Genomic DNA, 243,793 nt, shown 5'->3' with positions numbered 1-243,793 from the left:
GGGCCTCGCCATGTCTGCGGCTCCTAGCAACCACCATGGCGATGCCCGACACTGCGCGTCCAGGGCGTGTGCCCCACACACACACGCTCTTCTCTGGCCGCAGAGGCCAGAAGGCAAACCGAGCCCGCGTGGGATTCTTTCAGTGGCCCCAGGGCTGGGCTGCGTGTCTCCGGCTGAGCGGTTCTTCCAGAGGGAACTGAGACGGGGAGGGGCGGGCCCGTGGCGTCCCCTCCTGTGGCCCCGGGATGCTGGACTCCTCGGTGGCAGATCGGTTGACCCGGCTGACCCTGAAACTCCTGGAGAAGGTAAGGCAGCTGGGCACTCGTGTTTTTAGCAGCTTGTTACAGAAGCACAGCTTTGAAAGGTAAGATTATACCTGGAACGAGCCCACTTGCAAAGCAAGACCCTTTTCAGCGCTTTTAGCCTCGTGGTGAAGAACTGTGGCTCCTTGGCTTTTCTTCTCTGTGTTTGTACAGAACCAAGTAGGTTCTCCTGGCAGTTTCTGCAGCCAGGAGGCAGGCCCGCACCCACCGGCTGGAGCACCGCCAGGGCGCCCTGATTCTCCCCCTCGGGGCCTCCCAGCTTCCGAGTTTCAGGGCGCGGCGTCTCGGCCGGGCCTGGGGTGGGCGGCCGGTGGACGCCCTCAGGCCGGCCCCCTTCTCCTCCTCTGAGGGTCTGCGGGGTCCTCACGGCTCCCCCCACCTCACCTGCCTGCTCTGTCCCTCTGCTCCCGACGGCTGCCCAGAGCGGCAGCAGGGCTCACCCCAGAACTGGCCCCGACAGTAGCTGCTCAGCCCAGGGCTCAGTGGGGCAGTCAGGTGGTCAGGACGCAGAGCCGGCCTGGTCAGGCTCTTCAGATGGCCTCCTGCAGGGCCTGTGGGTTTCAAGGGGGAGTGTGTGTGCACTGTATGGCGAGTGTGGCCTCAGGGTCCCACCTGGCTCCCTGCCCCGCAGCCCCCTCACACGCTTCCTGCTCCCAGCCCGTCTGTCTGGGCGCTGGTGCCCGGCCTGGCCCCCACACTGAGCCCGCGCCTGGAGCACAGTCCTCGCTCTGCTCTCTTCTCACAGAAGCTGAAGCAAGAGCGCGAGGATGTGGAGGTGGATTCTGAGGACCCCCAGCTCACGCCCGGTAAGAGCCCCGGGCTGCCTGACGCTGCACAGGCCCCGGAGAAACACACACACACACACACACCCACACACACACACACACACACACACACACACACACACACACCCACACACACACACACCCTCATATCGTATCACATCCAGCCTGCATACCCAGGAGGGCACGTTCATCATTCCTCTTTCGCAGTTGAGCGCTAGAGGCACAGAGAGGTTAGATAAGCAGCCCAGGCTGCCCAGCTTGGATCGCAAGTGGCCACACCTGCATCAGACCGTGTCGCCCTGCGCTCGCTGTGCGATGTGGGTGTGGAGGGCCTACCCCACCCGTGTCGGCCTGCGCATCCTCGGGCGCCCAGACCAGACGCCCCGTCGTCCCCAGCATGGCTGGCGGTCACATGCTTAGGCCACAGGACCCAGGGCAAGGACTGCTTTCCCTGGTGACGGGCTCCGGGCTCAGGGACATCTACGCGAGGTGCTGAGGAGACACTGCTTGTTCTTTACTATGTGGCGTAGCCCCTTGGGCTGCGGGGGTTCCAGGCAGCTCCCAAGTGCAGCAGACAGAGCCCAGGGCCCAAATCCAGATAGAAAAAAATCCCAAACCAGGTCACATGACCAAGGACGAGCTCAGAACATGGAACAGTACAAATGGGCCAGGGAAGTGGGGACTCCTGGAGGGGGAGTGGGGACCCCAGAGGACGGGCAGCCCGGGCATCGCCAGCTCTAGGGGGAGGCGGCAGGCCTGGGGGGAGGGGCAGGCCCGTGCACCCAGAGGAAAGGAGCTCAGGGACCACCAGAGGCATGGTGTCCGGGACACTGCAGGAACCGTTCCCTGAGGCTCCGTGGAACACGCCAGCCTCCAGGCAGCTTGGGGCTGCGGGGTGGCTCCAGGTGATGGGAGGCTGGGCTCTCAGCCCCATCCCGTGAGGGCCTCCTTCCTCTCACCGCGCCCCGTGGAGCCCGCGGGACTTCCCGGCAAAGGTGCAGGAGCAACGTGGTGCTCGGGCCCCAGGGGAAATCCTCACTCTGCAACTTCCGGCTTCTGTCCAGGAGTAAGATAGACCCCCCTGAGAGACTGAGCTCCCCGCATGCCCCCCACCATTGCCCACGTAATCCCCACAGGGCAGCCCCCCAAGCTCCGTCCCCAGGCACCTCCCTCCTTCTCTGGGACAGGCGTGCAGGTCCCGGAGTGGGAGCTGCCGGGGTCTGCAGTGCTGAGCCCTGAAGCACGCGCTTCCCTCCAGGAAATGAGGACGGGCCAGAAGCCGCCCTGCGGAGCGCTCTGAGGATGAGGAAGGACCTTCTGCAGAGACTCTGGGTAGGCCACGTGGCCACAGGGAGCCTTGGCCCGAGCTCTCTGCAGCTGAGACTGCGGCCTGAGCTCAGAGCAAACACGGGCCAGTGGAGGTGGGGGCCCTTCTGGAACCCGTGCTGGTTCTGCCGTTTGCGACTTGGCGGCGGACAGCTGATGGGCCGTGAGCAGCTGAGGGGCGTCATCCCCGATCACGGACTCCAGGGAGAGAGGAGAGCTCACCTGTGGGCTGGGCTCTCACAGGGGGCTGTTAGCTGGAAAAAACTGCTCTGTTTGCACATGATCAGAGGTGGAAGTGCCGCGTGAAGGGTCCGGTTCCCCTGGAAGTGGGATTCCAAGATGACCAGGGCTTCGTCCAAACCAGAGGCACCCGCAGCAGGGAATGACCATGGGAAGGGGTGCGTTCGGGTCCAAACGATAGTTATGATAAACTCACTGCTTTGTGGTGAAGTTGACCTGGAAGCATGCTGGAGAGACAGAATATCCTCTATAGGCTGGAAAAAGTCGTTCGGGGTCAATTTCTCCCGTGTGCACCAGGCAAGGGCCTTCTGGCGTTGCCTCCAGGGCCTGGCTCCAACTCCGACCCAGCTGCGCCCTGGGCCTACCATCTGATCATGCGCCCGGGTGGGGTGGGAGGGAGCCTGGTGCACGGGGGTAGCAGGTGGTCCTGGGGCCGCTCCCCCACCGCGGGGGCCACACGCCTGTGAGCTGGCGCTGTCGTGCCAGGCGGGGTGAGGGCCTGGGACACGCCAGCCCGCTCCGGCTGTCCCAGCTCCCTGCCTCCAAGCACGGGCTCTGCTTTGGCGTTACAGGAACAGCACCTCCTGGAAGAGGTCTCCCGGGCCCGCGCCTGGAGGGGGCCGGACGGAGGAGCCCGTGGGTCAGTGCTGCCCCCAGAGGTGCCCCCCGTGGGTGTCCACCCCGCTGTCTCCCCGGCCCCACCCACCCCGGACCCACGGCAGATCACCCAACACCCAGTAAGTCTTCCTCGTGGTGAATCTGGGGGGCAGAACCAATGCAGGGAGGGTGCCACGCCCCCAGAGACCTCTCACCTAAGCAGGGATGGCGGTGTCTCCACACCTCCGTCTCTCGCCTCTTTCAGCACCTTAGGGAAGTGCGCGGAAGGGGCCGTGGGCTGAGCGGCGGCCGTGCCTGCATTCCGTGTCTGGCTCTGTCGGGGCTAATGTGTGTCATCAGGCCTCACAGGTGCCCTGAGAACTGGCTGGGGGTAGGGGGTGCTTATCTCATTACAGGTGAGAGGCTGGGGTCCCAGCTCCGCCCCACGTCCTAACCTTTGCGCTAGGAGCAGAAGTATTAGGAGGTTTCAGTATCAGGAGGGCCTGAATTTGGGGAAGAAGTGTGTCAGCTCCTTTCCCAAACTTCATAATGACTGGGGAAGCTTAGCCCCTAGTCTCCAGGGCAGAATTGTAAAAGGTGGAAGACTGTTCCACTTCTGAGAGCCTCACGCCTGCATTCAGCATCCTGGGTTACAAGCGATGGAAAGCAGCTCTGACTTTCTTAAGCAAAAGGGATCGTATCGGGGGCAGCTGGATGCCCAGAGCAAGGAGGGGTGGCAGCTGGGGCCTGGCGGGCTGCGGCCTCGGGGGTTGAGTGCATGAGGAGAAGACCAGGCAGGAGGTGGGCGGGGCCAAGTTGAGAAGGTTCTGGATCGGCTGGCCAGGGAGGTTGGTGGTGCCCACAGGCTGGGTCCGTGACCTGGAGGGCGTTTATCCTCTGGGAGGGGACCTGGCAGCCCACGTGGAGGGAACAGAGAGGGAAGGGGCGTGCCAGCAGAGCCCCCAGAGCCCCGTTTGCCCCAGGAATGGTGGGGTGAGGGTGTAGGTTCAGGAGGCTCCCCCCGTCCCAACGTGCGCATACTTACTGCAGTTCCTCAGGCCCAGTCATGCTTGGGTGTTTCAGTCTCAGCCCCAATGACAGCACGAGAGCAGGCAGGGGCCTTGGTGGCTAGGATGAATGTCCCAGAGACTCTGGGGTAGGAGGTCCCCTCTGCCGCGAGAGCACCACTGCTGTGACTGCCTGCTGGCCTGTGCAGGGCCGGGGGTGGCCTGTGGGGGGGGCCGACTGTGGCTACAGGCCAAAGCTGGCTGCCACCTGTGTCAGTGGGACCTGTGAACTGAGAGGGGTGGTACACTTTTAAATGTTGGGAAAGAATCAGGGGCAGAATGATAGTTTGTAACACATGAAAATGATATGAAACACACATCTCAGGGTTCATAAGTGCTTACATGTCTGGGGCTGCTTTCCAGCTACAAAGGCAGAGGTGAGCAGTTACAACTAAAGCCGTGTGGCCACAAAGCGGGAACGATACACTGTCCAGCCCTTTACAGGAAGTTTGCCAACCCTGGTCCATGCCATCCTTTCCGTGAACTGAGAGAGAAGGGACAGGGCAGGGGATTAAAATAGAAATCAACGCCTGGTGTGCGCCCCAAATTTTTGTGCGTTTATTTTAACTCAGGAGGGAAGCCAGAGGGTATTTCCATGCCGAGATCCTTGGATACCTCTATTAAAGCAGAATCAATGGAAGCAGGGATGAGCTTAGCCCACTAAATCCAGGAAACGTGGGAAACATGAAAAACGCCATGTCTTACTCAGCTTGGGCTCCACTACAAAATAGCACAGTCTGGGCACTTAAACATCAGACGTTTACCTTCTCACCATCTGGAGGCTGGACGTCCCAGATGAAGGTGCCGGCCAATGCAGTTCTTGTGAGCGTGCTCTCCTGGCTGGTGGGTGGCCGCCTTCTCACTGTATCCTCAAGGGGCAGACAGCTTCTGGTGTCTCTTTCTCTTCTTACAAGGACACCAGCCCTATCAGACTAGAGCCCCACTCTTACGACCTCGTTCCCTTTATCACCTCCTCATAGGCCTCATCTCCAAATGTAGTCACTTTGGAGGTTAGGGCTTCAACATGTGAATTTGTGGGGGGACAAACATTCAGCCCATAACATTCCATGTCCTAAGTGATACCCAGACCCAAATATTTATCTATTCAGCCATCTGTTTAACCTCTAGGGTTTCTCATTTAAAGTCCCCCATGGATGGCTGGTGGATGGATGAGTGTATTTTTTTTTAATTTAATTAATTAATTAATTTATTTATTTTAGTTGTGGCTCACGGGCCCAGTTGCTCCGTGGCATGTGGGATCTTCCCAGACCAGGGCTCAAACCCGTGTCCCCTGCATTGGCAGGCAGATTCTCAACCACTGCACCACCAGGGAAGCCCCTGGATGGGTGTATTGACAGATGGATGGATGGTGGATGGATGGATGGATGGATGGATGGATGGTTGGATGGGGGGATGGATTGATGGGTGGATGGTGGGTGGATGAATGGATGGATGGATGGGGGCATGGATGGTGGATGGATGGATGGTGTGTGGATGTTGGATGGATGGATTGATGGGTGGATGGTGGATGAATGGATGGATGGATGGGTGGATGGATGGATGGATGGGGGATGGATTGATGGGTGGACAGTGGGTGGATGTTGGATGGATGGATTGATGGGTGGGTGGTGGGTGGATGGGTGGTGGGTGGTTCTGTAGGTCACTATTCCCGGGGCACATTCAGGAAATGGGTCATCTGGCTCTTCTAGGCACCCCCACCTCCCACCACCATCATCCAGCAGCTGCCTCAGCAGCCACTCATCGCACAGATCCCCCCTCCCCAGGCCTTCCCCACTCAGCAGTCAGGAAGCGTCAAGGAAGGTAAGTGTTCATAACGAATGTTGTCACGGGTTTATGCAATTCTCTACTGAAAAAATAGTTTTGTAAGCTAGGTAGTCTTTTAGGGCCAGCTTTTGACTACTCAACTGAAGCTATGTATTTACCAACATGAAAAGAATTTCACTTTGAAAAATCCTTACTGATGGCTATCCCTGAGGGAAGAAGCTTGGACTCAGATTTGAAAGAACCGTGTTCCAGCCCAACTCATCCAGTGATTAGCTTCAAAAAACCCTTGGTTAAACTGCTTTTTCTCTTTAGGTAACTTTTAAATACTTGAATTTTAGAACAGCTCTATTGAGGTGACATAGAATAAATTGCACACCGTTAAAGTGTACAATTTGATAGTATTGACACCTGTACACACCTGTGAACCCATCACTAAATCAAGGCAGTGAACACACGGCATCACCTCAGGCACCTTTTCCCGCCGTCCTACCTGCTTTGTCACTCTGCATCAGTTTGCGTCTCCTAGATTTTTGTATGAGTGGAATCACACAGTATGCACTCTTTCCTGTGTGGCTTCTTTCACTCAGTGGCACTGTTTTCAGACTCATCGCTCTTGTTGGGCGTAGCAAACCATGGCTCCTTGAAATTGCCCAGTGACCTTACATTGTGAGGATGAACTGGTTTGCTATCCTTTCACCTGTCGATGAACACTTCGGTCGTTTCTAGTTTTGGTCATCACCACAAAAGCTCCATGGACACTCACGTCAGGCCTGGATGTACATTTTTATTTCTCCTGGGTAAATATCTAGGACTGGGACGGCTGAATCATGGCAGGTGTGTGCTTAAAACTGCCACGTGTGAGAGGTCCAGTTCCTCGACACCCTCACCTGCATGTGGTGCGGGCAGCCGTGTTAGCAGGGCTGGTAGTCGGTCGGTGGGGTTGTAGTTTGCGTTTTCCTGACGATGGGAGGTATTGAGAGTCCGAGGCAGACTTGTGTGTAGAATCACCTGACGAGTGTTCTCAACTCTGTCGCCGGCACTGAAGCACCACTGTGTACGTGCTACACGTCAGGCCTGGTCCATGGCGGCCTGCAGCTCCCCAGGGGGACCGTTCTCACCGTGACACACAGGAAGGTGGCCTGGAGGTGCAGAGAGGACAGCCCGCTGGTCTCTCCTCACCACCCTCCCTGGTTTTTCCAGATGAACTTTAGTGACTGTCAGGCTCTAGAGGTGAACCCAGCATCCCCTGTGCGTGTGTGTGTGTGCGTGCGTGTGTGTGTGTGCACGCGCACGTGCACGCAAGTGTCTGTGTGCCTTTAAAAAGTGCATTTAAAATCACTGGTAAAAATGAAACAGTCAGTAAGTAGCTAGTTACTCAGAACAGTCAAGTCACGTTCCTTACCCCACTCACTATACCAAAACAAATTCCAAGTGGATCAAGTATTTGAATGTAAAAATAGGGACTCTCCAGTGTACTGCAACAACCCCTTTGGAGAACTGCTGGGCTGCTTCCTATGAAGTAGATACGCGGCTTCTGGAGCTCCACTCCACCCCACTCCCCGCGACTGCTCTCCATGTCAGTTCTACCTTTTTGGAAAACTTCACAGAAAAGACACTGGTATAACGTCACACAGCAAATACATTTGAATTAACTCACCCTTTATTGTATCTCAGACTGTCCTCCTGGAATCCCTTCCTATCACCTGGGAACAAGTCTTTTACAAGGTCCTGCAGGACAGGCTTTTGAAGCTGCCTTAGTGTTCACTTTCTTTTTGTTTCCCCTTGTTCTTAAACACTAGTTTTGCTGGATATTCAAGTGTAGGTTGATAGTTATTTTCTCCCAACACTTTCTAAGGACCCCGTGATAACATGGGGACGACCCGGATAATCCAAGATAATCTCCCTATCTGAAGATCCTTTTTAACAAAAGTTAATTTAAAAAATTGTGGTAAAAAACACGTAACATAAAGTTGACCATCGTAACCATGTTTAAGTCGTGCTAACTATATTCAACATTGTTGTGCAACAGATCTTTAGAATTTTCCGTCGTGTAAAACTGAAACTCTGCCCCAGTGAACAGCTTCCCATCCCCCTCCCCCAGCCCCTTGCGCCCACCAGTCTGTGTTCCACCTTCTTGATTTTGATTGGGCTACATGCCTCATAAGAGCAGAAGCACACAGTATTTGTCTTTGTGTGTCTGGCTTATGTCACCGAGCATAATGTCCTCAAGGTTCATCCATGTTGTAGCCTGTGTCAGAGCACCCTGCCTTTTTAAGGCTGAGTAATACCCCACTGTGTGGCTGGACCCCATTTTACTTATCCCTTCGTCCGTGGGCGGAGACTCTGGTCGCTTCCATCCCATCTCAAGATTCTTAACTTCGTCACATCTGCAAGTCCCTTTCGCTGTGTAACGGAACACATTCGCAGGTTCTGGGATCAGGATGTGGGCATCGCTGGGGCCATTCTTTAGCCACCACGCTATTCAGTCCCTCAGACTGTGGGCCCATTTGGGGGGTTGGGCGTTCCGTTTCTGCGCAGCTGGGCTGTTGCTGCAGTGCTTCTCTGCGTGCCTTCTGGTGAATGGACGTGCTCGTGTCTGTGGGGCACACACCCGGGGATGGGATGGCTGCTTAGGAAATACTGCCAGACAGTTTTCCAAAGTGCCTGGACCCATGTGCACCCCACGGGAGGGGAGGAGAATTTTGGTTGCCCACAGCAACTTACCAACACTTGATGTTTTCAGAATTTTTCATTTTCACCAATCTGGTGGGCAGGCCATGGTAGCTTCTTCTGGTTTTAATTTGCACTTCACCTTTTCATATATTTTTGGCCACTTGAATATGCTTTTTTGTGAAGTTCCCATTCAAGTATTTTGCCCATTTTTCTTTCCGGTTTTCTGCCTCTCTTATTGATTTCTAGGAATTCTTTATGTATTCTAAAAATGGGTCATTTTGACATATGTATTGCAAACAGCAAGTCCTTTTTGTGGCCCTTCCACTCTCTTCATAGTGTGTGTCTCTGGATAAAAAGAAGTTCTTAATTTTAGTGAAGTTCAGTTTTTCAGGCTTTACTCTTTATGGTTGGTACCTTTTATGTCCTGTTTAAGAAGTCTTTACCCGTCAAGGTCAGGAAGACATTCTTCTGTATTTTCTTCTGGGGCTCTGTTTGCCTTTCACATTTAGATGTACGATCCACCTGCAATGGATTTTTGTGTGTGTTGTGAATTAGGGATCAATGCTATTATTTTTGCCATGGATACCCTGCCCTTTATTTGACCCCCTGCCCTTTATTGAAGACTGTTTGCCCACTGCACTGACGTGTGCCCTGGTGGTGAGGCTGTAGATGTGGGTCCACTTCTCTACCCCCACATCCGCCGACTAATCTTTTCATGCGCGATTTTACTCGGGGGGGGGGGGGGCCCGGCGGGGCTGATGGGGAGGGCTCCCTCTCAGAGGGCTCACTGTGGGCGGGGCTTCCCAAGCCCCGACCCACGTGGGTCTCCTCAAGGGCCTTTGCCCCCTGTGGGGCTGCCAGACTCAGCTTCTGCACTAGCAGTCTGGCTCTGGCCCCTTCCCCAGAGCCCCCTGGCCCTGTGCCGACATCTGTGCCAGTCAGGGCTCTGCAGAGAAACAGAACCAGCAGGGTGTGTAATACAGCGAGAAGGACGTGCTTTAAGGACTTGGCCCGCGTGATTGTGGAGGCTTGGCAAGTCCACGCCTGCAGGGAGGTCCGGGAGAGCGGCCGAGGGGGAGGCTGTCTGCTGCAGCCCAGCTCCAAAGCGCGCGCGGGAGCCCCAGCCCAGGCCTGGAGGCCCCATCTGCTTGGCTGCGAGTCTGAGTGGTCCTTAGAGGCTCACTTTCCTTCGGTGAGGCCAGCAGAGCCTGGAGGGCCACCTAATTTCCAGGGCCTAGCTGCTGTGGAAAGAAGCAACATTTATGTCCCACACTGACCAAAATTAGCGTTTCCTAGTGTCCCGAGTTGGTGAATATATTAGCTTCCTGGGGTGGCTGCGACAAAGCGCCACAAGCCGGTGGCCTAAAATGACAGGACTGTGTCTGCTCCCAGTCTGGAGGCTGAGCTCCAAACTCAAGGTGCGGCAGGTCCCGGGGAGGGGCCTTCCTGCCCCTCCACCTCCTGGGGCTCCGCCCGCCGCCTCTGCGTCTTGCCCCCTCCTCTGTCTCAGAGCTCCGTCTGCCTCTCGCTCAGGAAGACACTGGCCTTGGGTTTAGGGCTCCCCTGGCTGATTTCATCTCAAGATCCTTATCATACCTGCAAAGACCCTTTTCCAAATCAGACCACATTCAGAGGTCCTGGGGATTAGCATGCGGATACCGTCGGGGCCACCACGCAGCCCAGCAGACGGACGAGAGGAATCCAGTGGCAAGAAGGCTCCACCGTCAGTAGGGTTCAAAAGGACGCGTCTGAGCACACAGCCCGGGACCCGCAGACCCACAGGCCTCCACGCCTGCGCGTAGAGCTCTGTGTCTGCTTCACCTGCGCTCCGTTCCAGGAGCGGCCCGGTCACCAGCGGCCAGCCATGCGTGACCCAGCCCTCCGTGCCCTCCCTCAGACATGGTGGAGATGATGCTGATGCAGAGCACACAGATGCACCAGATCCTCATGCAGAACCTGATGCTCAGAGCCCTGCCCCCATCAGCACTCGCGCCCGCCCCCCTGCGCCTCCCCCCACAGGTAGGCTCCACACCCAAACCAAGACCAGAGGACCTGGTGGCTCTTCCTCCGGAAATCCACGCACCTCTGTAGCTCTGAAAAACACATTTCTGGCTCCAGCTCTGTGCTCCAGCTTGAAGCTCCCAAGCGCCCCCCAGTCCCACCCAGATGAGGAACGGGTTGCCCAGTTCAGGGCCCAGACAGCGGCCCCCTTGAGCCAGATGAGCTCTGCTGGAGCCTGCCCCCCACCCTCCTGCCCTCCTGGACCCCTGCCCACCGCTTCTCTGACCCTGACCCCATCCTGAGTCAGGAACCACGTGGAGGGGAGGGGAGCCCAGGAGCAGCCGGGGGCCCGCTGAAATGCCCTGGTGTGTGTCATGCTGAGGACCCGCAGTGGGCTCGCCCCGCCGTCCTGCGAGCCAAGAGGCAGAAGCCGCCCTCTGTGTGCCACCATCACCACTACGCGCCCCCAGCCCCGCTGCAGGCCAGCCCCACTCCTGGCTCCCCGGCGGGTTACTCCACGTGGCCCCCGGTGGTCTCCGCCACTGCCCTCCCTCCTGCTGCCAGCTTCCTGCCCACCGTGTGGCACGTGGTCCGTCCCTCAGTGGCCGCCCTTGGCACGTAAGTCCGGGCTGGGCTCCGGGCCAGCCTCCTGGGCCTGCGGGGCGGGAGGACCCCAGGGCCTGGGTCGGCCCTCTTCACCCTCTGTCAGGCCTGTAGCTGCAGCAGGAGCCTGGGGAGGCCTTGCCAGCTCCCGAGGGAGGGGTGTGGCGGGGGTGGAGGTAACCCTGGCAGCCTCAGTCCTAGCTGCCACGGCTGGGTGTGGACCCCATGCCCTCCTCCCAGGGGAGCTGCCCGAGGCTTGGGTCATTTGTCCAGCCCAGCAGGGGAGGGCCCAGTATAAGCCCGGCTGTGAGGGCCCCCACGGAGCCCTGGCGGCGAGACCCACCTGAGCGTGGTGTCTGTGAGCCAGCTGCGTCCAGAGACACCCTCCTTCCTCTAGGGCTGTGTCCGACGGCGTCCTGCCCACACAGGCTCCAGGCCTGTGACCCCACCGCGGGCTCGGGTAAGCGGCAGGGCCTCGTGCTCCCCCAGGGGGTGGGCAGCCGCGGCCCTGGATGCAGGGCGGGGAGGGTCACGAGGAGACACGGCTCAGGAGCCAGGAGAGGAAAGGTCGACTGAGGTAGCCACACGAACCTTGAACCTTGAACCTTCCTGGGGGAATCGCCACGAGCAGAGTGACACTCGTGGTGCCCGGCGGCCCAGGGCAGAGGCCCCGGCTCCTCACAGCAAGGGAGCAGCCGCAGGACATGTGCCTGGTGTGTCTGTGCGAGGGCAGAGCTGCAGGCCGGTTCACTCACGTAGCCTCTCCTCCTGAAGCCAAGCACCGGAGGCTGGGCCGAGGCAGGGCTGTCTTCCATCTGCCTCTGGCTGGATTCTCCCCACGGGACAAGCTACCTTTACTCCACTCTCTGCCCCTCTTTTATTTTCTCTGGTGGAATTATGCTTCCTGGCTGCTTTAATATAATTTTCTCGCAAGTGTCATTTTCAAGTATTACGCGTGTTTTCATCGGCCCCTTTTGGGATAAATGGTCTCTTTCCCCAAGTTCCACTCGAGCAGGACCCCTGCTCCAGCCTTACATCTTTGGACCCTCGCAGTTGCCAGAAGGGTCGTCAGAGGAAGCGAGATGACCTTGGAATTGCCCTTTGGCTGCACACAGGCGCCCCTGGGCAGACCTCGGCCCCGTGCAGCTGCCCAGCGAGGAGAGGGCCAGGGCCTGCGTGCCTGAGTGCAGCTCGTCTCGACAGACGACAGACGCCGCTGTCTTCTTAAATGTGCAGTTAAACGTCTGAGCCGATTTCCTGATTTTCATGTTGATGTTTTCTTTCTTTCTTTCTCCCCCAGCACTGCGGCCTGCGGGGGGCGGGGAATGGGCACCAGGGAATTCCCATTCAGTTTGACGTTTTCTAACATGGCTTTTCCCTTTGGTTTTATTTCTCAACGTAATTATTAATTCAATAGAGGGAAGAGATTTGACAGAAGTTCACCATGTTTGGATGGTCTGGTAAATTGGAAAAACTCAGTTTTGTTTTCCTCCCAAGTCAGGAAAGCCCCGCCTTCCCTCCTATGTCTTTCTCACCTGTGAGTGTCCTTTACTTTCACACAGAACATTTCACTTCCGTCACCAAATGTGTGGGGTTTCCCCACATCAAGCAGTCCTCTGTGACCCCCGCATGGGTGTCCTACAGTCCAGTTCTGACACCACCCACCGGGAGATGGTGTCGGATCCCACGGGTTAAGGGCTCAGTCACAAATCCAGGCTGCCACCTGTGTCCCCGTGGAGTGGGGTGTGTCACCCTCCTGGTATGCGGCTGTGTCTGCCGACCTGGCCCCCCCGAGCCTTATGCTGTGGGGGCTGCACGCAGGCCTGATCCACGGGCACCTCCATCTCTAGTCCCCTCCCTACTCTGGAGAATGGGCGTGGGGCGGCGCCGTAAGCTCCAAGGTTCTCATCCTGGCTTGGTCTTCCCGGCGACCAGCCTCCACCCAGGAGCCGCCCAGAGTCACCTCATTAGGACAAAAGGGGCTGCTGGTGCTCCTGTCACTTGGGAATTTATGAGGAGCCCCACGGCAGGAGCCAGGGGCAGATACCAACATACATGTTTCCTACGACCGCACAGCTGGCCTTGCTGGGTCAATCGGGTTGAAGGAAACATGTTCCTGAGTCCGGGAGAGTCCGGTGCCGGGAAACGCCCGGCAAGGCCACCATTGGGGGGCCTGCAGGAGGGGCGGTCACTGCTGAGGAGGGCCCGGGCGGGAAAGCACCCCGAGGCATGCCAACCTGGGGAAGCCGAAGAGGTCTGAGCAGGCCCTGGGAGTGAGGGAGGCGGGTTCTGGGGCCCGGGTGCCGGGAGTACAGTGGTGGCATGGCGTGATACCGCAGCATAAGACGACATGGCCATCTGGTTTTGTCCTGGTTCCTGGCACAGAGCTCGTAAAACCTTTGGATTCCTGCGACTGTGCTAACGAGGTGACTCGGGCGCTGGAGAGCTTCAGATGGGGCTTGTCGCCGGAGAAGCCAGCCCTGATGAGAGGCTGGAACTCAGGCCCCGCCCCCAGCCTCAGGGAGGGGAGGGGCTGGAGGCTAAGCCAATCAGCAGAGGCCAGCGATTTAATCAAGCCCCGCCACCCTAGCAGAGCCTCCACAAAACCCCTAGAAGATGGGGCTGGTGAACACATCTGGGGGGTGCACCCCAGCTCCACGGGGACATAAGCCCCCAGATGTCACCCTATGGACGCCTGCATCTGGCTGTCCATCTGTGTCCCTTGTAAGAAACCCGTGTCTCCCTGAGTTCTGTGGGCCATTCTAGCAAATTACTGAACCAGAGGCGGGGGCTGTGGGAAGCCCTGGCTTCTGGCGGCGCTGGACAGTGGGTCCCCTGGGCTAGAGTGGGGGGCAGTCTTGTGGGCCTGACCTCCGCCTGTGGGGGCTGCACTGGCTCCTGGCACTTAGTGGCAAGTGTTGGGAGAAAACTTCCTTTGACCAGCTATGCCTGGCACCCTGGCGGGGCTGCTGGCGGGGGTCCCCTCAGCAAGATGTCGAGGACACGAAGCGAGAGGCACTGCACGTGCTCAGCGGCCTGCGGACCTGGCACGGCACCTCCAGGGCGTCACGGCCTTGGGAGCTGAATCTAGAACACACCTAGGACAGTAAAGGGCTGGGGATGCCGGCGACACCCAGAGCAGGAGCCCTGCTCTGGCAATGCTGGGTTTGCAGGAAGCTCTGGGACGTGACAGCACGTGCCTGGGCGGGGTGGGCAGATGGCACGGCTGCTGACAGACCGTGGGGCGGCCTTCTCTCAGATTCAGGTCGTATTCTGTACTAAAATTCAAGGCATGTTTTCAACCATATATAAAAACACCCCAGAATTAATAAGAAAAAAGAAAAACCAGTAGAGAATGGGCAATAAGACCTGACCAGTCACCCTTCTGGTGGAGGGGATGCCGATGGAGAGGGTCACTGGTGACAAGAGAAATGCAGGATGGCCACAGTGCACATGTGGACACCATCTAAGCGGAGGGTCAGGGCACACGCAGGTTGCTCGGTACCTGACACCAGGTAGCAGGACCTGGGGGCCACTACTACGGCTGCTGGCGGGGACAAACCATCCAGCCCCGGGGAAACACTCATAGGCATCAGCTATAAAGCTGGACCTCCCGCCTCCAGCTCCCAGCAATTCTGCTCAGGCCCATGCCCAGGAGAAAACCTGCCTGTGTTCCGGACATGACCAGAGGTTCTGGAGGGTCAGCTCCAATGGCAGGTGGTGACCTCCAAATACTCGCTGATAGGACCAGTGGGTCTCAGGACCCCTTCAGTCCCTTAAAAAGGCCTGGGGAGAACTTTGTGGGGTTAGCTTTGGTCTTTGCCATGTTAGACTTTAAACCGAGAATGAGGTTAACTGATGACAAATAGGTCACGTGGCCAATGATTCAGGAACATGACAGGGCCCGTGTTCCCGAAAGCCAGGGAAAGTCCAGGCTCAGGACACAAATCCAGTGGGAAACACATTTTCATGTTTCTGATCGATTTATGGGAGAAACCAAATTCTTAGAATCATAGTACTTGGGGTTTCAGGGTCCCCGAGAGGCTGTGGTTTATCGCCATGATCAGTTCAGAGCTCCTTGGAGGGTCTGTGGCACTGTGGTCAGTGCTTGGAGGCCCCGGGTTGGCTCGGCGCCCGCCCCTTCCAGATCTGCTCCCACCCGTGGTGCCCGAAGCTTGTGCACAGCTCTGGATAAAGCTCTGGGGTAAACTCCTGGGTTTATTTTCATATTCACACGGCAGGATATACTGACAGGAGGGAGGCTTTCCTACAGGAGGATGGGACATGGCAGTCGGAGCTCTGCCATGCCGGGGCCACGGCAATGGACTCGAGCACAGTCTGTGAGCAACTGCCTGACCGCGACCGATGGGTAGGGGTGGGTGACGGCAGGAGGCGTGCTGAGGGTGCCCTGCGGTGGGTAGGCCTGGCCCTGCGGCCACCTCGAGGGTCAGCCTTGTCCCTCACCTTGCAGAGGCACCAAGCAAAGGCTCCAGGCCCCAGCGCTCCTGAGAACTGGATGGGACCGAATCCAGCAGGATTCCAACAGGAAGTGGGGGCAGGCCCACCTGGGCTGCTTGATTTGTCCTGAAGGGATGCAGACGTGGGAGATGCCTCTTTGTCAAAGGCAGAGCCCCAGGGAGGAGGCGGCCGACATGCCCCACCTCTGCATCCTGAGCACTTGGAACTATTTTATTTACAACACTGAAAATAACACACCTACTGTGTCCTGAACAAAGAAATGAGTGGAAATTTCTCTCATGTTTTTTGTTTTTGTTTTTTGCAGTACGCGGGCCTCTCACTGCTGTGGGCTCTCCCATTGCGGAGCACAGGCTCCGGACGCGCAGGCCCAGCGGCCATGGCTCATGGGCCCAGCCGCTCCGCGGCATGTGGGATCTTCCCGGACCCGGGCACGAACCCGCGTCCCCTGCATCGGCAGGCGGACTCTCAACCACTGCGCCACCAGGGAAGCCCTTCTCTCGTGTTTTAAGAGGCAAATTCCACTCGTGGAATTCAGCGCCTGCTAGGGCTGGCACTTGTGCAGCCCCACAGGACAGCAGTGGCCAGCAGGGACCTCCGCGCGGGGAGCCCTGATCCCTGGGGCCCTGGAGCCCTGATCCCTGGGGCGGGGGGGATCCACTTTCCCTCCACACAGCAGCACTTCGGTCAGAAGAGGTCCCTGCTCAGGGGCTGAAGCCTGGTCCCTGTGTGCCTGCTCAGCTCCTCGAGAACCTGCTTCTCCTTCTGGTACATCTGAAAGAAAGGGGCAGAAACAGGTCCAGATTGGCCCAGAGGCCTGGCCTCCTCGGGCCCTGGGGTTCCCTCCCTGAGGCCCGGGGCCTCCCACACAGCCCAAGGCAGGCCGCGGTCCCAGTGCACAGGGAGCACCGACGTGCTGCCCGGTGGCGTGTGAACCCTGCAGCCAGCAGGGGGCTGGGAACAGGTGCTGGGGCGGTGGTCTATGCATGAAGAGGAGCGCCTGCCTGGGTCGCAGGAGAAGGGGCCAGACTGGGTGGCCCGGCCCTGAAAGCACGGGAGCGGGGGTGAGGACGGCCCCCCGGGGAAAGGGCAGGCTGGTGGGAAGCCCGCTGGAGGCTTTCCTGAGATGCTGCCTGCGTGTGGGAAGCAGTGGGGCTGAGCAGGGGAGCCAGGCGGCCACAGCAGGGCTGGGCGGGGGGGTGGGGGGGAGCCAGGGTGTGGCCCGTGTGGACCCAGCAGCCTAGGAAGGCCGGGGAGAGGCCCACTGCCCGGAGACTACCTCGTTAAGGAAAAAATGCTTTTCTTCTATGCTGTTCAGGGAACCCATCTGACTACGAATGTAATTCGAGTTAATAAAACACAATACGGTGCATCTACCAACACAGACCTTCACAGACAGAGGAAACACTGGCAGCCTTCCAGGAAACAGGACTTTACCTAACAGGTCTGGATCAGACACCCGCACGCTCTAGATCCCGTTTCCATTGACAAATACCATCACACTGTCTCTTGTAAAGGTTTTTAACTTTAAGCCATTTGAATTTTATAGAATTTATGGAATGTAGTGTCTCTCCTCAGATCTTTCTTTCAACAGTGAATAAACAATGCAGTTAACAGCATTTAGAGCGTCCAATATTTAAGACAAACACTGTCTTTTTTATAAAGCAGGCATTCTAAGTTCCTTATTTCACTGCGCTTCTCCATGTGGTTTTCATACTTGACTGCAAGGGGCAGGTGGTGCAGCCCCGGCTCCTGGGGCCTCGGGCTGCAATGCCCCCCGTGTGTGTGCTGGGGACAGGGGATGGCTCCTACCTTCTGCCACTCGGCCTCCGTGCTGTGTGTGAAGCCCAGCAGGTGACAGAGCCCGTGGGTGACAGTCACCTGTCAGAACAATTAAGAAGCTGCCTCAGGGGGCGGTCAGGACCAAGCCATGAGCCAGGGAGGAGGGGCAGGAAGTCAGGGAGAGCTCAGTGGATGCCTGGTGGGAGGTTAGGAAGCTTCCTCCGGGCCCAGGCAGGGCTGTGGGCAGGTGGTGAGGTCACAGGGGTGGGGTCTGGGGAGCGGCAGTAGGCCTGGCCCGTGGCAGGATGTGGAGATCAGGACCTCCTCTGGGGTGGGGAAGGGGCAGACGGGTGGGTAGCTGTGGAGACACGGAGGACCAGGGCAGGGGAAGGGGGAAGGTACCCCGGGCTGTTAGAAGGTGCCAACGTGCACCTGGGCACCAGCTGGGAGGACAGTGGCTTGGCCTGGCCCTGTACTGGGGGATGAGGGCCCTAGGAGTGTGGGCTGGCCCTCCGCTGGGGGCAAGAGAATCCTCAGGAGGTGTGGGGGAGTGGAAGAGGTCCACAACTGCCCCCCAGCCCAGAGCCCCCAGGGGTGCACAGCTGCTGGCCACAGAGATCCCAGAGCTGAGACCTGTGCTGACTAGTCCTGTCTATGCTGCAGTTGCCCCAACTCCCAGGGAGAAAGCACACCCTCCTCCTGGCAGCACCCTGATGCCTGAGCACAGGGCGTCTCGCTGGGAAGCTCTAAGCTCTGCTTCAAGCCTCGGAAGCACTAGGCTCCCCAAAGATGGTAATTCAGGGTGTGGCTGTTCGGCCAAAGGAAAACACCTCAACTGAACCCACAGGAACGTTAAAACACGACTCAATCACACACCACTTTCCAGAACACTCCCACCGCCCTTCGTGGCATCAAGCTGAGGAGACAGGCCTGAAGGTCCTGGAGGCCAGAATCCTGCCTGCTTTGGAAAGTTCGGCAAGAAGCTCGCGCAGCAGGTCCGAGCTGGCTCAGCACAGCCTGCTGATCTCCAGAGGTGAAGCTAAGAACAAGGCCGCTTTTGGGGCTCCCCCTTCAGTTATCCACATAGATGCGCCCTGTCCTCTCCCCTCACCCAGCGGTGCCATGGGGCACGCAGACCCCACGGCCCAGGCTCTCCTCTCTGAGGGATGGTGAGAGGGCGCTGCCCCTGCCTGTGGGTCTCCCCCAGTAACCTCTGTCCTACATGAGGACGGTGGTGTGTATGCCCGTGTCGCCTCCACCTCTTCTCATGGCCTGGGTGGAGGACATCAGCCTTTGCTTTGCCAATCGGGATCTGTCATTTCAGCACTTACAGTCAGGATGTCATAGTAATCTTCATTCTCTTTGCAGTGCTGGAAGATGTACTCCACTCCCAGGAAGATGTCTCCTAAATTATAGTCGTCTGGGAACTCAGGCTGCGGAATGTCCCCTGCCTTCAGGCTCTGAGAGTGAGGAGACACACATTTGGGGAACCCGACCTCACAACACTAACCGACCGCAGGCCCACCGATTTCACCCCGAAAGGCCCTGCGCCGCTAGCCCCAAGGCAGACAAGTTGGGAACGTGGCAGAGACACTGCACACGACTGACTGAAGATGTTCCCACCCTGTCAAATGAACCTTCCATTTCTTTCATCCTTCCTAAGGCACAACCACCCAGCTGCCTAACTTCTATGGAGCTAAATCACCACATCGATACAAGCTTACATTTCTGTTTTTTCCAGTTGTTGTTTTGTCCTAAACAAATAATCTTTCTCATTTTCCCACAAAAAGACCATAAAGACCAGTGCATTCAGTTGAGGCCTGTTCACACTAAGCCAGTCACCTATGGCTTGATATTTAGGGTGTTAATATTTTTACTTCCTATCAGGGAAGATGATAAGTAGATACTTTAATACATTTTTATGTTACACATTGAACATTTTATTTTCTTTCCATTTATTTCCTTAGGTGTGACACTAGTGGATTAAACAGTAATCAAGATTTACTTCAGGAAAACTGCCAGATTGCCTTCCGAAAGGGCTGCCTCAGTTTATGCTGTTACGAACAGTGTGGGGAGCCTCGGATCGACCATTCACGTAACATAGGTAGTGACCTGATATCACGGATTTGTTTAAGATAGTCACCCAATTCTGTCCTTTTACTCTCAGAGTTATTTAAAAGTTTTCAGTCTATACATACGCATTATTGAGTCACACTTAAAACTGCAGAAGCACTTTCTCTCTAATTCACTGATACAGAACGTGGGGTCAGGGCGGCAATCACCTCCCCTCCTCCAGCGATAGGATCTGATCAATAGGGGATGGTCACACGGTACTCTCTCATTTTGTGTGTATTTGAAATTTTTCAAAGTAAAACTTAAAATCGTGTCTGTGGTATAATTAACAGGGATTTACAGAGGAAGGTAGGCCAGACAGGAACAGGAAAACAGCTTTTACCTCGTAAAATGGAAAGGAAAGCACATCTGTTGGGGTATTTTTGTCTCTGTAGATTCTATTAATCTGCTGAATCTTTCTGTTGTCGACACAGACGACCCCCAGGTCGAACCTCTGCACCCCCAGGGCTCTCCGCACCGCCTGCACCTTCTCGCGGAGCCGCGCCCGCCTCAGGGGCACCGCCCGCTGCAGGTTCCTCACAACCAAGCTCATCGCGGCCGGAGCCACTGCGCCCTGTAAGAGGCAGACGAGTCAGAAAGCCAAACTAAATTCTGCAGAAACACCCGCGCGCACACACTCAATTCACCCTGTTTGGTGGAATTCGTTGAAAAACGTCATGGAATGTGCCTTTCACCGTAAGGAAGCCATAACTCGGAAGGACGTGTACACGCTGTGGAGTCAGGCGCGCCAGACACACGTCAACAGCCACTAGGAAACCGGGGCAGCGGGGAGGAAGGGCCCAACGGTGAAGGAGTGCACAGTGGGGGCGGGGCGGAGAGCGCCTCGTCGGCTCCGGGCCGCCCGCGGGGAACGCCCGCCGCCCCTCTTTGGGGAGGAGGAACTTACCGGGCGGAAGCCGGCGGGCCCGGGCCTAGACGCCGCGTACCAGAAGCTCCGCCGCCGCCGCCCGGCCGGAAAGCCGAATCCGGGCGCGTCGGGGCCCAGGCGCGGGACGGACCGGAAGTGGGGCCGCGTAGCCTTCTGCTCGCTGCGCGCAGTGAAACGGTGAGTCTCTGGCTGTCGCGGTCCTTGCGGGCGGCTCCTGCCCGGCGCCAAGGGGCCGTGGGACGGCGGGCGGCGGCGTCCCTGAGCCGGATGTTGAGCGCGGCGCGGGGCCTGGGCGGGCGGAGGTCTCCCCCTTTCCCGCCGCCGCGCCCGTGTCGCTAACGGAAGGGGGGGGCCAGGGGCGCGGGGCCAGGGGCGCCGGGAGGTCACTGGGGGCGCGGGGGGGAACACAGCGGGTGCGGGGCCACCCACCGCGCCGCCCGAGGTTTGGCTTGCGCTGCACCGGTGCCCCTGTCCCTCGGCGGTCTGGGGTGGGGCAGCCTCTGCGTGAGCACTCTTGTTCTTCAAGCCAGCTCCTGGGGGTAATCGCCCGCGTGTAAAAACGCAAATTATTTCTTTGTCTGGAAAGAGTATTTGGAGCTCTGGTTACTCGGAGAAAAATTAGACGGGAGGAAACACTGAAACACTAATGTTTTAACAGTGTTGCATTCTAATTCTCTGGCTGTCGAGATTGAAAGACGTCAGAAACCTCCTGTCTTTAAGTTGAAAAGAGTAACGGCATGTATTTTCATATTATTATTTGAGGTTTTACCGTGAATTTACCGATTCAGTAAAATGTTTTGAATTTTTGTTTTTAGACGATCATGCTTTAAAGCTCCGTAACAAAGTAATTTATTTGTACCAACTTCTACCCCGCACTCAAAACCAAACCAAACCAAAACACAACAACCCCACGAGTTGGCTCTCAGAAAATAAGAATACTTAGCCCTTTGCTTTACCTGACATGTGATTAAAAATTCTTTTCTTAGTCTTCCAGCACTACATAGCTGTGATGGTCTGAATTTTTGTCTTTCAGCGTATTGTGAAGATGAGGGGGGGGCTCCCTAGCTGAACAGATCGTTTGCGGATCTACTTTTCTGCGCGTATTTATTACCTGCCAGTAATTGGATCAGAAGATGAATCCAGCTAATCCTTTCAGTGGGCAGCAGCCTAGTGCTTTTCCACCATCTTCCAGTGGTTCCATAGGGACGTTTCAAGCTAAGCCACCATTTCGGTTTGGTCAGCCCTCTCTTTTTGGACAAAACAATACATTATCCGGGAAGAGCCCAGGATTTTCACAGGTGTCCAGCTTTCCAGCATCTTCTGGACAAAGTCCTTCTTCTTCAGTGCAAACATTAGGATTCTCCCAAACCTCAAATGTTGGACTCTTTTCTGGACTTGAACACATTCCGCCCTTTGTAGCTACCTCTGGGTCTTCAAGTTCATCTGTGCCTGGAAACCCAGGATTTAGTTTTAAATCACCCAACCTTGGAGCATTCCCAAGTACTTCTACTTTTGGACCAGAGACTGGAGAAATAGCAAGCTCTGGTTTTGGGAAAACAGAATTTAGCTTTAAACCTCTGGAGAATTCAATGTTCAGACCAATATTGGGGGCTGAATCCGAGCCAGCGAAAACTCAGAACCAAATTAGTTCCGGACTTTTTACATTTTCCCACCCAGTCAGTAGTGGACATGGGGGACTGGCCCCATTTTGTTTTTCTCAGGTGACGAGTAGTTCAGCCACCAATTCAAATTTTACCTTTTCAAAACCAGGTAATAATAATTCATCATCATCTGCCTTTACTTCTGCTTTGTCAAGTCAGACTGTGGAGGAAGAGAAGAGAGGCCCAAAAGCACTATTTGGAAGTTCTAACAGTGGCTTTGCTAGCTTCCCCATATCTTCTTCAGGGTCCTTGGGTGAACCCTTCCCAGTTAGCAAAACAGGTGTCAGACAAGGATGCGAAGAAGCTGTTTCCCAAATGGAGCCACTTCCCAGCCTCATGAAAGGACTGAAAAGGAAGGAGGACCAGGACCGGTCCCCCAGGAGGCACGGTCATGATGCAGCAGAAGATTTGGACCCTCTGCTGAGGGGCGATCATCCTCCAGATAAACGGCCCGTCCGCTTGAATCGACCCCGGGGAGGCACTTTGTTCGGTCGGACAATACAGGATGTCTTCAAAAGCAATAAAGAAGTAGGTCGTCTGGGCAACAAGGAATCTAAGAAGGAAACTGGCTGTGCCGAGTCTGGGGAAAATGACCACTTGGCCGTCCCAGGAGGCAGTCAGTCTGTCCTGGCACCTTCCCGGCTTCCAGGTGTGAATAAAGAGGAAGAAACTGAAAGTAGAGATAAAAAAGAAGGTGTGTTCTAAAAATGTACAAAGTACGGTAAATTCTGCTGGCAAGTTCTTGGTAAATTTCCCTGGATGTTAGTTTGAATTTCGTAGTAAACCCCCTGTAAACATTAGGGATCCTAACATACCATAGGATCTCAGAGCAGGTCTTACATCCATGAAAATTTCCTTTGCTCTTACCTGGTTGATGCCTCCTATTGTTTGAAAACATTGCATCTGATACATTTCTGTCCCCGTTCTCTGATCCCCTAGATTCTCTAAGAGGAACTCCTGGCCGTCAGAGTAAAAGAAGTGAGAGCACAGACGGTCTTGGGGGCTTGTCTCCTGCTGAAGTCACAGCGATCCAGTGCAAGAACATCCCTGACTATCTCAATGACAGAACCACTCTGGAGAACCACTTTGGCAAAATTGCTAAAGTGCAGCGCATCTATACCAGGCGCAGCAAAAAGCTTGCAGTGGTGTATTTTTTTGATCATGTGAGTACTCCGACAAAGTTAAAGTGAACTTTGTCACTTTAAAACCTGTTTTTTAAAATCTATCAGTTATTTGCTTGCTAGAATTTAGAAAAGTACTCTAATGTCTTAACTTAGAGAGATTGGAATAGCATTATCTATTTCATAAGTTAGAGTCATTTGTGAGAAGCTTGCAGTCCCCACTGAGTGCGGTGTTCAGAAATGCTGGGCGAATGATTCCCGCGAGGTCACGTGGGAGTGTCCCTGTAACCACATAGCACTTTTTCAGGCTTGAGTTTTCTTGTTGTGTTTTTGATTTTGTTTTATGTGGTTATAGTACATGATCACTGTAAACGTTCAGAGCAATGCAGAAAAGGTAAAATCTTCTTGTAATCCCATCCTCCAGGGAGAACTGCTGTTAATCGCTTATATACCTTGACTTTAAATTTGTGTATGCGCACATACGCGCATAACACATTGGTTGTAGGGCGCACACTTACATGAGCTGCTCACGCTATGCAGCTTTATATATCTTGTTATTTTTTCTGAATATTCTTGTGGGGAAAAATTACGTTCTATAAAAATTTACAAAGCATGTTTTCATACTTTTTTAAATGATAGAAGTATTACCTGTCAACATAGGGAGAAAACCCAGAAAGTCCTGTGGCAGGGGGCACAAAATCACCCATAGTTCTATCCTCTAAGATATCAACTATGAAGATCATGGTAGATGTCTTTGTAAATATATAGTCACGTTGTTTTTACGCACACGGGGTCACAACCACATACACCGTTTGGTAAGCTCTTCACGTGGCAACCTTTAGTAGCTTCTGAAATCCATGGACAGTGTAGATGAGAATGGGGTTGTTACGTGCTACATGGCATTCCATCCTGTTTACCTACTTGGCTAACTTTCTGTTTGTGGACATTTTTGTGCATATGTTTCTGAATATATCCTTCGTTTAAATTCCTGAGAGTGGAAGTTCTGTGCCAAAAAAGTGTGCAGTTTTAGGGGGGTTGCCATTTATTCCCTTCTGTTGATTTTTTTTTTCAATTTAGCAGCATTAATTATGTTCACAATGTTATACAGCCATTACATTGTCTAGTTCCAGAACTTTTTCATCCTCTGAAACAGAAACTCTGTAACCATTAAGCAGTAACTCCCCATTCCTTCCTTCTCCCAGCCCCTGGTGACCTCTCATCTACTTTCTAGCTCTATGAATTTGCCTGTTCTAGATACTTCAGATAAGTGGAATCATGCAATATTTGTCCTTTTGTGTCTGGCTTATTTCACTCAGCATAATGTCTTCAAGGTCCATTCATGTGGTTGTATTTCATTCTTTTATTCCATTGTATGGGTGTTACCACATTTTGTTTATCTATTCATCTGTCCACGGACGTGGGTTGTTTCCATCTTTTGTGTATTGCGAGTAATGCCTCCATGAATATGGTGTGCAAATATCTCTTCAAGACCCTGCTTTCAATTCTGTTGGGTATATACTTAGGAGTGGAATTGCTGGGTCGTACAGCAATCCTCATTTTTTTAAAGTTATTTTCTAGCTATTGCAATGTGCTTTTTCTTCCAGCTGAACCCTAAAAAAATACGTAAAAAATAAAATATATAAATACATTTTCATTGTAAGCAGTTCATTGATAATGGAAAGTTGGGGTCCTTCATCACCCCCATCTCTCCCGTTAGAGCAAGCACCAGTAATCTAGCGTGGTGAGTGTTTTCCTAAACATTTTCATAGGTACATCTATAGGTATACTAACATATAGTTGGTTTTGTGTATGTATATTTTATGATAAATTGCACCCCGTGGGTGTCATTCTGCAGCTTCCTTTTGGGTTTAAGTGACTTGGCAGTCTTTCTGTTCCCGTATAGTAAGTCAGCTGGTGAGACTCATCTCACCAAATGCCAGTAAGGCCAAGTTTATGGGTTCTATCATGGTAAAGTGATTAATTTCGAAAAGGAGAAGGGCAAATACATGCTTGTGAGACAGGCAAGGCAGGCGAGGGCTGTGGCTGCGGGGGCTGAAGGCAGATGGTGTGGCCAGAACATGTGGCTGGCAGAGGCGTAGCTCCGCTGCACAGAATTCTGCTAATTGCATTTGAGAGCTTCATTTCCTTTGGCCTCTGATGTCCTCGTCCTTCGTGTTGTGGACTGTTTTCCAGGCATCTGCAGCCCTGGCTAGGAAGAAGGGGAAAGGTTTGCATAAGGATATGGCCATCTTCTGGCACAAGAAAAAAACAAGTGAGTTTTCAGTTGATCTTTGCACAGTCTCTGCTGCTTTGTGTGCAAGGCCTTCGAGCTTTGAGTGGGGTGGGGGTGGGGTGGGGCTGCCTTGTAATATTTCCTTGGGATCCTTTGTAACATCCTGTCACAATTACAATATTACTTTTTCAAGAAAAAGTAAAGTCCAGTGTCGAGTGACTTGTGATATCATAAACTCTGTTCTGACTCTTGTGTCCTCAGGTCCCAACAAGAAACCCTTTTCCCTCAAGGAGAAGCAGCCAGGTGACGGTGAAGCTGGCCCGGGCACCGAGGACACACCCTTTCAGCACTCTCCTCTTGGCAAGCCCGTGGCCAGGGCTGCAGCCGGCAGCCTGAATAAAAGGTGCGGCTGGTCCTTCCGAATGCCTGTTTTACAGGGCAAGTGGGTTCTGTGACTTCTACTGTCACTAAACAGGAGGGATTTCATAGCCATCATGACAACGTGAAAGGGAAGCGGGTGATGTGCTGACACCTAAGGAGGGGCTGAAGGGTGGGAAGATGGCCTGCAGAAGGGGAAGAGGGAGGCGGCCCTGAAAAGGCCCGGGCGCCGCACCTCCCTCAGTCCCACAGCCCAGGCAGTTGCTGTCGTCAGCCCGTCTGACGTGTACGTGTATAGGTAATCACTTTTCCCCTTAAAACGTCTAATTGGCTGTAAACCACGTGTTCCTAATAATCGCTTCTAGCAATTGTTGTAACTGTGCAGCCGTGTGCAGCTCTCAGGCCAGGTCTGGCGCTCGGTGTGCACTTCAGAGACCTCCCCGTGTGTGTGGAATCTCTGTTCCCGAAGGCTCCTCCCTCCCTCCCTCCCCCCCTCCCTCCCCTTGGCTCCTGGCCTCAGACTCCCGTGTGACCTCACCTTCCTTTCACATCAGGCCTGCTTCTGTTCAATCCTTCACATATTTTGGTCAATGCATAGTTTTCCTCACGTTTTGCAGTCACCAGTTTAGTTGCGGATTTGCTTTTGTTTTCTCCTTTCCTTACATCTTCTTTGACATTCAAGTTCATGGAATGTTGAAAGCCAGCTAGAACATGGGGAAGCTGACAGAGAATGCCCGGTTCTTTTTGGTACATCCTTCTACTGAAGGGGAGCTGTGCATGAAAACGTGTAGGCGTGGTATTTTCTCATGGCGTTAAAACGTTCTTTTATTCCACTGTTAGTTTCATTTCTTTGAGATAGAAGTCGACAGATAATTCATTTCAACTGTTTAAATGGGCGCATCTCACTTTTGAAGAACACGAATTATGCGCAGTATGGGTAATGCCTTCACGTCATCGCCAGTGTCGTCAAGGCGGCCTCTCTTCAGCGCTGGCCTTCCCAGCTGTAGAGGAGCGCAGGGTATCTTGGAGGATAAGGGAAGTGTTCGGATGTGGAAATGACCCGAATGCCTGATGGACACACAGCTCTTAGCATGTCATCTTCCTTGTAGCTCTCCAGTGAAGAAGCCGAGTCTTCTGAAGCCCCCTCAGTTTGAGGGAGACCCGTCTGACGAGGGCTCCGAGGGCTCCGAGGGTCTTGGGCTGTGTGTGTCGTCTCTCAGTGCCCTGATAGGTACTGTGGCTGAGACATCCGAGGAGAAGTACCGCCTGCTTGACCAGAGGGACAGAGTCATGCGGCAAGGTACGGGCTGCGACTCGGCTGAGGCGGTCTTCTCGGGAGCCACGAGGGAAGGGGTGACTTCCGTCTGTGGGCTCCACTGCCGTTGAGTCTGCACGTATGATCTCTGTTGCCTTCTAGTCTCCTGAGGCCGTGAATGTAGACGTGGAGATAGTGCAGATGTGTTTGTAATGTAATTGTGTTTTCGGAAGAAAGGCAGCAAACCATTGATCCACGCTAGATTAAATAATTTAAAAGGGCAGTGTTTAGCTATTGAGAAAGCACACATTAAAAAAATAAAAACTTCTATTTAACAGAAATCACCACAAATAAAACTACACAAATAAAAGATGTCAATCCAGGGGGAAAATCTGTAGCTCATCACAGACAAAGGGCTGATTTCCCAGGTACAGAAAGTCCTGTAGAGTCAGTATGAAAAAGACCAAATCCAGTAGAAAGACGAGTAAGGTCTGAGAGGTTCAGAAAAGGAAGTGTCAAGAGCTCTTGGGACTTCCCTGGTGGTCCAGTGGTTAGGACTCGCTGCTTTCACTGCTGAGGGCCTGGGTTCAGTCCCTGGTCGGGGAACTAAGATCCCGCAAGTTGCTCGGTGTGGCCGAAAAAAAGAAAGAGTTGGCTCTTAAACATGGAAAATAGAAATGGGAAGATGCAGATGCCCTTGGCCCGTCACACAGCATCGAGTGATTGAGAGATGCAAACCACACCCGCTAGGGCGGCATCTCCCCATCGGGCCCCAGCGCTGCATCCTTGGGCAGGCTGCTTCCGGGGAGACAAGTTGGCAGTGTCTTCAGGCTTGGGGACACTCACGCCTTTGACCCAGAATTCCACTTCCAGGAGTGCGTCCCACAAACTACCCCACCACGTGTGTACGATTCACTCACAAGGTTGTTTGTGATGACAGAGATTGGAAACTGTCCATACAGTGGGATTCTAAATAGCCTGAAAGAAGACTGGGGTTTCTTTATGGAAAAATGATCAGTATTTATTGTGAAGTGGAAAAAGCAAGGCGTGGGAAATGTCTACCAGTTGTGTACAGAAAAGGGGGAAGTGTGTGTGTGTCCGTATATACGTAAGCATACTTGCCTATGTGTGTGTAAAAGTCATGGAGGTGAGAAAGGATCGCTCACGCTGATGGTCAGGATGGGAGCAAGGCAGGGGGGCGTCCCATCTTGGACATCGTTGCACCTTTGGAACGTTGAACCACGCAAATGTATTTAAAACCTACTCAAAAAGCAAGTGTCCTATTAACACTAAGCAATATGTGCAGTGACCCAAAATGAAACAGCGCATGTACCCTTCTTTGCAAACATTTTTCAAAAGTAAGTTTAACCTGTAGGATTTTCCTCTCTGGAGAAGCTGTAATGGAATAATCACAGTGTCTCCTTAACACAGTAATAAAACCTGCCATCATACATTATGTCATTAACATGTGATTTTTGTATTGCAAAAAAAAAAATTATTACTAGATATTGGACTTTTTAAAAATAAAAATAAGAGGGCTTCCCTGGTGGCGCAGTGGTTGAGAGTCCGCCTGCCGATGCAGGGGACACGGGTTCGTGCCCTGGTCCGGGAAGATCCCACATGCCGCGGAGCGGCTGGGCCCGTGAGCCATGGCCGCTGAGCCTGCGCGTCCGGAGCCTGTGCTCTGCAACGGGAGAGGCCACGACAGTGAGAGGCCCGCGTACAGCAAAATAAATAAATAAATATAATAAAAATAAGATGTGAATGTTTTAAATTTTAGGTTGTTGCATTCCATTTCATTTAAAAGATACTTTTGTTAACTATTTAATTCTGTGGGTCATCATAGTGGTTTATTTAGGTCAGGACCCAGCTAACTTCCATTATGTGATTCCTGTTATACTAAGAACATGATGAAATACTGAGAGTTTTAGAATACTGGCAAATTTTGAATATTTTCATTTAACAAATTGATCCTTTTAACAAAAATACTGTAGCATGATTGTGTGTCATTGAGGTCATTATAAGAGCCACAAACACCCACGTGTGTGCCCACACCCCCCCCCCCCCGCCCCCAAGAGTGCCCTGAAGGTCTGCGATTGTTGGAGACCCATCTGGAGAGGGGAGAAACCCTGGAGGGTCTTCATGGGCCTTGATGGCCTGTCACCTGGTGTGGTAGGCTGTGCTTTCCTTTCTCTAAGGCCCAGTGTTTTTAAAATTTCTTTCTTTTCCTTTGTGGTTTGATGTTTATTTTTATTTCTCCTTTTATCATTATGAAAGTGCACTTCTCTGACTTTCTAGTAACTGTGTGGTGCATTCTTACTTTTTACTTGGTGCCTTCAGCTCGGGTGAAAAGGACCGACTTGGACAAAGCGAGGACTTTTGTTGGGACGTGCCCGGATATGTGTCCCGAGAAGGAGCGATACATGCGGGAGACCCGGAGCCAGCTTAGTGTGTTTGAAGTGGTCCCAGGCACTGACCAGGTAGAGCGCCACGCCCCCAGGGTGCTCGCCAGGCTGCTGGCCGTACTAATCACTGGGGTGGAGGGGCGTGTGCAGGGGAGGGAAGGCTGCACTGGTCCTTTCTGTCCAAATTTGGTCTGGTGTTTACTTTTCTAGAGGGCAGTGGGGATGTGCTATGAACAGTCGTGTTCCATTGTCTGCATTGTGAGGTGTGTAGGAAGCAGTCTTGCATAAGGTGACTGGACCATATGGTTCCCTAAACAAATAGACACAGATTTGTTTCATAAATTAAAAAAAAATTTTCCCATTTTTTCTTTTCACAGTTTTATTCCTGTCCTTTTTTATGCTTATATTTTGTGCTTTTGAGATGATGCTCTAGGTATGATTTTGTATGAATCTTTTTCACTTAACATTTTATAGGAGCATTTTCTTTTGTTATGGTAAAGTCTTAGTAAGCATTCAAAACTTTGAATGTAGGCATATTATTTGATTATGTAGCTCTGTCCAAACTCCCCATTTTGCAATCATTAGGCTGTTTCTGATTTTTCCGCGTTATTAAGAATTCTGTTGGGCATACTGTGTGTAATGCCTCTAAGGTATTCAGCTTCCTTCCTTCTGATGGATCCTGCGCATGAAGTGCTGTATCAGATGTGTGACCTTTCTTAAGGTTCCTGAATATGTGTCAGTGCACGTTCCCAATTGTTTCCCCAGAAATCTGCACCATTTTAGATTCTTTTGCTGTTAATTTTGCTTGCGGGCTTCTGCTCCTTTCCTGGCCGGTGGTTTCACACAGCTGCCTCTGCCTGACTCAGGGTCCCCAGCTAGGCAGCAGCTGTCAAGGCAAAGGCCCAGCGCTCCTGCCCCAGGAGACGGTGATGACAGCTCACAGCCGGTGCCCAGGGCATGGGCTTCTGGGCGTCTCTGCTCCACCCTCAGCCGCACCTCTTCAGCCTCTTCTTGCAGGTGGAAGATGCAGCTCCAGACTCTCGAGGGCCTTCCCCAGGCCCTGCTGCTCCCCTGCCTCACCTCGCCCTCCGCACTGCCGGCTCCATTTCTGGTCCGTGTAGACTTAATCTGGTGCTTGAGCGTGGCTGAGATCTTTTAGAATCTTTAACGTCCTTTACCTGTCACACCTCTGTGCTTGGAGCCAAGCAGGTGTGTCTTCACTAAAATTCCTCTGTGTGTTGATGTGATAGCCTCTTATCTTCACTTCTTGTCATGTTTGCCAAAAACAAGTTTCTCTATTTTGTCGTTGAATTTTAATTGTTACCTTCAAAGAGAAATTTTACGTTTTAAAATTGTATTCTGTAGTATTGACCTTGTTTAAGCGTGTGTGTGTGATTTTCCCCGTTTTCGGGCACAGCAGCTGGGAGGCCGGCCTAGCACCTGCCACCCAGCTGCTCGTCTCTATTCCCTGCCCTCAGGTGGATCACGCGGCAGCCGTGAAGGAGTACAGCCGCTCCTCAGCAGACCAGGAGGAGCCCCTGCCGCATGAGCTGCGTCCCTCGGCGGTGCTTAGCAGGACCATGGACTACCTGGTGACCCAGATCATGGACCAGAAGGAGGGCAGCCTGCGGGACTGGTACGACTTCGTGTGGAACCGCACGCGGGGCATACGGAAGGTATCAGCCACTTGTGAAGTCCAGAGTGAAAGTGAGAGTTCTTGTCATTTTACTCAGTTACATTTCATCCGTGACAAAAAATACTGTTACTTAAAATCATTACAAAGTCCTGTTAAAATGTACTTCATGGGCTTTGTTTCAAATTGAAATCTGAGAAATTCAGGTAATAAGCATGCTTTTTCTAATAGTTGATTCTTGTGTATGGGAGTATGTTAATGAGATCTATGTGTATACGAGAAACGTGTATGTAAGGTGTGTGCGTGTGTGCATACAGCGCGTGTGCACGTGTAATCTTGCGCCTCACCCGTGTCCAGGACATCACTCAGCAGCACCTGTGTGACCCAGTGACGGTGTCTCTGATTGAGAAGTGCACCCGGTTTCACATCCACTGTGCTCACTTCATGTGTGAGGAGCCCATGTCCTCCTTTGATGCCAAGATCAACAATGAGAACATGACCAAGTGCCTTCAGAGTCTGAAGGAGATGTACCAAGACCTGAGAAACAAGGGCGTGTTCTGTGCCAGTGAAGCGGAGTTCCAGGGCTACAACGTTCTGCTCAATCTCAACAAGGGGGACATCCTAAGGTGAACTTCCCAGTTCAGAAGCCAGCCTAAGCCATAGGGAAAGGCAGAGCTTAACCAGGAAGAGAGCACTTAGGATTAGTGGTGCTGGGAGCACTGAGTTTTCTCTGGTGTCGAATGCTGGGACGTTAGTGAGAAAGCTGGGCTCGGCTGTGCAGTCCCTGGAGCTGAGCCACTGGGAGCAGAAGGCTGGGGATGCCTGCTGGCACCAGTGCATCCAGAGTGGGCCCCAGGTCCTTTCTGAGGACAGGTTCTCCTTGTCAGTGGGAGAGCACGAGGAAGGAATCTGCTGTATGAGCAGAAAAGGCGAGTGAACTAGGACAGGAAAGCTCAGGGTCCCCTATCAGAGCTGCCAGCGTGTTGCCTCGTGTACGTGTGCACACAGACCTCGTCAAACGTCTAAGTCACAGGGCTTCCCTGGTGGCGCAGTGGTTGAGAGTCCGCCTGCCGATGCAGGGGACGCAGGTTCGTGCCCTGGTCTGGGAAGATCCCACATGCCGCGGAGCGGCTGGGCCCGTGAGCCATGGCCGCTGAGCCTGCGCGTCCGGAGCCTGTGCTCCGCAACGGGAGAGGCCACAACAGTGAGAGGCCCGCGTACCGCAAAAAAAAGAAAAAAAAAAGGTCTAAGTCACAGGAGAGGAAAAAGTCGTGTGAAACAAATGCTAAGGGTGGGATATTAAGAATGAATCTTAAACCTTGGCCTGATCTATCTGGAGACATTTATATGAGAAATATGTTAGAGTCCACTAGCCTTCCGTTCCTGTCACTGGTAAACTGGGTCCCCAGTTTCCCTTCTTTATGCTGAAACTCTGTCAGCTTGCAGAATGTGTATGTGTGTGACTGATTTTAAATTAAGCCTTGGAGATAAACTAGGGAAAATGGCTGTGTAGTCTTTTCGTATATGATAGGCATTTGTCCCCTACCTTGAGTAATTCTTGAATAATTAATAATTGTTTTTTTTCGGCCACACTGCACAGCTTGTGGGATCTTAGTTCCCCAACCAGGGATGGAACCTGGGCCCTCAGCAGAGAGAGCGCGGACTCCTAACCACTGGACCATCAGGGAAGTCCCCAAATCCGTTTATTTACAAACAAAACAAAGTTAAACTTTCTTAGGCGTCATCTTCAAACACACAGCTGGCAGTCAGTTGGCATTAAAGTGACTCTTTGATAATCAATTCTTAAATTATTGCTTCAATTTGTTTACTTTACTATTCATCATCTTTTTAAAATTAATTAATTTATTTATTTATTTTTGGCTGCGTTGGGTCTTTGTTGCTGCGCGCGGGCTTCCTCTAGTTGCGGCGAGTGGGGGCTACTCTCCGTTGCGGTGCGCAGGCTTCTCACTGCGGTGGCTCCTCTTGTTGTGGAGCACGGGCTCTAGGTGCGCGGGCTTCAGTAGTTGGGGCGCGCGGGCTTCAGTAGTTGTGGCTCACGGGCTCTAGAGCACAGGCTCAATAGTTGTAGCGCATGGGCTTAGTTGCTCCGCGGCATGTGGGATCTTCCTGGACCAGGGCTTGAACCCGTGTCCCCTGCGTTGGCAGGTGGATTCTTGGCACTGCGCCACCAGGGAAGTCCCTCATCATCTTTTTAAAGGAAATCTTTGTTACCAATCCAGCCTGAGTGGTGGCTTTGACATTGGTAAACCATGAACATATTGGCACATGTGACCATATCAAGACCTTCTTTTTCAGTATAGTTGAAATCTGTTTTATTGTCAGATCTATTTTCATGGAAATTTTGTCTAATTAAAGGTCAAATTCTAACCCCTTTCGTCTCCTTTAATTAACAGAGAAGTGCAGCAGTTCCATCCTGCCGTTAGAAACTCCTCTGAGGTGAAATTCGCTGTTCAGGCTTTTGCTGCGTTGAACAGTAACAATTTTGTGCGATTTTTCAAACTGGTCCAGTCAGCTTCTTATCTGAATGCTTGTCTTCTGCATTGTTACTTTAATCAGGTGAGTACTGACACTGTACTTGCAGAATTGACAGAAAGCTGGTTGCTACTTGTGACATTTGAGAGCTTCTTTATGACAGGAGCATCTCAGCGGGTCCTGGGCTAAGTCTCGTGCAGCAGCCCCTGAGGGGATACTGCTGTTACCTGTTTATGGGGTTGGCACAGTTGATCACCGATGGAAAGGCTGTGCAGTGGGAAATACTCTTCTTCTGGTTCAGATGAGAGAAATCTCTTCAGAATGATAACTTGCGTTCAGAACTATCATCTTCCATGGAAACAAGCCAAAAAGCAAACTGCATGCACAAACCCCTGACCTAGAACTTACTAGTGTTATCTGTCTTCATTTTTGGAGTGAGCTTGATGTTGCTAAATTCATTTCGGTAAATATCTAAAGTGCCTGCTCTTTGTTGCACTGGGGTTACAAAGACGGGGCAAGACCAGTCTCTTACCTCAGGATTTGCATAGAGTGTGAACTCCTGGTCTCAGATTTCCAGAGTCAGGTCTTCGCCTTCTGAAGCACTCGGGGACGATAATAGAGCAGCCTGCACGCCCACCTCACACAGCAGCCCCTGTGCTGTCCCGTAGCTGCGGGTGGGCGGGGTGGTGGTGGGGAATGCCGGGAGAGTGCCGCCTGGAGTCATTGCTGGGAGCCCCTGACAGCCGCGGGGTGGGGAGGAGGTTGCCTGGGAGATCTCGGGAACCTGCCTGGCTGGTTTTGTGACTCCAGGTCATTTTTCTTCTTTGGTCACAAGTCCTCCGGTAAACAGTGACTAAACCCACCATCGCATCCCAGGCAAAGTCTTCTGCAAGTTTGCTCATTGTCAGATCCGACAGTTTCCAAGAGAACTGAAACTCTGGAACAAATGAAAAGATTTCTAACGACATGCTGCTTGGGGAACTCTGTGCAGTTGATAAATACCAGTGATAGTCGACCATTTGTACCCATTTTAATAATTTTAAACTCAACAGAAATCTAAGTGTTTTTCTTTAGAAAGACAAAGCGTTTCACTAACAGTGGCCCACAGTGGCCTATTGTCTCCTGGACCTCATCTCCTCTCCTGTCTTCCCTGGCTCCACCCCCAGCCCCCCAGCCCCCAGCACGCGCCTGCCTCAGGGCCTTTGCGCTGGCTGTTATCCGAGCGCGCAGAGCTCCCCTCCACCAGGGCCGGGCTGGGCTCCCCTTCTAGGCAGAGCGCGCCCTGCCCTCCTCCACAGCTCTTCTTTCTGTTGCACTGTCGCGGTTAAACGCATTGTGCATTTTGTACGTTCGTTTTGTTCAGTGTTGGTGTCTCCTGCCATGTCAGCTACGTGAGGACAGGGGTCTTGTCTGCCCACTGTTGGACACTCAGCATGGACGTGCATGCCAGCCTTGAAGTAACACTGTAGATCTGGGTTGAGTTGGTTGAAGCCCACTGAAGAGGAGAGGCAGGGCCACCGGGGTCCTGGGATCAAACTGACCTGTCTGTGCCTTCATGGTTCCCTCTGTCCCCGTGTTTAAAATGCTCAGTGTGATGCTGTGAAGCAACTTTCTCTCTGACTTTTACTCAGTTTCATGTCACACGCTTTCCATGGCATTCCATCATCTCTGCAGTAATTTTCAGCAGCTGTACGGCTTTCTGTTGAGTGGCGGATGCACAGTGTACTCTCCCTGCCCTGCTGGTGGGTGGTTGGTTTTCTAGTTTTTCTTATAAGTAAAGCCTTCGTGGCCCAGCCTTTTCCGTATGTGAAACTGTTTGCTTTGCATCATTTCTGGGCATTCTGCTGAGCAGACGGCCCGATGAGCGCTAAGCTTGGGACCCGGGGTGCTTTCCAGAGGGACTGAGCCGTCTGCGGTCACGGAGCGCCTGACCCTCTGCGACTCAGTGACTTGGCTTCTCTCAGATCCGCAAGGACGCGCTCCGAGCGCTCAACGTGGCGTACACCGCGAGCACTCAGCGCTCCACCACCTTTCCCCTGGACGGCGTGGTGCGCATGCTGCTCTTCAGAGACGGAGAGGACGCCACAGGCTTCCTCAGCTGCCACGGCCTCACTGTCTCCGACGGGTAAGCACCGAGGCCCGAACCGCCGGGCCGCTCTCCTTCTCTCCCTGTTAACCCTGGGGAGGCTGGGAAGTGCCAGCTGCGCGCCAGGCCCTGGCGAAGGCACGTTCCGCTGCCTGGGCTGCAGGGGAGCAGGCGAGGCTCAGGACCGCGGGGGATGTCCCCAGGCCACACGCTGTTCCTCAGCAGGTTAGGGTTCAGACTCTTCCTGACTTTTCCCAAGTTACTCAAGAAGCTGATGGTCGAGGTTGGGGCCTTCCTTGTTCTGTCCCTGAGGATGGCCTCTCTGGCCAGGCCAGGGCCTCTCCTCTGCTGCAGTCAGAGTTTTGAGAACGTGGTAGGACTTGTGGACCCTCTCCCAGAAAATGGCTCCATAATCTGTAGCCTGTCGTGCCCGGATCCGGGCTTTCCCTGAACCCATCCTCCTCTGACTCCTCAGCCCGGCCCCGTCTGCTGCCTGCAGACCTGCCCTCACGGGATGAGCCGGGAGCGTGTAGGGGAGCGTTGCTGCACCCGGGGCTGCTAACAGTGAGGCCAGGTGGCTCCCGAGTCAGAAGGAAACGCTGGCAGTGGTGGATGCCGTGGGCTGGGCCTTGGGCGCGGCCTTTGATGCCTCCCCTCAGTTCCACATGGCCGTCTGGCGACGCAGTGACTGCAGGGCACTGAGGAGGTGAAGGGTGGCCTCTCGCCTGTGTAACGCCTCTCCATGGGTTCTCTGTGATCTGGGTAGCTGTGTCGAGCTGAACCGGTCCTCGTTCCTGGAACCAGAGGGTTTATCCAAGGCCAGGAAGTCGGTGTTTATTACCAGGAAGCTGACGGTGTCCGTTGGGGAGATCGTGAATGGAGGGCCATTACCCCCTGTTCCCCGTCACACCCCCGTGTGCAGCTTCAACTCCCAGAACAAGTACGTCGGGGACAGCCTGGCTGCGGAGTTGCCCACGGGCACTCAGAGACCCGGCTTGGACGTGGCGGGTGAGTGAGGCTGCGCTCTCAGGAGGGCACCAGCTGCGCTCCCCTCTAGGAGGCCTCATCCTGGGGCCTGGCGACATCAGCTCGGTGCTGCCTGAACGGCTCCCTGGTGCCACAGTGCTTTGTTCCCACGGGTGAAGCGCACACGGCCCCCCGGCTCGTGGCCCAGGAGGGGCCCTGTGGCGGTCAGCTTGGGGAGGGTGGCCAGTCCTTAGGGTCACTGTGGGTGGCCAGGGCTTGTCCTCGGTGCCCACGTTTGCCTGTTCCTTCCAGGTGTAGGGAGAGGAGAGGAGTGCAGTACGGAGGGGGACGAGACCCTCCCGGCTCTCCTTCTGCAGCCCCTGCCCACCCCTGTGCCAGCTTCTCCTCCACAACTCCCGGCACTGCCCTTGGGCATGGCACCCAGCCTCTTCCAGCCCCCCGTGCAGCCCCCCGTGCAGCTGGAGCTCCTTCCCCCAAAGTCTGCGCCTGTGTACTCGGACGAGGTAAGGAACCTTCCTGTCAGGGCTCTGAGGGCCCGTCGTGGGCAAACATCCAGCTGCCTCTGCTGTCCAGTCTGACCACTGTCTGTGTCCCTGGGGTGTCCCTGGGGTCAGCGTGCCTCTGACAGGGGGCCCCGGGGCTGAGCAGGGCCTACCCACCACACAGGTCGTGTGACTTGATCTCGCCACCCTGTTGCTTGGGCAGGCACTGGGCACCACCCCACTGGGGGATCAAGGAGGCCTGAGGTGGGGAATGAGGCAGGGCCACAGAAGCCGGACACGTGTGACGTTGGGGTGCGGCACTGTGGCCGTCTGAATGGCCATCGTTGAGCAGGCAGCAGGCTTGTCCTGGCACGTCCAGAAGGCTCCTCTCTGGTTATTAGCAGGAACCCTTTCCAGGAGCGCACAGCTGAGCCCCGTGTAAGGGTCATTAGACGCCTCCAAACAGCTTCCGGTGATGAGGTCTTGGAGGGATTTCTGAGCTGGGCGGACGGTCCATGATGTCTCTGTGGTTCCGGGAAGACCTTCGGTACCTTAGGCTGTGGAGGCGATGGCTTGGTGGTGCGCTGGGGCTGGATCAGGGCGGCGTCCCCAGCCAGTGATCGTGGCCCCGTCTGCCCTCTCCTTAGGACCTGGCGCAGGTGGTGGATGAGCTCATCCGGGAGGTTCTTCAGAGGGACTGCGAGGAAGTTGGCGCCGCCGGGGCAGCCTTCGCAGCCACAGCCCTGGGGTAAGTGCGGTGCCTCTCGTGCTCTGAGGCCGTATGTGCTCCCGCCAGACGCTTCCTCTCAGAAAGCTGCTCTCAGTCTTCGACAAGAGATCACAGCCACCCCTTTGCACAGGCTTCAGTGTCGGTCGTGCTCGCTGGTGGGTATAGTCCCTCACGCTCCTGACCTGCGTTTGTCGTTTGCAGGTAGTTTCTATGTGTGTATGACTTTTGAGTAGCATTAGGTTTATTAAAGTTGTAAATTAGAAACCTGTTTTTCTTTCAACTTTAAATGTGATCAAAAATCTAGTAATAAAAAAAATCTAGTAATAATTAGTTCATTCTCTGTTAAAAAATAAAAACACTCACTTTACTTGATCTTGGATTAAGTCACAGTTTATAAATTTGACAGATTAAATTCCCTTAAACATTTTATACCATTTGCATTTAACACCATGATGAAATTTCCTTAGACATTTCAAACTACACTTACAAATTTTATAAAGCTGATTTTGTGGAACACTTTAAGCAACTAGTCTTTTTTTTTTTTTTTTTTTTTTTGCGGTACGCGGGCCTCTCACCGTTGTGGCCTCTTCCATTGCGGAGCACAGGCTCCAGACGCACAGGCTCAGCGGCCATGGCTCACGGGCCCAGCCGCTCCGCGGCATGTGGGATCTTCCCGGTCCGGGGCACAAACCTGTGTCCCCTGCATCAGCAGGCGGACTCTCAATCACTGCGCCACCAGGGAAGCCCAGCATCTAGTCTTGATAAATTTAATAATCAAAATCTTTCTAGACACTTAAGCAACTTTTGGAGTTAATAGTTAATTAAAATCTGCCAAGTTTAGTAAGTCAGACTTTCTTAAGGATTTCAAACTTGTAAAAATTCTAGTACATATAAAGTCACACAGTTATACGAAATGGTATTATCAATACCTAAAAACCGAAGGCACATTTTGGCCAACCAGATATTTCCTTGTATAAATGTAGTTTACACAAAAGGGTCAGTCTTGTTCATAGGTTTGTTCAGTTTTTTATATACTAGAATTAGACACATACTTTTTGTTTGATGGAGCTAAAAGTAAGATTTCCATGGGTTTGTTTTTTTTATTGTGGTAAAATATAACAAAATTTACCATTTTAACCATTTTTAAGCTCACAATTCAATGGCATTAAGTATATTTACAATGTCGTGTATTCATCACCATTGTCTACTTCCAGATCTATTTCTGAACAATACTCCATTAAATATATGCACACACATACACATGTATATATGCCACATTTTATTTATTCACCCGTGCTTAATAAGGTGTTTCCACCTTTTGGCTATTGTGAATGATGCTGCTGTGAACACTGGGGACAAATAACTGTTTGAGTCCCTTTCAGTTCTTACGGGTATATGTTTAGGTGTGGAATTACTAGATCATATGATATATTTTTACGTTTTTGAGAAATCAGCAAGCTGTTCTCCACAACAGCAGCACCATTTTTGCATCCCCACCAGCAGTGCACAAGGGGTCCAGTTGCTCTACATTCTCGCCAACACTTGCTGTCCTTCTTTTTTTTTTTTTAAATAATAACCATTATAATGTGTGAAGTGGTAACTCACTGTGGTTTTGATTTGCATTTCTCTAATGACTAATGATGTTGAGCATCTTTTCATGTAATTATTGGTCACTTGTGTATCTTCTTTACAGAAATGTCTATGTAAGTCCTTCTCCCATTCTTTTTTTTTTTTTTACATCTTTATTGGAGTATAATTGCTTTACAATGGTGTGTTAGTTTCTGCTTTATAAGAAAGTGAATCAGTTATACATATACATATGTTCCCATATCTCTTCCCTCTTGCGTCTCCCTCCCTCCCACCCTCCCTGTCCCACCCCTCCAGGCGGTCACAAAGCACCGAGCTGATCTCCCTGTGCTATGCGGCTGCTTCCCACTAGCTATCTACCTTACATTTGGTAGTGTATATATGTCCACTCCTCTCTCTCGCTTTGTCACAGCTTACCCTTCCCCCTCCCCATATCCTCCACTCCATTCTCTAGTAGGTCTGTGTCTTTATTCCTGTCTTACCCCTAGGTTCTTCATGACATTTTTTTTTCTTAAATACCATATATATGTGTTAGTATACGGTATTTGTCTTTCTCTTTCTGACTTACTTCACTGTATATGACAGACTCTTGGTCTATCCACCTCATTATAAATAGCTCAATTTCATTTCTTTTTATGGCTGAGTAATATTCCATTGTATGTCTGTGCCACATCTTCTTTATCCATTCATCCGATGATGGGCACTTAGGTTGTTTCCATCTCCGGGCTATTGTAAATAGAGCTGCAATGAACACTTTGGTACATGACTCTTTGAATTATGGTTTTCTCAGGGTATGTGCCCAGTAGTGGGATTGCTGGGTCGTATGGTAGTTCTATTTTTAGTTTTTTAAGGAACCTCCATACTGTTCTCCACAGTGGCTGTATCAATTCACATTCCCACCAGCAGTGCAAGAGCGTTCCCTTTTCTCCACACCCTCTCCAGCACTTATTGTTTCTAGAGTTTTTGATGATGGCCATTCTGACTGGTGTGAGATGATAATCTCATTGTAGTTTTGATTTGCATTTCTCTAATGATTAGTGATGTTGAGCATCCTTTCATGTGTTTGTTGGCACTCTGTATATCTTCTTTGGAGAAATGTCTATTTAGGTCTTCTGCCCATTTTTGGATTGGGTTGTTTGTTTTTTTGTTATTGAGCTGCATGAGCTGCTTATAAATTTTGGAGATCAATCCTTTGTCAGTTGCTTCATTTGCCCTTTGCCCATTCTTGAATTTTTTTGTTGTTGAGTTGTAGGAGTTCTGTCATATTCTGGATACTAATCCTTTTTCAATATTTGATTTGCAAGTATTTTTTTCCCAATCTGTGGATTGTCTTTTCACTGTTTTGATAGTGTCCTTTGATGCACAAAAATTTTAAATTTTTATATAGTCCAATTTATCTATTTTTGTTGCTTGTGCTTTTGGTATCATATTCAAGAAATCACTGTCAAATCCAATAATGTGAAGATTTTCCCCTGTGTTTTCTTCTAAGCATTTTATAATTTCAGCTCTTAAATTTAGGTTTTTGATCCATTTTGATTTTGTTTTTATATATTGTGTAAGATAAGGATCCAACATTGTTCTTGGGTATCCAGTTTTCGCAGCACCAGTGTTGAAAAGGCTGTCCTTTTCCCTTCATGTGGTCTTGCTGCCCTGTTCAAAATCAGTTGACCATATATGTGAGGGTTTCTTTCTGGGCGCTATATTCCATTGGTATATATGTCTGTGTTTTTTGGTTTGTTTGTTTTTGGGGGTACGTGGGCCTCTCACTGCTGTGGCCTCTCCCGTTGCGGAGCACAGGCTCCGGACGTGCAGGCTCAGCGGCCATGGCTCACGGGCCCAGCCGCTCTGCGGCATGGGGGATCTTCCCAGACCAGGGCACAAACCCGTGTCCCCTGCATCGGCAGGTGGACTCTCAACCACTGCGCCACCAGGGAAGCCCTATATGTCTGTTTTTATGGTAGTACCATATTGTTTTGATTTGATTACTATAACTTGGTAGTAAGTTGTAAGTTTTGAAATCTCAAAGTGCGAGTCCTTCAGCTTTGTTTCAACTTTCTCTTTGAAGACTGTTTCCCTATTTGGAGACCCTTTAAATTTCATAAGAATTTTTGGATGGGTTTTTCTACTTCTGCAAAAGTTATGTTGGGATTTTGATGGTGATTCCAATGAATCTGTAGATTGCTTTGGGTAGTACTGGCATCTTAACAATATGAAGTCTTCCAGTCCATGAACTTGGATGTCTTTCCATTTGTTTATGTCTTCCTTAATTTCTTTCAGCAACATTTTATAATTTTTATTGTACAAGTCTTTTGTTTCTTTGGTTAAATTTGTTCCTAATTATATTATTCTTTTTGTCGCTATTGTAGATGGAATTGTTTCCTCAATTCCACTTTCAGAACGTTCATTGCTCGTGTATAGAAATGCCATTGATTTTGGGGTGTTGATCCTTATATTCCAACCTTGTTGAACTTTTTTTTATTGTAATAGCTTTTGAGTGGATCCCTTAGGATTTTCTACATACAGGATCCTGTCATCTGTGAATACACGTAGTTTTCTTCTTCCTTTCCAGTTTGGATGTTTTTATTTTTCTTGTCTAATTGCTCTGGCTATAACTTTCAATACGGTGTTGAATAGAAATGGCAGATAGGGCACTCTTGTCTTGTTACTGATCTTAGAGGAAAAGCTTTCTATCTTTCACGACTGAATATGATGTTAGCTGTGGGTGTTTCATATATGGTCTTTATCATTTTGAGAAAGTTCCCTTCTCTTCCTAATTTATTGAGTGTTTTTATCATGAAATGGTATTGAATTTGTCAGATGCTCTCTCTGCATTAATTGAGATGATTTTGTGGGTTTTTTCCCCTTCAGTTTATTAATGTGGTTGTATTACATTGATTTTCATTTGTTGCATTCCAGGAATAAATCTCTCTTGGTAGTGTGAGATTATACACTTGGTCGTGTATAATCCTTTCAGTATATTGCTTAATTTTGGTTTGCTAGTATTTTGTTAAGGATTTTTACCTCAATGTCCACAAGGGATATTGGTCACTAGTTTTCTTTTGGTGTTTTTGTCTGGCTTTGGTATCAGGTCGGGGGAATGCTGGCCTCGTAGAGGTGTTAGGAAGTGTTCCTTGTGCCTCGGTTTTTTCGAAGAGTTTGAGAAGAGTTGGTGTTGGTTCTTCTTTAAGTGTTTGGTAGAATTTGCCAGTGAAGCCCTCTCATCCTGGATTTTTCTTTGCTGGAAGATGTTTTAAAATACTGAGTCAATCTCTTAACTAGTTATAGGTTTATTTAGATTTTCTTTTTTTCCTGAGTCAGTTTTGATGGAGTGTGTGTTCCTAACCATGGGTTTCGTTTTTATGCTGGAAGGCAAATAGGTATTTTTTCCCTTGCTAGTATTAGAAGTCTAGTAATACGGTTTGTGTGGCTTTTATTATTTATTTAGAGCAATGTCCACTTTGCTCTGTCTAGTGTTTCCAATGCTGCTATGGAGGAGCTGTTAACAGCTGCAACCATGGGCATTTTGAGGCACATTGCAAGTGAAGAAGTGACTAAGGAAAGGGAGCGGAAAGAGGAAGAGAGGCGGCGGGCTGAAGAAGAGAGGTGAGGGTGTCTCATCCTGGCAGTGCCCGTGGGGGTGGAGTGTGTGGACAAGGGGAGAACCTGCCCTGGCCTACGATGCTCTCGCTTTTGCCCACTGCACTCGTATCAGATCCACGGCTCGCCCTGTGCCTTCGTATGCTATGGCCCAGGGAGCGGGCAGGTCCCACCTTGTAAGCAGCAGCCCCTCCCCAGCCAGAGGGCGTGTGGGTGATGGTCAGGGAACTGGAGTGGGCATGGCTGTGTGGCCTGTCTGGTGGAACCGGAGGGGTCAGGCAGCACAACTCAGATCCCCGCTCTCAAGGTCACAGAGTGTGACGCCTGTTACTTCTTGTGCTCCTTTTCCCTCAGGTTGAAACAAGAGAGAGAACTGGTGTTAACGCAGCTGAGCCAGGACCTAGCTGCAGAGCTGACAGAGCTCGTGGTGACAGAACGTGTGAGGGAAACCTGCTCCCAGGAGTTGAAGTAAGTGAAGCGCTGGCGCCTGCAGCGTGAGGCGGGTGGGCGGCTGGGAGGAGGGTTAGAGGCCCCGTGGCCAGGCTGGTCCAGCTCATGCTAGCTGGCTTTCATTTTGACAAGGAGCATATCTTCTGGTTAGCCAGGTACTGACAGGCTGTCCCTGTTCTTGTGTGCGTTGCTTCCAGGGAGGCCCTTACTTTCACTCTCATCCTCCTTGTTGACCCTGCCCTGGGCGTGGGGATGTGTCTTTAAGCAAAAGAATTCGCTGGTGGTCTTCTCCACACCAGGTTACTCACCGTTAGTTTTTCTCAAGTAGAAGATCCTTTCCTTTGTTTCATATGTTAAAAGATTCCTTTGAGCTATTTCACTTAAGAACTTTATTAATTTCAGTGCCAAGCTTCAGGGAAGAAAGAGGTTCAGTTGTGCTGGGAAATCTGTCCTTGCGTTTAAGTTCCCCTGAGATAGGTCTGCAGCCTCTGGTGCAGATGGGGAATATAGCCAGGAGGCAGAGTATATTGTTTAATTAATATTTCTTTCCATTTCTATTAATTGGGAGTCTATTTCACTGTTTACTCTAAGCAAGAGACCTCACAAATGATGGGTATTTGTCTGTTCTTAATCCCAGGAAGGGGTATTAAGAGATATGTAGGGCTTCCCTGGTGGCGCAGTGGTTGAGAGTCCGCCTGCCGATGCAGGGGACACGGGTTCGTGCCCCGGTCTGGGAGGATCCCACATGCCGTGGAGCTGCTGGGCCCGTGAGCCATGGCCGCTGGGCCTGCGTGTCCGGAGCCTGTGCTCCGCAACGGGAGAGGCCACAACACTGAGAGGCCCGCGTACCGCAAAAAAAAAAAAAAAAAAAAAAAAGAGATATGTAAAACCTAGGACTCATTGATGTGCAGGGAAACTGCTGTTCTCTGCAGTTCCAGAAGACTTGGACTACAGCTTGGCCCAGGGCTGTCTCCATCACCACAGAGGACAGCTATCGGAAATGGGTCTTGCCTGTCTGGGCTTCTTTGACTTAATGGCTAAATATATTTGATAAAGGCCTCTGTGATCCCTTGGTTGATAGGATTTTGTTATAAAAAATCTCTTTCAGATTCTGGTTTATCTGAGGGCCACTGTCACATGACCTTAGGCTGTCAGCCTCTGTAGCCAGCTATCATATACTTGAGACATTTCTAATTGCAAACATCAGATGTTGTTGATGAGAAGATATTTCAGTTGTCTCAATGGTCATTTAAAAATTAAATTTCTAACTATAAGATACAGGGTTATCTCCTGACTATTTATAAGGGCCCTGTTGGATCTATAATCTTGTACCCTGTACCACTTCAGTTCTTTTTTCTCTAAATTTCCAGATGTCTGTGCATTATATAAAGTGAAATCTTCAAGCTTTCCTTGCAGCAAAGATATTACATTTCAGTATCAAGGACGTGGACTCATGCTTCTAAGGCAGGCCCTCAGGGTGGGGCCTTGGGTGCAGTGTCTCATGCTGATTGCCCTTTTCCCTAGGAGTGCAGTGGAGACAGAGCAGAGGCTCCGCATGGCCCGTTGCTGTGAGGACGTCTGTGCACACCTGGTGGACTTGTTTCTTGGGGAGGAAATTTTCCAGACTGCAAAAGAGACCCTCCAGGAACTTCAGTGCTTCTGCAAGTATCTCCAGCGGTGAGTCCCGTGTCCTTACAGATAAAATCAATGCATACAGGGAGAGTCTTTGACAAAGATTATACTTTCAGAAACAGCTGATGATATGCACATGTAACATGTTCCTTCCTAAAGGGTATAAACTAAGTAAAGAATTAGATTGGGGTGGGGGGACCGCTCTATATTTCAACAGATATTTATAGGTAGCCTTCTGCTGTTTACCCAATGTGCTAGACACAGGGAGAGGGCCATGAACAAGCCAAATGATAGCTGTATGCGCCCACATGGATGAATTTCTGAAACATAATTTATAGTGAAAGAAAGCAATTCTTAGGGAAATGTGTGCAACATACAAACTGTATTCAAACTAAATGGATTGTTTTGGATTCATATATAGTAGTACAACCCTAAAGAAGGAAAATAACAAACATAAACCCAGCATAGTGGTTACCTTTGGGAATGAGAGGGTGTGTGACTGAGCAGGGCCCGTGGGGATCAGCTGCTGGTCTTGGCCACCCATTCTCCACTGCATGGAAGGATGTGGGTGTTTGATTTATCATTAGTCTTTAAAATGGGTGTACATGTGTTACATATGTTATATAATGATTCATTTCATAATAACATTTAAAGAAAGTAATAGTGTACTTGACAGTTGCAGCCGTGTAAAAGGATTCAGTGAGAAATGAGTCTCCATCCCACGAGGACCTCTGACCTTTGTGTGGTGGTTGGCAGAGGTGGGCGCACGTTCCCTACTCTGTGCCAAACTTTTCTTGACTCTCTGTGACATAGGGCGGAGACCTGACTGCAGCAGCGCGGTGGCCTCTCCCCGTTGCTGTCAGTGCACTGAGGTGGCGTTGCCAGAGCACATGGTAGATGACCTGCCTGGTCCCACTGGTAGACTTTCACATGGCTTTCTCTCTCTAGCTGTGACAAAGACTGCTGCAGTGGCATCCTTGTGCAGACGTTTCACACAGGTGCACACATGTCTGGAGAGAAAATCCTGTCGGTGGTGTCTGCTGGGTCAAAGGGTGTATGGATCTGTGTTTGTGTCCAGATTGGCAAGTTGGCCTCCAGAGATTGTTCACTCTTTTTTTTTTAATTAATTAATTTATTTGGTTGCACCAGGTCTTAGTTGTGGCATGCGGGCTCCTTAGTTGCGGCTCGCAGGCTCCTTAGTTGCCGCTCACTGGCTCCTTAGTTGTGGCGTGGGCAAACTCTTAGTCGCGGCATGCATGTGGAATCTAGTTCCCTGACCAGGGATCGAACCCAGCCCCCTGCATTGGGAGCACAGAGTCTTACCACTGCACCACCAGGGAAGTCCCTCAGCATTCACTCTTAAGTTCAGTAGTTTCATTGCCCACCACTCATTCGTTATCATGCGTCCCCCATACCTTGAGTTTCAGTTCTGATCCATTTCTCAGTTTGAGAACTGTTGCTGAAAAAGACCTAAACATACTGGCAGAAAATGTTTCCCATGTTAATGCTGGAGATGTTTTTGCCTTGTCCCCATGGCAAAAACACCCAGTGATGATACTTTGGTCTCTCCTCTAGGTGGAGGGAAGGTGTCGCAGCCCGGAAGAAACTGAGGCGCCAGATGCGGGCCTTCCCTGCGGCGCCCTGCTGTATGGACATGAATGACCGGCTGAGGGCACTGGCGCCCAGCGCAGAGTGCCCCATTGCAGAGGAGAACCTGGCCAAGGGCCTCCTGGATCTGGGCCACGCGGGGAGAGTGGGCATCTCCTGCACCAGGTCAGCAGCCCAGGGCCTCCTAAGCGCCCCCTGCCCCAATTGGCTTCATCGAGGGTGTGGATTAACGCGTCTGTTTGCAGGGAAGGTGGGTGGAGTCAGAGGAGGTGAAGGCGGACGCGGGATTGCGTTTTCGGAGTGAGAGTTGCTCTACCTGCTGTGATTTCACCTGCCTTTTCCCCTTAAAACACTCCTGGTCCTGCCAATCGAATTTTCCCTGGAATTACCTGTTTCCTCCTTGCCTTCGTAGCTTAAGGACACATCGTGTCCATTCTCAGTGGTGGAGCCAGAGGTCCGTGTTGGCCTCACCCCCACCCCCACCCCGACCCCTCTGCTACCCTGGGTCTGCGGTGGCAGCATTTTAGCGACTCCCCCTCCTGCCATCAGGTCTCTTCTCTTACACGCCCCCTCCCTGTGTCCCCTCGCATGGCCCTCCCTGCCGCTCCTCCTGGCCACCCCGCATGTACCCGGCTCCCTGCCCAGGTCCTGGCTTCAGCTGCCCAATCCTGGCCATGCAGGGCTCGGCCTCTCTCTTCAGACCAGGCCGCTGTCGCCTCTGGAGAGGAGCCTCCCAGTGGGGGCCTAGGAAGACGACACAGAGGCGCAGTGGCAGCCCACCCTGCTGGGGTCTCGAGGCACATCTTGTCCTCGCCTGGGCTATCACCAGCTCCACGCCTCTAACAAACTTTGTGTAGCTGCCCACGTCCCCACGTCCTGTGCCTGCGTCTGCAAGCAGGGTGGTGATGGTGCTGGCCTGTGTCTGATGTGCTGTGCGTGTTGGGGCCTTCAGCCTTGGCCCGCTGCCTCCTGGAGTCCTGGCTGTGTCACCTGTGTCAGGACGGCCCTCTCTCTGTCCCCTCCCCCTCCCTCCAGCACAGCCGCCGGCCCCTCTTCTTCCCCTCTGCCTCCTCCCCTGGTAATCTTTCTCCATCCTACACACTGACAGCTCGCTTCGTGCATCTCCAGCCGAGGCCTCTTCCCCACGCCCCCAGTTCAACATCGGAACCTAGTCTTCGCCTGGCCTGCTGCACTCGGTGCCTCCTCTGGCTCACAGCATGCCAGCCTGTCCTCCCTGGGCTGGGTCACACCTGGACTCAGATCCACCATCCTGCGGCTCTACCCTCACCACCTCCACCACCAACCCCTCTCACGTAGCCACCTGTCCCGTCCGCTGGCTTCCGCCCTTGACCCCTGCACCCTGGTGTCCTCACCACCACATCAGGGTCAGGTCGCCTCACGTCCCTGTCGACGTCCCTGGGCTGCTCTCTGAGTTCCTTCGTAGTGGCCCCCACCCTGCGCTCTGGCTGCCCCCGCTGCTCTCCCTGTGCTCATTCTGTGTACCTGCCAGGCCCACTCCTGACTTGGTCTGGCCTGTCCCCCAGAACTCACATGCTGGCGCCGCTATTTCCTTCAGTCTTTGCTCCCATATCACCTCTGACCACCCTGTGTAAGTCCACAGCCTGCCCACCGCGCCTGTCACGCCACCCACTAACAGAGGCCCTTCTCTCCCTACAAGGCGTGTGTTCTAGCGGGGCAGGATTTTTGTCTGTTTACTGCTGATCTGCCATGACTGGAACACAGTAGATAATTGCTTGATATTTATGGAATGAACAAGTCCTCTGACTAAACTGTGTCTCTATCGGCAAAGGTTTCTTGGTCTCCTAAGTATTCCCTACTGGGAGACACTCACTAACCAATTACTTCGCACTCAGAACATCACTAAGTGCTTATCAGGTTCCTCGGTGGGTGCTGAGTGGGCCTCACGTAGGCTCTGTGTGGTTCTTCCTTCGCAGGTTAAGGTGTCTCAGAAACAAGGTGGCACACCAGATGAAGGTTCAGCACTTCTACCAGCAGCTGCTGAGGTTGGTCACCCCCCGCCCGCCGTGTACGCTGCTGCTGCTGGGGGCTCGCGTGGTGGCTCACCTGTGGTGCTCTGTCCCTTCCAGTGACGCGGCATGGGCACCCCTGGACCTGCCATCTCTCGTGGCTGAGCACCTCCCGGGGCGGCAGGAGCGCGTGTTTTGGAAGCTGGTGCTGGTGTTGCCTGATGGAGAAGAGCAGTCCCCAGGGAGTCCTGGCAGGTCAGGCAGGTCTCCCCCTGTGGGGCTAGATGCTCAGCAAGCGGCCGGGAGGCGGGGTGACTTCTCCAGAGCATCTGGCAGCTGAGTGTTGCACACGGGGGTGGCCGGGTGTCAGCCCAGTGTGCTCCTCTCCTCCTGGGGCCCCTGACGCCTGCTTTCATTTTGATGCTCAGCTTTGCAGGCTGTTTTGTTTGTTATTTGAAGTTGACGCTTTATATTATTCACATTTTTATTTTGTATCGTTGGCAACAGTCTTTGTCCAAAAACATTTCAGACTTGATTGTGACTTAAAGCTATGCTGAGGTATGTTGATGAGAGCCTGCTTCATTTTAGACTCTTGGGGAAGACAGTTTAGTTTGTTTGCTATAGTTCCATTTTTTCCTTAGGTAAAAAACTTCTGGCATTTTTAAAAAGAAATCGAAAAAGTTGACATGGCATTGTTTCTTGTAACCAAGTTGCTTCCAGAAACCATACTTGAGCGGTACGCGGGCCTCTCACTGTTGTGGCCCCTCCCGTTGCGGAGCACAGGCTCCGGATGCGCAGGCTCAGCGGCCATGGCTCACGGGCCCAGCCGCTCCGCGGCATGTGGGATCTTCCCGGACCGGGGCACAAACCCGCGTCCCCTGCATCGACAGGTGGACTCTCAACCACTGCGCCACCAGGGAAGCCCCAGATAACATACTTTTAAAGCAACTATGGAACATGTTACTTTTCTTTTTTAGATGTAATTCACATATCATAAATTTCTGCCATTTAAAGTGTACATTTCACTGGTTCTAGTATATTCACAGAGTTGTATAACCATCACAACTATCTAATTGCAGAACACTTTTTCACCTAAAAAGAAATCCATGCCCATGATCAGTCCATCCCTTCTTACCTGCAGCCCCTGGCAACTACTAATCTGTTTTCTGTCTCTATTCATTTGCCTATTCTGGACATTTCATACAAATAGAAGCCGAAAACACGTAGTCTTCTATGACTAGCATAATGTTTTCTAGGTTCATTCATGTTGTAGCATATATTAGTCCTTAATTTTGTGGCCGAATGATATTTGATTGCATGAATATATCACATTTTATTTCTCTGTTCATCAGTTGATGGGCATTTGTGGTGTTTCCACTTTTTGATTATTATGATAACGCTTCTGTGAACATTGACGTGTAAGTGTTTGTGTGGACATATGTTTGCAGTTCTTTTGGTTATATACCTAGGAGTGGAATTGCTGGGTTGTATGGTAAACTCTAAGGACCTTTTCTGTTGCTCAGAATCTTTTCTTAGTGCTTCAAAATCATAAATCATGGGGCTTCCCTGGTGGCGCAGTGGTTGAGAATCTGCCTGCCAATGCAGGGGACACGGGTTCGAGCCCTGGTCTGGGAAGATCCCACATGCCGCAGAGCATCTGGGCCCGTGAGCCATAATTACTGAGCCTGCGCGTCTGGAGCCTGTGCTCTGCAACAACAGAGGCCGCGATAGTGAGAGGCCCGCGCACCGCGATGAAGAGTGGCCCCCGCTTGCCACAACTAGCGAAAGGCCACACACAGAAACGAAGACCCAACACAGCCATAAATAAATAAATAAATAAATAATCATAGATCACATTAGAATGAGTGTCCTCTCAAATATATAACCCAGTAGAGTTCCTAACTCCATTTAAAAAATCACAGCCTGTTTATTAGTTCAGATCACCTTTATAGTAAGATTTGGTGTTTGTGTATTTACATCTGTGTAATATTTCTCTTTGTAGTTCAAATTTAGGATTAGACTCTCCTTCAAGTGTTATTTTCTTTTATTCACAGAGTTCTAGCAAACTGGTTAAAAGTCAAGTTCATAGGAGATGATGGCTCAGTGGATGACACGTACCGTGATGTTGGTGGGATTCAGACACTCACTCTCTTTAACACTCTCAGCAGCAAAGGGAATCAGACAGTTTCTGTCAGTGTGTGCATCAAGGTGAGTGACCATCACTTAGTGTATTTACTTCTGTGATTTTCTCATTTGCGCTCACTCCCAGACATGATTGGAGTCACATAACTTCCCTGAAGGGCCCTGAAACAATGTGGGAGGCTCAGAAGCAAGTGTCGTATCGGTTCCTCCTTGCGTCTTGACGACATCCCATGCACACCCCTTGGTGTGAGAGACCAGGCTAGATTCTCGGGAGTGCAGTGAGTCTTAACTGTCTTGGGTCACAGACCTCTCTTTGAGAACTTGGTGAAAACCCAGAACAATCCTGAGAAGTCCATATGTTCACCTATAATTCAGAAGCCCTGAATTCCACGGACCTCTGGTAACTAACCCAAGAGGGATGAGACAGAGCATTACAAAAAAATGCAGTGGCTGTTGCATCTCATATGGTCTGTCAGCTGCTGAAATCTTTGTTAAATAGCTTCCTGATATATCAGGTCTTACCAAAGACTAATGTGTTTTAATCCTATGCAGTTTTCACTTAGATTCAGTAGTGGGCATTTCAGGTTACTTGTTTTTGTTTTACATTAAAGTTGTCCTCAGTTTTTGATTATAAGTTCTAATTTTCTTTCCTTTCCCTTCCTGCCTTCCTTCCTCTCTCTTTCTCTCCCTCTCTCTCTTTCTTTCTCTCTCTCTCTCTCTTTCTTCCTCTCTCTCTCTCTCTTTCTTCCTCTCTCTCTCTCGGCTGCATTGGGTCTTCGTTGCTGCACGTGGGCTTTCTCTGGTTGCGGCGAGCGGGGTCTACTCTTCGTTGCAGTGCACAGGCTTCTCATTGCAGTGGCTTCTCTTGTTACGGAGCACAGGCTCGAGGTGCGCGGACTTCAGTAGTTGTGGCACGCGGGCTCAGTAGTTGTGGCTCGTGGGCTCTAGAGCACAGGCTCAGTAGTTGTGGCACACGGGCTTAGTTGCTCCACAGCATGTGGGATCTTCCCAGACCAGGGCTTGAACCCATGTCCCCTGCATTGGCAGGCAGATTCTTAACCACTGCGCCACCAGGGAAGTCCCTAATTTTTGTTCTTTATAGGTATTTGTGCAATACTGAGCTTAATTGGTTCCCTGAGAGATACTTGTTTAATGAGAACCTGTTTCCTCATTAGATTCAGACCTGCATAAATGAATTTGAGGTTTTACTGTGTGTGTTCAGAAGTAAAACCAGATGTATATTTTATTTACTTAGAAAATAGCAGTGCAGGGCAGGAAGTGTGGGCTTCAATGTTGAGCAGACCTGGTGTTGGTAGCTGCTGCTGTGGCCACCTGTCCGACCTGGGCCTGGTGCCTCCCATAGTGTGGCGATCATGACCGGCGGCACGCTCAGAGCAGGGCCCAGCGAAAGCGGCCCTGCCCACTGTGTCCTGACCTGAAGTCTCCACGCCTGACCTCTGCTTTTCCTGACAGGCACGTTCATGGCACACCCGGACATCTGCATGTGGCACCGTAGGGCATGTTCCTCCTGTCCTTGGAACTGCTTCAAACTGTAGTTTGACTATAGAATTTTTGTTTGTTTCTTTCCATTTTAATACTATTTATTGTATTTCTTAAACGTGAAAGTAATACATATATAAAACTAAAAACATAAGGAAATACAGAGGAAGTATGACGATTATAAGAGCCATCTAAGCTCTCACCATTCAGAGGCAACAGAAACATCCTGGGGCGTGTTCTTCCCTTTTTCCTATGATGACAAAGTCAGACTTCACCTACTGGACAATTAGTTTGTTCTTGCCTTTATTCTTAAAATTTTAAGTCAAAATAATACTTGCATGTAGTTAAAAACTCAGATGGCACCACATGATGTATGATGAGAAACTGCAGCCCCTGCCCCTTCTTCTAGCTCCTTTCCCCAAGGCTTGACTTCTGTCCTGTTTCCATATCATGTCCTTACACTGCCATTTCTCTTATTTATCCACTTTAGATGTTCTCTGCTGACTTTGCATTAAAATATGTGTATTAGTTATCTATTGCTACATAGCAGGTTACCTCCAAATGTGGCAGCTTTGGGAATTCCCTGGCGGTCCAGTGGTTAGGATTCTGCGTTTCCACTGCAGGGTGCCTGGGTTCGATCCCTGGTTCGGGAACTAAGACCCCGCGTGCTGTGCGGCACGGCCAAAAAAACCAAAAAACAAAAAATATCCAAATGTGGCAGCTTTAAATAACAAACGTTTGTTACTCACAGTTTCTGTGGGGCAGAAGTCCAGGTGGGGCTTAGATGGGCCCTCTGGCTCAGGATTCCTCACCAGCTGTAAGTCAAGATGTAGGCCAGGGCTCTGGTCTCCTCGGAAAGCTCACGCTCGTGGTTGTTGGCAGGATTCACTTCCCTGCAGGCCACGCCACGTGGGCTTCTATGAGGCAGCTCACAACAGGGCATCAGCTGGCTGCCATCAGCTGAGCAAGCTGGCGTAATCTCTTTGTAGCCTAATCTTAGAGGTGGCACCCCATTACGTTTGTCTGATACCGTTAGAAGCGTGTCACTGGGCCCAGCTCACACTCAGGGCAGGTGACGGTGCACGGACATCAGCACGAGGAGGTGGCATCGTGGGGGCCATCCTGGGGCTGCACACCCCACTGTGGGAGGCGTGAACTCTTAATACCCCAGTTCCTCTCAGCCTCCCCATCTTCCAGGTGGCTACATCATTACTTTATATTATCTCAGCAAGTGGGGCCATGTGGGTGCGTGTGTTGTGTATGCGCGCGCGTGCCGTGTGACAGGTATTTGCCCCGGAACCAGCAAGTGTTCTGTGACGACATTTGTTTATTTTTTGCAAGTAGTAGTTGTCTCATTATCTTACTTAAGTAGTTTTATCTTCATCTTTCGTTAATATCACCCAGATGTGCCGGCACATGGGCTGTGTGTGTCTCAATAGAGTTTCCTAAGTGTTCTGTCACTTCACCTTGTCCCTCCCTCTGAGAAGGTGCCACCCTCCTGCTCCCCTTGAGGCGGATAACGTGTCCCACGCTGTGGCTTCCGCCAGGCCCTCCAGACCGAGAGCTCGGTCCCGCTCTTCCACCCCTAGCCCTGGCCCTCGTGGCCGGGCCCTCGTGGCCGGGCGCCGCCTGTGGGTCAGTGCTCTTACTCATGATGCGGTTTTGCCAGGGAGGGAGGAGCCAAAACACATAGCCTGGGGCCACACAGCTGCTCCGCGGCGCCACTGTGCACAGGGACCCTTGAGGACCAAGTGAGTTATACATACAGAGCGCAGTCCGACACATCAAGCACTTACGCGGTGCTGCCGTTGGCAGCAGCAGCATGATGTTTTCTTGGTTTAGTCTCTTGTTGGATGGAGCACGTTTTCCACTTTCTTCCAAAGGAAGAATGCGTGGGAGGAGAATTTTTGGCATTCTTGCCTGTCTGAAAATGTATTTACTCTCACATTTGCTTCATAGTTTAGCTAGGTTTGTAGAATTATGGATTGAAAGTTATTTTCCTTCTAGTTTGCTCCACTGTCACCTGCCGTCCAGCTTTGCTGTTGAGATGTCTGAAACTGTTCTGTTCCTTTCCCTGTGGTCCACTTTGTTTCTCTTTGGAAGCCTGCACTCTGTCCCTGGGGCCCTGGTGCTGACTTCCTTCCCTCATCGTTTCATCGTTTGGGCCTGGTGGGTCCTTGTGGGCTGGAGACTGACGTTTTTGCATCTTGATGACATCCACTTTCCTTCTCATTGATTCTCTTCTTTCTTGAACTCCTATTTGACTGATGTTGGCCTCATCAGTTGAGCGTCTGAGCCTCTTAATCCTTTCTATCCCATTTTCTCTTGTTTTTTAATACTGTTTTCTGGGAGATTTCCTTGACTTTGTATTCCAAATGTTCTATTGAGTTTTTAATAATATATATATTATTGATTTCCTTTTTCTTGTTCTTATTTGACTTTTTCATATCATCTTATGACTGTTTCCAGAGGCATCCTCAGAGGAAATGAGGATTTTTGCATAAGTTTTCTATGTGCCATGCGGTATCTGTTTCCTTTGGGTTTCTTTCTTTTTTTTTTTTTTAATTTTAAAAAATTTTTGGCTGCATGGGGTCTTTGTTGCTGCACACAGTCTTTCTCTATTTGCAGCGAGCGGGGGCTACTCTTCATTGTAGTGTGCAGGCTTCTCATTGCGGTGGCTTCTCTTGTTGCGGAGCACAGGCTCTAGGTGCGTGGGCTTCAGTAGTTATGGCACGTGGGCTCAGTAGTTGTGGCTTATGGGCTCTAGACCACAGGCTCAGTAGTTGTGGTGCACGGGCTTAGTTGCTCCACGGCATGTGGGATCTTCCTGGACCAGCAATCCAACCCGTGTCCCCTGCACTGGCAGGCAGATTCTTAACCACCAGGGAAGCCACTGGGGAAGTCCCGGCTTACTCGTTTTTTACAAGCCTGTTTGAGGTAACTGTTAAGATTAAATTGCTCCAACACAAGTCTAGCCAGAGGCTGCATTACCTATGACTAATTTCCGTACTAATTCTCGGCCTCACGGCGTGAGGTGAGCATCTGGCTCTGCTCACTCTGGGACCGAAGCTCACTGTTGATTTGTCCCCTGGTGCACCCATCTTGATGGCCTGGGTGCCGTTCCAGGTGGCCCACGGTGCTCTTAGCGACTGTGCCCTCGACGCTGCGGAGACACAGAAGGAGCTCCTGGGAGCCAGCGGGCTTATGCTGCTGCTTCCCCCCAAAGTGAAGAGCGAGGACGTGGCGGAGGAGGACGTGTACTGGCTGTCGGCGTTGCTGCAGATCAAGCAGCTCCTGCAGGCCAAGCCCTTCCAGCCTGCGCTTCCGCTGGTGGTTCTTGTGTCCAGCCCGGGAGGGGACGCCGTGGAGAAGGAAGTGGAAGCTGGTGTGTGAAGGCAGTTCCATTTATGAGCTGGCATGTTAAATAAGTGGGTAGAGCCGGAGGTATGAGAAAGTGCTGGCAGTGTGGTGTCCGGAGTCACGTGACAGCAGCTGCTGCAGTGACTGGGGGCAGGGCTGGGCAGGGTCAGAGCAGTGAGATGCCTTTGCTGGCCTGCAGACCTCTACCAGGAGACAGGTGACCTACGTCTGTTTGTCTTAAAGGTCTGATGCTCCAGGATTTGGTTTCAGCTAAGCTGATTTCAGATTATACCGTTATTGAGATCCCTGATTCCATTAGTGATTTACAAGGCACGACTAAGGTAAGGTTTTATCATTTTTAAAGGTCCGACAAGATATTTTCAGTTTTTTCCCTTTCACTCTATCTTGAATTTAGTGTATGTTACTGCTTGCATCTTTAATTTTATGTTTTGACAGGAAACTTTCTAAAAATATAAGCAGAAATCAAAATAAAAGATAAAATTTGCCCACAGTCCTGCTATTGGCAATAAATTAAATTGTGTAAATTTTTTTAGAGGTTTTGTTGTTATGGATTTAAAATATGACAATTCATGTCTTGTATCTGACGGTCAGATGTATAATTATTTTTGTAAGTGGTTGTCCTTGGAATATGAAGAAATAATGTTATCAGAAGTTTCCTTAAAAAAAGGAAGTCTGTGCTGATAATTACATTTAGGCAAAGAAGTGCCAGGAATTAAAATAAAAGTAATAAGTACAGGAGGAAAGATAACTACAGGATGTGAAAGCATCCAGGCACGTAGTGAAGCTGTGAGTCCTTCTAAGAACGGGAAGACGTGGCTTCCTTTTCTGTGTGAGGTGAAGAGGATGTGTAGGGCTGGTTTCCCCTGGGCCTTCAGCCCTTCCGGGGCGGTCCTTCAGGCCACGCTCCTCGGGGGCGAGGGGCACGGGAGCCCTTCTCGGGGTCCCTGCTGTGTGGGTCTCCAGGGCCCTGGGAGACCAAACTCAACTGCAGTGGAAGCTTCTGCTCCCCTTCCTGGTGTGGTTGAGAGGCTGCTGCTCCGGTGGCACCTGCTGTGGCCGCTGTGGGAGGGGCGCCTTCAGGAATCTCTTCCTGAAAAGCAGCGTGCATTGTTGAACCAGATCTCTCCCCACTGTCTTTGCTTCTCAGGTTTCGCAGGCTGTGCAGTGGCTGGTCTCGCACTGCCCCTGTGCCCTTGACCTTTGTTGCCAGACCCTCATTCAGTACGTGGAAGACGGGGTTAGCCGGGAGTTTAGCGGCCGGTTTTTCCACGACAGAAGAGAGCGGAGGCTAGGCGGCCTGGCCCCGCAGGAGCCAAGTGCCGTCATCGAACTGTTCAACAGCGTGCTGAGCTTCCTGGCCTCTGTAGTGTCCTCCGAGCAGCTCTGTGACCTGTCCTGGCCTGTCACTGAGTTTGCCGAGGCAGGGGGCAGCCGGCTGCTTCCTCACCTTCACTGGAACACCCCGGAGCACCTGGCCTGGCTGAGGCAGGCTATCCTTGGCTTCCAGCTCCCACAGATGGACCTTCCGCCCCCGGGAGGTGCGTGCTCGTGCTGAGGGGTACTGGCTGGGAAGCAGTGTGCTGCGGCCGAGTTCCCCGCCTCCTTCTTGCTGTAGAGACTCCCTGGCCGGTGTTGGGCACCAGTGTGAGGTGGCCCTTCTCCACCGGGCACCCCGGCCCCATGCTGCACCCGTCCGCACTTGCCTTTGGATTCAGGAGTCAGGACGAGCTGGGGTTCTGTGGAGTGAGCCCTGTTGGCCCTTCACCACCATCTGAGCGGTCTGTGGGTATCTGTTTAGTCTCGGGAGGAAGGTGTCAGGAAGAGTGCTGCACCCAAGGCCTGGGACTCCTCAGTTAACAGCAGGTCCCATCCTGCCTGTGCCATGGCATTTGGGAGCCAAAGGCATGGGGACTGTGCAGTCCTGTCCCCACGCTGCTGGCTCTGCTGGGGCCACGGCACTCAGTGCTGCTTTAACACCAGTGTTCTTCCTTTGTCAAAGAAGCTCGTTCTGTGGCTCCGGCTGTGCCCGAGTGAGGCTTTTAGGCTGTTCTCATGCGGACTTTATGGGTCCCTGTGCTGTGAGGAGGCTGCCCCTTCCCTTGCTGATGCTGTTAGGAGGGAACAAGGCTGTTTGTGCTCACGTGGCGCAGCACATGGCCTTAGCAGGGCCATTCTCCTTTAGACCATTGGAACAGCGGCCTCAGGCTTCATTCTGAATTTTGAGGTGCACTCTCCAGTAGGTCTAACAGACATTTGCTACTGAAGGAACCCAATGGGGAATAAACTGCACTGCGCAAATCCTCTGCCGTGAGCTAGGTCGGGGCTCCCCAAGAGAAGCCCGTGCCTCTGGGACCAGACGTCCCTGAGTGCTTGGTCAGATACGGATTCCTGCATGCACCTGCAGGCCTGTGCAGTCAGAGCCTCTAGGATGGACCCTTTGTTGTGAAGTTTGACCTGGGTGGCTGCATCCCTTACCTGGATGTGGGGAGGGAGATGTTCTTTTCTTAACAGCTGTGGTTCTGTTGTATTCAGAGTTGAAGGCAGACTTCTCGGCTACAGAGTCGCCTTTTCCTAGGAAGATACAGAGTGAAGAACATGGCATGTAGATTTGCACCACGGTCTGTGACTCCTGTGGCGCTTTCTCTCCAGCTCCCTGGCTCCCCGTGTGCTCCATGGTTGTCCAGTACGCCTCCCAGATCCCCAGCTCTCTCCAGACGCAGCCTGTCCTGCAGTCCCAGGTGGAGAGCCTGCTCCGCGGCACGCACTGCAGGTGGAAGAGCGGGAGCCCCTCCCCAGGCCGGGGGGCGCGGCCCTCAGTTGCTGAGATCCCGTGGGATGACATCATCGCCTTGTGCATCAACCACAGGCTGAGGGACTGGACACCCCCCAGGCTTCCCGTCACATCAGGTAGTTAGTGCTTGGTGCCATGGGCCGGCTCCTCAGGAGACTTTCCTGGTCCAGTTTCAGCAAAGGAAGATGTTTACTTGATGGTTGTTTCCTTCCTGCGGGTCCCCGCCTTTCCTCTGCTTAGGGCTACCTCTCCAAGCCAGTGATCTCCAGGTGACTTATAAACATTGGGAAGAGCTGCGAAGGTTCCAGGAGAGCCTGCATTCATCTCCCTGAAATGGGCCCCCAAGGCTGGCTTTAGAGAGACTTCTCTGAGTAGTCACACTGGCCATGCAGGTCTGGACGTGAGCCTCTCTGGACCGTGAATGACCCATGGAAACTTGGAGCATATGTAGCTCAAGCATGGGAGTCACATAATTGTGTGACCTTAATCGGAAGGGCTAGTCCTTAAGTCAGTGAATTTAAGCAGACATCAAGTGGTCACCTGTTGCTCTTTTGATATTCTTTTCTCTTCTTATTTTTGTATCGTTTTCTCAGAGGCACTGACTAAAGATGGTCAGATATGTGTGTATTTTTTTAAAAACCATTTGAAAAACTACGACGTTCCTTTGTCGTGGGAACAAGCCAGAATGCAGACGCAGAAGGAGCTACAGTTGAGTCAGAGCCGGTGAGATCTGTGTTCAGTGTGCGTTTCTGTCATCCCACAACCAAGAGAGTGAACTGTATTCTCTAACAGAGTATACAGCAGAAATTCACATCCTATGCATGAAATCCAGCCCATTGTGGGGAGATTCCGACAGATGCTAGAGGAACAGATCATTCCCATGTAGTAGAAACTGTTGTAGAGCAGAGGGAAACAAGCATCGCATTTCATTTATTGGACAAACCTGACCCTGAAGTCGTAACATAACCAGGAGAGTGCAGACAAAAGAAAGCTGTTGTCTGATCTCACTTACAAACCTGGTTCAAAAATACTAAGTAAGGTGTTAGCACAGGCAGTTTTGCAGTACATAAAAAACTCACAGGCTCGCTTTATACCATGCTATACAATATTAACAGTAGTACACAACTATTTGTGTAATTTGCTGCCATAACAGAAAAATAAGCGGTCATTTCACTAGGTGTTGAAAAGTTTTCCTTAAAATTTATACCCATTCCTTCTCCCTCTCCAAGAAAACAATTTATACCCATTCCTGATAAAATTTCCTACGAAACTTGGGTAGAGCAGTTCTTTAGCTTGATAGGGCTGTCTGCCATAAAACTACTAACAAACCCCATGCTTCTCGGTAAAACATCAGAAACACTGAAGTGAGAACCAGCCTTGAGCTGCCCTGACATCACTGCTGTCCACTGTTGTCCTGGAGACCCTGCCCAGTTTAGGGCATAAATATCAAGAGAGGAGGACCAATTATTTCCAGACAGTAAAACTGTCAGTTCAGGATCATCGACAGTCACACCCTTAGAACTGTTCAGCATTCAGCAAGGTGACCAGACAGATCAACCTACAGTGTACAGAAATTCTCATTCACAGCAGCAACAAATCTAGAACATATGGACACAAACTGACCAGGAGAGGCACCAAACCCCTGTGAAGGGGATTCTCAGAGCCCTGAAGGTGCAAAGAAAACCTTGAATAAATGAGGGGCAGGCTAGGCTTTGCTGACTGGAGGATGCAATGCTATAAAGATGTCAGTTCTCAGGGCATTTCTAATCAAAAGCCCAAAAGGATGTTTCCGCCTGGTCTTGACAAGTTAATTCTAGAATTCATCAGGATGAGAAAATGTGTAGCAATTGCTGAGAAAACTTTGACTAAGAATAACAGGGAAGGTCTGCTCAGCCTGAGCTCAAAACATTATAAAGTTACAGTAGACAAATGGGCCAGAATGGAAAGGGCAAGAGCAGAACCACATGTGGTAAAAGTACCACGCCAAATGTGGGAAATGAGTGCAGAGAGGACAGACTTCGGCCTCTGTTTAGAAAAAGCATTAGACCCGCATCTCCCGCTGCTGTAAACATTACTTCCAGGGGAATTCCCTGGCGGTCCAGTGGTTAGGACTCAGCGCTTTCACTGCCCAGGGCCTGGGTTCAATCCCTAGTCGGGGAACTAGAATCCCGCAGGCCTCGCATCACAGCAAAAAAAAAAAAAAAAAAAATCCACATGGATTTAGGAGCTACATGAAAAATAAGAACCTTGCCAGTATTAGGGAAAAACAGAGACTGCTGATGACCCTGGAATGGGAAGCAAAACTCAGAGTAGAGAAGCTTCGGGAGCCTTGCTGCCCAGGAGAGGGGAAGCTGCTGCAAGGCAGAGGCTGCCCTTCCTCTGCGCCTGTGCCCGACCCCAAAGCACCGCACTCTACCTGATGCCAGAGGAGCCCTTTCTCCCTCTCCTTCCTGACCGTAAGCATTTCAAAACGTGTACTTACAGTTTGGGGATAAGATCTTTTCATCCTTCTGCAAACAAGCTTCGCACTCCGTTACTTCACGGGCACCGCAAAGGGAAGAGAGGTGTGAAGCGCGGCCGAGAGGGGCGGATTCCCGGCACCGACGACCTGATGCACAGAGCCTCTGCCCAGGAGCTCCTGGCCCAGTGTCTGTCCAGCAGCCTGCTGCTGGAGAAAGAGGAGAGCAAGAGGTGAAGCCCCTTTCCGGGGTTCGTTTTGTCCTTTAGGCCGCTTCATGCTGGGTTAGCAAGGATCCCAGGGACGAGACTGTTTAAAAAAGAAGGCAGGTCAGACGTGTGAAGGATAAGCTCTTTGAGGACAGGCAGTGCCCTCGATAGTGTGCCTTCGACTTTTATTATTTGAAATCGGTTTCGTTGATTGTTTATCACTGAAAGTCCCGAGTCTCCTAGTGGGGAGTGAGTGTAGCTGGCTAAATAAGCCTCTGTGGCACGTGGCTGGCACGCTCTGCCCGTCTGGCCAGCCTGGGCGTTGGGGCATTCCCACACTGCGGCTGTGCAGGAGCTGGATGGAGCAGGGCTTCCCTCTGCCTCTCCCACCACCCGTGTTCATGGTTTTACTGAGAAAGAAGAGACGGCAAGAAGGGAGTTTCCACTGTCGTCCTCATGCCTCCCCCTGCCCTGTCCTCTCCAGCAGCCTCCGTGTCCAGCCAGTAGGCAAGGTCAGCCCCTCCCCTTGGCCCACCTTGTGCTCACTTCTGGCCTCTGCTCACATCTCCTCAGTGAGGACCTCCTTACCCATCCCACCAGTCCTCCCTGTCTCCATGTCTCTGCCTTGTCTTTCTCGTCTTCGGACGTCTCCTTTGTCTGTCTCACCTCACTAGAGTGTCAGCTGCCTCCAGCTGGGCCTTGTCTGTTCTGTGTCAGTGCTGTGTCGCTGGTACCCAGAATGATGCCTAGCATTTGGGGGAGGCTTGATAAATACGTGTTGGGAGAGTGAATGAATGTGTCATGATTTCTAAAAGTAGATTTTCCTACATCTGTATCATTTAAGCAGTTTGGACCAGATTATGTTTCTTTAAAAAACAAGTACATGGAGTGGACAGCTCTGGAGTATGTTAGGTATCAGTGCGATGTTATTTTGGGTTAATTTTAAACTAAAGCAGCAATCCATACATTTTGGATAATCCAAAGAGATCCAAATTAATTATAGACACATCATAGCAAAATAAGCCAGAGAAGATAAACCAAGTGAGAGAAGTACAAGTAGTGTTAAAAAGCAGTTGTTTTGGATAAATGCCACCTTTTTCATTAAATATAAATCAGTTTTATAAGTTAAAGAGAAGACACTAAATTTTTTTAAACAGTGCTTTTTTGCTTCTTAGTTGATGTCATAACTTAGTTCCACCCTTAGTAAAAAGCAGAGCTTTAAAAAATTTAAAGCATATATAGGAGAAAAGTGAGTGACAGTTAAATTTTTGCTTCCTAATGCTCAAATGTTGCAGGTTTGAAGATCAACTTCAGCAGTGGTTGTCAGAGGACTCGGGAGCATGTACAGATTCAACTTCCCTTCCACTCTACCTTCCTCAGACTCTGGTGTCTCTGCCTCAGACTATCGAACCTGTGATGAAAACATCTACAACTACTAGCCTTCGGGTGAGAAGAGAGTACATTTGGCATTTATATTAGACTTAACAACTGAGAGAATGACTGGGAAAAAAGTAATGTCTCGAGTCATCGTATGAGGTCATGATGACCAATAAATTATTAGCTTAAATTAGATCTTTTCTTAAACTTAATCTGTCAGTATTATAGTGGCCCAACTAATTCCGAGTTTCTGCTTATGAAATGAATGAAGAATGGAATTGAAACATGCTTAAGAACTGAACAAAACCCATAACCATGTTATGCTGACGTGCAGTAAAGTTTGGAGGAGAATAACAAAGGTGGCAACAGTGGTTCGGTTTATGGAGCACATACTGTCCAAGCTTTGGCATCACCCGGACCTCCCTTCTGGTATTAATTTTCCGTGAGGAAAATTAATGAATGAGGAGGGTATGCTCACAGAAGTCACGGGCCTCACCCAAGAGTGTTCAGCTGGTCAGTGGCAAAGCTGCTTTTTAAAGCCAGACCCAGCTGGCTCCGAAGCTCAAGGTCTTTCTACTTCACCATTCTTCCTTCAGTGATAAAAGAAACAAAAGCAGAGTTTATATGTATAATGCTGGACAGGCAAAATGTATGCTCCTGGATTGGCTTTTAGGAAGCCCTTCAATTGCGGAGAAAAACAAATTAAGATGACATACTATTTCCAATTATTAGTTTGGCAGATACCTTAAAAATATTTGTACGCTTTGACTTAACAATTCTGCCTTAAAGAAATTACTGATGACAAAAGTGAATGTATTTTTGTTCACTGTAGCATTAATTATAGTACATGAAAGTGGAAACTAAACATCCAAAGATGAGAGTCTGGTTCAGCAATTACAATACATATGATGGCATAGTTCGTAGCTCTTGACAACGATTTCTTATAAAAACGACTAGAAGTTGTTCATGGTAGAATCAGAAGTGGAGGGACTTCCCCGGTAGTCCAGTGGTTAAGACTGTGCGCTTCCAGTGCAGGGGGTTTGGGTTTAATCCCTGGTAGGGGAACTAAGATCCCACATGCCATGCGGCACGGCCAGAAAAGGAAAATTTAAAATATAAATAAAGAATCAGAAGAGGAAACATTCCATGGCAGATGATGGCAGCTGTACGTGTATATGCTGGAAGGGGCTGGAAGGATGTGTGATAGATGCCAAGAGAGGGGTTTGTTGAGCCTAGCAGGCCCCAGAAGAGGTTTCTAACGCGAGTCAGATCCAGTGCCTTTAAAGAAAATATATTTTGGCTCGTGGGTATCCCAAAGCTATTTTTGGTTTCTTTTTTTGTTCAAATAGAATGACAGGACAGGGGAGCAACTGCAGATGTCAGAGGCAACAGGCACGTCTGTGACCGAACGGCTGAAGCGCCTAGAAAGGCTGATCCGGAGTTCAAGGGAAGAGGACGTTGCCTCTGAGCTCCATCTCTCTGCACTACTGGACATGGCGGACATTTGAGCTGCTGGACCTGAGAGAGGGTCTAGAAGATGTTCTTTTAACTCAAAATAATGTTATTCTCAGATGCTTGATGCATGTTGGAATGTGATTATTAATCATGCAAAAATAAACCACTGGAATATCCAATGAGGTCTTCCTCAGTTTTCAGAATGAAAGGTTGTTTTCTCCTGTGTAATGTCTTTGATACTCTTACCTGTTTTCATGATCTCTTCTGACTGTTGTCCACCAACACATGCTCTTACATTTCAGTGTGTAACGGTGGTCATTCATTGTCTTAGCAACAGTTGCAGTCCCTGATGTGCCAAATCAGTGCAGGGATGAATAAGGTGCAGGGACCCTGCCCACCCGGCCTGCCCAGCTCACACCTCAGAGAGCCAACAGATGTACTGAGCCAACTGTATATGTACATAGCTCTCTGAGGCATGGGGCATGTGCCTGCATTGGAAGCAGGGGGAGACAAGGGGATTGGGCAGAGGACAGAGCAGAATTCTTGGAGAGGAGTGCAGTGGTATACCCAAGAGGATGTGATGAAAACCTGGAGGTGCCAGTTTGGTAGTACTGCCAAGCCAGACCGCCGAGACCCTTGCTGCTTTACTGTGAGTGCTATGGGAATCAGCTATTGGAGGATATTAGGCAAGAATATCCTAGATGATGACCTGCTTCTTATTTCATTGAGAAAAAAGAAGCACTAGGAACAGAACTTGCTCATCCTACCACCACCACATCTACCAGCCAAACCCTGCATCCGCCAGAACAAACACTCATCAACTCTTAGGGATTTCTTCAGTGATTAACTTCAATGTTTATCAGTAAAGACTTAAGTAATGCTATTTCTTAATCTCGATTGTAGACATCTGTTGATTTCCTACAATAGAAAATGAGTTAGCTCTCATACTATCCTCTCGGCAGCGTGTATCACCCACACACGCACACTACATTTCCTCTCCCACTAGTCTCCCAAAACGATTTAAGGTGTTAGCTGAAATCTGCATTCAGAGTTCAGTATGACTATATTAATACCGTTTGCTGTCGAGCCCTGTATTGGTTTATGATTACATTTCCTTTAGGGACAACTTTCCGTTGTACCTGGAGTCAACTGTCTTGCTTTTTCATTTGCTTGGTTTTCTGTGTTCCTAGCACTACTTCACCCAAACCTCTCCTCGCTAAGTGTGAAGCTCCTCCCAACACTCAGGTGCCTCAGGTAATATGCTAGCTCCATTTTCTTCTGGAAATGAACTGCTGGGAAATCCCCCGTCTGTGCCACCTTGGACGTCCCCTGGATTCTGAGTCGTGTACCTTCCTCTTCTGTGGTCTGCTTTCTCATTTTGATGGAGCTCATCTTTTAGAGCCTTCCAAGCTTGCATATCTAAAAGATCTTTATTTCTACCCTTATGTTAGATTCATCATTTGAATGGAAGTAGAATTTTACATTGGAAATTATTCCTGTGCGTTTTTGTTTGTTTTTTGTTACTGGGAGTTTTTTTTTTAAGATCATCTCTATCCCTGGTGGTCTCAAATTTCTCAACAACATGCTTGACGTATTGGTTTGCCTCCCCTATTCCCTGCCGAATTTATTGTGCTCGGCATGTTGTAGTGCTTTTTTCCAGTAGTTTTTGCTATGTAACAAACTACCCCAACCATAGCTTAAATTTGGGAAGGACAGGCTGGGCAGCTTTCTCTTGGGATCTCTCATGCAGTTGCAGTCAGGTATTGAATGCAGGTATTGGGACTGTGGTTATCTGAAGTCTTGACTGTGGCTGGATGTCTGAGACAGCTCACTTACATAGCGGGCAGGTGATGTTGCACTGTTGGCTAGGGGCTCAGCTGGGGCTTTCGACCTGAGTAGCTATATGTGACCTCATCACGTGGCTTGGCTTCCTCACAGCAAGGTGGCCTCAGATAGGACTTCTCACATGGCATCTCAGGGCTCCAAGTGCAAGTGCCCCAGTGAGCGAAATGCAAGCCCAGCTTTGGAATCTGTGCAGGATCACTTCCACTTCATTGTATTGGTTACAAGCATCTGGTTATAGATTAAAGGGACGGGACACAGGTCCTATTTCTCAGTGGGGATGAGTGGTAAGACCACATTGTAAAAGAGCATGTGAGATGGGAGATTTTGCAGGCATCTTTAGAAAATATTCTCCCATGCTTTTTCAATCCAGAAAACTTTCCCCAATTCTGGGAATTTTTGGAAATTATTTAATACAATTTTCTCCTCCACGGTTTCCCTTTGGAACTCCTAATACTCAGATGTTTGACCACCTGTATCGATGCTCCAATTTTCTTTTCAAGTTTTGTATATCTTTATCTTTTTATTCTACTATTCTAAAATTTCTCTATCTCCCTGTTCTAGTGATTTTAAAACTGCTACCATATTGTGAATCACTATATTGTACACCTGTAACATATAAAATTGCACATCAACTATACTTCAATTAAAAAAGTTTAAAAAATTTTAAACTGCTGCCATATTTTTAATTTCTGAGAGTCTTTTTCTTAATGTTTCTTATTAGAGACGACTCCTATTAATTCATTCATTTATTCAGTATATACTTTTGGAATGTTTACCATATGCCAGGCATTATTCCAGGTGCTGGGGATATAGCAACAAATGAAACAAATTTCAGCCCTCACAGAGCTTATATTTTAGTGGGGGAGACAGACAATAAACAAGATAATTACGCAAAACATCTGGTATGCTAACTGGTGATAAGCACAGAAAAAAATAAGTCAGGGAGGGAAAGAGTATGTCAGGATGTTGCACTCATGAAACAAGAACCATCTATCTCTGTGAGGACATGTTTTCATCAAAGTCCTCTTCTACGACTTTCAATCATCTCCATTTCTCAAAATTTCCTTTTTCGGGACTTCCCTGGTGGTGCAGTAGTTAAGAATCCGCCTGCCAATGCAGGGGACACGGGTTCGGTCCCTGGTCTGGGAAGATCCCACATGCCTCGGAGCAACTAAGCCCATGTGCCACAACTACTGAGTCCACGTGCCGCAATTACTGAAGCCCACGCGCCTAGAGCCCGTGCTCTGCAACAAGAGAAGCCACCGCAATGAGAAGCCCCCGCACCACAATGAAGAGTAGCCCCCACTCACCCCAACTAGAGAAAGCCTGCGCGCAGCAACGAAGACCCAACAGAGCCAAAAAAAAAAAAAAAAAAAAAAAAATTTCCTTTTTCGTTGCCTTTCGTGGTAGAGGTTTTCCTCAAATGTTTGGCTCATGTTGATGATCGGGCTCTGAGGAGCTTGCTGGAAGCTCTGTGCCAACAGATACAGCCTGCCAGCTGATAGGCTTCTCTGTTTTTCCACTGGGTCCCAGGGGCCAATGTTTGGAGGTCTTTGGGGGGAGGGCCATTTGCTCCAGAGAAATCCTCCTATTGCCCGGAGCTATACGGCTGAGTGGGAGAAGTGGAACTGCCACAACAGTGGAGACTTTCACTCAACACCCTGCTTTCAGTGGTCCTCAGCTATGTCTTGTGCCTGAGTTCACACCTGCTCTGACTCCACTGCTGCAGGCTTCTGTCCAGGTAGGGGAAGGGGTCTATTGTCAGATTGCTTCTTGTTCAAACTTTACACCAGTTCTAACTTCCGCACCTTCCTGGGGCTCACGGGCAAGAATGGTCTTTTTCCCCAGTGGCTTCACCCCGACAGTGGGTTGCAGCTTCCTCTGGCTTGCTAAGGCAGTGAGTACTCCTCCTTGCATTCCTGGCCTCTCCAATTTTGTTGACCTCCCTCGTTTACTGGTGCTTCCTCTCCCATTCTTTCACTACTATGCATTTTTGTCTCTTTTATTACTTTATGTAAGTAGGGTTTAGGTGGGAAACGGAAGTCAATACCTGTGCTCAGTCTGACATGTTTAATTGGAAATCCCACCCCCCCCCCTGCCTTTTTAACTACTGCTGGGCTTTTCTTCTCACATCTCCTGAGATTGCTCTTGTCAGTCACCAGTAAATTGTCTTGCCACACCTAGTCACCAATTCTCAGACCTCATTTTACAATCCCTTTAAAATCTCCGCACAGATCACCATGTCTTCACCTGGCTTCCCTGACTCCACATTCCTCTAGTTTTTCTCCTCTCTCTGGCCACTCCTCCTCCTCTAGGTTGGAAATGGTTGGTGCCCTAGGACTGATCCTGGAAATTCTTCTCTTTGGAACACTCACGCCCTAGCTGATTTCATCCAACCTTATGTTTTCAAACATCACCTGAAAACAGGCGACTCCCAAGTTTCTCTCTCTAGTTCTGTCTTCTCTCCCGAATACCAGCCTGTCTACTCAGCCTATCCACTTGAATGTCTAATGGGCATCTCTGTCTTAACATGTTCCTAATCTAAGTTGAAAGTTTTCCCCAAACCTTCTTCTCTACTTTAGAAATGACACTATCATATGCCCAGTTGTCCATGCCAAAAACCTCAGAGTCTTCCGTGTCCTGTTTATTGGACAAGCAGGAATTGGTAGGGTGCAAGTGGAGAGAAGCATTATTTTTTCTCATGACTCTCCCTAGAAACTCTTATCTGTGATTCTCAGATAGATTTTATAGGTTTTTCCTATCTTAGAAACTTTTTTTTATAAATTTCTTTCTTTCTTTATTTTTAGCTGTGTTGGGTCTTCGTTGCTGCACATGGGCTTTCTCTAGTTGTATTGAGCGGGGGCTACTCTTCGTTGCGGTGCTCGGGCTTCTCCTTGTCGTGGCTTCTCTTGTTGCGGAGCATGGGCTCTAGGCGACAGGCTTCAGTAGTTGCGGCACGTGGGCTCAGTAGTTGTGGCTCGCGGGCTCTAGAGCACAAGCTCAGAAGTCGTGGCGCACGGGCTTAGTTGCTCCGCAGCATGTGGGATCTTCCTGGGCCAGGGCTCGCACCCGTGTCCCTTGCATTGGCAGGTGGATTCTTAACCACTGCGCCACCAGGGAAGCCCCCCTATCTTAGAAATTTTAAAAAGAGGATTATTGTTTTGCTCATAAAAAGTCCAGTCCAGTAAAATATCAAAACTCAAATTCTGCTCCAAGCGAAACCTATTTCCTCCCTTAGCTTGACCAGAGTCAGAGTTTGAGATGTCCATGTAGGCTGGAGCTCTTATTCCCATGCTTCGTGTTTCCACAGTGGAGGGACGTCCCTGGAGAAAAACTTCCAGCCTTTTTCCCTCTCCCAGGGAAGTGTGAATTGGTGAATTTAGGAGAACAGACAGGGTTGACCGTGCTCAGCCTCCTCTGGGTACACTTTCTGGGGTCAGTAGGCTGACAGGCATCCATCTGCTTGTTGGCACCTGGCTGCATGGTGCTTGGTGGGACAGCTCTGTGGAAGCTGCAGTTGTCCCCCTGGGCCAGAGGCTGGGAGGTCTATGTGTCTGATTTAGAGGTGGAAGTAGCTAGCCGTCTTGATCGTCCATCTAAGCCGTGTCTTCCAAACTAGTTTCTTCTCTGTAGCAAGGCTGGTATTGTGATATCCAAACCTCTTATTGCTGCGTCTTCTTCATTGGTTTCTGAACTGGGATAGGGAGAGGCAAGTGTCCTTTACTGACCATCTAACAGCCTGATATTCCACTAGGGGAAGGTGTATGTGTGCTTTCATTTGCAAATGCCCCCTTGCCCCCTGGCTTGCTGGGGTTCATGGCACGGGGATAGGACTCAAGGGACGGGCCCAGAAACACTCACCTAACTGGGGAAGCTGTGACCTGATGTCAGGGTTTCTGTGCGGAAGACGAAGAAATGGTGGGGCTGTCCGTGAGCTCCTGCAGAGCCGCCTTTGGGACCTCAGTGTCCGCACAGTTTCCTCCAACTCCGCGGAGCCCCCGGCTCCTGCTGCACACCCTGCGGTCACTTTATCCTCACCCCACCTACCCCCAGTCCTTTCAGCACATTCTCCATCTTCCTCTCGCTTCCCTTTACAGTCCAGGCCTTCCACATTTACTTCGCCGGGACCGCGAAACTTCAGGGCTCTCTCTGAGTGGCACAAGCTCTCCCAGAGTGGCTCCCTCCCAGGGCCAGGAGGTGCTTGGCACCGCTACCTCGAAAGCCCCACGGCAGAGCCTTCGGTCTGCCTGAAGATGCACTGCCCTCCCCTGTCAGCCCCTCTCCCGCCCTCTCCTGCCGGCTCCCCTCTCCCGTCAGCCCCTCTCCTGCCGTCTCCCCTCTCCCGTCAGCCCCTCTCCCGTCAGCCCCTCTCCTGCCGGCTCCTCTCTGGTGTCATCTCCCCTCCTGTCAGTTGCCCTCCCATCAGCTCTCTCCTGTCAGTTCCTCTCAGGCGCCCGCCAGCGCCCCTTCTCCTCCCGGAAGCCTTTCCCCCGCGCGTCGCGCCCTCCGCGGGACCTCGCGGCCATGTCTCCCCTCACTCACTCACCTACAGCCTCCGGCCTCTGGCCCTTCCTCAAGGGCACTAGCCGCTCCCCAGACCTCCTGCCTTCCGGCCTCGGGTGGGACCCTCCCCAAGTGTCATTCAGTCTCAGGCGCCCCCTGGTGGCCTCGTCCTGGCGCTTCGCCCCACAAGTCGCTCCGAGGCTGACAGGCTCCGGCGGCAGGCGTGACTGGCAGTCGCGTCCCTCCCGGCCTCGCCCACTCACCAAGCCCCGCCTAAACACCCAGTCCCTCCCACTCAGCGCCCCGCCCCCACGATCTTGCTTCGTTCAATGTTCTCCGGCCCCGCCCCCACCACTCAGACCTTCGCGCTCCACCACTGAGCCAGCCGGCCACGCCCCGGACCCACCCTCACCGCTCTCTGATTGGCTGCGCGGGCATCTTCCCATCGCGTTCTCCGGTCACCAGGTTGTGGCTGGTCCGGTTGCGGGGCGCAGGCTGAGGGGAACCGGGAGCGCGCGGCGGTCATGACGGAGGGCACGTGAGTCCCCGCGCCCCTCGAGAAGGGAGGGCGCGGTCGGGGGCGCAGCGGAGGGGTCTCACTGGGTCGGGGGCTTCCAGCGAGGCTGCTGCGCCGTCCGGCCCCGCCCGCGGTCAGTGGAGACCTGCGGCACCGGCCCTGGGGGCGGCGAGGGGCGGTGAGGGGCACGCTCTCCTCCGGCGGTGTCGCCCGGGGACCTTCTGGGGCCGGGCCGAGGAGAGCCGGGTGGGGCTGGGGGTCGGGGTGGGGACCCGGACGTGGGCGGCGGTCCCTGTGGCCTGTGTCTCCTCTCCTGGGGAAATGATGGCGCGGTGTTTAGGTGCAGAAGCGCGCCAAGAGGGTTTTTATTTTGCAAGGTGAGGGAAACAGTGGTCTGCTCGCAGGTCGTTGGGGTGAAACGGGAAGTTCGTTGCGCCTCTGGCCTCTGACCTGGCGAGCAGGTCACTTGAGCACGATCGCTTCCAGGTGTCTGCGCCGAAGAGGGGGACCCTATAAGACAGAGCCCGCCACCGACCTCAGCCGCTGGCGTCTCAGCAATGAGAGGGGGAGGCAGACGTGGACATACTTCCAAGGAGAAGAAGACCCTGGCCGAGGGCAGTCTGGCCTGGAAGCTCACTTACTGGGCTTGGACACCGTAAGTGTTGATTCTGCTCGCCACGTGCAGTGTCTGGGACGCCACCAGACACCCACCTGCCTCCCTTCTTGGCAGTGGGCACCAGGAGCCGGTAGGGAGCCTTAAGCAGCTAGATGTGAAGGGCATTTTTTTCTCTGGTAAAACAGAAGGGATGTGTACTGTGCACCTGTGTCTCGTGTCGCCAAAGCTGTTTCCTACCGGAGTTAATCGAGGTAAAGCTGGAGCATGAAGTGAATGGGCCCCTTTGCTTCAATCCCTTTATCACTAAGCTGTGTGTAAGAAACTGCTCTAACTTCGTTTTTGTTCAGAAAAAGAAGTTTCTGATCTAGTGAATTTCATAAGAGAAATTCAGTTAGTTAGAGAGTATGACATAGAAATGGGGTCTCCCTGTCACTGTGCCATCCCATGGCCCCTGCCCGAGGGAGGCCTGAGTTCCAGGTCTGGGTGGGCATCAGTGCCCCGCCCCACACACTTGGGCACCTGCTTTATTCAAGATGTCTTGGAGAAGTTGTGAAGAAATTTGCAAATGTGTGACTGGAACACAGAACCATGAGAATGTGGAACCATTCATTTGCTAAGATTGGCAATACCATCATCAGAGTTTTAGGCCTTTTCTTGAAACAGCTGAAACTTTCAAAGCAATTCAGGTTTGTCACTTTGACTTGGTCTCTAAGTGCCAAGGCCTCCTCTGGCCTAGCTGCAGACCACTTAGCCCTCCACTCCTTTTTCTTCTTTGCAGAGGAGTTACTTTAAGGACTTGCCGAAAGCCCACACAGCCCGTGAGGGGGCTCTCAATGGGATGACGTTCTACGCTGCACTGCAGGCTGAGGATGGCCACTGGGCGGGTGATTACGGTGGCCCGCTCTTCCTCCTGCCAGGTAGGAAGGTGCTGTTGTGGCCTGTGGGCGGGGCCACCCTGGGGCATCCTTGGCGTCTTGGCTTGATCTGGTTCAGGCCTTTGGTGAACGTCTGAGGTGTGAATGCGTGAACAGGTGAAAAACTGGGAGCTCACATAGAAAAGAGCTGGGGAGGTTGCCCTGTGCCTGAGTTGTCCTGCTGTCGTTGCCAGGGGATGGGAGCGAAGGCCCAGCTAGCTAGCGTTCTGAAAAAGGAAGCAGGGGGTGCTTTGGGGGCCAGGGGAGGCTCTTGAGTCCCAGTGCAGAAGAGGGGCATCAGTGGAGGGCCTAGCCTATGCCAAGGTGCAGAGGTGGGCAGGAATCTTTTAAGTCCTGTGTAGGCAGCTTGTGTGTGTGAACTCAGCTGAAGTGCTGGCCAGGAGAGCTCAGCTGGGACCTGTAGGTGCAGGTTGGTGAGTTGTAGGAGGACTGCACTTGGAGCCCTTGGGTACTGAACTGGTTTGGCTAGACAAGTCTGTTTTGCATCCTGGGAATGTTTCTCTGAGGAAATGCTCAGCTTTGTAATCCGGAAAATTCCCTGCATTTATGCAGAAGGACCTTTTCCTTTAGTGGCAGTAGCACTGGGAGTCCATCAAGCTCCCATCTCTGCTTTGACTCCAAGCCCTGCTGCCTCCTGGACTGTACAGCTTTGTATCTTCCTGACTAGGGACCCAGGGGCCTGATCCTTGGGGACAAGTCTTTGGGCTTCCTTCCCTTGGTCTGACCTGGAGCCTGCTGAGACGTTTCCCAAGGATCTTCATGGGGAAGCAGTGACTGCACGGGCTTGCTCTGACCCTGGGCAAGGTGACGGGACTTCGCCATGCCTTGGCTGACTCATCTGTGATGTGGGGATGATGGGAATTGGGTTTGGTCCCATGTGCCTGGCACCAGGCGCTCAGTGGGTGATTGGTCATGGGGACACTGCATTGGTTTGTGCCTGCTGCTGTAGCTCTGGGCTCAGCCTGCTGCCCCACCTGCCCTCTGCAGGCCGTAGGTTGGGGCTTTCCTCTCTCCCTCTGGACTCTGGACAGACCATCTTTCTCAGGTGGACACTGGCCTGTTTGGGGGTGCCGTCTCAGGGTTCTTCCATGGCTGGCTGAAGTTTGACCTGTCTTTTTCTGCTTTAATTTGGCAAATGCTCATGGAGGTCATGACTCTGTGTGGCCCGTGTGGCATTGAGCATCACTGTGGTGATCACTGACTCTGGGGTTGGACCTCCTGGGCTCCAGCCCCAGCCCCACCACTTAGGGGCTGTGCCTCAGTTTCTTCGCCTGTAAAATGGGGAAGACCTGCTCTGCTTCCTGCTTGTGTGTTTCCCTGTCTTGACAGCATCATACCTGTTATGAAAGGAGATGGGCTTATTTCTGTGAACCTCTGTGCTGTCTCCGTATCTGTCTGCCTGTCCAGAGTGTGCCTGTGTGGGTGTGTCTGCTGGGGCTTCTCATGCCTCTGGCCGTGGTTGGGCATCCATTCCATGACACGTTGTTGCTGGGGCCTGCCTGAGACCCCGTGTGCTCGGTGCCGTGGGCACGTGACTGATGGAGCCTAGGCCAGGGGTAGGGTGGAGGGGCGGGGGGTGCTCAGGAGGGCTAGGCTGGGAACAGAAGGTTCTTTGTGGGTAACATTTATTGTTGTCCATCTTGCAAAGTGATGTGTGCTATTAAAATTAATAAAACAGGAAAATGTAAATGTAAGCGAGTAAACTACCCCATCCAGGGATGACCTGTTTAGTGTTTCTTTCCCGTAGGCACGTCAGTAGTGTGGGACCTTGGGCGTGGCTGGGTGGGCTCTGCACGCCCCATGTGATATGTGTCACGTGTGCTGTTGCTGCTGCGTCTGGGGCCCCAGTTCTAAAGTCCCTGATGGGGCCGGGAATAATAGCCTTCCCAGGCTTGTTTCCACAGGAAGGAGACCCTAGCGGACAGCTGCCTGTTACCTGGGGTTCTCAGGAGGAATGGGGCCTGGGCTTGGCAGTGCTGAGTGCCTGCTGAGGAGTATGTTTTCTGCCGCACAGGCCTCCTGATCACGTGCTACGTGGCGCACATTCCTCTGCCGGCTGGATACAGAGAAGAGATTACACGGTACCTGCGGTCGGTGCAGCTTCCTGATGGCGGCTGGGGCCTGTGAGTCTGCCCAACCCTGCGTCGCTGCGTGTGTACGCATGCACGTGCACCCCTGTTCTTATGTGGGAGATGCACCTGTCAAGGGTGGGGTGACTGCAGCTCTGGCCCCGGGTGGGCAGGGAGAGCCTGTCAGAAGGGAAATGGGCTGGAGGCTACATGCAGGCTGGGTCCGGGTTTCCCTGGGGCTCTCAGAATGGGCCTGTTCACTTTCCGGGCCTCGGTTTTGCAGCTCGCGTTGTAATGAGTTTCATGACTGATTGAGAGACTCCTGAGACCCATATAGCACAGTGAAGACCATTTGCTGTCATCACTAAGGCAGAAGAAAATTGTCCTTGACCCTGGGATGGCAGCAGGGAGAGGCAGGCCGGGCAGTTCTCCCCATGTTTCAGCCTGCCTTTCTGTGGTGTCGCTCGCTCTGGGAGCAGGACCCTGTCCCAAGGTGGCCAACTGCCTGCCCACCTGGCTGTGGGGCCCTGGTGCTTCTTGTCCTGCAACCAGGACGTTGGCCCCTCCTGGGCTGGCGAACTCCACACCACCAGCCTTCCTTACAGAATCCTAGGAGGACAGCTCAGCTCTGCTTGCCTCCTGGATGGGGTCGTGGGCATCTCGAGCTTCAGATCCCAGCTCTTTGCCGTCTGGGTCCTGGGACAGACTTGAGGTCTCACCAGTGCCTTCGCCTGCCCTGGCATGCTGCCTCTGGAGCTTGCTCCGTGGGCTGTAGTGATGTAGGGTCTGCTGATGGGCCACTGCCTGGGGTCATGTTGATTCAGCCATGGGAGGTAAACGGACAGGGCCGGGCAGGTCCTGGAGGGAAGTTTTGCTGTGCTCTGCAGCATGCGGGATCTTAGTTCCCCCACTAGGGATCGAACTTGCGCCCCCTGCATTGGGAGAACGGAGTCTTAGCCGTGGGACCACCAGGAAAGTCTTGAGGGCAGTTTTGGAACTGCTCAGGTGTCATGGAGGTGCAGGAGCTCCTCCTGGAGAGTGGCTCTTCTGGATGCTTCTCGTGTTGTTACGTCATTCTTGATTTGCTGGGGAAATTTAACGGAAGCGTTGCTTAATTTCTTACGAGTAATGGAAGACGTCATTTTCTCACCTGTCTCCTGCTTCTGTAGGCATATTGAGGATAAGTCCACGGTGTTTGGGACTGCGCTCAACTATGTGTCTTTGAGAATTCTGGGTGTGGGGCCTGACGATCCTGACCTGGTGCGAGCCCGGAATATTCTTCACAAGAAAGGTACACCCTGCATAGCACGTGCTACATAATAAATAGTTCACGTTACCTCAGCATAACGAGTGCTCGAAAATGGGAAATAGAAAGGTGCACCTGCACTTCACATACAGCAAAACACATGAGCCAGGAAGGTGTCAAAGCAGAACAGGAGGAAGCTGTCTAACCTTGCCAGTAAATTTTTAAAACACAAATAAAGGTCGCCATATAATTCTGTTTGTTTCGCAAATGGGCAAAAGGACTCACGAACAACGCGCTCGTGCGTTGCTTGTGGGAGTCCTCCTTCCCGGGGGCAGCCTGGCCGCACGAGAGTGCTGGGAGCTGGTGGGGCTCTGCCTGCACCCTCCGCCCTCGCTCTCCTGTGTGTCCTATAGGGCTCCTGGGGTGACTCCCTCCCCTCGGCCTGGGGATGCCCTTCTTCTCCTGCTGCCTCGAGAACGTTCACTGCTCCTCTGCAGAGCCCGGAGCGTCTCACCCGCCTGCCCTCCCCTCACGGACATTCCTCAGTCTGCTCGCCCCCCCTGCTCTGTGCTCGCACACAGGGGCTTCCCATCAGCACCTCGAAGCCCCTTCCTGCTTCAGGGCTCCGCATGTGCCGCTTCGTCTGCCTGGGATGTCCCACCTTCCAGCCAGCCCCGCTGCCTCGGGGGTTCCTTCTCACGCTTCGCCTGGCACCTTGCATGTCACTTCCTGACCTGCCACGTTGGGTTACGCCTCCTGCTGCACTTTCTCACGAGCCTGCATTCTTCACACGTGTGTTGCTCTTGTAACGAATCCATCGTCAGCTTCTGGGCTCACTAGTGTGAGGTCCCAAGGCTGATTTCTGGTTCCTTGTCTGGGAAGGAATGTCTTCAGGCCATGCTTCCCTAGTAGCTTTGTGGGTTCTTTGCCTTCTGCACACCTGGGTTTGGGGTGAGACCTCCTTGTGAATCGTGTCCAGGATGGTTTTTCTGTGCTTGGGACCAGTGCTGCTGGGGGTGGCTCCAACACGGGGCCACAAGCATCCCCACAGCCACAGTCCACATCCGTCTGCTGCGTGGGTACAGTGCTGCGCAGGACAGCCAGGTGGACTCAGGAGGGAGAAGGCCGAGCGTGCACAGTCAACTCCCTCATCACCTCCAGGCCCGTGTGGACAGGGGCTGCCGTGTGCGCCTGGGCCTCTCACCTTCCCAGCTTCTACTTCCTGGGGGCAGGGGCCAGATAGGCTTGTTCTGGGGAAGACGTCGGTCCCACCCAGCAGCCTTGGTGTTGGGTGGTCCCGAGTGGTTCTGGAGCCTGCGTCTTACCACAGGGAGAGGATCCTTAGCAGGCCCGCCTTTTGAAGGGGACCCGATTCCTGAGGGTCTCGTGTTCACAGTCAGAGGCAGGTGATGGGGCCTGTTCTCTCCCCACAGGTGGTGCTGTGTTCATCCCCTCCTGGGGGAAGTTCTGGTTGGCTGTCCTGAACGTGTACAGCTGGGAAGGCCTCAACACTCTGTTCCCAGAAATGTGGTACGCTTCCCCATCCACGGTCACCACTCTCTTCGCGAGTAGAGTGGTGCCACCCTGGGTCACTTGCTGCCTGTTAGTCGGATGAGGGGCTGTCCGTTCAGTGGAGTTGGGTGGCGTTAGGCTCCTGGCAGAGCCCCTGCTTGGCTGAGTCCTACAGACGATAGGAGGGAGGGAGGTGCAGGGGCGTCGGGCCATGTGGCAGGTGGGTGGGGTCCCGCCTCGCTGGTTACAGAACCTCTGGTGTGGGGCGTGGCGTGCTGCCTTTGTTGCATAGGTGCCTGTGACTGTCTTGTTATGGGCATTTTGAGCATCTATAGAAATAAAGGAAAGGAGGTGACGGCCCATGCAGGCCTCCCCAGCCCAGAGTTGGGTGTGCCGTGCTGACTGTCCCCCTTGCCTTTTTTGTTGGTGAATGTTAAAGTTGATCCCAGACATTCTGTTTCCCCTGCGAACTCTTCAGTGTGTGTGTGTTTTTTTTTTTGTACGCGGGCCTCTCACTGTTGTGGCCTCTCCCGTTGCGGAGCACAGGCTCCGGACGCGCAGGCTCAGCGGCCATGGCTCACGGGCCCAGCCGCTCCGCGGCATGTGGGATCTTCCCGGACTGGGGCACTAACCCGTGTCCCCTGCATCGGCAGGCGGACTCTCAACCACTGCGCCACCAGGGAAGCCCTCAGTGTGTTTTTTAAAGATAAGAATTTTCTTCTAACAGAACTACAATAGTGCTTAAAAACTCAGCAAAATCAACATTAATTCCATATTGTGTGATACTTATAAGCCAGAGATTTTAAACATTTTGTGAATATCTAATGAAGTCTCTGGACATGTGTCCCGAATACATTCATATACATATAAGTACCCCAATATCACCTTCAGGAGGTGAGGTCCCTGGAGCAGGGAGCTGTCAGGGAGGTTGGGGGGCCCTTGCGCTAGGGGACTTCGGTAGAGGAGAGGTGCGAGGTGAAGGGGCCGATCAGGAGATGACAGCAGGGGCCTGATGAAAGGGCCGACGGCCCAGCCTCCACCGGGGCAGACCTGCCCAAGGCTGGCCACTCTGGAAGGGGCGGGAAGTGGTCTGGGGCCATTCCAGCGTTCCTCACCGGTGGGCCTGCTGGCTGGACCTCGGACCTACCCGGTGTGTAAGGAGCCGCAGAGGAAGGCACTGAGCAGGCGCTGGGAGGGGTGTGGTGTCAGAGGCGGGTGTGGGGGACTGCGTTGGCTGCATCCCCGCGCCGCAGGGCCCAGGCCGTGGTTGCCGGGCCTCTAGGTAACTAGGGCACTGCTAGTCTTGGCGGAAGTTGTTTTGGAGGGCATAGGTTAGAGTGTAAAGGGCAGGTGTGCAGGATGAAGGACCAGAGACCCTGAACCGCTTCAGCTGCAGGAAAGCTGGAAATGTTACCCAAAGTGTAGCAAACGCCCTTTAAAGTGAGTGGAGGAGCCCTCGAGAGTGAGACCAGGTGTGGTGGGGCTGAGGACACCCGTCCAACCCTTACGCCTGGGAGCAGGGGAGGCGGGCTCACCTCCCCATGGCCTCCACGTGGCCTCCCCTCTCACTCGTGGATGGAGGCTGAAAGGGGCGGGTGGAGAAAACAGCCCAGGCGCGCCCCTACCTGGGAGGCTGGCAGAGCCGTGCTCACGTCAGGCTGCGTATCCGGGTGAAGCACAGCAGAGGTAACGATCAAAGACACAGGCCTTGAGAAGATGTGGCAGTCCTGAAGATTTTTATTTAGGAATAGTTTTCAATTTCCAGAAAAGTTGCAGAGATAGTCCAGAGCGTTCCTGTAGACCCCGCTCTCGGTATCTCCGTGATTAACGTTTTTGTTACTGTGGCACGTTTGTCACAACTGGGAACCCACAGGCAGTCCTCACTGTTTAGGAGCCAAGTCTCCTGGCTTTAGGAGGCACCTGGTGAGCCAGGAGAAGTTGTCGGCTTCTGCGGGCTGCGCCCCTCAGGAGCACGGCTGTGCCCACTTGGGCCGGAGACAGCCGTCCACCCCGTGTTCAGGCTTGAAAGGGCCCCAGGCTGCAGTGGTGGGGGGCCCTGCTGACACGCTGTCCCGCCAGGCTGTTTCCTGAATGGATGCCCGCGCATCCCTCCACCATCTGGTGCCACTGCCGGCAGGTGTACCTGCCCATGGCCTACTGCTATGGTACCCGGCTGAGCGCTGAGGAGGACCCGCTGGTCCAGAGCCTCCGCCAGGTGAGCCTGACCACGTATGCCCGCTCTCGGGGGGCCCCACGGAGCCGAGAGCCCCACAGAGTGGAGCGTTCACCTCCTGTCCCTAAATGACTGCCTGGGGGCTTGTGCGGTGGGATGGGCTGCAGGGCACCTGTGAGCAAAGGCCAGGCCCCAGTGTGTCCCCGGGGAGCAGCCTTGACGTGGGGCTTGGGGAGCAGGGTGCTCATCGGGGCCTGTCCTCGGGAGGGCAGGCAGCAGAGGGGACGGGCAGGTCTGGGGCTGAGGCGCTGCCGCCCTCAGGAGCTCTACGTGGAGGACTACGGCCGCATCGACTGGCCGGCGCACAGGGACAGCGTGGCCCCCGATGAGCTGTACACGCCGCACAGTTGGCTGCTCCACGTGGTGTATGGTGGGTGCCCCCAGGGGCTGGCTGGGCCCCCCCGGGGGTCGGTCGACACCTAAAGTGACAGGGAACGCGGAGGGACACGGCCCTACGATGAGTCCTGGCGTTGGGGTCCTGTGGGGACAAGGGGGCCGGCGTGCACACCTCGTGTCCAGCAGACCCACCTGGGGCTCGGGCTCCTGGACAGAGGATTCGGAGCCCAGGGCCTTGAGGGGCCGGTAGTTCCTCCTCAGTGGGATAGAAGGGGCGGGACCCCACGAGGCCAGTCCAAGCCCATCTCCCGTGGGTCCTCCTGGCTGCTCAGAGCCGAGTGGCCTCCCCTTGGAGCCTGGCGGGTGCTGTGTGCGCAGGCGGCCACGTTCCCCCTCATTCATTCGTTCGTTCCCTCACTGGTCCTGCAGACGGGCCCTGGGGTGGGAGCCGGGACCCGCCCTGTCGGCACTGGGAGGCAACACGCTCTGCACGGCTGCGGGGGCTGTAGGGCAGCACCAGGATGCCAGGGAGGGGGCTGCACCAGCAGGCAAGGAGAGTGGGTGAGGGGGTGGCAAGGGGGGGCCCAGAGACTGGCCGCTGTGGGCCGACCACCCTGGGGGGTCTGTGCTGGGGCTGGGACTCCTCTCCGTGTCTGGTGCCTGTTGACGCCCCCCCTCCCTCGCAGCGATCCTCAACCTGTACGAGCGCCACCACAGCGCCGGCCTGCGGCAGCGGGCCATCCAGAAGCTGTACGAGCACATCGCAGCCGACGACCGCTTCACCAAGTACCTCAGCATCGGCCCGGTCAGCGCCCCTCGCCCACTGGCTGTCTGGGCCTGGGGTGGGCGAGGACTGGGGGCGGGTTGCCCAGAGGCCTGTGTCTATGGAGCTGGGAGTGGGGGTCTCCCTGGAGGTGAGGTCTCCCACTGGAGGCGGTCACACCTTTACGTGGGACCTGGGCCTCTGATCCCCCAGGACCCCTGTGCTTGGCCCGCCCTCCCGTCCCACCACCTGGTGTGTCTGGAGCACTGCTTCTTGAGGCCGCCTCCTGAGGTCTCTCTGGCCGGTAGGGTGGGCTGCTTTTCCTCCCCCGGTCCTCTCCCCTTCCCCAGCCCTAATAACCCACCATTTGCCTTTCTCCTATGGGGTTTGCAGGGCCAGGGTGCTTGCGTTCCACTCCTGATTGCTGTTGAGGCTGGTGACTCGAGACGTGCTTCTCAGAGCCTCTGGGCTCCTGACTCTGCTCTGCCCCGTGGGGCTGTGAGCCCGGGTGGCCAGTGCAGGGTCGGGAGGCTGGCCTGCAGCCTTAGGGCACTGGGTGCAGGAGGCAGCGCTGTAGCGAGCCTCGGGCGGCTGTGACCGTGGCCGCCGTGCTGGGTCAGCCCACGGCTTCTCTGTGTGAGCCCAGTGGGTGCAGTGTCCATGAGCCCCACGCGTGACCCTGCTCCCAGGTGTTTTCGAGGCCAGGTGGTACCCGGGGGACGTCAACTGCCACCGCCCCACCGAGGGGCCAGTTGTTTCCCTTTCAGCGCCAGGGGATTCTGCGTGGGCTCTGACCTAAGGCTGCGTAAAGCAAGTTAGAAACGCGCTGTAATTGGACCTTGGCCTAGGAGGTCCCGGGGTGGGAGAGCTGGGCCTCTAGAACATCTGCTCTGAGCAGTCAGGCCCTGCGCCTCTGGTCTCACCTCCGAGTCGCTCCATCTCTCCCGTGGCCCTTAGCCCTATCCTCTATCCTCTGAGTTATCTCAGGTAGCTCAGGACACACCACAACCCATGTGCCCACTCAGGGGTCCCTGCCTTGCCCGTCACCCTCGTGGCGGTTCTGCTCACCAGCTGGCTGGGCTCCCGTCACCTCTACAGGTCACCCTGTCTTTTCCCTGCTGCCGTCCCCCTCCCTCCTTGGCACACGTGCCTTGGCCCATTCCCACCTCTCCCAGGGCAGGGCTGCAGCCTGGTAGCAGTGAGTGCTTGGGAAAGTGGTTAGAGCAGAAGGCCTGGCCTGCAGCAAGGCCGTGCTGGGGCCTCGGTGGGGTAGGTCTGCGGCCCTCAAGCCCGGGAACCCCGGCAGGTGTGGAGCAGAGCCCTGACAGGGCCGTCTCCTCCAGATCTCGAAAACCGTCAACATGCTTGCGTGCTGGCACAGGGAAGGGCCGGCCTCCTCTGCCTTCCAGGAGCACTTGTCCAGGATTCCTGATTACCTCTGGTGAGTGTGGCGGCGAGGGCGTGGCCCTCGGGAAGGGCGTGGCTGAGAGCCTGAAGGCCAGCGTGTCCCATGCAGGGAACTCTGTGTTTGAGGGAGGCCTATTCCCCTGGTGGGCCCTCCACACAGCTGGGTAGGGGGGTGGGAGCTGTCCTCACGTGTCCCCTGCTGCGTGGGCGCATTGCTTTTGGGACACGGGCTCTGGGCCCCTGACTTCCGGCTCTGCCCTTGCTCCCTGACATGGACTCTTCTCGCAGGCTGGGCCTCGACGGCATGAAAGTGCAGGTAAGGGCTGTAGGGCCACAGCTGCTTGCTTACTTGCAACCGTTCCTGCCTTTCGGGTTTGTTAAGATCCCAAGTCACTCCTCCCGATGTGTTCTGTCAGCGTGTGGTAAGTGGCTGCAGGTCCCCCTTGTCCCGCATCTGAGGGGCACCGCCGGGCACCTCCTGGGTGTGTGCTGTCTGGCAGGGATGCTAACAGGCCCTGGGGGGTGGTGGGAGAGCTGAGGGCCTGCAGACACACCACGGGAGCAGTCTGTACACCAGAGTCATTCAGAGCTGCAGCTCGGGGGGGACGAGGGCCACGGTGGTTCTCAGACGCCAGCCCAGCTGCTGCTGGACAGCTGATGATCTCACAGCTCGCATGCTGGTTCTGGTTAGCGGGGTCAGGACAGCAGCAGGATGCGGTCAGAGTAGAACCCGTGCCCTCTGCTGCCCCGTGAGCTGAGCATCCCAGAGGTACCACCTTCAGAGTCCTGAGACACACTCCTGTGGCCCCTCTCCGCGTATACCGCACCTCTGTTTTGTACCGTTTGCTGATTTCCAGTGTCTGGGTGTTGTAGATGCTGTTCCCCCAGCTTACGTCCTGTGCGTGTCCCTGGGGGTGGGGCTCCTGGGTCACCGGGCAGCCTGGGCTGACCTGGTCCTGTCCCGGCTGCAGGGACCCTGGGGTCAGCGAGCCGGGAGCTTTTGTCTCCTGTCACTCAGTGTGCAAATGTGGCACCTCCAGCAATGTCCTTGGGTCACACTGACCTCTGGGCCCTTTGGGACGAGTGCACGTGGGCCCAGCCCCGCCCAGCGCAGACCACCCTCCCAGGTGCCCTTGCCAGGTGCACTTGAGCCCCACTTCCAGCTCCCTGGCCCCCACGCTGCCAGTCTTGTGTGAAAATATTCCTGAAACACGTGAAGTAGAGGAGAGTGACGAGCCCTCATGTGGCTCCCCACCCGCTTTGACACCTCCAGCCCTGGAGCTTACGAGGGCTTCTGGTCCTGACAAAACTGCCGTGCCGTCCGCACTGAGTTCACGGCAGCCCCCGGTGGGGTTTTGCTGTGTGTTCATTGGTATCAGGATCCAGTCCGGGAGGCTGATCCTTGCTGTTGCCTTTGTCCTACAGTCTCCTGGTGCCCTTCTCTCCTGGGTCATTTGTCCCTAGCATGTCTACCTTCTGCCTGCTCTGCACCCCAGATTTTCTGCAAACTGGCGGTTCGGCCCTGAGGCTTGATCGGTTCAGGTCTTTTTGGCCAGGCGCTGTGTGTGTTCTTCCCACACGTTGTCCTGCCAGGCTGCAGTGTCTCGTGTCCCTTAGTGCCACCGATTTGTCTGGGCTCCGTGCCAGTGGGCAAGCAGTGGAGGCCATGGCGGTGATCTTCCAAATCCTGGAAGTGCTCTGAGGAGCTCTGTCCTGGCTGGTGGCCTGGCTGCCTGACCAAGTCTCCTTGCAGGACCAGCCCCTCTCAGGGCCTCGTGGGCTTTAGGGGTACAGAGCCCAGAGCCTGGGGTGAGGAGTCGGCTGGACTCCTACCTCTCTGCAGGAGCTGGTGGATGCCCCTGCACCTTCCTTGGCCCTCTAGGCACCCATCAGATCTGGGAAGTTGGGGTGGGGGTGGGAGGTGGCTGCTGTAGGGCTGTCCTCTTTGCACAGGGTACCAATGGCTCGCAGATCTGGGACACCGCGTTCGCCATCCAGGCTCTGCTGGAGGTATGTGGCTCTGTCCCTCATTCTCCAGCCTCCACCTGCTCTTCCTGTATGTCCACCCCTGGATCCAGCCGGACACGGCACCTGCCGGCCCTGACCCTTCGCTTACCTGGGCTCCGAGACGGTGGTCTTGCTGGCAGCTCTGGGTGTGGGGCTGGCTTGAAGTCTTCGGGGGCAAGGGGCCCTGTGAGGGCTGTTCCCGAGGTGGCGAGGTGGTGGGGTCTTCTGTAGGGGGAGCAGGCTCCAGGCTCTCCTCAGTGCTCAGATTGCTACTACGGATGCTTCTGAGCACGTACTAGAGAGAAACAGGAGCGTGTCTTTATGCTGGTGGGAATGAGGTTGGCAGGATTTGGGGGGGAGTCTGGGCCACGTGGGGGCCTGCCTTAGATGGGCAGGGGCCCTGTGGGCACAGGCTGGGGCTGGGGCCAGGGTGGTGTGGACCATCTCTTCTGCTGTCGCTCCACCATGTCTTTCTGACTTGGCGGCAGAAACCCGAGAGCCCCGAGACTTGGGTGAGTTTGCTCCTGGTTCCCAGTGGTGGCCGGGTATCGCCAGGGTCGTCCAGGGACCAGCCACGCGCGCAGGCATGTGCCGGCTAGTGGCTCACCCCCTCCTCTTTCCCAGGCGGGTGCACAACACAGGCCAGAGTTTTCGTCCTGCCTGCAGAAGGCTCATGAGTATCTCCGGGTCTCGCAGGTGAGACCAGGCCTGGTCCGTGCCTCGCACAGGCAGGGTGCCCCTCCAGCCCAGGCCGTGCCCTGATTGTGGGTGGGGGCAGTGGGCCACGTGGGTGCTACCTGGAGGGTTCCCACTGGCACTGGTGACCATGAGGGCGGCGGCACTGGGTCCCTGCATGTCCTGCTGTGCTGGCCCCTCCCTGCCCGGCGTCTATGTACTATGGTGGTGACGTGTTCCCTCCTGCCCCTCGGATTCTCACCAGGTCCCAGACAACCTCCCCGACTACCAGAAGTACTACCGCCAGATGAGCAAGGTACCGCGGCCAACCCCACTCGCCTCAGTTAGCCGGGCTTTGCCCTCGAGGAGGGCTCTCTCCTCGGCTTCCTGTTCTGATAGATGCACAGTGCGGGGTTCCACTGATGTACCCAAGATATTCCTGACTGAAGAGTTGTGCATAAATGCAGTAGCTGAGCTCTGTGGGCTTCACCCCACCATGTCACGCACTGTGTGCACTTAGCAGCACCTGCAGACATTAAATAAGCTGTCAGAACATGAATGGCAGTGATGAGGGGAGGAGTGGGGAGGGCAGTTCTTGCAGCACGTGGGGGCATGGGCATGGCCATGGCTGCGTTCTCACAGCGGGTTGCTTGTGCCCATCCCACAGTAGAGCCTGAAGGCGGTGACGGGCAGAGGCTGCAGTCCTTGTGCTGGAAGTTGGAGGCCGTCCACGTGTGTGTGGCTTGGGGCTGTGGCTGTACCTCCGCTGTGGATGGGCCTTGGCTCTGTGCAGGCGTGCGAGGTGCCATGGCCTGGGGTGGCCAGGTGTGGGCTTGGCCTCCACCCTTACAGCCGCACACTTTCCAGGGCGGCTTCTCCTTCAGCACACTGGACTGTGGCTGGATTGTTGCCGACTGCACAGCTGAGGCCTTGAAGTCCCTCCTTCTCCTGCAGGAAAAGTGTCCCTTTGTCACCAAGCACGTCCCACGAGAGCGGCTCTTCGATGCTGTCGCTGTGGTGAGGCTGCTGGGTGTGGGGCTCTGGTCACACAGCTGAGGGCACTGTGCACGTGGAGTCTTGGCCACCCCACCACAGACCCTCTTAGCACACCCAAGTTTTTTCCAATTTTTACGGTGGAGATCACATAATTTGGTGGCGCACGTGTGCTTTATAAGTGGTAAGCATGCACGTGCCGGGGAGTGGTCCCGGGTGGTCACGGAGTACCCGGTTGATAAAGGTTGCAGCCCACTGTTCTGGGCGCCTGAGGGTCCTGGTTTAACATGAAAACCGGCTCCCTCTTTCCCATCCCTGCTCCTTGGTTCCTAGCCTTGGGGTGTTTCTAGAAACTGGGCCACAGCCTGTGGGCCCTTGCACGTGCTCAGCGCGTGGGTGAATTCTCAGGATGTTCCCTCTGGTTTTAGTTGCTGAGCATGAGAAACCCTGATGGAGGGTTTGCCACCTACGAGACCAAGCGTGGGGGACACCTTCTGGAGCTTCTGAACCCCTCGGAGATCTTCGGTGAGTGCTCGGCCAGTTACGTGGCCACAGACTCGGGGGCCCTGCATGCCTGAGGTTGGACCTCTCGCCAGAGCCTGGAGCTCTTTCCCCTGGCGGGGGGCAGTACCAACAATGTTCTGGCAGATGCGGGCGGATGCTCTAAGGAGCCCCCAGGCACCAGAGTGTTCCGTGCTTCTCGACTTGCCAGGGTGCGGTGACCCTGGTTGTGGATAGAAAAGCTGCAGTCTGCCTCTCGGAGGTGGGTGGGATTCACACCAGCTCTCTGGCCCAAGCCTGGGCCGGCTCCTGCTCTGTCTTCCGTGGAGGCCGGCCTGTCTCCTGAATGCTCCTCACGGAGCCCACAGCTCCTCACAGGGAGGTGACAGTGGGGACCCGCTTGCCTGTGTCCTCCTGCTGCGTCTGCGTGCGCCCCTGTCCCCTCCTTCCGGGTCTGCATTTGTCGGGCTCCTGTAACTGGCAGATGTGCTCCTGTGGAGGCCTTCTCAGGGTGGGCTGCAGCTCTGCTGTGTGCGCTTCCCTGTTACCCTCCCACTGGCCTGGCTGTCCTGCAGCACAGCTGGGCCTCCAGGTCACCTGTGTAGGTGCCTCCCTCCCACCTGGTGGCCACGTCACCGGGCTGCTCGCTGGTGGTGCTTCCTCCGTGCCTTTGGAGGATGGTCAGGCTCGTGATGTGTTGTACAGGCTCTGCATGTTACGGCGTTCTCCTGTGTCACGGTTTGGCCTGAATTGCCGAATTGGGCAGCTGAGGTAAAGTGCACACTTCTCAAGCCTTCCTTTTCTTTCCCAGGGGACATCATGATTGACTACACATATGTGGAGTGCACCTCGGCTGTGATGCAGGCGCTGAAGCATTTCCACAAGCAGTTCCCAGACCACAGGGCCGGAGAGATCAGGTAAGGGCGGCCTTGGCACAGGGATGCTCAGTCACACAGCGTGGGTACCGTTAGCTTGGGGCCAAGAAGTCAGACAACCTTGATGTCATTGAGGGCAAGCCATTTGCTCACTTGGGGTGCTCAGGCCAGGGGCCCATCTCAGGCAGGGGGCTCTGGAATAAAACTCATTTAAAAATGGAAGGGGTTTCAGATGCTCCTGAATCCTGCTGTAGGCCTGAAGTATATCAAATGTGTGCACTGGGGCTCAGAGTAGCACAGTTATAACACAAAAATGAGTTATTTTTTTGCGTCTTCTTAGTAACATTGAAAGAAGACACATAAAGGTGTACCTAGGAGATACTGTGGGTTCAATTCCAGCCACTGCAAATGTCACAGTAATGTGAGTCACGTGAATTTTTGGTTTCCCAGGGCATATGAAAATTACGTTTACACTATATTGTCATCTGTGAAGTGTTCAATAGCGTTATGTCTAAGAAAACGATGTACGTATCTTAATTAAAAATATTTTATTGCTAAAAAATATTAACCATTATCTGAGCCTTCAGCAAGTCAAATTCTTTTTGTAATAGTAACATCAAAGATTAATGATCACAGATCACCATAATAGATATAATAATAATAAAAAAGTTTGAAATATTGTGAGAATTACCAAAATGTGATAGAGACATGAAGTGAGCAAATGCTGTTGGAACAACGGCACTGATAGCCTTGCTCGATGCAGGGTTGCCAAAAACCTTCAGTTTGTAAAAAACACAGTGTCTGTGAAGTGCAGTAAAGCAAAGCACAATAAAATGAGGTCTGCCTGTACCCCCAGCTCCACCTGTGCCCAAATAATGGTAGTTTTTAAATAAACCTTTCCTGTTGAAGTCTGGCACATGTTTAGAGAAGTACACAAACCATACATATAGCCCTTGGATTAATTATGAAGCGGACACACCCATGTGACCACGTCGGGCAAACACATTACCAGAAGCTCCCCGCCTGGTTCTCCTCTGCCCACTGTGATCCCAGCGTGGAAGCCCACGTCTGTCTCTCCCCACTGTCGAATGCAGACGCCATGCTTTGTTTATGCCTGTGCTTGTTGTATATCCTTCAGGGCCTCTCAGTGGGTTATTATGAATCATCCTGCTGTGAACAATCTCAGACTTGTGTTTCGGGGCACAGAGGTTCCCAGTTCTTGAGGACGTGGATGTGGACTTGCTGTGTTATGGGGCTTCTGTGCAGTTCTTGTAGATTTTCCTTCATCCTTGTATGATTCTGTTGTTTCATGGCCCTTGGTAAACCTGGTATAGATTCAGCTTGGTCATCATGTGCTTTACTTTTTATATATTGTTGGATTCAATTTGATAAGTATTTTGTTTAGGATTTTGTCAAAGGTTCATAAATAGCTAAAAGTAAAGCCAATGAATCATTAGTAAAAATTTATCACGCACACACCACAAAGACAGTTTGCAAACCAAGAGTGCACAAACCCAAACATTGAATGAGGCTCGGGTATATATTGTTATAAAGAGCTTATATTGTGAGAAGGCAGTAACTGTTTATTCTTCACAGTGATTGGTTACAATATTAGAATTTTCAGTGATTACCTCGTATCAACCTTGGGAAGCAGTTCAAGTTTCTTTATGATTTCCAGAGGTGTAAACAAGAAATGACCCAGGTCAAGTTAGTCTTGCAAAATAAGCTAAATTAGCCTTTGTATGATTAAACTGGTTTTGTCTGCTCAGGGAATTTTCGAGGGTGGGCTCTGTTTGTTTTTGATTTTAACAGTTCCCCATTTTGGTCATTGTCTCAGCCGGCTGAGAGTATCACCAACCAGTGTCGTGTTATTCTCTCTCTCCACCGTTGTTGTAGTCAGGCTGAAGAGTCACATATTGGCTGTTTTCACTAGTTGAATCGACAGGTTGGAGGGCCATGTAGTCACCCTCATTCATCATTCATGTGGTTATTGCAAATTTCATCCAGTTGTCTGATCATCATTCATGTGGTTATTGCAAATTTCATCCAGTTGTCTGATCCTGATGGATACCATTTGGTATGTGAGTGGCTGCTGGTAGGCATTTAAAACTGTTGCGAAATTAATGTGATGACTATAAAAAGAACAATAATCAAGATTGAAAAATTTCCCGGAGCCCAAATTTAATCAATTAAATAAATCAAATGGGTCATAATCAGATTCGGGTATTACCTTTCTAAGTCAGTCTACAAAAACTTCAAAAGTTGTTTATGGAGGCGCACATGCTGTGTCAGCAATCACATGTCCTCAGTGTTCCTCAGGACAGGATGCACCTTGGGTGTTTACTTCAGGAGGCAGCATCGTAGATGTCTTTCCACATAAATTAGGCCTCTATATGATCTGCGCAATCAGGTAATTCAATGAGAGGCATTTCTATGGAAGCAAAAGAAAAATAATGGTAAATAATTCAAGGAAATTATAAATTCAGTTTCTGAGTTTGGAGAGCAGCTAGTTGAGACGATTTCTAGATGCTGGGTTCTAAGCATCTTCAGATGCACTGAGGACAAGTGTGGCAATTAGACAGATTTTCCTGGTTTTCAGTGTGAATGTCTCTGGTGATCTTTCTGAGTGGCCACACAGCAACAGGCATGAGAATCGTCCTCACATGAGCTGTTGAAGTTTGTGTCAAGTTGTCCAGCTTTTGCTTGCAGGGCTTCGGAAAAAGGGCAGTTTTAGTTTCATAGTGATTCAAAAATCAAGAGTGGAAGAAAATTGTAAGAGTTCTAGCCACATATTGGAGGAAGTCAGAAGAATTCAGGATTCAGTCCAGTTTACACTTAGAAAACAAATTAAAAGACAATTAATAGTACTAGAATCTGATGTACATAAAGGGGTATTATTGAAACATAATTTTTCTCTCTATAATCACCTCCAAAGATAGTTATCAAAGATAACTAGTCTAGTTTCAATAAACTTGGCCTGATTATTTATATAAGTGCAGCAGGAATAGCGACTGACCATATAGGCTCTTTAAAATCTGTTTCGTTGGAACTTTTCATGAGGAATCTCATATTGGATCTTTAAAGTCTCTTTAGGCTAAGAGGCCAAGCCAAGGACTTGTCCAGTTGTGTCCTGTTACAAGAACAGATTCTTACTTAACTTTTGCAAATATGTATTGTTATGAAAAATAAGAATATTTAATAGGAGTTTCAGAATTCTTGAGGGACCAGGTAGGGAGAAAAAGATAAATGTTTACTAAATTGCTGTAAGTTGCAGACAGCTTAAAAGAGGAGAAAAGGGGTCCTTTAATTTTGGAAAACAGAACGCTAATGAGCGAGCACTTATCAGAAGCCTACATTCTAGAGTACTTGTGAGGGTCTTTTCCATGAATCTCTTTGAAGATGAAGCACTTTTGCAGGAACATTTTTGCAAAAGCATCAGAGTAAAATAATAACTGTTTGTAAATGAAAAGAGCTGGAATTATATCAGGGCATACCAGATTTTTGGGAATTTCATATGATTACTGGAATGTTTATTTTATTTATTTTTCAATAAATTTATTTATTTATTTATGGCTGTGTTAGGTCTTTGTTGCTGTGCACAGGCTTTCTCTAGTTGTGGTGAGCAGGGGCTACTCTTCATTGCAGTGTGTAGGCTTCTCATTGTGGTGGCTTCTCTTGTTGTGGAGCACGGGCTCTAGGCGCGTGGGCTTCAGTAGTTGTTGCACGTGGGCTCAGTAGTTGTGGCTCATGGGCTCCAGAGTGCAGCCTCAGTAGTTGTGGCGCACGGGCTCAGTTGCTTCACGGCATGTGGGATCTTCCCAGACCAGGGCTCGAACCCGTGTCCCCTGCATTGGCAGGCGGATTCTTAACCACTGTGCCACCAGGGAAGTCTTGGAATATTTATTAATAATTTCCACATAAATACATCCTAAAAAAAGTTCAGCATCACTTCTTATTTGAAAATGCTTCCCATGAAATTTAACACATACGAAAAGTTACATAGTTGTAAAAGAGCTTGTCTCTTTTAATAGAGAAGACTCAGTTTTCTTAAGTAATCAAAGACCCAATAAAGACAAATCATAGAATCTTAGTTTTCTAGACATATTACATTAAAGGTAAAGAAAAACATTTGTTTACCCTTTCTTATTAAGAGCAGACCAATAATCTAAGAAAACTATCCTTTTAACAGAGAAAAGCAAATTCTAATTTCGTACCAGTGTAATTTTTTCTGTTTTTTAATTTATATTTGGTTGCGTTGGGTCTTTCTTGCTGCGTGTGGGCTTTCTCTAGTTGGCACGAGCAGGAGCTACTCTTCGTTGCGGTGCACGGACTTCTCATTGTGGTGGCTTCTCTTGTTGCGGATCACAGGCTCTAAGCGTTGGGTTTCAGTAGTTGTGGCACACGGACTCAGTAGTTGTGGCTCACGGGCTCCAGAGCACAGGCTCAGTAGTTGTGGCGGGCTTAGTTGCTCTGCGGCACGTGGGATCTTCCCCGACCAGGGCTCGAACCCGTGTCCTCTGCATTGGCAGGCGGATTCTTAACGAGTGAGCCACCTGGGAAGTCCCAGAACCAGTGTAATTTTGATATTAAAATTCTTCCTTTTTTAAAAACTTGTATAAATCCATTCCAGTCTTAGTCAACGTGACTACACATAAAATTCCTTCTCCAGATTCCTTTTCTATAAACCTACAGCTTTTTATATCCATTCAAGTTTTGTCCTTTTTCCTTTCTTATTCTGGAACAATCATTTTACTTACAACAAAATTACTTTCTTTTTTTCCTTTCAACAAAAATGTATCCTTATTCCTCATACCTTTTTTTTTTTTTTTAATATTTATTTGGTTGCACTGGGTCTTAGTTGCAGCTCACCGGGTCCTTAGTTGTGGCAGGCAAGATCCTTAGTTGTGGCATGCAAACTTCCAGTTGCAGCATGCATGTGGGATCTAGTTCCCTGACCAGGGATCGAACCCGGGCCCCCTGCATTGGGAGCGTGGAGTCTTAGCCACTGTGCCACCAGGGAAGTCCCCCTCATACCTTCTACTGAAAACACACATCCAACTTTTCATATATAGTCATTTTCTTTTATCTCTATTTTCTAGTAATTTTGTAAACAAACAAACTTTAGTTCTTATATGAATCAGTTTTGGCAAGGGAACTTCTATAGCAGTCTGTATTTTTTTTTTTAAAGCCTCTTTTTTAAAAAAATGCTGATTTTTCAACTTTATTAGTTCAAATGTTATTTTCTCAATTTCAAAGACTTACAAAGCTTACCTAGAGAAAAAATGATGCAAGGAAGTTGTTACAGAATAATTACACATTCACTCTTAGAGGATAGCATAATTGCCTGTGAACGACATTAAATGAATATAAATTCTTTCTACATAATACAGTTAAAATAAAAGATATGCTTTCTGGAAATTACATTATGAGATTCTCTGGTGTCTACAGGTTCATCCCAACGTTGCTCTACTAGACTGGGAAACATAGAACAGGCAGGGGCTGCAGGATCCTCACATCACTGCTGAAGAGGGTTGCTCTGCGTTGAGTAGGCAGAATAAAGATTTGAAGGATGGAGAACAACCTCTAAACTGATCGCTGAGCTATAACTGTATGGGAAAACGCCACCAGAATTCCCAGGCTTGCAAGTAGTTATAAGATTGCTCCCTGGCTGCAATCTGAAAAGGCGAGGCAACAAAGCCTGAGCCTATCAGAGAGGTTGCAGCCTGGCCTTAAGGAGCCATCGCTGTGTGTACAGGGCAGAAATGGTGTGGCTGTGGTTGGAATGGCCTGTCCAGCTGGCCGCGCGGTGCTTCTGTTGCTCAGTTTGCCGTCGTGTAAGAGTGGCCGTTTTCCAGCATGGGCCATTCCTTAGTGAGAGACGCAGTGTATACCATGCCCATACCTTTGTGTATAAAACCGTACAACTAACTGAGACGGCAGTGTAATAAATGGACACGTATTTCTTATTTTCAGTATATGGCATGTGTGCATCCTATTTTGTACTTTATGAAACTATTGCTTACATACAGATAATGAATAAATCTATTAATAAATCTATAAGGTATAGCTAAAATTAAAGATGTATACTATCCCTTTATATAGGTATAAATAATATGTATACTTTCAATTTAAATAAATGTTAATCATAACTCACCAATGGTCTGCGACCACGGTTTGAAAAATAAGAAGTTGCAGGGGCTTCCCTGGTGGCGCAGTGGTTGGGAGTCCGCCTGCCGATGCAGGGGACGCGGGTTCGCGCCCCGGTCCGGGAGGATCCCACATGCTGCGGAGCGGCTGGGCCCGTGAGCCATGGCCGCTGAGCCTGCGCGTCCGGAGCCTGTGCTCCGCAACGGGAGAGGCCCGCGTACCGCAAAAAAAAAAAAAAAAAAAAAAAAAATAAGAAGTTGCAGTAAATCCTCCCACAGAGGAGAAAGTTCTCTTTGATGGATGCTTAGATAAATGATTTTCAGGCTTTCCTTTTAAATGTACACTTAAGTTTATAAGTAAGTTTTGATGTATCGTTCAGTTAAAAGCATTTTCTATTTCTATTGTGAGTTTTCTGGCCCATGAGTTATTTAGGAGCATGTTGCTTTATTTCCAAAAAAATTGGAGGAGTATCCAGTCATGTTTTTGCTGGTTTCCCTCTGTCTGGCAGGCTGTGCAGCCACAAGGGGGCACAAGCGGGCACTGTGTCTAGTCTTCATTTTGTCACCCAGGCCAGGCTGGTCCCTTGGCTGTGTGCTGTGCTTGTGATCTGGGGTCCTTTCCTTTGGCAACCTTGTCCTCAGAGATGCCCTCACAGGATTGACCTTCCTTCTTACTCATCTTTTTAAGAATTATTATAATAAAAGTAAAACAAGCTCGTTAAAGGAGACTTGGACGATACAGAAAAGCAGCAGAAAGAAAGCCAGCTGCCCTTCCTCACCCCTGAGAAGAGGGTGTTCTGACTGTTTGATCTCCACGGTGCACCTTTCACGTAACTGGCTCCGTTTACCGTGAGGTTCCTGAGAGCAGCTGATAACTTCCCTTGCCGTTTGGCGTTCTCCTCCAGTATGGGTTGTGATGGTTATTTCTGAATTTTCATTGCTGTTTTACAGCTTTTCCCCATTTTAACCTGAGCCGGTATCCTCTTGTTAAATCTTTGTTCAGGACCATTATTCTTCCCTAGAGCCACGTGGGCTTGGAGTCAGCCTGTCTGGGTGGATGCGCCTGCCCCTGCCCCTTCTCTGCTTGAGATCCTCGTCTAGTCACTTCACCGCCCTGCCTAGGTTCCCCCTGCCACATGCGGCAATAGTACCGCCTCACGGAACTGGGAGGCTTGAGATACCACACGAAAGCACTGGGAGACTGGCATGTGATAAGCACAGAATAACTATTGTTATTGTGTAAAAACTCCTGCTTTGGAAGGTAAATTATGATAGTTTTCTGGTGGATTTACTTCATTTGTATTTCTTTGGAGATTACTGAGCTAAAATATTCTTTCCAGACGTTTATAGGTCATTTCTGTTTCTTCTTTCACATATGAATTGCCATTCATACCCTGTCCAACTTTGTTGCTGGGATGATTTTTCTTCTTGCCTTACATGTTTATTAAGCACAATAAGTAATTCTGTATCTTATGTTACAGGTACTTTCTCCCAATTACTTTATTATTTTTACCTCTAGAGAGTTTGAACATAAGTTTTTATTTTTTAAACAAATATATTAACTTGTTATATTAAGATTTTTAATTTAGGAGTGTTTTTAGGTATAGTTTGAGGGCGTCAGTTACTCTAGTAATACGTATATGGGATATTCCATTTTACTAGATTGACTTGAAATTCTTCATTAACTTCAAAATTATAGGAAAGTTATAAAAGGAGTAAAAAGCACTCCTATTTACCTCTTCCAGCTATTGCTCAGTTGTTAATGTTAACTTTTATAATATAATAGCCAGTTAATTTACCAGCAAAAGTGAGTTTATTCAGAATAGCCAGAGGAATTGCAATTCGGGACATGCGAACTGTGACAGATCACAGGAAAATCCAGAGAATAAGAAAGGGAACTTGCTTTTATAGGGGCTGTGATAACCAAAGAGTCTGTTGGAGGGGTTGGGGATCCAGAGTATGGAGGCTTCCCATTGATGGGCTGCTGCTGTCTCTGATTGGCTGGGCTGTCGTGGGAAAGAGAGTTTTCTTCTTCCTGCGGGATAGTAAGCAGAGACACCTTCCTGCCCGAGATGTGGAGGGCCATTTTTTCCTGTTTGGGGTAATTGATGATGCCTGGTGGGCCTGAGCACTTCCCTTACAGGCCTGTCTTGACTCCAGCTTTAGGTGAAGCTTCTTTAATTAATTCCACTTTAACATTTTACTGTATTTCCTTCATCATACTCCCTCCCATATGTTTTTTCTTGAACCATTTGAAAGTAAATTGCAAATGTGATTACCTTAATCCCTAAATACTTTGGTGTTTTTTTTTTTTTTTTTTTTTTTTTGCGGTACGTGGTCCTCTCAGTGTTGTGGCCTCTCCCGTTGCGGAGCACAGGCTCCGGACACGCAGGCTCAGCGGCCATGGCTCACGGGCCCAGCTGCTCCACGGCATGTGGGATCTTCCCGGACCGGGGCACGAACCCGTGTCCCCTGCATCGGTAGGTGGACTGTCAACCACTGCGCCACCAGGGAAGACCTTTAGTATTTTTTAAAAATAAATAAATTTATTTATTTATTTATGGCTGTGTTGGGTCTTTGTTGCTGTGCGCGCGCTTTCTCTAGTTGCGGTGAGCGGGGGCTACTCTTCATTGCAGTGTGCAGGCTTCTCATTGTTGTGGCTTCCTTTAGTATTTTTTTTAATGAGATTATTCTCTTATGTAAATATGAGTCACAATATTAACATTGGTATAATACCATTATTTAATCTATGGAACTTATTTCAATTGTCCTAGTTGTACCAGTGGTGTGGTTTATGGAAACATTTTTCCTCAAGGTCTAATCCAGGGTCATTGTATTTAGTTGTCATATATTAGTTCTTTAACCTGGAACAGTTCTTTAGTCTTTCCTTGTGTTTGATGACTGACATTTTTGAAGAATATGGCAAGTTATTTTGTAGAATGTCCTCAATGTATGTTTTTCTGTGTTTGCCCATGACAAGATTCAGGTTATAAAATTAAGCATTTTTGTCGAGCAGGTAACAAAAGTGATGGGGCTTCTCAGTACACCATATTAGGAAGCATGTGTCAACACTGACCGTTGATTAAGGAGATGGCCACTTGTTTTCCCCACTGTAAAGTTAATATTTTTTTCTTTGTGGAAGAAAGTTTTTTTGTTTTAAATTTTTGAAATTTTATTTTATTTACTTTTTTATACAGCAGGTTCTTATTAGTCTTCAGTTTTATAGACATCAGTGTATACATGTCAATCCCAATCACCCAATTCATCACACCACCATCCCCACCCCTGCTGCTGCTTTCCCCCCTTGATGTCCATACTTCTGTTCTCTACATCTGTGTCTCAACTTCTGCCCTGCAAACCGGTTCATCTGTACCATTTTTCTAGGTTCCACATACATGCGTTAATATACGATATTTGTTTTTCTCCTTCTGACTTACTTCACTCTGTATGACAGTCTCTAGATCCATCCACGTCTCAAAAAATGACCCAATTTCGTTCCTTTTTATGGCTGAGTAATATTCCATTGTATATATGTACCACATCTTCTTTATCCATTCGTCTGTTGATGGGCATTTAGGTTGCTTCCATGACCTGGCTATTGTAAATAGTGCTGCAATGAACATTGGGGTGCATGTGTCTTTTTGAATTATGGTTTTCTCTGGGTATACGACCAGTAGTGGGATTGCTGGGTCATACGGTAATTCTTAGTTTTTTAAGGAACCTCCATACTGTTCTCCATAGTGGCTGTATCAGTTTACATTCCCACCAACAGTGCAAGAGGGTTCCCTTTTCTTCACACCCTCTCCAGCATTTGTTTTTTGTAGATTTTCTGATGATGCCCATTCTAACTGGTGTGAGGTGATACCTCATTGTAGTTTTGATTTGCATTTCTCTAATAATTAGTGATGTTGAGCAGCTTTTCATGTGCTTCTTGGCCATCTGTACATCTTCTTTAGAGAAATGTCTGTTTAGGTCTTCTGCCCATTTTTGGAGTGAGTTGTTTGTTTCTTTAATATTGAGCTGCATGAGCTGTTTATATATTTTGGAGATTAATCCTTTGTCCGTTGATTCCTTTGCAAATATTTTCTCCCATTCTGAGGATTGTCTTTTCGTCTTGTTTATGGTTTCTTTTGCTGTGCAAAAGCTTTTAAGTTTCATTAGGTCCCATTTGTTTATTTTGTTTTTATGTCCATTACTCTAGGAGGTGGATTAAAAAAGGTGCTGTGATTTATGTCAAAGAGTGTTCTTCCTGTGTTTTTCTCTAAGAGTTTTATAGTGTCCGGTCTTACATTTAGGTCTCTAATCCATTTTGAGTTTATTTTTGTGTATGATGTTAGGGAGTGTTCTAATTTCATTCTTTTACATGTAGCTGTCCAGTTTTCCCAGCACCACTTATTGAAGAGACTGTCTTTTCTCCATTGTATATCCTTTCCTCCTTGTGATAGATTAGTTAACCATAGGTGCATGGGTTTATCTCTGGGCTTTCTATCCTGTTCCATTGATCTATGTTTCTGTTTTTGTGCCAGTACCATATTGTCTTGATGACTGTAGCTTTGTAGTATAGTCTGAAGTCAGGAAGTCTGATTCGTCCCCCTCCAATTTTTCCCTCAAGACTGCTTTGGCTATTCAGGATCTTTTGTGTCTCCATACATATTTTAAGATTTTTGGTTCTAGTTCCATAAAAAATGCCATCGGTAATTTGTTAGGGATTGCATTGAATCTGTAGATTGCTTTGGGTAGTATAGTCATTTTCACAATATTGATTCTTCCAATCCAAGAACATGGTATATCTCTCCATCTGTTGGTATCATCTTTAATTTCTTTCATCAGTGTCTTACAGTTTTCTGCATACAGGTCTTTTGTCTCCCTAGGTAGGTTTATTCCTAGGTATTTTATTCTTTTTGCTGCAATGGTAAATGGGAATGTTTCCTTAATTTCTCTTTCAGATTTTTCATCATTAGTGTATAGGAATGCAAGAGATATCTGTGCATTAATTTTGTATCCTGCAACTTTACCAAATTCATTGATTAGCTCTAGTAGTTTTCTGGTGGCATTTTTAGGGTTCTTTTTTTTTTTTTTTTTTTTTTTTTTGTACGTGGGCCTCTCACTGTTGTGGCCTCTCCCATTGAGGAGCACAGGCTCCAGATGCGCAGGCTCAGCGGCCATGGCTCACGGGCCCAGCCACTCCGCGACATGTGGGATCTTCCCGGACCGGGGCACGAACCCGTGTCCCCTGCATCGGCAGGCGGACTCTCAACCACTGCGCCACCAGGGAAGCCCTAGGGTTCTTTATGTATAATATCATGTCATCTGCAAACAGTGACAGTTTTACTTCTTTTCCAATTTGTATTCCTTTTATTTCTTTTTCTTCTCTGATTGTCATGGCTAGGACTTCCAAAACTATGTTGAATAATAGTGGTGAGAGTGGACATCCTTGTCTTGTTCCTGATCTTAGAGGAAATGCTTTCAGTTTTTCACCATTGAGAATGATGTTTACTGTGGGTTTGTCATATATGGCCTTTATTATGTTGAGGTAGGTTTCCTCTATGTGCACTTTCTGTAGAGCTTTTTTTTTTTTTTTTTCGGTACGCGGGCCTCTCACTGTTGTGGCCTCTCCCGTTGCGGAGCACAGGCTCCGGACGCACAGGCTCAGCGGCCATGGCTCACAGGCCCAGCCACTCTGCGGCATGTGGGATCTTCCCGAACCGGGGCACGAACCCGCGTCCCCTGCATCGGCAGGTGGACTCCCAACCACTGCGCCACCAGGGAAGCCCCCTGTAGAGTTTTTATCATAAATGGGTGTTGAATTTTGTCAAAAGATTTTTCTGCATCTATTGAGATGATCATATGGTTTTTATTCTTCAATTTGTTAATATGGTGTATCACACTGATTGATTTGCGTATGTTGAAGAATCCTTGCATCCCTGGGATAAATCCCACTTGATCATGGTGTATGATCCTTTGAATGTGTTGTTGGATTCTGTTTACTAGTATTTTGTTGAGGATTTTTGCATCTATATTCATCAGTGATATTGGTCTGTAATTTACTTTTTTTGTAGTATCTTTGTCTGGTTTTGGCATCAGGGTGATGGCGGCCTCATAGAATGAGTTTGGGAGTGTTCCTTCCTCTGCAGTTTTTTGGAAGAGTTTGAGAAGGATGGGTGTTAGCTCTTCTGTAAATGTTTGATAGAATTCACCTGTGAAGCCATCTGGTCCTGGACATTTGTTTGTTGGAAGATTTTTAATCACAGTTTCAATTTCATCCCTTGTAATTGGTCTGTTCATATTTTCTATTTCTTCCTGGTTCAGTCTTGGAAGGTTATACCTCTCTAAGAATTTGTCCATTTCTTCCAGGTTGTCCATTTTATTGGCATAGAGTTGCTTGTAGTCTCTTAGGATGCTTTCTATTTCTGCAGTGTCTGTTGTAACTTCTCCTTTTTCATTTCTAATTTTATTGATTTGAGTCCTCTCCCTCTTTTTCTTGATGAGTCTGGCTAATGGTTTATCAATTTTGTTTATCTTCTTAAAGAACCAGGTTTTAGTTTTATTGATCTTTGCTATTGTTTTCTTTGTTTCTATTTCATTTATTTCTGCTTGATCTTTACAATTTCTTTCCTTCTGCTAACTTTGGGTTTTGTTTGTTCTTCTTTCTCTAGTTCCTTTAGGTGTAAGGTTAGTTAGTTTTTTTGAGATTTTTCTTGTTTCTGGAGATAGGCTTGTATAGCTATAAAATTCCCTCTTAGAACTGCTTTTGCTGCATCCCAAAGGTTTTGGATTGTCGTGTTTTCATTGTCGTTTGTCTCTAGGTATTTTTTGATTTCCCGTTTGATTTCTTCAGTGATCTCTTGGTTATTTAGTAACATACTGTTTAGCCTCCATGTGTTTGTGTTTTTTACATTTTTTCCCTGTAATTCATTTCTAATCTCATAGCATTGTGGTCAGAAAAGATGCTTGATATGATTTCAATTTTCTTAAATACACTGAGGCTTGATTTGTGACCCAAGATGTGATCTATCCTGGAGAATGTTCCGTGCGCGCTTGAGAAGAAAGTGTAATCTGCTGTTTTTGGATGGAATGTGCTATAAATATCAATTAAATCTGTTTGGTCTGTTGTGTCATTTAAAGCTTCTGTTTCCTTATTTATTTTCATTTTGGATGATCGGTCCATTGGTGTAAGTGAGGTGTTAAAGTCCCCCACTATTATTGTGTTACAGTTGATTTTCTCTTTTATAGCTGTTAGCAGTTGCCTTATGTATTGAGGTGCTCCTTTGTTGGGTGCATATATATTTATAATTTATATTTATAATATTTATAATATTTATAATTGTTATCTTCTTCTTGGATTGATTCCTTGATCATTATGTAGTGTCCTTCCTTGTCTCTTGTAACATTCTTTATTTTAAAGTCTATTTTATCTGACATGAGTACTGCTACTCCAGCTTTCTTTTGATTTCCATTTGCATGGAATATCTTTTTCCATCCCCTCACTTTCAGTCTGTATGTGTCCCCAGGTCTGAAGTGCATCTCTTATAAACAGCATATAGATGAGTCTTGTTTTTGTATCCATTCAGCAAGCCTGTGTCTTTTGGTTAGAGCATTTAATCCATTCACGTTTAAGGTAATTATCGATATGTATGTTCCTGTGACCATTTTCTTAATTGTTTTCAGTTTGTTTTTGTAGGTCCTTTTCTTCTCTTGTGTTTCCCACTTAGAGAAGTTCCTTTAACATTTGTTGTAGAGCTGGTTGGGTGGTGCTGAATTCTCTTAGCTTTTGCTTGTCTGTAAAGCTTCTGATTTCTCCATCGAATCTAAATGAGATCCTTGCCGGGTAGAGTAATCTTGGTTGTAGGTTCTTCCCTTCCCTCACTTTAAGTATATCATGCCACTCCCTTCTGGCTTGTAGAGTTTCTGCTGAGAAATCAGCTGTTAACCTTATGGGAGTTCCCTTGTATGTTATTTGTCGTTTTTCCCTTGCTGCTTTCAATAATTTTTCTTTGTCTTTAATTTCTGCCAATTTGATTACTATGTGTCTCGGCATGTTTCTCCTTGGGTTTATACTGTATGGGACTCTCTGCACTTCCTGGACTTGAGTAGCTATTTCCATTCCCATGTTAGGGAAGTTTCTGACTCTAATGTCTTCAGATATTTCCTCGGGTCCTTTCTCTCTCTCTTCTCCTTCTGGGACCCCTATAATGCGAATGTTGTTGCGTTTAATGTTGTCCCAGAGGTCTCTTAGGCTGTCTTCATTTCTTTTCATCTTTTTTCTTTATTTTGTTCTGCAGCAGTGAATTCCACCATTCTGTCTTCCAGGTCACTTATCTGTTCTTCTGCCTCAGTTATTCTGCTATTGATTCCTTCTAGTGTAATTTTCATTTCAGTTATTGTATTGTTCTTCTCTGTTTGTTTGTTCTTTAATTCTTCTAGGTCTTTGTTAAACATTTCTTGCATCTTCTCGATCTTTGCCTCCATTCTTTTTCCGAGGTCCTGGATCATCTTCACTATCATTATTCTGAATTCTTTTTCTGGAAGGTTGCCTATCTCCACTTCATTTAGTCGTTTTTCTGGGGTTTTATCTTGTTCCTTCCTCTGGTACATAGTCCTCTGCCTTTTCATCTTGTCTGTCTTTCTGTGTATGTGGTTTTTGTTCCACAGGCTGCAGGATTGTAGTTCTTCTTGCTTCTCCTGTCTGCCCTCTCGGGGAGATAATTTTAAACTATGTAAATATCCTGTTTCTCATCATACTTCTACCCATTCGTTTTAGCACCTGATGATGATTCTTGCTTGCATCAGTTGTTCATATAACGATTGCAAAATTGTCAGTCCTTTCATATGTATTAGTTGGTGTTCTATTAAAAACTTTTCTTTGCCCCTGTTTACTTATTTGCTTATTTGTTAGTGTGGACTCATGGATTCTCATGCTACTGATTTTTTTTTTCTTGTGTTAAAATACATGTAACATAAAATTTACTATCTTAGCCATTTTTAAGTGTGCAACCCAGTGGTGTTAAATACATTCACATTCACATTGTTGTGCAACCATCACCACCACCCATCCCCATAACTCTTTTCATCTTGTAAAACAGATACCCATTGAACAATAACTCCCATTTCCCCACTCTTCCCAGCCCCTGGCAACCACTATTCTATTTTCTGTCTCTATGATTTTGACTACTCTAAGTACCATGTGTAAGTGGAATCATATAATATTTGTCTTTTTGTGTCTGGCTTATTTCGCTGAGAGTAATATCCTCAAGGTTCGTGCACATTATAGCAGGTATTATTAGTACTTCATTCCATTTAAAAGCCGAATAATATTCCATTGTATGGATGAACCATATTTTGCTTATCTGTTCATCTATGATCGACCCTTAGGTTGCTTCCACATTTTAGCCATTGTGAGTAATGCTACTGTGAATAGCATTTAAATCCCCTGGAAGTCACTTCCGCCAGAAGGGCAGGGGCTGGAACAGTTGGGGGCAGGTGCAACAGCCGTGGCCTCCTGCCTCTCTGCCTGCTCCTCTGTGAGCAGAAGCAGCGTTCAGAGCCGATACCCAGTTTTTGGAGGACAGGGTCCTTTTTGCCCACCCTAGGTCCTGCAAGATGCTCCAGGGACACACGCACAGCTGCCTCCTGGGTCCTGGGGTGGGGGATGGGTAGCTGTTCCTGTGCTAAGAGCTGAGAGCAGTCTAACCCTCCAAACCTTCCCCTGGAAGTTGCAAGCCTTCAGCAGACTGCAGACTTCCAGAATAGTTACATTGGGCACATTCTGCCAGTGCAGTAGTTGCCCAGGCGGGAGAGGGGTTCCCGGTGCTGCCGGCTCTGCCATCCATCCAGGAGCCTCTCCAGTTGATTTTGCTATTGATCTTATAGCTAGACAATCTGTTAAACTTAAAAAAATTAATACACTTTGTCTTATAGAGCAGTTTTAGGTTTACAGAAAGATGGCACAGGGAGTTCCTGTTCAGCCATTTTGCTCCCCCTCCCACCCCATTTCCCTTGTTATTAATATCTTGCATTAATTTGGTACTTTTTAAATACAATTGATGAGCCAATGTTGATACATTATTATCATCCAAAGTCCATAGTTTACGTTCAGATTCACTCTTTGTGTTGTACGTTCCATGGGTTTTGACACATGTATACAACATGTGTCCATCATTACTCTATCATGCAGAATAGTTTCACTGCTCTTAAAATCCTCCATGATCCGCCTATTCATCCTCCCCCCTCCCCCATCCCCTGGGAACCACTCCAGTATGTCATATGGTTAGGATCATACAGTCTGTAGCCTTTTCAGACTGGCTTCTTTCACTTAGTAATATGCATGTAAAGTTTCTTCATATCTTCATGTACCAGTTTGTTTATCCATTGCCTATTGAAGGACATCTTGGTTGCTTCCAAGTTTTAGCATTATGAATAAACCTGCTATAATTACTCCTGTGCAGGTTTTTGTGTGGACATGTTTTCAGCTCATTTCAGTAAATACCAAAGAGCATATGGTTGGCTCATATGGTAAGAATATATTAGTTTTGTAAGAAACCACCAAACTGTCTTCCAAAGCGGCTGCACCATTCTGCGTTCACACCAGCAGTGATGAGGGTTCCTGTTGCTCCACAGCCTCGCCAGCATTTGGTGCTGTCAGTGTTCCGGGTTTTGGCCATTCCGATAGGTGTGTAGTGATATCTCATTGTTTTAATTTGTGACTTCCTAATGATGTATAATGCTGAACATCTTTTCATGTATCTATTTGCCATGTGTATATCTTTGGTGAGGTGTGTATTCAGATCTTTTGCACATTTTAAATTTGGGTTGTTGTCTTATTGTTGAGTTTTAGAAGTACCTTGTATATTTTAAATAGCAACCCTTTGTCAGCCATGTATTTTACAAAGATTTTCTCTCAGTCTGTGGCAAGCTCAGGTCTGGCTGCTCTCCGCTCAAAAGCCAATACTTGAGAGGCAAGTGTTGTAAGAAAGGAAAGGTTGCTTTAATCAGAAGGCTGGCAATGTGGGGAGAAGGTGGGTTCATGTCCCCCGAATCAACTCCAGAGATTCTGCTCAGCCCTGACAGGTTTTAAAGGGGAAAAGGGGAAAGAATCTCAGTGAACCATCAAGGCAGGAGGTCAAGCTCTGTGTCCTCTCCTTGCGTGCAGGCTGGCTGACTCCCCATGAGCTTTCTTCAGATGTTGTCTTGCCCACACGGCCTGCCTGCAGGATTGCTAAGGGGGCTGCTGGGGGCAGACAGCTAGTCACTCTTTAACTGCTCAGTTCTTAATTCCTACTTCTTTTCGTCTAGGGAAAGGACCGACAGGTTAGGCAAGGCATGGTGTGCATTCAGTAGAGCGTGAGTCAGGAGTTAGGTTAAATGTCACCTAGTGACCTCATTTCTGTAAGGTTTGAGGGCAACAGAAATGGGCAAACAGGAAAGGGGCAAAAGAGCTCCTTACATTTTCATTCTGTCGACAATGTCTTCTGCAGAGCCGGAGTTTTTCATTTTAATGAAGTACAGCCTATCAGTGTTTTCTTTCATAGATTGTGATTGGAGTGTTATATCTAAAAAGTTTTCACCAAACCCAAGGTCACCTAGAGTTTCTCCTATGTTATGTTCTAGGAGTTTTATAGTCTTGTGTTTTACATGAAAAGACAAAAATCTGTGATTCATTCTGAGTTAATTTTTGTGAATGGTGTAAGGTCTGTATCTAGATTTATTTATGTTTTATGTGCTGTTCGGTGTTCCATTACCATTTGTCAGAGACTCTCCTTTCTCCATTGGATTGCCTTTGCTCCTTTGCCAATGGTTACTTGACGGTATTTGTGTGGGTCTGTTTCTGGGCTCTCTATTCTCCATTGATCTATCTGTGTATTCTTTCACTGATACCACACAGTCCTGATGACCGTAGCTTTACAGTAAGTCTTGAAGTCGGGTAGTGTCAGTTTTCCAACTTTATTCCCCTTAAATAGTGTGTTTTCTATTCTGTTTCTTTTGCCTCTGCATAAAACTTTGGAATCTGTTGATATCTATGAAATGATTTGCTGAAATTTTGATTGAGATTGTGTTGCATATATAGATCAAGTTGGGAAGATCTTTTGATTCTTTTATCATAATTTTATAGTTTCCCTCTTATAGATCTTGTATATATATTTTTAGATTTATACCTAAGTACTTAAAATTTTTTTTGGTGCTAACATAATTGGTATTGTGATTTTAATTTCAGAATCTAATTGTTCATTGCTGGTAGGAAAACAGTTGTCTTTTGTATATTAACCTTCTATCCTGCAACGTTGCTGTAATTGCTCAGTAGTTCCAGGAGTTTTTTGGTCGGTTCTTTGGGATTTTCTACATAGATAACCATGTAATCTGTGAACAAAGACAGTTTTATTTCTTCTTCCCCAATATGTATACCTTTTATTTCCTTGTCTTATCTTATTGCATTAGCTAGGACTCCCAGTATGAAGTTGAATACAAGTGGTGAGGGTAGACATTCTTGTTCCTGATTCAGCAGGAAAGCGTCTAGTTTTTCTCACCATTAAGTATGATGTTAGCTGTGGGTTTTTTGTGGCTGCTCTTTTTCAAGTTGAGGAACTTCCCCTCTGTTCCTAGTTTGCTGAAAGTTGTTTTTTTTTTAATCGTGAATAGGTGTTAGATTTTGTCAAATATTTCTTCTACAGCTATTGATATGATCATGTGATATTTTTTTTCTTCTTTAGAAAAGAAGTTGATTTGATAGATTGCATTAATTGATTTTTGAATGTTCAACCAGCCTTTCATACCTGGGATAGATCCCACTTGTTTGTGATATGTAATTCTTCTTATACATTGTTGGATTTGATTTGCTAATATTTTATTGAGGACTTTTTATATCTGTGCTACTGAGAGATATTTATCCCTAGTTTTCCTTTCTCATAATGTCTTTGTCTGTTTTTGGTATGCTGTCCTCATCGAATGAGTTAGGCAAAATTCCCTCTGTTTCTGTTCTTTGGAAGAGATTGTAGAGTTGGTACAATTTCTTCCTTAGATGTTTGGTAGAATTCACCAGCGAATCCATCTGGGTAACTCTTTTTATTCTAATTAATTGCTGGTAGATTCTTTTGGGTTTTCTCTGTAGACAGTCATATCCCTTGTAAATGACATATTTTTCCTTTCAATCCATAGGCCTATAGTTTATTTTCTTGTCTCATTGCCCTGGCTGAGACTTCAGTATTCTGCTTAGCAAATGGTAATAGTGCCATCTTTGTCATATTTCCTGATTTTAAAGGGGAATGCTTCTAATATTTCTCCATTAAGAATGACGTTTGGGAATTCCCTGGTGGTCCAGTGGTTAGGACTCTGCACTTCCACTGCTGGGGGCCTGGGTTCAGTCCCTGGTCAGGGAACTAAGGTCCCACAAGCTGTGTGATGTGGATGAAAAAAAAAAAAAGAATGACATCTCCTGTAGGTTTTTGGTAATTATCCCTTTTCAGGTTAACAAAGCTCTTTTCTCTTCCTAGTTTGCTAAGTTGTTTTTTCTCTCTGTTGTGAATGGGTGTTGTATTTTAGCAAATGATTTTTCTATCTCTATTGAGATGATTATACATTCATCTCCTTTATCTGTTAATATTGTAGATAATTATTGTAGATTTTTCTAATGTTAAAACACCTTTGCATTTCTGGATAAACCTCACTTAGTATTGGTATATCTCTACTGTATGTAGTTTCCAATATTTAATTTAGAGTTTTGCATCTGTGCCCATTAATGAACAGCCTGAAATTTTTACCATATCGTTCTTGTCTGGTTTGTTGAGAAGCTTATGCTGAGTTCCCAAAATGAACTAGGGAAAGTGTTCCTTCCTCTTTCTATTTCCTAGGAGAGTTTGTGTAAGGTTAGAATGATTGTTCTTGATAATTTAGTAGAATTCACTTACAAAATGTCTAGACTTGGAGTTCTTTTTCTGGGCAAAGTTTATGCTTTTTACGTATATCTTTAGTAGTTGTAGGACTATTCAGGCTCTTTATTCTTGAGGCAGTTTCAAGACGTTAATTTTCTGAGTAATTTTTACACATTGTCTAAGTTTTCAAATGTATTGCATGAATTTTTCTTATCTTCTCTTTACTCTTTAATTTCCACTAAAGCTATAGTCATACCGCTCTTTCTGTTGCTAATGTTGTTTGTTTGTACTTCCATTCTTTGTATTAACATGTCTTGCTGAGTTGGTGGCTTAAAACAGCACACGTGTATCACCTCGCAGTTTCTGTGGGTCAGGAGTCCAGGCGTGGCTGAGCTGGGCCCTCTGCTTCGGGATTTCCCCGGGTTGCAGTCAGGATGCTGGCCAGGGTTGGGGCCTTACCTGAGCATTGACTGAGGGCTGCCCCAGGCGTGTGTGGTTGTTGGCAGGTTTCCATCCCTTGCGGATTGTCAGCCTCAGGCCCCATTTCCTTGATGACCGTTGGCTGGAGCCACCCTTAGTTTCCTGCCACGTGGGCTTCTGTATGGCGGCTCCATGAGAACCAGCAAGGGAGGGACAGTAGAGCCAGGGAGTCTGTCTGCCAGCCAGGTGGGAGCTGGAAGCAGCGACCATCAGCTGTGCAGGGATCAGCTGGCTACAAACAGGACAAGGGGCTGCCGCCCGAGAGGGATGACACAGGCTGGGTGCCTGGAGGCGAGTGAGCGTGAGGGGGGCGGATCACGCTAAAGGCTGTATTCATACCTTCACCTCTAGTCCTTTCAGAGAACCAGGTCTTCTTTGGAAGTACCAGGTAGACCTGCGATGGATCTTCTTTGTCCTCTGAATGTATTTTCTCTCTCATTTTTTGTTTATTTTAAAATTTTCGTTTATGTGATTTACTCAAGCCTGTGTCACTGACCTTGTTTTCGGTGATATCGATCCTGTTTGTAGCTGCTTCTAATGTGGGTTCGTCCCTGAGGTTTTCCTCTCCTTAATTTCTTCTTTTCACTGCCACTTTGTTCCCCTCCTGTGGCCTGTAATCGCTGCTTCTTCGACCTTGTATCTCCTCCCTGAACTGTTTGTTTTTACGTATTTTTAAGGAAGACCATGCTCGTTCTTTTGAGGCCGTAGAGTGGGGGGAATGGGGGTAGCAGGTAAGTTGCTGTTTTGCTGCACTGTTCATTGGGCATGTTCATCCTGCTGCGTTCCAGGGAGACCCTCGAGCGGGGCCTGCAGTTCTGTCGGCAGAAGCAGAGGCCTGATGGCTCCTGGGAAGGGTGAGTGATGCCTGTGGGTGCAGATGCGTGTGGGGTGCTTGTGCTGCCCAGGGGTTTCTGGACATGTTCCTGGTGGGCCTTGCTCCTTTCTGAATGCCCAGCCTCCCCCGGTGGTGACTGCTCAGCGTGCTGCTCAGGTAGCGTGGCTGAGGGCGTTGGAAGGGCGCGGTGGCCTGGTGGCTCTACCCCTCCTCTGGCTTTGGATCCGTTCTCACCCGGCTTTGGATCCAGCACATGGAGCCGCCCACGGAGGCCAGGTTGGGTAGGTCTGCCTTAGTGCTGAGGCCTTGTGGATGCTTTTCCTGAAGACAGCTGCAGCCCCCCGTACACCCCCATGCTGGAGGGAGACCCTGCGCCCGCTGTGAACGAGGACTCAGGGGCCGGGCGCTGTCCCCTTCTTCCTCCAGCTCCTGGGGGGTGTGCTTCACCTACGGCACCTACTTTGGGCTGGAAGCCTTCGCCTGCATGGGGCACACTTACCGCGACGGGTGAGTGTGGACATTCCCACCTTGGCGGGATGGGGGTCTTCTCAGCATGACACTCTGCTGGGGGTGTTTCTCCCTTTGTTGTTTGATTTTGGGGGTGTTCTTAAATGTTTTTAAACTGTGAGATAAGATCAGGATACCAGAAAATGTATGAGCCACTGTGCCTCACTGCTCTGCGCAGCCTCCGGGCTCTTGTGGGGGAGGGAAGCCTCTGGCCCTCTGCCCTCCCCCAGCTAACCCGCCCATACCCAAGCCCCACACCCAAGTACGAGCTGGAGCAGCCCGAGGCCAGGACACTGGCTGAGAGAAGGGAGGAGGCCTCGGGTCAGCTGTCTCCAGACACCTCCCCGAGGGCTGCTTTGCTGGTGGGTCACGTCCAGGAGGCCATCTGCAGATGCACGGCATCTCCCTTTACCTTCCAACAGCCCTGCGGTGCCAGCGCCTCTGTCCCCCTTCACGTCCCACGGTGGGCTGGGCCTGAGTGCGGGGGCCCACGCATCCCTCTCTGTGACCCTGAGGGGCCTGGCCAGGGCGAGAAGGGGGGCAGGGACTTCGCCTGGCATGATGGTGTCTCGTGTCTTGCTGGTCTCTGCAGGGCTGCCTGTGCAGAGGTCTCCCAGGCCTGCGACTTCCTGCTGTCCCGACAGATGGCAGATGGAGGCTGGGGGGAGGACTTCGAGTCCTGTGAGCAGCGGCGCTACGTGCAGAGCGCCCGGTCCCAGATCCACAACACGTGCTGGGCCCTGATGGGGCTGATGGCCGTCAGGTGGGGGTGACGAGGCCTCTCCCAGAGCCGCGGGGCTGGGCGAAGGAAGGGCGGTGAGCCGGCAGCCTGGGCGGGCACGGCAGCTGAGCTCCGAGTGCAGCAGTGGGAGGATGCGAGGCCTGCGGGGCCCCCTCAACAGGCTCCCAGGGCGAGGTGGCAGGTCCTGCAAAGAGGCCCCCCAACAGGAACAGCCAGGGGAGCAGGGCCGTCAGCAGCGTGAGGTGTGGCAGCACCTGCTCTATGTCCGCAGCCGGCCCTAAGCCACACACGTGCTGAGGCACGTGTGCACAACACACACACGCAGACGTGTGCACGCAGACGTGCACACGGTGTCCCAGTCTGTGCTGCCCTGTTGGGTTTGGGGCCCCTAGGAAATCTCCCTAAAGCCCCCTCAAAGGAAGGCCAGGTAGTGTGGGCAGGAGCGGGCAGGCTGAGCTCTGTCCTGAGCCATCGAGCCTTCTGGTGTCTCATCAGGCCGGGACGAGCAAGCTTAGCACATGTGGCTTCAGCGGCCCTCAGAGGGCCCTGAAGACCAGTGGCCGGGTGGACAGAAGAGCAGCCCCTCGTGGCAGGGACTGCTCGCCCGGCCACGCGTGGGCTGCCCTCCTGCCCGCTCGCCTCTGCCCCGGTGGCGTTTGCTGCTCCTCGGGGTGTCTGGTGGGCTGACTGTTACCGGTGGGTCTGGCAGTTCGGGTCTCTCTGTCATCGTGCAGCGTTTCACATCCTTGTCCCTGCGCTTGGCTGCGTGAGGGTGAGGACGCAGGTCTGTCTGCAGCCAGAGGGGGGCTCGTGCAGAGTGGTGGTGGGAGTGTTCAGTGCCCGTCTCCCTGCAGGCACCCTGACGTAGTGGCCCTGGAGAGAGGAGTCAGCTACCTGCTTGGAAAGCAGCTGCCCAATGGCGACTGGCCCCAGGTACGAGTGGGAGCGCACCTGGCCCCACGTCCTTCATGGGGCTGCACCTGGCCCCAGGTACGGGTGGGTGCAGCTGGCCCCACGTCCTTCATGGGGCCGCGGGTGGGCTTTCGCCTTGGGGATCTGAGAGTCACAAACACCACCGGTGAGTGGCCTGTGTTGGAAGCAGGTCTGTGATGGTGGCGGGGCCTGAAGGCCTGGGCCGTTTGCAGCTGAAGCACTGGCTTGGTGGCAGGTCTGGTGGCGTCGGGGAAGGAGCTGGCGGGGGAGAAGCCCACGGGCCAGGACACCCTTGGGCTGATCCTGACAGCCCCTCACTCGGAAGGAAGTGTGGAAGGGCATGGGGTCACGAGGTCACGTGAGGCTGGCCCCGCCTTGGATGAGTCCGGGGTTGGTGGGGCTGCGAGGGGCTGGTGGCCCGGGCTGGAGGGTTTGTTGCAGGGCCTGGGGTCCGAGAGCTGGGGTGGTGGTAGGCCCCGCCTGCTGAGGTCAGCCGGCCAGCCCTCCAGCCAGGGTCCCGGTTCAGGGAGCTGTCCAGCCACCTGGTGGAGACGTTGTGTTCATTCCCTGTGTCCTTTCAGGACAACATCGCTGGGGTCTTCAACAAGTCCTGTGCCATCAGCTACACGAGCTACAGAAACGTCTTCCCCATCTGGGCCCTTGGGCGCTTCTCCCGCCTGCACCCCGAGAGCGCCCTCGCCGGCCACCCTTGAGAGCACGTCTGGTCATGCGAGTTCCAGGCGAGGCTGGGGCATCTCAGAGGGGCCGAGGCAGCCCCCTCCCTGCCCGCTTCGGCGGAAGCACTGAGCCTGGGCCTGTGGCACGGGCAGGGCTGGTGCCTTCAGACTTGATTTTCAGCATAGCGTTAGTTCTGAGAACAGTTGGTCGAGCTCGGGAGAGGGAAGGAACAGGGTGAGCCGTGAGGGTGGGTAAAGCACAGTGCGCTGCGTGGTACCGCCTGGCGTGGTACGTGTCCCCTCTGTGGGCACGGGGCTGGGAGGGCTTTCCTGACCAGTGACTGAGTCCTCAGGAGCGGAGCAGCTGTGCCTCGTCCGCGTCCTGCCTCGGGCCCTCGAGGACCGGCTCTTCCTGTCTCTGTCTCTGGCTGAGGGATGGGACAGCCGCCTGCAACGGCCTGGCAGGAGAGGCTGGGCCTGCCTGTTCACCGTGGCGGCTCAGGCTCAGTGAGGATCGGGGACCAGACGCCGCAGGCCGGCCTGCCCCGGGTCTCGAGCTCACCAGCGCCGCGTCATGGCTCAGCCGCCCCGTGGGGCGCCAGCATCGCTACCTCAGAGGTGGCAGTCGTCTTGTAGTGACAGATGGGAGGCCGAGCGTGAGGAAGGGTGAGGGGTTGTTAATGGCCACGCAGCAGTGGGACCCTGATGTGTGTTGGGGACACCCCTCGCCCCCCTTTGTGCTCCAAGCTGCAGGGAGGGTCACATTTCCAGGGTGCTGCCTCTCAGGTGGCGAGCCTCTGAATTCCCCTCTGGCTTCTAAACCCGTCTGGCTTAGCGTGTGTGGACTTGGGGCTCAGGATGGAAAATCCAAACCCTGGAATTGCCTCTGACCTACAAGGATGAGCAGGAGTGTGGCTGTGAGGGTCACTGAGAGCGTCGATGAGGGTCAAACCCAGGCCTGGTGTCGCCCCAGGGGCCCACCTGCTTCTCGTCCCCCCCAGGGCCTTCTCCTTCTGCTGTTCCTCTGTGCCTCTCCCTGTCTGACGGCTGCCCTGGCTGCACGGCCCCAGTGCACCACCCTCCCTCTGACAGCCAGAGAGACGCCTGGGTGCCCCCCTGCTCCCGCCATCCCTGCCCAGACCCTTAGGGTGCTCTCCGAGGTTTGCACCACGTGGCCTTGCTTCCGCAGCTCTCGTGGCCCCCGAGCGCTCTCCCTGACTCTGCCCGGGGCTCGCCTGCGTCCAGCCTTTGCCTGAGCTGCCCCCCACTGCCCTCCTGCCCCAGGTGGTGCTCTATCTGCTCTGAGCCCCGCAGGGCCTGGGCGCGTGTACACGCTGGCAGGTCCTGCTGGCTCCACCGGCTGCCACACTGTGGAACGTAGCGGGTGTTCAGCTGGTACTAGTTGGATGTCAGCACTTGCCCCAGACGTTTTTAAACTAGGGTTTATTTTGCTGAGGAAGCTGCGCTGGGCCCCTTTGAGATCTGTCAGGGTTGCTCTTGCACCAGCAGAGCAGACGGTGATTTCCAACGGTCTGCTTCTTGCAGCGGTCACTGCCCAGCCATGATCAGATCACTGGACGAAACATAAAGCTTCCGGGAAAGAAATCAACTGTTACACTGAAACATTATGGAAGGTCACCTATCTTACCAGCTACCTTAATACACAGACATTTGAGCCCCTTAGGCAGAGGCTTGTCGTGCATGTGTTTTGTTTCATCCTGGAAACCGTCATAGATTGGGGTCCCTCGTGCCCCATGTTGGACCACCACCCCTCAGTCTCAGGGAACAAGAGAAATTGTTCCAAGATAAGCAGGATGCACCTCTAGTTATTTGAGGGGAAAATATTTGCCTCAACCTGATTAAAAGTCAAGTTATCTGTCCTGGGAGAATGGTTAACGTGTCTTGAATTCAAGTTGTTTTATTTTTGGTTATCAGGAGCAAGTTTTGAATGTTGTGCTGGGAAGCTTTCTCTGGAGCCAGGTTAGCTTTCGTTGTTCAGCAGGATGTAAACTTCAGATCTGACCCTTTGAGGGATTCTCTAACTGGAAATGCTTAACTCACGATGGAAACTTATCTCCAAGAAAATACTTTCCTTACTGAACATAACCAATGTTGATGTGTAGATTAAATTTTATTCAGACAATAAAAATGTTTGAACGATTGATACAATCAACTGTTGCTTCCTCATTCTTCTCTCAACTCTCAGCAACTAATTATAGGTTAATTGGTCAGCTTGATTTATTTTCATCTCTCCATCTGCAATGTAAAGTTTTATTTATAAGGTTAGAAACACAAGACAAGGGGACACAAAGGCAAGAAAGTTAGAGGGGACTGGCAGGGATGTCACACATGAGGTACCTGCCAGGGCCTTGATTCTCTTGCTGTTGTTGGCCTCCAAAGTCAGTGCTCAGCTTTCTCACTGATTGTGGGAAGGGGGCGTCTGGGCTGCGCCTCTCCACAAGGCGTCTGGTCACAGCAGAATTCACAAGAACCACCCTCGCAAGTGGCAGCCGTAGGAAGCTGAAGACACAGCTCCGAAGAGCTCGGTAAACTTACTAGGGGCACTGGGGCAGCATGTCTTGACCTTGGGCTCCCCTCAAAGACATGTGCCTGGCATTTTCACTTGGAATTTCTGGTGCTGTTTTGAAAACCCTCTTTCCTCACTCAGGATTAGGGTGATAGCGATAACTTCAGAGTTACTTGTTTTCTTCAGGGAAAATAATTCAACCAATAGTTTCTACTATTATTGGTATGTGACTTGCAGCTTTCCTCCCAGGGCAGTGGTGCCCCAGGGGCCATTTGAGACCCGTGCTGCACATGGTGGAGGACAGCTGCTTTGGTGGCTTTAGGCAGCCTCTGATGCCTGTCCCACGGCCAGGCCTCTTGTGCAGGATGCAGCGAGCCAGAGACCTCGTGTTCCCTGATGCCCCTGGTTCTTGGGAAGGTAGGGGAGCAGGGCTTGCCCTAGGGCCCTCTAGGAATAGGTGAGCGTTGAAGCGGCCTGACGGTGGCCAGAAGACTTAAAACATCAAACAGAGCTTCAGTGGCCTGTTGGATAATACTGAGTGGTCCAACACGTGTCATCTGAGACCTAGAAAAGCAGGAGGGAGGGTGGAAGGCAGGCAGAAAAACATTGGAAGAAACCATGGCTGAAATTTTCCCAAATACAAGACATGTAAGCCCACAGATCCATGAACCTCAGCAGACAGACCAAAAACCCCACCAAAACCCACTTCAAGGCTCATGATAATCTGATGAAGACCAAGAATGAATAAATCTTAAAAGCAAACGAAACAGGCATGTTATGTACTGGTGAGCAAAGACAAGGATGACAAGCGACTTCTCATCAGGAACAGACATGCCGGAATGACGTCTTCAAAGTGTTGAAACTTAAATTCCATATTCAAAGAAAACAGAAATGAAGGCAGAGTGGACCTTTTCCAGACAAACCAGCGCTGAAGGAATCGTCCAGCAGCCTTGCCTTACGAGAAACGTTCAGTTGTTTAGGTGTGGGAAAGAGATACTGGGTGGAAGCCGATCTTCAGAGAATGAGGAGCACCAGGTGGGAAGTGTGTGGTAAGTATAGAAGCTTTCTCCCTTTGTCTAAAAGATTTTTTCTTTAAAATTAACTTTTTTTCTTTTAATTAATTACTTAATTTTGGGCTATGTTGGGTCTTCGTTGCTCCACGTGGGCCCTGCATTGGCAGGCAGAGTCTTAACCACTGTGCCACCAGGGAAGTCCCTAAAATTAACTTTTAAAAGCAAAAATAATAATGGTGGTTTTAACATAAGAAGTAAAAGGCACGACAACACAAAGGGTGTTGCAGGAGGATGGAGGCTCCTACCTCGTGTATACAGTGGTGTGCTACGTAAAGGTAGACTGTGGTAAGCAGAAGAGACCTGCTGTAAGCTCTAGAGGAGACCACTAAAAAAGAAAGAGGTACAGCTGGCAAACTAATAAAGGAGTAAAATAACCTTCCTAAAATAAAAGAAGGCAAGAAAAAGAAGAACAAAGGACAGATGGGACAAATAGAAAACAAGATAATAGGCTTAAACCCAACTCTTATGGACTGAATTGTGTCCCCTCCCCCCAAACTCATATGATACTGCATCTGGAGATGGGGCCTTTAAGAAGGCAATTAAGGTTAAATGAGGTCCTAAGGGTGGGTCCCTGATCCAGTAGAACTGGTGTCCTTGTAAGAGAGAGAGACACCAGGAACGCACACACAGAGGAAAGACCACATGAGGACCCAGGGTGGGTGGTCTGCACACGAGGAGAGAGGCCACAGGAGGGACCAGCCCTGCCAGTACCCTTGTCTTGGACTTCTAGCTTCCAGAACTGAGAAAATAAATGTTGTTTAAGCCACCCAGGCTGTGCTGGTTTGTTATGGTAGCCCTAGAAGACTAATACACCAACCATTTAAATAATTTTATTAACTGTAAAGGGCCAACCACTCTGGTTAAAAGGCAGAGATTTTAACTAGAGATTGTTAACATTGGATGAAAAAGCATGACACATCAATGTTGTCCATAGAAATTTTCAGTGTAAAGATACAGACAGGATAAAAGTGAAAGTTTAGAAAAATACATAACATAAAAACACAAATAAGAAGAAAAAGTGCTATATTAATATCAGTAGATTTCAGGAAAAGAAATAGTACCAGAAATAAAAAGACATTTACTAACAAAAAAAATGTCAATTCATCAAGAAGGCATAGCAATCTTAAATGTATGTGCACCTAATAACAGAGCTTCAAAATACATGAAGCAAAAACTGGTGGGACTAAAGAAAGAATTGGACAAATACACAATTGAAGTGGGAGACTGTAATACTTGTCTCAGCAACTGTAGACAAAACCTTCAACCAACTTGAGGAATTGGCATCTGTACAGCTCCCGGCATTCTTTCCTAGAGCTCATTCACTAAGATAGGCCATATGCTGGATCATGAGACAAGTCTCAAGAAATTCAAAAGGATTGAAACTGTACAGAGTGTACTGTGACCACCATGGAGTTAAATTAGAAATCAGTAACAAAAAGACTTAGAAAATCCCAAATATCTGGAAATGAAACAATACATTTCTAAATCATCTATAGTAAAAAATAAAAGCACGAGGGGAATTAGAAAATATTTCAAGCTGAATGAAAATAAAAACATGACGTCAAAATTTGTGGGATGTAGCTAAAGCAGTGCTTAGAGAAATGTTTACAGGCTTACATATTAATGCTGTAGATAAGGTTTAAAATCAATGATTGGGCTTCCCTGGTGGCGCAGTGGTTGAGAGTCCGCCTGCCGATGCAGGGGACGGGGGTTCGTGCCCTGGTCTGGGAAGATCCCACATGCCACGGAGCAGCTGGGCCCGTGAGCCATGGCCGCTGAGCCTGTGCATCCGGAGCCTGCGCTCCGTAATGGGAGAGGCCACAGCAGTGAGAGGCCCGCGCAAAAAAAAAAAAAAAATCAATGATTTAATTGTCCATCTTAAGAATCTTAAAACCAAAGTAAGTAGAAGGAAGGATATACCAGACAAAAGGGTAGAAGTCAAATGCTACAGAAAACATAAAAGAAGATCAATGAAACCAAAAGTTGATGCTTTGAGAAAAGTAACAAGCCTCTAGTCTGACCAAGTAAGAAAGAAAACAACCTATATCGGGAATACAAAAGGGTACCTCACTATAGATCCTGCAGAAATAAGTCGTCCAGCCTGCCCCCCTAAGCCTGGCCACCCTTCTCCCTGGATCACACGGTTCCCACATGCTCTGCTTTACGTGCTCCTGCAAAAACCTGCTAATACTGTTTCTGCACTTGCACATTTGGTTTTCTGCCTCGGCTGGACCTATTAGTCCTCAGAGGCGTAACACCTCAGAGAAGATAATAAGGAAATATGAGCTATGTAATGCCAATACTCCACAATGTAGATGATGTGGACAAATTCCTCAAAAGACACAGTTGTTGTCTAGATGGGCATGAGAAGAAATGGAAAACTTAAGTGACTTTATGTCTATTTAAGAAATTGAATCAGAAACTAAAAGCTTTCCTGGAAGAAAACTTTAAGCTCACTGGCTTTGCTGGTGAATTTATCAACTATTTAAGAGAGAAATAGCAATGTAACACAACATCCAGAAAATGGAGGAGGGAACACTTTGCAACTCATTGTATAAGGTCAATATGACCTTATATATAAGGTCATATTGGTCATATTGTATATGACTCTACAACCAGACCAGGACATTACAAGAAAAGGAGATACAGATCAATTTCCCTCATGAATATAGAAAATACTTAAAATATTAGAAGTTGAATCCAGTGATGTGTTAGAAGGGAAGTGCATTATGACCAGGAAACTGGCAGGATGTTCCCAGGTCCATGGCTGGAGGGTACCACCTTGAGGGTTTTCTTGTGGGGGGGGAAGAAATGGCATTGTAAGTGTGAGGGGAGGGGCCAGCGGAGGGGAGCTACTCACGCCCGGCCCTGTTCTCAGGAGGCTGGTGGGGCATCTGCCCTGGGGCCTTCCTCAGAGGCCGCTGTCCACGTTCCCGCCGACCTGTCAGCTCTGTCTCGGGATGCAACCCTTCTCCGCAAATCCCACCCGATATTGGGTGGGTGACGTTACGCTAAGCTGTGAGTCTGGGGAAGGCAGGGCTGCGTTCTGCATGGAGATTCCTCCCCCTCCCCCTGCCCTCGAGGCATCGAGGCTTCCGCTGAAGGGGAGAGAAGACCCTGCTCCTGTTCTGGGCTGTGTCCTCAGGCAGAGCAGCAGGCGACCCACCTGCTGCATTTGGAGCCAGGAAACAGCGCTGAGTTTATGCCCCTCCCGGGTAGTTAGTGGGAGTGGAGGGGGGTCACGGAGGTCACCCTGACCAAGGACTGCAATCTGGCAGGATTCTGCATGTGGTTGGTCCAGACAGCCCTGGGCCCTGGCCAGGGGTCCTCGGGTCCAGTAATGGTCAGTGTCCCTGACACTCAGTGCTGGTGGCCTGTGTGGGGACACTGACGTGCTGTCTGGACCCTCTGGACTAGGGGAGTGTGGTTGGCAGGTGGCCTCCAGCTGCCAGCTCCCTCGAACCCGCTGGGGCTGCATGGGCTGTGGGGGCCATCGAGGGGCTCCCGGCCCGCCTTCCTTGCGTCCATGGCCTCCTCTCCCTCAGGGTTGCAGCCCAGAGTTCTTGCTGTTCCTGGGACATGCCAGAACCTTCCTGTCTGGGCCTCGGCCTGCGCTGTTCCCTGCGCTGGGGTGCCCGTCCCGCGAGGTCGCAGGCGCCCCCTCCCCACCCTCCCGCCCCTTCCCCTCCCTCCCGCCCCCTCCCCTCTGCTCCTTCGTGGCCGCGGGGCACCGCTGCTTTAAGGGCGACATCACAAGGGTGCGGAAGGCCAGGGGCGTGGAACTCCGGGCTCTTCTCTTGGTGTTTCTGGAGCGCCCCTGGGCTCTGGATTTCCACCTCCATGGGACCACGGGCCCGCACGTGAGCACTGAGGACGCGGCCATGGCTGAGGGCAGCGAGCTGGTGAACAGGCTCATGATCGAGAATGCAGACCTCAGGAAGCAGGTGCGCCTCATGAAGGAGAACCAGATGCTGAAGCGGCTGCTCAGTGAGAGCTGCCAGGAGAGCTGTGGGCGCGGGGGCTGCGACCTGCTCATCCCCAAGGCGCCTGCCTACCCTGAGGCCTGCTCGCCTTGCAGTGCAGGTGAGCCCGGGCCTGTGTCCTCAGGCGGGTCCGCACCTGGGAGGAGGGCGGACAGGTTACCCGCTTGGGCTGGTGGGGCTCTGTGTCCGTGGTGGCCGCCGAGGTGCTGTCACAGAGGCTACAAACAGCACGTCCAGGTCCACCAAGGTCAGCCCGGGGGTGCTGGTGGGGCCGGCCGTGTGCGCCTCTCCTTTCCTGGGAGCCGGGCCCGCCGGGCACGCTCAACCCTCGTCCTGGGCAGCTTCGCCCGCCGCGCTGGCCGTCAGTCAAGGCCCGTCACCTGGACCCCACGACAGGAGTGGGAAGGGCGCCCAGGAGGGGGGAGCTGCAGCATCACCAGCAGGAAGTGAGTGAGGAACCGTAAAACAGCGCGCCCTGTGGGAGCCGCTGCAGAGGCCGTGACACTTGCTGTGAGTCAGTTGGCTGTGCTTTAAGCATTTTCATATGTGGAGCATGATTTAGGGCATGGTTGGAGCCCTGACCTTGGTCTGAGTGGTTGGGATGTGGACAGTGGGCCCCTGACCAGGCAACCTCCTTGTCTCTGGAGGTGGTGATCACTCACTGCCCAGTAGGGCGGGCAGAGTCCACACCCCAGCCCTCGCCTGGGGGTGCCCGCGCCTGTGGACCTGCCATCTCTTGGGATGAGCTGTTTTTAACGACAGGGTGTGAGATGGTTTCCTTTCCTTTTGGAAGCAGTTGAAGCTGCTTCCAAAGCTGCTGCCAGTTCCGCAGCAGGATGCCCGGCTGCTCCGGGGACCTCCGTTGTGTGATCACCTCCTGGAGTCCACCGAATGCCTGCTGCCACCCTGAGCAAGCAGGCCCACGTGGAAGGTGGCACCATCACCCATCAGCCCCCTGCACGCAGCTTGTGGGCGCAGGGCCCCGTGAGCGAGCGTGTCCCCAGGGTGCGAGGGTCCCTCACGGCATCTCCACACCTTCAGCCTCAGGGGGGCCTTGAGGAAGGAGCTCAGACAAGCAGGGGGTCCTCGTGGGGGATGGAGGGTAAAGGAGGGGGCCCTGCCGGAGCTCAGGACACACACTTGTCCCCGGGCGCTTGCTGAGGAGGGGCTGGCCTCACGGTGCTGTGTCCCGCGTGTGACGCCTGCAGAGCGTCCGTGCCGCCTTCGCAGCCTACGAGGGACGCCTAGTGCACGGAGGCTCATGGGGCACTTGTCCCAAGGCCTCGCCTGCACTGTGACAACTGTCAAGAGTCACCTGCCTCGTGCCACTCTGTCACCCTTCATCCCAAGAATGGGCCTACCCTCAGGGCTCAGAGCCATCCACGTGGTCAGCGGGCACAGGCTCTCTGGGACCCCCCCTCACTGGGCTGGAAGGGTGGGCTGCGGGCGAGGTACAGGCCCTCGCTCAGGCTGGACTGTTCCCCGTCAGAGTCCAAGTCGGGCCAGAGTCTCCGGGACCATGGCCAGCACCCCGCCTGTGGGCAAGCCCAGATCCTGCCGGACAGCAGTCTTAGCAGGAGCCCCAGCCCCTGGCCAGCCCGCGGCCACCAGGCCTTCCACAGAGAGGCCTTGGAGCCCCAGCTGCAGGGCGTGGGCCAAGGTCGGCATGGGCCCCAGCCATCCTCAGGGTCACCTCCATGCCCAGGGTTCAGCCTTCGGCAGAGGGTGCAGCCTTGGCCTTGGGGCTGGACTTGGAGAGCCAGCGGGTGTTCCTGCGAGCAGCTCAAGGCACAGACGGGAGAACTGCACACAGCAGCGGCTCACTGTCTGCATTCGAAACAGGACGTGCTCTGAAGACCCGTTTTTCCCATTTACCAGAGTCGCTCAGGGAACGTAACTGCCCCCAGGCTGAGCCTGAGCTCCTGACCCCACCCCCAGAGGCAGCCGCTGCCAGCATCTACTCGGCGTCTCTCTGACATCGTAGGTGGCTCTGTGTGTGTCTAGGAATCCTTTTAGTTTACGTAAATGGGGCTGAGCCGTTCTACACTTTGATTTCCCCAACCGTCCATCTTGCTGTCATTGCCCATCAGCCCTCTCCTGGAGGGCACACTGTTCCCTGTGGGTTCACCACAAGCCCTTCAGCCTGGACCCCACGACAGGAGCTCCTTTCCAGCTCCCTGTGACCACGGATGGCCCCACGTGTGCATCTGCGGCCTGCCGAGGGGTAGCTGTCGGGAAACCCTTAGGTCAAAGGCCACGTGCAGTTGAAACGTTGAAGAGGACACTGGGGCCCTCTCCAAAAGGCTGCGGCCTCTACACCCTGCAGCTTCCCAGTACACGGCCTCACCTGTGGGAGCTGAGCCAGGCCACACCAGGGTCTCCTGGGGCCGCTTCGAGCAGATGGTACACATGATCCAAGGGACAGAGGCGGGGCGGCCTCGACCGCCCCGGCCCCTCCCTCCTGGGCCTGATTCCTTCAGACCATCCTGGTCCCCGAGCCCCTCGAGTCATGGAGCCTCCGCTGTTGCCTGGACTCCTTGCTGTCCTGGGTGCAGTGTCAGGTGATTTAAGTAGTTTCTGAGTATCTCTCTGCCTCTTTCCCTTTAACACTGTGATGTGGCTGTTTCTGTATTGTTATAAATATATTTCAAATGGCTGTGTAATATTCCAAAAATCAGATGAACCACAATTTAATGAACTCTTCTTATGTTTGAAATGACAGTTCTTTTTTCTTACGCCGAGGTAGATACCACAGCAAAATACTTTATATTTAGGGTTATTTCCTTAGGGTATGTTTTCCTAAAGGTAGAATCACTGGCTCAGAAGGCAGCGGTAATTCTTTTCACATTTCTTCTGCGTACATTTACCCAGAGGATGATTTCATCTACTGCAGTTTTATTAAGCTCTTTTGGCTCTGTTTCTTCAAGCCTCTTCAGCCAGGTCTCACACATAAATCTTTCACGTTAATTAGTTTATCCCTGGAGCACTTTATGTTACTTGTTGTAATCATGGATGGGATTTCTTTTTCCACTGTATTTTCGTTATCAGTGTTGCTGTGTTTTGGAAAGCTGTTGATTTGTAGATATTTATCCTATGTCCAGCCTGTTCATAAGCTGTTTTATTCTGCTAAGTTTTTCAGTTCATTCTCCTATGTTTTCTAAGTCTATAGTTGCTCTGTTTACAAACGATCATTTTAAATGAGGTTGGCAGCTCATACACTTGTTTCTGTCTTTGTCTTTGTTCCTCAGAACTCCCAGGACCTTTGGCCTTGGCAGCCTCCCCGCTATCCTCCTGGTGGGTGGTGGGCAGTGAATGGCCCTGTCAGCCCAGGGATCGGGGTGTGTGCAGTCTGGGTGCTGGGGAAGTCTTTCTAGTCCTTTTTTTTTTTTTTTTTTTTTTTGCGGTACGCGGGCCTCTCACTGTTGTGGCCTCTCCCGTTGCGGAGCACAGGCTCCGGACACGCAGGCTCAGCGGCCATGGCTCATGGGCCCAGCCGCTCCGCGGCATGTGGGATCTTCCCGGACCGGGGCATGAACCCGCGTCCCCTGCATCAGCAGGCGGACTCTCAACCACTGCGCCACCAGGGAAGCCCGTAGTCCTTATTTTTAAAGAACAAAAAAAAAAGAATTAAGAAACGGCTTATTTTGTTAAATTTTTATGACCTCGTTTCGGCGTCGGCGGAAGTGCCCTCAGCTGCTTCTCACAGCTCGTCTGTGGGGTCTTGTTATGCTGCTTCTTTGAGAGACCCCGTGGGTCCTGGGTCTGAGCTGTGTCTGTTGTGGCATCTGTTTGGCTGGGGCTTTGCTTAGGATCTCTGGACTCTGTTCCTACATGAATCTGGGCTACAGTTTCCTTTCTGTGGGCTGTCTTTGCAGGGATTTGATATCAGAGTTGTGACAATTTATAACCTTAATAATCAAGCATCTTTTAATTTTTTCAGTGTTCCAACCTCGTTTATATGATGTAGGGATTGTGAATTGTTTGCGAACTTGAAAGAACTCACTCACCAACCAATCACCCAGGCCTGCAGCCCTTTGCAGCATAACTATTCTGTAACTTCTAGGTTTTCCTTTTTTGCTTATTGGTCCATTTAGGTTTTCTGCTTCTGAGTCATTTAAAATAATTTCCCAGATGATCTCTCCTTTTATTAAAATTTTCAATTAATATTCAATTGTATATAATATCAATACTTTTATAATTTAAACATTATCTTCCTAGTCATTCTTATATCACTTTTCTCATTTCCAATTTTATTCCTTTATGTTTTCTGTTTCTCTAAAGTAGCTTTCCACAGTTTCGCTATCTCATTGGGCTTCCCAGAGATGTTTCGAGTTTATTTCTGCTGCCATTTTTATTATTTTCTAACTTTTTCTTTCTTCAAGAGTTCATTCCCATATGAATGTTTAATTTTTTGGTGATGTTTTAGAAGTAATTAAAGGATTTAAGTTACTAATTTCACTCTAAATACAGTTTTTGTTTTATAAAGTATTTTTCTTAATTTATCTTTTGGCTGCGTTGGGTCTTTGTTGCTGCAATGCAGGCTTTCTCTAGTTGTGGTGAGCGGGGGCTACGCTTTGTTGCGGTGCATGGGCTGTTCATTGCATGGCTTCTCTTGTTGTAGAGCATGGAATCTAGGCGCGTGGGCTTCAGTAGTTGCAGCACATGGGCTCAGTAGTTGTGGCTCACAGGCTCTAGAGTGCAGCCTCAGTAGTTGTGGTGAACGGGATTCCTTGCTCCGCAGCATGTGGAATCTTCCTGGACTAGGGCTTGAACCCATGTCCCCTGCATTGGCAGGCGGATTCTTAACCGCTGTGCCACCAGGGAAGTCCCTCTAAATACGGGATTTAAAAATAAATTTATTTTATTTATTTTTTCATGCAGCAGGTTCTTATTAGTTATCCATTTTATACATATTAGTGTATATATGTCAATCCCAATCCCCCAATTCATCACACCACCACCCCCGCCCACCACTTTCTCCTCTTGCTGTGCATACGTTTGTTCTCTACATCTGTGTCTCTATTTCTGCCCTGCAAACCGGTTCATCTGCACCATTTTTCTAGGCTCCACATATATGTGTTAATATACGATATTTGTTTTTCTCCTTCTGACTTACTTAACTCTGTATGACAGTCTCTAGATCCATCCACGTCTCTACAAATGACCCAATTTCGTTCCTGTTTATGGCTAATATTCCATTGTATATATGTACCACATCTTCTTTATCCATTCTTCTGTCGATGGGCATTTAGGTTGTTTCCTGGCTATTGTAAATAGTGCTGCAATGAACATTGGGGTGCATGGGTCTTTTTGAATTATGGTTTTCTCTGGATATATGACCAGTAGTGGGATTGCTGGGTCATACGGTAATTCTATTTTTAGTTTTTTAAGACACCTCCATACTGTTCTCCTTAGTGGCTGTATCAATTTACATTCCCACCAACAGTGCAAGAGGGTTCCCTTTTCTTCACACCCTCTCCAGCATTTGTTTTTTGTAGATTTTCTGATGATGCCCATTCTAACTGGTGTGAGGTGATACCTCATTGTAGTTTTGATTTGCATTTCTCTAATGATTAGTGATGTTGAGCAGCTTTTCATGTGCTTCTTGGCCATCTGTATGTCTTCTTTGGAGAAATGTCTATTTAGGTCTTCTGCCCATTTTTGGATTGGGTTGTTTGGTTTTTTTAGTATAGAGCTGCATGAGCTGTTTATATATTTTGGAGATTAATCCTTTGCCCATTGATTCGTTTGCAAATATTTTCTCCCATTCTGAGGGTTGTCTTTTCGTCCTGTTTGTAGTTTCCTTTGCTTTGCAAAAGCTCTTAAGTTTCATTAGGTCCCATTTGTTTATTTTTGGTTTCATTTCCATTACTCTAGGAGGTGGATCAAAAAAGATCTTGCTGTGATTTATGTCAAAGAGTGTTCTTCCTATGTTTTTCTCTAAGAGTTTTATAGTGTCCAGTCTTACATTTAAGTCTCTAATCCATTTTGAGTTTATTTTTGTGTATGGTGTTAAGGAGTGTTCTAATTTCATTCTTTTACATGTAGCTGTCTAGTTTTCCCAGCACCACTTATTGAAGAGACTGTCTTTTCTCCACTGTATATCCTTGCCTCCTTCATCATAGATTAGTTGACCGTAGGTACGTGGATTTATCTCTGGGCTTTCTATCCTGTTCCATTCATCTATATTTCTGTTTTTGTGCAAGTACCATATTGTCTTGATTACTGTAGCTTTGTAGTATAGTCTGAAGTCAGGGAGTCTGATTCCTCCCACTCAGTTTTTTTTCCCTCAAGATTGCTTTGGCTATTCAGGGTCTTTTTTGTCTCCTTACAAATTTTAAGACTTTTTGTTCTAGTTCTGTAAAAATGCCATTGGTAATTTGATAGGGATTGCATTGAATCTGTAGATTGCTTTGGGTAGTATAGTCATTTTCACAATATTGATTCTTCCAATCCAAGAACATGGTATATCTCTCCATCTGTTGGTATCATCTTTAATTTCTTTCATCAGTGTCTTATAGTTTTCTGCATACAGGTCTTTTATCTCCCTAGGTAGGTTTATTCCTAGGTATTTTATTCTTTTTGTTGCAATGGTAAATGGGAGTGTTTCCTTGATTTCTCTTTCAGATTTTTCATCATTAGTGTATAGGAATGCAAGAGATTTCTGTGCATTAATTTTGTATCCTGCAACTCTACCAAATTCACTGATTAGCTCTAGTAGTTTTCTGGTGGCATCTTTAGGATTCTCTATGTATAGTATCATGTCATCTGCAAAGAGTGACAGTTTTACTTCTTCTTTTCCAATATGTATTCCTTTTATTTCTTTTTCTTCTCTGATTGCCGTGGCTAGGACTTCCAAAACTATGTTGAATAATAGTGGTGAGAGTGGACATCCTTGTCTTGTTCCTGATCTTAGAGGAAATGCTTTCAGTTTTTCACCATTGAGAATGATGTTTGCTGTGGGTTTGTCATATATGGCCTTTAATATGTTGAGGTAGGTTTCCTCTATGCCCATTTTCTGGAGAGTTTTTATCATAAGTGGGTGTTGAATTTTGTCAAAAGCTTTTTCTGCATCTATTGAGATGATCATATGGTTTTTATTCTTCAATTTGTTATTATAGTGTATCACATTGATTGATTTGCATATGTTGAAGAATCCTTGCATCCCTGGGATAAATCCCACTTGATCATGGTGTATGGTCCTTTCACTGCATTGTTGGATTCTTTTTGCTAGTATTTTGTTGAGGATTTTTGCATCTATATTCATCAGTGATATTGGTCTGTAACTTCCTTGTTTTGTAATATCTTTGTCTGGTTTTGTTATCAGGATGATGGTGGCCTCCTCGAATGAGTTTGGGAGTGTTCCTTCCTCTACAATTTTTTGGAAGAGTTTGAGAAGGTTGGGTGTTAGCTCTTCTCTAAATGTTTGATAGAATTCACCTGTGAAGCCATCTGGTTCTGGACTGTTGTTTGTTGGAAGATTTTTAATCACAGTTTCAATTTCATTACTTGTGATTGGTCTGTTCATATTTTCTATTTCTTCCTTGTTCAGTCTTGGAATGTTATACTTTTCTAAGAGTTTGTCCATTTCTTCCAGGTTGTCCATTTTATTGGCATAGACTTGTTTGTAGTAGTCTCTTAGGATGCTTTATATTTCTTCGGAGTCTGTCGTAACTTCTCCTTTTTCATTTCTAATTTTATTGATTTGAGTCCTCTCCCTCTTTTTCTTGATGAGTCTGGCTAAGGTTTTATCAGTTTTGTTTATCTTCTCAAAGAACCAGCTTTTAGTTTTATTGATCTTTGCTCTGATCTTTATGATTTCTTTCCTTCTACTAACTTTGGGTTTTGTTTGTTCTTCTTTCTCTAGTTCATTTAGGTGTAAGGTTACTTTGTTTATTTGAGATTTTTCTTGTTTCTTGAGGTAGGCTTGTATTGCTATAAAATTCCCTCTTAGAAAATCTTTTGCTGCATCCCGTAGGTTTTGGATCATTGTGTTTTCATCGTAATTTGTCTCTGGGTATTTTTTGATTTCTTCTTTGATTTCTTCATGATCTCTTGGTTATTTAGTAATGTATTGTGTAGCCTCCACGTGTTTGTGTTTTTTTTACATATTTTCCCCTGTAATTGATTTCTAATCTCATAACGTTGTGGTCAGAAATTTTGCTTGATATGATTTCAATTTTCTTAAATTTACCAAAGCTTGATTTGTGACCCAAGATATGATCTACCCTGGAGAATGTTCTGTGCACACTTGAGAAGAAAGTGTAATCTTCTGTTTTGGGCTGGAATGTACTATAAATATCAATTAAATCTATCTTGTCTATTGTGTCATTTAAAGCTTGTGTTCCTTATTGATTTTCTGTCTGGATGGTCTGTCCATTGGTGTAAGTGAGGTTTTAAAGTCCCCACTATTATTGGGTCACTGTGGATTTCCTCTTTTATAGCTGTTAGCAGTTGCCTTAAGTACTGAGGTGCTCCTATGTTGGGTGCATATATATTTATAATTGTTATATCTCCTTCTTGGATTGATCCCTTGACCATTATGTAGTGGCCTTCCTTGTCTCTTGTAATATTCTTTATTTTAAAGTCTATTTTATCTGATATGAGTATTGCTACTCCAGCTTTTTTTTGATTTCCATTTTCATGGAATATCTTTTTCCATCCCCTCACTTTCAGTCTGTATGTGTCCCTAGGTCTGAAGTGCGTCTCTTATAGACAGCATATAGATGGATCTTGTTTTTGTATCCGTTCAGCAAGCCTGTGTCTTTTGGTTGGAGCATTTAATGCATTCACGTTTAAGGTAATTATCAATAAGTATATTCCTACTACCATTTTCTTAACTGTCTTGGGTTTGTTTTTGTAGGTCCTTTTCTTCTCTTGTGTTTCCCACTTAGAGAAGTTTCTTTAGCATTTGTTGTAGAGCTGGTTTGGTGGTGCTGAATTCTCTTAGCTTTTGCTTGTCTCTAAAGCTTTTGATTTCTCCATCGAATCTGAATGAGATCCTTGCTGGGTAGAGTAATCTTGGTTGTAGGTTCTTCCCTTTCATCACTTTAATAATACCATGCCACTCCCTTCTGGCTTGTAGAGTTTCTGCTGAGAAATCAGCTGTTAACCTCATGGGAATTCCCTTGTCTGTTATTTGTCGTTTTTCCCTTGTTGCTTTCAATAATTTTTCTTTGTCTTTAATTTTTGTCAGTTTGATTATTACGTGTGTTGGCATGTTTCTCCTTGGGTTTATCCTGCCTGGGACTCTCTGCACTTCCTGGACTTGGGTGGCTATTTCCTTTCCCATGTTAGGGAAGTTTTCAACTATAATCTCTTCAAATTTTTTCTCAGGTCCATTCTCTCTCTTTTCTCCTTCTGGGACCCCTATAATGTGAATGTTGGTGCATTTTAATGTTGTCCCAGAGATCTCTTAGGCTGTCTTCATTTCTTTTCATTCTTTTTTCTTTATTCTGTTCCGCGGCAGTGAATTCCACCATTCTGTCTTCCAGATCACTTATCCCATCTTCCTCGGTTTTGCTGCTATTCATCCTTCTAGTGTATTTGTCATTTCAGTTATTGTATTACCCATCTCTGTTTGTTTGTTCTTTAATTCTTCTAGGTGTCTGTTTTTTAATTCTTCTAGGTCTCTGTTAAACATTTCTTGCATCTTCTCGACCTTTGCCTCCATTCTTTTTCCGAGGTCCTGGATCATCTTCACTATCATTATTCTGAATTCTTTTTCTGGAAGGTTTCCTGTCTCCACTTCATTTAATTGTTTTTCTGGGGTTTTATCTTGTTCCTTCATCTGGTACATAGCCCTCTGACTTTTCGTCTTGTCTATCTTTCTGTGACTGTGGTTTTTGTTCCACAGGCTGCAGGATTGCAGGACCAGGAAGAGCTTCTACCTTAACGGTACAGCGGGCCAGGGGTGGGTGCAGGGTGGGAGGCGCTGCTGGGGAGAGTGGTCCGGGCTCTGTGCTGCTGCATTTATCTGTGTCAGTATTGATTCCAATACACAGTGTCTCAATGACTATAGCTTTATAATAAGACTGTAAATCAGATGGTATAAGTTCTTCAACTTTGTTCTTTTTGTCCAAGTTGTTCTGCCTATTCTAGGTTCTGTATGAATGTTAGAATCAACTTGCCCATTTCTACAAGAAAACCTTGCTGGCATCTACATTGAAAATTGGTTGTTCACAGTCTTCTGTTGGAAGAAGATTCTATCTAGGACTTTACAGTTAGAGAGGAGAAGTCACTGCCTGGCTTCAAAGCTTCAAAGGACAGGCTGACTCTCTTGTTAGGGGCTAATGCAGCTGGTGACTTGAAGTTGAAGCCAGTGCTCATGTATCTTCTGAAAATCCTAAGGCCCTTAAGAATTATGCATTTATCATCTGAAAATCCTAAGAGCACTCTGCCTGCGCTCTATAAATGGAAAACAAAGCCTGGATAACAGCACATCTGTTTGCAAAATGGTTTACTGAATATTTTAAGTCCCCTACTGAGACCTACTGCTCAGAAAAAAAGATTCCTTTCAAAATATTACTGCCCATCAACAATGCACCTGGTCACCCTGGAGCTCTGATGGAGATGCACAATGAGATAAAGGTTGTTTTCATGTCTGCTAACACAACATCCATCCTGTAGCCCATGGATCAAGGAGTCATTTTGACTTTCAGGTCTTATTATTGAAGAAATACATTCCGTAAGGTTACAGCCACCACAGACAGTGATTCCTCTGATGGATCGGGGCAAAGTCAATTGAAACCTTCTGGAAAGGATTCATCATTCTAGATACCATTAAGAACATTCATGATTCACGGGAAGAGGTCAACATATCAACATTAACAGGAGTTTGGAAGAAGTTGGTACCAACCCTCATGGATGACTTTGAGAGGTTCAAGACCTCAGTGTGGGGCTTCCCTGGTGGTGCAGTGGTTAAGAATCCGCCTGCCAATGCAGGGGATACGGTTTCGAGCCCTGGTCCTGGAAGATCCCACATCCTGTGGAGCAACTAAGCCTGTGCGCCACAACTACTGAGCCCGCACACCACAACTACTGAAGCCCGCATGCCTAGAGCCCGTGCTCCGCAATAAAAGAAGCCACCTCAATGAGAAGCCCTCGCACCGCAACAAAGAGTAGCCCCTGCTTACCGCAACTAGAGAAAGCCTGGGCGCAGCAACGAAGACCCAATGCAGCCAAAAACAAAACAAAACCAAACCCTAATATTCGATTATTTTTTTTAAAAAAGACCTTAGTGGGGGAAATAACTGCAGATGTGGTGGAAACTGCAGGAGAACTAGAATCAGAAGTGGAGCCTGAGATGTGACTGACTTGCTGCAATCTCAGGATAAAGCCTTCATAGATGAGGAGCTGCTTTTTATGGATGATCTAAGAAAGTGGATTCTTGAAATGGAATCTACTCCTAGTGAAGATGCTGTAAAGATTGTTGAAATGACAACAAAGGATTTAGAACATTACATAAACGTAGTCAATAAAGTAGCAGCAGGGTTTGAGAGGATTAACTTTAATTTTGAAAGAAGTTCTGTTGTGGGTGAAATGCTATGAAACAGCAATGCATGCTACGGAGGAATTATTCTTGAAATGAGGTGCAGTCAATGTGGCAAACTTCACTGTTACCTTTTTAAAGAAATTGCCACACCAACCCCAGCCTTCAGCAGCCACCACCCTGATCAGTCAGCAGCCATCAGCACTGAGGCAGGGGCCCTCCCCAGCAAAAAGGTTGTGACTCACTGAAGGCTCAAATGATGGTTAGCATTTTTTAGCAATAAAATATTTTAAAATTAAGGTATGTACATTGGAGTTTTTTTGGACGTAATGTTATTGCACACTATAGACTACAGTATAGTGTAAAACTAATTTTATGTGCACTGAAAAACCAAAAAAGTTCATGTGACTTGCTTTAGTGTGATATTTTGCTTTATTGTGGTGGTCTGGAACTGGATCAGCAATATATCCAAGGTATGCCTGTATATCTCTCCATTTATTTAGTTCTTTAAAAATATTGCTCAAGCCACCGTCCTCGTTAGTATAGTGGTGAGTTTCCCCGCCTGTCATGCCGGAGACCGGGGTTCGATTCCCTGACAGGGAGGCAACACGCCCTCGGGACTTCCCTGGTGGAGCAGTGGTTAAGAATCCGCCTGCCAATGCGGGGGACTCAGGTTCGAGCCCTGGTCTGGGAAGATCCCACGTACCGCAAAGCACCTAAGCCCATGCGCCACAACTACTGAGCCTGTACTTTAGAGCCCGTGAGCCACAACTACTGAGCCCGTGTGCCACAACTACTGAAGCCCGCGCACCTAGAGTCCGTGCTCCGCAACAAGAGAAGGCACTGCAATAAGAAGCCCGCGCACCACAACGAAATCCCAACGCCTCCAATAAATAGATAAATAAATAAGTTAAAAAAATATTGCTCAGCAATATTTTATAGTCTTCTGTGTACAGATCTTGCACATTTTTGTTGAATTTATCCCTCAGTATTTCATGTTTTTGATGCTGAAAAATAAATAGTATTGTTTTGATCAATATGAATTTCGGATTGGTTCTAGTATACAGTAACACAATTGGTTTTGTATATTGACCCCATGATGGTTAATTTTATTTGTCAACTTGACTGGGCCATTAGGTGCCCAGATATTTGGTCAAACATTATTCTGGGTATTTCTGTGAGGACGTTTTTGGATGAGTTTAATATTTAAATCAATAGACTGAGTAAAGTAGATTGACTTCCTTAATGTGGGTGGGCCTCATCCAATCACTTGAAGGCCTGAATAGGACAAAAAGGCTGACTCTCTCCTAAGTAAGAGGGAATTCCTCCTGCCTGACTGCCTTTGGATTGCAACTGAAATCTCAGCTCTTATGCCTCCAGTCCTTTGAACTGGAGCCACACCATTGATTCTCTTGTTTCTCAGACCTTGAGCTCAGACTGAGACTATATCATCAGCTCTTCTGAGCCTCCAGCTTGCTGACTCACCCTCACAGATCTTGGGACTTGTCAGTTTTCATAATCACACACACACACACACCACATATGGTTCTGTTTCTGTTTCTCTAAAGAACCCTGACAAATAGAACCTTGTATCTTGCAACTTAACTGAACTCACATATTTGTTCTAGTAGTTTTTTTTTAGATTCTTTAGGATAGATACCATGTCATTTGTGAATAAAGACAAAGTTATTTTTTCATTTCTAATCTGTATGCCTTTAATTTCTTTTTCTTGTCTTATTGCATTGGCTGGAACAGTGTTGAATAGAAATGGTGACAGTGGGCATTCTTGTCTTTTTTGGATGTAGGGGGAAAGCATTCCGTCTGTCACCATTAAGTATGATGTTAGCTAAGTTTTGTAGATGCCCTCCATCAGGTTGAGGAAGTTCCCTTTAATTCCTTGTTTGCTCAGAGTTATCCTGGATGTATTTTGGAATTTGTTGAATGCTTTTTCTGCACCTATTGAGATGAGCATTTGGTTTTCATTTGTAGTTTGTTAATATGGTAAATAACATTGATTGATTTTTGAATTATAAACCAACCTTGCATTACTGAGATAAACCTCACTTGGTCATGATGTATTATACTTTTTTGTATTGTTTGATTCAATTTACTAAATTTTTGTTAAGAATTTTTGCAGTCTGTGAGGGATATTGGTCTATAGTTTTCTTATGTCATTTTTTGACTTTGATATTGGGTTAATGTCAGCCTCAGTGAATAAGGAAGAAAGTGTTCCATTCTCTTTAATTATCTAGATGAGTTTGTGTAGAATTGGCATTATGTATTCCTTAGGTGTCTGGTAAAATTCATCACTGAAACCATCTGAGCATTGAATTTTCTTTGTAGGAACATTCTCTCCCCACCCCAACAAATTCAATTTCCTTAGTTGATATAAGGCTGTTCAAATTTTTTTTATTTCTTCTTGAGTGAGATTTGGTAGTTCACTCACAAAAAAAGATACAAAAGTGAGCTTTTGTATCTTTTAAGGAATTGGTTCATTTCATCCGAGTTGTTAAATTTATTGGCATAAAGTTGTTGTTAATATTACATTATTATCCTTTTAATGTCTGTAAAATCTGTGGTGATGCCGTCTCTCATTTCTGATAGTGGTAATTTTTGTCTTCTTTTTTTCTGTAATAAGTCTGGATAGAGGTTTATCAATCTTACTGACATTTTTTCTTTGAGGAATAGGTTTTTGGCTGGATCTTGGAAGGCCCAAGTTGGCTAGACATGATTTCTAGATCCTCTCAGGTGTAGCTCGTTTCTTCTGCCTAATTTATACTTTAGGGAAGCAGGGAGAAGGATTGATTTCTGATGAGATAAATGTATTAATACAGAAGGGGGAGTTTGCAGCCTGCTCCTCCATGGGCCCCATTTTCCCTAACATGTTTCTGTGCAGTGTATCTGGTTCTCAGCTTTAATTCCTGGGTACCTTGTACAGCACTGCTAAGTGATTAAGGAAGGAGAACACTGAAAACTATAAAACATGGTTGAAAGAAATTAAGACCTAAATAAATGGAAAAAATCTTGCAGTCATGGCTTAAAAGACTTACTATGATCAAGATGGCAAAACTCCCCAAATTGATCCACAAATCTCAATGCAAATCCTTATCAAAATCCCACCTGGCTCCTTTGCAGAAATTGACGTGCTGATCCTAAAATTTGTATGGAAATGCATGGGACTCAGAATAGGCAAAGCAATCTTGAAAAAGGAGAATAAAATCGGAGGACACACATTTCCCAATTTCAAAAGTTACTATAAAGTTACAGTAATCAACAGCATGGTACTGGTATAAGAACAGGCATACAAGTCGATGAAATAGAATAAGTCCAGAGATAAACCCATGCATTTACAGGTTTGATCTTTGACAAGGGTTCCAAGACAATTCAGTGGGGAGAGAAGAGTCTTTTCACAAACGGTGCTGGGAAAGTGGATATCCAGGTGCAAAATAATGAAGTTGGACTTCACACAATGTAGAAAATTAACTAAAAATAGATCACAGACTTAAAAGACCTAACACCATAAAACTCTTAAAAGAAAACATAGACATAACTCTTATGACCTTGGATTTGGCAATAGAGTCATAGCTGTGACACCAAAGGTATGAGCAACAAAAGGAAAAACAGATATATCAGACTTTATCAAAGGTAAACACTTTGGTATTTCAAAGGAACATTTCAAAAAAGTGAAAAGTCAACTCACGGAATGGGAGAAAATATGTGTAAATCATGTATCCGATAAGGGAACAGTATCCAGGATATATAAGAACACTTACAACTCCTCAGTAAAAGACAAACAGTCCAATTAGAAATGGGCAAAGAATTTAAATAGACATTTCCCCAAAGAAGGCAGACAAATGGCCAATAAGCACGTGAAAAGATGTTCAGTATCCTCAGCCATCAGTGAAATGCAAATGAAAACTGCAGTGAGACACCACTTCACATCCACCAGGATGGTTATAATAAAAAAGACGGACGGGGCTTCCCTGGTGGTGCAGTGGTTGAGAGTCCGCCTGCCGATGCAGGGGACGCGGGTGCGTGTCCCGGTCCGGGAAGATCCCACATGCCACGGAACGGCTGGGTCCGTGAGCCATGGCCACTGAGCCTGCGCGTCTGGAGCCTGTGCTCCGCAACGGGAGAGGCTACAACAGTGAGAGGCCCGCGTACCGCAAAAAAAAAAAAAAAAAAAAAAAAGACGGACAATAAGCAGTGTTGGAGAGGGAGTGGGGGAATTGGAACCTACACACCTTGCCGCTGTGGAAAACAGTCTGGCAGTTCCTCAAAAAGTTAGACATAGAGTTACCTCGTGTCCCAGCAATTCCATTCCTAGGTATATCACCGAAAGACCTGAAAACATTTGTCCACACAAAAATGTTTATATGAGCGTTCATAGCAGCATTATTCATATTAGCCAACAAGTGGAAGCAGCCCAGATGCCTGTCAATGGAGGAATGGGTCAACAGAATGTGCTGTATCCATACAACGGAATGTTGCTCAGCCATAAATAGGACTGAAGTCCTGACACACGTTGCCACATGGACGCGCCCTGAGAACATGCTGGGTGCATGAAGCCAGTCACGAAAGGCCACACACTGTGGGACCCCACTATATGAAAGGCCCAGAGTAGGTAAGTCCACAGGGCCAGAGGCGGGTGTGTGGCTGCAGGGCGAGCCGCGAGTGAGTGCTAGTTGGGTACAGGGTTTTGTAGACTGTGGTGATGGCTGTACGACTTGGTGAATATACTAAAAGCCACTGGATTGCATATTTGAAAAGAGTGAATTTTATAATGTGAATTACACCTCAATAAAAAGAGTTAAAAGTCATTGGGACGCAGCGAGCCCCTCAACCTCAGTTCCTTTGTGTGTAAGTGGAGCCTGAGGCCCCTCGAAGGCTCATCGTGAGGATAAGTCAAACCACGGAAGGACCAGAGACGCTCCTGGAGGAGGGAACGGAAGCAGCCCGGCTCAGCTGGGTTGGTTGCTCGGGGCCTCAAGGGCCCCTCTGAGGGGGTCCGAGCCCCTGTTACCAGGAACCTCCCCGTCACCTGCCTCCCTGTCCTGCCGCTCCGGCCGCAGCCGCCAGATTACTTTCTCGACACCCTCTGTGGCTCCCTGTCTCCAGCATTTCTCCTGGGCCCTCGGACACCTGGCTCTCTGCCTCCCCCAACCCTGTGACCTTGTGACCCCAGGGCCCTCACAGGGCTCTGGGTCTTGTGGCTCAGGGTAGGCCCCCTGCCCCGGGCACCCACACCCCCTCGGCCCCCATGCTGGCCCTCCCATCTGCCCGGCCCACATCCCCTGAGACCTGGAGTGCTCTGAGTTCGGCCTCGTCCTCCCCACTCAGCACCTGCACAGGCGCGGCCGAGGGAGCGGAAGGACGGATGTCCCCCCAGCCTCTCCTGGTGTCCACAGAGGAGGAGGCTGCCGATCCCTGGCCTTGATAAGCCCGTGCTGACTGGCAATCACGTTCCTGTGGAGAGTGACCGGGCGGGGTTCTGGGATGGGGGGCTGTGTGGACAGTCACAGGATGGGGCCGAGGGAAGCAGAACGAGGTCACGGGCAGGGCTGGTCCTGGAGCCCAGCGCTCACGCCCACACAGACAGCCCGCAGGGGCAGTTCAGCAACTCCCCGGGCCACTGAGCCCTGCCGGCATGGCTGGGGAGTCAGGCCGAGCTCTCTGTGTGCTGGGGGTCCTGAGCCTTCGGTGGGCACAGGTGTTTGTGGGTAACAGGACCGGGGGGCCGGCTCTCCACGCGGAGCACCTATCTCGTTTGTGCACTGCCCGCCCGGTGGACGGACCTGGCAGGGCTGCACCATCCGACACCCTTGGAAGGGGTTTGGATCACGGGCGGGTTTGAAGGTTGCAGGGCTTTTAGGAAAAGCTTTAGAAATGGGCACGTTACTAAATGTCTCCCGTGGGGAGGAAAGGGCAGAGCGTGGAAGGCACCGGATGCTGTGCCGAGAGCCCGCGCCCCCCAGCCGGGCGTGTCCTGGTCGCTGAGGGCGCCCCGGGCCTCGTGAGGCAGGCCCTTTCTCACCCAGCCGTCTCTCAAGGTCAGGTGCACCCGGTGATAACAGTGGGCAGTGTGACCTTCAAAGAGCACAGTGGTTTTGAAGGGTATTGATCGTATCACGGTTGTCAGGTGGAAGACTTGCTGACATCGGAGACTGCTGTGGGGAGGGGAGATTTGGGAGCAGGTTTTGGAGGGGAGGGCGGTTGATGTGCTGGGGTGACGGTGGGCAATAATTAAAATTAGAATCTGCCAGCGCAGCAATCCTATTCACAACAAAGGAAAGTCTTATTACCGAACAAGCACTAGCCCAGCATGCGAGGCACGCGGGCTGCCGAGACAGAGCTACGCAGACTGGATCCACACGTGTTACTTACATGTCCTTCAGTTAACCAGACCCACCCTCAGGTGGGGGACACGCCTAGCCCGTCCCGAGTTCACCTGGTCTCCGGGCTGGGGCCTCTGAGGGGTCAACTTAGACTGGGTGCTGAGCAGACTCGGGGACAAGAAAATAATGCTGGGCTGTGAAACAGGCTTTTAGAGTGTTTACGCCCACTTTGTTGGGGAGTGGGGGAGGGATGGAGAAAGGACCTGGGATCAGGGTGCTCAGGGAACATGCCAAGAACGGGGAGGAAAGGAAAGCTCTCTTTCCCCTTTGGCAACAGAAAATTCAAAGTTTCCTTTTAAATTTGTGTTGGCCTCACAGTGGAGGGCAGGTGTCAGTGGGGAGGAGGGTGCCCCCTCAGGTCACAACCAGGGCCTTGCGGAAGGCTCTGCTGGGCTCCCGAGGCTTCACCGCAAACGCACAGTGTCTGCGTTCGGGTCGGTCCTCTCCCTGAAATGGACCCTGGAGCACAGGCAGGAGGAAGGTGGGTGGCCCCTGACCCTCCGAGTCCTGGCCAGCCTGTCTCACTGGCCCCCCCGCCCCCCTCCCCCTTGCAGAGATCCAGAGCTTTGCCGGCACCGAGAAGGACGGGCGCATCGTTGGGGAGATCGCCTTCCAGCTGGACTGGCGCATCCTGGCCTATGTCTTCCCAGGGGTGACCCGGCTCTATGGCTTCACTGTGTCCAACATCCCTGAGAAGATCAAGCAGGTGCGCCTCCCTGCCTGGGGGCCCTCCCTGCCCTAGAACACCCCCTGCCCCGGGGTCCCCTTGCTGCCCCATCACACGTGGTGCCCACGCAGCTGCAGCCCTGGGCGAGCCTGAGTGGTGTCTGAGGCAGATGTGCCGGGGACACGATGAGCTGGTCCCATCTCAGGAGTGGCTCCAGGCCGGGGAGTACTTTGACGCTTAGCCCCAGCTGGCAAGACACCTTCTGCGAGCCTGGGGTGCCGCTCCCTGCTCTCCCTGGCACTGTGCTGGAGGGCAACTGGGGGACGGCTCCCCTGGTGGGGGCCTGGCTGTGGGCCTCAGTGTCACCACCTACACAGCTGCGCTAGGGGAATCTAGCCCCTGCCCTGCCCCCGGCCCTGGGCCTGGGCCTCACCTCCCGCCCCACTCCACGGCCCCGCCTGCGGGTTCCCGGCTCTGCCCGCCCGCCCGCGCCTGTGCCCACAGACGTCCATCAAGTCCCTGGACGGCTCAGTGGACGAGAAGAAGCGGCTGGAGCTGACGCACCGCTACCTGACGCTGACGGCGTGCCTGGAGAGGCTGGGCTACAAGCGCGCTGTGCACCCCGTGTTCAGCGAGTTCCTCATCAACACCTACGGCATCCTGAAGCAGCGGCCCGACCTGCGCGCCAACCCGCTGCACAGCAGCCCGGCCGCCCTGTGCAAGTTGGTCATCGACGTCGTGCCCCCCAAGTTCCTGGGCGACTCGCTGCTTCTGCTCAACTGCCTGTGCGAGCTCTCCAAGGAGGACGGCCGCCCGCTCTTCGCCTGGTGAAGCCTCCGACCCGCGCCTCCCTGCAATAAACGCGTGTTGTAACCCGGGCGCCACGCTCCTCGTCCGCTCTCCGGAGGGCGCGCTGAGGGCGCCAGGGCCCGGTACGCCTACGCCTGCGCTGTCCCGACACGCCGGCCGGCGCCCGGCCGCCCGCCCGCCCGCCCCACAGCCCAGACCTGCACAGCGGGTCGCACTCTATTAAAAGTCGTCTGTTTGCTGTTCCTCCTTTACCGCTGCTCTTTGAGGGCAGAGGCCCCGCTGTGTTTGGAACGAGGCCACCAACCCTGAGGACCCGCCAGCACACACGGCACCTGGTCCCCTCCCCTGGGGTCGCAGTGCCTCCTCTTGGAAGGGCAGCGGTCCGTCCCCCTGCGGGTTTCCCCGAAGGCGGAGCCTGGGGCAAGGATTCCGCAGCAGGCAGGGCAGCTGCAGAATCTGCAGGGCGGAGTGAAAACACAGGCCCCTTTTTCAAAAGTCAGGAATTGCAAGACAGCGACTGCAGCGCTTTAAACCACGTGCCCGCGTGCAGCTGTGTGGGTGCGCCCTGCCGGCGAGGCTGGCGCAGGACGGGCAGTTTACTTGGGAGATGATTCAAGGAAGCAGGAGCCCCCAGGGGAAGGGGAGCCAGTGTGCAAAGGGCGTCGATTTTCTGCCTGGTTCTGGGATCGAGAGCCCTGGTCCCTTTGGTTGGAAGGTGGCGGTAGAAACCAGCAACCGGGTGCTGGTGAGATGGCTTTTTCCTGTAAGTGGTGGAGCTTTCTAGGGTCCCCTATTCAGGAGCTATTTTTAGCACCTGCCAAAATTTTTAATGTCTCAAAACTGCCCCCAAGAACTGGTCCCACTCCCCTGAGATAGAAAAAAAATAGAAAAGAAAAAAAAAAACTGGTCCCAGCATCACACTGGGTCCTGTCCCTGCATCTTGCGTTCACAGCCGTAGCCAAGCCCTGGCCCAGAACCGTCTCTGTAGGACACACAGCCCCACTCCTGCCAGAGCCCTCTGGCCCCCAACTCTCCTGGAGCCTGGAGAGGGCAGGTGGCCCCCTGAGGCTCTGCAGTCAGGACACCTTCCTGGTTCCTTCTCTGCTGTAGGTATGAGGATGAAGGTGCTAGGGCGCCCTGTCCCTTGGTTGTCACAGCCTTGTGTGTCCCAGATGCACTGGCCCCTGTCGCAGTCAGCTCAGGTGCTGTAACAAATACCACCGACAGGGCGGCTTAAACAATAGAAATTTATCATCTCACAGTTCTGGAGGCTGAAATCTGCGATCCAGGTGCAACAGGGCTGGTTCCTCCTGGGGCCTCTCCCCGGGCACGTGGACAGCCGTCTCCTCCCTGTGTCCTCACATGGTCATCACTCTCTGTGGGTGTCTGTGTCCTAATCTCATAAGGATGCCACTCCTATGGGATCAGGCCCACTCTAGTGACCTCATTTTAACCTCATTATCTCTGCAAAGACCCTGTCTCCAGGCACAGTCATGCTGGGATTAGGCCTTCGACATATAAATTTGGGGGCGGGGGTCACAATTCAGCCCTTAACAGACCTCATCCCTCCCAGCTGCCAGACACTACCCTTGCTGAGACTCCCCACCACCTGGGGGCCCTCTGCAGGACGCAGGGCCGTCTGGTGGGCACTTTGGGCCCCCTCCCCTGGGCCTGCGGGCTCTTTCGGGTGGGACCTGGCGTCGGGGCCTGAGTTTGGAGAGCTGCCCTGGTTAAGCCCTCGCAAAGGACCAGGTGCTGCCGGGGTGCCCACGTCCCCTCCTGGGACCCGGGGGTCAGGATGGCCATCACCCACGTTCACCCACAGTCAGCCCAGGGAGCCACAGCTGGACAGGACGGGCCTGCCCCTAGCCTCCAGGGTCTCTGGGCTCGCCCAGCCCTTCTCCCTCTTCCAGTCCCCGTGAGCAGCTGCTGGAGGGGGGGGCTTCCCAAGGACCAGAGAGCTGCTGACCCGAGGGATCTGGGCATCCCCTCTCCTGGCCCTGTGGTGACTGGCCCAGACGCTGACCCCACAAAGGCCGCGTGGGGGCCTGCTTCCGGGAGGAGCACGGATGGCTGCAGTCTGCTCTTGGGAGGGAGGGGTCTGTGGGGGTCCATGTGCTGGCAGGATGACCATGTGATCGGTGGGCCTTTGCAGAATGGAAACAATCCCCTGTTCAAAAATCACGAAGGACTTCAAGACGGTGTTGACTCGAGCTGGCTCTCTGGGCTCAGGGCCCTGTGCTGCTGACCTGGGGTGCGTCGCCCTCGTGGGGACCCTCCGGCCTCGGGGAGCACAGCCAGCAGCCGGGAGAGCTGGGCCTCACCTGCCCGCCCCGCCGGCAGACACGCACCCGCACACACTCACCCCCTGCCCCTTCTCCTGCCCGACCAGGCGCGCTGCCCTCTGCTGAGAGCCAGGGCTGGTGCCGGGGCCTCACACGTGGTCCCTCTCACCCCTGCAGCCCTGAGGCTTGGCTGTTCTGCCAAGGAACGAAAGGCCTGGAGGGTCACCGGACGGTCACCCAGAGGGTCACCAGGGGGCCCTGGACCCAGCTGGGCCTCAAGCCTGGGCTGACCTGAGCCGCCGCCTGCCGAGGACCCTCCCCCGAGGGTCCAGGCCACGGGCACTTCCCTCGGCGGAGCCCACGCCCACGTGGGTGGAGGCCTCAGTCCTCGCCCTCCACTGGCAGCCTCTCGGGTCCTGGCTCTGCCCCTCCCCCATGTACTCGGTTAATAAGAAGCCTGGCCCTGGGGTGGGGCGCCGCCCGAGGGCATAAAGGCCCTGCTGGCCTCCTTCCCACCTCTGCTGGCGAGAGGAGCGTCTACAGCAGGGCTTGGACCATGTCCCAGCTGGTAGAATGTGTCCCCAACTTCTCGGAGGGGAAGAACCAGGAGGTGAGGCACCAGGGGGCGGCGGGGGGCGGTGTAGGGGCTCAGGGCAAGGAGAATGCGGCTCAGTGTGCGGTTTGGGGATTGTCTTCTCTGGAAAGGGTGAGGAAGGTGGCAGCAGTCAGGCAGCCAGGTCCTGGCCCAGGTCTGGGCCTGGGGTCCAGGGGGGTCACTTGGCCTCTTGTGTGAAAACAGGGCCCCTGAAGCCCGACCCCCAGGGCCATTTCAGGGTCCCCGGGGGGTACCCCGTCTCCCTTCCCCACCTTCTGAGGTGGGCGCCGCTCTCATCCCCACGTGACCTGCAGGAAACTGAGGCACAGAGAGCTGGGCAGGCCTTCCTGCTGCCTCAGAAGGTTCCGGGCCCTTCACGCTCCACCCCCCAGACACAGGTGGCCTGTGGACTGGGGCCCTGCCCCTCTGTGACCTTGGCCTGTGGGTCACCTTCTCGGGGCCCTGAGAGCCCCTGCGCCCGGTTTCTGCTTCCTGCCTCAGTTTCTCCCGGAGGGTGCTGCCCGGGTGCCGGCCCCCATATGTCCAGGTCCTCGCCCGCATCGTGTCTGAATGGGGGCAGGGCGGGCATGGCCCCTGCAGCTCCCGCCCCCTCTTCTGCATGGGGAGACCGAGGCGCAGGCCTGGCTTTGTCCCCAGGTGATCGACGCCATCTCCCGAGCGGTGGTGCAGACCCCGGGCTGCGTGCTGCTGGACGTGGACGCTGGCCCCTCCACCAACCGCACCGTCTACACCTTCGTGGGGCGCCCCGAGGACGTGGTGGAGGGGGCCCTCAACGCCGCCCGGGTCGCCCACCGGCTCATCGACATGGGCAGGCACAGAGGTGAGGGCCCGAGTGCGCACGGCCGGCCTCGCCCGCAGGACTCCCCAGGGGCATGGGGCCATCGCACTGGCTGGATGCTCCTTGGACCCCGTCCACGTTTCAGGGGGCCCTGGAGTGGCTGGCAGAGAGGTGATCGCACTCTGTGCAGGCCCTGGGCGGGGGCGGGGGACACAGCCCGATCTGTCAACAGCCCACAAACCAAACACATTCTGTGGGCGGCAGGGTCAAAGGTCGGTGGACACACGGGGAGCTGGTCAAAAGGGCAGGGTCTCTGGACGCCCACAGAGGGGGAGGGAATTCACAAGAGATCCCAACTGGTGAAGAGAGATGGAGGCTTATCTCAGAGGAACCGCCTGGGGGGAGGGGGCCGCGGGAGCTGCCATCTGACCCGCAGTGGGACTTGGGCTCTGAGAAGGACCCTCTGTAAGGCAGCCGGGTGACAGCGCCCCTCCCTGAGGGCTCGGACTTATCCTCTCGGCTCTTAGGAGAGGGAGGGGTTTACCCCTGAGATGCCGCAGAAATCGGGGGCTGCTTCTCCCGGGGCCCTGTGGTCAGTGCGGGTGTGCGTGTGCAGGGGGCTGGAGTGCAGGGTCTGCCCCGAGCTCCACACCCGGGCCCCAGCTTCCTCAGCCCCCATCTCTGTGCAGGGGAGCACCCTCGGATGGGCGCCCTGGACGTGTGCCCCTTCATCCCAGTGAGGGGCGTCACCATGGACGAATGCGTGCTCTGTGCTCAGGCCTTTGGCCAGCGGCTGGCAGAGGAGCTGGGTGTGCCAGGTGCGTGCCTGGGGAAGGGCGGCCTACCCCAGGGGCTCCCCCAGCCGGCCCCTCCTCACTTCACTTCACTTCCCAGCAGCCTCAACCATCCGTTGAGGCTCTCTGCTCTTGCATCCTTAAAAATGCATTTTAAGAAAAAACCCCAAAAACCCTACCATGCAGGTTTTTGACAGGTGGGAATATGTCCCGCTTCTCCTGCAATGGGACAAACCACAGGGACAGGGTCCCAGCCGTCAGGGAGGCAGGGACCGAGGAGCCGCTCTGTAAAGGACTTGAGCAGGACGGACGGGGACCCCTAAACAGTCTCTTTGGGGAATTAACCAAATCAAGGAAAAGCCCAGCACAGGGCAGCAGGCGGACCTGTGAGCCCGGGCACAGGTCCAGCCCCCTGCAATGTGGCTGATGGACGGGTGTCACCTGCCCTGTGCAGGTGTCAGAGCTGGTGGTGAGTTTTGTTTTCTCTCCTCCTCGTTCCTTAATTTGCGGGCGTGTTGCTCGTTCAATGAAAATGCACGTTGGAGAGAAACACGAATATCCTTCCAGCCCCTGTTGTGGGCGGGCAATGGCTTTTTCTGGGGCATCTGTGCAGGGGCAGCAGGGGTGGGCAGAGGACGGGTCCTGGCCCATACAGAGTGCCCATCAGCGACCACCCACACCCATCTGACGGGGCTCAGAGATGGGGGCGCTGCCAGCAAGACGGAGCTGCGGGAATGGGGGTCCTGCAGCGCCCGCCGGCCGAGGGCCTGACCGGCCAGGCCCCTTGCAGTGTACCTCTACGGCGAGGCAGCACGGACGGCCAGCCGCCAGTCTCTGCCGGCCATCCGGGCCGGCGAGTACGAGGCCCTGCCTGAGAAGGTGCGGTGTCCCCTCCCAGTGGGCAGTCTGGGGGCGGACCCCGCAGGGTGGGCCCTCCTCCGCCTTCCCTCACCCACTGGTCCCCCCACAGCTCAAGCAGGCTGAGTGGGCGCCCGACTTCGGCCCCAGCTCCTTCGTCCCCAGCTGGGGGGCCACTGTCACGGGGGCGCGGAAGTTCCTCATCGCGTTCAACGTCAACCTGCTCAGCACCAGGGAGCAAGCGCACCGCATCGCCCTCGACCTCCGGGAGCAGGGCCGCGGGGCGGGCCAGGTGAGGGCGGGCGCGGGGTCGCCGTGAGGGCACCCGTGCCGCCGCCGGAGGGGGCCCAGGCCCTGCCCCGTGCGTGGGGCTGCTGACCAGCCTGCCTCGGGGTCCACGCCACGTGGGACCGGCAGGGTCGGGGTTCCAGGGTTTGAAGCTGGGGAGCAGGTCTTTAAGGACATTTTCCATGGAAGTTGCAGGGCTGCAGCTGTGGTTAAAATACTGCATCATTTCCACACTGATAGGAAAACAGCCGCTTCTGCACCCCAGGTACCCCTAGGTGCCCCTATGTACCTCCAGATGCCTCAGGTACTTCCAGGTACCCCCAGGTGCCCTGATCCACCAAGTCTGCCATCATAGCTGTCACCTAGTGTGAGTATCGCTCCTGCAGAAAGTTCGAGCTGGACACAGACACAGAGACACCCGGTGAAGGAGGCCCTGCCCACCTGTCAGGCCCCACTCCCAGAGCCCTGGGCCTTCCAGGCAGCTGAGGCCCTGGGAGCCCAGCTTCCGTGCTGAACACTCAGTTGTCTGCAAACACAATACAAAAACACGGCAACTCCCGAATCCTTCTCTGTGCTCTGCTGACGCCAAGAGTCTGCCTAAGCCCGAACGGTAGACTGAGTCACCCCAGGCAGTGAGGGCCAGGAGCTGGCCTCTGGGGCAAGGGGTGGGAGGCAGAGACCGCCCCAGGACAGGGATGTGGGCGGGATGCCCGGGCCGCCCGGCCTGGTCTGAGCCTGTGGCTTGTGCAGGGCGGGCCCCGTGGCACTGACCCTTCGGGGCCTTGGTTTCCCGTGGTGGGCAGGCCCTTTCCCGGCTCAGATGAGAATGGGCGAGTGAGGAACAGACCTGCCTGAAGCCGGCTGCCTGGCTGCACCGCACGGTCTTCAGGCCACGGCCCCCCTGGTCCGGGTGTCTGGGGTGGAAGGGAGCCCTCGGGCTGGCTGGGGGATGCAGGGCCAAGGGGCTCTCAGTGCGGGGCGCAGGAGAGGCTGGGCGGGGCCGGGCTGGGCAAGCCTTCTCCTTGGCAGCCAGGACGCCTGAGAAAGGTGCAGGGCATCGGCTGGTACCTGGATGAGAAGAACCTGGCTCAGGTGTCTATGAACCTCCTGGACTTTGAGGTCACAGGGCTGCACACGGTCTACGAGGAGACCTGCAGAGAAGCCCAGGTGAGCAGGGTGGGTCCCCTCCCCTGTCTCTCAAGCCCAGCCCCCTGGGCGCTGACTCCCCAACCTCCGACCTCTGAACTCTGACCTCTGCAGGAGCTGAGCCTCCCGGTGGTGGGCTCGCAGCTGGTGGGCCTGGTGCCTCTGAAGGCCCTGCTGGACGTGGCCGCCTTCTACTGCGAGAAGGAGAACCTCTTCGTCCTGGAGGAGGGGCAGCGGCTCCGGCTGGTGGGTGGGGCTGGGGGTGAGTCAGGGAGCAGGTCGGGGGCTCCGGACGCCTGCACCCCGGGCCTGGGGCCCTGTCTGCGGGGCCAGGCCTCCTCCTTCTTTGTTTTCTTGTCCGTGCCTGGAAGTTGAGATCACACTGTTTTCACTTGGGGGACACTGTTGAGGTTTTCTGTGTGACCTAAAATGTGTTCAGTCTTGTGAAACTTCAGCGGAGAGGACGGGGCCCGGTGCCTGTCCTGGAGCCGCGTCCCGCGGATGGAAGGACCTGCCCCTCGTCCGCTCCCTGCCTGTTGGGATTTGGGTGCATGAATCTAGTGTCCATGGGTTATTCACAAAGTTGTTCCTTTGGTCCCAGGTCCTACCGCCTGCTCTGGGTGTGGCCGTCCTTCTCAGTCCTGTTGCTCTGGCCTCAGAGTCATTTTGTCTTGAGGGCGTTTCTTATAATGAACGCGTGATTGGATTTCTCTGAAAGTTTTATTTATTTGTTTATTTATTTTTGGCTGCGTTGGGTCTTCGTTGCTGGGCGCCGGCTTTCTCTAGTTGCGGCGAGCGGGAGCTGTTCTTCGAGCTGTTCTTCGTTGCAGTGCATGGGCTTCTCATTGCGGTGGCTTCTCTTGTTGCGGAGCACGGGCTCTATGCGCGCGGGCTTCAGTAGTTGTGGTGCATGGGCTTAGTTGCTCCGTGGCATGTGGGATCCTTCCGGACCAGAGCTCGAACCCATGTCCCCTGCATCGGCAGGTGGATTCTTAACCACTGTGCCACCAGGGAAGCCCTCTCTGAAAGCTTTTGGTAGTTGAGTTTATCCTTTTGTATCTACTAATTTAGCAGGTATGTCTGGACTTACTGTTGTCCTAGTTTTAAGCATGAGAGTATGTGGTTTCCTTTGGGCTGTATGGAGGAGTTAGTCTATTTTTAGGAATTCTGGTAATTACCTGATAACAATATATTTATCTCTATTTTTGATTTATTAATTTAAAAACTTTATCCAAATGTATCAGTTTGACTTAATTTTTATCAGCACAGGCACGTTGGAGATAGCATAGCTTTGGTTCTAGGCCACTGCAAGAAAGCGAATATCACAATAAAGTAACTCACACGATTTTTTTGGTTTCCTAGTGTGTATAAAAGTTATGTTTACACTAGACTGTAGTCTATTAAGTTTGCAATACTATTATGTCTAAAAAAGCTGTGTACATACTTACTTTAAAAGTACTTTATTGCTAAAAAATGCTAACCATCATCTGAGCTTACAGAGTCCTGATCTTTGTGCCGGAGGAGGATTTGAAATACTGCAAGAATTACCAAAATGTGACACAGAGACACAAAGTGAGCAAATGCTGTTGGAAAAATGGTGCCAATAGACTTGCTTGAAGCAGGGTTGCCACAAACCTTCAATTTGTCAGAAACGTACTATCTGTGAAGTGCGGTGGAGGGAGGTCTGCCTTTTGCTGTCTGGCGGAAGCCAACAGAGCTTATACTCAGTGGTGTAGCTTTGAAGACATAATCATCTGAAAGCATAATATACACTTTAAGAAAAGAATCTACATTCCCATAACGTGAGACACAGGAAATGAATGAGACAGTAACTGCACAGCATTTACTGCTGTCTTTCTTGCTTCTCTATTTCCTGATTTTTTAGACTTGTGCTATTTTTTAGGGAGCTGGTTATTTTGTCGTCTTTTAACCGTTTTGAAGTGCACTGGCCACTGGTGTGTGTGGATAAAGTTGTGCAGCTGCCACCAGTGTCCGGGATGGGGTTTCCTGTTTCTGCAAAAGACGTTGTCAGGACTGTGACGGGGCTCGCGCTGACTCCGCAGGCCACTTTGGGGGGTGGTGCTGTCTTACAGCACCGTCTTTCCAGCCCTGGACGTGGGCCGTGCTCCCCTTCATTTGTCTTTGCCTTCTTTCATCACGTTTTGTAGTTTTCGTTGTAGTCTTTCACCTCCTTGGTTAAGTTAATTAATTCCTAAGTATTTTATGCTATTGAAACGGGATTGTTTTTGTAATTTCTTTTTCGGATTGTTCACTGTTAGTGTTTAGAAATGCACTGACCTTTGTGTGTTGACTTTGTATCCTGCTACCTTGCTGAATTCATTTATTAGTTCTAGGTGCTTAACTTTTTAAGTTTAAATAATGTATTTAATCCTTTAGCTGTTTATCAATATTAGACAATGTCTGTTGACTCTTGGTGAAGAGAGACAAAAAAATTAATGCGCTTGTGTGAGTGGTCATCTCTGTTCCAGATTTAAACTGCTTTGCTGTTATTTTTACATTGTCAGTGTATAACACTGACCTTCTGTACCCATATCCACACATACTAAATACCCACAGATGTTTAATCTTGGTTCTATACACAAGTGAGGTCACTATGCATCTCTGTCCTTTCCCATCTGTCTGGCTGGATTTCACAGACAGGCAGATTTTTAAAGAAAGGCTCACAGGGGCTTTATTCTGTGGGTTCTGGCAGGTTTGGGAATGTCTTTCTGTGATGTTATGCTTGCAAGACCGTAGGACAACCGAAACCTCAAGTCACCAGTCTTTTCCTGAGAACGTTGCAGACACGTCGTTACCACCTTTGGAGTGAATGTCCCTGTGCGGAGGTCTAAGACTAACCCTGACCTGGTGGCCGGTTCTTTCTCCTGGATGCTTGAAGAATTCCATCCTTATCCTTGAGGGTCAACGACGCTGCCACAGGAGTCTTGCTGTGGATTGTTCCACATCAGTTTTTTCTCTGGAACAAGGTTTCTCGTGATTCACAGGTTCATTCTTGTTTAGCTTCAGGAATATTCTCTTCCATTGTATTTTTGATCCAGTTTTTGGTCCTTTCACTTTACCGACACCTGTTACACTGCGGTAGCATTTTCTTCCACATATTCTGCCTTTTTTGTTCTTTCTTTCCCCCGTATTCACTGTGGTTTTCTCAGCCTTCATTTTGCAATCACTGATGCAGTTTATGGCTGGGTCTATTCTCTTTCTAGCAGTTACAAAGTTTTGTGTAACTTTTTATCTTGATGTAATTTCCTACTCACAGAAGAGGTGCGAGCACAGTACCAGGAGCTCTTTTATGCTCTCCAGGTTCACCTATTGTTGCATTTGGCCCCATCTGCTGTATCACTCTATTTCTGTATTCCATGCATAATCATATTTTTTTCTGGAACATTTTAAAGTAGATTGAAGACACTGTGCCCTTTACCCCTTGTTTAGTCAGGGTGTAATTCTTAAGATCAAGGACGTTCTCTTACACGTACAGCCTGGCGTCTAATCTGCAGACCGGAATCAAATCGCATCCGTACCCCCCTGTCCATGGTCTGCCCCAGAGCAGCAGAGGGTTCGGCTGGCTTGTCTTTTATGGCCTTTAATCTGGATCAGGTCCCCAGTTCTCCCCGTCTTTCCTTGACCGTGACGGACTGTGGAGCACCGGCTGGTGGCTTCGTGAAGCGCCGCTCGCTGGGTGCCGGTCTGACCTGTCTCAGGGCTGTGTGTGCTTGTGCGTTTCCGCCAGGAGTAGCACAGAAGTGATGGAGTGTCCCCCTCAGGGCGTTACCTGGGTCCTCTGGTCAAGCTGGTATCCCTGACCCAGGGTTATCACTGCAGTGTTTCTGTTTTCCTTTTGTTGTTAATAAGGACTCCCTGGGGAGGTAGTTTAAGAATGTGTAAGTGACCTGCTCCTCTTAAAATTCCAGCCGCAAGTATTAGGAGCATCGAGAATTTTCTAACTTCATCCTTTTTCTCTAAGAAGCTTTCACCTCTCCCACATTTATTTATTCCTTATTAATGTGTTTGACGCTCTCTACTGTCTTCTTTTTTGTTTTTTTTGGCGGTACGCGGGCCTCTCACTGTTGCGGCCCCTCCCGTTGTGGAGCACAGGCTCCGGACGCGCAGGCTCAGTGGCCATGGCTCACGGGCCCAGCCGCTCTGCGGCATGTGGGATCTTCCCGGACCGGGGCACGAACCCTTGTCCCCTGCATCGGCAGGCGGACTCTCAACCACTGCGCCACCAGGGAAGCCCTCTACTGTCTTTTAAAACATATTATTTTATATTTTTTATCTGAAAGTTCTGAGGTCTGCAGTCCTTGAAGGTCTGATTTTGCAGACTGTTGTGTCTGCTGATTCTCATGGTGCTGCTTCTTCACGCGCTTTGTGATTTTGGATCGTGAGGGCCTGTTCTTTAGAGTTTCGTCTGTGGTAATTCTTGGTCACCTGGTTTAGTTTGTGTTTGCCTCTGTTAGGTGTTTGGGCCACTTTAGATGAGCCTTTTGCTTGGAGCTTTGGTGCCACACAGGAAGAGAATTCTGTGTGAACGGTGGCCCACCTCCCCGTCAGGTTAGAATTCCCAGGAAAGATTTGTTTTCGTGCTTCACCAAACGGAAGGCCGAGACTGGGAAGTATCCCAGTATTTCCTGTGATGGGTGGTTTTTCCAAGATTCATCCTTGGAGATGTCCTCTTTCAAGGGTCTCCCGTCTGACACAGCTCTTGTGGGCTCGAGACCACCCCTACTCGTGAGAGGTCACAGATGTCTCCAGGGTGGACCCAGCTTCTGGGAGAGGAGGTCTCTCTGGGCATTTCTGGTCACTTCTGGCTGTGAATGGTTTCCTTTACTTGCTGCCAGCTTTGCCGGGTGCTGAATTCCATTCTGACAGTTCTGTTCCTCACTCTGAGGTTTTCTGCGGCAGGCGGGCTGCTTGCCGGCTCTACCGCCAGCCCTTGGGCGCTCTCTGCCCCATTTCCACATCCTCAGGGAGACCTCATGACCATCCCCGGGGACCTGCTGCTTCGTTTCCCTCAAGCTGCGCTTGTCATTTTCTGTTTTGTGTGGAACATGTCACCTGTGTGGCTCAGAGGGGTTGGAACTGTGTGATGGCATTGAGCATTATAAAGTGTCCTGAGTGGTTTTTGGTGGAAAGAATTCTACTCCAAAATGGGGATATTTCCAACTTAATTTTGAATTTGGGTAAAATGCACTTTTCCTCACATATCAAGTCTCACATTTGGGCAGATCAGGCAGCTCCCGGCCTTTAAGAACCAGAGAGACCCTGACACCCGAGGAGCTGGAATCCTGTCCAAAGAGGCAGTTTTCTTGGTCCCTTTCCGGCACAGGCTCTTGTGGGGGCAGGATGGGGTCACCACGGGCCTTGGTCTCCCTGGAGCAGCACGGTGGGTGGGTGGTGTGTCCGGAGCCCAGGCAGGGTGCCTGCTGTCAGTGAGGCCTTCAGCCGGCAGGGCTGCTGGTGGGCATGGGGTGCGGCAGCTGTGCCCTGCAGGCTCCCCACCAGGGCAGGGTGCCCCGCGGGCGGCAGGGGTGGGACCTGCCGGTCAAGGGGACTCCACTCACCGGCCCCTCTTCCAGGTGGTGAACCGGCTGGGCCTGGACTCCCTGTCCCCCTTCAACCCCAAGGAGCGGATCATCGAGTGAGCAGCCCCCGCCCCCCGCCCCTGCGTGGAGACCCCCTCAGTCCTCCAGAGCTCTGCTCTGTCGCCAGGCGTGGGGCTGGGAGCTTGCTGGGGGGCCCAGTGGGGTCCCGACAAGGTCCCACTCTGTCCTCACGCAGCTCCTGGCTGGTCACAGCCCCTCCCCGGGGCAGCCACTCTGCATATTGGACCCACATCCTTGCCCCCCACACACACTGGTGCGAATCAGGGGCCCCCAGCCTGGCCAACCCCACCCTTACGGCCTGGCTGCAACGACCCAGGACCCTGTTCCCGCCCCTGCACGATGCAGACCCTCACTCCCAGCCCCACCCCTGCAGGTACCTGGTCCCCGAGGTCGGCCCAGAACAGAGCCTGGTTGACCAGCCCCTGCGCACCTTCGTCCGTGAGGTGGGCGCCCGCTCGGCAGCCCCAGGGGGCGGTTCCGTGGCCGCAGCCAGTGCAGCCATGGTGAGTGGGGCCTGGGCGAGGATGCGGGGGGGACGGCCGGGGTTGGGGGCGTCGCCCAGCCTGGGGCTGGTCCCACGCACAGGGCACTCTCCCCAGGGTGCCGCGCTGGCCTCCATGGCCGGCCTCATGACCTACGGGCGGCGCCAGTTCGAACACCTGGACGCGACCGTGCGGCGCCTGGTCCCACCCTTCCACACGGCCTTGACTGAGCTGACCGCGATGGTGGACGCCGACGCCCGGGCCTTCGAGGCCTACCTGGTGAGCGTGCAGACGGGCCTCCGTCACCAGCCCCGCAGAGGCAGCCCCGAGGGAGAGTGGGGTCGGTGGACAGTACGGGGTCCGGACGAGAGAAAAGTGGGTCAGGGTCACAGGGGGAGGGGGAGGGGCTGCCACGAGCACAGTTGTCTATAGACCCCGGGGGCTGGAGGGAGGAGACAGTGGTCTAGCCCCTCTTGGGCACCCCCCTCCCCCCGCTCGTGCAGGGCCAAGCTCGGCGGGTGTGGTGCAGGCGTGACTCCAGGTCGGGGTCTCTGCAGGCTGGGGGAGGGGCAAGAAGGGCACCTGTCCTGAGGGTCAGCCAGGCTCAGCGTCCCCCTGCCCACGTCCCTGAGTCCCGCTGATGGGTGACACCCAGACCTGCAGATGCCGGAGGAAAACAAGGTCCCCAAGGAAGAGCTCCCATCCCGGGAAGGGCGGGAACAGGAATCTTCACAGAAGAAACGCTGTGGGTCATGGTCTCAGAGATCAGAGAAGATGTTCAGCCATGAGACACAAAGGGCCCCCGGGGAGCCGGGCACTTTCAGAAGCACAGGACGTGGGCGGCTGCATCCAGGCAGTGCCCATCCAGGGGGCAGCGGAGGAGGGACGTCCGTCAGACCGGGCGGGGGATGGGGAACTTGCAGGAAGGTCGAGGTCCGAATTCAAGGTCAAGAAGCCCCAGGCGTGTCTGAAGGCAGATACAGCAGAGAGGACCCGGGAGAGGCGGGAATGAGGGCGCTCGTACCCCACGGGGGTAGGAAGACACGCCCGGGAAGGAATGAGCTCCCGACAGACAGCAGGCATCCAGAACCGCCTCGGGGGTGGGTGGGGGACGGGGCAGGAGGACCTGGGCCAGGCGACCTCGGGGGCTGCTGCGCTGGCTGCCCCGACGTGAGTGCCACATCCGCACGGGGACAGTCTAGGATGTCGCATTGCGGGAGGAGGTGACCCTGCGACAGAAGCTGGGTCCCCGGGGGCGGGGTACAGAGACTGACACCTTTCCCTTATGCTCTTTTATGTTTTAATTTCGTTTATTTGCTTTTTAAAATGGGTGAAAGCTTCAGGGGTTCAGAGTTCACAGGGGCAGAGGGCAGCTGGTGTGTTGTCCCCCTGCCCAAGCAGGTGCAGCCCCAGTGCGTACGTCTCCCTGAGATGTTTGTGTGCATTTGGGCAGAACTGGGTCTCCCCTTTCTCCTCCTTTCTTACGCAAGTGGCGGCAGGCAGATGTCCAGTTGCATCTTTCACCTTATGTCCTCCTGGAGCAGGGACACCCCCGGCTCAGTGGCCCGGTGTTCTGGGGTCGCCTGGGGTGGAGGCCTTGGACCAGCCCTGTTGGGGATTCTGGCCAGGTCCAGTCAGCACCTGGGACAGGCGGTGTGGACAGCTGGCCTCCGTCACTGGGCACTCGGTGGACGGGCTGTAGGAGCGACTCGGGGACGGGCTTTCCCCCCAGGGCGGGTGTGTTTCCCACGTGGAGGGTGCTGCCCAGTGGCCCTTGCAGAGGTTGTGTGGATCGAGCCCTGGAGTGGCCCTCCCGCCGTCTGCCCCGACGCCGCGGCCACTGGACCTGGTGGTCACGTGCGTCTCTTGGTGCTGCCCTGGTGCGAGCGTCTCACGGGGGCGGGGCAGGGGGAGGAGCGTTTTCATACTTTCTGCAGCGGTTTTATTTCCTTCTCAGGAAAGTGAGGTGTCCTTTTCTTCTCGGCTCTGTGTGGGGCTGCCCAGGCCTTTTCATAAGCCAGGGAGTCTCAGCTTGTTTGACTTTCAACTTTGCTTGTGCTGGTTCCTGACCGTCAGAGCCTTGTGTTTTCATGTCGTCGAATATTCAGTCTTTCTTTTGCTCTTTCCTTGGTGTTGTGTCGTAGTTTAAACGGCCTCCCCAGGCCAGAGTTGTTGCACTCCTCTCAGGGCACCTCTAGCTGTCTGTGGTCTGAGGCGCTTCAGATGCTGAGGGGCTTGAGTAGAGGTGTCAGTGTGCATGTAAGGAACAACACGTGATTAAGAACAAATATGAGAGATTCTGGCCGCTGGAGATTAGAACAAGACAGGCGCAAAGCAACTGGGGGCAGCAGGGACATGGAGACCCAACCCAAAGGCAGGAGGAGGAGGAGGAGTCAGCAAAGAGGTGTGGTGTAGAGAAAACCTAACATAGAATGGTTAGACTGAAGACACACCCGACCGGCGATCACACACACACGCGACCGGCGATCACACACACACCCGACCGGCGATCACACACACACCCGACCGGCAATCACACACACACCCGACCGGCGATCACACACACACGCGTGTGAGTATGATAGGCACTGCACTGGTCTAGGTCCCCAGTGAGCAGCAGGAAGACAGACTTTTGAACAAAAATAAGAAAACATCCTTATCTTGCACCGAATACATGTGCAACCTCAGGTGGAGTCACCAGAGAAACCTCACCGTGAGTCAGAAAATAACTCAGACTGCAGCCCTGAGGGCGGGCAGCCCCCCTCAGCCAGACACCGGCGTGGCCACGTGAAAGTCAGACCTGACTAAAATCAGCAAAGCTCTGCCCAGTGGAGACCCTCCTGCCCCCCCAGCCCCGCCCTGACCTGGGTCGGCAGCAGAGTCGGCAGGTCCCCGTGTCCGGGAGGAGCTGCTGTGGGTCCACACGGAAAAGACACGTGTCACAGGAGACAGGAGGCCGGAGCGGCGCCCGGGGAGACTAGGGGACGTCAGGATGGTGACAGAACCCGGCTCAGGTCGGGTCCAGGATGGTCACAGAATCTGGTTCCGGTCGGGTCCAGGGATCCTTTACGCTCATGCAGCGTTGATGGACCCGCTGACTGTTAACGGTTTTGGGCGGAGATTTGGCGAAACCTTCAACCCAGCAGGGCATGTTCCCCACCAGCTACGCCTTTGGACCCGGCACGCGGGCAGGCCTCGGGCGCTGGTGTGAGCGAGCGGGGCTGGACGGGTGCTCACAGCACGGGGTGCGGGACGGGGGAGGCCTGCCCGGCAGCGGCGAGGCGGGCGACACATGGGCTGATGGCTCCTCAGAGGAGGCCTGGGTTGTGTGGCCCCTCGGGGATGCGCGGACACGGCCTGAACCATGACACCTGGACTTCGGGGCTTGTGCGGTTGCCTTGCCTGGAGGCTGGGAGGCCTGGGGCTGGAGAACCCGCTCCCTTCCACCCTCCTCTCCAGCCTCCAGTGCTGACCACGTGGGGCCTTGCGCCAGGTCGCCTGCCCTCCTCTGCCAGGAGCCCAGGGCTCTAATCCACGGAACCGACCTCGGGGGTGGTGTGGGCCCTGCGTGAAGCCCCTCCCTGCCCCAGGCTCCCGTGTCCCCTCATCACAGTCAGTCACCCGCGCGTTTCTGTGTTTGCTCCGGCAGAAAGCAACGAAGCTGCCCAAGAACACACCTGAGGACAAGGACAGGTGAGCGCAGCGCTGGCTGCGGACATCCGGACGCCTCAGGAGGCCCTGGTACCAGTCAGTCCCCCACTGGGGTGTGTTGTGATTGAAGAACAGTTTCCCTGTGGTCCCCACCCTGGTTCCGTCTGCTCAGAGCGGAGCCATCAGGTGGGTCCAGCAGTGTCCAGGCGCCCTGGGCTCTAACCACTGACCCTCTTGCTTCCAGACGCGCGGCTGCCCTGCAGGAGGGGCTGAGGCGGGCGGTGGCCGTGCCCCTGGCGCTGGCGGAGACGGTGACCTCGCTGTGGCCGGCGCTGCAGGAGCTGGCCCTGTGCGCGAACCTGGCTTGCCGGTCGGACCTGCAGGTACGCTGTGGAGCCCCGCTGCGGGGGCGACCTGCGGAGGGGCACTGGGCATCACAGCTCTTCACCAAGCCGGGCAGGCACAAGCGCTCACAGGGCGTTTCGGTCAGTCTCAGCCCGCAGGGCCGGCTCCGTCACCCATTACGGTCTCGTGCAAGGTCGCGCGGCAGAGAGAAGCAGAAACTCGAGTGTGTCTCCAGAGGCCACCCCTAACCATCCCGCAGACCCCGTCCCTTCCCTCCTTCCCACCGCCCCTCTTCCAGAAAACCCAGGGGCTTGCAGATGTGCACAGGCACCCCGTCCGCAGCCCGCGCCGTGCGCAGAGGCTGGGGACCAGGAACGTCAGGGCCGGCTCTGCGTGTCCGCAGCCCATCCTGAGGGGAGGAGCCTCGTTTCCTTGGGCTGGTTGTTATATCCGCCTCTGGAGGGGGCCAGGCCGAGCTGCTTCTCTCTGTGGGGAGAGGGCCGGCCCTGCCGCCTGGAGGGAACCCTTGGGCTGGTCAGTTTGCCGTCTTCACGAATGAGGCGTGAGGCCCCCAGGCCGTGTCCCTGGGCTGAGGAGTGGGCAGGGCAAGGCCCTGCTGCCCCCCGGTACCGACGAGGGCCCTGCCCCTTGGCTGTTGTAGGTGGCGGTGAAGGCCCTGGAGACGGGTGTGTTTGGCGCGTATTTCAATGTGCTCATCAACCTGAAGGATGTCACCGATGACGCGTTTAAGGACCAGGTGGGCAGGGGTGTGGGCCGGGCCCGCCGAGGGCACTGGAGGCTGCCCTCGGGCCGTGGCTCCCAGACCTGGGGCCCAGGGCACCTGGCCAGCAGGTCCTCAAGGGAGGGAAGTGTCCATCAGATGAGTAGTTCCTCCAGCTCCTGAGGGTGGACGAGGCCTGGCCGGCAGAACGCAGGCGTCGGGGACGGCTGGGGCCGTCTTTCAGCGCCTCTGTGGAGGCAGGTGGCCTGGGGGCCTGCCGGCACCCCCTAGTTCCCTCCCAGGGGGCTCTGGCCAGGGCAGGGGTTTCTCCCAGGTGGCTTGGGCTGTAGCGCTGGCAGCACAGGGTCTCAAAGAACAGTCTCCAGCCTAAGCAATGATCCCACTTCAGCATTTGTGATCATTTCATTGTTACTGTTTATTGGAGGAAAATTCACAAGACGTGCAGCTCACTGTGTTAGATGATACAATTCAGTGGCGTTAAGCACACTTACGGGGTTGCGAGACCACCACCTCTGTCAAGGCCTGGAACATTCTCATCACTCCAAAGGATGCCCCACAGTCACCCCCATTCCCAGCCCTGGCCACTGCCCATGTGTCTCTGTGATCTTGTGACGATCTTTAAAAAGTGATTTCGCGGCTCAGAATGGGGGCGCCATGGCCTTTTCGAGCGTCAGCCTGTCCCCACCTGCCTTTCCAGCTGGGCTGGGCTTGGCCATCAGGGAAGGCCCTGTCCACCATGGAAGCATTGAGATGATGGACAGGCCGCTTGAGCTCTGGCCCTTAAGTCCTCAAGGACACAGCCCTGCCCTTGGCAGTCATGGCTAAAGTGGGGAGACCGGGAGGGTGGGGGCTGGCTGGCCCCAAATCTCAGGAAAGACAGAGGGGCCCCTCCCGTCACCACCAAGAGACCCATGAGGAGCTGGGGACCCCTAGGTCAGGGGCTTGGGGTCACCCAGAGTGGACAGCCCAGGGAGGTGGCGGGGAGGTGGGGCCAGCGGGGTTGGTGGCGGGCTTGGGGTGGTGACGGGGCCCCTGTGTCTGTCAGGTCCGCCAGCGCATCTCCAGCCTCCTGCAGGAAGCCAAGACCCAGGCGGCACTGGTGCTGGACCAGCTGGAGGCCCGGCGGGAGTGATGGCTGGGCGGGGAACCTCACTGGACTCTGCTTCCCCCTGAGGCCCCTCCAGACACATCCCATGGGGCCCAGAGAGGGGAGGGTGTGGGGGGCAGGTGTGTCTGGTTCGTGGTGTCACCTTCTGTCACCTGGGGCCTCCAGTAAAGTGAGGACACGCTGGTGCCTGTGGGGTGCATACAGGGGATCCGTGGGTGGGCTGGGGGAGGGCTGAGCTGAGCGGCTGGGACGGGGACCCCGTGAGGTGCCAGTGTGGGGAGGCAGGTGGGGGAGATGGAGGTGCAGCCCAAGGTGACACAGGGTCCCAGAGCACCTGGAGTCCTGGGGAAAGAGCCCGTCACATGGAGGGGTGAAGGCCGCGCTGCCTGATGGGCGGGGACCTGCCAAGGTGAGGACAGGCAGAGGGCCGGGAGTTCCTGGGGAGGTGCTGCTGACATGCGGCCGGGTCCCACGTCCTGGTGGGAGAGCTCAAAGCGTTGGACCTGGGCTCTGGGAGGAGGGTCCTGGGCACTGGGCACCGACTTCCCTCAGTGGAAGCGCAGGGGCTGAGGCCCAGTGGTGGGGGTCCCAGGAGGGTCCCTGCAGGGCCTGGGCAGTGAGGGAGGTGGGGGTGCGGTGGAGAGCCCCCTGGGCTGGGGGCAACCGACCTGGTCCAGGTGCTGCAGAGCCAATGATGCCCGAGGGAGGGACGAGGGATCCTGGGGGGTGAGAGGTGTGTGGGGGGCCCTGCGGGGATCGTGGGAGAGGCCTGGGCAGGCAGCCGTGTTGCCCCAGTAGGGCAGCATCCTTGAGGCTTGGAGCTGTAAGCGCGTGAGCGTCGGCGTTACTTTAGGAGGGCCAGGAGACACCAGGAGCTGCAGGAGGGCCCCAACCTGTTCTTTTAAAATAGGCAACGCATCACGTAGTTCAAAAACCAGGGCTGTGCAGGGAGTCCCCACCACCGGGTCCCCAGCAGCCCTTGCGTAACCTCTTCAGGAAATCACTGAATTCCCTCTTTGCGCCCATTCAGTGTTTATGCAAACACAAACACATGTGAATATATACTCTTCCTTCTTCCTTGACTGCGTTAAGAGAGCAGATCAAATGCTGACTTTTGTTCCTAGTTAACGCGTTAGCCTGGAGGCCATGGCCCGGACCTTTCACATCAGCTTTTATTTTAGAGACTCCTACTTACTTTATTCACTCATCCTTTCTCCGTATTTCCTTCACCATTGCATTGTGAAATAGAAGATACATTCAGGAAGGTGCATGTCCTGATCGGCCTTCTCCCGTCACAGACCCCTTCTCACCCTGACCCCTGACCCCAACGGCCCTGCTCCACGGTGACCGCGCTCTGGCTTCCCGTAGGCCATCCGGCACAAGGGCACACTCCCCACGCAAAGGCTCAGTTTTCCCCGTGGGCTGACATCTGGGTGAACGGGGTCGTGTGTGCCCTTGGCGTCTGCTGTGTCTCTCCACCTCGCGTGCGTCTTGCACAAGGCTCACAGGGTGGGGGGACCGCTGAGTCCTGGGGTGTCACCCTCCCGAGCAGCTGCACCACTGCACTCAATCTCCCCTTGTCCCCGTGGCAGAGCTCGGAGGAGTTCTCACCACTGACGGTGGAGTGTGTCCCTAGCTCTCAGATGCTGGGATGGGGGCTGAGGGGGTGAGCACGGTGCCCACTGGGCCAGAAGAGACTCACCTGTTTCTCACCTGTTGCCTGCCTGGGAACCCCTGACCTCCACCCGAGGACAGCTTTCCCCAGGTGGCCACTGCCGTTGGCCTGAGCCTCCCCACTGACCCACAGCCCCTCGGTGAGAGTCGGACCTGAGGCAGCCCCAGGAGTCTTAAGCAGAGCTGCCCTGGCTTATTCAGGAATGAAATAAATTTCAACTGTCCCATCCATGAGACGTCATGGCTGGTTGTTATGTAGCAGCAGCTGACAGATACACTTCCTAACTGAGTGTATTGTCCAACTGAGGGTTTTGCCTTGAGAGGTGGAAGATGGGTGTCAGTATGGTTTAGTTATCTTTTGTTATATCTGAGGTTGACTGTCTTTTCATATCATTAACGATGGATTTCCCTTTTCTGCAGTCTGTGCATGTGCGTAGCCTGTTTTTCTATTGGGCACTAGACTGGCCCTAAATATCCGCCAGCCTCCAGCTCCTTCCCAGGGGGCGTCCTTGGCTGCATTTGATCTGCTCTCTTTACGTAGTGAAGGAGGAATGAAGAATATATATTCACGTGTTTGTGTTTGTAGCCTCCTGCCTCCAGGAAGTTCCTGTTAAAAATAATTTGAAAAAATCATCACACACTGAAATTCCTTCCAGACAGGCTGTGCACATGGAGAAACAAAAAGTATGAATGTACTTGCTAGGTAACCATACAAGATATTAAAAGAAAATGATTTGGGGAGTATATCCTCCTTGAGCAAGCCAGAGAACCCAACTGTTCTACAGGGAAGTCTTACTATCTAAAAACTTAAAAACTTGTTTTGTGGGCTTCCCTGGTGGCTCAGTAGTTAAGAATCTGCCTGCCAACGCAGGGGACATGGGTTTGAGCCCTGGTCCGGGAAGATCCCACATGCCGCGGAGTGGCTGGGCCCGTGCGCCAAAACTACTGAGCCTGCGCTCTAGAGCCTGCGAGCCACAGCTACTGAGCCTGCGTGCCACAACTATTGAAGCCTGCGTGCCTAGAGCCCGTGCTCCACAACAAGAGAAGCCACTGCAATGAGAAGCCCGCGCAGTGCAACGAAGAGTAGTCCCCGCTCGCCTCAACTAGAGAAAGTCGGCGCGCAGCAATGAGACCCAACACAGCCAAAAATAAATAAATAAAATAAATTTATTAAAAAAAACCCAACCCCCCCAAAAAAAACTTGTTTTGGTAAAAGACATCATATCCCAAAGTAAATGTCAAGAACCTATTGGAAGGATAAAACCCAACATAGATAACAGGTAGAGTTACTATGACCAATAGAAGAGCTCCTACAAATTAAACTGACAAGGACAGTGTCTGAGCAGTTGTGTGGTGGGTGTGCTTGTCTGCGTGTGCAAGCCGGTGTGCGTGTATATGTGCAAATGCAAGGACAGCTCCAGGAAAGTCCTCAAGGGGTAAACTCTGGAAAGGGCGTGAGCTTGGGGTGCAGGGTCTCCATTACCTCTACCATATTCTCCCAGTGGAGTGTGGGCACAGGCGAGGGGCCTGCAACCGTGCAGGCCAGAGGCTCTCGTAGGGGCCCCGCCTACACGTGGAGCAGTGGGGGCGGGGGTGGTGTGGGGGGCTGTCCTGGGGAGGGGACCTGCAGGCCCGTATGGGGAGGGATGGAGTTCCTTCCAAGAGGCTTAGGGGAAGAACTGCAGGTGGGTTTAGAATCCACCCCCCAGACGGCGCATCGAGGGTCCGGGCTGCCCAGGCGGCACCGCGGCTCCTTCACGACTCCCTTCATCCGCTCTTTCTTGCTTGCATGTGAGGCAGTTGTAGTTGCTCATGGTCGTTATTTTTATTGGAAATCACAGCGTCCCTGACCAGGAGGCCCTCCTCATGATCTGGGAGCTCGTCTGCTGCGCGGGCCCTACTCCACCCCAGCCCACTGATCCGGACGCTCCGCGCCTCCGCCAGGTCCCTCCTCTGGAGGGGTTGGAAGGCGAGGCGCCTGGGGTCTCGCCGTGTGTGTGTGTGTGTGTGTGTGTGTGTGTGTGTGTGTGTGTGTGTGTGGCTTGGAAACGCGGGGTCTCCGCTCTCCTTCCCCACGGCGCCCGGACATCTCGGGGCGGCACCCAGGACCCTGCTTGGCGCCCACCGCACAGCAGGACGCGGGGCACCGATCCCTGAGCGAGGGGAGACCCGCCGCGCCCACCCTCTCCCGCAGGACCGGGTGCGGGGATTGGGGGGGCTTGTCCGGCTCTGGGGCGCTCACGAGAGGCCGTCCATGTCTCTACAAATGACCCAATTTCATTCCTTTTTATGGCTGAGTAATATTCCATTGTATATATGTACCACATCTTCTTTATCCATTCGTCTGTCGATGGGCATTTAGGTTGCTTCCATGACCTGGCTATTGTAAATAGTGCTGCAATGAACATTGGGGTGCATGTGTCTTTTTGAATTATGGTTTTCTCTGGGTATACGACCAGTAGTGGGATTGCTGGGTCATATGGTAATTCTGTTTTTAGTTTTTTAAGGCACCTCCGTAGTGTTCTCCATAGTGGCTGTGTCAGTTTACATTCCCACCAACAGTGCAAGAGGGTTCCCCTTTCTCCACACCCTCTCCAGCATTCGTTGTTTGTAGATTTTCTGATGATGCCCATTCTGACTGGTGTGAGGTGATACCTCATTGTAGTTTTGATTTGCATTTCTCTAATGATTAGTGATGTTGAGCAGCTTTTCATGTGCCTCTTGGCCATCTGTATGGCTTCTTTAGAGAAATGTCTATTTAGGTCTTCTGCTCACTTTTTGATTGGGTTGTTTGTTTTCTAAATATTGAGCTGCATGAGCTGTTTATATATTTTGGAGATTGATCCTGTGCCCGTTGATTCATTTGCAAATATTTTCTCCCATTCTGTGGGTTGTCTTTTCGTCTTGTTTATAGTTTCCTATGCTGGGCAAAAGCTTTTAAGTTTCATTAGGTCCCATTTGTTTATTTTTGTTTTTATTTCCTTACTCTAGGAGGTGGATCAAAAAAGATCTTGCTGTGATTTATGTCAAAGAGTGTTCTTCCTATGTTTTCCTCTAAGAGTTTTATAGTGTCCAGTCTTACATTTAGATCTTTAATCCATTCTGAGTTTATTATTGTGTATGGTGTTAGGGAGTGTTCTTATTTCATTTTTTTACATGTAGCTGTCCAGTTTTCCCAGCACCACTTATTGAAGAGGCTGTCTTTTCTCCATTGTATATGCTTGCCTTCATTATCAAAGATAAGGTGACCATATGTGCGTGGGTTTATCTCTGGGCTTTCTATCCTGTTCCATTCATCTATATTTCTGTTTTTGTGCCAGTACCATACTGTCTTGATTACTGTAGCTTTGTAGTATGGTCTGAAGTCTGGGAGCCTGATTCCTCCAGCTCCGTTTTTCTTTCTCAAGATTGTTTTTGCTATTCGGGATCTTTTGTGTTTCCATACAAATTGTGAATTTTTTTTTTCTAGTTCTGTGAAAAATGCCACTGCTAGTTTGACAGGGATTGCATTGAATCTGTGCATTGCTTTGGGTAGTACAGTCATTTTCACAATATTGATTCTTCCAATCCAAGATCATGGTATATCTCTGCACCTGTTTGTGTTATCTTTGTTTTTTTTTTTGTTTGTTTGTTTTGTTTGGTCTTTTTTTTTAAAATCTTTTATTTCTTTCATCAGTGCCTTACAGTTGTCTGACTACAGGTCTTTTACCTCCTTAGGTAGGTTTATTCCTAGGTATTTTATTCTTTTTGTTGCAATGGTGAATGGGGTTGTTTCCTTAATTTCTTTTTCTGATCTTTCATTGTTAGTGCATAGGAATGCAAGAGATTTCTGTGCATTAATTTTGTATCTTGCAACTTTACCAAATTCATTGATTAGCTCTAGTAGTTTTCTGGTGTCACCTTCTGGATTATCTATGTATAGTATCATGTCATCTGCAAACAGTGATAGCTTTACTTCTTTTCCAAACTGGATTCCTTTTATTTCTTTTTGTTCTCTGATTGCCGTGGCTAGGACTTCCAAAATTATGTTGAATAATAGTGGCGAGAGTGGACATCCTTGTCTTGTTCCTGATCTTAGAGGAAATGCTTTGTTTTTCACCATTGAGAATGATGTTTGCTGTGGGTTCGTCATACATGGTCTTTATTATACTGAGGTAGATTTCCTCTATGCCCACACTCTGGAGAGTTTTTATCATAAATCGGTGTTGAACTTGGTCAAAAGCTTTTTCTGCATCTATTGAGATGATCATATGTTTTTATTCCTTAATTTGTCAATATGGTGTATCACACTGATTGATTTGCGTATGTTGAAGAATCCTTGCATCCCTGGGATAACTCCCACTTGATCCCGGTGTATGATGGTCCTTTTAATGTGTTGTTGGATTCTGTTTGCTACTATTTTCTTGAGGATTTTTGCATCTCTATTTATTAGTGATATTTGTCTGTAATTTTCTTTTCTTTGTAGTATCTTTGTCTGGTTTTGGAAGATTTTTAATCACAGTTTCAATTTCATTACTTGTGATTGGTCTGTTCATATTTTCTATTTCTTCCTGGTTCAGTTTTGGAAGGTTATACCTTTCTAAGAATTTGTCCATTTCTTGCAAGTTGTCCATGTTATTGGCATAGAGTTGCTTGTAGTAGTCTCTTATGATGTTTTGTAGTTCTGCAGTGTCCATTGTAACGTCTCCTTTTTCGTTTCTAATTTTATTGATTTGAGTCCTCTCCCTCTTTTTCTTGATGAGTCTGGATAAGGTTTATCAATTTTGTTTATCTTCTCAGAGAACCAGCTTTTAGTTTTATTGATCTTTGCTATTGTTTTCTTTGTTTCTATTTCATTTTTTTCCTGCTCTGATCTTTATGATTTCTTTCCTTCTACTAACTTTGGGTTTTGTTTGTTCTTCTTTCTCTAGTTCCTTTAGGTGTAAGGTTAGTTAGTTTTTTTGAGATTTTTCTTGTTTCTTGAGGTAGGCTTGTATTGTTATAAACTTCCCTCTTAGAAATGCTTTTGCTGCATCCCATAGGTTTTGGTTCATCGTGTTTTCATTGTCATTTGTCTCTAGGTATTTTTTGATTTCTTCATTGATTTCTTGGTTTTTTAGTAACATATTGTTTAGCCTCCATGTGTTTGTGTTTTTTACGTTTTTTTCCCTGTAATTCATTTCTAATTTCATAGTGTTGTGGTTGGAAAAGATGCTTGATATGATTTCAATTTTCTTAAATTTACCAAGGCTTGATTTGTGACCCAAGATGTGATCTATCCTGGAGAATGTTCCATGTGCACTTGAGGAGAAGGTGTAATCTGCTGTTTTGGGATGGAATGTGCTATAAATATCAATTAAATCTATCTGGTCTATTGTGTCATTTAAAGCGTGTGTTCCCTTATTAATTTTCTGTCTGGATGATCGGTCCATTGGTGTAAGTGAGGTGTTAAAATCCCCCACTATTACTGTGTTATTGTCAATTTCCTCTTTTATAGCTGTTAGCATTTGCCTTATGCATTGAGGTGCTCCTATATTGGGTGCATATATTTAATTGTTATATCTTTTTCTTGGATTGATCCCTTGATCATTATGTAGTGTCCTTCCTTTTCTCTTGTAACATTCTTTATTTTAAAGTCTATTTTATCTGATATGAGTATTGCTACTCCAGCTTTCTTTTGATTTTCATTTTCATGGAATATCTTTTTCCATCGCCTCACTTTCAGTCTGCATGTGTCCCTAGGTCTGAAGTGGGTCTCTTGTAGACAGCATATATATGGGTCTTGTTTTTGTAACCATTCAGCGAGCCTGTGTCTTTTGGTTGGAGCATTTAATCCATTCACGTTTAAGGTAATTATCGATATGTGTGTTCCTATTACCATTTTCTTAACTGTTTTGGGTTTGTTTTTGTAGGTCCTTTTCTTCTCTTGTGTTTCCCACTTAGAGAAGCTCCTTTACCACTTGTTGTAGAGCTGGTTTGGTGGTGCTGAAATCTCTTAGCTGTTGTTTCTCTGTAAAGCTTTTGATTTCTTCATCAAATCCGAACGAGATTCTTGCTGGATAGAATAATCTTGGTTGTAGGGTCTTCCTTTTCATCATTTAAAATGTATTGTGCCACTCCCTTCTGGCTTGTGGAGTTTCTGCTGAGAAATCAGCTGTTAACCTTATGGGAGTTCCCTTGTATGTTATTTGTCGTTTTTCCCTTGTTACTTTTTTTTTTAATATAAATTTATTATTTATTTTTAGTTGCATTGGGTCTTCATTGCTGCACACAGTGTTTCTCTAGTTGCAGTGAGCAGGGGCTAGTCTTCATTGTGGTGCATGGGCTTCTCATTGCTGTGTTTTCTCTTGTTGTGGAGCATTGGCTCCAGGCGTGCGGTCTTCAGTAGTTGTGGCACGTGGACTCAGTAGTTGTGGCACATAGGCTCTAGAGCACAGGCTCAGTAGTTGTGGCACATGGGCTTCATTGCTCTGCAGCATGTGGGATCTTCCAGGACCAGGGCTTCAACCCATGTCCCCTGCACTGGCAGGCGGATTCTTAACATTGCGCCACCAGGTAAGCCCTCCCTTGTTATTTTTAATAAGTTTTCTTTGTCTTTAATTCTTGTCAATTTGATTACTGTGTGTCTCGGCGAGTTTCTCCTTGGGTTTATCCTGCCTGGGACTCTCTGTGCTTCCTGGACTTGAGTGGCTATTTCTTTTCCCATGTTAGGGAAGTTTTCAACTATAATCTCTTCAAATATTTTCTTGGGTCCTTTCTCTCTCTCTTCTCTTTCTGGGGCCCCTATAATGTGCATTTTGGTACATTTAATGTTGTCCCAGAGGTCTCTTAGGCTGTCTTCATTTCTTTTCATTGTTTTTTCTTTATTCTGTTCTGTGGCAGTGAATTCCGCCATTCTGTCTTCCAGGTCACTTATCCGTTCTTCTGCCTCAGTTATTCTGCTATCGATTCTTTCTAGTGTATTTTTCATTTCAGTTATTGTATTACCTATGTCTGTTTGTTTGTTCTTTAATTCTTCTAGGTCTTTGTTAAACATCTCTTGCATAGTCTCGATCTTTGCCTCCATTCTTTTTCCAGAGTCCTGGATCATCTTCACTATCATTATTCTGAATTTATTTTCTGGAAGGTTTCCTATCTCCACTTCATTTAATTGTTTTTCTGGGGTTTTATCTTTTTCCTTCATCTGGTACATAGCCCTCTGCCTTTTCATTTTGTCTATCTTTCTGTGAATATTTGTTTTCCCACAGGCTGCAGGATTGTAGTTCTTCTTGCTTCTGCTGTCTGCCCTCTGGTAGATGAAGCTATCTACGAGGCTTGTGCAAGCTTCCTGATGGGAGGGACTGGTGGTGGATAGAGCTGGGTGTAGCTCTGTGGACAGAGCTCAGTAAAACTTTAATCTGCTTGTCTGCTGATGGGTGGGACTGTGTTCCCTCCCTGTTGGTTGTTTGGCCTGAGATGATCAAGCTGATGGGTGGGACTAATGGAGGACTCTGGGAGGGCTCATGCCAAGGAGTACTTCTCAGAACTTCTGCTGCCAGTGTCCTTATCCCCATGGTGAGCCACAGCCACACCCTGCCTCTGCAGGACACCCTCCAACACTAGCAGGTAGGTCTGGTTCAGTCTCCTATGGGGTCACTGCTCCTTCCCCTGGGTCCTGATGCAGACACTACTTTGTGTGTGCCCTCCAAGAGTGGAGTCTCTGTTTCTCCCAGTCCTGTCAAAGTCCTGCAATCCAATCCCACTAGCCTTCAAAGTCTGATTCTCTAGGAATTCCTCCTCCCGTTGCTGGACCCCCAGGTTGGGAAGCCTGACGTGGGGCTCAGAGCCTTCACTCCAGTGGGTGGACTTCTGTGATATAAGTGTTCTCCCGTTTGTGAGTCACCCACCCAGTGGTTATGGGATTTGATTCTATTGTGATTGCACCCCTCCTACCATCTCATTGTGGCTTCTCTTTGACTTTGGATGTGGGGTGTCTTTTTTGGTGAGTTCCAGTGTCTTCCTGTTGATGATTGTTCAGCAGTTAGTTGTGATTCTGGTGCTCTCGCAAGTGGGAGTGAGCCCACGTCCTTCTACTCCGCCATCGTGAACCAATTGCTCCTCTCCCGTTTGTTTCTAATTCTGTTTATAATAGCATTTTGGTTACAGAGTCAGTTAAAAATTTTACAGTCAAATTTATTATATATATGCTTATCAACTACAGGGAAGGGGAGAAGGATCTAATTGCAGTTTCTGTTTCTCTTTTTTCACCGAGAATGCTACTAGGACCCCCCCCCCCCCACTATCCCCACCTGGGTGGGTGCCCTCCCGGGCCCCTCACACCATGGCCGGAGGTCCTGGCATCAGCCCCTCGCCTCTGACATCCCTGGACAGCAGCAGGCCCAGACGTGCGAGCACAGGTCCGTCCCCGGCTGCCCGGAGGTGGGGCATGGGGCCTTGGGGGCAGGGAAGGGAGATGGGCCCTTCTGTCTGGGGAGCACAGCTACACCTTGACAGGGTGGTCCTGGGAGAATCTTACTTCCTGATGGAGGCAGCCGAGTGCCCGTGGGGTGGGGCACAGGGGCTGCCCTGGGAGGGTCAGCTGGGCCTGGTCGGAGCACCAGTCCTGGACCTGGAGGGAGTTGTCCCAGGGGTCTGGGAAGGGCCTCAGGTGCTCGGGGGCAGCCGTGATGGGGACTCACTAAGTCAGGCCCGAGTGGCCACCGTCGAGCTGTGGGACTGTGTCCTGTCGGCCCCGGAGTAGCCTCCTTGTCCTGGCAGCCTCCTTGCTGGGGCCGCAGCTCTGCTTCAACCCCGCCTGAGAGCTGATGGGGCCCTGCCCCAGCCCTGTCCTGTCCTCTCCCTGTCCGCCAGCCCTGCGCCCTGCCCAGGCCTTTCTAGGGATGGCTGGAGGCTGAGCCTGTGCCTGGGGAAGAGACGTTGGTGTAGAGGGGTCAGCGAGAGCACCTGGGGAGGTCGTGTGTGAGGGGTGATAGTGAGAGGCGTTGAAGGGGGAGCTGGCGAGGAGGCCTCAGTGAGGGGTGATGGTGAGAGGCGTTGCGGGGGGGGGGAGCTGGCGAGGAGGCCTCAGTGAGGGGCGATAGTGAGAGACGTTGCCGGGGGGGAGCTGGCGAGGAGGCCTCAGTGAGGGGCGACAGTGAGAGGCGTTGCCGGTGGGGGGAGCTGGCGAGGAGGCCTCAGTGAGGGGTGATGGTGAGAGGCGTTGCCGGGGCGGGGAGCTGGCGATAGTGAGAGGCGTTGCCGGGGGGAGCTGGCGAGGAGGGCTCAGTGAGGGGTGTGGGTGACAGGGTGCTTGCTGCTGAGAGGGTGTTAGCGACGGGTCTTTGCTGGGGTGGTGTTAGTGGGGGGTGTTCTTGTGGGGACGCTGAGGTGACGTTTGTGAGTGCATATGTTTGAGGGTATGTTAGTGAAAGGACGTTGGTGTGGGGACTCTGCTGACGAATGTTCATGAGGGACAGTGTGAGGAGATTTGGTGGGGAGGCCTTGGTGAGGGGACATTTGTGCGAGGACACGGGTGAAGTGATAATGGTAGAGACAGTGTGAGTGTTACTGTGGGCCGTCGGTGAGGAAATGTTGAGGGAGCGTCTGTGAGGGACGCTCCTGGGGTATATTAGTGAGGTGACGTTAGAGAGGCATGCCGGTGAGGGGACATTTCTGAGGGGACACTAGGGGCAGTCAGTGTGGGGAACAAGTGAAGGATGTTGGGGAGGAGGCTGGTGACGGGTCGATACTGAGAGACGCTGTGAAAAGTTATTGAGGGGACAGTAGTGTGGGGGCGAGATCGTAAGGGCTTGTGGGTGGGGTAACATTGGTGTGGCCGTTGCTGAGTGATGACCGGATGGTGGTGAGGGGACATTAATGTGGGACGTTGGTGTGGGGACATTAGAATGTTGACACTGGTGAGGGTCCTGGGTGAGGAGGTGTTTGTGCAGAGATGCTGTTGAGGGGATGCCGCTGAGGCGCCTTAGTGCTGGGCTGCTCGTGAGGCGATGCTGGTGAGGGATGTGCCGCTCTCAGAGGCAGGAGTGTGCCTGGCTCCTTACGGCCACTTTGAGGGCCTGCGTCTGTCCTTCCTGTGGGGGTGGAGGTGACAGGCATGACATCCACTCAGGCTAAGGGACCACCTCGAACACTGTCTCGGTCGCAGAATAGGGCGTGGTTCCTCCGTATGAGGACCCACGGCCTTGTGCACACTTTTGAGGCCTGGGGAGTCCGCTGGGCTCCCCCGAGGACTGCACGCTGGTGATGCCCGCACAGCGGCCGTCCTGGGCGGGTTCCATGGCCACTCCGCTGGCTTCCTTCTGTGGCCTTGGCCCCAGGTGAGCCCATCTGGGTTCAGCTGTGCCGAGTGTCCTTCACTCATGCCCCCTGCTCTCAGGAGACAGGATCCATGTCCGAGTGGGGCTGGGTGGCGGTGAGCAGGCAGAGTGGGGACCCAGCTAACCCCGGCTGTAGAGAGGGCCTGAGGGTGTCCCGTGTGTATGAGGGAAGGCTCTGGTAGGAAATGCAGAACCCTAACTCAGACACCACAAGTGGCAGGGAGTGTGTCTGAGCGTCCCTCCAAGGGGCGGAGGGCTGGGGACGTGGGGCCTGAGAGGGAGCTGGTGCCCTTGCCCTCCAGGGAGGTCGGGGCCCCAGGGGAGAGCGCGGGGGACACCAGCGTGGCGGGCGCCCTGCGGGTCCCCAAGGTGGCCTGCGCCCGGGAAGGACCCCGCTCACCTGCTCTCCGGGGTCGTAGGCCGGAGTCACGGAGAGGGACGTCCTTTCTTCTGCAGAGGGGACCCCGTGCAGGGTCCAGCGGACAGAACTCCAGATCCGTGGAGGGAGGGGCCCCTGCCTCCCCCCCGGCCCCGCCCCCGGGAAGTTCACAGGCGCCAGCCCTGCGGCCTGAGGCCTGGGGCTGCCCGGCTCTTCTCTTTCTCGTGCAGGCGTTTCGTACTGTTCTTTGCGCGGAGGGAGGGGGGCAGAAGAAGAGAAGATACTCGGTGTGACGCCCTGCCTTTCAGCTGCAGGCCGTGTAGGCAGATGACAGGAGAGGCGGAAGTGAGTCAGTCACCCCCAAGGGGGGGTCAACAGGGTGTCATCGTGTTCTGGGCTGAACTGTGTCCCCCTCCCCCAAATTCCCATGTCGAAGTCCTAGCCCCCAGTACCTCAGAATCTGACCTTATTTGGAAATAGAGACGTTGCAACATAATCTGTAATTAGTTGAGATGAGGTCATCCTGGGGTAGAATGGGCCCTAATTCAAAATGACTGTCCAAGAGGGAAACGTGGACACAGACGGACCGTGGAGGAGGGACAGGAACTGGCGCGCCTGGAACGGTCCCTCCCGAGAGCCGTCAGCGGGGGCGCGGCCTGGGGACACCGGGACTCTGCCGACTGCTGGCCTCCAGGCTGTTGTTGAAGCCCCCAGGTTGACATACTTTGTTAGGCCAGGCCCAGCAGACTAAACAGCCCGGGATTTAACAGGGCACTTCCCAGAGGGTGAACTTAAAAGACCTGGGCGTCTGGACAAAAAGTCACTGCGGCTGCCAGAAAGAGCCTCTTATTTCTCCCCTATCTATCTATCATCTATATATCAATCAATTATCTATCTATCTACTTCTGTCTCATCTGTGTACCTGTCATCTAGCTATTATCTATATATCAATCAACTCTCTCTCATCTGTGTACCTATCTCTCTATATCTATATATCAATCTATCAATTATCTATTTTTCTCTCTCTCTCATCTGTGTACTGTCATCTGTCTACCATCTATCTGTATCACCTCTCTATCATCTGTCATCTCTCTATCATCTCTATCCACAGACATCCTTATGCAAACCAGCAAACATCCCTAAAGTTCTCTGGCCCCGTTTTGGGGACAGAGTGAGACTTCACTGACCAAATACTTTGTTTTCAGCCCAAAGCCAACTAGACAAAGGTGGATTCCACGGTTGAGGCCATCCAGTCGGTGCCCTTGGGAGTGGGGTGCCTGTAAGGACAGGGGGCCAGGCCCGGCACCCTCTGGTGCACAGAGCAATCCGGGGGACCCCGGGGTATGATCAGTCCTGGGGCTTCTGTGAACGGTCTCAGCATCCCCACTGGCACAGACACTTGGAAGCTGGGGAGCAAGCGGGGTTCAAAGCCTTTATTGGACTGGGGTGTGTGCACACAGGGAGGTGCAGGGCCTGCTGTCACAGCTCAGTCTGATGGGGGAGGTGACGCCCAGAGACCTGGGAGCGGGGCCCGAGGGCTGGCAGAGAGCCTCTGGAGGGCACTCGCGGGAGGACAAGTCTGGGAATGAGGCTGGGCTGAGGGAGGCCAGCCCCAGACGTGCTCCCCGTGAAGCCTCTGGGGTCCCGGGAAGGCACAGAGGGCAGGACAAGGGTGGATGGTGAGGAGGGACAGTGCGCTCAGGGTGTCCAGGGCTGCGGGGTCCCCGGTAGGAGCTGGGGTGGGCGGGGGTCCTCCGCTCCTGACTTTACACCCACACGTGGAAAGACTGAGCCGTCAGTGCGCTGGACCTCTCAGGTGGGGTCTGAGTAGCACCACGGACAGGAGGACAGCACCCGCGGGGCAGGGGTCGCGGGGCTGGTGGTGGGGGCGGGCAGGGGGCGCTAGCAGATCCAGCGGATGAACCTGTCGAAGAAGCCAGGCTGGGCCAGGCTGTCGTAGTCCTTCTCGCGGAAGACGGCGGCCGGGTCACCCAGGCTGATCTTGGAGAGCACGTCCGCGTCCACGTCGCTGCCCACGGCCACCACGGTGGGCACCACGTTCTGCTTGCGCATGGAGTGCACCGCCTCCTCCAGGCTGTCGTTGCCCGTGACGCCGTCCGTGAGGAACACGAAGTCCAGCTCGGCGTGGCGGCGCGCCCCGGCCCGCGCGCCGTGCACCACCTGGTTGATGGCGTGCACGATGCCCGCGCCCACGTGCGAGAAGGAGTTGAGGTAGCGCGCGCTCGCCAGCGCCTCCTGGATGACGGTCAGGTTGGAGGTCAGCGGGAAGGCCACCTGCTGCTCGCGTGGGCCTCCGAACTGCAGCAGCGCCACGCGCGCGTTGAGCGGGTCGTCGTCCCTGCGCGCCAGGGTCAGCCGCCGGGACACCTCCTCCACGAAGCGCCGCGCCTTGTGGAAGTTCTGCTCGCCCAGTCGCTCGGAGCCGTCCAGCAGGAAGACGATGTCCACGGGACGCTGGGTGCACTGGGCCACGTACAGCTCTGGGGGCGAGACGGGGTGGTGCGCGGGCGACCTGGGTGAGGCCCCGCTGCCCCGCCCCAGCCGCGCCCCCCGGGCCACGCCCGCCCCGGCCACGCCCTGCACCCGCCTCTCGGCGCATGCCGCACCCACAGGAGCCACTCAGACCGCTGGAGCCTCACCCAAGGTCACCGGCGGTCAGGAGCCCTCCACAGCACCCAGGACGTGGGTCCAGGCTCCCACCCTGTCTCCCTGGGACCGACACCGTCTCTCCTGGTTGTGCTCCCACCAGGAAATGTCCCCAAACCTGAGGCCGAGGGGTCCCTTTCCACTCTCCCAGCACCATCGCTGCCCAGCGACCTCCTTCAGGCCTCGCGGGCAGGCAGGCAGGGATCAGTAAAGCCCCTTCTTTTGGCCCAAGAACTGGATGCGCCCAAAGGACCACAGGGCATGGGGAGTAGGGGTGGGGGAGAGAGGTGTCATCACAGCTGTGATCGTGTACAAAGACCTCATGGAGATCCCCAGATGTGAGGACCCACCTCTGGAGGCTGGGCCGTATTTCTCCCAGCCCTGGGAGCATCAGGGAGAGAAGGGGCCTGTGTCCCCTCGACTGGCTCAGGCTTTGGTGGGCAGTGGGCACAGGTGTGGCAGCCCGGGTGACTCCCCGTTTACCTGAGACCCTTGCCTCTTCCGGGCAGTCACCAGCCCAGGACATACTGGACAGTGTGAGGGCAAGGCTGCCACCAGGGCTGAGGCTGGGCCTCTGAGGGACGTGGGCGCCTCTGCACAGCCTGAAAATCCGCTCCGCGCACGGGACCACAGGCTGGGTCTCCGTCCAGGAACGCGCAGCCAAGCCCCTCCCGAGATCTCAGCTCTAACGGCCGAGGGGGCTCGGCAGCGGCGGGGCTGGTCCTCCCTCGTGGGTCCAGCTCTCAGCCCCATGGGCACCCTCCTGACCTGGGCAGGAGAGGACTCCGCTCACAGCCCAGGCGTGCTGACCCAGGGCCGGGAGCACAGGGATCCCATCGGAAGGAGGTCCTGACCTGTGGCACCAACCACGAGGGGCTCAGGATCCCGCGTGGGCCCCGCAGGCACCAGGTGCCCCCTGCATGGGCAATCCCCGAGGCCCAGGCGAGCAAGCAGTTCGCCCCAGCAGGTCGCTGGCCACAGCACACATTCACACTCCTTGTTTTTCAGCTTTTATAGAACGTATGAGATGCACTCAAAGCACCTGAAGGACACTCTTGGGTGTGTCACCTGCAGTACTGGGCTACCCGCGGAGGAGCGAGTGTTTCTGGCAGATTTTTTTTTTTTAGAGGAGCTTATTTATATGGCAGTGCAGATGAAGAGCAGCTTTGGCTTAAACCCACAGAGCTGGAGCTGGAGCTGGAGCTGCCCAGCGAATTCCCTGTGTGCCCCTGGGCCTCTAAGTCCCTGTGGTCAGAGTCAGAAACGCAGGGACTGCTGGTTTGGGGGGGTTCTCGATATATCAACCAGGGGGGCGAGAGAAGCGCACAAGGGGTGACCTGGGCACAGAGGCCAGAGGTGAATCCGGGAGTTGGGGCCGTTTATGAGGCTCTGGTCTTCCCTTTCTTTTCGGCTAAATAATGGCCCCGAAGAGATGCCTACGTCCTAATCCTGGAGCCTGTGACTATGACCTTACATGGCAAAAGGGCTTTGCAGACGGAATTCGATTAATAATTCCCTTGAAATGGGGAGACCCTCCTGGATTATCCGGCCCTAAATGCCACACAAGTGTCCCTGTAGGAGGGAGGCCGGGGCAGGGCGGGGCGGGGGGGAAGGGGAGAGGCCAGGTGTCCACAGAGCAGAGACGGGAGCTGGAGAGGCAGGAAGGGCCTCCCTTAGAGGCCCAGAGGGCGCGCGGCCCTGGGACACCTTGCTTTTGGACTTCCGGCCTCCAGACCAAGAGTACAGCTTCCTGCTGTCTTCAGCCCCGCAGTGTAAGGTAGGCAGCCCCTGGGAGCTCCTGCAGCTGGGGAGCCGCACCCTGTGGGCTCAGCAGAGCGCCAGCACGGTCTCGGGGTCCCCCACGATGTCCCTGTGCACCAGCTTAAAGGCGTCAATGAACAGGTCCATCCAGTCCTGCCGTTCGCCTCCTGTGGCGAACTTGGCCCGCTCCGCGGTGTAGACCAGCACAGCCACCAGCCTGGAGTAGGCGGCTGGGTCCTGTGTGAGCTCCGTGGCGTTTAGCAACTTTTGGATCAGGGGGATGGTCCTGGGGAAGGAGGCGTCCGGGCCCTCTTCCGTGCGGAGGAAGGTGACCGGGGGCTCGCCGCCAGGCCGCGGTCCATCTGCGGGGGATTCCAGAGAAGCTTTTCAGGGACTTGGTCGGCGTGATCGGGGCTCCAGCCGCCTCTCTCCTCGGAGACGAGGAGGGACCAAGAGGCCAGCGAGGGGGTCAGACGAGGAGCTGGGGAGGCTGCAGCTCCCCCGTGGTCAGCACGGGGTGCCAAGGCGAAGCAAATGGGGCTTTGGGGAGCCCGGAGGAGACGGGGAGCAGAAGCTCGAGAACTGCAAGACTCTTGGCACAGACGGCTGCTGAGGCTAACCGGGTGCTGGCGGCCCTGCCCTGGGACGACCCCAGCCCCTTAAAATGCTCAGTACTACCGGGACAACTTCCTGCCTGTTCCAGCCCGGCCTGTGATAGGCACCTGGGCCCCCAGAGCCCCTCTCAGGGTGGTTTCTCTAGCCGGCGTGTGATTACAAATCCTCCGCCCTTCACCTTCAGATGTAAACCTCCCTGCCCTGCGCTGTTGCCCTGAGGACCAGAGAGCAAACGCTCAGGGAGCCCCACGCTCTCCCCTTCCCGTCCCATCCCGTCCCGGGGGAGGTCAGGGCCTACCCTCCGGGCCCCTCGCTCCAGGCGCAACAAGGCCTCCTGTCCGCAGGGTGCCTCGGACACGTCCAGGTAGCTCGCCCGGGTGGCCCGGCCTCACGGCCCCAGCCCTGCCCTGCGCCCTTCCTTTGGGGCGCCCAGCCTTCCGGAGCCTCCTGCCTTGGCGTGGGGGGCAGGGCTCAGGTCTCCCTGAGCAGCAGCTATCGCGGAAGAAGACCTGCCTTGGCCGCCTTTGCCTGGCGTCCGCCTTTGTTGCTCTTTGCCAGCCTCGTGGTTCTGCCCCAGTTGAGCTGCCCCCCTGCCCTGGTCCAAGCCCAGGATGTGGCTGAGCCTCTGGGTGGAAGGGGCCATTTGGCCCAGTAGGTCAGGGCTGTGCCAGGGCAGGCCGCGTCCACCCAGCGCCCCATCTGCGCAGCCCTCAGCGAGCGCGCCAGGGTCCACTCGTGTCAAGAAGGCCATTTGTAAACGCATATTCTGTCGTTACAGCTCCTTCCTTCCCTTCTGGGCACAATGTCTAATTTACTGGGAAATTTCAAATCGCTTTAAAGGAGAAGGAGATTGTGAGTTTAGCAGAGGGGGGACTTAGGAGAACAGGGGAGGGGTCCCTAAGGGGGCTGTTCCCTTTCACTGTCAGGTCCTGGAGGCTCAGGGGAAGTGAGATCACCAGCATTACTCTAGCATCAAAACCAAAGACATCACAAGAAAGGGCACGACAGCCCAAGATCTCTCACAAACACAGATGCAAGAATCCTCAATAGAATATTAGCAATCAACTCTAACAATATATATGTATTACACATCATGACCAAGTGGGATCTATCCCAGGTCTGGAAGGCTGGTTCAGCGCTCAAAACTCAGTGGACGTAATCCATCACGTCAGCAAAGCTAAAGAGGAAAAACCAGCTGATCATGTCAACAGGTGCAGAAAAAGCCTCTGACAAGATCCCACACTCGTTCACGATAGACTCTCAGCACCTAGGAATGGGGGGCCCTCAGCTTGATAAGGAACATCTACAGAGACCCTCAGCGGACTCCCCCATGGCGAGAAATTCACAGCTTCCCCAGCAAAATCACCGCGGGGCCCTGGCACCAGGGGCTGGGTCAGGTTTCTGCCCTCGAGGGGCCAAGCTGACCACGGCACCCACACCCTGGGAGGAGTCAGGCACCCTGAGGGCAGGGGCACAGACCAGGGGTTAGTTGGGTCTCTGCGTGGACCCAACCCCCTTTAGCCCCCGGGGGAGATTGGGGTTGGCGCTATTGGGCCAGCCTCTGGGGTTTGGGGTGGCTCTGGGTGCTACACACAACCGTCTTCAGCTGACTCTGGGGACCCCAAGCCCAGGCGTCTCTGGGATGACCCCACAGCTTGCCAACGGCCATGGCATAGTCATTGGTACAATCTTGGCAAGCACTTCCTTGGAAGTTCTCTGTCAGAATAAGTGTGTGGACCCCCGTCCCCAACTCAACACGGTCCCTTACCTTAGGCGGCCTTGGTACCTTTGAACCTGCCCGGGGCCCCCTGACCCCTGGGAGGAGCCTGCCGGAACACTGACCTTGTGGCAGACATGGATGTGGGCGCAGGCCCCAAGGTTCCCATCGGTGTTGGACCTGCCAGCAGTCCAGCCCGACTCACCCTGCCCCCCGCCTGCTGCGGAGGACCCACCACCCAGAGCCGGCCCCGGGGGCCCCTCCGAGGCAGCAGCAGGATGCCCAGAGGAGCTGGTCGATGCATCCTGCCCCTTCCCCGCCCCGAGGGACCCCAGCCCCCAGCCTCCCACTCTAGTGCAACCACATAGGGCTCGAGGCACGGCCCCCTAAACACATCTGCTCTGGAGGGAAGAGCAAACCCCAGCCGCCAGGCAGCAGCTCAGGGCGTCAGGGCAGAGGCCAGCTCTGCAGCTGCCCCGGTGGCTGTGGATGTGCTCGCCTCCCTGAGGGTTTAAGACCAGCCATTTCACTTACTGGATCCAGGGCTTCCGCCTGCAGGAGCCGGGCGGCCCTGGGGTGTCTGTGCCTCTGGGCATCTCAGCCCAAGAGGCCGTGAATCTGTGTTCGAGACCAGTGGCCCGAGAGCTTAGCGCACCCCCTCCCCACATGCGCCAGGTGGGTGGGGTGGCCGAGCGACTCCAGATGTCAACTGCACCCTAAGCCCCCTCCTCAGAAGTGCCGGGGTCCCGGAGACCAGGCCACCGCGGGTCTGGAATCCGAGGCTTCTCACTGGGGCGGCTGCAGCGGCAATTCCTAGGGTCCCTGCACAACCCTCCCCCTGGCCCTGGCTGCCGGCTTTCCTGGGGGGCCAGCGGTGCCCGCGTTACCTGTTTGGCAGGGAAGTTCCGGGCACACGATCTGGGGGTCTAGGAGAGAGGAAAAGAGGTGGGGGTCCCGGTGGCTCCCTCGGAGGCCTGCGGAGACCTGGTCCCTCCCCGGCCACACGCCCCTCCCCTCCTCTCCTCCGGACTCACCCGGGCACAGCACGTCCTCCATGTCGTCGATGAACTTCTCGGCCACCAGGTCGGAGAAAAGTGTCATGTTGCGCACCTGCTGCGGCTTGTCGCAGGCGATGGAGTATAGGTTCTCGCTCTCGTGCTTCTCGTGGAACATGTCCCCGATGCCGATGGCCGTCACCGTCACGTCGTGGTTGCACAGCGCCCGCAGGTTGAGGTCGTCGTCGCGGGGGTCGTGGCGGCCATCTGTGATGACCACCGCGAACACGCGGGTCTTCTGGCGCCGGCTCTCCTTGATGAGCTGGTTGTAGGCGAACTTGAGGGCTGAGGGCGTCCAGGTGCCGCCCGCGATCCACTCAAGGTTCTTGACGGCCTCCTTGAAGCTGGACAGTGAGTCGATGCGCTCGTCGTCCAGCTGGATGGCCTCGAAGGTGCCTTCGTGGCTGTACTGCACGACGCCCACGCGGGTCCCTGCGGGCGGGCGCGGGCGTGACGGCGGCCCTCGGCAGAGCTAGAACCCCTCCGAGACCCCTCCCGTGGATTTCTACCCGGACCTCAGGCGTCCTGCGGCCCCTCTGCTCGAGAATGCGGCCTGGTGCCCCCTGCCCCGCCGGACCACCCCTCCAACTGCGGTGCCGCTGACCCGTCTCCGACTTGGGGTCCTTGGCGATGGCCCCCAGCCTGTTGACCACGTTGATGACGAAGTTCTTCTCCAGGGTGAAGTTGGTGTAGCCAATGCTCTCTGAGCTGTCGATGACGAACACCACGTCCAGAGCGCCACAGCGCTTCTCACAGTCTGCGGGGGGGGCGGGGTGAGCGGGCGGGGCGGGGTGAGCGGGGGCGTGGCTAGAGGAGGGCGTGGCGAGCAGGCAGGGAGGGGTGAGCGTTCGGGGCGGGGTGAGCGGGGGGCGTGGCGAGCGGAGGGCGTGGCGAGCAGGCGGGGAGGGGCGGGCGGGTGACAACGCTGACCCCCGGCCCAGGGAGACAGCCTGAGACCCCAGGGGCGTGCAGCCAGGTGCACCGTGGGAAACACTGAACGTGAGCGGGAGGGGAGGACTCGGACAGATGACCCTGACCCCGGGACAAGAGCCCCCAAGGACACAAGTGTCCCAGTCCAGCCGCGTGGGGGCCGCGACTCACCACAGCACCCGCACGTCTCCCTCACGTAGGTCATGACGTCGCACTCCTGTGACACAGCGGGGTCAGCCCCCAGCCCAGAGCGCAAACCCTGGGGAGGGGCTGGAAGCGCTTCTGCAGGAAGCCTGTGGTCCCTGCCCACCCCCTGCTCTGACCTCACCCCTGCTGACCTGCCCTTCAGATTTTTAGGAGGGAGAAGGACCCTGAGTCCCACCCCGACTGAAACCTACCGTGAGGCCGGGGTCTCCTGGGGGGCCAGGCTCTCCCTGGAAGGAGGAAGGATATCAGTGAGAGGTGACACCTGTCATGGCCGAGGCTGGGAGGGCCGGACTTATTCTCACGTGGCCACTCCAGGACCCCTGCATGGTTCGGGGTGCCCGTTGGCCTGGATGGCCCAGGGACCGTGGCCCGAGGGCCAAAGGGATGGGCGACTGACCTACCTCGGGTCCTGGCGCTCCTCTCTGCCCCCGCGGGCCTGGCTCACCAGGGGGACCAGGATCTGCCTGAGAAGGAAAAGGGCAGGTGGGCTCCGGCAGTACCTTGGGTGGTCCCCCCACGCGGCCCTGCCCCGGGCAACCGTCGACAGGGCGCAGAGGTACTCACAGGCTCGCCCTTCTGGCCTTTCCTCCCGGGTTTTCCTTTGGACCCAAAGTCACCTCTGCCCCCCTGTGACACAGGACACCCGTGTTAACAACACAGACAGCTCGGCAGCTGGCACTGCTCCCCTGCCGTCCCCCAGCCCTCCAGGGATCTGCCCAAGAGGGACACGCCTTTCCAGGAGGAACCTGTACTCAGCAGTGCGGGGCTGTCAGATGCAGCCCCACAGAGCGGCATTTCAGGGCGCGGCCCGCTCCCACCAGCAGAGCTCAGCACGGAGGCCCGCTGCACAGACCACCCCGCGGTACGTACCTCGGGGCCGCGGGGGCCAGGCTCGCCCTTCTCTCCCTGGGAAGCAAACACAGGGGTCACTCAGCACTGGGCTGAGGGGTGATGGCCATGCAGCCCCCTCCCTTCCCTGACGGGTGGGCTTGGGCATCGAAATCTGTACAGAGCCACAGAGGCTATGGGAGAACATTTGATTCCCGGGGGACCTGGTTCTGCTCTTGATGGTCACCGCCTGCCCCCAACCCCAGCCTCACCCTGGGCCCGGCGGGGGGCCCTGGCAGGAAGTAGCAGGAACCTTCCAGTCAATGGAAGGCCCACCCCCTTCCCCAGTCCCTGCCCCCGCCCCCCAGGACTTACAGGTGCTCCTCGGGGTCCCGGGTAGCTGAAGCCAGGCCTGCCGGGGTCTCCCTAGGGGACACAGGAGGCCAGTCAGGGCAGGGCCAGTGGAAAAGGTGGAGACTGAGTCAGTCGGCCTGGACTGGGGGTGGGTGGGCAGGGCCCGCCTTGGGAGGACACGCCACCCCTGAGGGTGAGAACACGCCACCCCTGAGGGTGAGAACACGGGCTGGGATGGGAGGTTGCTGCCCAGGCCCCTGATGTCCTCCCTCACCAAGGCATGCTCCCGGCAGCCTTACTCAGGAGCCCTGGCCCAACCTGCCTGCCGGGTGGGGAGGGGGCATACCTTGGGGCCAGGCTGTCCCGAGTCTCCGCGGGGGCCAGCATCCCCAGGGTCTCCCCGAGATCCCTGAGGGCAGAAAGGAAGCAGGGCGTCGGCACAGACGGGGCTGACCTCATCCAGCTCTGACCCCCAGGCAGCATCGCTGCCCTGCAGGGCTGGCCGTCCTGAGGGTCTCTCCTCTCCGCATGCCACGTCCCGGCTCCCCCGGCACACCCGCCGCCTGGTAAAGCCTGACCCCTCAGGGCAGGATGGCGGAGTGAGGTGCGTGGGGGCCCTTGGCTCCCTGTCCCGCTGCCCAGGTTTACTGTGCGGACAGTATCCTGCCTGCCCGAGGACAGGAGGACGCAAAGCCATGGGCCCTCCCAGGCATCCTGCTACTGACCTGCTTCCCGGGCTCTCCAACAGTCCCTTGGGGACCTCTGGGTCCAGGTAAACCTCGGTCTCCCTGGAGAGAAAAGAGACAAGGGCACTTCAGAGACGCTGTTGTCACTCACTGTGGACTTTGGCAAGGGCAGGGGGCCCTGCTGCCCTCCAAAAGGTCCTTAGCCCTGACCCCAGTGGCCCCAGGCAGGGTCTGCAGGGTGGAGGGCAGGGAGCCCTGGCGGTGCCACCGCAGGAGGGTATGTGGCCTTTGTGGCTGCCCACCCGCTGCCCCACTTGCCTTGGCTCCTTTGTTGCCAACCTCTCCAGCCAGGCCCCGGGGTCCCTCAGGGCCAGGGTCCCCCTGTGGGAAGAGAGGCCAGGTTAGTCTGGGGGAGGTGAGGAGAGGGCATCGTGAGCTCCCCGGGGATGAGGCCCCAGATGGTGGAGGGTGGTGCTGGAACAGCAGGCCTACCCGCTTGGCCTCATGCAGCAGGGCAGGGGTCACCAGTCCCAGAGGAGGGAGCCCCTCCTGTGAGACCTTCCCCCACATCTCACAGGCAAATGGCTGCCCTTGGATTTCACCACAAAGACAAAGACCTCCTGCGCCAGCTACAGGAGCACATGTGTGCGGGGCGGGGGGGGATGCTGGGGGGTGGAGCAGTGCACAGCCTGCACAGCTGTGCATGGCGTGCGTGGAACCGTCCTTGCCCAGGCCTCTGATCAGGGAGTAACTACTGCTCTCCCAGACCCTGCAGGGAGTGCACCCTGACGGCCAGGCCCCGGGGGTTGCCTTTGTTCTCCTAGGTGGACCGTGGAGGGGGTGTTGGTCATCCCTCGTCACAGGGGCTCCACTGGCACCACGGTGAGACTCCGGTGTAGACACAGACACGGCAGACAGCGCCCGAGACTCCCCCGCGCGGACACTCACCTTCTCGCCCTTGGGGCCATCGCTGCCTGGGCTGCCCTTGATTCCAGGGTCTCCCCTGCGCCCCTGCAGAGAACAGGCACATGGGAGTGTGGGTTTCCAGGGTGGGAGCCCCACTGGAACCCGACACTCTGTTCTCCCCACAGGGACTCTGGCTGTGGGGTCTGGGGGCCCCCCCAGAGGGCCTCAGCCTAGACCCTGTCCTCTGCTGGGTCGGTTTGGTCCCAGACGAGGATTTAAGAAATGACGGGGGCTGGGGAGCTTGTAAGTCCGGGAGTTCAGGTGATGTGACTGGGACCGAGCTTGGACCAGCTCTTCGCGAAGTCCCTCTGTTCCCTCCGGATCGGGATGCGTCCCCTCTGGGGGTCAGCCCTGGGACTGGGCTCCACCCACCCCGTGGCGAGACCCTCAGGGACGGCTGGGTGGGGTCGCCGTGTGGACCTGCAGAGTGTGTGCTTGGGTCTAGGTTGAGCCCTTGGGGGGTCCTGCCAGCGGGGCAGGTGGGGCCCTGGGGCCACTTAATGGGTACCGAGCGTCCGGCAGGGGCGTGCCTGGGCCCCGCAAGCCACTCCTCGGCGGCCCTCCGTGGCGGCTGCCGTGCGGGGGCCAGGAGGCTCAGCTGGAGAGGCTGGAGGACGCTGGGCCCAGAGGCCCAGAGCAGCGCGCGCTGAGGCAGCCCTGCGGGAGGGTGCGGCAGGCCGGCCGGGGTGCCCAGGGCCTGTGCGCGGGTGAACTCACGGGCTCGCCTTTGGGGCCTCGGGGCCCAGGCCCACCCTTGGCTCCTTTCAGACCGGGACTTCCTGGGGCTCCGGTGTTGCCTTGGTAGCCCTGCGAGGAAGAGACAGCTCAGCTACGGCCGTGACCTGCCCAGGCGGGCGAACACCTGTGGGCAGGGCCCAGCCCGTGCGGACGCATGCCTGCCGTCTCCGGTGGGGCCGTGTTTCCCTCGCGGTGCTGTGCGCCGTCACCTGGCAGCAGGGACAGACAAGCTGGGGGCGCTCAGGGCCCCCACCCCCCGCCATGCAGCACCACGGGAGTGCGGCCGGAGCCCGCCGGGAACACTTGCCTTGCTTCCTTTTGCCCCGTTTTCCCCCGGGGGCCCTCTGCGTCCCGGGCGGCCAGGGTCCCCCTGGAAAGGTTTGGAGAAATCAGCCTCATGCTCTTCAGATGCCAGCAGTGGGGCAGGACCCCGGCGGGGCTGGGGGCACGCGCTTCCCCTCCCGTGTCTGTGGAGCAGGTCCCCGTGTGGGCACCCACGGCCCCCTGCCTGGTTTGCAGGGCCAGGGCCTCTCTGCTGGGCGTCTCGGCCCAGTGCTACAGGCAGGGAGAAGGCCCCCAGGAGGCTGGCGACCCCCTCTGCTCTGGCCGGCCCGCCACCTTGGCCAGGCCGCCTACCTTGGAGCCTTGGTCTCCTGGCTCCCCAGGGCTGCCGGCTTCCCCCACGTAACCATCTGGGCCCTGCAAGAAGGGAGAGGCTTGTGCTGGGGCTCTGGCCGGGAGCTGCGCTTGCATTTTCCCTGTGGGGTCAGGGCCAGCTGACCAGGGGCAGGGTGACCAGCACCCCATCGTTGGACTGGCTGCCAGGACCCCCGGCCTGGGTGGGCAGACTGGACAAGCCGCTGGCCCGGGAGCCCCTCGGGACTCTGGAAGCAGCCACCCTCCACCTGACCCGGGAGCCCCTGAGGCCATTCGTCATGTTGTGACCCCAACCCCGGCTGAACCCTGGCGGGGTTCCGGGACAGGCGGGGCAGGGGCTGGAGGGAGGAGCCCAGCTACTGGCTTCCCGCCGCAGCTTGCAGGGCTGGTGGCTGCCCTCCTCACCCCCGCCTGGCGCCCAGCATCTCCCAGGGCCAGGGGCTCGACGCAAAGCCTCGACGCTGTGCTCACCCGATCCCCGGCGTCTCCCTTGCAGCCAGGAGGTCCGATGCGCCCCAACTTGCCCTGAAGGAGAAGAGGGGAGCAGAAGGTGCGTCAGGGCCAGGATTCGGAGGACACAAGCCCCGATGACAGAGGTCAGTGGTGCCGGGTCTATGTGCACCGGGCACCCCACTGTGGACGTGTGCGTCAGTGGCTGTCAGGGTGGCGGTCCAGAGTCTCCGGGGTTACAGCCAGGAGCATGAGTGCCTGTGGTACCCCCTCCAGGAGTGTGCATGTGTGCGTGCATGCATGGTGCGTGCTCACCTGTGACATTTGTGTGTGTGCTGTTTGTGTGCACCTGTGCACGTGTGTGAACCACCAGTCAGGTCAGACGTGGGGTCTGCAGGCCAGGCAGGGAGATTCCTGCAAGGCCGGCCCTGCTTTTCAGGAGCAAATGTCCACTTCCGCTCTTGCAAGGTTCCCGTGTGTCCTGTGTCCACTGGGTAGATGCAACCACGGGCCACCCAAGCCACAGGTTGCGCGCAGTGGCCAGAGGTGCCCAGAGGCCTGGCCCCTGGAAAGACCTGAGGGTCTCGAGGGCGTGGTTGTCATTTCGCGGGCACCCTTGCTCCGCCCAGGGATGGAGCCCCAGCGCACTCTACCTTCTGTCCATCCGTCCCGTTCTTGCCCGCCAGGCCGGGGGCGCCCTGGAGGAGAGGGAGGAGGGACCCTGTTAGTCCCGATGCTCCTTCCTTCTGAGCAGTGGGGAGGTAGGCGCCCTGCCCCCGCCTGCCTGTCCACTCACCTTCCGCCCTTCGGCTCCAAACTCGCCCTGCACAGGAGGAAACGAGGCTAGTTAGCGCTGCTGACACATCACAGATGCCACTGCATTAGGCCCAAGTCTACCCTTGGACAAAACACGAGGCCAGAGCGGCCCCAGAAGGCTACTACCAGCACGACACCGGGTCCCATGCCCCAGCACGGACCCCCGGCTCGCTGCCGGACACTGCTGCCAGGGTTGGGGCCATGTGAGGTCTGGCCGCCCAGAGTCCACTCTCACCTTCTCTCCTTTGAAACCAGGAACACCCTGAGGTCGGAAGGAAAGAAAAGCAGCGTTACCAGTGTGTGTGTGCTGGGACCCAGCAGGCCTGGGGGAGGAAGGAGGGACAGGGAGGTGGGGGGATGGGGGTGGGGTGGTGGTCGTCAGGCTCGGGTGCAGAGGCGCCGCCAGGGACGTCGCTGGAAATGCAGAAGCGCCTCCCTTCCTTGGGGCAGGGGTGGGAGCGGTGGGCCACGCCAGGCACATCCTGACCCCAGCGGCCGGCCCCGCCTGGAGCCAGGGAGCCCTTGGCTTGTCCCCACGTGTCCCGCCCCCTGGGCAGGGTCCGCAGCAACTTGCCTTGGGTCCTGGGAATCCAATGGGGCCTTCGATGCCTGGATCTCCCTGTGGAAGAGCAAAGGGCCGTGGATGTAACCTCAGCCGTGGGGAGCGGGGGCCGCCGGGACGGGGTGTGGAGGGTACTCACCTGTCGCCCCTTCTGTCCAGGCTCTCCGGGCTCACCCATGTTGCCCTTGGCGCCCTGGAAGCAGATGAAAGAAAAACGAATAAATCAAGGTGGGGAGGCAGCAGATGCATCTGGCCAGCGGCCTGGCAGACGAGCAGACACCCCTCTCCCGAATTTAGAAAGAAGCCACTTGGTAATAACTTTCCCTGTAACGGTGTTTCAAACGCTCTGTCTCATGTCCTCAGAGGTCTCTTTCCCTCTCCTGCCTTTACACTGTTTGACATGAATCACTGGTGTTTCTGATTCCCTGGCAGTAATTGTGGAAGGATTTCATCTGCTACACCTCTGTTGTTACGAAAATGCAGGGCCAACCTAACCTCTTAAAACCTACGTATGTAACAAATGACAGGCCTGAACGCCTGTATGAGTTAGCGCCATATTACCAAGAGCGACGGAGTTCATGTTTCCTTATGCACTTGAACATGTCTGTTTACTTTACAGGAGTCTTTTATGGGCAAATCTTAATTAAAAAGTATTCCTCCTTTTCTCAAAATGCCATATAAAAGGCAGCTGATAAAAGCTGAATTTTAGTTCTGCCAGGGTGAGAAGTGGTGAGTCCATCCGAGGTGCAGTGGCCCTAAATCTGGAGTTCAAGACAGGTCGGGGGCTTTCCTGGGAAACAGAGCCCTTGGGTCGTCTGGGCATCTTACCTTCTGTCCGCGGTAGCCCTTGGGGCCGGGGGGCCCGGGGATCTCCAGACAGCTCACCTTGTAGCACTGAAACAGGAAGCAAGGGGCAGCGCGTGAGGCCAGCGCCACAAGTCCCAGGAGGGAGGGAGGGGGTGCAGCCTGTGGCCCACTGGACACTGGGCCACGCTGAGCTGGGGGCTGCATGACGGAACAGACCTGGAAGGTACCCAGGAGGCCCCTGTGCCCACCAGGGGCGGGTTCAGGGGTCCACACCAGTGCTCTAGTCAAGTTTTGGAAATCAAGGCTGCATTAAGCAATGACCAACAGTAGAAAGTATTAAATCGCTGCTGGCCAGTCCCCCCTGTGCTTGCATATTAAATCGCTGTGGTATTGAGCAGCTGCTCCAGGAAAGGGTGCGCTTGTAGTATCCTGGGCTGTGAGCTGGTGCTGGGGAAGCTCAGGCTTCAGGTCCTGTGCTGCAGGTCCCGTGCTGGGCACCCAGCTGGCCACCTGCCTTCTCCTCCTGGCCTCCCTCGGGTGGATGGAGCCCATCAGCCCAGAGGGCAACCCTCAACCTCGACCCTCATCTTTTGGCTGTGTAGACCCTAACGCTGACCTCCTGCGTTTAAACAGCCTGGTTTTGGCCAGGATCCCTTTGTCCAGACTCGAGTCTCAGGCCCCACGTGGAGCTGAGGGGTCTTGCTCCCTGGCCGGGCCCCCCTCATTGTCCTAGACCTCGGGAGCCCCAGGGAGTGGGGCGCGGGTGATCGTCTCTGCTGGGTCAGAGGCCCCAGGCAGCTCCCGGCAGGGCCGGCAGGGATGGAAACGCTCTCACCTCTCCGTAGGCTTCATGTTTCTGCGGAAAAGACCCAGAGAGAAACCCTGGTTAGTGGGGAGCTGGAGACATGGTCAGCTCCGAGTCTGGGCAGGGATGCAGAACACCGGAGTAGACAGGACCCTGCCCGGGGCCCACCCTCTTCAGCCACCTCACTCAGAGGGGGTAAACTGAGGCCCGGAGCGGTGGACTGCCCCCTGCCACGCGGGTGAGCGGATCCCAAGGCTCTGGGCCCCACGCTACGTCCCTGCTGCTGGCGGGTGGGCGTGGCCTCCCCGGCCCAGCGACTCACCATGACCTTGATGATGCGGTTGATGGTGTCCTCGTCGATCTCGGTGGAGTCGGGCCGCATGGTGGCGTAGTTGTTCCGGTAGAGCTCGTGCGGCGTGTTGGCGATGTCCCGCAGGCCCTGCTCGTTCAGCTTCAGGTTGGGCGGCACCGCGAAGAGCCGGATGCCCTCCTCGCGGGCCCGCTCCGCCTGCAGCTTGATGCCCCCGCACGGGCTGCCCGTGACGTGGCCGTCGGTGATGATCACCGCGAAGTTGACCACCCCCTTGCCCACGTGCCGCCGGACCTCCTGGGTCATGTTGGCCAGCATGCAGTCGGTGAAGGTGCCGCGGCGGAAGGAGCTGATGCCCTGCAGGCTCTTGGTGAAGGAGGCCCGGTCGCTGCCGGGCGGGCTGAACACCTCCACCAGGTCGGAGAAGTGCAGGCCGCCGTAGCGCCAGCTCAGGGCCACCTGGTCCAGGTAGAGCTCGTCCTGCAGCTGGCTGATGAACTGCAGCACGAACTGCTGCATGTGGTAGAGCAGGCTGTCGGTGGGGGACTGCATGGTGATGCTCTCCGACGTGTCCAGCACGAAGTACACGTGGATCGGGCAGTCGGCCTTCTCTGGGGACGCACACGAGTCACCGCGGCGCCGGGGGCCCTTGCGCGGGCTGGGGCCGGGCTCAGCCCGCCCCGCCCCCCCGCAGCCCGCCCCGCCCTCGCCCCCCGGCCCCGCCCAGGCCTCGCCGCACCCACCCCGGTGGTACCTGGGCAGCTGTTCCTCTCGGAGGTGCTGGGGCTGATGATCTCCTGCTGCTGAGCGTGGACGGCCCCCAGGAGGCCCCAGAGCAGGAGGGCGGAGCAGGGGCCTGGGAGCATCTTGGCAGCGCGCGTGCGCCCCGACATCCTGCAGCAAGGGAGAGCGGCGCTGCAGACGGTGCCCCGCGCGCACAGCACGGTCCGAGCCCTACTCCCCAGACGGTGGGGGCGGCACACACGCGGCCGGCCAGCAGCTGGGCTCAGGGGGTTCCTATCCCCCTGCCCTGGATGGGCCACAAGCATTGACTGGGAGCAGAGACGGCAAGCTTTGGGCTCCGCTCCGGGTGGGACGCTCGCCACTCCTCCCTGCCCTGCAGACCCTGGGTGCGCTGGGCAGACAGGTGCGTCCTGGGAACTGAAAAGCCAGTGACTGGCATCAGTGAGGACAGAGAGGGTCCTGCGGTGGGCAGGGCAGAGGGGTCGCTGGGGGCGACTGGGAGGAGGGGCACCCGGGGAGGGGAGAGAGGCCCAGGCTGGGCCGGGGTGCGCCTTGGTACTGGACGCCATGCTGACTGGGGGGAGGGGACGGCCTGGGGAGTGGAACATGGGCGCTGACGAGGACAGGCCTGGAGGGCTGGCAGGCAGTGGCCTCCGGGTCCTGCTTTGTTGAGGGACGTGGGACATTTGCACCGGCTGCAGGGGACCCTTCTCTAGAGAGGTCACTGTGCCCTGGCATGTCTCTGCGGGGCCTGAGGTGGTCCTGATGCTGTGGCCTCTGCAGCCGAGCGCACCCTCTGCCGGACAAATGCAGTGAGAGGACCTCGAGGTGCGGCGGGGTGGGCTGGCTGGGCTCTGGGGACATGGTGTGAGGGGAAGGGGAACCCTTCGTGGGAAGGCGAGGAAGGGGCTTGTCACCCTGCTGTTCCAGTGGGGACCCTGCAAACTGGTTCACTTGGCACCCCTGGAACAGAGGGTGAACCTGGTGAAGATGCAGCCCTGCTGGGGACTTGGGCTCTGCTGGCAGCCTGGGCCCCCGCATGGCTGGGTGCGAGAGGAGGCACCTGGAGGGCTCTGGAAGGAAGCAGAGGCGTCAGGGGCGCTTTGGTGCTGTTTTCGTGGTGATGCCCCTCAACACTGTGGAAACCTCTCATTTTTGTGAGGAGGTGAATTTGCACTTGGGTTTAAGGTGAGAGGGGTTATTCCTGGCGTAGTTAGGGGTGCACAGGACGTGGTCCTGCCTCCCTTCGCATGGGGTCATGGTTAGCTCAAGAGGTTGTGAGGCTACAGGTAACGGTCATGACCCCGAGGGTGGCGACAGTTGCTGAGATTAAAGCAAGCCCCGTGGGAGTATCAGGAAATCCAGGAGGGCTTCCTGCAAGAGGTGATGGATGTGCCCAGACTGAGGGAATGGCCATAGGAAGGAAGCTCCTGGCCGAGAGGAGTCTGGTTTAGGGAGGTCTCGGGGCAACGCTCAATTGAGGTGAGGACTAAGAAGGTGGGGTGAGGGGCAGGCCAGGGGCTCAGAAGCACCCAGAGGCCAAGAGGGAGTCGGGCTGCACCAGCCAGAGCCAAGGGTCCAGAGCCATCAGCCACCGGCGACGGCCACCGTGGGACCTTAGTCAGGGGGCCAGTCAGGGCTGACCACTGAGATGCGGGCCCGGCTTTGTCCTCCACTACCCCTCACCCCGCTGCCCCACGGAGGAGAGACCGCAGAGAGGGCACCGTAAGGCCCACCATGTCCTGTCTGCTACAGATGAGAGGGGACAGAACGGAGGGGAGGCTTGCCCAGCTTGGCACTGTTCTCCATGTGCACACACGTCACACACACATCACACACACAGACAGACATCACACACACATCACAGCACACCACACACACGTCACACGCCACACACAGACATCACACACACACAGCACACACAGGCATCACACACACACATCACAAACACCACACACACATCACAGCACACCACACACACGTCACACGCCACACACAGACATCACACACACACAGCACACACAGGCATCACACACACACATCACAAGCACCACACACACACACACACACAGACATCACACACACACATCACAAACACCACACACACGTCACAGCACACCACACACACGTCACATGCCACACACAGACATCACACACACACACATCACAAACACCACACACACACACAGACATCACACACACATCACAAACACCACACACACACCCATCACAGCACACCACACACGTCACACGCCACACACAGACATCACACACACACAGACATCACACACGCACATCACAAACACCACACACCACATCACACACACACACAGCATACCACATGCAGACATCACACACACATCACATACACCACACCACACACACACAGTGCACCACACACACATCACACACCACACACAGACATCACCATACACACAGACATCACCCACACAGCACACCACACATGTCACACATAGACAGCACACACACACATCACACACCACACACAGCACACACACACACACACAGCACACACACAGACATCACCACACACACAGACATCACACACAGCACACCACACACACATCACACGCCACACACATCACACACCACATACGCATCACACACCACACACACATCACACACACAGCATACCACACTCAGACATCACACACACACATCACATACACCACACCACACACACACAGTGCACCACACACACATCACATGCCACACACTGACATCACCATACACACACAGCACACACCACACACAGACATCACCATATACACAGACATCACACACACAGCACACCACACATATCACACACAGACATCACACAGCACACACACAGACATCACCACACACACAGACATCACACACAGCACACCACACACACGTCACACACATCACACACCCCACACACAGCACACCACACACACGTCACACGCCACACACACACATCACACACACTCACACATCATACACCACACACAAAACACACATAATATATTAAAAGAAGCCCACATAATAAGTGTACTGGTGGAAAATCTTACTCTCAAATGTAATGAAAAATTCTAAAAATATCTACCCAGGGGAAAAACACAATAGCAACAACAAAATACAGAAAACACCCAAAGGGAAAAATCACTTTGGCCTGTGGCAGGCAGCCTCCAAGGTGGCCCCCAGTTACTCTTGCCCATCCAGAGTCCTCTCACCCCCTGAATGGTCTCTGGCCAGTATGACCAACAGAATAACGTGGAAGTGATGCTGTGTGACTTGCACGACTGGGTCGTAAGAGGCAGGTGCCGTCTGCCTGGGCCCCTCTCCACTTGCTCGCTCTGGGGGAAGCCGGCTGCTGTGGCGTGAAGGCGCTCAAGCAGCCTTTGCAGAAGCTCGTGGGGGAGGCGATGGAGCCCACAGCCGACAGTGGTGGGTGAGCCATCGTGGAGGCAGACCCTCCACCCCAGCCAAGACTCAGATGACCGAGGCTGCGGCCCACATCCTGACTGCACCTCATGAGGGACCCTGAGCGAGAACCACCCAGCGAAGCCTCTCCTGAACTCCTGGCCTGAATACATTACAAGATAGTAAACGTTTACTGTTTTAAATCACTAAGTTTGGGGTACTTTATTACACAGCAATAGACCACTAATAGAGGCATAAAACTTCTTCTCCACAACGTTGTCAACAGAAGATGAGACAATAATTCAGAATTTTGACAGGAAAATAAAATGACCCAAGGATGTCTCCCCAGCCAACTTATCTTTCACGTATAAGGATAAACATCTCAGAACACTAAAAAGAGAGCTACCATATGGTCCAGCAATCCCACTCCTGGGCATATATCCAGACAAAACTCTAATTCAAAAAGACACATGCACCCCTATGTTCACAGCAGCACTATTCACAGTAGCCAAGACATGGAAGCAACCTGAATGTCCACTGACAGATGAATGGAGAAAGAAGATGTGGTATATTTATACAGTGGAATATTAGCCATAAAAACCCACAAAATAATGCCATTTGCAGCAACACGGATGCAACTAGAGATTATCACACCAAGTGAAGTTAAGTCAGACAGAGAAAGACAAATACCATATGATATCACTTACATACCGAATCTTAAAATATGACACAAATGAACTTATCTACGAAACAGAAACAGACTCGCAGACATAGAGAACAGACTAGTGGTTGCCAAGGGGGATGGGGGGTGGGGGAGGGATAGATTGGAAGTTTGGGGTTAGAAGATGCAAACTATTATGTATAGAGTGGATAAACAACAAGGTCCTACTGTATAACACAGGGAACTATATTCAGTCTCCTGGGATAAACCATAATGGAAGAGAATATAAAAAAGAATGTATATGTGTGTATAACTGAGTCACTTTGCCGTACAGCAGAAACTAGCACGTCATAAATCAACTATACTTCCATTAAAAATAAAAAAAGGATAAACATCTCAGATGTAAATGGGTTCACATCTATGCCACCCACACACCATTCCTAAAAATATTCTGCAAGGAATTTCTGCAAACAATCGAGAAATGAATAAAGATAAATGAAAAGCAAAGAAACTTGAGATGTACAGTAAAATATAGAAAATGAAGGGAAAAGAACTGAAGCATAAAATTAAAAGCCAGAAATTTCACATAGATCAGTGTGACAATAAAGGTGCGTGGCTTAAATTCTCCTGTGAAGACAAACTTTCCTAAATTGGGTCAAAAAATGAAACCCATTGCAATGAGGTTTATGAGTCACACTTTATGTAGAAAGTCACAGATGGTGTAAAGAAAACGGACTGGGGAGGGATGGATGCAAACGGAGAGAAAGACGGGGCAGTGTTGTTGAGACACTAGAATTGAAGACAGAGGATGAGGGATGGGGCCCAGGAAAAGATAAAAGCTGCTGCAGTCCAGTTATAAATCTTTATGTACCTAATTTCATAACACAATATTACTTAAAGGACAATCGGTGAAAAATCAAAGAAAAAACTGACAGACTGCAACCAAGTAGACTTTAACTCATCTTTTTACGTTATTGACAGATCATATTAAAAAAAACAGAGGATCTGAATGGCATGTTTTATAAAACTTTGATAGTAACAAGCAGGGATTATGTATTTTCTAAACATAAAGGATTTGGATAATGTGCATAAAACACACCCACATATTACATATATACCTATGTTTTCAAAACCTACAAGTAGGGAACACACACTCTTTTAAAAATTTTACAGAATTCAATCCTAGAGTAAGCCACAAAGAAAACTTTAATTTATTAAAAAAATGGAAATTTTACACATAAAATTCTTTGAGCTACAATGCAAAATTTGTCACTAATAAGACATAGGGGAAAAAACCCCAAAACAAAGCACTTGAAATTGAAAAACTCTCACAAAACCTACATAGGAATTAGTGACAATGACGATGTACACTTAAAAACAAATATGAGAAGGCCAAAGCTATAATCGGGGGAAAATACCTAGCCTCAGATGCTTTATGTTATAAAATAAGAAATTAGTGTAACAAATTAGGCATGTGGTTAAAGAATAGGGACAAAAAATACTTAAAGAGATAAATCTCAGGAAAGCAAGAGAGAGAAAGTGGTAAAAAACCCCAAAAACAATTGGTTGAAAAAAAACCTACAGTAGAATAATAAATGCATCTAAGAGCTGGTTCTTCAAAAAGGCCAATAAAATAGAAAAAATTTTAGCAAGTCTAAGCAAGAATAAAAATGATGTAAACACAAATATAGAAATATACAAATTTAAGGAGTAAAATAATAATAGATGAGGAGAGTTTTTATTGTTGTTTGTTTTTAAGAGCATACCAAGTGCAGCTTTGAGCTAGTAAACGTGAAAGACCGTTTTCTGGGAAAGTGGTCTCACCTCTAGAGAGGAGGTGAGGAACTGGCTGGACTCTGACTTGGAAGGAATGGAAACACTGGAAGGAAACACGTTTCCAAAGACTCTGGCCCAAACAGCTTTTGGGTGAGTTCTTTTGCATTTTCAAGAACAAACACTACTCTATTTAACTTATTTCAGAACATAAAAAGATAAGCTTTTCAATTCATTTGTTAACTTGGCAAAACCTAAGACCAAAACTTGATAAAAGATATCCCTAAAAGGAACTCTATAGATAGGTATCACTTTTGAATACAGTTGCAAAAATCCTAACTGAAAATAGGAAATAAAATATAGTAGCATGTTAAGGACTACTAAACCAGTACTAAGAAGAAGTTAGTTAAAAATACAATGATGCAACATTAGGAAACATATTAATGTAAGTCACATTAATATAAAAAAGAAAATCATGTACAGGCATACCTCAGAGATACTGTGGATTTGGTGCCAGACCACCATAATGGAGCAAACATTGCAATAAAGGAAGCTGAAGGAATTGTTTTGGTTTTCCAGTGCATGTAAAAGTTATGTTTACACTATACTGTAGTCTATTGTGTGCAATAGTGTTACGTCTTAAAAAACAATGTACATAACTTAATTAAAAATACCTTATTGCTAGAAAAAATGCTAGCCATTATCTGAGGCTTTAGTGAGTTGGAGTAGTAACATCAAAGACTGCTGATCATAGATCACCATAACAAGATAATAATGAAAAAGTCTGAAATATTGCAAGAATTATCCAAATGTGACAGACATAAAGTGAGCAAACGTGGTTGGAAAAATGGCGCTGATAAACTTGCTCAATGCAGGGTTGCCACAAACCTTCAATTTGTAAAAACCAAAACATCTGCAAGGTGCAATAAAGTGAAGTGCATTAAAACGAGGTATGTGTGTAATTGCTCTAAAAGAGCCCCAAAACATCCATTTGTGGTTAAACAAACAAACAAACAAGTCAAAACCTCATAAGAGACTTAGGAGTTGGATTAACATTATAAAAGTAAAACCTCATAAGAAACTTAGGTGTTGGATTAATATTATAAAGGATATAGATTTCAAATCAACAGCCACTATCAAATTTTACACAAAACCTAAATAGGTGTCCTTATCTTTGTGGGTCACAGACTCCTTTAAGAATCTGGACAGTTTCACCTGACACATATGCACAGATTACTCATATACAGAAACCAAAGTCCTCATTAATTCAGGGGGTCCATCTATGGAACTGACTCTGGATTAAAAACTCCCGCACTTGAAGAATGACCATTAGAGTACAAAAAATAAAAAAGACAAAGAGTGTTGATCTCATTATATTATTCACTGTTGTATTCGAAGCCAATGCAATAAGACAGTAAACAGAAACAAAATGTAAGTCTTGGAAAGGAAGAGGTAGGAACTGTCCTTATTAAAGATGGGACTGTCTACCTAGAAAATCCAATAAAATCAATTGAACAAAGTTCAGGGGAGAGAGAAAGGGGTATTCGATGAGGCAATTATAAGAAAAAAATACACAAAAATCTACAGATTTTCTTCTATCAGCAACAACCAATTAGAAAACGTAATGGAAAAATAACTATTTACACTAGCAAGAAAAACAACTTAAATCCAAGGAATAAACTTAATAAGAATCTACGGATGTGCAGGACTTATGAAAAAGTTTCTAAGGAACACAGTGGAGAGACAAACCTTGTTTTTGGATGACAGACACGATATTTAAGAATATCAGTTATTTCTAACTGAATCTATAATTGAATGTAATTTTGATTAAAATTTCCAATAAAACTTTTTGCTTTTTTTGCCATTATGTGTTGACAAAATGAATCTAAGATTTACCTGGAAGAAAAAGAGTAGCTGAGAAAAATAAAAAATGAGGGGTGATGAAACTTGTGTTATCAAGTGCAATAATGGAATACAATTACAGTAATAAAGCATTAGTGGTTTTGGTGCTGGAATGGCCAACAGACCACACAGCAGTGGCATAACACCACATGAGAACTGAGGAAATGAGACGGGTGCTTTTCAGAGCACTGAGAGAAGGCTGGGAAAAGGGTCACGATGTGATTAGAAATAAAGTAATCCCACCTCACACAGTACACCCAAATAAAGTCCAGGAGAAGTAAGTAACTGAGTGTAAAACATGGACCAAAAAGCCTTTGAAGGAAATAGAAAAGATGAAATGACAGTGAAATGTCTTATGATTACTCTGCACCAGACACTATACTACATCTTTTCTTTTAACCCTCACAAGAGCCCTTGTGGATAGCACACTGGTGCTATTATAATCCCCATTTCATAGATGAGGAAACTGAGACTGAGACAGGTAACTTGTCCTCGGTGCTCAGATAATAGCTGAGATCCAAATCCAGGCAGCATGGTTCCGAGTCCACACTCATGATAACTGGGCTCCCACATATCACCTTCGTTAAAACAAAACAACGTGAGCAGAGGGGAAACATGCCAAGAGCCAGGCAACCATATTCCCAATGCATGATCAAGGTTTCATATTCTTAAGGTTTAAAATTTTGATGGCCTATTATTGTGTAAATGTTTACAAGTGTAATATATTTTTGTTGTTTTAAACTTTTTATTAATATATAATGTCCTTCTTTGCCTCTTGTAACTCTTTTTGATTTAAAGTCCATTTTAATCTGGTGTTAGTATAGCTACGTCTGCTCTCTTTTGGTTCCTATTTGCATGGAATAACATTTTCAATCCATTCACTTCAAACCTATTTGTGTCTTTGGTTCTAAAATGAATCTTTTGTAGACAGCATATAGTTGGATCTCATTTTTTTAATATCCATTCTGCCAGTCTCTGTCTTTTGCTTGGACAGTTTAATCCATTTACAGTTAAAGTAACTACTGATAAGGAGAGACTTACTTCTGTAGTTTTGCTATTTGTTTCCTACGTAGTTATAGCTTTTTTGTTCCTCATTTCCTGCATTACTGTTTTCTTTTGTGTGCAGCTGATTTTTGTTGTAAAACATTTACATCCCTTCCTCATTTCTTTTTTTTTTTTTTTGCGGTACACGAGCCTCTCACTGTTGTGGCCTCTCCCATTGCGGAGCACAGGCTCCGGACGCGCAGGCTCAGCGGCCATGGCTCACGGGCCTAGCCGCTCCGCAGCATGTGGGATCTTCCCGGACCGGGGCATGAACCCATGTCCCCTGCATCGGCAGGTGGACTCTCAACCACCGCACCACCAGGGAAGCCCCCTCATTTCCTTTTGTGCATATTCTTTTGGTACCTTCTTTATGGTTACCATGGGATTACATTTAACATTCTAAAGTTATAACAATATAATTTGAATTTATGCCAGTTTAACTTCAACAACACATTAAAAAATCTGCTTCTTTAAAAGCTCCCTCCCTATCCCTTTCAGTTATTGATGTCACAAAATTACATCTTTACACATTTTGTGTCCCAAAACACAAGCAAATGTTATTTTTAATGCATTGGTCCCTTAAATTATGTAGAAAACAAAATGTGGAGTTACAATAATGCTAGTTTTAAGAACAGAGCTGGACAAATCATGCACCCTGAATTCAGACTATACTACAAAGCTACAGTAATCAAAACAGTATGGTACTGGCACAAAAACAGACACATAGATCAATGGAAAAGAACAGAGAGCCCAGTGCATAAACCCATGCATGTATGGTCAATTAATCTATGACAAAGGAGGCAAGAATATACAATGGAGAAAAGACAGTCTCTTCAATAAGTGGTGCTGGGAAAACTGGACAGCTAAATGTAAAAGAGTGAAACTAGAACATTCTCTAACACTACATACAATAATAAACTCAAGATGGATTAAAGACCTAAATGTAAGACCAGATTCCATAAAACTCCTAGAGGAAAACATGGGCATAACACTCTTTGATATAAATCACAGCAATATTTTTTTGGCTCTCTCTCCTAAAACAAAGGAAATTAAACCAAAATTAAACAACTGGAACCTAATTAAACTTAAAAGCTTTTGCACAGCGAAGGAAACCATCCACAAAACGAAAAGACAACCTACTGAATGGGAAGAAATATTTGCAAATGATATGACCAATAAGGTGTTAATATCCAAGACATATAAACAGCTCATACAACTCAACACCAAAAACACAAACAACCCAATTAAAAAGTGGGCAGATTTCACCAAGGAAGACATACAGATGGCCAAGAGGCACATGAAAAGATGCTCAACATCACTAATTATTAGAAAAATGCAAATCAAAACTACAATGAGGTATCAACTCACACCAGTCAGAATGGCCATTATCAAAAAAGCTAGAAACAATAAATGCTGGAAAGGGTATGGTGATAAAGGGAACCCTCCTACACTGTTGGTGCGAATGTAAATTGATACAACCACTATGGAAAACAGTATGGAGGTTCCTTAAAAAAGTAGGAATAGAACTACCATATGACCCAGCAATCCCACTACTGGGCATATACCCTGAGAAAACCATAATTCAAAAAGAGACATGCACCACAATGCTCATTGCAGCACTATTTACAATAGCCAGGACATGGAACCAACCTAAATGTCCATCAACAGACGAATGGATAAAGAAGATGTGGCACAGATATACAATGGACTATTACTCAGCCATAAAAAGAAACGAAATTGAGTTATTTGTAGTGAGGTGGATGGACCTAGAGTCTGTCTACAGAGTGAAGTGAGTCAGAAAGAGAAAAATACCGTATGCTAATGCAGATACATGGAATCTAAACAAACAAACAAAAAAGGTACTGATGAACATAGTTGCAGGTCAGGAATAAAGAAGTAGGTATAGAGAATGGACTTGAGGACATGGGGTGGGAGGGTGAAGCTGGGGTGAGTGAGAGTAGCATCAGCATATACACATTACCGAATGTAAAATCATTGGCTGGTGGGAAGCAGCAGCATAGCACAGCGAGATGGGCTCCATGCTTTGCGATGACCCAGAGGGGTGGGATAGGGAGGATGGGAGGGAGGCTCAAGAGGGAGGGGATATAGGGACACGTGTATGCATATGGCTGATTCACTTTTTTGTGCAACAGAAACTAACACGGTATTGTGAAGCAATCATAAAAACAAAAATGGGCAGAAGAACTGAATAGACATTTTTCCAAAGAGGAAATGGCCAACAGGCACAGGAAAAGATGCTCAACATTGCTAATCATCAGGGAATTGCAAATCAAAACCACAATGAGATATCACCTCACACCTGTCAGAATGGCTATCGTCAAAAAGAACACAAATAACAAATGTTGGTGAGGATGTGAAGAAAAGGGAACCCTCATGCACTACTGATGGGAATATAAGTTGGTGCATCCTTTGTGGAAAACAATACGGAGGTTTCTCAAAAAACTAAAAGTACAACTACCATATGACCCAGCAATTCCACTCTTGGGTATATATTAGATTAATAATTTAAAAAATGTATTACTCTTTCAAATCATGTAGGAAAAAAAGCGAGTTACATGCCATTGTTACAGTAATTATTGTTATAATAATAATAGCTTTATAATTGCTCATGTATTTACCTTTACTGAGAGCTTCATATTTTCACATGACTTCAAGCTACTGTCTAGTGTCCTTTCATTTCACCTGCAGGACCCTCTTGAGCATTTCTTACAGGGCAGGTCTAGCAGTAATGGACTCTTTCAGCTTTTGTTTATCTGGGAATGTTTTAAGTTTGCCTTCACTTTTGGGGGACAATTAGGCTGGACATAGAATTTTCAGGCAACAGGTGTTTTTCCATTTAGCATTTTGAATATATCAACACCCTGCCTTTGGTCTCCAAAGTTTCTGACGAGAAATCTTCTGGTAATCCTATTGAGAATCCCTTGGATATGATGAGTCACTTCTCTCTTGCTGATTTCAAAATTCTCTCTTTGTTTTTGTCTTTTGACAGTTTGATTATAATGTGTATCAGTGTGAGTCTCTTTAAGTTCATCGTACTTGTCTTGGATGTTTATATTCATGTCATTCATCAAATTTGGGAAGTTTCTTCACATATTTCCGCTGCCCCTTTCTCTCTCATCTCCGTCTGGGACTCCCCAAACAAGTATTCATGTCCTTTAGGTTCTGTTCACTTTTCTTTAATCTTTTTTCTTTCTGCTCCTCAGACTCATAATTTCCATTGTCTTATCTTCAACATCACTAACACTTTCTTCTGTCTTCTCAAATTGGCCTTTGCATCCCTCTAATAAGTAACTAAAAGTCATTGTATTCTTCAGCTCTATTAAATCGTTTTGCATTCTACCTAGGTTTTCTATTTATTGATATTTCTATTTTGTTCATACATTATTTTCTTGACTCTCTCCACATCTTCCTTTAGTTCCTTGAGCATCTTTAAGGTGGTTGTGTTAAAGTCTTTGTCTAGTAGATCCACCATCAGGTCTTTTTCAGGGACAATTTTGGTTGGTTTATATTTTTTCCTTTGAGTGGGCCATACTTTCCTGTTCCTTTGTTTGCCTTTTGATGTTCTGTTAAAAACTGGACATTTGAATCTAAAATGGTAACTCTGGAAATCAGATTCTTGTCCTTCCCTAGGGTTTGCTGTTCTTGATTGTTTGTTTGTTTTCATTATTATTTTTTGTTTTTGATTGTCGTAGGCTGTCTCTGTGCCAAGGTTCAGCCTGAGGAGTAAAGGTAAGGTCTTCTCATTTCCTTCCTGAGCCTGCACTTTCCCCCAGGCATGTGCAGTTCCTGTCTAATTTCCCCTGTATATGCAGTTGCTTTTGAATGTCATAATCTTCAATGTCTGGCTCCCAAAAGGAGAAAAAGAGAAAAATGAATGGGGGAAAAAAGGTGCCGGCCCTTTAAATCTCCTGGAAGTCAGTTCAACCAGAGAGGGGGAGGCTTGCAATGATGAGGAGAAGTGTAACAACAGTGGAAGCCTCAATAAATTTAAAAAGAAAATAACATAAAATGTATCTTCTCTAATCACAATGGGATGACTTTAGAAGTCAGTAACAGAAGGAAAACTGAAAAATTCACAAAATTGTGGGAATTAAACAACTCACCCTTAAACAACCAATAGAATAGGTCAAAGAAGAATCACAAGGGAAATTAGAAAATACTCAGAGACTGATAAAAATGAAAACAAGACACAGCAAACATATGAAACACAGTGAAAGCAGTATGAAGAAGAAAATTTATAGCTACAAATGTTTACATAAAACAGCAAGAAAGATCTCAAATTAACAACCTAACTTTACCTTTACAACTTAAGGAACTAGAAAAAGAACAAATTAACAGCTAGCGGAAGGAATGAAATAATAAATACTAGAGCAGAGATAAATGAAATAATAGAAAAACAATAGAGAAAAATCAATGAAACCAAAAGTCAATTCTTCAAAAAGTTCAACAACACTGACAAATCTTTAGCTAGACGGACTAAGAAAAAAAGAGAATACTCAAATTACTAACATCAGAAATGGAAGTGGGAAATTAGTACTGATTCTACAGAAATAAAAAGAATTATAAGAGAGTACTAGAATCAGTTGTTTGCCAACAAATTAGATAACCTAGATGAAATGGACAAATTCCTAGAAACACAAAACCTACAAAGACAAAACCATGAAGAAATAGAAATTCTGAATAGACCTGTAATTAGTAAGGAGTTTGAATCAGTAATTGAAAATCTCCTTTCAAAGAAAAGCCCTGGACCTGATGGCTTTACTGGTGAATTCTAGGAAGCATTTAAACTAGGAAGCATTAATTCTAGGAAGCATTGAACTAACATCAATACTTGTCAAACTTTTCAAAAAAATTGAAGAGGAGGGAATACCCCCAAACTCATTCTATGAAGTCAGCATTACCCTGATACCAAAGCCAGACAAAGACACTACAAGAAAAGAAAACTACAGACCAATATCCCTTATCAACATGGATACAAAAATCATCAACAAAATATTAGCAAACAGAATTCAACAGGATAGAAAAAGGATTAAACATCATGACCAACTGGGATTTATTCCTGGAATGCAAAGATGATTCAACATATGAAAATCAATTAATGTAACACACCACATTAACAGAATGAAAGAAAAACCCACATGATCATCTCAACTGATGCAGAAAAATCTTTTGATAAAATTCAATATCCTTTCATGATTAAAGAATTCAACAAACTAGGAATAGATGGAAACTACCTCAGTATAATAAAAGACATTTATAATAATCCCACAACTAACATCATACTCAATTGTGAGAGACTATAGGCTTTTCCCCTAAGGTCAGGAACAAAGCAAAGATGCCCACTTTCACCATTTCTATTCAACACAGTATTGGAAGTCCCAGCCAGAGCAATTAGGCAAGAAAGAGAAATAAAAGGCATTCAAACTGTAAAGGAAGAAGTAAAATTATCTCTGTTCACAGATGATATGATTGTATAGGTAGAAAATCCTGAAGAGTCCACAAAAAGAAACTGTTACAATAAATGAATTCAGCTAAGTAGCAGGAAACAAAGTCAACACACAAAAATCAGTTGCATTTCTATACACTAACAATGAATAACACAAAAAGGAAAGTAAGGAAACAATTCCATTTACATTTGCATCAAAAGAATAAAATACTTAGGAATTATTTTTACCAAAGAAGTGAAAGACTCATTAAAAAATATAAAACATTTATAAGAGAAATTAAAGAAGATATAAATAAATGGAAAGATATACTGTGTTTATAGATTGGAAGAATTAATATTAAGATGTCAATACTATCCCAAGTGATTCACAGATTTAATGCAATCTCCCTCAAAATCTCAATAATGACTTTTGCAGAAATGGAAGAAACCACTCTAAAATTCGCAAAGAATCTCAAGAGACCCTGAATAGCATAAACAATTCTAAAAGAGAAGAACAAAGTGAGGAACAAACTTCCTGATTTCAAAATTTACTACAAAGCTACACTAATCAAAACAGTATGGCACTGGGATACAGGGACATCTAGACAAATGGAATAGAGTGCAAAAATAACCCTCACGTATGTAATCAAACAATTTTCAACAAGGCTGTCATGACCAGTCAGTGGGGGAAAAGACAGTCTTTTTCAACAAGTGGTGCCAGAAAACTGGATATCCACATTCTAAAGAATGAAGTTGGACCTTACCTAACATCATACACAAAAATTAACTCAAAACGGATCCATGATTTAAGTGTAAGACCTAAATTTATAAAACTTCTAGAAGAAAACAGAAGGCAAAACTCTTCACAATACTGGATTTGGCAATGATTTCTTGAATATGACACCAAAAGCACAAGCAACTAAAGAAAAAAATAGGCATACTGGATTTCATGAAAATTTTAAAAATTTGTGCATCAAAAGACACTATTCAGCCTGGTCCAGGGCACTCCTTTTCGTGTCCTTCCACCAGTCACGGGCAGGGTCTGAGCGGTTCACTGGGGGCGGAGATGCATCTTTGGGGAGGGCAGTGAGTCTCTGGGGCTGTGAGGGGAGGGCAGCCTGGCACCAGAGGAGGCAGCGAAGCCTCAGAACACGAGGCTTTGGGACCCAGGATGAGGAGTCCCCAGGCCGGCTGCTGCCTTTGGGACCCCAGGGTAGCACAAGAGGCGAGGTTATTGTAATTCAGGATGTGAAGGGCACAGTCGATATGTACCATCTTCTGGAATGTCCACCAAGGAACTCTGAAAATGATGACCTAGCAACCAGTTTGGTTCTTGATCCCTATTTTGGTTTTCAAACACACAAAATGAATACTAGCTTTCGGTCTCTTACAGGAAGGCAAGAAGAACTAAAGGAAGTGATCGAACATTTTAAGAAAGACGAGCACTTGGAGAAAGCCGTCAAATGTCTGACTTTGCAACAACAAAAATGATGCAGGAGGAGCAACTAAGCCCGTGCACCACAACTACTGAGCCTGCACTCTAGAGCCCGTGAGCCACAACTACTGAGCCCACACACCACAACTACTGAAGCCCACATGCCACAATTACTGAGCCTACGCTCTAGAGACCGTGGGCCACAGCTACTGAGCCCACGTGCCACAGCTACTGAAGCCCGCGTGCCTAGAGTCCGTGCTCCACGAAAAGAGAAGCCACCGCAATGAGAAGCCCGCACACCGCAACAAATAGTAGCCCCTGCTCACCGCAACTAGAGAAAGCCCACGCGCAGCAACAAAGACCCAACGCAGCCATAAATAAATAAACAAAATAAATTTGTAAAAGAAAATGATGCAGGAGAATTTATTCAAGGAACACGTATTTATTTACTTGTGAATGTTTGCAACTGACAGTGGATTTGAAATAATGCCTTGTAACAGATACTCATTAGAACAAAATAGAGCCAAAATAATTGCAACAAAAGAGTGGAAACACAATGACAAAATAGAATTACTGGTGGGTTGTGTGGCTGAGCTTTCAGCAATTGAGGAGAACATCCTACTTGGACCCAGAGAAAACGACTTCAGTGCTGTGTGTTCCAGAAGGAAAAGCCGTGCTCAGCTCACCTTGGTCCTGCTACACTTACAAACCATGACTGCAGACCAAGTGTGGGTTTGTGTCAGTTGGCCAAGACACAGCAAGTGCGAAGGCTCTAAGAGATACTGAACCTGGAGAAGAAATTCTTGTTATTATGGAGATGGGTTTTCTGGGGGCAATAATGAGTTCTGCGAGCGTTACACTTGTGAGAGACGGCAACTGGCGCTTTTAAATCCAGAGCGGGACTGCTTGCCTCTGCTCCTGTTATCAATAGAAAATATGGACTCAGAGAAACAGTAAACCTTTAAATAGGCTTAAAATGTTAGGTGACAGCAGTAAGAATTCAGTCAGTCAGTTCTGACACTGATGCAGATACCACTCAGGAATAAAAACAAGGCAAGGTCGTCATACGTTTGAAAGAAACCTTTCCACGGTGTTAGCGTCTCTGTGATGATGCTGTCAGGTCCCACGAGAAGACAAAGGACGAGGTGGCGTCACACAGGCACACACGTGTTCCACGCCTGGTCAGTCTGTTAGGCTGGATGGTGGACTTGGGGAGTTCATAGCGTCTGGCCTCAAGGCTCCCCACCCCCTTTTTACAACTTGCTTGCCTTTTTCAAAATGAGCTGACGCAATTCACCAAACCACCAGTTTCCAGAATCAGAACTGTGATAGAGGAGCATTCTGAATGTTGCTCTACTATGACGTGTTGTAACAGCCACTCCTCAAAGCAGCAAGAGAGATGAAGAGGAGAAAGAAGTGAGCTTGAAGGTACCAGTGGCGAGTGCAGGTAGAGCCTAATGGAAACTGGAGAAAGACAGAATGAAGAATAAAGAGAAAAGAGAGAAGAAAGCCTAAACAAGCAAAAGAAAACACATCATGTTTGTGGAGCTTTGAAGTCCTGGAATCACTGTGATCGCTACTGTTTTGCATCTGGGTGACACCAGTTTTCTCTAGTTGCCCCTAAAGCAGTAGCCTCTTTAGTCTGACTTGTCTCTGACAGGAATAAAGTTTAGAAGTTTTAACCTGATGGTCCCCACAGCACACCTGCTTTCGCACTATAAACGTCCATACGTACCTCTCAGCACGTAAGTACCGTCTGAGGTCTGATTATTTCGGCTCTTCTCCCTGTGTCTTCAGATGTCTTCAGCCCAACTCTGGGTGCTCCTCTCCACTACAGAAGAGCCCAAAGAAAAGGGAGGGTGTCTCCCACGATGGTGACTGTCACTTCCATGAAGTCTGACTCTACCTGCTGCTGGGGGTCAGAGGCCAGGGCTAACCTCTGCTGTGGAAAAGTGATACTGTGTTCCTATTCCAGTCTTTAACGTCCAAAGTGAACAAAGACAGGCAGTCAGTCTGTCATTTACCATTGACTGTTGGTTTTAATAATAAATGCAGAACAATACAAAAGAGACACTATCCAGAGAGTCAAAGGGCAGCCTACATAATTGGATCAGATAAGGGATTAATATCCAGAATATACAGAGAACTGAAACTCAACAACCAAAACCCCAGCAACCTGATTCAGAAATGGGCAAAGGGCTTGAACAGACATTTCCCTAAAGGAGTTATACCAATGGCCAATAAGCACATGAAAAAATGCTCAACGTCACTCATCATTAGGGAAATGAAAATCAAAATTACGATGAGCTATCACCTTACACTCATTAGGATGGACAGTATCAGAAAACAAGAAATGTTGGAGAGATAAGGGGAAATTGGAATTGCTGGTGGGAATGTGCAAATGTAGAGCTGTATGGAAAATAGTACGGTGGCCCCTCAAAGAATAAAAGTAGAATTACCATATGATCTACCAGTTCTACTTCTGGGGATATAGAGACTCAAAGGAATTGAAAGTTGGGTCTCAAAGAGATATTTGCACAACAATGTTCATAGCAGTATTACTCAGAATAACTAAAATGTGGAAGCAACCCAGGTGTCCATTGACGGACGAATGGAAAAGCATAATGTGGTCCATCCACACAATGGAATATTATTCAGCCTTGAAAAGAAGGAAATTCTGACACATGCTATGACATGGATGAAACTTGAGGACATTATACTGAGTGAAATAAACCACACACAGAAAGACGACTACTGTATGATTCACTTATATGAGGTACTTTGAATATCTCAGAAATCATAGCGACAGAAAGTAGAATGGCGGTTGCCAGGGGCTGGGGGAGGGGGGATTGGGGAGTTAGTGTTTAATGGGACAGAGTTTCAGTTTTACAAGATGAAAAGAGTTCTGGAAATGGACGGTGGTGATGGTATCACAATATGAAGGTACTTAATAGCACTGAACTATACATTTAAAAATGGTTCAGATGGTAGATTTTATGTTATGTGTACTTAACCACAATTTTGAAAAATTAGGGGAAAACATCTCTTACAAAGTAGTAAAAAATGAGCGCCCATTAGGAAGATGGGGAAGATGAGGAAAGTAACAGCAGCACAAATGGTCAGTGATCGAGCTGCACAAAAACCAAGGACATGCAGGCAAACCACCAAGGCACCATCCCTCATCTATGAAACTGGCAAACAGGACAGAAAACCAGACACTGTCCACAGCCAGAGCACCAGGGCCCGTCTCCACTCCTCTGGTGGCTCTGACAACAGGTTTGGAAGCCTTGACACTTTTCAGAACTTTTGACCCAGACTCTGCTCTCCAAGGTGCGGTCCCCCACAGCGGGGATGCCCACCCTCCGTCTGCCCGTCACAGGGTCTAAAGTGGGCCCCCGGAGGCTAACCGCTGGCGGGGCGTGGGGATGCCGGCCTGTTCAGATCTCCGCGGCAGATCTGCACCTGGTCTTTGCAGGGTGTTGCTTTCTGATTTGGCCCAATCCCAGCACATGCTTCAGGGCGGGGACCGGACCCCCAGGTCCTGTTCAGTGGGCAGCACCCCACGAACCCTGCTTCTTTGCAGGTGTGCCCCACACCAGGGTCCCCCGGCTTTGCACAAATGTTTGAAAGGAGCCACAGGAAGGAGAGACCCACTGGAACACGGGGCTGTGTTTAAAGGAAAAGAATCAAACTATTTGAGTTTTTCTTAAAATAATCACAAGAGCTAGGTTTCCCAGCATTGTAAAGCACTCGTGGCCGCAAACACGGTCTCCCTATACCCTGTGCACCTAGACACCTTGTTCTACAGATGAAAAGCAGCGCCAGAGAGGAGGCTGGGCTTGGCCCACACCCTCTGCTGAGGCCCCGGGAAGACCCCTGGGTCCTGCTCCTCTCCCAGGCACCGGCCCATCCTAGGGAGCTCATCTGACACCTGAGGGACCTCAGGCGGGCCTGCTGCACAACAGAGCTGCCTGTGCTGGCTGGCGATGCAGAGTCCGCTGGGCGTGGATGTGCCCTGCCCGGTGCAGGGCTGCACTCCACCCGACCAGGTGACCCAGCGGCTGGAGCCTGGCTTTCACCTGGATGTTGCCTTCCCTGTTGTTTCCACTGTGGACATGCCCAACCTGCCCCCAACCTGCCGCGGTTTTCACAGGCCTCCCAGGTCACTTTCATCAGCCCAGGGTGGCAGCTTCCCGGGGGCCAGAGTGGCCCAGTGGCCCACTGAGACCCACGTTCTGCCAAGGGGACACATCTGCGCCCCTTGCATCCAGCCCCTCCAGTTACCTATGCCCCGGGGGCCCAGGCCCTCTCCCCCACCCAGCTCTCCTGCCTCGGAATGGCAGAAGGAAGGCAGACCACTTTCCTCCCTCCTGGGAGCCCCCAGCGCCGTCCAGCCTCCTGGCCCTGGTGAGGCAGACAGGGAATAAACTCCAACGCAAGATGGCCTCCAAGCCAGAACTTCTATACTGGAAACAAAACCCAGGGAAATCTGTGTCCCTCAACCCTCCTTTTTGGGTGTCCCTCTACAAGTGCAGATCTTTCCCTTGGGGACAGTTGGGTGACCTGGGGGGGTAGGGGCCATCAGCTTTCTCCCTGGGTTCAGGGGACCATTCTCTGGGGCCCCCAGGCAGGATGGCAGGCAGCCCAGGGCGCCACCCTGCCGTTTTTGGTTGTTGTTACCAGCATCAGCTGATACTCTCAGCGGCTGATCTCCCCACCCCCTCAGTGGGTGCTGGGCCCTGTCCTGGGCTCTGCTGGGCCCGTGAGGAGCCCTGGGTGGGTGTGGGGCCCGACCAGCAGACTTTGTTGGGGGGATGCCGGTGCGCCCCTCCAGCCTCAGAGGAATAGGGGCAGGCTGGGCTCCAAATGACTCCTGGGTAGAGTGGGGTGTGGCCTGTGCTCTCCCCATCCCTGCTCACCCCTGCTTCCGGGTAGCAGAGACCCCCTCTTCCCCTGCAGTCCGAGTGCCCGGGAAGCTGGCCCCTCAGAGTTCATTCTAGGGGCCAGCCCTTCCAGGGGGACGAGGTACATCCGCTCCCTCTCAGACGAGCTGAGGCGGGGGGCCAGCACCCCTGGAGACCCTGTGCTCAGTTCCGTTGGGGGGGGGGTCCTCTCATGGGAGTGAGCTGGGCTCCTGAACCTCCGGAGATGTCCCCGGGCCCGAGACAGAACCAAGCCGCCCAGGAGCGGCCAAGGGTCTGGCTGCAGATGGGGGACCCGGGCAGGGACGGCAGGCGCCGTGGCCTCAGCACCGCGCCGGGAACCGGGAGACCAGCTCGGCCCCAGGAGAGGCGGGGACAGACGAACGGGCCCCCGCGCGAGGCGCCCCAGGCGCGGACCCGGGGGCGCCGAGCGAGGCCGGCGGTGGAAGTGGGGGCACCGCGGCGGGCGCGTCCCGCGGCGAACGCCAAGTCGCTGCGTCCCGGCGCCGAGACGGACCGCGCTGCCCAGGGCCTTACCTGACCACGCGTCGGGAGCCCTCGCCGGACTCTTCCCGAGCGCAGAGGCTCCGGGTCCAGTCGGTGCGAGACGGCGCCGAGTGGGCAGGGGGAGGGGCCGCTGCTAGGCCCCGCCCCTGCCCCCGCCCCGCCCCGCCCCGCGCCCACAGAGGCCACCGGGAGGCGCTGCGGCCCCGCGCATGGAGGCGGGGCGGGGCCGACAGGGGACCCCAGGGGCCGGGAGGGGACCGGAGGGGGCAGGGGTGCGGGGAGTCTGGGGACGGGGCGGGAGAGCGGCCCTTCGAGGACAGGACCCCTCCCCGCCCTCGGCCTGCTGCTCCGACTGGACGCCTGCCCACCTCCCTGCCTGCTGCCCGCCCCCGCCCATTTCCCCGCGACCAGCGGCGTCTACTCCGGGGCCTGGGGCGCCTCGGACTCCCCAGTCACTCGCCCCTTGAGGGAGCAGCCCTGGGAGGCCGCAGGGTCCTCCCGCCCGGCGTCCCCTCCCCACGTCCCCCTTGCTCAGGACCAGCGAGCTGGGGTCTTCTTCCTCGTGCAGGGACACGCAGCTCTGTGACCCACTGATCACAACGTGTGTCCCGTTGTGGGGTCCCTGCCCCTCAGGGGTGAAAGGCCGGCCGGGGAGGGGCAAGGGCAGCCAGGACAGTGGGAGCCTCAGGCGCTCTGGGTGGGGAGCGAGGGCCTAGTAGTGCTGGCTGGGCCCCGGTTTCCTTGCAAGAACCCACAGGTGCTCTTGGGGCTGGGCCCTGGGGCCACTGTGATGGCCCTACCTGAGCCGAGTCTGGGAAAGGGTGAGAAGGGTCCTTGTCAGGGCTGTGGTGGGGTTCGCCACTCCCCCACCCACCCTGGAGCGGCAGCCCCCCAGGACCAGTGCTCCTCCTTCAGGGAGGGTGCAGGCGGGGCTGGGGGTGAGGTCCCTGGGCTCTGGGATAGGGCGTACCACCGCCATCCTTGAAGGGGGCCCAGGCAGCAGGAGATGTGGCTCCAGCCTCCGATGAGCAGCTTTGCACATCTCTGACTCAGCCCCTCCGCCCAAGAGGAGAGAGACCCCAGAGCTTCTCGGTCACCTGTGTGTGCCCAGGAGGACTTCCCCACTGCGTGCAGCCCCGCTGGTCTTCCTGGCCACCTCTTTCCGACTGTGCCCGGATTCTGGTGCAGCTGGCTCCCCTCTCCTGTTGGGACAGTCCGGTGGCCGAGGCCAGGGGTCTCTGTGTCCTCAGTGAGCCCAGCAGTAGTGACTTGAAGCAGAAGGGGAGGCACATGCAGCCCCTGCAGCCTCGAGACAGGACGGCCCTGCTCTGCCACCTGAAGGGCTTGCCAGTTACTCCTCGGCTCCAGCATGTGGCCTTCCACCTGCTGCCCCTCCCGGAGGCCCTCAGGCTGGACGCCCATCAGTGCCACTTCACCACCCACTGCCCACCCGTCCCTTGGCCGCACCAGTCACTGTCTCCTCCCCAGGGGCCTTTCCCGTGTGGATGGGCGCCAGAGCCAGGGGGCACTGAGGTGGGGGTGTGCTGTGTGAGTGTGTGTATCTGTGTATGAGTGTGTGGGTGGATGTACAGTGTGTGTGCTGTGTGTCTGTGTGCAAGTGTGTCGAGTGCGGCAGCTGCGTGGTGGCCAGGAACACGAGCCCAGGTTCCCTGTTCCTGGAGTGCTGCCGCCTAGGGTGTGAGTGTGTGTATCTGTGTATGAGTGTGGGTGGATGTACAGTGTGTGTGCTGTGTGTCTGTGTGCAAGTGTGTTGAGTGTGGCAGCTGCGTGGTGGCCAGGAACACGAGCCCAGGTTCCCTGTTCCTGGGGTGCTGCCGCCTAGGGCCCCGCATGGTGCTGCCCTGCTGGGTCCACCTGTGCTCTCTGGGGCAACACTTCACATGGGGGCTGCTCCCAGGGCTATGAACGCAGGCCCATTCCTGCAAGACCCAAATCCTTTAAGGGGCTAAGCTGGCTCCAGGTGCCCCTGTCAACATGGCCGGGACGGTCTAGGAGCTGCTCTGTGGGCGGCCACTCGCCCTCCCCAGCGCCCCCCCCGTGTCCTCCCAGGGGTCTCACCTCTGGTCCGAGGGCTCCCCCATCGTCCCCAGCCTCCTCTCCTGGATCCTTTGCAGCCATTGCCCCAGTACATTCCTAGTCACATCCCGCCTGCCTTGGTGCCTCCTTCTCGGAGGGCCCCAGTGGACACAGGAGTGCAGGGGGCATTGGTGCTGCCTCTCCCAGCACTGGGGACCCCGTCCCGGTTGGTGTGTGGGGGGCAGGGAGTTCTTGGCACAAGGTGGAGGCCCAGTTGCCAGATTCCACCAGGGGTGACCTGGGAAAATGTCCTGTTACAAGGAGCACCCCGCAGGTATGACGACTCAGGAGTCTGAAGCGGTCGGAGGTCTACCTGGCTAGTGCTGAGTTGCACCGATGGCCCTGCAGGGGGTAACGGGAGACTGAGGCAGTCAGCCAACGGTTAAGGGCACAGAGTGAGCACCAGGGTCTCTTTGTCCTAAAAAGAGATCCCACCTCCTTCGGGGGAAGAACCGAGGGCTGAGCAGCGGCTGAGAATGATGGGAGCACCCGGCTCCAGGCGCGGTGACCGCTCGGCCGTCGCTGGGCTGTGGCGGCCAGGCCCCGGCCGAGTAAACCCGACACCCTGAACCTGGGTGGGGACGTCCGGGTGGAAGCCCTGAGGATGAGGCTCTGCAGACCCCTGAGCTGTCAGAGCTTGCGAGGCCCCCCTCTTCCCTGGTAGAGCCAGCACTTCGCTGTGCTGGGAGTTGCTGCAGGGGCCTCCCTGCTGCAAGGCAACAGATGCCCCCCTCGGAGGCCACCCCAGCCTACCTCCTGGCTGCCAGGCCAATGGCTGGGAGAGAGTCCAGTGTGCCGGGTCAGAAGGACGGAGGTCGTATGTCAGAGGAGCTGCGGGAGAGCCGGCCCACCTGCCGGCGCCGGGCAGCAGCCCTGGGGTTGGACTTGAGGGTCCTTGACCCAGAGGCCAGAACAGAAGACTGTGAAAGCAGGAATTCTCACCTTGGAGGCGCTTACTCGGAACTTGGGATTTAAGCTCCTGGCACGTCTTCAGGTCACCGGGCACACTCAATTCTGGGATGACTCGCAGAGGCCTGGAGAAAGTTCTGGCCCACAGTGAGCAGAATAGAAGTGCTGAAGCTGCCCTGGTAGATGGCGGAGGAAGGAACGAAGAGGCCGAGGCCAGGGCCTAGTGAAGGGGCGGGGTCCCGACTCTGTTCCCAGACTTCACGAAGTTCCCATCGGAGCCACTGACTGCAGAGGTGGCCGGGCGGCCACGAGGAAGGACCGGGCCACGCCTTGGCCAGTTTTTACTGTGAGGCTCCCCGACGCTCCCAAGGACCTACAGCAGTTACGTGGTGGCCTGAACGCTCTGGTAGGGAGCTCTCAAGACGTTCTGAGGATGATTGGACCCAGAATCTGAGGGGACACTGGACACCTGGAGACCCACAATGTCACCATGGCCTCCCTGTTGGAGGGGGCGTTTACCAGGCCGGGTAATAAAAGAATTCTGGCCAAAGTGTTGGTCAGACCACTCAGTGGTCATTTTCCTTGTCCCCAGGTGTGCAGCTGGCCCCTGGAGTAACTGCACGTTGGGCTCCCTGCCAGTGTGGTCACAGACCACCCAGCAGGGAAGCCCAAGGGGAAGCTTGGACATGGCCCCCTCGTGCCCCAGAAGGTAAACCACAAACTACGTGTTGTCCTGGAGGTCACGACCTGGAGGATGCAGGCGCAGTGGGCTGTTGGTCTCTGTGGTGACAAGGGCTGTGGAGACTGGCTGGTCCTGGAGAGTGTAGACCCCCGAGGCTTAACCAGGGAGCAGCCCAGCTGCACCTGCTGCGCCAGGTGTGACGTCCTCGTGACACCCTTGTCGCAGGTTAGTAAGGCCGTGGATCAGTGATGACGTCCTTTTCCATCCCAGTTAGAAAAAGATGGTCAGACACAGTTTGCGGTCAGTGGGAGGGGTCATAGTGCTCATTCACGGTTTGGCCTCAGGGCTGCGCCTACTCTCCCCTCTGTCCCAACACAGTCAAGGAGACTGGGCCCTTGGACGTCCCCCAGGACAGGACACAGGCCCGTCGCAGTGAGGACATCAGGCACTGGGCAGGACGAGCCAGGAGGCTGTGAGCAGAGGGCCTTAGGACACGTGTGCCCCAGATGTGGGAGGGGAGCCCTGTGAAATGCAGAGAGCTGCGCCTCAGGCAGGTTGCAGGGCCGGGGGTCGGGGGTGAGCCAGGATGTCCCCCCAAAGTGAAAGACGAGTTGCTGCGCCTGGCGCCCCCTTTCTAGGAAGAAGCACAGGCCTGGCAGGCCTTTTGGGTTCTGCAGGCGCACCTTCCACTCTTAGGAATATCGCCCCGCCCCGTGTCTCCGGTGACTCGGGCGGGGAGCAGGTGTGTCCGCGCAGCAGGCCGGGCTGGGTGCAGGCGGCTCTGTGCTCGGAGCCCTGGCGTCAGAGGTATTGGTGGGAAGCGCCCTGTGGGCTTTGGGCAGTCCCTGGGCCCCGGAGCGAGGCCGTGTGTCTGTGGATGACCCTCACCTGTAGAGACGCTTCCCGACTCCCGATCACCGGGATCAGCCGGGACACCGGGGGAGGCTGGGCACTTTGCGGCCTTGCTGGGAGCCTGCGTCCCCACCCTGTCCTCCGTGGGGGCCATCAGCGCCCGCCGTGCTCGCAGCTCTGTCTGCCTATCCAGGCGGTCACGACAGCATCGGTCACTCGATGGCTTCCCACTTCCTGTCGGGCGCTGCACGCACGCGGCTCATGGTACCGGCTGCCCGGCACTCTCGGCTGCAGAGGGCGCAGGTAACCTTCCCGGGAAGAGAACCTCAGCCTGGGAGGCGAGGCCGGCCTCCTGCGCCTTTGTGCCTGCAGGGCAGGGCCCGGCTTCAGCGCGGGGAGGGGGCTGCTGAGCCGGTAAATCCTGAGCCTCAGAGGCAGGCTTTGCAGGGCCCGATATTCTATGGAGGTTCGTGGGGACCAAGACCCTGAGAGTTGCCCTCTGTGTCCAGCCCATCTCGGCTGGGGGTCTGCGAGGTGTCCGACGCAGTGAAAGCAGGCACCCCGCGTTCCCCTGAAAACCACCAGCGCCTCCTGCTGTGGCTGTATTTAGAGAGTTCTGGAGGCGTCACTTAGCCTTTATGGTCCCTTGGGCCTGAGGAGCCTTCCCCTTGCTCCTGCACGGCTGTTCCCCCAGGATTCTGAGGTGCAGAAGGATACGGAGGGGAACCCGGGTCAGCCCCACCTCAGCCAGGTGTCCTGAGTCCAGCGGCCCTGGCAGCTCTGGCCCCGGGCTGCTGTCTGCACTGCCACACTGCCCGATCCGGGCAGCATCCCGTGAGGGACCTGGCTGAGGTCCGAGGCTGGGGGCTCATGGCCCTGAGGGGTGTCCGGGAGGAAGCCAGGTGCCAGGGTCACTCCTGTCTGTGGGAAGAGTGTGGGGGTGAGCAGCACAGATGCGCTTTGAGGCCTGGGGGACCAGCGATTCCTGAAGATGTGAGTGTGCCCTTAGTGAGGGAAGGAGCTGCCCTTGGCTGTGGGCCCTGCCGGCCCCACCTGAGGGATTAAGAAGTGCCGTTTCTGGGGCTTCCCTGGTGGCGCCGTGGTTGAGAATCTGCCTGCCAGTGCAGGGGACACGGGTTCGAGCCCCGGTCCGGGAAGATCCCACGTGCTGCGGGGCAACTAATCCCGTGCGCCACAACTACTGAGCCTGTGCTCTAGAGCCCGTGAGCCACAACTCCTGAGCCCACAAGCCACAACTACTGAAGCCCACGCGCCTAGAGCCTGTGCTCCGCAACAAGAGAAGCCACCGCAACGAGAAGCCCGCACACCACAACACGGCTCCCGCAACTAGAGAAAGCCCGTGTGCAGCAACGAAGACCCAGCACAGCCAAAAATAATAAATAAATTTTTTTAAAAAAGAAGTGTCATTTCCTCCTCTGCCCACATGTTCTTAGGCCGCGGGAGGCCTTAAGTGGTTCCATGTGGACAAGCCCTCCATGGCTTTCTCATGCTCAGTGGCTCTTGTGGGACTATTCTGGGGGGCGGGGCGGGGCTTTCACAGCCTCAGAAATGCATTTAGAAGAAGACTGTGGACTCACATTTTCCTTTCCTCACCCATGGGGCCGACAGAGTAACTCCACTGTCCGCTTTCCAGACTCAGAAATGACAAAACCCGCCATTAGCGGGCGATGCCAGGAGTCAGTGTGTCACAGTGTGTGTTCCAAGTTGGTGGGAGGGCGACACCTTTTACGGTTTTAAGCCAAAGCTACCTCACTGGTCTGGATAAACTTAGTGGGTGTTGGGCAGCAGAGTGCTTGTATTCATGACAACCTAGGGCGCTGTGACAACTTGGCATGGACCACCATTCACATCTCCAGTGCGAGCCAGGACAGTGGGGGACCCCGGCGAGGGGCCTGCCTGGGGCCAGGACACCGGGTGGCAGGAAGGTTGGGGGACACATGCTGTTGGGCAAGAGCTGCCCCCTTGATGGAAAGAGGCTGTGAGTGCATGGTGGCCTCCGTCCAGCCATGCGACGCTCCTGAGGGTCCTTACTTCCCCTGCACGTCTGGTCATTTCTTGGGAAGTGAAGCCAGCCTGAAGATAGCAGCTCCCCAAGGTGGCATCCACAGAGCTTCCTTCATACACCTGATCTAATGGATCCTGTGTCACGAGAGCCTCACAGACAAGAGATAGATGCTCACAGGGAGGACAGGTGGGGGAAGAAAACCTGAGAAGGTGGCGTGGCCTTCCTGTGCCAGCAGAGACTGAGTTGCACGACATTCTGGGGGCCCTTTCAGTTCAGCACCACACGGCTGGTCAAGAGGAGGCATAAATATTCTGAGGCATTTTGTAAACGAATTCTATTTGCTTTAGAGGTACCCAGAGGTGACGGAGGGGAAAACCCACCACCACTGGTGGGATGAGAAGTTCAAGACCCAGCCTTTGGTTTACAGTGTTTCACTGTGATACACCTGGGAGTGGTGCTCTTTGTACTTGCCCTGTTTGGCTTATGTAGACTTCTTTTTAGAGTCTGCAGTATATATCTTTATTCAGTTTTAGAAAATTCTTGGCTGTTAGCTCTTCAAATATAGCCTCTGCTTCATTCTGTCTTTATTCTCTATCTGGGCCTAAAATCTTACATATGTTAGACATTTTCATCACGTTCCATTTATCTCTTATGTTCTTTTCTGTATTTTCTATCTGTTTTTAATTTGTCCTTCAGTCTTGACCATTTTCTACCGACCAATTTTCCAACGAATTTATCCTCTCTTCTGCCGTGTCTAATCTGTTGTTAATTCCATCCATTGAGTTCTTACTATTAATCACTGTATTTTTAATTTTTAGAATTTCCATTTAATCTTCCATTTCTAGATTACAGTTCTCTATCTTACCTTCCATTTTCTGGAGATATGAACCACATTTATTTTAAAGTTCATGTATGATAACTCCAAAACCAGGTCCACTTGTGAATCTTTTTCTCTTGTTGGTTTTTTTCCCATAGAGTCATATAGTCCTGTCTCTTGACTAACCTGATGATTTTTTATTAAATGCTGGACATAATCAGTGAAAGACTGTAGAGGTTCTTCTTAATGTTATCTTCCTTTTTATAGGATTTAATTTTATTTTGGTGGGCAGTTAGTTCAGGCCTGGATTCCTTTCTCCAGTCAGGGATTGATATAATTCAAATCTAGGTTTATGCCTTTGTGAAGACTGGTAAATTACCAGTTCTTCATTACTTTTAGAGCATAACTTTCTAAGTGACCCAGTTGAGAACCTGGCGTATTTACCAAGGCTTCCATTTCTTTGAAGGTCCAGAATTCTAGGTGTTGAACTGAGAGAATAGCAAAGGCCATGCATAGCTTAAAAAAAAAACAGAATTATTGAGGTATATTTTGCGTAACACAAAATTCATCCTATTCAGGTATGCAGTCCAGTAATTTTCAGTAAGTCTGCCGAGTGGTGCAATCATCGTCACAAATCAGTTTTAGAACTTTTTCATCATCCCAGTAAGAGCCCCCATGCCCATTTAGGGTTAGCCCCCTTTCCATTGCTCAGCCCCAAGAAACCGCTAGTCTACTCTTCTCTATATATTTCCTTTTCTGGATGTTTCATGCAAGTGGAATCATATAATATGTGGGCTCTTGTGTCTGGCTTCTTTCACTTGGCATCATGTTTTTGAGGTTCACTAATGTCATAGCATGTTTCAGTAGTTTATTCTTACCAAAGCACAGTCGTTTTTCTTGAATAAAATCTTCAGGTTGTTGTAATCCTTTGGTTAATCTCCAGAGCTCAGAAAAAGTTAATTTAGATGATTTTGCTAGTGATTTCGTTGCTTTTAAGAAGGAGCAGATTCACAGAGGTCCTCACTCCACCATTCCTGAGGTCCTGCCTTTTACTTTTGTATATTGGTTCTGTGCCTCGCCAAATTCACTTATTGGTTCTTGCAGCTTCTTCTGGGTAGATTCTGTAGAATTTTCTAAGTACACAATCATATCACCTGTGAATACACCGTTTTACTTCTTTCCAATCTAGATTTCTTTTATTTCCTTTTCTCACCTTTATGCACTATTTAGACCTCCAGTATGATGTCACGTAGCAGGAGTGAGAGTGAACACCTGTTACTCTGTCCCCAAATTTAGAGAGGAAGTCTCCTGTTTTCATGTTAAATACAATATTAGCTGTGGGGTAATTTTGGTTTTTTTGTTGATGATGTTCTTTATTAGGTTGAGAAAGTTACCTTCAATTCCTAGTTTTCTTACAGTATTTTCATAAACAGGTGTTGTATTTTGCCAAATATATTTTCTGCATTTATTGAGGAGGTCAAATGGGTCCATCATCTTTATTCTGTTAATATGGTGAGTTATATTGTTTGATTTTTAAAAATTTTCAACTAAAATTGCATTTTGGGGATAAACCCACTTGGTAATGGTATGTTATCTTTTTTCTAAATTTGTAGGTTCAACTTACTAATGTTTCCTTAAGGAGTTTTGTGTCTATATTCATGAGAGATGTTGGTCTGTGCTTTTCTTTTAATATCTCTGTCTGGTTTGGGTATCAGGGTAATACTGGCCTCATAAAATGAGTTGTGAAGTGTTCCCTTTTCCTCCATATTTTGGAAGAGTTTATACAGGATTGGTGTTACTTCTTTCTTAAATGTTTGATAGGATCCTCCAGTGATGCCCTCTGGGATAACGAATTTATTTTCCTTAATAAATGTCAGACTATTTCTTCTTGAGTTAGTTTAGAAAAATTTGTGTCTATCAATGAATTTGTTTATTTCATGTAAGTTGTCTAAATTTATTGTTATAAAGATGGTTGTTACATTTCTTTTCTTCTTTCCTTTTTTCATTTTTTTGAAAATGAAGTGGAGAGAGAAGAATTCTCTACATTAGTGTTTAAGAACCAGGGATAAAACAAATCTGAAATCTGTAAGTCCAGGGTCTTCCGAGTGTGATTCCTATTGTGTTGACAGTTCGGTGAGGACTTTGCTTATGCTTCTCTCTTATCATTGCATTTCTTTATTGTTCCTTATTGTCTGTCTAGTGTCTGTTGGATCTATAGCTATGTTTTCTCTTTCATTCCTGATATTAATAATCTGTGACATCTCTCCTTTTAAAAATTAGTATGTGTGGAGTTTTATCAAATTTATTGATCTTTCCAAGCAATCAGCTTTCTGTTCTGTTGACTTTATCTTTCATTTGTCTGTTTTCTACTTCAGTGTTTCTACTTCAGTGACTTCCCTGTGTGGCTGGGCCTGTCTCTCTATCTGAGATGATGAACAGTCCCGTTCAGGTCAGTCCATCTGGGAGATCAGTGCCTCTGGCTGGTCCATGATGACAGTGGTCAGGATCATGGGCCAAGGCACACAAGTGACCAGTCGCAAAGGGCACGACTCCAGAGTCCCACCTGTGCCCTGTGATGCTGGCCAGGCCTCGGAGTCACCCGACCTGTGGCTTCTCCTCCGTCAAAGGGATCTTCCTAGCACTTGTGTCGACAAGCTGTCCCGTGGAAGTGACTCTGCAGGGTGCCAGGGTCAGGACAGCGTTGGTTTGTGACTTGGCCCCTCTGGCATCTTCCCCTGCTCACCTGGCAGGTGTTAGCACCACTGGGTGGACATATGTGCTGTCTGGCATGATCATGTGAAAGCCGTCCAGCTGAACCCAGGAAGCACAACTGAGTGCCCCATATGGAAAGGAGGAGAAAAGCCAAAACTGCTTTTAACAACACCCGGCATCCATCCTGACGAGCCCTATTCTCACAGTTTTAGAGATGCACACTCACGCTTGGCAGTGAGACTGCATGTGCTCCCGTGTGTTCCCTATTTTCCCACTGGCATGGTGACTGGTTCCTGCCTGGGCTCACCCCTGCTCTTCCCACTGTGCCTTTACCGCGTCGGGCGTGAGGGGTCAGCACCTTATCTGGTTGGCAGCCCCCTCCATGGTGCCCACCCGCTCCCCACTCCTCCCGAACGGCTGTGGCCTGGCCACCCCGGATGGCGAGAGTTTGCAGATGCAGACTGCTGGCAGCACGGGAGCCGTGGTTAGAGGTGAGGGCACACCACAGAGCTTGGGACAGGGCCCTGGGTCCTCTCCCACAGCTGGATTGCAAGGCCTGGGGCCACAGCTGACCTGGGGTGATTTAGACCCAGAGGCCAGAAACTGACTCTCAAAGTCAGGCTGCTACTGCTGAGATGCCTGTGGCCTAACATGGGGACGGGCCAGGAGGCGGAAGGGCCCCTGAGCACAGGGTGCAGCCCAAGCATCATAAATAAAGCTCCCCTGCTTGGAAGGGACCTCAGGGGCCCCCTGGAGGGACACCCATTTCATGCCCCCCCCAGGATTCAGGGACTTCTGTGTCCTCACCAGCACCCCACTTGTACTGCGAGGTCCCTGTGATCGGAAAGGGTGACTGTGGTACCAGAGCCGGCCTGGGGCCCTGCCGGCTTTCCTTGGGACAAGCGTCTCCTGACGTCTGCAGACCCCTCGGCTGGTGTGTGCCCCTCCGGGGCCATGTGGCCCCGCCTCTCCCCGTGGGCCGAAGCTGGGAGGGGCCAGCAACCTCAGCCACGAGGAGGGTCTCTTCCCTTTGATGGGACCGCCTTCTGGCAGGAAGAAAATTCAAAATTGTCCGACAAATCAAACCTTAAACAGAACCAGCTTGTCTGAGGATTAACAGCCTTGAGACGCGGAATTCCTGCAGACCTACATGGAGGGGGTGAGAGGCTCTGTGGGCGGCGACTGGAACGGATTTGAGAGCTGGAAGGGACTTCAAGAGAGTCCTGATTCCAGGGCTCAGGATAATCGCGGGTGTGGGATTTTCTGAAATGCCCCAAGAGCCCTATCCATTTCCCCTCAGATCAAGGGCTCCCAGGGTCGGGAGGGGCCCAGGCTGCTGCTGCCACCGCCCTGCCCTGAACGGCCCGGGGGGGACATCCAGCCCCACTGAACAGGCCCGTCCTGGTCACGAGGACGAGGCTGAGGGAGGCCAGCAACATGTCCCCCCCAACCCCTCCCTCCAGTCAGTTATTCCACACACTTAGACCCTGGGCGTGGGGACACGGCGGCAGGTGTGGGAGGGGTGCTGGGGTCACTGCTTCCACCTGGGGGGCCTGGATTCCGCCCCTCCTGAGGGCAGGCCCTCGTCCACCCAGGAAACTGACGGGGAAGCAGCCCGGCCACCCTCGGACACCTTTCCAAGCTCAGGTCCAGCTGCTGAGTGTCTGGCTGGGTTGCGTACTCCTCTGGCTGTGGCCCAGCTACCCCGCCCGTCCTGCAGGGGCCTGTGCCCATCACCACGTCTGTGCCTGGCCGGTGGAGAAGCCCCACCCCGGCCAGCTCTTCCTGGAGCCCCCTTCCACCAGCTCCGAGACCCCCTTACGTGGTTACCCGGGCCACTCCGCCCTATCCCAGGTCCCTGGCAGCCTGTCCTCTCACTTGGCCTGTGTTTGGTGACCTGGCCTCGCCATTCTGAGTGGCCTTCCTGGAGGAGGTTCTGGTCCTCTCTGTCCTGCCAGATGCCAGGTCCCCCCGAGCCCTCTCTCCCCACTGGTCCAAGTGGCTGCCTGGTAGCCAGGAGTCTCAGGCTCGGCACCAGGCGGCACAGGGCCCCAAAGCGAGAGCCCCCAGTGCCCTGCCCAGCTCTGCCGTCGAGGCCTGGCCCACAGGGTGGGTCAGGGCTGGGGTGGGGGTCTCTGGGACCCAAGAACAAAGTCTCCTGGGCCAGTGGTCAGAGGGAGAGAGGGGCAGGCAGCTGCTGGTGGCCCTGGAGGGCCCAGCAGTGCCCGGAGGACGCAGCGGTGGGTCCTAAGTGAGTGGGTGAGGGACCAGGTCACTCCCTACAGGAGGAGGGACAGCAGCTTGGCCCTGCCTGCTCACTCCAGGACTGACCTTGGCCTCCTAGGGGCCCTGCCATGGTGGCCCAGCCTTCAGCACGGTGGTTGGAGCCATGGCTGGTGCAGGGCAAGTGGTTGCCGGGGTGGGTGGCCAGGCTTGTGGATCCAGAAAGCCATTCCTGACACAAAGCCCCTGAGGTCCCCTCCTCTCCGCCTGGCCTCATGGGCGCCCTCCTGGGCCTGGGCTCGTGCACAGCCCGTGCTGGATGCTCCCGGTCAGCCTCTCTGGGCCGCGTGGTTGCAGCATGGCGGAGGGATGGCTCCCCGCTGGACCTCGGGATCTGGGCACTGAATGGTGGGCGGGGTCTCCAGAGTCCGCCTCAGTGCCCGAGCCCTCTGACCATCACCCACACACGGCGCTGACGGAGAGCCAGGCTCCTGGAGCCCCACCTTGTCTGCCGCGCAGCCAGAGGCCAGGCGTTGGCTCCGCGTTGCCTCAGTCTCCCCGCCGGTAAAAAGGGCGGGCACGTCCTGTGAGGAGGTCAGTGAGACACAGCCCTGGCTTTCAGCTGAGGTTCTCCAGTCCCCACGTGAGGGCGCTCCGCCCGAGAACAAGGGAACGGCCCACGAAGGCGAGGACGTTGCCACCCCTTGTGACGCCAGCGGAGATTCCATCAAGCAGTCGGTCCTGAGCGCTGGTCAGGTTAGATCCGCCTGCCCTCGAGCTCGGGGTGCCCTGCTCGCCCGGCCCTCTTGGGTGGGATGCTGAGAGAGGGAGTGCCAGGAATCTGGGCGCCAGAGACGTGGTGACTGGCCAGCAGGGATGCTGAGGCAGGGCCCCTCCCCCTCCTGCCCGCTCTGGGCCCACCTCTCAGTCCCTAGGGTTGGGGACCAGGGAAGCGTCACACTGCTGGGGAGAGACACAGCCACAGCCCTCCCCCGGGCCAGACGACTTGGCCACGGCAGCTCCTGTTACAACGCGCTTTCCAGAACCTGGGCCACTGAGCCCTATTAGTCACTCCAAAAGAACGTTCTGAAGGTAGTTGGGTCCAGGTGAATGTGTCACAGCAAATTTATCAGGAGGGAATTCGGGTTGTTTGTGAGTAACTGTGGAAACAGCGAAACACCCACATTTTCTGCAGAACCAGCCCGTGTCTGGTACCCGGTGGAGATGAAATCATTCGGCCGATGTCTCTGTGTCTCTTCCTCCGTCCCGCTGTCCCAGAGAAGGCACTCTACGCCCCATGAGGTTTTGGGGGGCCGTGTGGTGGCTGTCTTGGCCTTGCTGCCCAGGAGACCTGCCCTTCCCGGAGTCCAGCTTGGAGGCCAGCTCTGTCCCGTGGCACAGGATCCTGAGGTGGCCCCTGGGCCAGGCCTGAGTGCCACGGCACGTTTGCAGCGTAGCTGAGGTTGCCAGTCAGCCGATCTTAGGATGGGGGACCATGCGGGTGGCCTGACCCGCCCACACAGCCCTTACAGAGCTGAGTTCTCTCTGGGTGGAGTTGGGGGGATTTGGCGTGAGGGAGGTGAGGGCTCTCTGTTGCAGAGATGGAGTGACCTCGTGGCAGGAGCTGAGGGCAGCCCCAGCTGACAGCGGCCAGAAGACTGAGTCCTACGGCCAGAGAGAACTGAACACAGCCAGTGACCCGAATGATGCTGGAAGAGGGTCCTCAGAGCCCCCAATCTCACCCTAGCTCATCTGTCCTGGCTGTCAGCGTGTGAGGACAAGCTGGCCTCGTGGGCTTCTCACCCAGAGACAGTGGGCTAAGGGTGTGCGTTTAAGCTGCAGTTTGTAGAAAACTACTACGCTCCCGGGGGCTCCCTTCTGCTAAGTCCTCGCAAGGCTGGCAGCCTCTCTGCACCTGCCCTGCAGGTTTAGCTGCTGTTTTCTGATGCCACTGGACTCAAGGGCTGGCATTGCCTGGCACCCACTGAATGTGCTCTAGACTCCCAGAGAGAAGCTCACGTTCCAAAGAAGACATACAGACGCCAACAGGTACAAGAAAGGTGCCCAACACCGCTGATCATAGGGCAATGCACGTCAAAGCCACAGCGAGGTGCCACCTCACACCTGTCAGGGTGGCTGTCACCAAACAGACAAGAAAGGAGGAGCGCTGGAGAGGGTGTGGAGAAAGGGAACCTTGTGCACTGTCGGCGGAAATGTAAACTGGTGCAGCCACTGTGGAGAACGCTACGGAGGGTCCTTAAAAAGCTGAAAATAGAACTACCACATGATCCAGCAATTCCACTTCTGGGTATTTACCCAAAGGAAATGAAAACATCACCGCAAAAAGATATATGCACCCCCATGTTCATTGCAACTTTATTCACAGTAGCCAAGACATGGAAGCAACCTAAGCGTCCATTGATGGGTGAATAAAGAAGATGGTATATATATACAATAGAATATTACTCAGTCATAAAAAAGATTGAAATCTTGCCATTTGTGACAACATGGATGGACCTAGAGGGCGTTATGCTGAGATCAATTAAACGGAGAAAGACAAACACCGTATGAGCTCACTTACCTGTGGAATCTAAAAAAAAAAACAAAAAAACCAAGCAAAAAACCAAGCTCATGGATATAGAGAACAGATTGGTGGTTGCCTCAGGTGGGTGGCGGGGTGTGAGCAAAATGGGTGAAGGGGTCAAAAGATGCACACTTGCAGCTTAAAATGAAAATGTCACAGGATGTCATGTACTTAATAATAGGGTGTTTGCTGCATATTTGAAAGTAGCTAAGAGAGTGGATCTTGGAAAGTTCCCATCGCAAGGAAAAAATTTGTAAGTATGTGTAGTAATGGATGTAAACTGGACTTACTGTCGTGATCATTTTGCATGTATGCAAATAACGGACTATTACATTGTACACCTGAAACTTATTTTAATGTTATGTCAATTACACCTCAATTGAGAAAAAAAAGAAACTCATGGCTATTCCCTGCTCACCTGGTAGTGGGAAGCCGGAGGCCACGTGGGTGTGGCCAGGGCAGTTAATCTGGACCATCCTCCAGCGAATGAGAACAGGTAACACAAGGATGGGGTACAGAAGGTGCTCAGGCTGATGGGGCAGGTTTAGGAGCAGGTGGCACGTGTCCTGTTTAATCCCCTTGGTGCACGCACCCCATGGTGCACACCCCGCACGGCACAGGCCCCAAGGCACACCCCCCATGGTGACACCACAGAGCAGGAATGATTTGCTGTGGGCATGAAGGCTGCTTTTCAACAGGGGATGAGGGAAGGCCATGGGCTGGCAGGAGGGACTGGGTGCCCTTTCCATCCCCACTGCAGACGGCCTGCTCTCTGCTGCGTTTTCCCAAAGCAGAGCCCCTGGAGAGGCCTGGAGCATGGTCCTGGGAGTCCTGAGTGGTCACTTCAGTGAGCTGGGATCCCACGTCCCTGCAGGCGTGAGGAGCTGATGGAATGTGCTGTGTGCACGTATGAAGGTGTACATGTGTATCTATTGTGTCGGTGAGCATGCATGTGAGGGAACGTGTGTGCATGTATGCAGGTATGTAAGTGTACATGTGTATCTGTGTGTCTGTGTGCATGCATGTGAGGGAACGTGTGTGCATGTATGCGTGTGTACACGTGTATCTATGTGTGCCTTGTGCATGCATGTGAGGGAACGTGTGTGCATGTGTGCAAGTGTACATGTGTATCTGTGTGTGCCTGTGTGCATGCATGTGAGGGAACGTGTGTGCATGTATGCATGTGTATGTATGTAGCCAGGTGCTCTAGGGAAGGATGAGGAGCTGTGGTGACCCCTCTCCCGGAGTCAGGCCAGACGTGCATGGGAGCAGAGCCTTCTAGAATATCCCAGCTGGATGAGATCAGCTCTGTGGCCTACACATGTCAGCCAGACCGAAGCGGGGGCTCACAGGAAGTGAGCCCCCAGTTAAAAAGCCCGTGTGAGCTGGTGGGGGAGGGTGGCGCCTTCTCCCTCTGAGTCACACGCGGGTCTGTTTCTAATTACGGTCCCGCCAGCACAGAGCCTGCCTTGTGAGGGGCTGGAGTCTGGGAGCAGCTCCGCGTAGCCTCCTGGACGCTCAGACCCACAGGGGCCTGCGTCCCTGTCCACCCTGGGCCACTGAGAGGGCTGGGATGGGGGAGGCTGGTGACCCGACGGGTCCGGTTGCACGGCAGCTGCGTCGGCACTCCTGACCCCACATCTGGGACGCCTGGCCTGGACCCTCGGTTGGTTGATGAGTTGGCAGCGTGGCGGGCCGGGGTCCCTCCTGAGAGTGCAGGGCTGTGGCTGCGCGGGGCTGCCTCTCCAGCCTGGCGGTGCTCGCTCCTCTCTGGGGCGCCCCTGCGGCACTTTGCAGCCACGCTAGGTGGTTCCAGGACCCACGCTCTTCATTTCCTTACAGCTCAGCCTTCGGCCCCGGGGACCACAGCTGTTAAATCTCTGTCACCGTGAATTTTGGACCCTCTCCAGAGAATCCCAGGAGGCCCCTGGGGGCAGAGGCACGGGCAGGGGACAGTGGGGCCTCTGCTGCTGAGAGCCAGGGACATGCCCTGCCCAGCACCCAGGCCCCAGTGGCCACAGTGTTTTCTCTGCCAGGGCCTCTTGGGTACTGTGGATGCCCCTTCTGTTCTGACTCTGTGCCGGGGTGGGGATTCCAGGAGGCTGCAGCCCAGGTTGCCCTGTTGTGGGGCCCATACACCTGCCCAGCCAGGTGGATGTGGGTGGCTCTCGTCAGTTCCCCTGCCAAAGTCACCTTTCCCAGGCAGAGCCTGCAAGCAGGATCTTTCCAGAACCTTCCACCTTACCTTAGGCCCTTCTAGCCCCCTCAGGTACTAAGACCTTGAAATACGAACATGGGAAGAGTGTGTTTGCCCTCCTTCCTGTATCAGTTGGAGCAGAAGGGCCGGAGGTGCATCCGATGAGGAAGCAGTAGCACGGGGAACCCATCCGACACTTCTGACCATGGCAGCCCCCATGGGCCGTGCAGGGTGGTCCATGGTGGCTGCCAGGGCCAAGTCGTGGAGAGGAAGGTACAGGATGGTGATCTGGTCCAGGAAGAGGCCCGAAGGATGACGAGGTCTTGGCCTGTCACTGGCCCCTCGCCCCCAGGCTGTGCGGCCTTGGCAAGAGTATCCGTCAGGGTCCTCCAGAGGAACAGACCATAGGATCTGTATCTATATTCATATCTCATCTATAGATCTATAAATAGATCTGTATACGGCCTATAGATCTATAGGATATTATAGGTCTATAGCTCCTGTATATAAATATGTCCTGTAGATATATGTATAAGGATCCATTTATGTACAGATATGCATAAGAGGAAATTAATTGTAGGCATTGGCTCACGTGGTTCTGGAGGCCGAGAAGCCCCGCAATCTGCCCTCTGTACGCTGGAGGCCCAGGGCAGCTGGTGGTGTACTTCAGTCCAAGCCCAAAGGCCTGAGAATTGGGGGGCTGATGCTGTAAGTCCTGGTCTGAGTCCCAAAGCCCAAGAATGAGGAGCAGCAATGTCCAAGGGCAGGAGAAGGTGGACGTCCACTCAACGAGGGAGAGCGAGTTACTCCTTCAGCATGGGCCCGTTGTCACACTTTTTTTGGCTGTGAAGCGAGCAATGCTGTGTGGAATGCGTGATGGATACGGTGTTCTGTAAGTCCATGGGTGGTAGTTTGGCAAATCTGAATCCACGGTGTCTATTCCTGTAAGGACAAAATGCTGCCCTTTCCGTGATCGAGTGGCCCAGTGTAATCAACCTGCCACCAGGTGGCTGCCTGCTCACCGCAGAGTGATGCCGTATCAGGGGCTCAGTGTTGGTCTCTGCTCCTGCAGGTTGGACGCTCAGCAGTGCTAGTGGCCAGGTCAGCCTTGGTGAGTGGGGCCCACCCGTCGCTCCCCACACCCCGCCACCATGGCTACTTTGCTCAAGAGCCCATTGGGCGACGGCAGGGCTGGCCAGGAAAGAGGCTGAGCGGTACTCACAGGACAGGTCACCTGTCCACTTGATAATTACAATCCTTCTCCACTGAAGTCACCCTTTGGGGAGCATTCTCACGGGACATAGTGTCTTCACATTTTTTCTCCATTTAGAGAGGTCTATCCGTATTCCTCTTTCCCAAATTTCTTTGTCACCAGTTTTCCAGTCATGGTCCTTCCAAGACCCTGACCGTCTAGCCAAACCGCAGGCCGCAGCCCGAGAATTGGTGTATAGCCACACAGCCGGCCACTTCTCCTTCTAGGCCAAGTGCACAGCCAGTGTGCTGCCTGAAGTCCGGCTCCCTGGGGGGTTTCCCTTCACCAGGTCTTCGGGGGATGTCCCAGGGCGAGGCTGCGGTCCCGGAGTCGCCCGCCTGTGGGTCCTGCTGCATATCGTGCAGAGCCATCCGCACACCAGGCCCGAGTCCTGTCTTCCTCTGTCACGGATCCTAGGGAAGTAAATCCCCCACAAAGCCATAGGTGCTGGCTGGAGAGAGAAGGCAGAGGACAGGCGTGGGGACCTGGGGCGTCTGAGCCACTTTCTCATGGGACTTCCCTGTGCCCTCAGGGCCTGCTCAGGCCCCTCACACACACCACTTCCATTTGATGATGAAGTGCTGCTGTGCCTCTCCAACTTTATGGCTTGGTGGGCCAGACGACACCTGGTTCACGATGGGCCGCTCGTGTCTCACGGTAACGCGGTGGCCCACATTCGCATTCAGTTTCATCTAAGGCCCAGTGGCAGGCCAAGAGCTGTTTCTCAGAAAGAGAGTAGCTGTCTGCACAGGGCAGCAGGGCCTTGCTCCAAAGTCCTAAAGGCCTGCGCCGAGATTCACCTACACCAAAGGCTCCAGACAGCATCCTTTCTGCCACTGCCACTTCAGGCATTGTTGGATCTGTGGTGCAGGGCAGAGAAGCTTGCCCCGCAGCCTGGACCTGCAAGGAGGCTTCTCTTGTTCTGGGCCCCACTCAGAGACAGCAGTTGCCCAGGTCACTTGGGAGATGGGCCCGAGCTAGGTGGGGGAACTCGTATTGCTGTCCTTGTCAGAAGAAAGCAGACTGCCTCTGGTGGTCTTTATTGACAGGGATGGAAAAAAGGGCGTTTGCCAGATTAATAGCTGCATACTAGGTCCCAGGGGAGTTAGTTCTGGGGTTTCTGGAATTAGCTCTCTAATCTGATTTGCTTTAAAGACACTAAAGACTATTTTCAGTCGTCAAGAGGGCACTGATAGCCCATGGCATGGACATAGAGATGGACAAAATACCTGCATGGGGTACCCCTAATCGACCACTTATGGAAAACAAAGAGCTGGGTGACTCTGTATGTGATACTTTCAAACATTTGGAAAATGAAGGCATATAAAGACGTTAGTTGGTCGCTCCTAATGTCACTGGACGAAGTGATGAAAGAAAAAGATGAGCTCAGGAATTCAAATTCCCAGCGCAAGCTGTGCACGATGATCTAAGAGCTTCTGGATTTGCCCTAAAGGATATGAGGGATGAAACTGCTCTAAATCAAATGCAGAACCTCACCCACGTGATTGCCTCGTGGAATATCTACTGTTAATGTAAGGGCATTCAGTGTGAAGGAAACGGCTCCTATAAGTCGGGTGGGGATGTGTGGGAAGACCCTGCTGGAGCTGTGGACATTAAGCCCCTAAAATCTGACGAGTCTTCTCTGTCAGTGGAAGAGACCTCTCCAACCCAGCAGAAACGGCCTTCTCTGCAGAGTCTTCATCCATGGGGGTATCAGCCTTCCCACCTTCATCTAAGGGGGTTGACCCTGCGATTCCTGGGGAAACCTTAATGGCCTCCCACAAGACAACGCTGATTGTACCCAGGACCCAACCCACCGCTCTTCTTTGCTTCTAGACCTGTATCTAGACTCAAGTCCCAAGAGACCCCTAAAGGTAAGGCACAAAGTGTGACACAGGAGGAAGTGTGCTGCACGCACTCCAGAAGAACGACTTGAGTTTTCTAGTTTATACGAGCAGAAATCCCGGAACAGGTGTGAGAAGGGGTCCTAAATGTGTGGGATCGTGATAGAAGGAGCACAAAACTGGACCAGGTCAAATTCACGGTACGGGCCCATCAAGCAGAGATTGTGCATTTCATGTTACTGCCCCAGGAGCTAGAAAGGGCTCTCAGTGTGTTTTGCTGGTTGGTTGGCTGAGACATGATCCAAAAGATGGCCCACCCTCTGCAACTCAGAAACACCTGACCTCTCTTGGTTGAAAGTGGAGGAAATGATTCAGAAGCTTAAGGAGATTGCAATGCCCGAGTGCACTTGTCATTTAAGACCTACACGTTCATCCTGGGAGGGTCCAAAGACATAACTTTCACTACCACTATGAGAAATGAATTTGTGAGGGGAGCCCCAACATCCTTGAAGAGCTCCTCGATAATTCTTCTCTGTAGCCCGGACCTTATAGTGGGAACGGCAGCCATCCAATTGGAAAACCTAAACGCAATGGAGTGTTTGGATGCTGGGGTGTCAGGGGCCAAGTGGTAGCTTTCAATCACCAAAGGCAAGATGGGCACGGTCCTCATAACAACAGCAGAATCAAGAAACCAATCAGAATTGTCTGATTCGCCTAGACCTACAGCACTGGCTGGTTACCCATGATGTTCCTGGAGAGAAATACATAGGAAGTCTACTAAATCCCTGCTTGCCCTGCATAAGCAGAAAAGTTCTAGCTCAACTGAACAAAGGTCTAACTCAAATGATAAAAACAGAGTTATGGCCCCTCAGTCAATTCCCAGCCTTGAGCTAGTTTACAGACCCAGAACCCCTTGGATGAAGGTCCTTCCCTTGAGGAAGGACACTGGCCACCATCCAAAAGTTATACTGTTAATCTTTCTCCCAGTCTTTCCTCAAAGGAACATAGAGCCTTTTACCAGAGTAACTGTGCTTTGGGGAAAAGTAAATAATCAGACGTTTTGGGGGCTACTGGATAATAGATCTGAACTGATTCTGATTTCAGGAGAAGAAAACGTGGCCCCCCAGTCAGAGGAGGGGCTTACGGAAGTCAGGCGATCAATAGAGTTTTAGCTCAGGTCTGTCTCACATTGGGTCAGTGGGTCCCTGAACACAACCTGTGGTTACTTCTCCAGTTCCAGAAAGTCTAATTGGAATAGACATACTTAGCAGCTGGCAGAATTCCCACATTGGTTCCCTGACCTGTGGAGTGGGGGCTATTATGCTGAGGAAGGCCAACTAGAAGCCATTAAAACTGCTTCTACCCAGGAAAATAGTAAATCATAGCAGTACCACATCCCTGGAGGGATGCAGAGATTAGTACCACCACCAAGGACCTGAAAGATGCAGGGGCAATGATTCCCACCACATCCTCATTCAACTCTCCCTGCTGGCCTCCGCAGAAGACAGACGGGTATTGGAGAATGACAGTGAATTGTTGTAAGTTTACTGAGGAAGTAACCCCAGTAAAGGCCACAACAGTGAGAGGCCCGCGTACCACACACACACACACAAAATTACAACTTCCGACCGTTCATTGCCGGAATATAGAAACACAATTTCCTTGGGGGAAGGCGCTTACTGGCCTTGCATTCTGTGATTTTGTTAAGTTGCCATGTCAATTCTAGTAGCTTTTTAGTTGATTTCTTTAGTAGATCTTTAAGGTATGCAGTCATATTGTCTGTGCATAAAGACAAGTTCACTTCTTTCTTTCCAATCTGTATACTTTTCATTTCTTTTTCTTGGAGAAAGGCCAGGCTCAGGGCAAGGCTAGGCCTTTGAATACCGTGTTGAATAGAATGGTGAGTCTACTTTGATATTAATATAGCAAGTTCATTTTTGCCTCTTTTCTTAAGAGGAGGACATTCAGCCTTTCACATTACACCGAAATCAGCTATGAGACTTTTGTGGCTATCTTTTATCAGGTTGAGGAAATTTCCTGCTATGCCTGGTTTCTAAGAGTTTTTATTACAAACAGCTGTTGAATTTTGGCACATGCTTTTCCTACATCTATTGAAATGATCACATTGTTCTTTAAAGACATTCTATTAATATAGTGAATTGCATTGTTAAATCTTTGAAAGTTAAATGAATCTAGCGTTTGTTGGAAATATCTCAACAAGTTTGATCAAATTTGAATTTGATCACGATACATTAAAAAAATACATTGCTGGATTTGATTTTGTTAAGGACTTGTTGAACTATGCTCATGAGGGATCCTGGCCTGTAGAAGAGTTTCTATTTTTTTTCCCCTTGATTTAGTTTGGTAATTTGTGTCTTTTAATGAATTTTTCCATTTCTTCTAAATTGTCAGTTTGGGGAGGAATAAAGATCTTTATAACATTCCCTTATCTTTTTAATATCTGCAAGGTCTGTAGTGCTGGACTTCTATTTTATTCCTGATATTGGTAATTTGTGTTTTTTCTTTTCATCAGTTTATCTGGATATTTCTCAATTTTATTAATATTTTCATTAAACCAGCTTTGCTTTCATTGATTTTTCTCTATTTTTTGGTATGTTTTCAATTCCATTGATATCTACTCTTTTCTTTTTAATTTTCTTCTTTCCACTTATTTTTGGTTTAATTTTTCTTTTTCTAGCTTCTTAAGAAGGAAATCTAGATCTTTGATTTTAGATTTTTTTCTGTTCTAATATAAGCACATAAAAAGCTATGTATTTTCCTCTAAACATTACTTAGCTCTACCACCTATTTTGACATTTTGGATTTTAATTTTCACTCATTACAAAATATTTTCTAATTTTCTTTTGATCTCTTCTTTGAGCAAAGTACTATTTAGAAGAACTGTTTAATTTCAGAATATTTGGGGATTTTTCAGATATCTTTTATTACTGACATCTAGATTTATTCCATTGTGGTCAGAGAATATACTCTGTATGATTTTACTCCTTTTAAATTTGTTGAGACTCATTTTATGGCCCAGCAGATGGTCTGTTTTTTTCCCTATCAATTATTGAGAGAGGTGTTGAAATCTTGACTATAATTGTGGGTGTGTTCATTTCTCTTTTCCATTCTGTCAGTTGTTTTTTTTAAGAAGATGTTGGGGGTAGGAGTTTATTAATTAATTAATTAATTTTTGCTGTGTTGGGTCTTCGTTTCTGTGCGAGGGCTTTCTCTAGTTGTGGCAAGCGGGGGCCACTCTTCATCGCGGTGCGTGGGCCTCTCACTATCGTGGCCTCTCCTGTTGCAGAGCACAGGCTCCAGACGCGCAGGCTCAGTAGTTGTGGCTTATGGGCCCAGTTGCTCCGCGGCATGTGGGATCCTCCCAGACCAGGGCTCAAACCCGTGTCCCCTGCGCTAGCAGGCAGATTCTCAACCACTGCGCCACCAGGGAAGCCCTCATTCTGTCAGTTTTTGATTCATGTTTTCTGAAGATTTTTTATTAGATGAATATTTCAGATTATGTCTTCTGATGAATTGACAATCTTATGATTAAGTAACACTCTTGTTTATTCCTCATAATATTGCTTGTCCTGAGTCTACTTTGTCTGATTTAATATAACAACTCAGTTTTCGTAGGATTAGTATTTGCATGGTATACGTATTTTTTATCCTTCTATTTTGACCTACTTGTGTCTTTGAACTTAAAGTATGCTTCTTTAAATATTGTTGTAGCTTACATTTCTGTGCACCCTGATATCTCTGCCTTTTAGTAAGAGTGTTTAGACCATTTCTATTTAATGTAATCATCAATATGTTTGAGATTAAATCTACCAATTTGCTAATTATTTTTTATTTGCCCCATCTATTCTTTCTTCTTTCTTCTCTTTTTTTTCTGCCTTATTATTATTATTTTGCAGTATGTGGGCCTCTCACTGTTGTGGCCTCTCCCACTGCGGAGCACAGGCTCCAGACGCACAGTCTCAGTGGCCACGGCTCAAGGGCCCAGCCGCTCCGCGGCATGTGGGATCTTCCCAGACCAGAGCACAAACCCGTGTCCCCTGCATCGGCAGGCGGACTCTCAACCACTGCGCCACCGGGGAAGCCCTTTTTCGGCCTTATTTTTGCCTGGGTATTTAATATTCTACTTTACCTCCTCTATTTGTTTATTGGCTATACATTTGTTTTTTTCCCCCTACGGTTGTGCTATGGTTTGAAATATACATCTTTTACTTTTTTCAATAATCCTGTGTCATATGTATTGTAATAAACTCATAACTGTGAACGTCCATGTCTCTCTCCTACCCTGTAGGCTGTTGCTGTTTTACATTTTATATGTATATATGTTATAAACCTCAAAGTACATTGTTCTTATTTTTACTTTAAACAGTGAATTATCTTAAGTAATTTTAAAATGAAAAAAATTCTTTTATATTTACCCAGTACTCGTTATTTTATGTAGATTTCAGTTTCCATCGGGTATAATTCTCCTTCCTTCTAAAGAACTTCCCTTTGCATTTCTTATAGGCACAGTTTTGCAGGTGAAGGATTCTCTCAGCTCCCCAACCCCTCAAGATAGTAGATCAGAAACAATATCGCATTCCAAAGGGGATGACAGAGAGTAGTACCACCATTAAAGACCTTAAATATGTAGGCTCCCTACCGTAGCTCCATTTAAAGTCACCCCCGCAGCACCAGGTGGGTCCCGGAGAGTGATTATAGTCCACCACGAGAGTAGCCGAGCAGTAACTCAAATGCAGCTGCTCTTCTGGGCATGGTATTGCTGCTAGAACAGATTGATAAGACCTCATGTACATGACGTGTGGCCACTGCTTTGATGAATGCGTTCTTTTCTATTTCAATTAGAGAGACTATCAGAAAAGCCTGTAATCATATGGGATGGACTAAAATACCCACTTATTGTTTTGCCTCAGGTTCTGTTAACTTTTCTGTCCTCTGTCGTAAGGACGTTGATCAGTTACATTGATGACGTCATGCTGACGTCATGCTGATCAGGCGCGACGAGAAAGCGGGATTCGGGATCAAGCCCATTCCATCTATAGCTGAGAATCACAGGCACTCAGAGAAATGTTTTAGTGTCTTGATAGGAGGGAGCACTTGTCTAGGGGACGACTGACCATGCAGAGGCAGAGCCTGTTGGACTCACCACGTCACAAAGCCACGTGTGCTCAGCAGCGGTCTTTCAAAAAATGGAAAAGAGGGGATGAGTCAGCTGCGTGAGAAGGTAGTGTTGACTCTCACGTCACCCCAGCAGTGACAGTGGTACCCCTCCCCCAGCTCACACCTATGTGGGAGAGGCTCTGCCGACCACATGCAGAAGGAGGGAAAGGTCTGAGCTTGGTTCACAGTGCAGTCAGCTCAGTGTGGGAGCCGGCTGAAAATGGAGGATGGCTGCACTCCAGCCAGAGGCAAGGACATCTCTGAAGGCAATGGAGGAGACAGCTACCCAGTGGGCAGTGCTCCAGGCACTTGGCCAGCCACTCTGTAGGGAAGGAGATGTGGCCAAGATGAGAATATGTACAGATTCCCAGGCAGCAGGCACTGCATGGTTGTCTGGTCAGGAACCCACAAGGAAAAGGCTGCAGGATCAGGGATGAGGATTCTGGGCTAGAGGCATGTGGATGGACTTTTGGGAGTGGACATGAAGTGTGAAGATTTTTGTATCACTCGTTAACACCCACCAGGAAACACTCACCACAGAAGAGGCTCCGTGACTCGGCCAGTAGACACCAGCCAGTTTTCACTATCAGTTACCCCAGAACCAGCGTGATGGGCACAGAAGTGGAATGAGCACAGGGCAGAGATGCAGGCCATAGTGGAGATGGACCCAGCAGGATGGATACTCACTTCCAAGGAAGATTCAGCTACCTCTGAATGTCCAACCTGCCAGCAACAGAGATCAGCACTGGGTCCCCGTTATTCTTCAGGAGACAACAGAATACTTGGTGGTGAGTCAGCCACATTGGGCTACGTCCATCCTGGGAGAGCTTGGTGAATAGATACTCCAGGCACAGTTTCACCTGCTCACAAGGCCTCAGCCACATGGTCCCCAGGCATGGAATCTCATGAGCATAGCATCCAACCAGGGGACCCACTTCACAGCGCAGGAGCGTGGGATTGGGCACATGACCATGGGGCCCACTGCTCCTCCCAGGGTCAGGCGGCCTCCCAGGAGGCTCGAACAGCTTTCTCAGGGCGAGCTGAAGCACTGACGAGGAGGCGACACTGAAAAGGGGAGTGCCCTCTTCCAGGAGGCAGCGTCTGTGCTGAATCAGAGACGCTTACATGGCGCTGTGTCCCCAACAGGAAGAATATGTGGCCTCAGGAACTGAGGGTGTGAGCGGAAGTAGCCCCACCTACCATCGCTCCCTCTGGCCCATTGGAGGGTCTGGGGCTTCCTGTCCCTGCAACTCCGGACTCTACAGGGTTGAAGGTCCAGTCCCCAAAGGGCGCCATTGGATGGCTGATATCCAGGGTCCAGCAGACGAGAAAAGGAATCACCAGCTTGGCAGGGTAACTGGCGCTGATCACCAGAAAGCAGAACCACATTCCCGCCATGGAGGCTGGGAAAGACACCTGTGATTCACTTGGTGCCTCTAGGCAGTCCCTTTCCCAGCCCTAGTTGTGAATGGACTCGTGCACAAGGGCTCAGACTCCTCCAGAATGAAGGCTTGCATCACACCCCAGGGAAGCCGGGGAGACCTGCGGGTTGAAGGCTGCCCAGCGTGAGGGGACTCAGAAAGGATGGTGGAGGAGGGAGAGGACCAGGGTCTGTCACAGCGCTGAGACCTGCTGCAGCGATGGGGGCTGTGGTCCACCCCACTGACCCCTCCTCTAAGTGTCCGCCAGAAGCGAGGCCCGTGGGAAGCATGGAGGAGCTGGGCCCGTGCAGCGCAGGGCAGGCGGCCGTGGAGGGCGCGCTGGGGCAGCAGGAGTGACTGACGGCCCCCGGTGCCCTTGTCAGACCCCACAGTGCCCTGGCATGCTCCAGCCCAACGACTCAGCTTGTGGGAGCGGGTCGCTCCTGTGACGCACAGACTTTACGAAGAAGTGCACTGCCTGCCCCCTCCTCCTCTTTCCCCCGCACCTTCCCCAGCCCCTCCGCCCTTTATCTGTCACAGAGGTTTCCCCAGGACATCTCCTGCATCCTTTCTTGGTGTCTGCTTCTTGAAAGACACTAACTAGCACCTCTTCTTTTTCCCAAATGGTAGCATCTTTTATTAAGGCCAGCGATTTCCTTTGCTCGGTGTTTTTGCTGGAAATACGTGTAAGTGGTGCATGGCTTACAGTCATGTTAGGACTCAGGTGGGCCCTGCTTGAGACTGGAGTGTGCTCCCATCAGCATTCCTCCACAGCCAGATGAAGGGGGACAGGTTACGGCGAGTTTCCGCGCGTAGGTTGAGATCCAGTATCCAGCGAGGGGCGCCATGGCAGTGGGAGCTGCAGACAGTCCCGGAAGGGAGTGGAGTCTGTGCACCGAGGGCTACTAGTGCAGGTACAGTCCTGAGGCCTCCCCAGCTGCTGATGTGACCCCAATGCTGCCAGCTCTCAGCAGAGACCTGCCCCAGGTCCGCCCTCCCTCTGGCCCTGGGTCCTGGGCTGGGGTTCCTCACAGGAGGAGAGCCTCAGACAGCCTCAGTGGGTCCTTACTGGCTTACCACTCACACAGAGACCTGGGCCACAGACAGCCTCTCCCTTGGCTTTTAGCCTGAACACATTTTTAAGGCGGGTGGGGAATTTCTAGCCCAGATAAGTTAAAGGGCTTCTGGTTGGGAGAGTTATTTATTTATTTATTTATTTTTGGCTGTGTTGGGTCTTCATTGCTGCGGGCGGGCTTTCTCTAGTTGCGGCGAGCAGGGGCTACTCTTTGTTGCAGTACGCGAGCTTCTCATTGTGGTGGCTTCTCTCGTTGTGGAGCACAGGCTCTAGGCGCGTGGGCTTCAGTAGTTGCGGCACGCAGGCTCAGTAGTTGTGGCTCACGGGCTCTAGAGCACAAGCTCAGTAGTTGTGGCACACGGGCTTAGTTGCTCTGCGGCCTGTGGGATCTTCCTGGACCAGGGCTCGAACCCGTGTCCCCTGCATTGGCAGGCGGATTCTCTACCACCACTGTGCCACCAGGGAAGCCCTGGTTGGGAGAGTTAGATATTGCTTTTCAAATTACTACTTTGTTTGAAATTCTCTCCCCAAACTTTACTGTCAGCTGTACAGTACTGTAAAATTACATTGTATTTATCTTTGCATGTATTCTCATTGAATGTATGGTAGGGCTCAATAAAATCATGTTTAGCAAATAAGAATAAGATAATCTGAGAGTCTCCTTCCTGCTTATCCAACCTGCAGAGGTCTGGACTGAGCAGTTACCAAAGGTGAGCGGTGAGAGGAGGGCTATGAAGAATACCCGCACGAAGAATAACGAGACACTCGGAGTTTGTAGAATTGGTTTACGATTCTGTTTCCTGTGAATGTTAACATAAGATTGTGCTGCTGAGAGGCCAAAGCAACAAATATTCTGACCCTGGAAACTACCGTGGAAGGGGAGCACACTTCCATGCAGATCTGTGTTCGCCCTTGTGGTCGGCGTGGCCTGCATCACCCATCAGTGGTCTGTCGGCTGCCCTGCAGGAGGCCAGAAGCCCCTCGAGCTCTTGAGAGCAGAGACCTGGTCTGCTCCGTCCCTCCCATTCTCACCATACAAAGCCTTTCTCTTAGTAGGTGTTGAATAACCATTGGGTGAACTAATGAATAGAAGGGGAATTTGGTTGACATGTTAGTGTGTGTTAGGACAGTTTCTGTATTGTCAGAGTACATATTTGAGATTCAAAACTGGGTGGAAGTGTGAAATTCCTCATGTAGAACAAAAATAGAACAAGTCAGCAAAAACTGAATCAGTGAAGCAGCTGGTTCCTGGAGCCTGGGGCCATCTGGACGCAGCAGCCTTCCTCGGTGGGGACCGGCCAAGCGGTGGGAAGGAGACACTGGCGCTCGGGAACGAGGGCTTTGTCACTAGTTTGCTGTGTGGCCTTCTCCTTGCTCCTTAGCTGCTTCATTTTACAATGAAACAGCTGGAATAAAGGAACAATACTTTCCTAGCCACCAAATTCCGTGATTTCCAGAGACAAGGAATCCTCAGCCTCAGGGTATAGAAAGCCTATTCCACCATCAAAAGCTCTGGCTGTTAGAAGGAGAAAAGGCAAGTGCTGCGAGCTTTTTTGCTCTTATATTTATATCACGAGCAGGGCTGGAAGACATGGGAGCAGAGTTCCCCCCACCCCGGCCTGATCTGGAGAGAAGCCTGCTCCAGGGTGGTAGAAAGAACGGCCACAGCCCTTTCTCCTTGGTGACCCAGAAGAAGACTTTTGTCCAGCTGGCTCTGTGGCACAGACTGAAATGGGGGAGAAGGAGTTAAGTGAGAGTTAGTTTGGATTTCTGGAGTCCAAGTCTTGCTGAGTTTCCAGCCCTAGGTGCCTGCTGGAAAAATGTAGCTGGGAGCCAGGTGACACAGCTGTGTGTGTGTTTGTTTTTGATGTTACCAGAGAAACAAGAGGGAAAAATACAAAAATAAAGTTTCCACAAAAACCCAAACTGACTTCAAAAAAAGTCTGTGTGCATATGCAGAAAGAGAACCAGGCAGCCCAGTCTCCAATAACAGTGCGCTCTGTCCTGCCTCGGCCGTCCCCACCCCGTCCCACCCCGGCACACTCAGACACGGGAAGCGGGAAAGCAAGTTGGCTTCTCCACGTGGGCACGGCTGCCCTCTGCCTCAGTGCTGGGAGCAGTGCCATGACGTGCAGTAACTCTCAGCCACGGTCAGGAGAGACACACTGCTCTGACTGTGAGTGTTAGATTGCTAAGTGGATTAAACAGAACCACGCAGCCGCAGAGGACACTGGGCTGCGTTATTAAGTGGTTATGAATAGGTGGGGAGGGATTGCTATAGCAATTAGACATTAGGAATCAGAGGACCGGAAGGGAGGAAGCTGTGAACTTAAAGAAAAGGCAGAGCACCAGATGAGACACGGGCCAGCGGAGCTGTAACTCACCTCACAGGACCCGACGCCAGCTCTTTTGCAACTCAGGTCTTTCCAGAGTAGACGAGATGCCACGTACTGCCGGTGCCTTTTCCATGGCCTGGAATGGGGTGGGACCAGTCTTCTTCTAACAAGGCCCCGGAGGAAAGGGCAGTGCACACACAGCGTGCCGGGCAGGCATGCCAGTGGGTAGATCTTAGCTCTGCCGCCAGCGGGTCCCTCTGGGCAGTCACTGGCCTCTTGTCTACCTGTAAGATGCCCCCCAGCCCCAGCATGTACGCTTCCACCACTCCTGCACAACTGCCAGCATCACCACTGATGCGCTCCAAGGCAGCGCCCCTCGGAAAGACTCAGACGCGGCGCCTGGCCTCAAGGCACCCACCACACGGATGGTTGGCTTAGGTTCCAAGGCGACGCTCCTCGGAAAGGCTCAGACGCAGTGCCTGGCCTCAAGGCGCCCACCACATGGATGGCTGGCTCAGGCTGGCTGGCTTCCTTCCTTCCAGATAAAAGTCATCATTTTAACCATTTTAAAGTGTACAATCCAGTGGTGCTTAGTACACTCCCAGTGTTTTAACAACCATCAGCTCCACCTAGTTCCAGAACATTCTCATCACCCCAAAAGGAAACCTTGTACGGGTGAAGCGGTGCTCCCTTCCCTACTCCTCCCCCCAAGCCCTGCCGACGTGCTTTCCATCTCTGTGGATTTGCTTCCGCTGGACAATTGATATACATTGACTCATACAATATGTGACCTCTGGCATCTGGATTCTTCCACTGAGCATCATGTTTTCAAGGTTCATCCACATTATCAGTACATGATTCCTTTTTGTGGCTGACATCCCATGGTGTGGATATACTATTTTAATTACCCATTCAACCCTCTGATGGACATCGGGCTGTTCCCACCTTTGGGCTGTTGTGAATAATGCAGCAATGGCCGCCCTTTCCTTTGCAAGTTCTGTAATATTAGCTTCACTTCTCCCCATTTGCTGTGCAAGGGAAGCAGAGGTGGCCAGGAGGAACTATTTCACCCAGAACTGATTCTGGACAGGCGCCCAGGCAGGGCTGGAAGTACCCTCAGCACTCGGTGGACTTTCCACCACCAGCAAGGGGAATCCAAGGCTTGGGACCTACAAAGCTTCCCGGGGCTTCCGGGCTCAGGCCCATGTGACTTCCGGCAGGGGCGGGACTTCCCTCCCAGGAGCCCGCCTGACTGGGGCCCACGTGACTTGTGACTTCCGGTGGGGGCGTGTGCTTCCGCTTCCCTGGTGAGGAGATGCTGGCTTCCTTCCAGGTGGGAGGCCTCTTGAGGGTATTTAGGGTCGGATGCCCCGTGGGAGTTACGGGGATGTGCTTCTCCTAAGCTGCTCCCCTCATCTCAGGCTGGGCCCCGGGGCCGCTTCTTGGTGGTCCTGGGCAACACCGCAGATGAGGGTTGTTTCGGGCTTATTAAGGCCAGTAATTGAAAAGCAGTGAGAAAGGGTGATAAAGCCGCAGCGGGCCGTGCAGAAGCAGCGGGAAAAGGACCAGCGGAAGGTTGGTGGTGACATCAGAGCCTAGGGCTTAGCCGTGAAGAGTTAGAGCCGTTATCCAAAGGTTGAGGACAGTTGTCGAGGGCCCGGTTGTTCATCTGCGCCCTTCTCGTGGTTGAACTGACGATGAATCTCATAAAGCAATGAGGGATTCATATTAAAATGTTGGCCCCACTTGGTTCTCTTTCCTCCAAATTTGCATTTGCCTCTTTTGCAGAGCGGGTGAAGAGGGGACTCAGGGAATGTCACCTTAGCGCTCCTCGGTAGAACCTGCTACAAGTGGACTACGTACATGTTTTCTGTGTGGGGGGCAGTTGTGTCTAGAGGACCGTGCTTATTGACCAGAGTGCACTTGCATTGTTCCGTTGCCGTGGAGCTGAGTCATCTAATTTCACCCCTAGCACTCCACACTTGAAACCCAGATCTCAGACAATGTACCATTCTGGAAAACCAGAACCAGGGTCCATGCTGTATACAGCTGGGAGTTAGGGAAATTCCTGCCTGGTTTGGGAAAAACGTGAGAATGTCTTACAACAACCAAAATAGGGGTCATGTAGAGGGCCTAAAGAGGTATGGGAAGGGGAAAGGGCGGGTGGAGGTGAGCGGTCCCCACCGAGGCAAGGTCTATATTGACAGCTCCTTGGGCGGTTTAAGGGTGAGGGAGAGTCAAGCGCAGCTCTGAGACTGAGCCTGGGGCCTCTGGGAACCAGGACAGAATTAAGAAAGTCAGAAAGGAGGGAAAGCATTGGCATAAAGGGGAGAGTGTGAGGGGATGCTCTCCACCCGATAGCAGCCTGAATGCGAGAGCTGGTGACTTGCTCTGTCAGAGCAGATGCTCTCCAGTCCCCAGGGATGGGGCAGGAGGTCCTCATGTTCCTCCCAGCGTTTGAAATGCCTTTCCCACGGCCTCCATTTATCCAAATCTTGACCACCTTTCAAGACCAAAAAATGATTCCTGCATGAAAACTCTTCCTGATATCATCCAAATTTATGTGCCACCCCCCTCCCTTGAGATAACGCACAGGATTCAGCAGAAGTAGATCCGTAAAAAGGCAACTAGCATTAATTTTAAATTGAATAGAGTTGCGTTGATATCCGTAAGTGTTTCCACTGGGACAGGTCATCCGTCCTTCTTGGGTCAGAAGTGAAGACTTTCCGCTGGAAATTCCCAGAGGACCCAGCCAGCCGGGGGCGGGTATGTGTGTTCTGTACCCCATCCAGAATGATTCACTGTGGTCTCCCGGTGACCCATTTTCTACTGTGAGCTTTGGCTGAGTGGATTCTCATGATAATTCTTTTTCACCATGGGCACCTCATCACTGAAGAAGCAAGGCTAAGTGAAGCAGTAGCTGGAAACTCTGAGCTTCACAACGCCATTTTTGAGGGTGGGAAAAGGGAATTGGAAAGGAAAAGGCAGGTCCCGCAATACTGTGGCATTACCTGGTTGCTTTTCTCCTCCAAAACTAAGTAGTTTCCACCATGTCTTCCTAGAACCACAAGTCCTGTGACAAGAGGGAGAAAGGAGCCTGGGTGGGTGGGGAGGCGACTTGCCCAGTGAGCGGTGAGTCCAGGGCTGGAAGCGAAGGGCTCTTACTTTTTTTTTTTTTGCGGTACGCGGGCCCCTCACTGTTGTGGCCTCTCCCGTTGCGGAGCACAGGCTCCGGACGCGCAGGCTCAGCAGCCATGGCTCACGGGCCCAGCTGCTCCGCGGCATGTGGGATCTTCCCGGACCAGGGCACGAACCCCTGCATCGGCAGGCGGACTCTCAACCACTGCGCCACCAGGGAAGCCCGAAGGGCTCTTACTTTTAAGCCACATGGCTGTTCTGTCAGGGAAAGTTAGGTGCTTCCTCTCCCCCAGGATCATGAATTCGTAGGTGTGACTTTTTAACAAATGCCTTTATCCACACGACCCCTTTGACCTTCAGAGAATTCCAGTATGAGGTGTTCCGGCTCTCTGTCTACCCATCTGTGCCCTGGTGTGTTTCACAGAGCGCTTGGAGGGCTGAAGTTGGGGTGGGAACTTGACTTTTAATTGATCACTATCAAGCACTCCCTTTAGAAATATAAAACATTCTGTTAATTTTTCAAAATTTATAATATGGTACATATTACTCTGCAAAGCAAGTACTATGAATAACAACAATATTCTGATATTTTTGAGGTGGCCACATATGAGAAAAAGAACAAAAATGAGAGATAAGTAAAAACACTGAAGGATGGGGGAGGTCAGGAAAGCACTGATGTTCTCACACCCCAACTTGCAGCCTTTGGTTACTTAAAACTTGGAAATAAAGCAAGACGGTGAGTGCTGTGTCCTCTCAGTGTCATTCTGGGGTGTTGTTTAGCCAGCGCACCCCACGGTTATTTAGGTCTGTGTCCTTGTGCACCTGTACTTGACATCACCCTTCACCAAGGGCTCGGGTTCTGTGATGTCTCATGCTGGCTCGCAGGTTCTTTCCAGGACAGATGCAAATAATCTGTGTTTGGTTGAAAGTGTCGAAAATAATCAGTATCTAGGCTGCGAAAAACAAAGAGCTTTATTTGGGGGGGTCCTGAGAATTGCAATTCTGGAGACACAGTTTTGGGTAAAACCGAAAGAGTGTGCTGGGGAAGAAAAAGAGTCAGGGGCTTCTAAGGACAAAAGGCCATGAGGTCCTTAAAGTTGCCCAGCGAGATCTGTGATTGACATAAGTCAGGAAACATTTGTCCTGAGGAATCAGGAGTGATTTTAGGGTAAGGGACCAGTGAGTGTCTTGAGTTTCTGTCAGATGTCCTGGATGCATTTGTTGGGTCAATAAGTGGTCAAAAAGTCAGATTCCAGATCCGGGCTGAGACGGGCACGAGCCCCACTTCCTCAGTGGCTTCCCGGCTTATTTAGAGCAACACCGACTCCATTGTGATTTTCCTTCCACAAAAGGGTAACTGTTTTGTGCCCGTCTCACTATATCAGTAAGCAATGTTGTGGTTGGACCTGTCCTTGTGTTTCTTATTATAATTGCAAGATGTCTTTTTTCAGCAATAACTATCAGGAAACTTTGGAAGAGTCAAGACTTATTACTTACAGGACCTGGAAATTGCAGAGTTCACCTGGGGCTACATAGCAAGGTTGTGGGTAGAGAGAGCATGTGTGGGCCTGGGGCTCTGCTTTTACTGGGGTCTAGGATGGAGGCCCAGGGTTTCTTGGGCTCACTCTTTATTGGTGAATTTAAAACATAAGAGTGACAATTTGAAGAGTGGGAAGAGAAAAGCGGGAGGCCCAAAGGGTCAGGTAGCTATTGAAAACCAAGCACGACCTCTAAGAAAAAGGAGCCTCTGTGGGTGACGGTGGGGTGGGGAAGGTGGCCTGGCTCTTTATCTCTAGTCTGTGGCCGGCAGTGTGTTTATTCGAGACAGCAGGCTTCGAAGGGGATGCCTTGCCTTGGCGATCAAAGCTAAAGTCAGGCACTCAAATTACAAAAAAGCTTAAAAAACCCAACTGTCAGGGTTTCCACTGCAATAACTCTAAAGGTTATGGTTTGACTCCTAGGATGTAACTCGGCACGCTCATCTCAGAGAGCCCGTCCTCGTGGACAGACCATCCCTGCTCCTGCAAGTCCTGTCTGAAACAGCCCTACCCTCTCTCTCTCCTCACCAGCGAGCTGGAGAGAAGCTCCGCCATGTCTTCATCCTCTATTCGTGTGAGAGGCACGTCACTGTGTTTTGACAGTGAGGATGAGTAGGT

At 51.7% G+C, this 243,793-nt stretch overlaps 7 protein-coding genes, 1 long non-coding RNA gene and 1 pseudogene across 21 annotated transcripts; 6 read left to right on the top strand and 3 right to left on the bottom strand.

Annotated features, from left to right (window-relative positions):
- The first annotated feature begins 245 nt into the window (after positions 1-245).
- C4H21orf58 (chromosome 4 C21orf58 homolog) lies at positions 246-12,785 on the top strand. The gene is made up of 8 exons (XM_073804657.1): positions 246-305; positions 955-1,129; positions 2,367-2,440; positions 3,247-3,411; positions 6,048-6,159; positions 10,694-10,815; positions 11,180-11,415; positions 11,798-12,785. Exons 1-8 carry the CDS (start codon positions 246-248, stop codon positions 11,841-11,843), a joined length of 990 nt encoding a protein of 329 aa, XP_073660758.1. The 3' UTR covers positions 11,844-12,785.
- Positions 9,003-20,323, bottom strand: YBEY (ybeY metalloendoribonuclease). 2 transcript variants are annotated; one of them, XM_073804629.1, is made up of 5 exons: positions 20,114-20,323; positions 18,990-19,118; positions 17,689-17,757; positions 11,744-16,650; positions 9,003-9,318 (listed from the first exon to the last, which is right to left on the bottom strand). In XM_073804629.1, the coding sequence occupies exons 1-4, from the start codon at positions 20,321-20,323 to the stop codon at positions 16,564-16,566; spliced, it is 495 nt and encodes a 164-aa protein (XP_073660730.1). In that variant the 3' UTR covers positions 9,003-9,318; positions 11,744-16,563. The 2 variants fall into 2 exon arrangements, with proteins under 2 accessions (XP_073660730.1, XP_019777923.2); XM_019922364.3 differs by lacking the exons at positions 9,003-9,318; positions 17,689-17,757 and having other exon boundaries at positions 15,599-16,650.
- A 372-nt stretch (positions 20,324-20,695) lies between these two features.
- Positions 20,696-66,811, top strand: MCM3AP (minichromosome maintenance complex component 3 associated protein). Of its 4 annotated transcripts, XM_019922360.3 has the most exons (29): positions 20,696-20,836; positions 21,693-23,014; positions 23,260-23,483; positions 25,635-25,713; positions 25,936-26,077; positions 27,162-27,352; positions 29,648-29,787; positions 31,191-31,388; positions 31,703-31,971; positions 33,760-33,922; positions 35,803-35,963; positions 36,691-36,932; positions 37,203-37,414; positions 38,041-38,141; positions 43,182-43,313; positions 43,662-43,775; positions 45,282-45,434; positions 46,965-47,162; positions 48,953-49,021; positions 49,106-49,240; positions 51,040-51,193; positions 55,754-56,012; positions 56,231-56,328; positions 57,156-57,546; positions 58,658-58,915; positions 59,393-59,522; positions 61,284-61,490; positions 62,762-62,912; positions 64,193-66,811. In XM_019922360.3, exons 2-29 carry the CDS (start codon positions 21,793-21,795, stop codon positions 64,349-64,351), a joined length of 5,952 nt encoding a protein of 1,983 aa, XP_019777919.2. In that variant the 5' UTR covers positions 20,696-20,836; positions 21,693-21,792; the 3' UTR covers positions 64,352-66,811. The 4 variants fall into 4 exon arrangements, with proteins under 4 accessions (XP_019777919.2, XP_019777920.2, XP_073660719.1 ...); XM_019922361.3 differs by lacking the exon at positions 43,182-43,313; XM_073804618.1 differs by lacking the exon at positions 64,193-66,811 and having other exon boundaries at positions 61,284-61,508; positions 62,762-62,896.
- A 60-nt stretch (positions 66,812-66,871) lies between these two features.
- On the bottom strand, positions 66,872-70,423 carry LOC141278636 (uncharacterized). The gene is made up of 2 exons (XR_012331693.1): positions 70,005-70,423; positions 66,872-69,837 (listed from the first exon to the last, which is right to left on the bottom strand). It is a non-coding gene; the product is annotated as an uncharacterized lncRNA (long non-coding RNA).
- A 630-nt stretch (positions 70,424-71,053) lies between these two features.
- Positions 71,054-113,686, top strand: LSS (lanosterol synthase). Of its 8 annotated transcripts, none has more exons than XM_033856279.2 (22): positions 71,054-71,184; positions 71,650-71,818; positions 72,558-72,696; positions 74,729-74,837; positions 75,953-76,074; positions 77,463-77,559; positions 79,621-79,756; positions 80,036-80,144; positions 80,797-80,915; positions 82,217-82,314; positions 82,569-82,596; positions 84,234-84,290; positions 84,912-84,983; positions 85,228-85,278; positions 85,917-85,979; positions 86,384-86,480; positions 87,268-87,373; positions 108,608-108,673; positions 109,081-109,161; positions 109,754-109,924; positions 110,758-110,893; positions 111,418-113,686. In XM_033856279.2, the coding sequence occupies exons 1-22, from the start codon at positions 71,171-71,173 to the stop codon at positions 111,547-111,549; spliced, it is 2,172 nt and encodes a 723-aa protein (XP_033712170.1). In that variant the 5' UTR covers positions 71,054-71,170; the 3' UTR covers positions 111,550-113,686. The 8 variants fall into 8 exon arrangements, with proteins under 8 accessions (XP_033712170.1, XP_033712168.1, XP_033712172.1 ...); XM_033856277.2 differs by having other exon boundaries at positions 85,830-85,979; positions 110,758-110,836; XM_033856281.2 differs by having other exon boundaries at positions 85,830-85,979; positions 110,758-110,836; positions 111,072-113,686.
- Positions 113,687-113,811: 125 nt separating this feature from the next.
- SPATC1L (spermatogenesis and centriole associated 1 like) lies at positions 113,812-138,695 on the top strand. Its single transcript, XM_073804656.1, has 4 exons — positions 113,812-119,542; positions 128,953-128,993; positions 137,537-137,688; positions 138,154-138,695. The coding sequence occupies exons 1-4, from the start codon at positions 118,590-118,592 to the stop codon at positions 138,478-138,480; spliced, it is 1,473 nt and encodes a 490-aa protein (XP_073660757.1). The 5' UTR covers positions 113,812-118,589; the 3' UTR covers positions 138,481-138,695.
- Positions 138,696-141,300: 2,605 nt separating this feature from the next.
- FTCD (formimidoyltransferase cyclodeaminase) lies at positions 141,301-157,350 on the top strand. 2 transcript variants are annotated; one of them, XM_073803643.1, is made up of 14 exons: positions 141,301-141,354; positions 141,997-142,180; positions 142,828-142,956; positions 143,723-143,811; positions 143,903-144,082; positions 145,108-145,245; positions 145,339-145,470; positions 150,819-150,880; positions 151,219-151,348; positions 151,445-151,606; positions 154,977-155,020; positions 155,223-155,361; positions 155,985-156,080; positions 157,131-157,350. In XM_073803643.1, the coding sequence occupies exons 1-14, from the start codon at positions 141,301-141,303 to the stop codon at positions 157,236-157,238; spliced, it is 1,647 nt and encodes a 548-aa protein (XP_073659744.1). In that variant the 3' UTR covers positions 157,239-157,350. The 2 variants fall into 2 exon arrangements, with proteins under 2 accessions (XP_073659744.1, XP_033712282.1); XM_033856391.2 differs by having other exon boundaries at positions 157,111-157,299.
- Positions 157,351-170,939: 13,589 nt separating this feature from the next.
- COL6A2 (collagen type VI alpha 2 chain) lies at positions 170,940-208,456 on the bottom strand. 2 transcript variants are annotated; one of them, XM_073804607.1, is made up of 28 exons: positions 208,325-208,455; positions 187,207-187,346; positions 186,465-187,063; positions 186,173-186,193; positions 185,359-185,424; positions 184,670-184,723; positions 184,543-184,587; positions 184,204-184,230; positions 183,949-183,975; positions 183,806-183,850; positions 183,174-183,227; positions 182,682-182,744; positions 182,353-182,415; positions 182,025-182,114; positions 181,290-181,352; positions 180,656-180,722; positions 180,381-180,439; positions 180,002-180,064; positions 179,677-179,727; positions 179,344-179,379; positions 179,038-179,100; positions 178,875-178,937; positions 178,665-178,700; positions 178,438-178,483; positions 177,941-178,093; positions 177,316-177,768; positions 177,169-177,207; positions 170,940-172,022 (listed from the first exon to the last, which is right to left on the bottom strand). In XM_073804607.1, the coding sequence occupies exons 2-28, from the start codon at positions 187,343-187,345 to the stop codon at positions 171,424-171,426; spliced, it is 3,084 nt and encodes a 1,027-aa protein (XP_073660708.1). In that variant the 5' UTR covers position 187,346; positions 208,325-208,455; the 3' UTR covers positions 170,940-171,423. The 2 variants fall into 2 exon arrangements, with proteins under 2 accessions (XP_073660708.1, XP_073660709.1); XM_073804608.1 differs by lacking the exon at positions 170,940-172,022 and adding an exon at positions 173,183-174,311 and having other exon boundaries at positions 208,325-208,456.
- On the top strand, positions 203,259-203,911 carry LOC101329452 (histone-lysine N-methyltransferase KMT5B pseudogene; annotated as a pseudogene).
- Positions 208,457-243,793: the final 35,337 nt, after the last annotated feature.

This window comes from Tursiops truncatus, chromosome 4 (genome assembly GCF_011762595.2).
Source record: "Tursiops truncatus isolate mTurTru1 chromosome 4, mTurTru1.mat.Y, whole genome shotgun sequence".
In the NCBI taxonomy this organism is placed as follows: Eukaryota; Metazoa; Chordata; class Mammalia; order Artiodactyla; family Delphinidae; genus Tursiops; species Tursiops truncatus.
Note: the sequence above shows the minus strand (reverse complement) of the source record. Positions and strands in the feature narration are given on the sequence as shown.

Bases quoted from the DNA above. Each gene is read 5' to 3' on its own strand.
- C4H21orf58 (XM_073804657.1), top strand. From the start codon at position 246: ATGCTGGACTCCTCGGTGGCAGATCGGTTGACCCGGCTGACCCTGAAA. The intron at 306-954 runs GTAAGGCAGCTG...CCTGCCCCGCAG, and splicing joins CCCTGAAACTCCTGGAGAAG to CCCCCTCACACGCTTCCTGC. The intron at 10,816-11,179 runs GTAGGCTCCACA...TGTCATGCTGAG, and splicing joins CCCTGCGCCTCCCCCCACAG to GACCCGCAGTGGGCTCGCCC.
- YBEY (XM_073804629.1), bottom strand. From the start codon at position 20,323: ATGAGCTTGGTTGTGAGGAACCTGCAGCGGGCGGTGCCCCTGAGGCGG. The intron at 19,119-20,113 runs GTAAAAGCTGTT...CCTCACTCTCAG, and splicing joins TTTCCTTTCCATTTTACGAG to AGCCTGAAGGCAGGGGACAT. The intron at 16,651-17,688 runs GTAGGAGCCATC...CCTTTCTTTCAG, and splicing joins CGGAGGCCGAGTGGCAGAAG to ATGTACCAGAAGGAGAAGCA.
- MCM3AP (XM_019922360.3), top strand. From the start codon at position 21,793: ATGAATCCAGCTAATCCTTTCAGTGGGCAGCAGCCTAGTGCTTTTCCA. The intron at 35,964-36,690 runs GTAAGCACCGAG...TGATCTGGGTAG, and splicing joins GGCCTCACTGTCTCCGACGG to CTGTGTCGAGCTGAACCGGT. The intron at 61,491-62,761 runs GTGAAGCCCCTT...CAAATGTTGCAG, and splicing joins GAGAAAGAGGAGAGCAAGAG to GTTTGAAGATCAACTTCAGC.
- LSS (XM_033856276.2), top strand. The intron at 77,560-79,620 runs GTACGCTTCCCC...CTGTCCCGCCAG, and splicing joins ACTCTGTTCCCAGAAATGTG to GCTGTTTCCTGAATGGATGC. The intron at 109,925-110,757 runs GTGGGGGTGACG...GTCTCCCTGCAG, and splicing joins ATGGGGCTGATGGCCGTCAG to GCACCCTGACGTAGTGGCCC.
- SPATC1L (XM_073804656.1), top strand. From the start codon at position 118,590: ATGGGCTGTGGGGGCCATCGAGGGGCTCCCGGCCCGCCTTCCTTGCGT. The intron at 128,994-137,536 runs GTACAGCGGGCC...TCCCCCTTGCAG, and splicing joins GAAGAGCTTCTACCTTAACG to AGATCCAGAGCTTTGCCGGC. The intron at 137,689-138,153 runs GTGCGCCTCCCT...CTGTGCCCACAG, and splicing joins TCCCTGAGAAGATCAAGCAG to ACGTCCATCAAGTCCCTGGA.
- FTCD (XM_073803643.1), top strand. From the start codon at position 141,301: ATGTCCCAGCTGGTAGAATGTGTCCCCAACTTCTCGGAGGGGAAGAAC. The intron at 144,083-145,107 runs GTGAGGGCGGGC...TCTCCTTGGCAG, and splicing joins AGGGCCGCGGGGCGGGCCAG to CCAGGACGCCTGAGAAAGGT. The intron at 151,607-154,976 runs GTGAGCGTGCAG...TTGCTCCGGCAG, and splicing joins GGGCCTTCGAGGCCTACCTG to AAAGCAACGAAGCTGCCCAA.
- COL6A2 (XM_073804607.1), bottom strand. From the start codon at position 187,345: ATGTCGGGGCGCACGCGCGCTGCCAAGATGCTCCCAGGCCCCTGCTCC. The intron at 185,425-186,172 runs GTGAGAGCGTTT...TTCCTGTTTCAG, and splicing joins AACATGAAGCCTACGGAGAG to TGCTACAAGGTGAGCTGTCT. The intron at 182,416-182,681 runs GTAGGCGGCCTG...AAACCTTTCCAG, and splicing joins CAGGAGACCAAGGCTCCAAG to GGGGACCCTGGCCGCCCGGG.